Here is a 288,358-nt window from a genome sequence, read left to right on the forward strand (position 1 = left end):
AATTAAATGTAGCTCTAACAAGAAGAGGCAAATCCAAGGATTTTCAGGGCTTTTACAAATGGTTTTGGAAATATCTTACGCCACTGACTTTGCTTTACATCAGCTATTCATTTGTTAACATCTAGGCCTGCACTGTAACCAGTATCGTTATGAAAGGATTCAAATGCTGGTAATTTATCGTCCTAGTTGGTAAGCAGATGAAAGGAAGGAAACTGGCTTCCTTTCTCCTTCTCGGACTTTTGTTGTGTTTATTGCAAATGAGCCCATTTGTGTTATGTTACAACAGCACTAGATTTGGACTTGATTCTGAAAGGGATAGGGAATTTTTTTATGCTAGGAAATGCAACTGAGTTCCAGAGTTGCTATTTGCAAATAATTGTACTTCTTGTTATATTCCAAAAGTTCAGTTAAGGTTAGAGACTTAGAAAAAGAGGCTAGAGCAATTTCTCATCAGGAAATACTACTACAAGGTTTGAAGGGTTGGCATAGAGAGGAACAGTGAGTAAAGGGACATAATGGTAAAGTACAAAATTGTACATGGGATGGAAACCGTTGAGAGGAAGAGGTTTTCTTCCTTCACATACCATTAGGGGTTGGAGTTACCCTATTAAGCTGAAGGGTGGAAGATTAAGAAAGATCAAAGGAAATACGTATTCACAAAATACAAAGTTACGCTAGATATGATCCCCAATGTCCATATATTACCTGAAGTATAGTTAGCTCTCCATATTCACAGATACTGTATCTATGAATTCCACCACTGACAATTTGAAAATGTCTAGCCAATAAGGTATTCCAAAAACAAACCTTGGCTTTTTTTTCCATTTTATATCAGGGAAACCATTTTATTATACAACTGTATATAATTGGACTTGAGCATCCAAGGATTTTAGTATCTAGTGAGGGTCCTGAAAACAAACCCCAGTGAATACCAAGGTCCCATTGTATTATCCCATCCTGAAAATACCCAGTTTTCTCTGATTTTGGAAGCTGAGTAGAGTTGGATGGGAGACCACCAGGGAATAACAAGAATAGGGCAAGGGAACATCTTTCTACTGAAACCTCAGAAAGCCACTTCCAGTCACAGTTTGTAATAATGAACTAGAGATCCCCATTTACAGAAGGCAGTATAGCCCTGAGTACCATGCAGAGATTTGCTATTGTCTTTGGCTGGTCGCTTTGGGACAGAATTTTAAATTAGTGTAAATAGTCATTGCTCTGAACTAGCAAGACTCTTCCTATGACCGTATGTTCTGAGTTATATCTGTAGAATCCAAATTTCCTGTACAAACCTCATGATTGCTTGATATTATTCAGGACTCCTCCCTACCTAATGTGACCTTAAATGATTCTAATGCACTTTATCTATTTACGAATTTGTTACTCATAATGTGCACCTTGCTTATCCACTATTGCAACCTCATTGTTTTTAATTTGATGTTTTAATTCTGTGTTGTGTTTTTTCACCTATTGTGTATATTTTATTATTGGTTTTTGTTTTTGTCTTTGATGTTTTATATTTTATCATTGCTTGTATTTTGATTTTGCTGTAAGCCGCCCCGGGTCCCCTTCGGGGGAGATGGAGGCGGGATATAAATAAACATTATTATTATTATTATTATTATTATTATTATTGGTGGATGATAATGATTATTAATAATAATAATAATAATAATAATAATAATATCCTGCTTTCTTCTCTTGATAGGTCTCAGAATGGCTGTGTGTGCCTTAAGAACCTAATCTCACGGGTTCTGGGTTCCCTTTCCATGCACTTCAGAAATGGAGTCCCATGGAGGCCATCACAAGATGTAAGGCCACTTCCAATGGGACTCAATGGGATTTCATTTCTATAGCACATGGAAACAGAGCCCAGAATACCTGTTGAGGAAAGTGCGGGGAATGGACGTGGGATGGCTGGCCATCCCAGAAGACGAATCTCAGTGGGAGGGAATAGAGTAAGACAGTTCCCTCTGCTTACTTCCCACTCCTGGGATAAGGTCCAAAGTCACTTGTTAACGTATGGCTACTTCATGAATTTCATATGAAAGGAATTCTCAAAGGCTGTTATTCCAGTTCTTCTCTCTAAAATATTGTCTAGAGCACCTGTTCTTCATTGGCAGTCTCCCATCCAAGTACTAACCAGAACTGACCATGCTCAGTTTCCAAGATCAGTGAGACCTGATACCTTTAATGAGCTATAATATCAAAAAATAAAAGACCTAAAAACAATGTATAGCATTATTTAGATCAGGCATGGGCAAATTTTGGCCTTCCAGGTGTTTTGGACTTCAATTTCTAACAGGTTGTTAGGAATTGTGAGAGTTGGAGTCCAAAACACCTGGAGGGCCAAAATTTGCCATTACTGAATTTAAATGCAGCATTATGTAGCAATGACATTTTGAGAAACATAAAAAATCTGAAATGTGTTGACCTTGGATGCATCTACACAATACTACAGAAAAAGGTCTGGAATACAAACAACAAAAACTTTATAGTAAACCAGCTCCAGCCCCAAAATCAGGTAATTTTGAATTCTGAAAGCCACCAAGAAACTCATGAAAATCATAGAAAGGTCCCTAATTGTGCTTGTCTGTGTCTCTCATAGTGCCCCTCCAACTACATTCAGTAAATTGATGCAAAGGATGAGTAAAAGAATGTGCAGAATCCTAAAGCTTTCTGAGATTCAGTGTGGTGTAGTGGTTAGGGTGGCCAGAGTTCAAATCCCTGCTCATCCTTGGGAAAGTTACACTCTCTCAGTCATAGAGAAAGGCAACGGATATACTTCCTGAAAAATTCCACAAACCCTATGATAGTCCACTTTTGGGTCACCGTAAGTTTGAAACTACATGAAGGTACAGAACACTTTGAACCACATCATGGCTATTTCAGGTGATTATTATTTTCCCAGCAAAATTTAAGGCATAAGATATTGGAAATAACTGCATCCAGTCTCTGAATAGATATCCCTTTAGAAATAAATGGCAATCACAACCTTACTGAAAAGGAAAACATTATGTCATATTCATTTGGCAAATGTGAATTTCTATGAACACATGGAAGCCACCTTTTGAAAAGAAAAGAAAAGCATGACCTTGTTAGAAGTCAACCATTTGAATAAGAGATTTTCATAAGCAGTCATGTAATGGCACACAAGTAACTCAGCTGTTAAACTGAAAAACCATGTTTTTGAACTGCCAAGGACAAAGACATGCCATTACAAAAATATATTTAGTTAGCAGAGGATGCTTGTTTCTTTGAAGTTGAAATTGCAGTTGTAATTGTAATTGCTGTGATACACTCCCTTGAAACCTCTTAGTTTAAAATATACGCTCAGAAATAAAAAAAAAACAAAGTCTTCTTTGAAAAATAACATATCTTGTTTACTCAAAAACAACTTGTATTAATTCACCATACAGGCACATTTCTTATTTAAGATTCAGTTATAAATAGGATGTAGTTCTCTCTGTGTGTTGCGTACAGAGGGTATCATTCTTCAATCAATAGTCCATAGTCTTTAGATATAATTGTACTCACTGAAGTCCATAAGTCATATTTCTCTACTGAAGTTCAAACAGCAACATGCATCCACCTCCACAGAAGTTAATAGTAGATACGTCCACCTCCACTGAGGAGTTAGCAGTTGCATCCACCTCCACTGAGAAGTTAAGCACATGGAATACAAAATGGAGTCCTGAGTCTGAACATGCTCAGTACAATTACATGTTTATAAACCCTCCCACACCAAAGAGATACAGTTAAACTGGCAAATCAACATACACATAGAATACAGATTAGCAAATATATGCATTAACAAATAAATAGTGAAAGGCTTGGGAGGTTGCTATTTCCAACATAAGAGAATGCAGACCTTGAAAAGAGCAAAGCAGAAATTAGGCAAACTATTATCTTGCTTTATAGGAAAAGAACCTCAATGTCATAGTCTTTTAATATCTGTTAATGTTGTTCTCAATAGCAAGCCTGCCCGTTTGTTTGTTTTTTTACTGCCTTTCTCCTAGGCAGGAATTCAGACTAGCTTCCCCAAAGTATCTGCTAAAACCTGAGCATTGAAATTTAAACACAATTAAAATTACATTAAAACAATATGCTATGGAATCCTGGGAACTGTAGTCTGTTGGGGCAATGTTTGTTAGAGAACACTAACTACAGCTCCCATGAGGTCATAGCACTGAGCCAAGGCAGTTAAATCTGTGTCAAATGTGATTAATCCTACAGTGAAGGTGCACCCTATGATTCCTGTGTCTATAGGAGGGTAAAAAACAGAGCTAGCTGACTGGTCTCCCTAAGGCACTTTCCCCATTACGAAGATCAAAGCTTGGTTGCACAGTGATATGAGTGCTAAATATTTCTTCCCTCAATAAGTAGGTTTGTCTTTTCAGAGAAAGAAGAAATGGGGTCAGAGCACACAGCAATTGTCGGATTACCTTAAAGGGGGGTGGGGGAGAAAACATTTGCTATCACAATTTTTTTCACTTACAAGAAGCTGTTGCTATTATTCCAATAGTACAACACCATGGAATTATTTAATGCACCATGATTCCACTTTATTTTGAAGTGTATCTTGCAGTACTGCACTCTTGTCCTGAAGCTTGATTAAATTGTGGTCACACTAATATTAACTATGCCCTGTAGTTGACAACTCAAAAGAATTGCAATAGTTGTAGATCCTTGATGGGAGCAGAGAATACTATTTATACAATATTTTGAAGAAATACCTGAATAGGAATACAGGCAATCCCCAAATTATGAACAAGACCAGTTCTGTAGATTTGTTCTTAAGCTGAATTTGTTTGCAAGTCAGAACAGGTACATTTTTAAGTGTTAACTCCAGCCATATATATGGCTGGAGTTAACACTTAAAAATGTACCTGTTCTGACTTGCAAACAAAACAACTGCATATATAAATAATATATATATGGCTGGAGTTAACACTTAAACTGTGCCTCTTCTGACTTGCAGCAAAACAAACCCCACAGGGGTGTTAACTCTTCTCTATACAAGCCAAAACACACACACACACACACACACACACACACACACACACACACACACGTGTGTGTGTGTGTTTGTATGGTGTTTGTTTTGCTGCAAGTCAGAACAGGTACATTAACTCCATTTGCAACATTTGTTTGCAAGTAAGAACATGTGTGTGTGTGTTGGATAGCATACAGAAGGGTTAAACAGTACACACCTGTGGTGTTTGTTTTATTGCCTGTGCCACTGTTCAGAAGATTTCACCTCACTTTCTGTTCCTGTGATGATTGGATTTTGGAAAAAAAAATGGCTTGTTGTGGAAACAAGGATTGGTGAGAAAGCTTCAGTGGAGACACTTTTTCTCCATGATAACTCTCTCACGATTGAATTTCCTTTCCGAGGGGTAGATTTCTCTCACTTCCTGTTGTCTCACCCCCTTTCATAACTATGAGTCATTTGAAAGTTGAATGTTTGTAACTCAGGGACTGCCTGTAGTTTGAAGAAATGTTCATTTAATATTACAATGGGGAGAAAGCTGTCATACTTAGTCATCGCTGAGTCAGTAATTTCCATCTCCACTCTGAATACCTGTGAAGTAGGTGCTTCAGTTCAAATAGAAGCACACATCTGTTAATTTAGTTGAAGAGGAGAATATGCATTTGAAAAAATGTGTGTCTGGTCCTTCATAGAAAAAATAGAAGCCTAATGGAACCCGTATTTAGCCTTGAATGGCCCCTTCAAAACAGGAGAGGACAAAGCTTGGAAATGTTGTTTCGTGAACTGCCAAAAATCAACCACTGGCTTTGTTGGCTGGGGGATTCTGGGAGTTGTAGTCCAAAGGATAGAAGTTAAAAAGAAGGGAAGGGCTGTGCCTGACCTCTCTGTTGCAGTAATGGGCTTAATAATACCTGTGACTTCATCACTAATGCTATTGCATTGTTGAGGAAAAGAAATAATATGGCTAATGGCTCTCATATCAGTGGGAAAGTGAATCTAATCTAGATGTAACCCGAAACTTGCAATCACCATCCAAGGTGCTGACCCTGTGTGAGGGACAGTGTTCAAAGCTTTAAAGTTCAAAATAACTTAGAGCAGGTTCACCACCTGGCTATTATGAAAGTCATCAGCTGCCACTGAAACAGAGTAGCAGGGTAGACAGTTCTGTTCTCGGGAACTTTTCATGTCACAGTCCTTCCAGTTGTTGTCACTTTGCCTCACAGCAAGGTCATCGGCAAGAGTGCTAGCCTTTTACTCCTTCACATCCTTCACTCTACTGAGGACTCTTCGCAATGGCACAACTCAGTAAACACAACAGATGCTATGTGTTAGGTTTTGCACAACATGTGTCATCACAGCTAATCTGCCAAGGCATGAAAGGTAATCCTTGACACTCTGAATAAAAGCAAATTCTCACTGTAGATTTCTTTCTATGTTTTGATAGTCATTCAAAGGCAGGTGGTCAATTTGAATTAGGCTTATGTCCTCAGGCAGCAAGAGCCAAACTGTCAGCAAAGTGTCCCTGTCTTGACTTGACGTATATCTTTGTATACCTTTCTGCCTTGAAAGTACGACTCATATCTGCCAGATATATGAACACAATTTTTTCGGGGGAGCAAGGTGGATGGCAGGAGGGATTAGCCCATGGAGAGTGGATGAAAGTCAATATTTGCATCAAGAGACCAAAGTAATGAGTTTCTGAAACCTAATGCGACACATAGTCCACGGGAGAATTGCAGCCAAGCTATTCATTATGGCATCCAGCCTGGGGTAGACAGGGAAGCATTGACAACTGAGATACTTTTTCTTTTTCTCCCTGTTTCTCTTTGTACATCAGTGAATGACACCTCCATAGATAGCTCTGTTTTCTTCAACTCATTAACATTTTTCCTATGAATATGGATGAAAGGAGTCTATTGTTCAGCTTCTGAAGGGCCAAATCCAGCTGATGAGTCTTTACTTTGGGGGAGAGAAATTTAAGATTTGTCCAAATTTGTTTATTTATCATGTCAGAAGCAAACTGAGGGTAATGTGTTTGAAAACACAGAGTTAAAAAGCACAAACAACAACAACAGCAACAACAACTTGGCATTATACTAAATGTCTGTGGTGCCAGAGCATAGTCTGTTCAGTGTCTTCCAAGTCACCCAGTATTCTGTGTGCCCAGGAGGGAATCTCTCATCCAGCTGACTGAGGTTCTGGGTTTTAGCCTGCCACTTTTGGACTCTCGCTTGTTATGTTCACTGCTGACTTAGAGGCCTGGTTTTACAAAGAAAGTACTTCCATACTGTGCATGTGGTCTTTTCTGCCACTAAGATAATGTCTGGACCTTTTGGTCATTTCTGTTGTTTATCCCTGTGTGCTTCTTGGACACACAGCATGTCACATTTCTTATCTCAGCACAGTTCATAAAGCAGCTGTTCTATGGCAGCTGACATGCCTTCTATGTTGATTGAGATCATTGCCATAGTTGGTCCTGAAAAGGTCTGTTGGTTTCTTTGTTTGTTTGGTTGCATTTTGCAAGTCGCTTCTAGTTGTGAGATAATCAGCTGTCTACAAAGACGTTGCCCAGGGGATGCCCAGATGTGTCACAATCCTGTAGGGAGGCTTCTCTCATGTTCCCCTGGTGAGATGTAATCGGTTCATGTGATAGATGCATCAACCAAAAATTAATCAATTACAATTGATTGATCTGCAAGACCCTATTTTAACAATTTTCAGTTTTAATGTGAGTGGGATGCTCTTTTGTTTTGGGTTTGGGAAGCTAAGAACATAGAGACCCACTGGATATAACCAAAGGTTTTTCTAGAACAGCCTTTTGCTCCTTGAAATGTTAATCAGATGTCTACAGGAAGCTCACCTCCTCCTTCCCATGTTCCTTTTCATATTCATAAATATCTAATGCTGCAGGTGACATCTAACCAATGAGCCAGGATAGTGTTTTGGTTTATGATAAATCCTCACTTAGCCACAGAAACCCACTGTGTGTCCGTGGGCAAGTCACGCTCACTCAGCCTCAGAGGAAGCCAAAGGCAACATCCCTCTCAAGAAATCTTACCAAGAAATTCCCATGATGGGGTCACCCTAAGTTAGAAAAAACTTGAAGGCATCCAACAACATCTAACTGTAATTGGTAACAGCCATTTATGGTTAATTGCTTTTAAAGTGATCCAGTGTTTCAGGAAGAGAGGACCAAGGAAAGAAAGCATTCACAATGTGGATTTTCTTTCTCACAATAACACGAGCTTAAGAAACAGAAGGGGAGATACGATTTTTCTAACTTCAATTTCCTCTCTGTTTTCCTTTCAGCAGGCAACAACAGTTTGCTTAATTATTTAAGGAGCTATCCATAGTGCTGAACATTCTGGCTTTATAGGATTCAGACTCTTGAATAGTTTTTTTAATGTGCAGGCTAAAACTTGGGGCAGATTCAACTTCCCACTGAAATGGAAATGCCCAGCCTGTATTGCTTGTTTCAGAAAGGAAACAATGGCTAACCAATTCCCTGCAATGCTATTCTGTTATACCATTTCTTCTTTTTTTAAAATAATTTTTATTGAAAGAAAAGATTTTTTGAATACATAAAAAGTGGGGGAACATTATGTGTTATAGAAAAGTAGGAAAAAGGGAAGAAGATAAAGTATGTATAAAAAAAGACAGATATATATCTATATATATACCTACGTATCTAAAAATGTGTAGAAAAAAATAAAAGAAAAGAAAAAAGAAAAAGACAAAAATGTATATATAAGAGGAAACTTGTACTTCGATTCTTCATTCTTTGCAGTAGTTCCAAACACTGTCTATCATTTTTTTTCCCATTTTCTACCCTTCTTCACCCCTATTCTGTGTTCTTTTCTATTGGGTCTTCCTTTCTTTTATATGTATATATACACACATAAATAGCTGTATTTAAAATTCTATTTCATTAGATTTTCATGTATTCTTTAAAGAGACTCCAGTCTGTACTTCTAACATTACTTCCTGTGACTTTTTTCAGTAAAAACGTTAATTTATCCATATCCATGATGTCCATTATTTTAATTAATAAGTCCTCTTTTGTTGGCACTTCTTCCTGTTTCCATTTTTAGCATAAACCATTCTTGCTGCTGTAGTGATGTATACCAATAAGATGTCCTTATTTCTGTCCAATTTTTCTTCTTCCCCTATTATAGTCAATAGGAAATATTCAGATCTCAGTTGAATTTTAATTTTTAAAATCTCTTGAACTGTTGCATGAACCATTTTCCAATAATTGTTAGCCTTTTTGCACGTCCACCACCCATTTCTTTATTATATAGTCACACCTAGTAAGATAATAAAGTTAGTAAAGTTGCACTTTGAGATTGCAGTTTTGTGATTTTGTAGTCCAAATAGTATCTTTTCCAAACTCGACATAAAGGGCAAGTTATATTTTGCAGGTATGAGCCAAAATCACTTACATATTCATTTCCACATCTTTGTAAGAATGCATATATGTGGAAGGCATCTCAAGAAGAATCCTGAATTGAAAACTTTTTTTTCAGTTAAAGATTTATTTTACACAAATTCCACATATGGTTTATGTACATTTTGTGTAGTTATTATTACTGTACAGAAAAGACCCCTATGCATACAATTTTTAATAGAATAAATCTACAATTGCAGCCTTTGCTGTTTCAAAAACAACATTTTCTAAGCAGGAGAGAATATTTCTGTGCAGAAATATTATTTTATGCACAGACAATGCTCTTTTCTGTACCAAAAAAAGTGTGTCTTTGAAAGCCGCACTATTTTCTGAAGACTTCATTGCAGCAGGAAGAACACTGCAAAACTACCTGTTTATCTATTGTAAAATGACATTAGCAAAGAATTACATCCCCATATTACAGTAAGGTAATACTCTGACCTAGACTGTGAACTAGTGGTAATCTCTTGTCATGCACAAATGTAGCATCTGGGTTGCGGATCTGCTCCCCCCCTTGAAAATGCAGAGTGTGATATTTTGAGCATGCATAATGAAGGAAAGTACGTGTGACATCATTTCGAAGACATGGCATCGAGCATTTCAGCACTTCCTGTCCAATCAAACTGACAGTATAAAACTAGGGTGCATCTGCCATATAAACAAAAAGGATGCTGTAAAAGTTGCATGGGGAAAAATAGTATTTAATCTGAAACATCCAGTGAGGAGAAAAATGAGATGGTGAATGTGATGGTTCCAGAGCTTGGAAAAATAACTTTGTTTTGGATTTTACATCCTGAAAAGCTTTTTTCCACACTACCTAAGGGAAATTAGAGTGTCTTTTCCAGACTCTTTCCTCCATTCTGATCAATAAGGCCTGTCTTGTGTTTTTTTATGATCTCAGCTGAAAGATTGCAGCTTTTATTTTTCCTATTGAAAAAGAAATGTAAAGCATTTATCTCTCCCAAGTTCATATTCAGATCTTTCAGTCTAGCCAGCAGAAATATAGGTTGTGAATGCATTGCCGATTTTACCTATTATAATCTGTTCTGGTATTATAATAAAGTGTATTTAATTCACTTTAATGTGAGTCCTTGGCTTGGATCCTACATCTAACAGGTGGAGCATAATGTGTCCCTGGGAAAATCTGCTGTGTCTGCTACTTACTGGTGGGGAAGGGAGGGAGTGGCCAGAAAATACAAATGAGGAAGAAGCAGCTAGTCTCCGCTCAAGGAGATAAAGGAAGGTACCCTCACAAACAGCATGTATTCCCCTTTTCCTTCTCCATAGGGCCCAGACAAATAGCATTTTCATCAGCTGAACTGCCTTCCCATTCTCTTCCCTCCTCTTCCTTCCCATTTTCTTGTATGCATTGGCTATGACAGTCTCTTCCAGGATTTGGCATCTGAGCAAAAAGAAAAAAGAAAATTGGCCCCCATCCAAATAAAGGCACATAAACCACATCTATACATAGGTATGTATGGAATGTTGCTTTCAATCTCTTTGATTGGGTGGCTGTATAAGTCTGCTTCAAAAGCAAAAAAAAAAAAAAAAACTGTGTCCTTTCATTCAGAGAGAAGGGAAAGTACACATCTGAATCTGGAATTTTTACTCCAAGCTGTCAATCAGAAATGGAAAGGTAGACCTAAGTAGCAACTGTTCAGGGACATTGGAGTATGGATTCAGAGTTTAAGCTCTTATGAAGGATAATACAGGATTAACCTGACTGGTGGCTAGTGAATCCATTGTAAGGGAGTTGTATGCTCTTTGTGTATACACATGGCTCTGAGGATGCCTGCCACAGATGTGGGCAAAACGTCAGGAGAGAAAGCTTCTAAAATATGGCCATACAACTCAAAAGACTCACAACAACCCAGTGATTCCGGCCATGAAAACTTTCGACAATACATTGTATATCAAATTGTTCCTGGATTAGCATTTTGTTGTGGGTTGTAAATTGGTTGCAATTTTTGATATCCGTTCATTTATGCATTGTTGCCATTCAACAAAATGGTTTTGTAGTACAATTGAAGTATCATTCTGCATGGGGAAATATACATGACACTACAGTTATATAGCATCTTCAGCACTCTCTGTTTTAAAAAGTTAAAATAAAAATCTAGCACCCAGTCCATCACAGGTGCAATAGGTATTCAAACCACTGTGTGAGCTTGAAACAATGAAATAAGTGTAGTCATTCAGTTGAAACCACTATATATATTCTTGTATAAATTGACCTCATGTATAAATTGGAGTCTCCGGTGGCTCAGTGTGTTAAAGCGCTGAGCTGCTGAACTTGCAGACCGAAAGGTCCTAGGTTCAAATCCGGAGAGCGGAGTGAGAGCCTGCTGTTAAGGTCCAGCTTCTGCCAACCCAGCAGTTCAAAAACATGCAAATGTGAGTAGATCAATAGGTACCGCTCTGGCGGGAAGGTAACGATGCTCCATGCAGTCATGCCAGCCACATGACCTTGGAGGTGTCTACGGACAACACTGGCTCTTCGGCTTAGAAATGGAGATGAGCACCAACCCCCAGAGTCAGACACAACTGGACTTAACGTCAGGGGAAACCTTTACCTTTACCTATAAATTGGAGGCCAAAATTATGGAAATTCTGCAGAGAAGGGAAAGGAGATTAGCCATCTCTGGTTGCCACCACCATTTTACCTCCCAAACATTCAAAAAGTCTAGAAGAAGTTCTACAGTGGAGAGAGTAAAGGGGGTGGTGGTGGTGGTGTTTCTTTTAAGCTCTCCCATGGTGAACATTCTTGCCTTTGCCACTCTATTCAGAGAAGGTTCCTTTTTTATAAGAGTTAAGACACAGTACTCAATTTGACCCATGGATAAGTCAACACAGTTTTTCAGGATAGATTTTTGACTTATACATGAGGATATACCACAAGTAATTTGAGAGCCCATCAGTAACACTGGGCATGAAAAAAGGGGCATGCAGTATAATACAATGTAAATACACTGCAGTGAATGGATCCCACTAAAACAGTGGTTCCCAACAAGTGGCCCCCGGACCACAGGTGGTCTGCAAGAAACAGAAAACTGGTCCATGGAGGTCTTTCACAGAAAACCTGAGTCAACATAGGATGCCATTGAGGAAAGAACCCATAGGAGCAATCTGGCCCACCCTCAATACACAAACCCTTCTTCTCCTGCTAGGCCAAAGGGAGAGAGTGCCCTTTGTGTGCCGATAGTGGGGAAAGGGGTTGATTGATCTCAATGGTCCACGATGTATCCAATTTCTGCCTCAGTGGTTCTTGGTCTCTTAAAGGCTGGGAACCACTGTGCTAAGGGATGTGTTTAACTATGTAGCATGCCCCAAACCTCAAAAGATTATAGGGGTAAAACAAACTCTATGCAGTTCCAGGCTTCTTTGCATTTGAAACCAGCCATTGTCACATGTAGCATTTATAGAAATGTGCCTGTGTCCCTTGCCACTACATCCTTTGGCCCATACTTCTGGCCTTTAATAACACAATGTGGGGAGGAAGGAACTTCCCTATTTGTATGTGTAGGATTTATAGAGCAAAGAAAGGGAGAGATTTTACTATACTCCTGTGATATTCAAGCTGACTGAAAGCATCAATTGAGAGAATGTTTTTTGTTGGTAACATATTTGAGAAGAATGCTGGGGGAAGAAGCAGGGTGGAGAAGCCATCCATACAGAAGCAGTGAAATTAGAAAATGCTCACCCATGTTCAGGTCATAATAGTACCTATGAACAAATACACATTTGAAGGCTTTCTTTCCCAGTCAACGTACATTAAGCTTTCAGGGCCCCATGCTGATTTCTTTCAATGGTAACAGCAACAGCAGAGATAAGAGACACCACTTTAAACCAAAGCACAGAGCTCTCCACATGAGAAGGTGTGCCCAAAGAAATGCTGGCCTTTGTAGAAAATGTTCTGTGCACCCTCAGCTGTTGCTTTTAGTATATGTGAAATGGTTTTTGCAAAGAAGAAAGAAAAAGTAGAGGATGAAGAAGGTGAAGAAGCAGATCCTCTTTCAGGAAGAAAATGGGGTGTGGAGGAAGGCAGGGACTTCCAGGCTCCAGCACCAGCAATTTCTAAACATCCTTTTGCTCTCACCTCCAAAAATGTCTCAGGGGTTTTAGAGCTGAGGTGAATATTCACAAATGTGAACAACCATTTGCACATTGGAAAAGCATCACCCCAATCAAAAGGAAAGCAAATAGGGAGACAGGTTTGCATAACATTCACATGTACATGCACACATTTAACAAGAAGGACTATAATTTGCCCAGAAATAAAAGCGTGTCTCACCATAATGTCAGGACCAGCTTGGGTGCCAACTGTGTATAGGAAATTCAAAGGTCCTAGCTCTACCTTTTTATAAATTTTCTGGATTAGACATGAACAGAACATCCCTTTCAATTAGAGGGTGTCTGTCTCCCAGATCTGCATTCATGAGCGGTAAAAGACCCTCTTACAAATATGACTAAAATGTGCATAACAAAATACATTCTGTTGTGTGACAGTAAATGAAGGATATAAGGGATCATCATCATCATCATCATCATCATCATCCTGGGTATATTAATTAGCCATGGGGGGGGGGGGGGCAGACAACATCCTAAGGTTAGAAGGACCTTTCTACAGTTGGCCCTCCATATCCACAGATTCTGTATCCATGGATTCTGTATTCACAGATTCAACCATCCATGGCCTGAAAATATTTTCATTACAATCCCAAAAGCAAATTTAATTTTGTCATTTTGTATAAGGGACATCATTATGCATGGGTTTTATGCAATAAGATTTAAGTATCAAAAGATTTTGGTAGCCTGGAATCAAACCCCAGTAGATTTCAATGGCCTATTGTACAACTTGGCAGTGAGCATCAAAAATGGAAGTAATCCCAGGAGATGGGAATTACTTTATGGGAAGTATTACTCTAGTCTAGCCAGATGGTGCTGTAAGCAGAATCTTACACTCCCATCAGTTCTTGGTTTTTCCCATCGTTGATTTGGTTTCTACAAAAGACCTATTCAGAGCTGAGATCCTACATTGTATTGTAAATTTACACTTATGCAGTCTCATGTTGGTTGGCTACATCACCATTCTGCTGAATACTGACATTGTACGGCAGTGTGTCTGCCGAAGTGCTTATTATCTCATTGTTTAATACAGAATGCATAGTTGCTATTTCTGCACTTCTATGAAGAAGGTTGAACACCAAAGATACCAATGCCAATCTGTCTAAGAATGCACAGACACATGGCTGGAGTTCATTGGTCACAACCACAGTAAACCCATTTAATACAGTAGACCCATTGAATGGTAAGTCCACATGTAGGGACATATACTTGATTCAACTAGCACAACTATTATACTTGACACATAATTCTTAAAGATGAACTACATCCAAGAGTATTGAAGGAACTAGCAGAAGTCATTTCAGAACCACTGGCAATAATTTTTGAGAATTCTTAGAAAGAGAGAGAAGTCCAGGCAGACTGGAGGAGGGCAAATGTCCCTATCTTCAAGAAGGGAAAAAAGGAGATCCAAACAATTACCATCCAGTTAGCCTAACATCTATACCAGGAAAGATTCTGGAGCAGATCATTAAAGAGGCAGTCTGTAATCACTTAGAAAGGAACACTATGATTACTAAAAGTCAACAAGGATTTCTCAAAAATAAGACACGGCAGACTAATTTTATCTCTTTTTTGATAGAGTTACAAGCTTGGTAAATGCAGGAAATCCTGTGGATGCAGCATATCCTGATTTCAGTAAGGGCCTAGACAAAGTCCCCAATGACCTTCTTGCAAGCAAATTGGTCAAATGTGGCCTGGGCAATATGACTATTAAGTGAATATGTAATTGGTTAAGTGACCAAACCCAAAGGGTGCTCACCAATGGTTTCCTATTCATCTTGGAAAGGAAAGAAGTGACTAGTGGAGTGACACAGGGTTCAGTCCTGGGCCCAGTTCTGTTCAACATATTTATTAATGACTTGGATCAAGGTATAGAGGGCTTGCTTATCAAGTTTTCAGATGACACAAAATTAAGAGAGATAGCTAATACTCCAGAGGACAAGATCAGAATTCAAAATGACCTTAGCAGATTAGCGAGCTGGACCAAAACTAACAAAATGAATTTCAACAAGAACAAATGTAAGATACTACACTTGGGTAGAAAAAATGAAATGCAAAGATACAGAATGGGGGATGCCTGGCTCGATGACAATCCATGTTAGAAAGATCTTGGAGTCTTCCTGGACAACTAGTTGAACATGAACCAACAGTGTGATGCAGCAGCTAAAAAGTCAATGGGACTTTGGGCTGCATCAAAAGGAGTATAGTGTCTAGATCAAGGAAAGAAGGGGTACATTTGTATTCTGCTTTGACTAGACCTCACCTGGAATACTTTGTCCAATTCTGGGCACCACAGTTCAAAAGAGATATTGACAAGCTGGAAGGTGTCCAAAGGAGGGCGAGTAAAACAAAGATCTGGAGACCATGCTCCATGAGGAGCATCTTAAAGAACTGGGTATGTTGAGCCTGAAGAAGAGAAGATTGAGAAGAGACATGATAGCCATGTATAAATAGCTGAAAGGGTGTTATAAGGAAGAAGTAGTAGATTTGTTTTTTGCTGCCCTTGAAACTAGGACTCAGAGCAATGGGTTTAAATTACAGGAAAGGAAATTCCACATGAACATTAGGAAGAACTTCCTGATCATACGAGCTGTTCAACAGTGGAATTCTCTTCCTCGGAGAGTAGTAGAAGCTCCTTCCTTGAAACTTTTAAACAGAGACTGGATGGCCATCTGTCAGGGATACTTTGTGCTTTTCCTGCATGGAAGGGGGTTGGACTAGATGCCCCATGTGGTCTCTTCCAGCTCTATTATTCTGTCATTCTATGTGAGGAGGAAGAGGAAGAAGGGGGTGGCAATGGTGGAAAACAACAACTACAACAATAAGAACAACAACATAACCAAGCCTTACCACATTTCAGCTAGTATTCAACATCATGCTGATATAATATAAATCGACACTTACACAGACTCATGTATAGTGGTTTTGCTATCCCATCCTTCTGCCAAATATTAATATGATGTAGCTGACTGTAAATTTGCCAATGTGATTCTCACTCATTTGTAGTGCAATGAGGAATACATGACTGGTGTTTCCACATCCCAAACTGAATTGAATGGTACATTGAATGCCCGGCTGAATTGTTATCCACTATTCAAAATAGTGCAACTGCAAGTGGTTTAACCTGGGGAATTTTACTTTACACAGCATGAAAATGCATCAATTGTGTGGATGCCAAAAAAGTATAACTTCAAATGTAAGAGAACTGACACATGACAGCAACAGTATTCTAGCCAATGTCCATGTGGATGATAAAACAGAAGACCATTGAAGGCCCTTTTTAAAAGGCTAGTCTATGACTGCAGAACTTGATGCCAACGAGGTCCTCCTTCCCCAGTTGCCCCAGGCCTTCATGAAGGAAGCACAGTTTGCTCTGGCACATAATCTTTTAAAGATGGGCGGATTTAGACATACTATTAACACTTCCCTGGTGCATAAAGTCTTGTAGCAAAGACAAAGGTCAAATGTTTTTATTTCTGGGAGCTAATCTTATTATCACTCTCTTGGCACATCTAAGCTGTGTGAAAAGCAGTGAGACCCTCTTTGCCTGTGGCTAAGCACTTTACCACAAGAGAAGCTTTTGTAGACTCGGCAATCACGCTGTCAAAGAAACAAAGGAACAGGAGATTAGCTTTACTGCTTCACTTCTCATCCTCAAGGGGCGGGAGGAACTCCTTGGAATGAAGAAGCTCTGTCCACGCTGTGACTTCGAGACAGTTTTTCCTGCATAGGAATTTTTCTGAACTCTCCAGGTCCACATGTGCAAGAAAAAATGGGCTTACCTCAAATCCACTCATCTGTCCCCATGGCCTTTGCCAACACCTGGTAATATTGCAAATGTTCTTGGTTTACTCTGAATTTGTCCCACTTTTGCCAAATTTGTGAGATACTTCAGAGCTTGCTAGAAATTACAGAGTATGAAGTAATCTGGGCAGCTGGATCATCTCTGATTTGGCCCAATCTGCTTTCCAAATGTTCACCAAACCATCACCCTTTCCCTGTGCTAAAGATCACAGGGGAAGGTAGGGCTCATTGCAAGTCACTGCCACTCTTCCCACCTGGTTATGGAGCACCATCTGAGTATCTGACCATAGTAGGTGCCTCTGCTGATGTCAAAATGGGCTGCTGTGATGACTCATGGGCCTTGTAGTCCTGTTCCTAGTACTATTGTGGCAGACGAAGAGGAAAACATGGGGTTTTCGCCGGTTCAGCAAGAGCCGGAGTCCCTTCACCTGCAGGATGTTGATGTTTGCCCTCAAGAATTCAGCCAAACAGGCCTTGGGCAGAACTCCCCTCCGTTTCCCAGGAAGGAATCTTATTCTAGAGAAAGGGGAGTCAGAGAAGCCCAATGGAGGAGTTTACGCATAGCTGCCAAACATCAAGCTGATTAGGCCTGCTTCCCTTGGGAAATTCTAAGGAGTCACACATCTGGACAGAGTTGGGTTTCGCTTCTCGTTCTCTAGGGAAAGAGTTCTGTTGGTGGGAAAACGAGACCCAATATAGGTGTTTGGCGCGAGGGATTCTTTGCGGAGTCAATTGATCACCTTCAGGAGAGAGATCGTGTGTGGACTTCGTACCCCAGTTCCTTGCTTCCCGGATCAAGCTTCAAGCCTTGCCTTGCCTCGCGGTTTTACCACGGACCCTGCTTCATGCTTCATGTTTTGCCTTGTCTCCAGTCACGGACCTAGTCAAGAATCAAGTTTATTTCCAGCCTTGTTGTCAAGCTTCATTGGACTCTAAGACTCTGTTATTTCCCCACACTATTGCTTGGCAAAGTGTGTGTTTCGGTCAAGTGGATTAAAACTTTGAACTCTAATATCATTTATTGGACAATACATTTTTGGACTATATTTGACCTCATTTGAAAGGTCTGCTTCTGAACTATATTCTTCACTTGTTTTTATTGATTTTATATATTTCTTTAATAAAGATATTAGATAGAGACTGGCCTCTGTGTAAGGTTATTGGTGCCCAGCAGCCAGGGACCTGACAGCTGCCATATGACCAGCAAGAAAGATGGTCATATCCCTTCCTTCTTGCTGGTCACACAGGCCCTCTGTTCTGACATCAACAAAGTTGCCTAGAGTAGCCAGGGGCTTGGACAGCATCATGAAGAGCGTGGTTACAGTTCAGCAGGGCTGATGTCGTCTTGACCTGGCTTTAGCTACCAAGTTATCCAGATTCTTACAAGTTTTATGCATGACAACAGCAAACACATGTTTATTTAATGGATAAGCAGGTGTGGCTTTTATTGTGGATGTTTTGCATCTCTTTTACTTATGTATGTTAATAATTGATTTCAAATCTATTATGATATGATTTTAATTGAGTTTAAATTGTACAGCAAAGGAAGTTATCTTTTATAGAATAGTGACTCGTTCCATATCTTTATTGAGTCCATTTAGATATGCGATTGGCACAGTTTGCATCACTGATGCAATTTTTGGCAAAATATGGAATTTGGGGGGAGCACTGTGCATGGTGATCCTGGGAGGACTGATGGGATGCATGTGTCCCACAGTCTGCTCTCTACTCATCTTTTTTTATCCCATAGCATCCACTTTTACACAACAAATTATTATTGGCGCGGTTCAGAAGTAGAGCAGATTATTTGTACATGGATGATTCCAGCTTCAATCTCTGGCATCTGCAGTTAAGACAAAAAATTAAACTGGATGGATAGATGGTCTAACTTAGTCTAAGGCCATTGCATGTGTCCTATATGTACAATTCAACCACAATTCTGATGTGGTATAGCCCTAGGAGGGCAATACCTTTCCATTTTTCTGACACATTGATCACAAATGTTATTTGTTTGCTTGTTTTTTTATATCTTTCTGTTCTCCCATATGAGAGCCCAAGGCATCTTCCAAAAACAATATGCATAAAATGGAGGAAATGAACACATGCATAAAATGGAGGAAAGGATCCTGACTGTCAGGACATATCTGCTGAGAAAATATAATGTGGTGAAATTATTAATTGTTTGAGGCTGTCTATGGTCAAACTTGGAAAGAATTTGCACAGAAAATAATGTTTTTTTCACAAGAAATTTGGTTTTGTCCAAGTAATAGGATTTTGTGCTCAGAAAATGTGTTTCCTGCAGAAAAAAATCCTCAGAGAAAAAACCTTCTTGCAAAGAAAATCTTGTTTTCTGTACACTAAGATTGTTGTTGTTGGGTGGTTTTTACCCCAAGTTTTCACGAGCTTTTAATGTGGCTTTTCATGTTTTTAATTGTAATTTTAATGTATAAACCATATACATACAAATAATGATAATAAAGGTTATGTATTCCTGCATGGCCGGTGTTTGTGGTCCACTCTTTTATTCTAATAAAAACAACAAACTTGTTGTTTAATTTTTTGCATTTAAATTATTATTTTTGCAGGCAAACAATGATTTTCATGCTTCTTGATGGTGAGAGGCAGACCTTAATGCTGTTCTTATCGGAGGAATTTTGAAATTCCACCAACAAAAACAAGAAGTTTGGATGGCTCTACCATCCAAATTTCTTATTTGCCTTGCTGTGTGAACACATTAAGAGCCAGAATAGGAAAATTTCTGGTTTGCTCCTTCAAGACAGATGCTGCAATCTTTCCTGGATAAATAAATTTTGAGGAAGTGATCAAAGAGATAGTTAAATATTAATTAACTTCTTACAGCCACTCAAGGACAAGCCTGGCAATGCTGCTACAAAACCACAGGGGTGGGGTTTGTCGCTTGATAGTCTGTCTTTAATGTTTATCAAATACCATTCAATCCAATCCCTGTATTCTGTGAAAAATTCTAAATGAAGGGCTCCGCTGAAATGAATGCTAACATGACATCACAAGATAACTTTCATCAGGGTTCTTTTTCACTGAAAGGGGGCAAAAATACCAAAACCAGCTTGGAACAAGGCCAGCTAATGGAATACAGGGATGGAATCAAATTAACAGTAGCAGAAATCAGAGGCAGTGGGATGTTATGATAAATTCTGTGATACATCATTGCTAAATAAGAAAAATCAAAGTGAAAGAAGATGAAGACTAAGAAGAAGATGAAGAAGCAGAAGCAGAAGAAGCTCATTTGCAGGATGGGTGTGAATGTTTACCCATTCACAAAGTGACCTTGTGATCCATCCATCATTAATTTGATAGCAAAGAACATGATTGCCACCATGTGGCTGGTGCTGGAAATTATAGTTACCATGAGATCATTTTTCATAATTAAAATGTAATTAACTCTCTCTCATTTTCTCCTTCCTCCCCCCTCTCTTTGGTGTGTACGCATTCTGTTACTCTGATGAATGCTTGTACGCAATACAATCACCACTCTGTTCCTAACAGAAATACTGAGAATAGAATTCAGCTGGAATCTGATAAGTTTCATTTTAACAGTAACTGGTACTGAACAGATATGCAGGTTTAAAAACCATCTACTTCCCCCACCCCTATTAAGCCACTTAATAACATTTTGTTGCTTAAAATTGGGGGGGGGGGGGTTCCAGAAGTCGTAATGAGTAGATTACTCAACAAATAGATTGATCGGAAAGCTAAAAAGCTAAAGGACGATAAAGCTTGGCAAAGACTGGTTTTCCTACAAACATAAGGAAAGGATGAGCCATTGCAGTTTCAAGGGCCAAATCCTACCACTTGGGTATAACTAGCCTTTTTCACTCCCATTTCAATTGCTGTCTGAGAGGAAAGATAAATGAGTGGAGCAGATGGTGACAATTGCAAGGGAACATTCTAGTTTTCAGTTTTTTGTCATAAAGAGTACCATGATCTGAATTCTATTGTTAATCTCAATTAGGGTAGACCTATGTATTTACTCATTAGTCATGGGTTCAATGGGCCTACCTGGGACTAATCAATAGAATCAAAGCTTTATCTTACCACTTTCCTTCCCAACCTATTTATTATACTAGGTGGTGACCACAGACAAAAGGGCACTACTGTATGAAATTTTCAGTTCACTTTGCATAGTGATTACATCAGTACCTGACCAGGCATCCTTTGTCTATCCACAAGCAAGACATCAAGATGGGAGCTAGTAACTGTAGACAGTTTGTAGCAATCAGAACCATATAGCCTCTGTAAATGGAAGATTTGCGTGTCTAATAGATAAGCAGAAAACTTTCTGGAGCTGCAATGCCAGCATTACCAAAGTCCTTCTTCCAATGTTAGAGTTTGTGTGCAAATTAATTGGATCATAGGTTCTTCTTCCCTTGATAGTAGTATGATAAACTAGTTCCTGGAACTTTATATGGGTCAGCTTACTTGGTCATATTTGAGACAGAATGAAGCATCGCAACCTCTGAGATGGTTCTTTTGTATTGAGGAAATTTGTAAGCTAGCATGGTATCAGCTCCTTGAAATAAGCAACCCTACTGTGAGCTCCGTCATGTCTCAGGAGAGAATCACATCTACTCTTGCTGATATATAGCTACTAATTGAGAAAATTAGATCCAGTGTTGTGTAGTGGTTTGAGTGTTGGACTAAGTCTGTGGAAGATCAGGGTACAAATCCCTTCTCAGCCACAGAAACACACCTTGGACAAGTAATACCTTCAAAACCACTGTAAATAAATCTTGATACAAAAACCCTGTGATAAGTTTTCCTGACAGTCAACATAAGTTATGAATACACTAGAAGAACATATGCACCCTCCAGGAGATTAGTAGAATTGGGGAGTCAAAAGCACCTGTATCATCAGAAACATACTACTACAGACCCTTCAAAATCACTCCCTCAGAATGACATCTCAAAAAAAGAAATGGCAATGAGCTAGAAATCATGAAGTGTATACATCTGATAACACTAGACCATATTCTACGTGCAGGATGGGGGGTGGGGGGTGCGTGCATTTGGGAGCCTGGAGAGAGTCACCCTTTTAGCTTCTTTTTCTCCTCCCCTCCTCTCCTCATAAAATACTTCTAAAGAGGGAACAGTAAGGACAAACTGATATTAGTCCAGTTGAATCAGCTGGACTCCATCCCACTACCACTTCAGACCAAACCCAGAATAAGCAGACAGCATAGGTTAACTCTTAAAAGAGGGGAGAAGAACCATGTACTCAAATAACGCTCAAGGAATGAGTAAGGTAGCAGCTCACATCATAAAGTGTTTTATACTTGATGTCAATGCTATTGACAAAACACTGTCTCCTGCCTACCTACCAGACTAATGCTCTGATTTGTTGCACAGCTAGAGATAGAAATTCTAAAATGGTCAAAAAAACACCCTTCTAGGCATCTCTAGGTCCTCCAATGTGTTCCAGTGTGACTCCACTTTTGGTGGAAGCAGAACATATAATCACGTGGAGAACCTACAACACTCCTAGAGAGGACATATTTTGTCAAACATGGATAAATGAAAGCATGGGTTCTTGTCCCATGGACATAAGGGTTGTACTGTAGGGATTTTAAAAAAAATTAAAATATTTTATTAGTTTGATCTGGCGATGTTTCAAATTGATTGCCATTTACTTGCACATCATTTTGAAATCCCATATTAAAGGACAGGATAAAATATCTTAATTAATGTATTAATTGATAGTCCCTGATGTAAAGTTCTCAAAAACAGTCCAAAATCAGAGGAAGCTGTGTTGCTTAATTCCAAGAAAGCAGTTCAAGGAGCATTCATCTCCACCAAGAGCTAATAATTTAAAAACTATTGGACCTTACTCATCTAAGGCCATACTACCCCAAAATACTTTGGCTTACGTGCTGGAGGGCTCATAACAATGTATCATTGCTCGGGAAATTCATTCCTCCCCTAGTTTCTGGGAAGACTGCAGCTACGCTCAGAGAAAAGCTAGGAGTGGAATAGCAGATGTCTCCGTTCTTGCTAATCAAAAAGCTGTGATGTTTGGCTCACTACAACACTGGAAATGTGAACAAAGACTTCTTGACAGCATTGACAGCAGAAAGACTGAAGAGTATGGACTTCCAGCAGTGTTATCCCTTAGCCACTGCTCCACAACATCATCTTGTGCAACAAGTGTGCTGTTTTTCCCTCTCTTTTACAGAGCCATGAAAACTAATTAACATCCTAGTGCTATAATTACGGCTGTTATCTACAGTTGAGAATAAACTTCTTTCTTTCACTGGAAATGAAAACCATGGATACATATGGCATTCCTGCCGGCCTTTTCATGTTTCTCTTATATGTTTGACCACTCAAAAGAAGAGTGTGCTTGATTGGTACTTGATCATTGGATACTGAGTGAATATTTTTTCAAAGCTTAGACAAGACATTGGATTTCTTGCTTGATTGTTCTGGGATTCATTTCAGGTCAAATCTGACAGCAGAGTTCATTTCAGTCTCAAAAGGCACATACGTAGGCCTGGTCTAAACATATTGCTTCCTGGGGCAAAGAATGAGGCAGTGCACCCATCCCTTCCATAAACAAATAGCCAATTGGACTGTAAGCTGAATCCCACTTTGGCTTGATAGTGGGATAAGTTCCTCCATCCTTTCTAAGGACTATAGGCTAGCTTGGCCATGTAGGACATGCTCTGTGAGACAAGGGAATAACCCAGAGCTCAAGATGAACAGCTGAGCTCCATGCATGTTATATATTTTTTTTCCATGCATGTTATTTGGCATGTGTCACTAGAAGTGGGGACCTCCCTATGCTTAATGGTAGAGCTGGAGGTACATGTTAATTCCTGGCAATGATGTTATCATCAGGTAAGAAGAGTCACAATGCAGAGACCATGTGGTGCCCCAAGAGTGACATAAACACTTTGTTTTGTTTATCAGTAAATATGAAAAATAAAACAATGGCCCACAGATTGGAAACTCAATATACATTTAAGTCCCCAATAAAGAGGACAACAGAGATTGATGTCATCACAAAACCATGGCATTATTATCCCATACAAGCAAATTGATGTTCAAAATTCTACAACAAAGACTATTGCTATATAGAGAGCAATAAATGCCAGGTATCTAAACTGGGATCAGGAAAGAAAGAGCACAAGGATCATATTGCAAACATATTATGTAATGAAGCACACCAAAGAATTTCAGATGAAAATAAGCCTGCATTTATGTGATTGTGTATATCAGTGTAGTCTGACCTTTAGTTACCCAAGGGCCAATCAAACTTTAGTATAGGAATGTGAGGGCCAGATATTCCAGAAAGAAAACATTTCTTCAAAACTTAAAGCAGTAAAAAGGGTAAACAATTTTTCCCTAAATGTTAAGTTAAAATATTTTTCCAGTAAGAAGGGCAAGGGCCAACAAAAATGAATTTGTGGGCCACATGTGGCCCATGGGCCGCAAGTTGGACCACACTGGCGTAGATCATGAAAAACTTTGGATTGCCCTTAAAGAAATGAGTATGCAACAGTTTGATTGTCCTGATGTTTAACTTGTACTCAGAACAAAAGGCTACTGTCAAAACAGCATTTGAAGAAATACAATGGTTTCTAATTGACAAGATTAGCCTGTTTAACTTGCATGCTGAACATATCAAGAAAAAAGCATAATTAAACTTAGAGGAGGGAACATCAAAGAATGTATATATGCAGATGATACCATATTACAGGTTGAATACCCCTTATCTGAAATATTTGGGACCAGAAGTGTCTTAGAAATATTTGGGACCAGAAGGCCTTTATTTTTTTTCCCCCCAAATTTGGAATCCTTGTATTCACATACACATACATAGTGAGATATCTTGGTGATGGGACCCATGTTTAAACACAAAATTAATCTATGATTCACATGCACCTCATACACACATGAAACAAAGTTTGTGTACGTTAAACCATCAACAAGCAACAGTGTCACCATCGCAGCCACCCATGTAGACAGTTTTGGATTTTTGAGTATTTCAGATTTCAGAATGCCAACTAAGGGATGCTTATTCTGGATTACCAGAAAATAGAAAGAGCTTGGAATGATTTTATTGATGAAGGTCAAGGGGAAAAAAATGAAAAGTTGGGTTTACAGTTAAATATTAAGAAAATAAAAATAATGTCCAGAGTTGCTTTACATACTTTAAAGTAGATGATGAAATTAATTAGTTCAAATTTTTCCCCACCTTAGCTCAGCCATTAATCAGAATGGAGACTAGATTCAAGAAAAAGAAAAAGACTAGGACTTTGAAGGGCAGCTATGAAGGAGCTAGACAAGATCTTGAAGTGCCAAGCTATATCATTGAATACTAAAGTTAGGATTGTCCATGCCATCATATTTTAATTTCTATATTTGTTTGTAAAAGCTAAACAGTGAAGAAAACAGAAAGGATAAAAATAAACTCCATTGAAATGTGGTGCTAGAGAAGAGTTCTACATATTCTGCAAATTGCTAAAAAGAAAAATAAATATGTCTTAGAGAAAATCACGACTGAAGTCTTCCTAGAAGATGGTAGTGTACATGCTGGTAACCTCAAACTTAGACTTCTGTAATGTTCTTTACATTGGGCTACCCCTGTACCAAGTTTGGAAATTCCAATTAGTTCAAAACATGACAGCCAGACAAATTACAGATACATCTAGGAGGGAGCATATCACACCAATACTCTTGGTTGCCAAAATGTTTGTTTAAAGCCCTACATGGTTTGGGTCCAGATTATCTATAGGATCACCTTCTCTCATACAATCTGCTCCAGACACTTAGGTCCTCTGGGGGAAGGGAATTTACTCCAGCCAGCTAGAACCTGACTGGCAACCGTCACTCAGAGGACCTTTTCATCAGCCATCCCAAGACTGTGGAATGACCTGTCAGATAATATTCAATAGCTAAAGAAGCTATCAGAATCAAAACCCAGCAGAAGATCTATCTCTTCCACCAGGCCTGTCGAATCAATTTTAACTTGTGAACTTGCATTTTATCAGTGAATTTTAACCTGAATTTAACTGTGTTTATCCTGTTATGTGTATTTTAAATCTCTCTTTTTTTAACCCTGTTGCACCCTGCCTTGAGCCACAAGGAGAGATGAGATACATTTAGTGTTCTTTAAAAAAAAATAAATAAAAAAATAAAAAATAGTGTTCTTGTTGTTATGCAAATTGAATATAAATAGTTTTGGAAAGTTGACTTAGCCAAGAACTTTTGTATCACCAGACAGACAGATAGATAAAAGATGACAGAATAAAGAAAACGTATCTTCACCCCAAACAATCCTGCAAGCCAACTTGAAAAACCTTTATGAAAATGATGACAATAGAAAACGTAGCTGGAATCCTATTTGGTTAGTCCTAGTTACAATAGACTTCTTCTTTCAACTTATCAATGTTTATTCAAAACATAGATAAAGCCAACTGACCCAATTATTCTATCTTAGTTGCGATGAGCAATAGGATTCTGAGAGAAGGGTGCTATCCTAATCTTCTCCTAAGCCATATTGCTCTCCATGTGGAGAACTTTATTTTGGTTTGTTAGAACATTAAAGTGCTATTTCTGTAAGGAGAAGAAAGGTCCTTCTTCTCCACCTACGGCACTAGTATTCTGTTTGTTTACATCATGCTGAAGTGGTGGAGAAAAGAAAGGTGAGCAATAAACCCTTCTTTCTCATCTTCTCTTTATGTTTCTCTGTTGCTGAACCATTGTAGTCCAACCTGAGCTTCAAAGCCTCAATGAGAAGATGCTATTTTAACCTGTATTATATTGGAGAGACTCACTTTGGTAACTTCTGGAAATGATAGAAATCAGAGGATCTGTTTTGTTGAACTTTGCACCTTCTTAGAAAATACCAAGGAGGAGGGCAGGAGCAAATGTCCAGGGGGAAAAAAACTGGTGTCATTGTAAAACTACTAACTAATACAACCTTGAACTTAGATATTTTATGACAGGATAATATGTTTAACCCTGAAACACACTTAACCTGTCGCTCACAGAAACCAGTTCAGAACACCTTAACTTTCTTGCCAAGAAACCTTAACCTAATATTTTGCTGTACCTTCATGATAGGTTTTTTTTCCCTTTCCCCCCATCATGCTGTGAAATTCTGCAAAGGACAAGAATAAATATAACCAGTCACCTCTGAATCAAGATTTGAAGGAAAGACATATAACTACGGCACACAGTGTTGCCATAGCAACAAAGGCTCTGAAATCATTTTAATCTGCTTATGAATTTCCATCTCAGAGATGAACAGAATCAACAGAAGACAGAAAAAAATGGGTAAAGTTCTGAGAAAGAGTGATGGATATTTTTGGTGGCCACTTCATTCTGTGTCCTAGAATCTCCCCAAGAATCATTCACCTCTGAACACTAAGGGCTGTTATAAGAAAGTTTTAAAGGAAATAACTGGTTAAAGGTTGGTTAGGCTAAGGATGTGGTTTGGGAACATGGATGATTCTTTTCTCCCTTACATTATCAAGTGTAGCTAATTTTGTAGATGGAATCCCAGGTTATCTGTTTTGAACTGGATTGTATCAGTGAAGACATCTGCCCGTGTGCTTTGCTACTCTGCTGCTGAATACGCATACCCAGTGTGGAATACATTTTAACTGAACATTGTTTTAAGGCATTTAATATGTGTAAAGCCACCTTGAGTCCCCTTCCGGGTAGAGAAAGGCGGGGTAGAATAAATAAATAAATGAATACATCTCACCATGTTGAAATAGTGGATGTGGCTCTTAATGAGACATGCCACATTATCACACCACTGTGACACACACACCCTACACCGCTGGAGAAATTATATTGTTTAGCCAATATTGCACCACCTGACATCCACCAGGAAGTAGCAGCCAGTAATAAAAGGACCAAGGCAGTGATATCTCTGGCCCATCCCCTGTTCAGATATCAGCCAGCACGCCAACGTCTTAAATCAAGAAATAATTTTCTAAGATCTATAGAGATACTCACAGGAACAACTCAGCATGCGAGCATCCAAAAGTGGCAGGCTAACTTTAAGAAATGAGGCCACAAAATGGAGTCCACGACATGTGAGTGTGGAGAAGAGCTAACCACCTATTAACAATACAGTCTGAGCCCTGCCACATGCACAATGGAGGACCTTCTTATAGCATCACCAGAGGCACTCCAAGTGACCAGCTACTGGTCAAAGGACATTAAGTATAATGCCAAGTTTTTTAACTTTGTGTTTTAAATATATTACAACGGTCCCTTCGGTTCACTTCTGACACAATAAATAAATAACTGGATCATATGAGCCTCCACGACCATATAATCTGGGATAAGCAGATAATCTGGAATCAGATCCTGGGATATAAGGCCATAGAATCATAGAGCTGGACCATTAGGTCCAACTTCTTGCTCAAAGCAAGACTTAGAACTAGAGCATTACCAGCAAGTAGCTATACAGCCTCTTTTTCAAGACTTCCAGAGGAAGATATCCCCCCACCTCTCTAGTTCCATTATTGAAGCATTCTCACAGTTTAAAAGTTCCTGTAATTTAAAACAATTAAAACCTCATTCTACCCTGTGAGGCAACAAAGTACAACCCTGTATCTGCCTCTTTATGGTAGCCATTGAGGCATTTAAAAAGTGTGGTCATGTCATTGCTCCATTTTCCCTTCACCAAGTTGAACATACCAACATCGTTCAACCTACCCTCATTTACTTCATTCTTTTATTATCCCCATTATCCATCTCTGAACTCATTTCAACTTGTCTATATATTTCTTATAATAAATGCCGAGAACTGAAAGCAGTACTCCAGATGTGATCTGACCATAGAATCATAGAATCATAGAATAGTAGAGTTGGAAGAGACCTCAAGGGCCATCTAGTCCAACCCCCCGCTAAGAAGCAGGAAATCGCATTCAAAGCACCCCCGACAGATGGCCATCCAGCCTCTGCTTAAAAGCCTCCAAAGAAGGAGCCTCCACCACGGCCCGGGGGAGAGAGTTCCACTGCCGAACAGCCCTCACAGTGAGGAAGTTCTTCCTGATGTTCAGGTGGAATCTCCTTTCCTGTAGTTTGAAGCCATTGTTCCGTGTCCTAGTCTGCAGGGCAGCAGAAAATAAGCTTGCTCCCTCCTCCCTATGACTTCCCCTCACATATTTGTACATGGCTATCATGTCTCCTCTCAGCCTTCTCTTCTGCAGGCTAAACATGCCCAGCTCTTTAAGCCTCTCCTCATAGGGCTTGTTCTCCAGACCCTTAAGAACAAGCCCTATGAGGAGAGGCTTAAAGAGCTGGGCATGTTTAGCCTGCAGAAGAGAACCAGCAGAGATTACAGTGGGACCATTACTAAGATAATATTTGTCTTATTTACAGTAGTATCAAAGTGTTGGCTTATATTCAATTTAATAATCCCAAGATCATTTTTACACGTAGTACTGACCAGCTATGTACACAACCATGCATTTGTTTTTGTGGCCTAAATGTAGAGTTTTGCATTTGTTTATTGAATTTCCTTTTGTTAGTTTCTGACCAATTTTCTAGTTTACAGAATCCCTTTTGGATTCTGTTTCTATCTTTCAATGACTTATCCTCCCTATCAGTTTTCTATCATCTGCACATTTGATAAGTATTTCCTCTAAGCCATCATCTAAATCATTAATAAAAATATTGAAGAGCATCAAGCTCAGGATAAAACGCTTTACTTGGATCCTCTTTCTAATTTGATGCAAAGATACTGATGACAGGTCATTGGGCACAATTTGTCAAGGAATTATGGATACATCTGATGGTGTTGCCATCAGTTTGCTAATCAAAATGTCGTGGGGAACTTTATCAAATACTTGACTGAAATCCAGATAAATTGCATTCACAGCACTCCCACCACTTACAAAACTATTGACCCAATTGAATGTCCCTTTAAATCATATATAATCACAGAATTGTAGAAATGGAAGAGACCACAAGGGCCATACAATCCAACACTCTACAATGCAAAAAGACACAATCAAAGAACTCATGTCAAATTGCCATCCAGCCTTTGTTTCAAAACTTCCAAAGTAGGTCCAAAGCAGCATATTCCACTGTCTTATTATTATTATTATTATTATTATTATTATTATTATTATTATTATTATTATTATTATTATTTATACTCCACTTTATCTCTCCCAAAGGAGACTCAAAGCAGCTGAAATGCTATATAAAGTTCCAGGCATTGCAATCAGCTCTTATCATCTGAAGGTCCTTCCTAATATTCAGATAGAACCTCTTTTCCTGCAGTTTGAATCCATTGCTCTGTGTCATAATCTCTAGAGCAGCCGAAAACACCTACTCCATCTCTGCAATGCCCGGAACTGGATACAATATTTCATTCTGTTACAGTATCACTGTGACATAAGGAAATTCTATCTATTCATTATCTATATCTGTCTATCTATCATCTATCTTTTATCTGCCTAATCAGCTACTTGATCCAGTTGGCCAAACCAAGTTTAAATGGATATTAAACACATTTAGGTAAGGTAAAAGATTTCCCCTGACATTAAGTCCAGTCGTGTCTGACTCTGGGAGTTGGTGCTCATCTCCATTTCAAAGCCGAAGAGCCGGCATTCTCCGTAGACACCTCCAAGGTCATGTGGCCGTCATGACTGCATGGAACGCCGTTACCTTCCCACCGGAGCGGTACCTATTGATCTACTCACATTTGCATGTTTTTGAACTGCTAGGTTGGCAGAAGCTGGAGCTAACAGCGGGCGCTCACTCTGCTCCCCGGGTTTGAACCTGGGATCTTTCAGTCTGCAAGTTCAGCAGCTCAGCACTTTAACACACTGAGCCACCAGAGGCTCCAGTAAACACATTACATGTTGCTTACTGTTGCATCTGTCCTTGAGTTGTTCAGCTAACTTAATGATTTGCCCCAGTTTGTTCAATGTACAGATATTTCTAAATAAGTACACAAATATTTGCAGATATTCTGAACTTTTGGCTCCTGTGTGACAGTGTAGTTAGCATATATTTTTATCCAGTCCTGGCTGAATCAGCACTTTTGCGACTTATTAGGTTATGAACCTTCAGGCAAAATCCTGTTTATATCCTTCTCACCCCTATGTGTATAATGAGTAACTAGTGCTGTTCAGGTGTTGTTATAAATATTAAATGATGATACCTAATTTTAATTTTCTAGAATTGCAAGAAGATGAGATTTAAATGACAGGATCTCCAGGAGGAATAAGGGATGTTTCCACTGTAAACATTGCACATAAACTCTAGCTAAATACTGAAGCTACAAGCTGTTAGGTTGTGAAATGATTATAAACAATATGGAGGGAAAATCAGTTTTTGACACAAGGAAACTAATCCCATAGAGCAAGACACTGCACTTCCATTTCTCTTAATAAGGAGCTCTGTTGGGGGGGGGGGGCTCTCAGAGACCCTCTTCACCTGGTGGCATCTAATTGAATGAATTGTGTTTGAAAATGGTCCCCCATACTAGAAAGGCTAGGAGGAATAAATACTAAGATATGCTGTAGTGAAACCGTTTATTTAAAGTATAACATCTAAAATAAAGCCAGCCATTCTAGCTTCAGACCTTACATTTCTGTTCTTCATAATACAGGGAAAGGCATTAAAGATTTCCTTCCATCTTGTCCCATCACTGGGTGGAAGCAACCAAGTGTTATTAGTTGGGTATACCACCTCCATCCCAGCAGGATCATCAGTTGGGAGAAATGAGTTGTCCACCAACTACTTGTAAAGGCTACTAATTACTCTCATGTCTGTCTCCTAAGGCAACCAAAATGATCGAAGGTTTTGAAGCCAAGCCCTATTTATTTATTTACGGTACTTTTACCCCGCTTTTCTCAACCCCGGAGGGACTCAAGAAGGCTTTTGATGTGTATTAGATGGAATTTCTTCAAGGATTCCTCATTGTGTGGCAGGCAGAACTCCCTGAAATCCCCCCCCCCATTAAGGATAAATATGCCCTCCCACATTTTCAATTGTAACCCTAGGGGACTAACCCAAGCCCTGGGATTTTAGACCCCAAATCAGGAACCGAGTGACAATCTCATGGGTGAGTCCTGATAAAGTAGCAGAACCTAGTGATGTTATTATGCACAACATATTGAGCATTAGCTACAGTTTGACAGTTTGCCATTCTAATAAAAATAGAATCTAAATAAATGAGAGAGATTATATAGATGCATATACTTTTCAAGAAGGTACTCTTCCCATGAGATCCCTCCCCATCACCCTGATGACAGAAGCAAAGAGGCCAGCTCTGAGACTAAGTACCAGGCCCTGAGATCTGGAAAATCTACTAGGGATCTCTGGTTGAAGATGGAGCTACAAAATAAGACCAGATCCACTGGATTTGAATTATAAAATGATACTGTGATTGAATAGTGTTGTTTAGCAATTTAACAGATACATTCAAAAGGTGATAAACTCTCACCTAACTAAAACACATTTCCTGGCTCAATTTATGGATTTCTCTGGGTGTTGCTATGCAATTCTTAACTTAGAAAGAAAATTATTATTTTATATGCTGATTTAGAGTTATATATATTTAGAAATGTGTGCTTTAATATATTCAAGAACATATTTTTTGAGAAAATAGATTCAGGAATATGTATTTAAAAACAAATTTACATGAAGTTTTTTTTTTTAAAAAAATGAAAAGTGGAAATGGAATGAAATGATCTAATAAATAAGTACCTGAAAGCAATGCAGATCCAGAAGGGACTTAGGTCCCTTCTACGCTGTCCTTATGACCCAGGTTCTAATCCAAGGTTATCGGCTTTGAACTGGATTATATGAGTCCCCACTGCCATATAATCCGGGATAAGCAGATAATCTGGGATCAGATCCTGGAATATAGGGCAGTGTAGAAGGGGTCTTAGTTTAAGTTGCTATGAGATACTTGGGGGAACAATTTGTAACAAATGAATCAGTTACAGAAGTACATCACTGTTTCTCTCTATTTTAGATACTGTATAGTAATGTTTTAAGAGTACCAAAGAAGATTACTCAGACTTTTAAAAATAAAACTCCTTCCTTTCACAATCCCTTATGAACTTCCATATCCCTCTCAGAATGTGGTATGAATTGTTAACTGCCCTTCCTGTCCTTACCATGTAGAACATAGATACAACATTCAGTTAATTCAACCAGACCCTTCAACTGCCTTCAGAAGAAAATTAGAGGAAGGAACATTAACAATTTAAGGTATGCTGATAACACCATACTATTGGCAGAAAATAACAAAGACTGGGAACAATTTGTGAAGAAATGTTGTGGCTCAGCCATCATGGCCCAGGTTTCAATGAGAGTTGGAGTCAGAAACAGATGAGGAGGTGGAATTCGAATACATTCCTGCTCAGAAGTCAGGCCTTGCAGGTGCCGGATATGCTAATTGGCAAACATTCCGAATTCTCTCCAGTGTTAACCACACCAGATGGTACAGACTTGGGGGAGAATGGAAGTTTTAATCGGAGAGATTTTGTTACCCAAGATAGAAGTAGAAAACAAGGACTGAGAAGAAGTCAAAGACTCGCTCTCAAACTAGATAATGATTAGTTTTCCCATGAGAACTTTTCGTGGGCCCTGTACTCCCTAATTCTTACAGACTTGGGATTCTGTTAAAAGTACTTTGCACTGTATTTTCATTGCGGTGTCAACTTTGCCTTTCCTTGGAAGAGGTTCCAGTTTCCAGCTCCTTGCCGTGTCTTCTGAATCCGTGCCGAGTTCCCAGTTCCAGGAGAGCCGTGCTGAGCCGCGACTCCTGAGTAGACCTTGCTTTGTTACCGCGACTTCCTTGTTCCTGAATCGAGATTGACTTCACTTTGTTTATCTTGCTTCTTTGCCTTTGCTATGGGACTTTCCAAGCTGATTTGCAGTGTCTGTTTTCCACTATTGTTCCATGGACAAATTTTGATATCTAAGGGAAGCTATCGAGCTTCACTTGTGGATTACAAATTGGACATTGGTGAACTCTTTCTGAATTACAATAGACTATATATTATGGACTATTTCTTACTTTGACTTTCCACCTTAAATGCGCATAGACCTATATATTTACTCTGCTTCAATAAACAGCTTGTGTGTTATATTGGCTCCTGCCTGGTTTTCGAGTGCTCACACTGCCTTGGGGTGCAAGAAGAAAGTGCAAAGGAAGGTTTACAGTTGAACATCAAGGAAATAATTACTAACTAATTAATAACTTTGAACTACAGAATGAAACTACACAATAGCATGAAATACACAATGAAAACAGTGATATTGGCTCAAGATTTCCCATAATTTGTCTCAGCCATTAATCAGAATGTAAACTAAAGTCATGTTCGACACATGACCATAATCCAATGGCTTGATACTTGAACTTGTGTACAATCCCAAAGGCTTGAAACACGAAACACGATTTGTAATCTAAACAGGAGGCATGGAACTTAAACATGATAACAAGCTACAAATGCAACAACAGAACTCCTAACTGGGAGCTCCCAAGACAGGCAACTTGAAACCTGAAAATCCAAAATCCCACGAAACATTGACTCCCATTTCTTAAGAATACTCCCTCTTGCCCAAGACATCACACTTTCTCACACCTCGGTTCCCTTTGTTTATCTTTCAGCCTCTGGCAACAATGAATTTGTCTCTGTTTCACACTTTCCCTTCTGAACTGTAAACACTGGGTTATCTGTAACCTTCCTGTTTTCTTCACATTCCATTCAGAGTAAATCCTTGGCTGATTCTCATGAGAATCACTGCCTGTTTCCCTGACAACAGATCTACCCAAAACATTTCCATTGTCTTGAAAACCACCTTCGCTTTCCCCCACAGAAACATCAGGCTCAAACAGAAAATCCCCTCCTCATCCTCAGAGGCTTCACAGGCCTCAACAGTCCTCTATGGCATGATTCCATTGGAAGTCTTCACTCAATAGGATTAGCTAAATATTTGAAAGGATCTTCTGATTGAAAGCAAAGTTCAGCAGTGGGATATACTGCCTCAGAGGGTGATGAAGTCTCCTCTGGAAGTTTTTGAATAGAGACTAGATGGCCACCTATTGGGAGTGCTTTAATTATATTCCTGCATAGCAGAGGGTTGGTTGGATGGCCCATGAAATCTTTTATTCCATCAGGCTGCAACAGAGCAAGAAAAAGGCAGCAGGGCTGCTCCATTGCTTCTTCACACTAAAGATTAGCTCCGGTTCTCCAATCTTCTCTTCCAGTTGTTTCCATTCCAGCTGGACAGTATACAATCTACTGTGGGAACTTGGTGTTTGCTAGTTTTCATCTTTTTGTTACCTTTTTTTTTCTCTTGTGCCTTTTTACATTCTAAGCCTTATTCATTGCTATGTAGAATAAAATACACTGGGGAATGGATAAATGTTGCTGGTTTATATTTGTGAATTGTTTCAATGGTCTCTGCTCCAAATTACCCCCAAGAAGCATGTCTCGCTGGTAACATAAAACCATAAGAGCACTAGAGAAAAGAGCAGATATAGCCACAAGACTGCAATAGTGGCAGTTGTGGGGGAATGAGAGGCGAAAACAATTTACCTAAATTACTGAAAATATTAATCATAAAATTAGTTGCTGATGGCTCCTGAATCCATCCTTAATGGTGTCAATGTTTACGAATAAGTCAATACACATATTTGGTAATTCACTGTCATGAAAAATGAAAATGTATTGTTTTATTTCTACTGTGGATTGATTTAGGAATGTGATTTATGGTCATTGGACAGGGAGCCCAGCAAATCATTTTGCTGACATCCTCCGTTGCCTTAACTACATTGTCAGGTCGCAACACTAAGAGGTAATGGATGGTGATTATTTTACTGTAATGGGTTTAATCAGCACTTTGAATGGCTGAGCCATTGTGTCATAGTGGAACAGCCCATCATTCATCAAGCTAGTGTTTTGTTTACCAACACCGTATATAATTCATTTAATTGTTGACAGTCATTGGCAAATACTTTTCAAGCTAAGGTGTATCCGACCTGAAAATCAATGTAGGAGACAGCATGCCAACTACAGTAGCCACCTGCAGGGTAAAGAGACAAGACTTGAAAAAGTCATTTTCAAAAACAAACTCCCTTAATCCTCCAATCAGTATTGTCAAGCCACAGCACCCCTTTCCAAAAAATTATAGATAATAATAATAATAACAACTTTATTTTTATACCCCGCCTCCACCTCCCCAAAGGGACTCGGGGCGGCTTACATGGGGCCAAGCCCAAGTGGTTACAGACATAGTAATAAAAACACATCAATATAAAAACAGATAAATAAACATAATAAAATCACATTAAAATAAAACCTGGTTTGGTAAAAAAAAATGTGATTTTATTATGTTTATTGATATAATAAACAATAAAGAGACTCCAAGCAAGATATATGATTTTTTCATTATTTTTAAAATCATTTTCCATGGCTCCAAAGTTGTGAAATGTCAAAGCCACTAGAGATTGTGAGATGGACCTAGCAACAGCTGTACCCTAAAAGCTTTATCAAATCTAAGCCTTCAATAAATGCATCAACTTGATTATTTATGTGTAACTTGTATCTTTTATGTACTGTGTCACTTCTTAAAGACAGGAAATGCATAAACTGTATCAAATATACAGTGATACCTTGACTGAAAAGTTTAATTTATTCTGTGACCAAGCTCTTAACTCAAAATGCTCTTATCTCAAACCAATTTCCCCATTGTAGTGCTTTTAATCCATTCCAGCCCCCTGAAAACACCCCTCCCATTTTATTACATGTTTTAAAATAAGAAAATGTGCAAATAGGGTATTAAATGCACGTTCACACGGAACAATAAAAAAGAAAGATTAACTTTAAAATGGAGGATCACAAAGTTATGGCAAGGAAGCACATCTGAGGCAACAAAATGTGTGTTGGTCAGCGTAATAGCAAGGCAAAACCTGCACATTCACATGGAACAATAAAAAAAGAAAGATCAACTTTAAAATGGTAGAAGCACAAAGTTGTGGCAAGGAAGCACAAAACACAAAGTGAAGAGTCAGAAGCATCATTTTCTTCATACTGTACCCAATCTAGCCTCTCTCCTTCTCTTGTTCTCTCTCTCTCTCTCTCGTCATGAAACCAAACATACCGGGCATAACATTTAGGATGTGATAGACAATTTTAAATATTTGAAAGAATGTTAACGATGGGGAAAACTTGTTCCCTGCTTTCAAGAAACGAGGACACAGAGCAACAGATTCAAATGACAAGAGAAGGCATTCTGTCTGAATATTAGGGAAAATGTCCTGATGATAAAATCAGTTTGACAGTAAGATCTGCAGCCCCAAAGTGTGGTGGATCTCCTTCTCTGGAGATCTGATGTGTATCTCTGCATGGCAGAAAGTTGTACTAGATGACCCCCGTTGTCTCTTCCAACTCTTATGATTCTATGCTTTTGCTTGATTTCCTCAGTCACAGAAAAACAATGAACATCATCTCCTACATTACTTTATTCCAGAAACGTTGAGAAGAAATCTGTAAAGAAAGACCTCAGAAACAGTTGGATGCAATAGAGTTACATCATGATAATGCACAGCTCCACACTTCTTCGGTCATCTCAGATTCTTGCACAAATGGAGTGGTCAGCGGTGGCACATTTGTCTTATAAAGGTGCCCTCAGACTTTCACTTGTTCAATTGAATAAAGGAAAACCTTCAGGGACAACACTTTGATGATGTCAGGCTAAAGAGTGCCCAAAAGAGTTTTTATAAAGTAGTCATTGAGAGGGTTCAAAGATGATGCAAATGCATCACTGCTGATGGAAACCTTTCAAAATGGTACCATGTGGTAGGCAAACAATTCTTAATTCATCCATGTGTTTGCATATGTTTCATGCTGTAAATAAAGGAGTTATGATGTGACAGGTATTACTCTCAGTACAAGCCTCATATTAGACATAACATGAAGAACAGTTAGTGAGTTAGAAAAATAACAAAGAAATATCAAAGAAGTTAAAAGTACTAGAGGAAATGAATAAGGGTGCATCTACACTGTAGAATTGATACAGTTTGACCTCACTTTAACTTCATGGCTCAATACTATGGAATACTATGTAAGTTTGCCTTTACTTTCCACTGAAACTGAGAGAATGTGGCATGCCCTAGGTCACCCAGTGGGTTTCTAATTTCTATGCCCATGCAGGGATTCAAAGCCTGCGGTCCAGAATCATGGTTCAACCCTTAAACTAATAAACCATGCTAGTTCTTATTTTCTTTCTCTTACTGCCTAGTTGCAACCTGTCCCCACAAATTTTATCTTAAGGTAAAGGAATCCCTGGACAGACAGAAATGTTTTCAATGTCACAATGAGTCAAAATCTAATGTAGTGTGACACCCAATTAAACACACACCATGGTATCATTGGAAATATGTTTTAGTTTGCTATGTTTTTTTTTAATTTTGTCGTTATGTATTATGTTTTCTTTATTCTTGTTTTGGCCTTGTATTTATTTTTTATAAGCCACCCCAAGCCCTATTGGAGAGGGGGCGGGATATAAATAAAGTTGTTTAATGTTGTTGTTGTTGTTCTGCTCTTCTCCTGGTTGAACATACCTAACTTACTAGGATATCCTTTCCCCTGCAAGTAAAATTATAAAGAATCATACTGAGTCATTTTGGAAGAAACCCTTTCCTTGACTTTTTAAAAATAAAGCCTTTCTGCAATCCTGCACCATGAAATTTCTGTGATTATTCATGTGTCAACTGTCTGGGCTATCTATGTTCTAATACCTGTTAACTTGTCAGTATTTCCTTGTATCTAGTTGCCCATCTGTATCTATTTACACAAATCCGATATTTATAGTCTCAGAGCCTGATGTTCCCATACTCTGTTTTGACATGCATGTAACTCACGCAAGGTAGAATACAGTCTTCAGATGAATTTTGCCATTGTCCAAAACCATTTGCGATCAGAATCAAGCTTGCTGCAAAGCATGTGGTTTCTCTCCAGTCATGTTTACACCTCTTAAAATTCATTGCAAATTACTTTGTGGAGAAAATCAGGATGCTTTTGAACAGGATTATTTTCTCCATAATACGTATTTACATTAGCTCTCTGGGAAATTATTTAATGCTGGATCCAAGTTTACAATACCTCAAACTGCCTGATGGAACTAGTACTGCTGACAATTGCAGGCATCAGTAAATCAATTCTGGGTTTTAGGCTGAATTTCTAAAGAGCTATCTAAGGTGCTGTCTCCTATCCCTCATTCAGGCTAAGTATCTCAGATAATTTCTTTGAAGTTTATATTATTTATTTATTTATTTATTTATTTACCCTTTTATACCCCACTTCTCTCCACCCTGAAAGGGACTCAAAGCAGTTTACATATGGCAATTATTCAATTCCTTAAAAACACATAAAACATAAGCTTAAAATATTTGAAAATTAAAAATCAATACATGTCAACATTTAAAAACATTACATTCAGTTAAAATCACACCATCCAAAAATTATAGTCTAAAACCGTTCCATAGTCATTGCACGTATTACACATCTATTACTGCACTGCGCTATTATCCAAAAGCCTGAACCCAGAGTCAGGTTTTTACTTTCTTCCTGAAAGCTAGGAGGGAGGAGGCTGATCTTATATCGCTAGGGAGGGAGCTCCACAGCCGAGGGTGCACCACCGAGAAGGCCCTGTCCCATGTCCCTGCCAGTCATAGAATCATAGAATCATAGAATCGAAGAATTGTAGAATCGTAGAGCTGGAAGAGACCTCATGGGCCATCCAGTTCATCCTCCTGCCAAGAAGCAGGAAATTGCATCCAAAGCACCCCCGACAGATGGCCATCCAGCCTCTGCTTAAAAGCCTCCAAAGAAGGAGCCTCCACCACACTCCGCGGCAGAGAATTCCAATGCTGAGCAGCTCTCACAGTGAGGAAGTTCTTTCTAATGTTCAGGTGGAATCTCCTTTCCTGTAGTTTGAAGCCATTGTTCCGTGTCCTAGTCTCCAGGGCAGCAGAAAACAATCTTGCTCCCTCCTCCCTATGACTTCCCCTCACATATTTATACATGGCTATCATGTCTCCTCTCAGCCTTCTCTTCTGCAGGCTAAACCTGCCCAGCTCTTTAAGCTGTTCCTCATAGGGCTTGTTCTCCAAACCCTTAATCATTTTAGTTGCCCTCCTCTGGACACATTCCAGCTTGTCAACATCTCCCTTCAACTGTGGTGCCCAAAATTGGACACAATATTCCAGGTGTAGTCTGACCAAGGCAAAACAGAGGGGAAGATGACTTCCCTGGATCTAGACGCTATACCCATATTGATGCAGGACAAAATCCTATTGGCTTTTTTCGCCACCGCATCACATTGTAGGCTCATGTTTAACTTGTTGTCCACAAGGACTCCAAGATCTTTTTCACATGTACTGCTGTCAAGCCAGGTGTCCCTGTGAGTTTTCCGGGCTGTATGGCCATGTTCCAGAAGCATTCGCTCCTTAAGTTTCCCCTATATCTATGGCAGGCATCTTCAGAGGTTGTGACGTCTGTTGGAAACTAGGCAAGTGGGGTTTATCTGTGGAATGTCCAGGGTGGGAGAAAGAACTCTTGTCTGCTTGAGGCAAGTGTGAATGTTGCAATTTGCCACCTTAATTAGCATTGAATGGCCTTGCAGCTACAAAGCCTGTCTGCTTCCCACTTGGGGAAATACTTTGTTGTGAGGTGATTAGCTGGCCCTGACTGTTTCATGTCTGGAATTCCCCTGATTTCCAAGTGTTGTTCTTTATTTACTGCTTTGATTTTTGAGTTTTTTCAATACTGGTAGTCAGATTTTGTTCATTTTCATGGTTTTCGCCTTTCTTTTGAAATTGTCCACATGCTTGTGGATTTCAGTGGCTTCTCTGTGTAGCCTGACTTGGTGGTTGTGAGAGTGGTCCAGCATTTCTGTGTTCTCGAATAATATGCTGTCTCCAGGTTGGTTCAAGAGTTCTGCTATGGCTGACGTCTCTGGTTGAGTTAGTCTGCAGTGCCTTTCATGTTCTTTGATTCGTGTCTGGGCAATGCTCTGTTTGGTGGTCCCTATGTAGCCTTGTCCACAGCTGCATGGTATACGATAGACTCCTGCAGAGGTGAGAGGATCCCTCTTGTCCTTTGTTGAATGTAGCCTTTGTTGGATTTTCTTGGTGGGTCTGTAGATAGTTTGTAGGTTGCTTTCTTCATCAGCTCCCCTATGTGGTCAGTGGTTCCCTTGATGTTTGGTAAGAACACTTTTCCTTTGGGCAGATCTTTGGACTTAGAAACACTTAGAAACAAATGCAGTCATTACTAATAGTCAACACAGATTTACCAAAAACAAGTCATGCCAGACTAATCTGATCTGTTTTTTCGATAGAGTTACAAGCTGGGTCGATACAGGGAATGCTGTGGATGTAGCCTACCTGGATTTCAGTAAGGCCTTCAACAAAGTACCTCACAACCTTCTGGCAAACAAACTAGTAAAATGTGGGCTAGACAAAACTACGGTTAGGTGGATCTGTAATTGGCTAAGCGAACGAACCCAAAGGGTGCTCACCAATGCGTCATCTTCATCTTGGAAAGAAGTCATAAGTGGAGTGCCGCAAGGCTCCGTCCTGGGCCCGGTTCTGTTCAACATCTTTATTAACGACTTAGACGAAGGGTTAGAAGGCACGATCATCAAGTTTGCAGACAACACCAAACTGGGAGGGATAGCCAACACCACAGAAGACAGGAGCAGAATTCAAAACAATCTTGACAGACTAGAGAAATGGGCCGAAACTAACAAAATGAAGTTCAACAGGGATAAATGCAAAATACTTCACTTTGGCAGAAAAAAATGGAATGCAAAGAAACAGAATGGGGGACGCCTGGCTAGACAGCAGTACGTGTGAAAAAGATCTTGGAGTCCTTGTGGACAAGAAGTTAAACATGAGCCAGCAATGTGATGCTGCTGCTAAGAAAGCCAACGGGATTTTGGCCTGCATAAATAGGAGTATAGTGTCTAGATCCAGGAAGCTCATGCTACCCCTCTATTCTGCCTTGGTCAGACCACACCTGGAATACTGCGTCCAATTCTGGGCACTGCAATTGAAGGGAGATGTTGACAAGCTGAAATGTCTCCAGAGGAGGGCGACTAAAATGATCAAGGGTCTGGAGAACAAGCCCTATGAGGAGTGACTTAAAGAGCTGGGCATGTTTAGTCTTCAGAAGAGAAGGCTGAGAGGAGACATGATAGTCACGTATAATTATGTGAGGGGAAGTCATAGGGAGGAGGGAGCAAGCTTGTTTTCTGCTGCCCTGCAGACTAGGACATGGAACAATGGCTTCAAACTACAGGAAAGGAGATTCCACCTGAACATCAGGAAGAACTTCCTCACTGTGAGGTCTGTTCGGCAGTGGAACTCTCTCCCCCGGGCCGTGGTGGAGGCTCCTTCTTTGGAGGCTTTTAAGCAGAGGCTGGATGGCCATCTGTCGGGGGTGCTTTGAATTATTATTATTATTATTATTATTATTATTATTATTATTATTAAACTTTATTTGTACCCCGCTAGCATCTCCCGAAGGACTCGATGCGGCTTACAAAGGCCAAGGCCTCAACACACAATATAACAATACAAAACAAAAGGCAAATTAAAACAATTAAAACAGTATAAACAACAAGCAGTAAACAATACGCTAAAACACAATAAAACTGGGCCGGGCCAGAGTAATGAGTACAAGATTAAAAGTGCTGATGTGACAGGTGAAATATAAGGCTCATAGGGCAAGTGCAGGGTGCGATATGCAATCTAAGTTCTAATAAAGTGCTTATAGAACTTGGTATTGGAGATTTCCTATTAATCTGGGAAGGCACATTGGAACAGCCAGGTCTTCAAGTTCTTTCTGAAGACTGCCAATGTAGGGGCCTGTCTGAGATCCTTGGGGAGGGTGTTCCAGAGTCGGGGGGCCACCACAGAGAAGGCCCTGTCTCGTGTCCCCACCAACCGCGCTTGCGACGCAGGCGGGATCACGAGCAGGGCCTCTCCAGATGACCGAAGTGAACGCGTGGGTTCGTAGACGGAGATGCGGTCACGGAGGTAGGATGGTCCCAAACCGTTCAGGGCTTTGTAGGTAAGCACCTGCACCTTGAATTGGGCTCGGAAAATAAATGGCAGCCAGTGGAGCTCCTTGAACAGGAGGGTTGACCTCTGTAAGGGGCCCCAGTTAACATCCTGGCTGCCGCTCGTTGGACTAGTTGGAACTTCCGAGCCGTTTTCAAGGGCAGCCCCACGTAGAGCGCATTACAGTAGTCCAGTCTGGAGGTGACCAAGGCATGGACCACCCCGGCCAGATCAGCCTTCGCGAGGTACGGTCGCAGTTGGTGCACGAGTCTCACCAACTCAATTGTGCAAAGGCCCTCCCAGACACCGCCGACGCCTGAGCCTCAAGTGTAAGCGATGAATCCAAGAGGACTCCCAGACTGCGGACCTGTGGCTTCAGGGGGAGTGTAACCCCGTCCAGCACAGGTTGCCACCCTATACCCCGGTCAGGATTATGATCGACCAGGAGGACCTCTGTCTTGTCGGGATTGATCTTCAGCTTGTTCCTCCTCATCCAGATAGACACAGCGGCCAGGCACTCATCCAGCACCCGAGAGGCCTCCTTGGAATTAGGTGGAAAGGAGTAATAGAGTTGTGCGTCATCTGCATAGAGGTGACACCCAACTCCAAAACTCCGGATGACCTCTCCCAGCGGTTTCATGTAGATGTTAAAGAGCATGGGAGACAGAGTAGAGCCTTGCGGGACCCCACAGCTCAAAGGCCAGGGGTCCGAGCAGGTGTCTCCCAGCTTCACCATCTGGGATCGACCCTCCAGGAAGGATCGGAGCCACGACAAAACCGTGCCCCCGAGACCCATCCCAGAGAGTCGTCCCAGAAGGATACCATGATCGATTGTATCGAAAGCCGCTGAGATGTCCAAGAGAACCAACAGGGTCACACTCCCCCTGTCCAGCTCTCTATGGAGGTCATCCACCAAGGCGACCAAGGCTGTCTCTGCGCCGTGACCAGGCCTGAAACCAGACTGTGACTGATCTAGGTAGTTGATGTCATCTAGAAAGCCCTGGAGCTGGGAGGCAACCACCCGCTCCAGCACCTTACCCAAGAAAGGGAGGTTGGAGATTGGTCTGAAATTGTTCAGCACCGTGGAGTCAAGGGAAACCTTTTTAAGGAGTGGACGAACCACAGCTTGTTTCAGGTAAGATGGAAAAAACCCCTGCTCCAACGATGCATTAATGATCAACACAAACCAATCAACCAGCCCCTCCCTGGCCGATTTAATTAGCCAAGACGGGCAAGGGTCCAGAGCCGACGTGGTTGCCCTCACCGCCCCAAGGACCTCCACCACGGTCTCAGGAAGAACAAGCCTAAAAGAATCCCACAAAATCGGACAAGCAGATGCCTCAATAACCTCCCCTTGCACTGTGGTGGAATTGGAGTCGAGCTCAAGGCGTATCTGAGCGACTTTGTCCGCAAAATGGTGTGCGAAATCGCGACACCGAGTTGCTGGGTCGTCAAAAGTCTCCTCCAGCACAGGTGGCTGAAGGAGTTCCCCAACGACCCGAAACAACTCCGATGATCTATTTGCTGCAGACGCTATACGGGTAGTCATGTAGGACTCCTTGGCTGCCCGTATAGCCACGGTATACACCCTAAGAGAGGCTGTAGCCCGTGCTCGGTCGGACACGTCCCGAGAATTCCTCCAAGTGCGCTCTAGCCCCCTCCTCGTATGCTTCATCACAGCCAGCTCCCCGGTGAACCAGGGAGACGGCTTGTCATGACGCAACGTGATGGGGCGTTCGGGAGCGATCGTATCTATCACCCTGGTCACTTCCCTGTTATAGAGATCGACCAAGACGTCGACAGGATCGCCAGGCTCCATGGCAGGAAGAACCCCAAGATTCCTCAGGAATCCCTCCGGATCCATCAGTCTCCTGGGGCGGACGATCTTAATTTGTTCTCCACCCCTACAGAGGTTTAGGGTCGCCGAAAGTCTAAAACTGACCAGATAATGATCAGACCATGACACAGGAAGGGTGTTTTGTTCTTCCACTCTGATCATTCCACCGTCCGCCACAAAAACTAGGTCGAGTGTGTGTCCAGCCTGATGGGTAGGACCAGCTATAATTTGTGATAGCCCCATGGTCGTCATGGCGACCATGAAATCCTGAGCTGCACCAGTCAAAGGGGTCTCAGCATGAATGTTAAAGTCTCCCAGCACCACCAGGCACTGGGAGACCAAGGCCGAATTGGAGACCACCTCTGCTAGCTCAGTCAGGGAAACTACTGGGTCACGGGGTGGGCGGTACACCAGCAGAAACCCCACGCTATCACAGTTCCCCACCCTCAGGTGGACGCACTCAAACCCAGATGCTTGCGGAACAGGGCATCTGGCCACGGCGATGGATTGCCGATAGACAACTGCGACCCCTCCTCCGCGCCCCCCCAGCCTGGCCTGCTGATGCACTCCGAAGCCTGGTGGGCACAGCTGAGTGAGATTTACTCCCCCAGCTCGTCCATCCAGGTCTCGGTAATGCAAGCCAGATCCGCCCCCCCATCCAGGATCAAGTCCTGAATGGCAGCGGTCTTGCCATTGACGGATCTGGCGTTGATCAGCAAGACTTTAAGGCTAAGGGGACTGCCATGGGGCCTACCACTTCCTACCTTTTCAAGGGTCGCAAGCACTCTGTTGCGCTTCTTCCTAGGGTGTTGGTGACCCGCAAGTCTCCTCCCCCACACGACCTGAATGGTGCCCCCCTCCTCCGGTCCCCCCTCCCCCCTACATGGTTGGAATCTGCGGCTAGTCAACTTTCAGAAGAAGTAAGGCTGGAGTATAGTCTCCCTTGGGCTTCAGGTAGGAATGCTTCCGATGTTAAACTGGAAGGACAGCCATCGAGGGAACTAAGTGGACTAAACAGGGGAAGTGTTCTTGGGCGGGAAAGTGTGGCTGATTGAGTAGGGGCAACTGGGACAGATGGAGTTTCAAATTGGTACAGACCAGGAGGGGGGGCCCTAACCGGGGAGCTATCTGTGGATTTATTACAGGGACCTGATGGAAAAAGGCGAGCAGGTACCACTGTGTCCATAAGGGGGCGAATATGAGGGTCCACAACTACCCTTCTGATGGTGATGCCCCATTTCTTTAGGCAAGATCGCATTGCCAATAGCTCACCAAGCCATAAGTTGTCTTCCGGTGTAATTAAAAGACACGTGGAGCAGTCAAGTGACTGATAATCCCTCCGCAGCCAAGTTATGGTTTTCAATCTTATTTCCCATGGTCTTTTCGATAGGATTTGGGCCAGAGAGTCACAAACCGCCCTCCTAGTGGTCCATCTGCCTCTATTGATCCTTAGGTCAGCAATGTCCACCGCAAAATTGTCTGTCATTAGGAGATGTTGATCCTGAGTAGAAACTGCAGTTGGCTGAGCAATAGGATCTGATGTTAAATTAGCAGTTGTCCTTTGAGTGTCCATAGATGTCGTCCCCCAATCTAAGATGTTTTCATTTCCATACATACCCAACAACCCTCCCCTTCCCTCAGTCATCTCATCATCCATCCCTCCCTCCAACCCGAGATCCAATGAGCCTTTCTCTCCATTTGAGCACAAGTCCTTGGGCAAATCTGCACATAAGGGATTGTTTGCCCTTGGGAGATCGGATTGCACTGAAGTTCTGGTCATATGGACAAGACCACTGAAGATATGATCCATTTTGTTGTTCAGAATCGTAAGTTGAAGCAACAAAAGATTAAACGATTCTCCCAGGAGGTCGTATAAGTGCGATAGGTCATTCTTCACACGTGACTCTGTTTCAGCCATTCCTATGTCTATCACAAATACCACTTAAACTACCAGCACTACTCCACACTTAGCAATCAGTCACTGAATGCGATTTCCTGCTTCTTGGCAGGGGGTTGGACTGGATGGCCCATGAGGTCTCTTCCAACTCTACTATTATATGATTCTATGATTCTATGAGTTGGTCTTTCAGCTCTTCTGATGATTGTGGTGGAGTATCCAACAGACGTCACCACCTCTGAGGATGCCTGCCATAGACCTGGGTGAAATGTCAGGAGAGAATGCTTCTGGAACATGGCCATACAGCCCAGAAAACTCACAGCAACTCAATAAACATTTAATCTTTGGGTTGGAACCTGGAGGAGTTTCAATGAGATGGAAGCTACCAGGCATTTTTGCCTTCATTCTTCCAGCCCCAGTGTCTATCTTGTAATGGCCCTTCATGAAAGAAATTAGATTTTTGTAATTTTAGGTTATTCTGTTTGCCTATAGCAATATATAGAAAATAACCACAGCTCTTTGAAAGGAAGTAATGAATTAAATGAATAGGAAAAATATTATTTTGTTCTCAAGTAAATCATTTCCAGTCTAGGATAGGCAAGAATAGCTTTCCTACTGCTTATGTAGCAGATTTGTAAAAAGCTATCTAAAACGTTACTAAATCTTGCCAGTAATTATTTTTTCTGTAAAGCAAACAGCTTTGCCTCTGAAAAGATGTGGAGAAGCCAGACAGGGTGTGAGAAACTTCACAGAACCCAAACTATACCTCTGGGCTGAAAGAAGAAAACAAGTCAAGAATTATTTGTTCACAGACTGAGGTTATTAGGAGAAAGATAACCCTGTAAAAGTAAATTAAATTGAGGATATGGTTTCCAACAAAGCCAAAAGGAGAGGAGGAAGAGCCTTTATTGATGAAATGTAAATTTGTATTTGCAAAAAGTAACAGATAAAATGCTTTTAATAAATGTTTCCCCTCAAGGAGAAGGAAGAGGGGTCAGAGGAATCCAAGTAGAACATGCTGAGTTGACAAAATGAAAGGGAATGTGGAATTCTGGTTGGTAAACTACTGGTATAGGTTAGGACACTGAGCACATTTCTCGCAAAAGAAACGGGCTGGAATTATGTACTGAAGTTACACTTTTGTAACCTAGAGTTGTGGATCAAAACACAGCGCAACAAAAATAACCAGAATTCTTGGTGTCTTACTTTTTAGACCTGATCCTGGGGTTATTTAGAGCACTGATTCAAAAAACTGCATTAGATTATATTGGATAGTTTCTTAAATATGGTTATCATGGTTTTCTATGGGCAACCAGGTGGTAATTGGTAGATGGCCTATGTTCTGTATCTCAAAAACAAGAGCTGATGCCATTTTTTGGGAATCTGCAGGTCAAATATACCCAGGCACAAGGCTAACATCTGAGTCACCAAAATGTGTGCTGTTCAGTATAAAGTAAAGGTTTCCCCTGATGTTAAGTCCAGTCATGTCTGACTCTGGGCTCATCTCAATTTCTAAGCCAAAGAGCTGGCGTTGTCTGTAGACACCTCCATGGTCATGTGGCCGGCATGACTGCATGGAGCATCGTTACCTTCCCGCCGGAGCAGTACCTATTGATCTACTTACATTGGCATGCTTTCAAACTGCTAGGTTGGCAGGAGCTAGAGCTAACAGCGGCCGCTCACGCCGCTCCCGGGGCTTGAACCTGGGACCTTTCGGTCTGCAGCTCAGTGCTTTAATGCACTTTGCCACCGGGGCTCCAACAGTATAATTGTTCCATATTCAATAAGGACTTTATCACACCAACCCACTATTCTGCTACTGTCGTGCCAAGTATAGATAATGGATACAAACTGCATTGAGCACCTTTAATATCTCACTTTTCTTCCATAGCACAATTGTGCCAGTACATAAATCTAGTCTCACAATCAAACACCATACACCTTCTAAAGCCACATTCCTGCACTACTGTATTATTACACCACCTGACATCTGCCAGGAAATAGCAGCAAGCAATGAAAGGAGCAAGGCATTGACATCTCTGGCCCATCCCCTGTTCGAATATCAGCCAGCTTGCCAAGGCCTTAAATCAATAAATAGTTTTCTAAGATTTACAGAGATACTTTCAGGAATACCTCAGCAAATGAGAGTCCAAAAGTGGCAGGCTAAAGCCTGGAACTTCAATCAGTGGCTGACGCCGAATGAGAGACTCCGTCCTGGGCACACAGAAGACTGGGTGACTTGGAAGGCGCTGAACAGACTGTGCTCTAGTACTACGAGATGCAGAGCCAACCTTAAGAAATGAGGCCACAAATTGGAGTCCACAACATGCAAGTGTGGAGAAGAGCAAACCACAGATCACCTACTGCAATGCTTTGCCACATATACAATGGAGGACCTTTTTATAACAACACCAGAGGCACGCCAAGTGACCAGCTACTGGTCAAAGGACATTTAGTATAATGTCAAGTTTTTTTAAAAAATGTTGTGTTTTCAAATACATTACAATTTGTACCCTCAGTTTGCTTCTGACACAATAAATAAATAACTTATTGTTGTTGTTGCTGCTGCTGCTGTTATTAGTAGTTTGTAGTACAATTGTGAATTTTGTTATTAAAAACAAACATGGTGAAGTGAGTAGGCAAAGAGGTAGGGGAAGAGGATTCCAGCTCCTGATATCATATTATTGCTGGCATGCCGGCACAGAGGTGGAAAGTAACCATTGCATGTCAGCATATAGTGGGAACACAGCAGGATGGGGAGCTATTGCTGAGTTTAACCATTAATAGGTAGGGATGGGTGAATCATGGGGGGAAGGGGACAAACCAAGAGCGGGATGCACACAGCATCATGTAATAGGGAGTATCACCATAGGTGGTGATCCAGCTGTAAAGCTGGCTTGCCTACATTGTGTAATGAAGTCCGAAGACTATACAGTCATGATAGTAAATACCCTCCAAGTCCATCTTAACAACATGGATCAAATTAAGTGAAGATGTTCTATTGAGCTACTGATCCAAGTATGAGGAAAATTACATTTCCAGCCCTTTTGCACCAGTCGGTGATGGTGTAACAATCAGAAGAAAGACCTTGTTGCAATCCCTTATTGCAGTTTTGCTCACTGGAAGGAGGGAGTTGGAATTATATAATTATCCTTATGTGTCAATAAGCAGCTGGATAGACTTCCGTCTTTTGATATAAAGGTTGCTTGTTAAAGGGTGAATGAGGACATGTTACTTATTTACACATATGTAACTAAATAGCAGATGTGGAATATTAAGTAGCAGATGTAGATTGGAAGGAAAGGTGACTCACCAAGGAGGAGTACAGATGTGTAGCCCAATCTTACCGGAAAGCTAAAACTCAGAATAAACTGGCTTGGCAAAAAAAGAGCAACAAAAAGAGATTTATCAGATAAACTGAAGGCAAGAGAATGACCGAGGAAATTGTGGCGCTGCTGTTAATAAGGGCAATAAATGCTAAGAGATCTCAACAGAAAAATAGCACTACTCAATACCTATTTCCTTTCCATTTTCCCCCCAAAAGAGAATTGTGTACTTTCGTTGAGCAACAGAGACCTTGGCAAGGGATCTGAACTGCAAATCGAAAATGATAGGAAGTTAATCAGGAATCTCCTAACTAACCTAAACATGTTCCAGTCTACAAGGTCAGATAAATTACATCCCAGAGTCCTGAAGGAATTTGCTGATGTGTTCTCTGAACCACTTATTATCATTTTTGAGAAATCTTGGAGAACAGGCAGAATGCCAAAAGACGGGAGACAAGAAAACATTGTCCCTCTCTTCAAAAAGGATAAAAGAAGAAGATCCAGAGGACTGCACACCAGTCACCCTGACCTCAATACCAAAAAATATTTGAGTGAGGAATACAGGAGTCTGTCTGCAAGTATCTTGATGGCAATACAGTGATCCATAGGGTTTAGCATGTCAATCTGATACTATATCTTTTTTTTTAAATCACTAGTTTAGTAGATGATGGGAATGCTGTAAATGTCATTTATTTGGATTTCAGTAAAGCATTTGATAAGATCCTCTTTGATATTTTGATTATTGGACTGACTAAATATGGAATAGATAGAAATATTATCAAATGGATTAATGATTCTGGGAGTCTATGATTCTATTAGGCATTGTTTTTATATTTACTCAGGTATTCAGAATCTGGAAATATTCCTTTCTAGGTTTACATTTCCCAGAAGCCCTAAGCCAGTGGTTCTCAACCTGGGGTCCCCAAGTGTTTTGGCCTGCACCTCCCAGAAATCCCAGCCAGTTTACCAGCTGTTAGGATTTCTGGGAGTTGAAGGCCAAAACATCTGGGTATCCCAGGTTGAGAACCACTGCCCTAAGCCATCCTAGCTAGGGTGGCTCCAAGCAGAATAGTTCAAAGAAGAAACTCTTCTAAGTTCTGCAGGTGTGCATGCATGCATATGCAGACATGCACATACACACACTTCTCCTGTGCCTTTAGTAGCAGACACCTTTCATAAAATATGGTGCCATTTTTCAAGTAGGTCAGGTCAGAAGCAGCCCTATGTTTGCTCTGTCCTTCCCAGCTACACATGAATAGCCAGCTGACTAAAGAGAATTTGCTTTAATGAGGTTAGTGACAAGGCATTCATTGTATATGAGCTGTGTTTTGCTAAGTCTGCTTTGCATTCTTGTGATGAAGTAAACATCAGGGGCTAAAGGGGAAAATGTTATCTAGACCATCAATAAGATCAAATGGAAGTGGAGTCACAGCTTTCCCGATTTCCCTGCACAGGTTTCTCTGCAGGTCTTGGCTTCAGATCAGAGAATCAGATGATTTCTTATTAGATGGAAAGTTATTTGAAGGTCAACTAGTCTCACCTTTGGGTCAAGGCAGGACTCTACAACTAAAACATCCCTAACAGATAGATCCTATCTTCTCCTTAAATGTATTCAGTCAGGGAAAGAGCCCTTTCTCAGGCTTATATAATTTATCAGTTAAACAGCTCTTACTAGAAGAAAGAAACAAAAAAAGAAAGGGATATATTTCAGCAAAAGCTTTCATGAATTCCAGCCCACTTTTTCATATCCCTCCATATATAACTTCTTCAGATATTTCATGTATCTGGAGGTGTGGACTCCAGTTCATAAAAGCTTGGACTGAAATATATCAGTTAGTCTCAAAGATGCTCCCTGATCCCTCCTCCCTCGATTTCCTTTCTATGCTTAAGTAGACTTACACAGACTACCTCTCTGCATGTTGTAAGAAAGTTTCTCAAAATGGCTGTCCCCAAAAATGGCTTCCTTTCCATGCCCATCATTCTGTTCCATCTCTACCCTCTGGAGCAAGGGAGCATCAGAGAACAAATTCAGGTCGTCTTCCAGAGAAGAAATCCATATAATTCACTCATCCAGAGCAACACCAAATACATAAGTTTGCCTTTGGGTCCTTCTCAAAAAGGCAATGAGAAATCGCCATTTTGAGAGAGACTGCACATAAAAACAGATATGTGGGTTGCCAAGTGCTTTGGGGATAGAGTGCAGATATTGTCACATGTTCTCATACATTGGGAGGTTTTCTGGGATTTTTTGAAGGACTTAGATCAGATGAAGTGGGTGGTCTGCACCACACCCATGCCTATTCCTCCTGATATTCCTTCAAATATTTGAAGACTGCTGTCTCCTCTTGATCTTCTCATCTGTTCAGTTAGACATATGTAGACTCATATTGTTTCACAGTATTGGTTTTCCAGATCCAACACATGTTTGCCCTCCCATGCCTGGTACCGAAGCAGACAAGAAGTTGCCTACTATATGCCTTTTTTCTGTACCCCCAAGACTCTCCCCTATTAACTGTTCCAGTGTGTCACTGATTGCAGAATTTGCAAGTGTTGACTTGACAAGAAAAAATATACTTAGCTTTAAGATTGCCTGGTTGGTACTATACTAGGGTTTAAGAGTCCCCAAAACCTGTATGTGGGTTGAGATCGTAAACATTACTAATGAGAAAGCATGGACAAGCTATAAGAGGCTATAACACTTTGCTTCTGCATAAACCAGTGGTTCTCCCCAGATGTTTTGGCCTACAACTCCCAGAAATCCCAGCCAGTCTACCAGCTGTTAGAATTTCTAGGAGTTGAAGGCCAAAACATCTGGGGACCCACAGGTTGAGAATTGTTGGCATAAACCAACTGAACAGGGCAAGATTACTTCCCCTCCCCTCCTCTCTCCTCTGCTGAATTAATTGAGTGCCAACTACTATTTCACTTTGAACTGAGTTTGTAGTACGTAAAGTAAGATGAGGACAAAGCTGGGGTGTGCAGGGAGAAAAACAGAGACACTTGGCTGGGTTTTAGCACAGCTGGTAAATTACCAGGAGTAATAAGATCTACCAACTGAAAGGTGGCCAGTTCGAAGACCGGCCAGGGTGAACACTCAACCATCAAGTCCAACTCATTGTTCACCTAAGCAGTACGAAAACATCTTAGAGGTGTAAGTAGAGGAATTAGGTACTGCTAATTAGCGGGGGAAGTATTTTACAACATCATAAAGAACAATGTGATGACCAAAATGAAGGTGGAAGAAGGAAGTCCTGATGGATCTTCATCATAGAGAATGGAGCAACAGCACCCCTCTGTGACTGAATCCGAACTCAACCTCCAAGGCATCGAAACTGGACTTTGAGACAACATACCTCCTTTCTGTCTGATCTGTTCTGTCCTGTCTGTCCAAATGCCATTGAATGTTTGCTGTGTATGTGTATTGTGATCTGCCCTGAGTCCCCTTGGGGAGATAGGGCAAAATATAATTATAGGGTATTATTATTATTATTATTATTATTATTATTATTATTATTATTATTATTATTACTCCTACTACTACTACTATAAAAGCAGTTAGAAAAAGTGGAATGGCATTGAATTAAGTGGGACAAATAGTCAGATGCAGGATGTTGAATGATTTCGGTGCCCCCATGAACCATTTTTGCCTTCCCCTAGATCTCAGTTGGCCACCCCTCCCATTTTTGATAATCCAACACCATTGAGGAGATGGTGGCGGGGTATAAATAAAGTTTTATTATTATTATTATTATTATTATTATTATTATTATTATTATTATTATTATTATCATGACATTTTCTTACCATATTTCACTGAATCTAACATGTTGAATATAAAGTGCATCCTGTTTTTGAAGCTTGAATTTTAGGAAAAACAATTTCATCTGCATGCACAATATTTTTTTTTGTTTCAATGCAGCTTTGCAATCTTCTATGTGGGGTGAGGAAGAGTAGTGAAAAAAACCCAGGAATAATCTTGCCTGCATGAGGTTTTTTTTACTAGTTCTCTGAGCCCATTGGGGAGGCAGCGGAGGCAGGAAGTGGCACTTAGCTCAGCCAAACAGCAGTCTGGCTGTGGTTGAGGACAAAATGGTACGGCTGGCAAAACCATAGAGTTTGGGGCCTTGCTCTTGCTCCTCCTCTTCTCTCTCGGAAGGAAGATAGTTTTAAAAAAACAAAACAAAATCTGGCAAATCTAAGACACTATCAAATCTAAGGTCCACTATATTTCTGAAGCCTCTTAAATAGAAAATGAGCACCTTAGATATCATAAAATATGGTGTCTATTGTTTTATTTAGACAACCCTGATCTTCAGCCAAAAAGCCTTGCAAAAGAATAATTTGACAGTTCCTTGCCCCTGGTTTCCAAGTGAAATAAGACAGAAGGAAAAAGGTTTATCAGTGGAGAAAGAGAGTATGCCAAGCAATGCTGGCTTCTCTTCTCTCTCTCAGAGGCCACAGAATTGACAGCTGGTATGAGATGAGGGGGTTCTTTCATCTGTTGCTGGAATCCAGTCAAGATTGTGTGCTGTTCCTGACTATTGTTTTCTTCCTCAGAAGTCAACACAATAGCACTTAGTTGGAAGGAAGACAAAAATCCATGGTGCCTGCATGTTCCATCATTCTTCCCAGATGTCCTCACACCTCTCATATTTCCAGATTTGTTAATGCAGAGGTTCTGAGGTAAGGCATTATATCATTGTACACGAGGACTATCGTCACTTTTAGAATGAGATTCACACAAGTTTAATCACTGAGTTTCTATGGCTGTCAGGGATTCATAATCCAATACTCCAATGGCTACATCAAGTTGGCTCCCTGCTTTTTTAAAATGGCATTTACAAAATAAAAATAACCATGGTGAGTGTAGGAAGTGACCCTAGAAAGTAACCACTGATTATGCGGTTGGCAGGTTACATGAGTCCACTGACTTCACTTTGCCGGACTCTTGATTTATATCACCTAAGGCTCTGTTAACAGAAAGAATCTCAGATTAACTCACTGAATATCTCTGAACCCTACTGATGAGGAAGAAGCATGTTCTGGAGCAGGGCCCTTAAAGCAGGCCAAGAAAAGATGAACATTGAATCTACATCACATATAAAGTTGCACACTGGAATGTGACCACTGCAATAACAATGTTTGCCTTCTGAAATAGCTCCCTTCTAACCTGAATAGTCTTCTTCTTGATCAGGACATTGAACTCCAGGCGCATCCAAACAGTCCCTTTAATGTGGGACTTCCTGCAAAAAAAGGGGGGCTGTCTAGAGGACATCCGTGAAAAACATGAATTAATTCACCACAAACCAGGAAAACCCTGGTTTGTGGCGAATTAATTTGATAGTGGGTTTATTCCGCACTTTTTTGGAAGGCGCAGGATAAACCCACTACTTGCGCTGTCTAGACTGCAGTCAAGAAAGCAGTCCCATGATTTTCTGGGAAAAGCACGAGAATAACAACCCCCTCCCCAAAAGCCCCCAAACCCCTTTTAAAATTAAAATAACTTGGTGGGCCTCTATTAGAGTGGTCCTGGAGCTCTCCTGGTGCATAGGAATAACATGCCAAGAGAGTGGTGGGGGGGAGAGGAGAAAAATTGCTCCTCCTCCCCCCCCCTCCACTCTCCTGGCACATCATTCCTATGTGCTGAGAGCTGCAGGACCACTCTAGTGGAGGCTTGGTAAGTTATTTTACTTTTTAAAGGGGTTTGGGGGGCTTTTGGGAGGGGGTTACAGTGTCCGGGTATTCTCCCAGAAAGTTCCGGGAGAACATCTGGACTCCCACCCCAGAAAGCATGGGCTTTCTGAGGTGTGTGCATGGGCACCCGGGAACATTTGCATTTTTTAAACGTGAATGTTCCCAGGATAAATGCCTGTCTGGAAGCGCCCTCCATTGCACCAATGGTATATCAATATCTTTTTTTATTCAGTATGATTTCTGCTGATCTTGAAAAGAGGAAGACAATATGCATCCTCCATTTCTTCAATGGCTAGTAACCAGCTGCAATAAATCACTATTGACCGAGAGGTCATGAGTTCGAAGCCCCTGACCATTAAATAGTCCGGTTTGCTGTGTTACCTACGCAGCCCGAAAGACAGTTGCATCTGTCAAGTAGGAAATTTAGGTATGCTTTATGCGGGAGGCTAATTTAACTAATTTACAATACCATAAAACTGCCAGCAACATGCTGGAAAAGGAATGAGGAAGTACAGTCACTAGTAGGCAGTGAAGCAACAGCTCCCCCTGTGGCCAGAATCGTGAAGCTAGAATGTTAAATGCCTCTGTGTATGTCTATACTGTATGTTGTTTGTCTGATGGCATTGAATGTTTGCCATATATATGTTCACTGTAATCTGCCCTGAGTCCCCTTCGGGGTGAGAAAGGCGGAATATAAATACTGCAAACAAATAAATAAATAAATGCAGATAAACACACATATCTTAATGCAATATTTTGAGTCACACTGCAAATAAATGTATCCTAGTACTACTACAAGCACAAGGCTTTCTTGTGTCTGATTTGGTACTGAGGCTCCAGACATTATTCAGATCAGGAGCTTTGCTTTTCTCCAGGGAAAGAGTCATCTTAACACAGTTAGATACCTCTAACTGTTGTGCTTTACAACAGTTGTGCTCACCATTCAGTAAATCAATCCTATATAACAAGGAACAGGAACAATTGTCAGTTGTGTATTGCTTAGCAGTTGTGCTAATCTCAAAAGACTGGAAGGTTTCACAAATAGACTTTTCAACATTATCAGGTCATGTGGAAGGAGAAAGAGAGAAAGGTTGGGGTGAATGGAGAGACTTGCAGGCCAAAATAGAAAATTAAACTCGGAATCCAGTGGTGATGTTATACTGGTGTAACCCCAATTTGCACCTGCTTTTGTTCTCTTCACATGCTTCCTTAGGACAACTGTAATAAGAGATCTAACAATGAGTTCAATAATGTTAAGTGTAGAAACTGGAAAAGTCATTTGTTACCATACACACTAACGATAGCAATCATTTAATTGGTTATGTTATCACTAATTAGCTTGTTGCAAAACACAAGTTCTGGGACTCACCATGGGATTTACAAAAAATTATCCAGAGGTTGTCATGTCTGATTTGGGGGAACATATTATCATTGGCGCTTTCCAAACAGTCCTTTGAAAACTGTCTTTGTCAACTCAGATTGTTCCCAGCATGGACTACAAAGCCCATAATAATATCATTGCTTTGGAACACTGAGAGTTCAATACATCTGATAACTGTCAGGTTGAAGAAACATACTGTCTCACTTTATAATCCTTTCAAATCAGTTTGTCATTCATCTGCATTTCTCTTTTCTAATATAGACTCCACTCAATTTTCAATTCCTTTTTGGCTAAAGGTTAATAAGGAGGAATGCCTTTCTGTTAGATAACAGTGATCCCCATAAATGTAGCAATAATAGATCTGTGCAAAGATCAATGAATCAGGGCTGATGACTACTTAATTGGAAAGGTTTTGACAGACTCTGAGCACATGCATAAGAGTTTTCAGCACAAATGAATTACTGCATCTTTATATCATTTCCATTCCTAGTTAATCACACTTTATTGCACAAAGCCACTATTTCATGACAGTTCACTATCATGGCAGATGCATACTGAGATAAGGACCTTCAAGACCAAATTTTCAATTCACAATCCATACTTTTGCATACTTTTGTAACCTTCCCTACTTGAACATCCACTGCTCTGTCATTTTTTAGAAAAACATAAACCAATTTTTTTTTCAGCAACAAATAACAAAAAAGGGTGATTCTAATTCTCTGGCAACTCACAACATTTCTCTTTTCACCCTGGCAGCAATGAACATTTGGGCAAAATGTATTGCTGCTACAGCTGTTGATTACTCTAGGGATGCCCCTGTGTGTAATGTTGTTTTATCTAATCTAAATTTTAGTATTATTGCTTATATATAATATGTTGTATTGTATTGCAATTGTATTGAATTTTAATATGCAAGATCTATAAGGCCATTATTTTAAGTAGTACTTTTATATTGTTTTGTATTGACACATTTTTATACCATCTTTATTTTGTATGTGAAAGCCTTATGCTCTCAGCGAGGACTTAAACCTTTTCCACTCATGATTCCTTTCCACGCAAGAATTTTTTACATGATTCCAGGTATATAGGTATGTAAAATAAGTATGACAATCAAGCATTATTTGCTAAACAAGCTGACTTTCCTTTTAGTGGAGTACAGCTGAAGCATTTCCTGCAGAATCCACTGTAAAAACTGCATGTTGTTGCTATTGTTACAAAATTGTTGTTACAAATTTGTGTAAATGGGTGGCATTCAGAAATATTTTTGTGGCTCCAACATTGAGTTTAGGGGAGCCTATTTGGAGCTGAAACCTACAGTTAAAGAAGCAGTGGTCTCATCATCATAGGCTATCACTGCAATTGGTTAAACCCTCGTGCCAGCAGGACTGCTGACTTGAAGGTTGAGTTGCTGACCTGAAGATTACCGGTTCAAATCCAAACCAGGGAGACGCCAATGAGCTCCCCTTATCAGCTCCAGCTCCATGTGGGACATGAGAGAAGCCTCCCACAAATCAAAAACATGTGGGTGTCCTCTGAGCAACATCCTTGCAGATGGCCAATTCTCTCACACCAGAAGCAACTTGCAATCTCTCAAGTCACTCCTGACACACACAAAAACTCATAGCCAAGTATGATTCTTCCAAGAGTAGAATCTTGAAAGTAAATTCATAAATGATTGCAGAGACCTATTCTTTGCTTTTTCCAGAACCATAATGTTTGTCCGTCTGTCTTCCCAAGAGATTTGCAGGATTTTTTGAAGGCAATACTGATGGAATCTTTCCAGAAGTTGAGAGTGACATTTGAAGATGGTTCATGTTTAGCAGGCATACAATAGAATTGGAAAGACATTAGCTTTATAAACAAGCATTTTGGTATCTAATGTCTTAATCCTTAAACACTCTGCTTTATTCAAAAAATGCTTCGTTCGCAGAGCTCAGACAGTGTTGTATTTCAGTGTCAATATCGATTTTTGTGGAGAGGTGGCTACCTAGGTAGCGGAAATAGTCAACATTTTCTAGCATTACACCATTAAGTTTTATTGCTGACATTACCAAGGGATTGGTTGGTGCCTGCTGATAGAGCACTTTGGTTTTCTTGATGTTCAGTGAGAAGCCAAGCTTTTCATATACTTCTGTGAAGGTGTTTAAGGGTATTTGTGGGTCTTCCTCTGAATCAGCACAGACTACATTATCATGAGCTAAGTCGGGGTCCCCAAACTAAGGCTCATGGGTCAGATGTGACCCTCCAAGATCATTTACTCAGCCCCCGCCCTATCTCAAACAACTTGAAGGCACACAACATCAACAATTCTAATTAACTTGACTATTTCATCAGGCCCACACTTCCCATTGAAATACTGGTAAGTTTTTATGTTGGTTGAAATTGTTCTTAATTTTAAATAATGTATTGTTGTTCCATGGTTTGTTTTTGATTTTTTGTGTATGTGCAGTGTGCAGGAATTCATTCTTCTTCTTTTCTTTCAAACTATAGTCTGGCCCACCAACAGTCTAAGGGACCATAAACCAGCCCTCTGTTTAAAACCTTTGAGGATCCCTGATCTAAGCAATAAAAAACGACTCTACTCTAAAAGAAAAAAAAATACAAATATAACTGTCTAATCTTAAATAAACACAAAATATACAGCTCAGGAATAGTAAGGAAGAGGTGGAAGAAAGGAAGATGAGAACCACCCCGCCCCACTTTACTGCCAGATTACGGTACAGAAGTGAAATTGATCTTTCATACATGGCAGGTGATAGGAAGATTGCAGGATTGCTAGTTATTAATGGGTTTTGCCTATCAATAATGGAAGACAAGTTAATAATGGGGTGGAATGCACATAGCATCTTGCGATAGGCACCAGCTTCCATCTCCAGAAGCGTAATCTGCAATGATCAGTAGTGGAGAGCACATTTCGCATGCAGGAATCAGAGATGCAAAATTCTGCCTGTGAAATAATCAGTCTAAATGACCTATGAGAAGGCCACTGTTCTTTTTAATCATACTATAATTAATTATACGGTAAGCATAATTTTAAAATGATAAGTAAAAGGAATGAATGGGAAAAACAGAAATATGAATAATAATAAATTCTATTATTTTCAACCATATGAATGGCAGAGGGTGTAGCTTGTATAAATGAATAAATGTGAATAAATGAAACTGTGGATAAGGGAAGCCACCTATATTGGTTCCACAGGTACATGGGTCATACTGTAGTCCAAAATGGTTGTAACTAAGACATATGTCACCACAGCCAGATTTCTCATCTTCACTGTACCTTTAAGTAAGCATTGTCTGACTTTAAGGTAAAGGTAAAGGTTTTCCCTGACGTTAAGTCCAGTCATGTCTGACTCTGGGGGTTGGTGCTCATCTCCATTTCTAGACTGAAGAGCCGGCGTTGTCCGTAGACTCCTCCAAGGTCATGTGGCTGGCATGACTGCATGGAGCACCGTTACCTTCCCACCGGAGGGGTACCTATTGATCTACTCACATTGGCATGTTTTCAGACTGCTAGGTTGATCATTAAAAAATAGTGCTTTCAGAAAATAAAATTACAGAAAATGTTTTGTCCTTATTTGACAGTGATAACAATGCTTTTGCATATTGTTTATTACTATTATCATGAAAACCTTGTATATTACAGTCTCTTTTTTTTTTACATCAGTTAATTGCTTACGTGCACCTGAATACACAAGATTGCTCTGTATAAATGGCTTCTCTTGTAACCTATGTTCTGACTACCTATTATATTTAATATATTTTATTGGCTAAAATGTCTCATAACATAATGAATTATTGTTATGATTAGGGAGGACTGAAGCTACTTCAGTTTTACGGTGAGCCAATGTTACAATCTTTCATCTAAAGCTGAGCAAATAAACTTTGTACTTTGTTGTTGTTGTTTAATTGGCACAACCTAGTCATAGGTACATTTCTAAAATATTTATTCCATTACTAAACAGTTGAAGATAAGGATGGCTTGATTCATCCTGAGTGAAATGTAAAAGTGAAAATGGAAAGTGAGATTTCCATTCAACCTGCCCCACCTCCACCCACCCTCCCCTAGATCTCCAGAAAAGTGGAGCCTGGCTGCAAGGTAATAAAGGGCTTAATTCAGTTCAGAAATGATCTGGGCAAATATTATTTAAAGGATTTTAAAGCTCCTTTTTTCGGTCTTTGCAATCACAGAGTGACTTGTCTGAAAGAAGTGAGAGACAAAGAACAATTGAAAAGTAATTACAACCCTGTAATCTTCACTGGCCAGGGAAGGAGTGGAGATGAGGGAGACGTACAGCTCATAGATGAAAGGCCGTCCCCACAGTTCCAACTGGCACTGCTCTGGCATTGTAGGGAAAAAGGAGGAGGAGGCACAGCTCCATCATGCCTATAGACAGAAGCAGATGAAGGGCTCTCCCTCTAGCCCAGGTATGGGCCAACCCAGGTCCGGGGGCCGAATGTGAACCCTTGGGCTCTTTTCTCAGGCCCTCCTCTCTCTTACCATCCTATCCTTCCTTCCTTCTCTCTTTCCTTCCTTCTTTCCTCCCTCCCTTCCTTACTTACCTCCCTCTTAGTTCCTCCCTCCTTCCTTCCCTTTCACCCTTTCATTTTTCCTTTCTTCCCCCTTTCCTCCCACCTTCCCTCTCTTTCTCCTTCCTTCCTTTCCTTTTGTCTTTCCTTCCTTTTCTCACTCCCTTCTTTCCCTTCCTCTCTCCCTCCATTCCTTTTCATTCTTCCTTTCTTCCATCCTTCCCTCCCTCCCTCCCTTCCTTCCTTCCCTTTTTCCTTCCTCCTTTCCTCCTCAGGGCACAAGGGATGAATGTGTTCAAATGGCAGGGAAAGAGATTCGACTGAAAAGATTAGGAAGAACTTCCTGAGAGTAAGAGCTGTTGGAAAGTGGCATAGGCCGCCTGGGGTGTGTGATGGAATTTGGAAGCTTTTCTGCAGAGACTGTCTATCGGGAGTGCTTTGATTGTACCTTTCTGCATGGCAGAAAGTTGGACTGAATGGCCCTTTGAGGTCTCTTCCAGCTCTAGAATTCAAGGATTATATATCAGGAGTTCGCAATACATGGTCTAATGCAGGGGTCCCCAAACTTTTGAAACAGGAGGCCAGTTCACGATCCTTCAGACCGTTGGAGGGCCGGACTATAGTTGGCCACCAAAGCAATAAATAATAATAATAATAATAATAATAATAATAATAATAATAATAATAATAATAATAATAAAAAGAGGGTGGGAAGAACCCTTTGGGCCATTGAGTCCAATCCCCTTCTGCCTTTGTGACCAAAAGCACAAGCAAAATACCCCTGACAGATGGCCACCCAGCCTCAATGTTAATAATAATAATAATAATAATAATAATAATAATAATAATAATAATAATAATAATAAAGAGGGTTGGAAGAGACCCCTTGGGCCATTGAGTCCAATCCCCTTCTGTCTTTGTTCACCAAAAGCACAAGCAAAGCATCCCTCACAGATGGCCACCCAGCCTCAATGTTAATAATAATAATAATAATAATAATAATAATAATAATAATAATAATAATAATAATAAGGGTTTTAAGAGAAGATTTTAAGAGACTCCTTGGGGCATTTAGCCCAACCCCCTTCTGCCCTTGTGCAGTGGGAGCCGGATAAATGGCTTCGATGGGCCGCATCCGGCCCCCGGGCCTTAGTTTGGGGACCCCTGGTCTAATGGATACACCTTTTCTCTCCCATCCACCATCACATCCTGATGAAGGCTAATTCTTTTGGGATACAAACTATTCCCATCTTTCCTTCACATTCTGCCTCCAAAAGAGAAGAGGAAGGAGGAAAGGACAAGGAGGGGACTCAGAGAGAACCCCATCCCTCCTGGCCCACCCACCCTGCTCCGGCCTGCCATGCAGCCCCCAAGTTATAAAGTTTCCCCATGTCTGCTCTAGCCCAACTGCCACTGTCCTGGCATCAGAGGGAAAGAAGAAAAGGCACAGCTCCATCATGCCTATAGACAGTAAAGGTAAAGGTTTCCCCTGATGTTAGGTCCAGTCATGTCTGACTCTGGGGGTTGGTGCTCATCTCCATTTCTAAGCCGAAGAGCCAGCGTTGTCCGTAGACACCTCCAAGGTCATGTGGCCGGCATGACTGCATGGAGTGCCATTACCTTTCCGCCAGAGCGGTACCTATTGATCTACTCACATTGGCATGTTTCCGAACTGCTAAGTTGGCAGAAGCTGGAGCTAACAGCGGGCGCTCACTCCGCTCCTGGGATTTGAACCTGGGACCTTTCGGTCTGCATGTTCAGCAGCTCAGTGCTTTAACACACTTCGCCACCGGGGCTCCTGCTATAGACAGTAGCAGATGAAAAATTCTCCCTCCAGCCCAGAGAGAACCATGATAAATGCCAGGAAATATTAAAAACTAAAATTCCATTACTACCAGAATATTTCCTATTAGGTATGACCAATACCCAATGGGGGGAAAACAAAGACAAAATATTTATGTACTTAACAGCTGCAATAATTGTGTTTGCCAGGCGATGGAAACAGAAATCAATACCAGGAAAGGAGGAATGGATAATCAAAATACTGGATATAATGAACATGGAACAACTAACCCTTCTACTATCAAAAATACAAAACAAATAAAAGATGATGACAAACTGGACGCCGGTAAAAGATTGGATGAAAAAGGGAAAAAATTAGAATACTGATATAACGTCCATGAACAGATCATGACAAATCTACAGGAGATGACAAAACAAGTAAAGAAGGAAAACAATGGAAGTAAATTCTAACGGATAACACATTATAGAGAAGAATGGAAGTCAAGAAACATCCCCGTCTTTCCCCTACTTTTTTACCTCATTCCTCCCACCGATCCCTCACTGCCCCCCTTCCCGCCCCCCTTCCAGCTTTTCCTTTTTCCCCATGTCCCTTAGTCCCCCAAAGGTGGCTTTTTCCCTCATTGTAAAAGTCAATAAAATTATATATTTAAAAAAAATCCCTCCAACCTAATTGCCACTGCCCAGGCCATGGAGGGAGTGAGGAAGAGGCAGGCAAATGGCATATCAATACAGCTGCTTCAAACTACAGAGACAGAATCTATTCTAGTTCTAAATGAAATCAGTCAACCACGATGGACAATAAAACAATGTCCCACAGACTGGAAATGCTCAATAAACATTCCAATCCCAAAGAAACACTCAATATGTGTTCCAATATGGAAGAAAGGGAACACTGGGTATTGCAGTGAAAACAGAACCATTGCATTAATCTCTCGTGCAAGCAAAGTGATGCTCAACAGTCTACAACAACGTTTGCTTCTGGAGATTTTTTTCCCCGAATACTTTTGAGCTGTGATTGGTTGAATCCAGAGATGCAGAACCATGGATACAGAGGAGCAACTGTTTGTGAATATTTTATTACATAACACAAAATGCAATGAATTACTCTGTAAACATAATATCGTGAACCCTGCAATTGTTGTAGTAGGGAGGCTCACACTTGTTCTGTTTTAATTTCTTTATTCTAATCATAGTTTTCAGTTAATCATGGGGGGGGGGGGGGGAGAGTGGAGGCAACAGCTTTAAATATGCAGTTTTATTTAACAAAAAATGAAAAAAGATATATGGAATTTATGGTGAATAATTCATGCCCTTTAAGATCAGAAGTTTTTGACATAAAAAGAAGATTCCACGGGGGTTTGCTGCACTGAAAACAAAAAGCCTTGGATAAATGCAGCTAAAGTAGGATAAATCTTGTAGCCAAACAGGCAGAGAGAAAGAATAGTCTGAAGATATTTTGCAAAGCATGGCATTTCTTTCCTCAAGAATGAAATTATTCAGTTGGGGCCTCATGTAGTCTGGCTTACATTTTTGTGAAAAACTTTATCACGTGACCTACAAAATATGAAGAGCAATACTGCAAAAATAGATGGTAATTTAAAAAGGAGAATTTACCTCCAGCGCTTTCAAACCTCTCCCAGAAAGACAAGGGATTGAATTCAGCATGGGGCTTACAGAGTCATAAGTGGAGTTATATGGGTAGAAGGTTGAATGGAGTACAGTAAGCCCTCCATATTCTCAGATTTGACATACATGGATTTGATTATTCAGAGGTTTGCTGTTCTCTCAGAGCTGGCTGGTTTTCTTCCTGGGGGGGGGGGGGGGGGGGGTTAATAATAATCATCATCATCATCATCATCATCATCATCATCATCATCACTTTATTCTTATATGTCGGCCCATCTCCCCGAGGGGACTTGGGGTGGCTTATATGAGGATAAAGCAATAAAATATATCAAGATAAAATACATTTCAATTACAATGAATTAACACATAAAAACATATAAGATGCCATAAAAACATAACTCAACAACAACCAATAACCGGGCGCAATGGGCGTGTTTAGAACTGGAGGCAGGGCAATAATGGTTGGAGAGAAGCAGACTTCTCCCTGTACTATAGAAACTGGAAAAAAGAGCCCATGCCTTGAGATCTGGCAACCCTGGAAAAAAATCCTGCACAAAGGTTTAAAAAGTCTTGGGCTCCATGCCTCACCCTGGGTTACAAAAGGGCAAGAAGACAACACTTATGTAAATCCCTTAGATTTCAGTATCTAAGACTAATGTTAGATTCAGCTCATTGATTATTGCTATTATTGCTGCTGATGTTGCTACAGGTTTTGTAGGCTTTTGGGTACCATCAGGGTTGCCAATTTGTTCTCTTTCAAGTATAAATATTGTACCCACTCACAAAGACCCTAACCCCATTGGGATGTTTGTGGGATAGATTAACTCCATCCAGTTCATTGATTCAGGATCTGATAATACATCCCACATTGGCTCTTTCACAATGATTAAATCAGGGATATAAACTTTTTTTATTATGGAGTGAACTGGCATTCAAAAAACACTCCATCCTTAATGGGTTGCATTTAGTTTGGCAGATCACTAATTGGACAAATTGCAGCTCACTGCAACTCCCAGAATCCCTAGCCAACAAGGCCATTGGTTAGAATGCTGGATATTGCAGTTCAACAACACTAAGGGTAATTCCCAGCAATTTGATGGTTTAATTGCCATAACTTCTTCTTTTGTAGTTTGGGAAGATACTTAACATTATCTGCTAGTTTGCTGTACTCCACATTCCCAGTGCTACCATTGTCTAGCAAAGAAGTCTCATTTGTAATTATATTTGCCTTTTTTGTTCTTCATCATTACGCTAAAAAAATACAAAGATTACAGAGCAGCAGAAGTGCAGGAAGGTGTATGCCAAAGTACAAACAAAAACTATTGGACAAAAATACACACAATAATGGAAAATATATTAAACACCAACATTATTTTAGAGCCCAAAACCTTTCTATTAGGTCTCAATCATAAATTTCAAAAAAATATGAAATAATTTTTCAGTACATGGTATCAGCAGCCAGGATATTCTTTGCAAAATATTGTAGACAATAGACAATGCGAACAGTAGAGGAATGGAAAACGAAGCTCATGGAACTCTCCAAAATGGACAACCTAACCAGACGGCTACAGAATTAGGATGCAAATACTTTTTAAAAGATTGGGAACTGTTAACCGTCTACTTGAAAAATCTAAAAATAACAACTGGCTTTTAAAATTGGATAAAGTACATTGAACTGACAAAGGATTCAAGTTGAACAACAATTGATGGAAATAATCGTCCAACATTATTGAGGAGAGCACAATGTGGAGTTGCCTCTGCCCACGAATGTCAAGTTACTTATCTTCTTTTCCATTCCTATCTTTTTGATAGAACAATATACTGAAAATAAATAAAAATAATATTAAAAATCAATCAATCAAAAAGATTTATCAGAACTGTACTGTTAAAATGGTTATCAATAATAAAACTATTCAAAAATGAAGATATTTACAAAATCTGGACACGGAACTCTCAACCCATTTACTGGACAAGTGAAAACATGTAAGCAAAGGGTGGCTGAAAGATGTTTCATTTTCCTAATCTTTGAAAGGGTACTGCTGTGCAAGGCTCTCTGGCACAAATTGCTATCTACTCATAATAATAAAGAAATTGTCTTTTTATTTTCTTGAAAAACAAACAAAAACAAAGTACAATTGCAGGACCATAGATTGCAGAATCAGATCAATGGCATAAATGAAGAGAGATACAATATCAAACATGTGTATCCCAGCATGTATTCACTGTCAATAATAGCTCAAAAACTATGAATAATTTCTAAGAACCTTACCAAACTACAAAACCGAGGATACTTTCCCATGAGTGGAATCACAGCAATTAAAGTGGTGTCAAAATGGTTTCACTGTGCAGTGTACATACAGCTTAAAATAATGTGATGGTGATAAGTAAAGGTAAAGGTAAAGGTTTTTGCCTGACATTAAGTCTAGTAGTGTCTATCTCTGAGGGATGGTGCTCATTTCCATTTCTAAACTGAAGAGCAGGCGTTGTCCATAGACACCTCCAAGGTCACGTGGCCGGCATGACTGCATAGAGTGCCATTACCTTCCCGCCAGAGCAGTACCTATTGATTTGCATGTTTTTGAACTACTAGGTTGACAGAAGATGGAGCTAACAGCAGGAGCTCACCCCGCTCCCCGATTCGAACCATCTACCTTTCGATCAGCAAGTTCAACAGCTCAGCGGTTTAACCTGCTGTGCCACCGCAGGCTCCCTGTGATGGTGGTACTTCATGTAAATAAATACCTTTATATGGTAGTTCTTTTTGGTTATGAACACAGTACAGATGCTGAGGGATTCAGTGGAGGCAAAGATATATTTCAGTGACTTCACAGCACAAAGACAGCATGATGCTGTTCTACTTCTACCTAGAAGTAAGTCTTATTGAGTTCATCAAGTTGAGAGGGAAGAGGTCTGCAATCGGCTATTGGGAATAAGCTTTAACAATTGATATTCAGAGGTAGATTGCTATTGAATGTGGAGATTCAATTTGACCTGCCACAGCCAACAATCAAAAATAGGACCAACTTCTGTGCATAGATGGAATAACCATCCTAACCTCTTTAGTCAAGCTTTTTTGAGAACTAAATTAAAGATCTCTCTCTCCTCTGAGATACTGGGAATGGTATCTTCAGATCCCCAAGAGCAACTATTTTTCTTCAACTGTTTTTGCTTATAAATCTTTGCAGAAACCTTTAAAAACACACGCATATAAAAATACCGAGAATGTGCCTTCAGAATCTTTATTGTAAAATGCCTAGAAGGGATAAAAATTGAGAACACTGTACATTTGTTTCTCCATTGAAATGTCCTTCCTCCCCCACACTTATTATTCAAGAACAATAACTTTCAGGAACAAAAAAGTTGTTTGATAGGAAAAAGCTGTTCATAGAGTCTCAGCCATGTGTTCCCTGCAATTCCTTCACCATCTTTACCTGTGGGAATAGAAGGTCAAACAGTGCATTAGCGAATAGCCTTGACTGCTCCATAGACAATGAACCGAGTGCATTAGCAAAATGTGAAATGCAGAATTATACAAGTGTTGAAATGACAGGCAAAAAGGCAAAACAGTCCTTTTCTAAACAGAAAAGCAAAAAAGGTAGAAGCCATTGAGTGGAGGGGTTAAATATACTGCCCTTGTTTGTGGGGAGGGGGGGACAGCAAGGACATGAATATGATCGTCTCAATCAATTTATTGTTCTTTTCACTTCCCTCATAGAAAGTACAGTTCAGTACATTCCATTTCTTGTATATTTAATATTGTTACCCCTTCATTAATTAAGGGTGTGTCTACACTGTAAGGGTGTGTCTATACAGAGGCTGCGGTAGCTCAGCAGGTTAAACCACTAGCTGCAGGAAATCTGTTGACCAGAGGGTTAGCAGTTCAAAGCCGCAAGTATGGGTGAGCTCCCAGAGTTAGCCCTAGCTTCTGCCATCCTAGTAGTTTGAAAGCATGCAATGTAAGTAGATCAATAGATACCACCTCAGCAGGAAGGTAAAGGGGCACCCCATGCAAACATGCAGACATGCCGGCAATACAGTCGAAGATGTCTATGGACAACAGGCTCCTTGGCATGGAAAAATGGAACAAGAGCACCTCCCCATGGCCAGAGTTGAGCATCGCCTCCCAGTGCCAGAGATAAAAGGGGAAGCGTTCATCTGTGTATTGTATGTTACTGTTGTTCACTGTGTAAAAAGCATTGAATGTTTGCCTATATGTGTATACTGTAATCTGCTCTGAGTCCCTCTAGGGAGATAAAGTGGAATATAAATAAAGTGTATTATTATTATTATTATTATTATTATTATTATTATTATTATTAATTTATTTATTTACAGCATTTATATTCCGCCCTTCTCACCCCGAAGGGGACTCAGGGAGGATCACATTGCACACATAAAGGCAAACATTCAATGCCATGACAGAGAACAGAGACAGAGACAAGACACTGGCCTCGAACTCATGACCTCTTGGTCAGAGTGATTTGTTGATTTGTTGCAGCTGGCTTGCTTTCCAACCTGCGCCACAGCCCGGTCCTTATTATTTTATGACACAACAAACAAGACAGATATGCTGGATTTCGTATCACAAAATCACAAGTCGAACACTTCCCAAGTGTCTAGGACTGTGTGATGTATTTTCGGATGATGCGTGCAGATCCCAGTAGGGTGGCCTTCTGCAGTTGGCAGATCGTAATTTTGTCAATGTCTATTGTTTCCAAATGCCGGCTGAGATCTTTTGGCATGGCACCCAGTGTGCCCATCACCTGCACTGGTTTCTGCCAGAGTCTTTGAAGTTCAATCTTGAGGTCCTGATAGCGGCTGAGTTTTTCCCTGTTGTTTTTCGTCAATGCAACTGTCACCTGGGATGGCAACATCAATGATCCAAACCTTTTTTCCCCCAAAAAACTGTGATATCTGGTGTGTTGTGTTCCAGAACTTTGTCAGTCTGGATTCAGAAGTCCCACAGTATCTTTGCGTGTTCATTTTCCAATAGTTTTGCAGGTTTGTGATCCCAACAGTTCTTTACTGCTGGGACGTGGGTTAGGGTTAGGGTTATTATTATTATTATTATTATTATTATTATTATTATTATTATTAGAATTAATGCAGTGTGTCACCACTTTAACTTCCATGGCTTTAACTTCAAACCTGGTCCACATAACTTCTGGCTGTTAAAGTATCCTGGGGTGCTGTGCGATGGATCCACTCCACTCCTTAAGTGACTAATTTTGGCTACAGGTATATCCGCTGTGCAATGCCCCCAAAAGTAAGGAACAAAAAGTACGGATGTGTAAGGAACACCAATAGAATTTCAGCCAATTATTTGTATATCTAATAGATATGAGATGGTGAGCTTTTCAGGCTATTTGAGTAGAATAGGCATGGGAAAAAATTGGCCCTTCAGGTGTTTTGGACTTCAACTCCCACAATTCCTAACAGCCAGTAAAAAATATCATCCCATATGCAAGAAAGTTCTATATAAGATAAAACTTAACAAACTGTCTCATCATTACTGTCTGCTGTATATATCTGGTCAATTATGTAAGCATGGTTGCACTTGGAATAGGAAAGGAGTTTGTACCATTTATTCAACAATGAAATAGTTATTTTTAAAAAGTACTAGACTGGACCATATTCTCCCTGCATCCACTTACTTGGTTATCTCACAATGCTTTATTTATAACCGTGACCTGATTTGTCTGAGTGTCTTTGTTACTCTTTAGAACATCACCAGAATTTGCACGGCATTTGGAGATTTTGGAAGATGTAACATTTCTTTCCCAGCCACCCCCACCCTTCTATGCACTCTGCTTTAATGAACTATCCAGCTAGGCCACATTTCCCAGAAGGTTTCTCTAAATATTTCATGTCTCTGTTCATTTGGAGCCTTTCTTTTTCACATGCAGATCTGGTTTGTCTTAAGCAGTACGAGGTCAAATGAGATGTATTTTATTTTTAGATTTTTACGGGCAAGTAAATGTAGAGAGCAGAAAACATACAGCATGCATTCTTAGTAAATAATAAACTTTCAAGAGCAAAATGTGTTACTCTTCAGATTGCTGAAAACACTTTCTCCCGCCCCCCCAACACAACCCTAATTTCCTCCTTCTACCAGAAGTCTGTATTGTTCTCTGTTTTTTAATATGTGTATAAATATGTTTTAATATATGAATTTTACTAAATGTTTTATGATGATGTTTTAATTAGAATCATAGAATCGTAGAGTTGGAAGAGACCTCATGGGCCATCCAGTCTAACCCCCTGCAAGAAGCAGGAAAATCTCATTCAAAGCACCCCTGACAGATGGTCATCCAGCCTCTGTTTAAAAGCCTCCAAAGAAGGAGCCTCCACCACAGTCCGGGGAAGAGAGTTCCACTGCCAAACAGCCCTTACTGTGAGGAGGTTCTTCCTAATGTTCAGGTGGAATCTTCTTTCCTGTAGTTTGAAGTCACTATTCTGCATCCTAGTCTGCAGGGCAGCAGAAAACAAGCTTGCTCCCTCCTCCTTATGACTTCCCCTCACATATTTATACATGGTTATCATGTCTCCTCTCGGCCTTCTCTTCTGCAGGCTAAACATACCCAGTTCTTTAAGCCGCTCCTCATAGGGCTTGTTCTCCAGACCCTTGATCATTTTAGTCGCCCTCCTGTGTCCCAACCTTAAGCCATGAGACAAGACAGGTAAGAAATACATCATTATTATTATTATTATTATTATTATTATTATTATTATTATTATTATTATTATAAACACAAAAAGATGAGTCCACAGCAGACACTCTGCTGGCTGTTGAATTGGATCACACGTCGGACACTTCCCAAGTGTCTAGGACTGTGTGATGTATTGGCAAATAATGCGAGCAGATCCCAGTAAGGTGGCCTTCTGCAGCTGGCAGGTGGTAATTTTGTCAGCGCCGATTGTGGGCCCCTGGTGGTGGCTTCAAATCCCAGGAGCGGAATGAGCGCCCGCTGTTAGCCCCAGCTCTTGCCAACCTAGCAGTTCGAAAACATGCAAATGTGAGTAGATCAATAGGTACCGCTCTGGCGGGAAGGTAACGGCGCTCCATGCAGTCATGCCGGCCACATGACCTTGGAGGTGTCTACAGACAACGTCAGCTCTTCGGCTTAGAAATAGAGATGAGCACCAACCCCCAGAGTCGGTCACAACTGGACTTAACGTCAGGGGAAACCTAACCAACCAGCGCCGATTGTGTTTAAGTGCAGGTCAAGGTCTTTAGGTACTGCACCCAGTGTGCCGATCACCACTGGGACCACCTTGACTGGCTTGTGCCAGAGTCTTTGTAGTTCGATCTTTAAATCCTCATATCGTGTCAACTTTTCCAGTTGTTTCTCCTCAATCCCGCTGTCCCCTGGGATTGCAACATCGACAATCCATACTTTGTTTTTTAACACGATTGTGAGGTCAGGAGTATTGTGCTCCAAAACCCTGTCTGTCTGAATTCGGAAGTCCCAGAGTAGCTTGACATGCTCATTCTCTGTAACTTTTTCCGGCTTGTGATCCCACCAGTTCTTTGTCGCAGGCAGGTGGTATTTGTGACACAAGTTCCAATAAATCATTTGAGCAATGGTGTTATGCCTCTGCTTGTAGTCTGTCTATGCGATCTTCTTGCAGCAGCTGAGGATGTGATCTATTGTTTCATCTGCTTCCTTGCAGAGTCTACATTTGGGATCTGTTGTCGACTTTTCAATTTTGGCTTTGATGGCATTGGTTCTAACAGCTTGTTCTTGGGCTGCCAGAATCAGGCCCTCTGTCTCCTTTTTATTATTATTATTATTATTATTATATATATATATATATATATATATATATATATATATATATATATTGGTTTATTGAAAAAATTTTAATACAACGAAAGAGTGAGAACAATTTTAGAATAGAAAGTGCAGAAAATGAAGTTATGATAGTAGAGAAGTTTAAAAAACTTAAAAAACAAAAAAACAAAAAAAAACCGAACTTCCACCTTTGCCATTGCGTTTCCCAATCTCTGTTTCTAAGGAGGGGGGTGATCTATATATACAAGTCCATTATAGATCAGCCGCCATCTCCTTCGTAATAGAGGCCATCCTTCTAAAAGAAAAAGAAAAAAAAGAAAAAGAAAAAAAATACTGCTGATAATAATCGATGATAGCCTTTCTATTGGCTGTGTCACAGAATTTTTTGCCTCCGGTGTACAATATTTTGAAAAAAAGAAAACCAAAAGAGGTTATTCCTTTGCTCATTCAAATTTAATCTTCATTTACTTTTCCTTTCGTACTCTTCTACTTTACTCCAATCTGTATATTTTATCGGGGACCCTGTATTTCTCCTTAAAAGAAAAGTTAATTTGTCCATATCTTTTATTTCTCTCACTTTCTGTAGCCATTCCTCCGTGTTCGGGAGTTCTTTTTGCTTCCATCTTTTTGCAAAGCATATTCTGGCGGTGGTCGTTAAATAAGTAAAGATTTTATCCTTGTTCGGCCCTAAGTGTATATTCTGGTCTGTTAACCCCAAAAGATAATACTCCGCTTTTCTGGGGAAGACAGTTTTAAGGATTTCCTGACAGATTTTATGGACTTTCTCCCAAAATGTTTTCGTAGCTTTACATGTCCACCACATATGGAAAAAGCTTCCCTCTTGGTCCTCACACTTCCAACAGTTATTTGAAGTATTCTTATACATTTGGTTTAATTTCTTTGGTGTGATATACCAGCGGTGGAACATTTTAAGCCAGTTTTCTTTCAAGTCCATTGCATAGGTATATTTTAATTTTTTAGTCCAGATAGAATCCCATTCTGCCAACATTATAGGTCTTCTTAAATTTTCTGCCCACCTAATCATACACTTTTTTATTGTTTCCTCTTCAGTTGACCACTCCAATAGTTTGTTATAAATTTTTGTAATTATCTTGTTTTCTGAATCTAGAATTTTATCCCAGAATTGATCAATTGTCTCCTTTTTATTATTATTATTTCGTATCAAAAGCATTCCATAATAAATAAGTTTAAAACTGATAGAATAAAGGGATCACAAGCAGCTAAATAGTTTTAGACCAAAAGCAGTCAATGACTGCATTGTCATCAGGGGGCACAGAAAGAGGCACCTTAAAAACTGAGAAAATCCAGTCGGGCATCCCCTGGGCAATGTTTCTTCTAAACGAATAATCTTTCCAACCCAAAAGCATTGCTTTTAAACATTATTAATGATGATAATAATAATATTTCCCTATTTTTCCTCTGAACTCAATTCAAATTCAGTGGGCTTTGATTGGGGGAAGAATGTCTGGGGTTTGTGCCCTAGGATTATTCAATGGACATTGGAAATATTTGACTTGAGGCTTACTTCCTTATTCATTATTAATCAACAGCTGTAATTGGATCTTCCTAGGCTTGAGAGATCTTCCCACTTCTCCATTCTGAAGTGTTTTGCTAAGACAGGGAAAACCGAAGACAGCTGTCAAAAGGCGAATTGTACAAATTGGGGTAAAGATCATCATTCAGGAGTCAAGCACATACTTTGCATGCTAGAGGTCCACTATCCAAGCCCTGCCATCTTCAGATTGAAGAGGTTCACATAAAAGGCAGGAGGTGGCAAATACTTCTGTTTGAAAAAGCCATTGGCAATAATGGAACAAGGATGCCAAGATTGGCATCTATTTCTTTTGGGCAGTATATCTATATCAGGTTTCAGCTTATAATTTCAATGAGATATGCATGGCATTGACCCCTATCCCAGGTTGTGGGTTAGGTACCTTCAAACAGGCACTGATTAATGGTTAACCCATTGTAGGGTTTTCTTGGTAAGATTTCTTCAGAGAGATTTGCTATTGCCTTGCTTTAGGTTTGGGAGAGTGCAAGTTCTCATATTCTCACAAAATATGTAAAGAATTTCTACAGACAATGGAAAAATGTGAACAAAATGCATAAAATATGCTAAAAGATTCCTACAGTCAGTAAAGTATGTGCCAAAATGTTCACATATTTCTATGCAAAACAAATATGCATATGGTATTTTGATAAACTATTAGTGAAATAATAAAACTATTAGTGAACTCCTGGGAGCAGAGTGAGCACCCGCTATTAGCTCCAGCTTCTGCCAACCTAGCAGTTCGAAAACATGCCAATGTGAGTAGATCAATAGGTACCACTCCGGCAGGAAGGTAACACTGCTCCATGCAGTCATGCTGGCCACATGACCTTGGAGGTGTCTACGGACAACGCCGGCTCTTCAGCTTAGAAATGGAGATGAGCACCAACCCCCAGAGTCAGACATGACTGGGCTTAATGTCAGGGGAAACCTTTACCTATTAGTGAAATATACAAGCGTAAATTCAAATTCAAATTGTTCAGAGTCTGGTATTCTCTTCTTTCCTTTCCAGTGATCAAATCCCCCTTCCCTGGACACATTTCTTCACTACAATAGTTGTGCACACACACACATTCCCCATGGTCACTTAGTGGCTGGTGGAGAGCATGGATGATCATAAAAGTGTCTGGTTATCCCCCCCCCCCCCCCCATTGCTGGACACATTATCACTGAGATGTCTGGAGGGCTCTGGCAGATGTCAAATGATGTGATGTACATTCAGCCCTCCTCTCTAGGAATCTCTACGTTCTCCAGCATGACTTTATAATCACCATTGCATTCTCCAAAGAGCTCCATGTGTTTCTACATCTATTGCTGAGATTCTCTATCTATCTGTTGTTCATAGAATCATACTGGAGGATCTGAAGGTCTTCTCTCCTCCCACGTGACTTTATGGTCACCCTCCACTCAAAATAAACAATAAAGTTTACAGTGGAGGACTTAAAAATTCATCGAGAGAATGTCTTAATCAAATCCACAAATACATAAATCTGCAAAACAGATTTGTAATCTGTAATTGGTTTGCATCTAGCTATAGGGTCATAGCCAGACACTTCTCTGATGGGGCTCAACAGATTGAGCATAGTTTTGCTTGCAGAAAAAATACAAACCTTCAAAAAAAAACGAATAAAAACCTTCAAAAACTGTTTGATTTTCAAAGACTCACATGGAGGAAAAAGGCTATGATTGCTTGTTGCTTCATTTGAAAAAGTAAAGAATTACACTGCTAGTTATCAGCAGGATCCAAAACACCCCATTTCTGTGTTTATATGAACCTAGGTACTACTAAAACCCTTGCAATGCAGCACACATAGGACTTTCCCCCTCCTCCCTTGCATAATGGATTGCTTGAAGCCCCCAGGTTGTCTAAACCAAGACATAAGAATTTCCTGAAGCAAGTATTGATACCAGCATTCTCTACACCTTGCCCAAAGAAGAACAATCTACTGTCTGTTGAAGATCTATGGTACGTTGGGCAATATGTAACCTACAGGACATAGGAGTCCCCTCTCCAATTACTTGTATAAGTCTCCGCCCCTCAAGAGCCACAAAAAGTCCTTGGAGATGCCTAGCATTAGACATCCTCTCAAATAATAACTCATCAAAGGAAAATTGCTCTGAATTTATTCTGAAATACATACTGAAATCAGAGGAAGTAAATCAAGAAGACCTATGGACTTTTTAAAATAAATATTCAGATATAAAATGTATTTAGCACTAATAGCAGAATAGGCTGAAGGGGTCTATACTTGTGCTGCAGAAAATACATTCCAGGTTTTAACTCCAACTCTAAGGAACTATCCAAGGTGCTGAAACCTATCCCCAGAAATTCTCTGAAGTTCAGAATGAACTTCACCACGATGACATGGAAGTCACTACTCCTTCTTGGTTCCTAAAAAAGCAATTCAAATCATCATAATCTCCCAACCTTTTCTTTTCTAATGCCATTATATGCAAGAGTGGTCAAATTATTTTGGTATCCAGTTCAAAAACCACAATAAACATAAATAAACCCTTCTCCGGCAGTAAAAATGTAATCATCGCTAACAGGTGACAGGCTATTCATGCCCAAGGCAACTACCTCACTCTGCCTAATACAAAACCAACCTGGTATAACAGTGGAAGGAAAGACATCATGGAGATATACAGCAAATAGACCCTCTATGACTAGGCATTTTGGACTCCTAGGGGCCCTTTACTTAACCATTGCATGGAAGCTACTTTCCACCATTCAGTAGCAAAGCAATAATAGTGAAGCCTGTGTTTGTGTGCGTGTTCAACTGCCCTTGTGTTTGGATATGTCATTGTGCATTTGCTTGCAATATAGAAGATAAGCATCTATCTTAACATGGCTTAACAAAACAAAACAAAATAAGACGTCAGCCAGCCCCTTCTTGAGCAGAAACACCAGGAAGAAAATGTTCTTCTAAATCAGATAACCTTCTCAGGACCATGGCCATTTCAGTCTTGGCAAAATATTACATATTGATTTAATGTCTGTCTGTTTCCATCACATCACAGCTCTTTGGAGGTTCCCATTCTCTCCACTCAACCACAGGCTTCTTTCCAACATTGTTACAGATCATGCCTCAACTACACAGCCATTCTTAGCACCTAAGCAACCCCAAAAGCGCATTCACTGGGAGTTTTCTTTCTTTGTCTTGTTGCAATTAGATGGCTTTCAGGTCAGAGGAAAATAGCCAGGCAGTCCAATGTTTAGTTGTTTGTTTATATACACTACTGAAAGGCTTGGCAAGTTCTGAAATGAATAAAAGGCAGCATTCCTTCAAAGGATATTTATGGAGGCCTTTCTAGAAGTATTCAATGGGTCACCCTCAATTGCAGATTGTGAAATGGGCTCCTTTCTGCATTGTGTCAACTTTCACTCTCCAAAAGTATGAAGGCACTTCTCTTTCAACTGACCTTTTAACTGTTTTGATAATTATTGATTTTGATGGTTTATATTTAAATTTGTTGCAAAGGATGGAATTGGTGCTTTTATTATTTACTTTGAGTTTAGGAATGTTGTTGGCTGCAGTGAGTTCTTTGGATTGTCTGTCTGTCTGATTATTTGTAAGTGGAAGAAAGATTCAGTGAAGTAACTAAGGATCTCATCATATGGATGAGGTCCAGCATTGTGATTCACCAACCTCCGTAGTGAATCATGATAGCATTGGGGCAATCCCGGTGCCCAAGCCGCCAGCTAACACCTCCCCATCCCACATAGGGAAGCATTGCTGCTCCACCAAAGCCCCGTTGTTCCTTATGGAACATGGGGTGGCTTTCAGATTTCCCAAAGAGCTCCACCAGAAATCCCCCTGTGTTGTTTGAATGGCAGCAGGGACTCCATGGGCAAATCAGGGCAAAAGCATCCTAGGACACTTCAATTGTCTTGCATGATAAGGCTGCAAATAGAGACAAGATGTAATGACAATATGTAATTGAATATGCCTCCGAATAACACATAGAAATTACTTGCAGAATTAAATCAATATGACAACAAGAAGAGTTCAAGCCAGGCTCTCTCATATATATTAATGCAAACAGGTAAATAACTTTTTACTCAGGTAGTCCTTTGAAAATTGATGTTTCAGGCTGGATGTACAGTGCCATATAATCCAGTTCTGAATCCAGATTATCTGATTTGAACTGGATTATATGGCAGTGTAGACTCATATAATCCAGTTCAAAGATGATAATCTGGATTCAGAAACTGGATTATAGTGTAGATGGGGCCTCAGGGAAATCAGGCCTTGTACAAGATTCTTTATTGATGTTTTTGTTTTAATTTGTTTTTACTAGTTTCACATTTTATGATATTATACTTGCCTTTTAACTCTTGTATGCTGTGGATGTTTAACTGTGTTTGATTTAACTTTACAAACTAAAACACAGCAGATAGTGAGCATGGACAGAGAAAGCATGGCATGTGACGTTTCAAAGGATTTCATGCAATGGGTGAAGAGCACCCACTGAAATTTTAATAAATATCTGGTACTGAGTGCTAATGATGGTGTGGATAGTGAAAGTTCTAATCGAACACATTTGGAGGATGCAGGTTGGGAAATACTGATCTAAAATAACCAACAGATTGAGTTAGTATAAGACAGTTTCATACATTCACATAAAAAGGAGTCAACACTCCCCAAAACACTTTCCAAAGGACTCCTGAGGTGGTTGGTGGGCTCCATATCAGTAGGGATTGGAACTTACGTGTATGTCAGTGTGAACTTTGAAGGAGCTGTCCAAAGTGCTGGATTTATTTTGAGGATGGGACCAACTTCACTGACAAGCAAGGGACCAGTTTCATGGCAAACTCCACCTTGCCTTTCTTTCCTTAGTCTCTTAAAAACACCACCTTTATCATCACCTAAAGCCTTTTTCTGACTTCATCCTATGTCACATATAAATGTTTATTAGTAAATACATCATCACTTCATCACAGGAGTGTAGCTATTGGGAATGGGAAGTGAATTTAGGGTATTATCCCTTTCAAAAAGAATTTTATCTCCTAACTCAGTGAAATTTTCATTCATTCTCCAAATTACTATCATTACAATAATTTAACATTTAAGCCATAAACATTACAGTTTAAGTATCCAAAGAAAAGGGCAGGCTATGTTACCAATGCAAACATTGCAGATGTAAGAATTCTAGGTGAGAATGATTTTCAGTGTCTCGGTGCAATACTAGGAATTTTGGCACTGAAGAGAAATTTTACCAAATTTTTTTGTGTGTGTGTGGAGGGGCAATGCCCTCATTTTGCCCCCTGCTCTTTGTTTCCATATTGTCTGAGTGACCCTGGCAAAGGATAGCTCATAAGGAGCAATGTTTCTTAAAGTAATGGTCTCTGGACTGGTGCAAGTTGTCCACTGGTCCCGGGTAAGTTTGAAAAAAAGAAGGAAACATTTGTACCCAGTGGGCATAAATATAGTGTTGCTCCTTGGCACAGTGGCGTGGAAAATATTGACCCTCCCCCATACACACACACACATTTGAGAAGCACTGAAACAGAGGATCCCTTCCTTGGGCTTCATGTAACTCTCCACAGGCCTCCGAGGCGTGGCTTCAGAGAAGTGAGAGAATGTGAGAGTGAAACAAGGAGGAGTTAGCCATTCAGTGGACTGACTAGAGGGCAATGTGAAGGTAAGGATGGCTCTGGTTTACCTCTGCCTCCTGCTGTTGCTGCTTCCCTCGGGGACTTGCTCAGGTTGCCAACATCCGCTCTGCCAGTGCTCAGACAGGATGGCCTTCTTCTGCCAGGAGAACAAGGTGACCTCCGTGCCAAAGGATATCCCCAGGAATTCCACCGAACTGTGAGTAAAGGGAGGGAAAAGCAAGCAAAGAAATGTTGCCAAGTTACATAGCAGGCTCTGGTTTGCAGTAGGGAAGAGCTCCTAAAACATCTGGACAGTGATGACATCCTTCTAAAGGGGATGCTCAACTCCTCAGAAACAATCTTTGACCTGTTCGTCCCTTCCCCAAAAGCATTTTGAAATTAGCAAAGACTAGCCCTGCCAAAGTTTTTTTTTCTCCTGGATGTTTCTCCAGTAATTTATATGAAAGTGCTCACCGTTCTTTCTGAAACACTGTTACTTCAATGCAACTGAAACTAAGGAGAGTTTGTGTGCCAAAGTATAGTTGGCTTAATTGAAGGTTTTCTATATTCCATCTGATAAAGAACGTTGGCTGTGTGGGGTTTGTTTTGTTTTGTTTTTTAGAACCTGGCATTTTCACTGGGATAGCAGCCGCTGTTACCAAATTCCATATAGAGAACTGTTTTCTTTCTATTTCATTTCTTTCAGTGAGAAGTTAGCTGTTTGCCTTCTGATCAAAAAAAGTACTTTGTGAACTTTGTGATGTGTTCAAAAAGGAGCTAGGGAAAGGAATCTTAGATAAAGTCCAAACAAAAGAGCAAATAGTCTGTTCGGAGTGAAACGGTCCTGGAACAACTAATGAGAATAAATGGAGACAGTTCCTTGTGCTGGATTTCTCAACAGCATGACAGTTACTTAAAGTTCCTATTTATTTTAGCACAGTCTGAAACAGCCAATGTTCTTTATCAGATGTTATTCCAGTTTGCTAACGCAAAGATATACAGTAGAGTCTCACTTATCCAACGTTCTGGATTATCCAATGTATTTTTGTAGTCAATGTTTTCAATACATTGTGACATTTTGGTGCTAAATTCGTAAATACAGTAATTACTACGTAACATTACTGCATATTGAACTACTTTTTCTGTCAAATTTGTTGCATGACATGATGTTTTGGTGCTTAATTTGTAAAATCATAACCTAATTTGATGTTTAATAGGCTTTTCCTTAATCCCTCCTTATTATCCAACATATTCACTTATCCAACATTCTGCCGGCCCATTTATGTTGGATAAGTGAGACTCTACTGTACCACCAGCACTTAGCTGTGTGGTCATCACAGAAAAAAAACATGAAGTTTCATCACCTTTATCCAAAATTACAACAGGTTTTTAGTTTAACCTACAAAGACATTGAGTAAAGATATTGACCAGTTATGACACTGAATGGTACACTCCCCTCCTGAATGAAAGAAGCAGTGAAATGGAAAAAAGGGGGGGAGGGGAATGATAGCCATTGTGATGAACCATGGGCCTTGTAGTCCTGCTCAGGACATTGTAATTCCTGATGAAGATGAAAACTTGGGGTTTTTACCTTCCCAGTCTGAACTGGATTCCTCTCAGCCAGATCTTTCCCAGGCAGATCTGGGAACCTTGCACCTGCAAGAAAGTTGTGCCCCAGAAGTATGTCAAACAACCCCAGAGCCTACTTCTCCCGTGTTCTTGCGCCGGGAGTTTTGTAAACAACAGAGAAGTTTGGATTCAGCTTCGCGCAGGAGTGCGAGGATAGCAGCTAAGAATGTTGCCAATTAACATTGGTTCTCGTGAGAATCTTTAAGGAGTTTAACATCTGGTCTCAGAGTTTAGCTTTCGTTTCTGATTCCCAGAGAACCGCTTTGGTGAGAAAGTTGGACTCTATATAGGTGTTTTGCCCGCGTAGCAACTTCGCGGAGTCAATTCGTCAGCCTACGGAGCGAGTTGTGTCTGGACCGCGCGCTCCGATTCAAGCCTCGCTCTTGCTCAAGCCTTGCCTTGCTATCCAGCCTTCGCCTTGCTTCCCAGCCTTGTTTACCTGCGGACCTTGCCTTGTTTCCCAGGACCAATCCTTGCCTTGTTTCACGGATTTTACCAAGTTATTCCACGGACCTTGTTCTTGTTCTTAGTTACCTTGTTCCACGTTCAAGCCTTGTTTCAAGTATCAAGTTATTTCCTAGCCACGTTCAAGTTTTATGGACTAAAGGACCTTGTCATCTCCCCTCACTTTGCTTGGCAAAGTGAGTGTTTCGGTTATTGGATTACAACTTTGGACCTTAATATTTCATATTGGACATTAACTCCTTGGACTAATTTTGACCTTTCCTGAAAGGTCTGCTTCTGGACTATCTTTTACATTTGCTTTTACTAACTTTATATATTTCCTTAATAAAGATATTAGATAGATTCTGGCTTCTGCGTATGGTTATTGGTGCTCTGTAGCCTGGGTCGTGACAGTTTGACTCCGCCACCCTAAGCACCAATTAACCTCGGCCAGAATGTCTACCGGAACCGTACCCGGTGGGCAGCCACTGAGCTACACCATCAGCAAGGACGAAGTGGATCGCATCCGCGACAGACTCAACGCCCAGGATGGAGAAATAAAGGGCTTGCGGGAGCGCGGAATCCGCCTCCCGGCCATGGCGTTGCCTACCAAGTTTACTGGAGAAGCTTCCAAGGTTCATGTTTTCCGTCGCCAATGTCAAGCTTATCTAGAGGCCCGTGATGCCGAGTTTCCCCAAGAAGACATCAAAGTGGCATGGGTTTACAGTCTTCTAGACGGGCCAGCGGCCAACTGGGCGACGGCACTGTTCGACCAAGCCTCTCCACACCTAAGATCAGCGCAACATTTCTTGGACCACCTCAAGGAGACTTGGGGAATCGAGGACAATTTGGAGGCAGCCGGCCACAAACTCCGTCGCCTTTTCCAAGGAGACAGACCTATGTCTCAGTATATAGCCGAGTTCCGAGTGCTGGCCCACAACACCGGCTGGAACGATGTAGCCCTCAGAGGACAATTCCGGGAGGGTCTCAACATTGAAATGCTGGAAGAAATCTCCAAGGTGGATCCTCCCCAGACCCTCGAGGCACTCATTGATCAATGTTTACGGGCTGAAGTCATGATTGCCAACAGGAAACAGTGGGTTCGAGGCCAGGGCAGTAGAGCCGGGGCAAAACCCCCCGCTCCCGCCAGCGTTCAGCCACGTCCAGTGTGGAGACCCCCACCGCCAACCCCATACCCCAGAGGAGGCGAGGAGGTGCCGATGCAGTTGGGCAATGTGCGTCCCAGACTAGATGCCGCCGAGAAGGCCCGTCGTCAACGCTTAAACCTCTGTTGGTACTGCGGGAACGGGGGCCACTTCGCCAGAGAGTGCCCAGCCAAAGGGAAGCCTGCCGCCCGTCTTGCGGCGGCGTCCTCCACGGAGACGAAGGCGTCTGAGCCGACTGGCACACAGCCGGCGGGGGAAGCCAACGACCGGGTGTAGAGAGGCTCGCCAACCCGGTCAAAAAATCCATTCAAGAGCCGCCAACTGGGGTCCTGTTCCTTCTCGTGGTCACATTATGGTCAGCAAAAAGGGGACCCGTCATGATCCACGCCATGATAGACTCTGGAGCTACCAACAATTTCATTGATAGAGAGTATGCCGACTCTCTGGGATTACAATATCATGACTTCAAGAATGCCCGTGTGGTGCAAGCCATAGACGGCCGCCCCCTCAAGACGGGCCCCGTAAGTCAATGGTCGGAACCCACCAGGATGTGGATAAGAGAACATATGGAAGAGATTTCCTTCTTTGTTACCGAGGTTCCCCATTTCCCTGTGATTTTGGGAATTCCATGGCTGACTCTCCACGACCCTAACATCTCCTGGTCCAACAGAGAACTGCAGTTTGCTTCACCGTACTGCCAAAACCATTGCCTCGTAGCCAAGGTATGCCATGCCACAGACACCGAGCCCATCATCACCTTGCCAAAGAAGTACTCCGAGTATTGGGATGTATTCAATGAGAAAGAAGCCGAGAAATTACCCCCACATAGACCTTATGACTGTGCCATTGACTTGGTGGAGGGGGCCCCGATCCCGCGAGGGCATCTCTACTCCCTGACTGAACCAGAGCAAGAAGCTCTCAGGGAATTCCTAGAGACAAACCTTCGCAAGGGATTCATCAGACCCTCTCAATCCCCAGCCGCCTCTCCAGTGATGTTTGTGAAGAAGAAGTCAGGGGAACTACGCTTGGTGGTGGACTACAGAGCATTGAACAATATCACCAAGCGGAACAGCTATCCCCTGCCCTTAATCTCGGATCTACTGGATCGGCTTCGAGGAGCCAAGGTTTACACCAAGCTGGATCTTCGGGGGGCTTACAACTTAGTTCGCATCAGGGAAGGGGACGAGTGGAAGACCGCCTTCCAGACCAAATTCGGATTATTCGAGTCCCGAGTTATGAATTTCGGTTTATGCGGAGCCCCCGCAACGTTCCAGCATTTTGTCAATGACATTTTTCAGGACTATCTGGACAGGTTCTTGATAATCTACCTGGACGATTTTTTGGTGTTTTCTAGATCACAATCAGAACATGAGAACCACGTCAAAATGGTGTTACAACGATTGCGGGATCATGGACTTTATGCCAAACTGGAAAAATGCGCCTTTGATCTACAAGAGGTAGATTTCCTTGGTTACCGCATCTCGCCTTTAGGGCTCTCCATGGATCCAGCCAAGGTTTCAGCAGTATTGGAATGGCGGGCGCCAACTAACAAGAAAGAGGTGCAGCGTTTCTTGGGGTTCGCGAACTATTACCGCAAGTTCATTCCAGATTTTGCCCACTGGTCTGACCCAATCACTAGCTGCATCCGTGGAAAACAGCCCTTCCGCTGGACTGATCAAGCAGAGAAAGGGTTCCAGCAACTAAAGAAATTATTCACGTCCCAGCCAATTCTACAGCACCCAGATCCTGGAACCCCTTTTGTTGTGCAAGCGGACGCCTCGGATGTGGCAATTGGGGCTGTACTCTTACAACCGGTGGGAGACCACCTTCATCCCTGTGCCTTTTACTCCCGTCAACTAACCACACCAGAGAAAAATTATACCATTTGGGAAAAAGAACTACTGGCCATAAAGGCAGCTTTTGAAACTTGGAGACATTGGCTAGAAGGGGCCAAATTTCCCATTGAAGTCCACACTGATCATCGTAATCTAGAACACCTAAGAACTGCCCGCAAACTAAATCAAAGGCAGCAACGTTGGGCTTTATTCTTTGAACGTTTCAACTTCCAGATCCATTATGTGACCCCAGCCCAAACCAAGCAAGCAGACGCCCTGTCACGTAAACCGGAATACGCTGCAGGACGCAAGGAGACCTTTGAATCCCAACTGCTACAACCCGAGAACTTTGCCACGCTCACGGTGGGGAACACCAAATCCATTCCCATTGGTTCAACTTCCCCTACTCCAGGACCCATCTGTGCTCAAGAAATCAGGGCTAGTCAGCAAGCAGATGCCTGGGCGCAGGACCAACTTCGCCAAGGTCTGCATTTTCCCTTTTCGCTTAAAGATGGGCTGCTCTGCTATAGAAATCATGTTTATATTCCACCCGGACCGGGCAGGGAAAAAGCGCTTCGTCTGTGTCATGACTGCAAACCAGCAGGACACTTCGGACTATTTAAAACTATGCATTTGATCCTAAGGGATTTTTGGTGGCCCAAGATCCGCAAGGATGTAGAAAAATATGTCAACACCTGCCCAGTATGCCAGCGCTCCAAGATACGAAGGGAAAAGCCCTCAGGGCTTTTACACCCCCTTCCTACCCCATCTCGCCCATGGGAAATAATTTCCGCGGATTTCATCACTGACCTACCACCTTCCTGTGGATTCACCACGATCTTAGTGGTGGTGGACCTTTTCACCAAGTTAGCCCATTTCATTCCCTGCGAAGGCCTCCCCACGGCCAAAGAAACTGCGGATCTATTTCTTCAGCATGTTTTCAGACTACATGGATTGCCCAAGAGTTTAGTCACAGACCGTGGATCTCAATTCACCTCTCGTTTTTGGAAGGCACTACAAAAATTACTGGGCATAGACTCTCGCTTATCTTCAGCTCATCATCCCCAAACAGATGGGCAAACGGAGCGCACCAATGCCACTTTGGAGCAGTATCTTCGCTGTTATGTAAACTACCAACAGGACAATTGGGCTTCTCTGTTACCACTGTCTGAGTTTGCCTACAATAATGGAGTTCAAGCTTCTACAAAAGAAACGCCGTTCTTTGCAAACTACGGCTTTCATCCACGTTTCTTCCCCCCTGTCATTGAAACTTCAGAAGTTCCCGCAGCAGAGGATTGGCTGCAGGAACTCACAGCGGTGCAACAACTTTTGCTCCAGCAACTGGACCAAGCCAAGGAGGACTATAAACGCCACGCTGACAAACACCGCCAGCCGGGCCCCGAAATCAAGGTAGGAGATCGGGTTTTTCTGTCCACTCGCTTTCTGCCCTCCCACCGCCCATGCCGGAAGTTAGATGCCCGCTTCATTGGCCCCTATCCAGTGGTGGCGCAATTAAACCCCGTGACTTTCAAACTCCAACTTCCGCGTTCAATGCGCATTCACCCAGTGTTTCACCGTTCCCTGCTCCTTCCGGCGGATGGTGTGCGTCCTGATACAGACCAACCGGCCCCCCCTCCTGTTTCGATGAATGGGGAGGAGGAGTTCGAGGTTGAGGACATTTTGGATTCTCGCTTTCATCGCCGCCGCCTACAATATCTCATTGACTGGGTGGGTTTTGGCCCTGAGGAACGCTCTTGGGAAGACGCCTCCACAGTCCATGCTCCTGATCTAACCCGTCGCTTCCATCTGACCTATCCCACCAAACCGCGACCTCGCGCCTCGGGGAGAGGACCCCAGTTTGGGAGGGGCCCTGAGGAGGGGGATAGTGTGATGAACCATGGGCCTTGTAGTCCTGCTCAGGACATTGTAATTCCTGATGAAGATGAAAACTTGGGGTTTTTACCTTCCCAGTCTGAACTGGATTCCTCTCAGCCAGATCTTTCCCAGGCAGATCTGGGAACCTTGCACCTGCAAGAAAGTTGTGCCCCAGAAGTATGTCAAACAACCCCAGAGCCTACTTCTCCCGTGTTCTTGCGCCGGGAGTTTTGTAAACAACAGAGAAGTTTGGATTCAGCTTCGCGCAGGAGTGCGAGGATAGCAGCTAAGAATGTTGCCAATTAACATTGGTTCTCGTGAGAATCTTTAAGGAGTTTAACATCTGGTCTCAGAGTTTAGCTTTCGTTTCTGATTCCCAGAGAACCGCTTTGGTGAGAAAGTTGGACTCTATATAGGTGTTTTGCCCGCGTAGCAACTTCGCGGAGTCAATTCGTCAGCCTACGGAGCGAGTTGTGTCTGGACCGCGCGCTCCGATTCAAGCCTCGCTCTTGCTCAAGCCTTGCCTTGCTATCCAGCCTTCGCCTTGCTTCCCAGCCTTGTTTACCTGCGGACCTTGCCTTGTTTCCCAGGACCAATCCTTGCCTTGTTTCACGGATTTTACCAAGTTATTCCACGGACCTTGTTCTTGTTCTTAGTTACCTTGTTCCACGTTCAAGCCTTGTTTCAAGTATCAAGTTATTTCCTAGCCACGTTCAAGTTTTATGGACTAAAGGACCTTGTCATCTCCCCTCACTTTGCTTGGCAAAGTGAGTGTTTCGGTTATTGGATTACAACTTTGGACCTTAATATTTCATATTGGACATTAACTCCTTGGACTAATTTTGACCTTTCCTGAAAGGTCTGCTTCTGGACTATCTTTTACATTTGCTTTTACTAACTTTATATATTTCCTTAATAAAGATATTAGATAGATTCTGGCTTCTGCGTATGGTTATTGGTGCTCTGTAGCCTGGGTCGTGACAGCCATTTTCAGTGCTTGGCTGTAGGCCCTGGCTAGCTGGGCCTACAGCCAAGCACTTGGCGCTCAAAACACAAAAGAAATAGATGAAACAGGATTCAGGCCCTACTCTAGTTAACACCCCTATGGAGTATATTTTGCTTGGTGCTCAACTGTAGGCCCTTAGGCGCCCGTTTCCGTAAGCGGCAGATGGAAACAGGGCCATACGAATGGTACAAATAGAAATGGCTAGTGATTCCATACAAATGCACACCACTACTGAGCAGGCTCAGTGACCAAAGAGTGCCTGACTGACTTTTGGAAGATAAAAAAGAAAAGAAGGAAGTAAAGGAAGAAGGAGGTTTGGAATGGAGTATTCCTGGAGAGGGCAATGGATGACCAGCTGATTGGAGCCTTACAGGAACAATGAGCATTGTGATGTTTAATTGCTTGTCCTGTTTGTATTCATGTATCTTTTTATTCAGTGGGTTTTCAGTATCTACTCATGTTTGGTTCCAGGACCCCTGTGGATATCAAAATCCATGGGTGTCCAAGTCTCATTATATACAATGGCATAGAAAAATGGTGTCTCTCATATAAAATTGTTCCCTTTGGGAATTTACTTTATTTTATTTTCACGTCCTGGATGGTTAAATCTGTGGACACAGAATTCACGTTGACTGGAACTGATCATACCAAATGCTGTTGTTCCCGATTGTAAACTTGCATAGATTTGTGGATTATTTCCCCCCCCCCCCCCATTCTCTATAGGAATGTGTGGAACTTGCCTGGCACATTTCCCTTGTGTTCATGAAACATCTTTCCCCCTTTCATAATATGCCTAAGAAGAAGTTGATGTTGCCATTTGTACCAGACAAAATCTGGTTAAGTTCTGAAATAAATAGAACCATCCCAACCCCCTTAGGCAGGTGTTAGTAAGTCTTACACAAACTCTGTCCCCTTTCTCTGAACCTCCTTAGACTATTAACCTAAAGAAGAATCCCCAAATTTGTTTTAGATTTAATCTGGGGATATATTTTAGTGGCAGCTCTTTTCTCTTTCTCTTAGGTCTTCTTATCCATTTCCCACATCTGTCTCCCTGTTTAACTAATCACTCAACAATCCAAACTTGGAAGAAAGACAGATGAGAGCAAAGAGAGATAAAAAGTGGCCATTATTCAACCCACTAATAGGAGGAGAGCCTGTGCATCAAAATATTTAGTAAAGAGTGCTTGCGGAGTATGTGTTATTGCCACCACAATGCTTTCTTTTGATGGGGAGTGTATTAAAAATATATGGAAAGGAAATGGTTGAAAATGTGTTTCTGGGAGCTTGGAGAACTGCATCTAATCTCCCCACTTCATTGATCAGTTGTTCCTTCCAGAAATCTCCAAGGAAAAGCAATTGGTCAGTTTGTTGCATTTTTAGATCTTTGAAGGACATACTTTCCCCATCCTTGTCTTACAACCATCTTTTGTGGGGGCCATGCTATATTTTGTGTAAGAAAGTTCCATAATTTAACTATAGTAAAGGTAAAGGTTTTCCCTTGACATTAAGTCTAGTCATGCCCGACTCTGGGGTTGGTGCTCATCTCCATTTCTAAGCTGAAGAACTAGTATCTTCCCCCACACTGTTACCTTTCCATCAGAGCAGTACCTATTGATCTACCCATATTTGCATGTTTTTGAACTGCTAGGTTGGCAGAAGCTGGGGCTAAAAGCAGGAGCTCACCCCGCTCCTGGGATTTGAACCGCCAATCAGCAAATTCAACAGCTCAATGGTTTAAACCACTGAGCCACCAGGGGCTCCCACATAGTTTAACTATATACCATGTTTTGAAGAATCCTCTTATTGTCTATGCTGAATCTCCTCTCACTCAGCATCCATGGATGATTCATAAATGTAGTCTCTTTATAGGAAATTTGACTTGCAAGTGTACAGCTCCCATTTGGTGGGCTTTTTTTCCTCCATGGGCCCCATTTCCCTCCAAACCCAAAAATATCTAGAAACCAATTTCAGGTTTCCTAGAAACATTGGGCAAGGATGAAGGATCAACATTAGATCTAGGTTAGAATTTGTTTTAAAGGAGTATCAAGATAAGTGAATTTCTCCTCTTTAAGAAAAATGAAGAAATAGCAGGAAGATTTCAGGGGGTGTAGGACTGAATGCTGTCCACAGGTTGCATGTTAGCTAATGGTTTTAATCTATTTCTGTAAACCGCTCCGAGCCAAACTGGGAGTAGCGGTATACAAGTCTAATAAATAAATAAATAAAATAATTCTCGTGTGAAGTAACCATTAATCTCCATTAAGTAATCACAATGATATCAGCTTTTTTTAAGCCAGGAAGTAAGATGATCCTAGGTAAAGGTTAGGTAAAGATTTTCTCCTTAAGTCTAGTTGTGTCCGACTCTGGGGTTAAGTGCTCCTCTCCATTTCTAAGCTGAAGAGCCGGCATTGTCCATAGACATCTCCATGATAATGTGGCTGATATGACTACATGGAGCACGATTACCTTCCCACTGGAGCGGTACCTATTGAACTACTCACATTTGCATGTTTTTGAACTGCTAGGCTGGCAGAAGCTGAGGCTAACAGCAGAAGCTAACCCCGTTCCCTGGATTAGAACCGCCAACCTTTTGGTCAGCAAGTTCAGCAGCTCAGCGGTCTAACCCACTGCACCAACAGGGGCTTCAAGATGATCTTATTGATCTCAAAATATGAGACTAAGGAATGGGCTTTGATGATGTCACAGGTATGGAGCCCAATGCTGTCATCACATATTATATATTAAGCAAGAACCACTCTGACACACAGCTTGTTGTGCAAACATAAAATATACATGCAGAGTTGGAACCTATTTTCCTGGTTGGAAACTAAATGTCTTTGCAAATTGAAACACTGGCTTTAAAACAATTAACCTTTGCAAAGCACAGCAAGCTGCCCAGCCAGTCAGAAGGCTCCCTACCTGAGCAAAGAGTTGCATGCAACCTTATCTCTTGACTGGAACTGACTCCATGACAACTGGAAAGTTTAAATCTTCACCTGACACCTGGGAACAATCCGCTGAAACTCCAGGCAGTACCCGAGGATCTAGCCACCCCATCATACACTCATTTGTTATGGCTTCTGCCTATAACCCTGTTCCTTTCTTGGGTTTTTAATTGGCAGCAGCAGCAGCAGGACAAGAACACATTTTGACCCTCTATTATGTATTCAGGTTTTTACATTAGGAGAATGGACTTGGGGCTGAGTTTTCATGGAGTTCTGGATGGTATTTGCACTGTAGATTTAATACAGCTTGACAACACCTGTAACTGCCGTAACTCATTGTAACAGAATCTTAAGTGTTGTGGTTTTGCAAGGTCTTTAGCCTTCTCTGCCTAAGAGTGTTGGTGCCTTACCAGACTACAACTCCCATGATTTAAAAGCACTGAGCTATGGCAGTTAAAGTAGTGTCAATCTGCACTAATTCTACAGTGTAGATGCACCCCTGGAGTGTGAAAAAGGTATTGACAATACTTATAGTGCTGGAATATGAAAAGGATATTGATAGTGCTTATAGGAATTTCTTGCCCTTGCTAAACTGAAATATCCTTATGAACGTCACAAATAGGTTGCAGGGGATTGTCAGCGCCTCCAGTTTAGTAAGTATTGAGTCTAGACAGGGATGATGAGAAGCCTAAACAAAAAGTTTGAATAGATGACCTCCAGCACTGATTGTCTGGTCCCATTTTACCTTCAAGAAACAACTCTTAAAAATTCACTGTCTCCTTGACGGCACATCCTTTATAGTGAGTTATGCCCTGAAAGAATTAAATTTATCATCCAGACATTTTTACAAGGAGTTTTGTTCAGTCATCTATGCCTCCTCTTCTTTTAAACGTTAAAGCTAGGGAGGGCTAGGTTTTGTTTAATCAAATCCTACACGGCTCTGATTCACAAACACATACTTCCTTACTGTGTAAAGCCTTGCTACAATATTACATTCACTGAAAAAAATGACATATTTAAGAAATACATGTCTTGGGGATTTCTATGGACACCACCACCACCACCACACACTCACAGAGTACAAGAACTGCTGTTCCTGGAGGATTCTATGAGCTGAAAGTATAACATAATAACACTTTATTTATATTCCACCCTATCTCCCCAAGGGGACTCAGGGCGGATCAGAGTACACATAGACAGCAAACATTCAATGCCATTTGGAGACAGGACAGAACAGAATAAGACAGATAGAAGGAGGTATGTAGTCTTGAAGTCCAGGTTTTTTGGTGCCTTGGAGGTTGTGGTTGTGCTTAGATTCAGTCACAGGGGGTGCTGTTGCTTCATTCTCTATGATGAAGAGCCATCGGAACTTCCTCCTTCCTCTCGGTCACCGCATTCTGGTCTTGTTATTTATGGTATCGTAAAATACCCCCCCCCCCAGCAACTAGCGGTACCTAATTTCACTGCTTAGGTAAACAGTGAGCCAGGCTTAAGGTCAAGTGCTCACCCCGACCGGGCTTTGAACTGGCCACCTTTTGGTTGGTAAATCTTATTACTGCTGGTGATTTACCAGCTGTGCTACAGCCCAGCCCTTAAGTACCCTTAATGGAGTTTTTCTCATCCAAAGACAAGGTCCTTATGGCAGTCCATAGACACAAAATCAGTCTTGGGGCCATAAATACACTACCAGACTGAAATCAGTTCAGTTGAACCACATATAAAACAGTAAAACCCCATAACTGGAGAACCCATATCTGCTGTTTTAGTTATCCATGCCTAAAGGAAAATAGTGTCTCTAGCAATTTTCTAGACCCTCTGAATAATTCCAGAGGTTATGACAGAGCTGTGTTGGAGGACCTAGAAATTTCATAGAATCATAGAATAGTAGAGTTGGAAGAGACCTCATGGGCCATCCAGTCCAACCCCCTGCCAAGAAGCAGAAAATCGCATTCAAAGCACCCCTGACAGATGGTCATCCAGCCTCTGCTTAAAAGCCTCCAAAGAAGGAGCCTCCACCACTGTCCGGGGGAGAGAGTTCCACTGCCAAACAGCTCTCACAGTGAGGAAGTTGTTCCTGATGTTCAGGTGGAATCTCCTTTCCTGTAGTTTGAAGCCATTGTTTTGTGTCCTAGTCTGCAGGGCAGCAGAAAACAAGCTTGCTCCCTCCTCCCTATGACTTCCCCTCACATATTTGTACATGGCTATCATGTCTCCTCTCAGCCTTCTCTTCTGCAGGCTAAACATGCCCAGTTCTTTAAGCCGCTCCTCATAGGGCTTGTTCTCCAGACCCTTAATCATTTTAGTTGCCCTCCTCTGGACGCTTTCCAGCTTGTCAACATCTCCCTTCAACTGCGGTGCCCAGAATTCAACACAGTATTCCAGGTGTGGTCTGACCAAGGCAGAATAGAGGGGGAGCATGACTTCCCTAGATCTAGATGCTATACCCCTATTTATGCAGGCCAGAATCCCATTGGCTTTTTTTCCTAGAGAAGATAATTTTCCAGGACTGTAATGTATCCTTGGATAAGGCTTGAAGTGTCTGGTCATATCTGCAGATTTAGGTAATTATGATCTGGTTAAGAACATATGCCTTCTGGATATGGGAATCTTACCATCTTTTTCCACTGAGAATTTCTGGGAGTTTTTAAAATCTCATTCTCTTCCATCACATCCCAGAAAAAATTAGAGACTTTGCAGATTTTTTCCCAGGCAATTTTGGAGGGTTCAAAATGTTCACCTGCCTGCACTCTGCTCTTGCTAAAAGCAAATCCTGGATGGAGTTGAGGGAAGATTTTGTGGTAACGCTGCCACTAATGGTAAACTATATAGACTAGGACCATTCTTCTCCCATCAAAGCATATTTCCCTATTTGTCTGCCCGGAGAACAGAACATTTTGACCATCCTTTTGCTTCCAGCTCTAAGGAAACCATCTGTATCAGCAGACATTGTCACATCTTGTGGCAGTCAACTCTAGATGTTAATTGTATGTTGTGGGAAGAGGCATGTGCTTTATTTGTCCAGAACATGTGAGTCTATTGGCAGCCAGATCTAAATATAAGGCACCCACCCCTGTAAGTGTGAATGCATTAAGTGCATTATGGCCTGGAAGTAACACCTTTCAACACTAGAAGAATTAAAGGTGCAACAGATTTCTCAAACACAGACCTTCTTGAGTTCGTAACTCCACCAGATTAGGAAATAAGGACTTGGTGTACTTCTGGAAGCTTCTGGAAACATATGCTCAGGAGTCAAGACAAATGGAGGAAAGGAACAGGCAGTTATTAAACACAGGCAACAACTGTCTCTGCTAAAGAAATCTGTTGCTTTTATTCTCACAAAGAGAGGGCAATATTTAACTATGTACTTTTTCCCTTTAAAAAGAATGTGGCCTCAAATTAACTGCTGACGTATGGTAGCCTCACACATTTCATAGGGTTTTCTTAGGCAAAGAGTTCTTGGAAGTATTTTGTCATTGTTTTCCCCGAAATGCAGCCAACAACACCTGGTATTCCTTGGCAGTCTTCCTTCCAAGTAGAGAGCCAGTGCAGCATATGGTTCGAGTCTGAAGACCGGTGTTCGAATCCCCGTCAGTCATGGAAACCAACTGGGTGACCTTGGGCAAATCACACACTGTCACTTTCAGGGAGAGACAAAGCACCCCCTCTGAACAAATCTTTCCAAGAAAAGCCTGTGATAGGTTCACTTTAGAGTTGTCATAACTTGGAAGCAACTTGAAGGCATGCAGCAACAACTCCCTTCCAAGGATGAACCAGATCTGACCCTGCCTAGTTTTCAAAATAAGATAAGATAAAATCTGGTACATATACATACTTAAAATACTAAAATGTGGACTGAAAAATGTTTTGACAATGAATGAACTATTTCTGAGGAGTTCACACTTTCACCATGGCAGTTTGCACTTCTTGTAGCGTATATGGCATTTTGAATTCTATTGGAAGACACAGGAAACCCAACAATCAAATATCCCAATAGGAAATGAAGCTCTTAAGCATTCTTAGCAGCATCCTGTGCATTTTAGGATGGCCACCTGTTGCACGCTACATTATTATCATCAAGTGGAGCATATCTGCCAATGAGTTTGAATGTTAGCAATTCATTTGTAGAAAAGAAAGCAAATCATGGGAAGTTTCTTTTTAAAGTTGTTGCTCACTGCAGTATTTAAGACATAATTTGTTACATTGATTGATTGCCTGATTGATTGATGAGTTGGCTGGTTGATATCCTGCCTTTATACTAATATGGGACCCAAAGCTGCTTTTACTCATTAATTTTTTTAAGTAACTTGTTGCATTACACACTGGCTTCCCTGTTGAATTTACATTGATTTCTGCTACCAGGGGAGTAGGGGAATCAATGGACAGGTTTTTCATCACTTCGTTTAGGCAGGAGAAATAGGTAGCGTATATAAAGAATGGGTGGCATGTGGCTTAGGACCTCATCACATGAGCATCTATCTACATTTAATATGGTTGTTGTCTTCTGCAGAATTCTGAGGTTTGTAGTTTCGGGGGGGGGGGGGGGGCTTTAAACAGCTCAGACAGAGAGGTCCTGGACCTCATTAAACTACAAATCCCAGAATTCTGCAGGATGCACCAACTGGGATTAAAGTGAATGAAATGTGATGAAGTACTGTGGGCCCTTCCAGACAGGCCTCAAACGCTGGACCTTTCTCGCTATTACCTGAGGCGTCCAAATGACACCTCAGGATCTAGTCCAACCCCCTGCCATATAGGAAAAGCACAATGAAAGTACCCCTGACAGATGGCCATCCAGCCTCTGTTTAAAGGCTTCCAAGGAAGGTGCTTTCACCATACTCCGAGGCAGAGAGTTCCACTGCTGAACAGTGGAACTCTCTGGAAAGATCCGGACCTTAAGCTAAACCATTTCTAAACAGTTTTATAGATTATTTTTGGAGGTAGTAGGCTTGCCTTTATTAGTGGTTTTACACAGAAGTTGAATGGCTATCTCACAGGGATGCTTTAGTTATATATTCAGCACTACTGGTGCATTTACAATGTAGAATGAATGCAATTTGACACCACTTTAACTGCCGTAGTTCAATGCTATGGATTCATGGGAGTTATGGTTTTACACAGTCTTTAGTCTTCCCTTCCAGAGTGTTCGTGTGACACCAAATTACTACACACATGATTTCACAGCATTGAGCTATAGCATTCAAAGTAGCATCAACCTGCATTAAATATACAGAGTAGATACACTCTAAGGGAATGAGTTAGATTATATTGTCTTTGTGGTCCTTTCCAGCTTTATGTTATTATAACTCTCTTCTTTAACCAGTACAATTTTATCTCCATTTCTACCCTTTCTACCTGTGAACCTAAAGCATCTGACACCACTCATTCTCTATTCTCCGTCTCCATAGTTTTTTCTTCCATTGGTCTGGTGAAAAGAGCAGTTCACAATCACGTTACAGGCAGTAAATTTAATGACAGCTAAAGCTGGACTCTTTTTTTCTTTCTCCCCTTCTTTTACATTTCTGAATTTCAATTACAGATAAATGTTGGATCACTTATAATCCCTGCAGGCTACACGAGCATACTAATTTGAAATTTGTAGCAGGAGCTGCTTCTGTGCTGATTTTCCAACTCATTTTCTACATCTCTTGCAGGGAAGCTGTGTATAAATTTGTTTCTAGAGCAAGAGTACACAACCTGTACAATGAGGTACTTGCTTACTTAGGCAATCCCTTGTGTTCAGAGTATGATGGCCTTCCAAGTATAGTATTTTGGCAGTGGCTACATAGGTGACTGTGGAGCCCTATTCTTGAACCAAATGTTCTTCTTCAATGAGGGCAATGGTTTCCAAATAGAAGGCAGTCCCGGTCAGGGTTGGTTTGATGCACCTTCCTCTTGGCACATTTCTCCCTTTTGCTCTTCATTTGTGCCTCTTCAAATTCCACAGCACTGCTGGTCACAGCTGACTTCCAATTAGAATACTCAAGGGCCAGGATTTCCCAGTGCTCAGTGTCTATACCACAGTTTTTAAGGTTAGCTTTAAGCCCATCTTTACATTTCTTTTCTTATCCACCAACATTGTGTTTTCCATTCTTGAGTTCGGAGTATAGCAACTGCTTTGGGAGATGGCGATCAGGCATTTGGACAATGTGGCCAGTCCAATGGAGTTGATAGCATAGGAGCATTGCTTCAATGCTGGTTGTCTTTGCTACTTCCATCACGCTGACATTTATCCATCTGTCTTCCCAAGAGATTTGCAGGATTTTTCAGAGGCAACGATGATGGAATCATTCCAGGAGTTGGGTGTGATGTTTGTAGACAGTCCATGTTTCGCAGGCAGGAAGGACAATGGCTTAATAAACAAGCACCTTAGTATCCCTACAGATGTACAGCACCCAGTTATATCTTATCACCTCCATACACATATGCATTACATCAAGCTGCTTCAGCTCACTTTTCTCCTTTCTCCCCAACTTACATCAATTGCTGCAAACTAAATTCAAAGATAAAAAGTAGTTTGCAGAGAGGAAAAGAGAGGGAGATGTAGAATGTTGTTCTCCCTGGTAGATTCAAGTAAAAGCAAAATGCTGCGGGTTCTTCTAGTTTGTCTGTTCATCCTCTTTAATAACTTTTAACATCTTGATCACTCTCTCATCTTGCTTGGCTAACGTGTCTTATTTTTCACCTGTGAAATATTGAAGATCCTTCCTTCAAGCAACAAAGAAAGAGTGATCTATATCAGAATCCTTTATCAGTTATATTTTTTTAGAAGGCATTTGACTCCTCTCCAAGCAAGGAAACAGAATTACTAGTTAAAAGACATATATGTATTTTCAGGTTGCCAGATCAGGAATATTCCAGGGAAGGAGTCTGGGATCAATGGACTGTGACGTGATGTGATAGGGGCAAACCCTGGTTGGGCCATAAAGCATGACATAAACATCAACCAACATTGCAAAGGGTATGCCATTATCTTCTTTTTTAAAAAAAAATGTCATCAAAACTAACAAAAATGCAATAGGAGTGGGCCCTCCATATTCTTTGGCTCCAGGACCCCCCATAGAAACCAAAAATCTATGGATGCCAAGATCTCATTGTGATATAGTAAAATGGTGTCTCTTCTATAAAATGGCAAATTCAAGGTTTGCTTTGTGGATTTTTTTTATGCGGGGTTGTGTGTACTTTTAAGCTGTGGATGGTTGAATCCATGCATAGTACTATTGCAGATAGCCACCTTCCAGTGACACATGTGCAATTACAGATTTCCAGAAATGTATCAGGATGATCACCCCAAGTATCACATGTGACACTCCTTATGGTTCTGTTTGGGAGGGAACTCTACCCTCCTACAGTTCCAATCCTCTACAAGCTTTACTTTTTTAAAAAGCAACCTCATGATTTCAGCAATTTATTTTCTTTTAATTAATCAGAGGGGGAAAGAGGAGGGCATCCCCGCCCTCTAATGTCATCATCATCAACATCATCATATATTTTACTTGTTACACGTTCTCACAATGGCTTGAGGCGGGATACAACAAAGTCAAAACATATGAACATTAAAAACATTGCATAAAATATATAGATCAAAACACACCATTATAAAAACACATAATACAACAGCTGGGGATCATTGTACTACTCAAGTTATGACATCATGGTGGAAGCAAAGGCTATTGATAGGTTTTACCTCATCAGTAACAAGACAGGTTTGTCACTGGGATGTGGCAGACTGGCAATGGGTTGCTCATGGTATTGTGCAATAGGAACCATCACATAGTTGACCGTCCTCCTTTTATGCCAGCCTGCTGTCATCATGAGATAAAACCCAGAGAATCAATGGATATGGAGAACTGACCATATATACTTTTCAATACAGTGCTCTCACCCTGAGATTCCTCCCTGTTGCTCTGTATAATAGAGATGAGAGTCATGGCCCTGACATCTGGAAGTCCATTTCTGCATGCATCGGCACACATGCCTAATATTAAATTTTAAATGAGATTAATATGCCTTGGCCTTATGCATTGTATGAATGAGTTCAGGCTGGACGTCTCCCTATTGTCATTTTGTCAGCAAGGAAAGACTATTTCATCCAAGCATGTTTGAGACAAAGTCATTTTAATAAGTGGTTGCCTTACTGTTTTAAGATTTTAAATGGCTTTGAATCAATAGTGTTTTAATAATAAAGGTAAAGGTTTCTCCTGACGTTAAGTCCAATCGTGTCCGGCTCTGGGGGTGGTTGTCCTTAGACACCTCCAAGGTCATGTATCCGACATGACTGCATGGAGCGCCGTTACCTTCCCTCCGGAGCGGTACCTATTGATCTACTCACATTTGCATGTTTTCGAACTGCTAGGTTGACAGAAGCTGGAGCTAACATTGGGTGCTCACACCGCTCCTTGGATTTGAACTTGCGACCTTTCGGTCTGCAAGTTCAGCAGCTCAGCGCTTTAACACACTGTGCCACTGGGGGCTCCTTTTTAGTAATACAATTTATTTAACTGAAATTGCAACGTTACTTTCAGTATAACTTCTTAATAGAAAGCAGACCATGATCGCCTGACTCCTAGTTACAGTAGACCCCTTGAATCAATGGGGATTACCTATGTACTGACACCCATTCAGTATGTTATTCAGCAGCTCGGCTCGAGCCAAATCTAACACCAGAATTGAGCCCCATTACTTTTTGCATTTTAATCTTTATCTGTTCTTAAATCTTCCGAGCAATCTTGAGTCCCTGGTTTGGAAGAAAGGTGGGATATAAATCAAATCAAATAAATTATGTACAGCCTCTGAAAAATAAAGTATGAAAAATGCAACAGATTGCTGAATTTTATGTAATGCTATAGGTCCTGTTAAATGTTATACAGCTTAGAATCCTAACCAGCATTTGGGAAAGTGATTTTTTTAAAACAATTCACTGACAGCATGGCAATGGTCACCCTGGGATTTGTGGTACCAAAAGTAACTTTTCCAAATTCTGGTTAGGGTCTCATGGGATCAATATGCCAGTCTTGAATGCAGTCCTCTGGACTGTAAAAATTGTGAAGAATGTTTCCAGGGCATAGGAGGGAGAGAGGTTGTAATAATAATAATTATTGGTTTTGTTGTTGTTGTCATTATCATTACCATCCCAGTTTTCTCTGAAATTTTTAAAAAGAACAAAACTGTATCTAGAACTTGCCATGGAATCGTTAACAGCCAATCTTATTGAAATGCACGATTTCCACTGGAGGATTGAGAAAATTTCTAGAGATGCATCCTCTTTAGGAATGTGTTAGACTTCCCCAGTTTTTATCTGTGGCATGTTGGAAGGTATGCCACTGAAGGACATAGGACTGTGCTGGTCACTCTCATTACCACCTGACTCCTTAAGTAGGTAATATTAGAACAGCTAGGTCTGAATCAGCAGAAGGTGGTTTCATGTGTCCAAATGAATGACACAGATACTAACGGTGCATTCACATTATAGAATCAATGTTGTTTGCTACAGAATCATGGGGTTTGCAAAGAGTCAAAGAGTCAAAGAGTGCAGGTGCCTCACGAAATGATAACTCTTGGGATTCCATACTCTTGAGCCCTGGTAAAGTGGTGTCAAACTGCATTAATTGCAGAGTGTAAATGCGCCCTAAGAAAGCTTTCTCCCATAGACGAAGGGAAGCTGACATCTCCAATGGAAAAACAAAAGGGCTTTCAAAAAAACCCCTTGCAGGTGCTGTTAGCCACACATTGGCCTCGTTCCTTCTTTTCACTGATAAGCTGTTCCTGCGTTCCTTCAGCCAGGAAGGACATCAAGCAGCCAAATCTCTTTGCAAAACCCAAGGCTGTGATTTGGCAGCATATCACTGGAGGATGGGAGATGGAAAGATGTGGAGCAAAGACAACTCTCAAAACCTTGAATGAGGAGAAGAGGCTGGGGTTAGACAGGAACCCAACTCAAACTATCCGGGAATTGTCCCGGCTGTTCAAGGGGGAGCGATTTCATAAAGCCATGCTCTTCCACCACTGTTTTATTCAACTTTTAAGGCTTCAGGCTTAAACATGCTCAGGATCAGTGCCAGTGTGACAGGTAGGCTCTGAAACAGCTGCCTCTTGTGGCATATGCCAAAGGGTGGGTAATGGCTAGAAAATGTTGAAAGACAGATCTATGCAGGTCAACCAGATACAGTAAAATATTACATAATATTTGCTTTTCTATGGGAAATCTTAAAATCTCACATTTCTGAAGGTGTGGTAACTTTCATAGTGAGATGCTTTAGGATCATCTAACAGGTTCATCTCTCCTCCAGGATCAGTCCCAAAAGTATACAACTAGTCTATCTATAGAAGGAGAACTAAATCTTCACATACAGTCAGTCTTCAATTTGCTGAGGTTAAGAGTACCAGATATGAAAAAGCACATTAAAAAAACACTTTTCCAAAACCTGGGAGAGCCCAGCTCTAGGGCTCCGTTCACACTGCACTGGGTTAAACCCTTGTGCTGCTGAACTGCTGACCTGAAGGTTGGCTGAACTGCTGACCTGAAATTTGGCAGTTCGAATCTGCAAGACAGGGTGAGCTCAGAACCGGCCCTAGGTATTTTTCAAGTGTAGGCGAATAGAATTTTGGCACCCCCCCCAAACCAATCACCGAAAAATAAAAGCGTTGGATAAGCGAAAATGTTGGATAATAAGGAGGGATTAAGGAAAAGCCTATTAAACATCAAATTACATTAAGATCTTACAAATTAAGCACCAAAACATCATGTTTTACAACAAATCAACAGAAAAAGCAGTCTTGACTGCGCCCCTGTATGTTTTGCCCCCTAAGCGACTGCTTAATTCGCCTCATTGTTGGACCGGCTCTGGGTGAGCTCCCGTCTGTCAGCTGTAGTTCCTGCAAACCTAGCAGTTTGAAAATGTGCAAATGTGAGTAGATAAATAGGTAAAATTGAGGAAAAGCACCTCCCAAAGCCAGAGATGAGCACTGCCTCCAGAAGCCGAAAATGAAAGGAGAAGCCCTGCCTTCATTTGTGTTTGCGTCTCATGTGATTGCAAAGGCATTACATGTTTGCTTACGTATGTAAATGCTGTAATCCACTCTGAGTCCCCTAGGGGAGAAGGGTGGAATATAAATAAAGTGTATTATTATAATCCAGTTTCTGAATGCAGATTAACTGCATTGAAATGAATTATAATGCAGGGTAGACTCATATAATCCAGTTCAAAGCAGCTAATCTGCATTCTGAAACTGGATTTTATAAGGTGTAGATCCAACCTAGGAATCCCTATTTCCTCCAGTAATACTTTACAGTCAACCCGCAACAGAAGTTGACTGCAGAATGGCACTGGAGGACCTGACAGTGATATTTTTCATTACAAACTCCAAGATTATGGGGAAAAAATCTTCTAAATGTTGACCATATTTGCAAAAGAGTGCCCTAGTATATTGAGATGCTCTTTTTCAAGGACAAAAAACATTGAGCATTTTCTTTGCATCCCAAGAAAGGTATTACTACGGGAGAAACCAGGAGAGCATGATAATGCTGGCAATCTTGCTTTATGATTTACAGAATGTCACTCAAGTCCTTTTAAATGGAAAAATATCTAAAGGTTAGGGTCTTGCTGAGCAGAGAATTATCCATTGCCTGTTTACAATGCAAGAGCAGATTTACAAATTCTATTGGGTTATTATCAAGTTTAGAAATGTATATTATGTTGTTTCATGTTAAGTTAATGTTTGTTCATTTGCTTGCTTGCTTGTCACTGATGTGTATCCCATTGTTCTCCCACAAAAACATCTCAGGGCATATAAAAGCACTCCAATATCAGAATTCAAATTCACTTTGGTTTAAAATTAGTGCATGGCATTATCTGACAATTATTTGCAATTGCAGGGTTCCGTCCCGGGCCTGGTTTTGTTCAACATCTTTATTAATGACTTAGATGAAGGACTAGAAGGCACGATCATCAGATTTTCAGACGACACCAAACTGGGAGGGATAGCTAACACTCCAGAAGACTGGAGCAGAATTCAAAATGATCTTAACAGATTAGAGAGATGGGCTGAAACTAAAAAAATAAACTTCAACAGGGACAAATGCAAGATACTTCACTTCTGCAGAAAAAATGAAATGCAAAGATACAGAATGGGGGACGATGCCTAGCTCGACAGCAGTATGTTTGAAAAAGATCTTGGAGTCCTCGTGGACAACAAGTCAAGCATGAGCCAACAATGTGATGTGGTGGCAAAAAAGCCAGTGGGATTTTGGCCTGCATAAATAGGAGTATAGTGTATAGAACTCTCTGCCCCGGACTGTGGTGGAGGCTCCTTCTTTGGAGGCTTTTAAGCAGAGGCTGGATGGCTATCTGTTGGGGGTGCTTTGAATGTGATTTTCCTGCTTCTTGGAAAAATGGAGTTGGATTGGATGGCCCATGAGGTTTCTTACAATTCTATGATTCTATAATTCATGGTCTTATCTTTTCCTATTTATAGTGTGGCTTTCTGGACCACCATTTCTGATTGTTCAGAAATTTGTATCAGAAAGGTCATCTAGGAATGAACCAATAGTGAAGAATTAATGCAGTTTGACATCACTTTCACTGCCATGGCTTAATGCTATAGAATTGTTGCACTTGTAGTATGGTGAGGAGTTAGTATTTTTTGGCAAAGGGTTTTTTTTAAAACTACAACTTCCACGATTCCATAGCATTGAGCCATGCATTTAAAGTGGTGTCTAACTGCATTAATTCTACAGCGTAGAAGCCTCCCTTGCTTTCATTACATTTTCTTCTGATGGTAAACAGTTTACAATTACTATTATTATCATTATCATCATTATTTGATACACAACAAGACTAGTACACAGCAAACAAGATCACTATGCTGGCTGTTGTATTATTATCATTATCATTATCGTTATTATTTGTTACACAACAAGTCTAGTACACAGCAAACAAGATCACTATGCTGGCTGTTGTATTATTATCATTATCGTTATTATTTGATACACAACAAGACTAGTACACAGCAAACAAGATCACTATGCTGGCTGTTGTATTATTATCATTATTATTATTATTTGATACACAACAAGACTAGTACACAGCAAACAAGATCACTATGCTGGCTGTTGTATTATTATCATTATCATTATTATTATTATTATTTGATACACAACAAGACTAGTACACAGCAAACAAGATCACTATGTTTTGCAGCTGACAGATGGTAATTTTGCCAGCGCCAATTGTTTTTAAGTGCAGGCCAAGGTCTTTAGGCACAGTATCTAGTGTGCCAATCACCACTGGGACCACCTTTACTGACTTGTGCCAGAGTCTTTACAGTTCGATCTTTAAATCCTCGAATCATATCAGCTTTTCAAGTTGCTTCTCATAGAGTCTGCTGTCGCTTGGGATTGTAACATCGATAATCCATACTTTGTTTTTTTCCATGATTTTGAGGTCAAGAGTATTGTCCTCCAAAACTCTGCCAATCTGAATTCGGAAGTCCCAGAGTAATTTGACATGCTCATTTTCTTTAACTTTTTCAGGCTTGTGATCCCACCATTTCTTTGTCACAGGCAGATGGTATCTGTGGCACAAGTTCCAGTTATTACTATCACTACTACATATTACTATAGAACCTTTTTGGATAGTGTTTCCTGGGTTGCAACTTCTCCCTTATTCAGAATAAGAAACAGGTTTTTGCAGCACTTAACTTAAAGCTGATCTCTGTAATGTTTTGCTAACTGACATCCTCAAGGTGAGCAGTCCTGATAAGCTACTGGTCTGCAATCTATCTCATTATTTATTATTTATCATTTGCCTCATTTTGCAAAGTTTTTCATGTCCGATAATCATTACAGAGAAACTCTCATTGCCAGGAAATTATTTTCTTTTCCTATCTGAAAAGAAAATAATTTCCATGCTTTGTTGGAAACACAAGGGTCTCAGAGTGGATTAAGCATATAAACAGACACAGGCAAACATTCAATGTCCTTGTTATGATGATATACAATGAGACACAAATACACAGGCAAAGGCAAAGCCTTCTCCTTTCATTTCCGGCTTTGGAGGAGGTGCTCATTTCTGTCTCTGGGGGAGGTGCTCTTCTCCATTTCCAAGCTGAGGAGCCCACGTTGTCCGTAGAAACCTCCTGGTCATGCTTGAAGTGTCTTTTTGCCTTTTTCCAACAAAGCAGTACCTATTTATCTACTCACATTTGCATGTTTTCAAACGGCTAGGCTGGCAAGAGCTACAGCAAACAGTGGGAGCTCACCCTGTCCCATGGATTCGAACTGCCAACCTTCCGGTCCGCAGTTCAGCAACACAAGGGTTTAACCCATTATGCCACCGCAGCCCAATTTGCCTCGTTTTGCAAAGTTCTTCATGTTCAATAATAATTACAGAGCAACTCTCATTGCCAGGAAAATCAACTCTTCCTGATTGAAAATAAATAATTTCCATTCTTTGTTGGAAACATGTGGTAGAATAGGCTGAAGCAGTTTGCTTTGGCTTGAGCCTTCTGGAAAAAGTAGTAGTTCCCTCTCTATTTTTTCTCTCTTCATATTGAATTGATTGGCTGCAAATTATGCTTGTGCTTGAACTCAGTTTGGAGACAAATGGAAAAAGTGGGGGGAGGGGAGAGAAAGAAACTGGGAATTTTTAAAAGAAGCTGAAAATTGGAAGGAATCAGAACCGTTTCACTGCAGAATTGCAATACTGACACTACATTAACTGCCCTGGATCAATACTATGGAATTCTGGGATTTGTAGTTTTTGTGTGATATTTATCCTTCTCTGACAGAGAGCTCTGGTTCTGCAACACTTTACAAATCACAGGATTCTATAGGATGGAACTGTGGCAGTTAAAGTGGTATCAAACTGCTATAATTCTGCAGCATGGATGGCCTCTCTGCACAAATGGGATTATTGGAGGTGGGATTATTCTGGGAGATATGGTCCAGATATGTTCAACATAATATTATGAAAGTTATTGCCAAGCAGATGGATTAAGCAGAAACTAATTCTGAGTCAAGAATTTTAAATTTTTAGTCAAGGGTTCAATGTTATGTACTTGAAACTAAGAGTGGGATGAGGGTGATGGAGAAAGCCCTTCGGGAAGCAGAAAGATAAAGATTTCTTGAGGGAAAATGAAGGCCATTATATTTATTACCTTGTCTCCTTATCTGTATGTCAGTCACAACATTGATAAGCACATTCATATACTTGTATGCAGTTTTGGCCAGTAATTTCTAAATCATGCTGGGGGGAAAATAATTCCTCATTACCCTGAGAAATTCATTGATGAAATACGGCACAAAATGTGTTGTCAAAGGCTTTCATGGCCAAAATCACTGGGTTGCTGTGGGTTTTCTGGGCTGTATGGCCATGTTCTAGAAGCATTCTCTCCTGGCGTTTCACCCACATCTTTGGCAGGCATCCTCAGAGGTTGTGAGGTCTGTTGGAAATTAGGCAAGTGAGGTTTATGTATCTGTGGAACGTCCAGGGTGGGAGAAAAAACTCTTGTCTGTTGGAGGCAGGTGCAAATGTTGCAATTGGCCACCTTGATTAGCATTTGATGGCTTTGCAAATCCAATGCCTGGCTCATTGCTGCTTGGGGGGGATCATTTGTTGGGAGATGTTAGCTGGCCCTGATTGATTATTGTCTAGAATTCTGCTGCTTTTTGGGTGTTGCTCTTTATTTACTGTCCTAAATTTAGAGTTTTTAAATACTGGTAACCAGATTTTGTTCATTTTCATGATTTCCTTCATTCTGTTGAGATTGTCCACATGTTTTTGGCTTCTCTGTGTAGCCTGACATGGTGGTTGTTAGAGGGGTCCAGTATTTCTGTGTTCTCAAATAATATGCTGTGTCTAGGTTGATTCATCAAGTTCTCTGCTATAGCTGACTTCTCTAGCTGAATCACTCTGCAGTGCCTTTCATGTTCCTTGATTCATGTCTGGGCAATGTTGCGTTTGGTGATCCCTATGTAGACTTATCCACAGCTGCATAGTATACGGTAGACTCCTGCAGAGGTGAGAGGATCCTTTGCTGAATGTAGCATTGGTTGGATTTTCTTTGTGGGTCTGTAAATAGTTTGTAGGTTGTGTTTCTTCATCAGCTTTCCCGTGTGTTCAGTGGTTCCCTTGATGGATCTTCCTCTGGGTGGATCTTTGTCTTTACTCTCATGGCTTGTTCTTGGCCTTGCAGCTCTTCTGATGTCCGTGGTGGAGTATCCATTGGCCTGTAGGGCCCAGTTTAGGTGGTTCAGTTCACCTTAGGGGAGGTGGGCTTCGCAGATTCTTTTTGCACGGTCTGCCATGGCACAAAATTATTCCTGTGAATCCAAAACATTGCCTGAGGACACTGCACAATGATAACATAATCAATGTCAGAGTTTCCTCCTATGGATGAGACCCTGGTTCCCAAAATTGTTCATAACTTTGATGTATATACCCATGGGATATTCATATAGATGAATGCATATGAAGGCGAATTGGCAGGTTTGTGCTTGTGGTGCTGAATTACAGTCGCTGACTCTGTTCTCCCCAATACTTTTTCTTAGATACAAAGCAAGCAAGTAGAATATTTCCTTTCAATCCTGGGAATCATTGTACCTATTAAATCCATGAGTACATAAGGCTGAGAGTGTTGCTTGGTTGTTTTTTTTAACAAGTTCTCCAAGAGACACAGATTGTAGACGGGAAGGCAAAGAACATGGAGGCTCTTTGATGCCTCTCCACTTGAGTGGGGAGATTAAGGTTCCATCTGCACTGCTATAGAAGGCTGTTTTACAATGCAGTTTAACTGCATTGAACTGCATTATATGGCAGTGTAGGTAAAGCCTAAGGAGGGTTGGAAAGACCTGAAAGAATCCCCAAGTTGTTGTTGAAGGCTTTCATGACCAGAATCACTGGGTTGTTATGATTTTTCCGGGCTTGTTCCAGAAGCATTTTCTCCTGACATTTTGCACACATTTAAGGCAGGCATCCTCAGAGGTTGTGAAGTCTGTTGGAAACTAGGCAAGTGGGGTTTTTATACCTGTGGAATAATGTCCAGGGTCGGAAAAAACTCTTGTCTGTTTGAGGCAAATTACAATTGACCACCTTGATTAGCATTGAATGGCCTTGCAGTTTTAAAGCCTGTTTACTTCCTGCCTGGGTAAATCCTTTGTTGGGAGGTGTTAGCTAGCCCTGATTGTTTCCTGTCTGAAATTCCCCTATTTTCAAAGTGTTGTTCTTTATTTACCATCCTGATTTTAGAGTTTTTTTTAATACTGGTAACCAGATTTTGTTCCTTTTCATGGTTTGCTCCATGAAAAGCCAGCTGACACCTCCCAACAAAGTTTTCCCCCAGGCAGGAATGAATCTTGCAAGGCCATTAATGCTAATCAAGGTGGCCAATTGTAACATTCACACTTGCCTCAAACAGACAAAAGTTCTTTCTCCACCCTGGACATTCTACAGATATATAAACCTTACTTGCCTAGTTTCCAACAGACCTCACAACCTCTAAAGATGCCTACCATAGATGAGGGTGGAATGTCAGAAGAGAATGCTTCTGGAACATACAGCTCAGAAAACTCACAGCAACCCAATTCCTAAGTTCCGCAACTATCCTCATTGCAACAGTGGACCAAAACAGGGAGATGTAAAGGAGCTGGGAAAATGCCCCAGTTTCCTCCATTCTCTCCATCACTGCTGGAGTGATCATGAAAAGTTGTGGTCCCAAACCATTGAAGGTTCAAATATTATAACCAACACACAGTATTCGGACCTGAATCATGTTGGCAACCAATGCAATTCCTTCTATAGTTTTCCAGCAAACTACCTGGGGTTCCTTCTCTACTTATTTACCCAAAGAAGGCTCAGAAAGTGTATATATAGAATTAATGCAATTTGACACCACTTTTAACTGCCATGGTTCAGTGCAATGAAATCACGGGAGTTTTAGTTTTACAAAATCTAACTTTCTCTGCCAAAGAGTGCTGGTGCTTCACCAAACTGGAAATCCCGGGATTCCATAGCACTGAGCCACATCATTTAAAGCAGAGTTACATTGTTTTAATTCTTTAGTTTAGATGCACTCAGAGTCTGTTTTGAATGAGCTGGAAACAAGCAATAAGATGACACACTTTGAAATGTGTTGGGAACAAAAGATTGGTAGAGCTGCCCTTCCCCTGCTCTGTTTTTTTCCTGCTTGATTTCTCCTTCCTTTCTTTTACCCATTTTGATTTAAGAAAAATCAACTCAAATATTAGATAAAAAGTCTCCTGAAGTCTCCAGTGTTGCCTTGTCCAAGTGAAGCTGAACAGCTGGAACTATTCCATCCACAAAACACTCTCTGTTTCGTTCTACTTTTCTGCAGTATCCAGAATAGCTAATTGGCTCTTCTGAGTCTTTAATAGAGAGGAAAAAATACACAAATCTTTCCATCATGTTCTCAGGGCAACGGAAAAGGATCAAGGAGCATCAACATGAGGAAGGATCAAGAGATTTTACACTATCATCTATTTCTACCACAAATTTGAGAAAAAAATGAAAGGTTCTGAAGAAAGTCTCAAGAATAATGGAAAATAATATTTTCCCCAGACCCATTAGGGTTGATGGGAGTGGTGTGGCTGCTTGCAAAAGAACTTCAAAACACCCTCTTGAAATACAACGAGGAAATAGGAAATAGTTTTAGAAACTCCTTATCTCCGCATGGAAGTTTTTTATCCCAGTTTTTACAAAGAGCTGTATGGTATCCATGGGATTTGGATCCACGGGACCCATATCTGCTGTTACATCTATCCCCATCTGACAGAATATGCCTTCTTTAAGCATTTTCTAAGTCTTCAAGCACAACTGTATGGTATTTTGGGGGCAGGTATCATTCATTTTTCTAAGGTTTGCCATTATCTGGAATTTTATGTATCTACACCAAATCCGGGCACATCCCCTCAGCAGATATGGGTGTTGTATCATAATGCTAGCACAGTGTTTCTCAACCTGGGGTCCCCAGATGTTTTTTGGCCTTCAACTCCCAGAAATCCTAACCGCTGGTAAACTGGCTGGGATTTTTGGGAGTTGTAGGCCAAAAACATCTGGGGATCCCAGGTTGAGAAACACTGTGCTAGCAGATATATCTGATAGAGGTTAATGGTCAAGGAAAATGTTCTAGCTTTGGATGCTCTGAATGTCTGAAAGATGAAGCAAGGTTCACTGTTGTGTGTTTTATTGGAAATTGGTGTTTATACCATTCATCTAAAATACAGTTCTGCATCTGTAGCAAACACGATGCATCTTTTAAAGCAGGGATGACAAGTGATGATGTCCACGGAGGCTATCCACACAACACAATTATGGCACTATTACTTTCACTGTCATTTCCCCATCCAATGTAAACTTGGGGTTTATAGTTCAGTAAAGGGCTCTCTGATTGATAATCCTAAATGCTTCTCCCTGAACTCTCAGTCCCAGGATGTTCCATGGCTGTTAAAGTGGAATGTAACACTAAAACTGTGTAGGGTTCACAGGTTCAAAAAGTTTTTTAAAAAAAACATCTAAATTAGCTGGCAAATTTCACCAGCTGCCATTTTCACGGGTTCGTTCTTCTGTAGTAGTTTAGGAGCAATAATCATAATTGCTAGGAAAGAAAAAGCATCCCTGTGTTACTGTGGAAACAGTCCCTCTCTATAGGACCTAAAATTATTTATTTATCGTGTCAGAAGCAAACTGAGGGTACAAGTTGTAATGTATTTGAAAACACAAAGTTTGAAAAAACAACTTGGCATTATACTAAATGTTCTTTGACTCCAAGCTGGCCACTTGGAGTGCCTCTGGTGTTGCTGTAAGAAGGTTCTCCATTGTGCATGTGGCAGGGCTCAGGCTGCATTGTTATAAGTGGACTGTGGTTTGCTCGTCTCCACACTCGCATGCCACTTTGTAGCCCCATTTCTTAAGGTTGGCTCTGCATCTCGTGGTGCCAGAGCGCAGTCTGCTCAGCGCCTTCCAAGTTGCCCATTCTTCTGTGTGCCCAGGAGGGAGCCTCTCATCTGGCGTCAACCACTAATTGAGATTTCAGGTTTTAGCCTGCCACTTTTGGACTCTCGCTTGCTGAGGTGTTCCTGCAAGAGTCTCTGTAGATCTTAGAAAACTATTCCTTGATTTCAGGTATTGGCATGCTGGCTGATACCCAAGCAGGGGATGGGCCGGAGAGATGTCAATGCCTTGGTCCTTTCATTGCTGGCTGCTACTTCCCGGAGGATGTCAGATGGTGCAATGCCGGCTAAACGGTATAATTTCTCCAGTGGTGTAAGACGTAGACATCCTGTGATGATGCGCCATGTCTCATTAAGAGCCACATCCACTGTTTTAATGTGGTGAGATGTATACGTATTCAGCAGAAGAGGAGCAAAGTGCAAGGGCAGATGTCTTCACTGTGTCTAGTTGTGATCCCCAGGTTGTGCCAGTCAGCTTTCCTACAATGTTATTTCTAGCACCCACTTTTGGCTTGATAGTCAAGCGGTGTTACTTTTAAGTCAGGGCACGATCCAGGGTAACTCCCAAGTATTTAGTTATGCTGCGGTGCTCCAGTGGTATTCCTTCCCAGGTAATCCTCAGAGCTCGAGATGCTTGTCTGTTCTTAAGGTGAAAAGCACACGTCTGAGTTTTAGATGGATTAGGGATCAGCTGGTTTTCCCTGTAATAGGCAGTAAGAGCATTAAAGCTTCAGAGAGCTTCTGCTCAACCATTTCGAAGCTCCCTGCTTGGACGGTAATGGCACAATCATCAGCATAGATGAAACTCTCTGTGCCTTATGGCAATGGCTGGTCATTTGTGTAGATGTTAAACATTGATGGAGCAAGCAGGCTCTGCTGAGGCAGGCCATTCTCTGTTTTCACCATCTGCTTCTCTGGCCCTGGAATTCAACAAAAAAGCTCCTGTTTTGTAGCAGATTTCCTATGAAGTGGGTGAGGTGGTAATCCTTTGTGATATTATAATTTTTCTCAGGAGAAGGTGAGGATTTATAGTGTAATAAGCTGATGACCTAAATACCTTAAAGGCACCAGATTCTGTCTGATCTTGAAAGTTGATCAACATCATCCCAGATTAGTACTTTGGTGGTTATTTCCTTCTTCTGGAACATGGCCTTTATTTGCTTTTAGTAACTGTATTTCAATATCAATATCAAATCAATACAGTTTTTTTTGTGTCAGGAGCTACCTGAGAAACTGCAGATCGCTTCTGGTGTGAGATAATTGGCCATCTGCAAGGAGGTTGCCCAGGGGATGCCTGGATGTTTTTGAAGCATGTCCCCACATGGGGAGCTGGAGCTGATAGAGGGAGCTCATCCATGCTCTTCCTGGATTCGAATTGGCAACCTTCTGGTCAGCAGCCCTGCCGGCACAAGGGTTAAATCCACTGCGCCACCAGGGGCCCCAATCAATACAGTGTTTATGGTATAGTATAGTATGGGATATAGTATAAGCTAGGCCTATTTTTAACAGTAACTCTCAAGCAAACAGGAATTACATTTATGCAGCATCTACCAATCCTCATGGGTGCCAGTTAACTGAGAGTTGGCTGTATTTGCATATATATACATCCTTAAATCTCTTGCAGATAATTTTATACAATATTGTTAATAATGTGGTGCCTGCAACATAGTTTGTGTGCAGAAAGCAAGAGTCTCATTACCCTAGCCACCCATGTGGGCAATTTCAGATTTCTTGAGCATTTCAGATTTTGGAAAGGATGCTTAACCTGTAGTAGCACTGACAATGCTTTTAAGCCTCTATGTGCAAAACCCTCACATTCTTCCACTAACCTTTCTTTTCCTTGGGGGAAATTACGTTTTTGAAAACCCTCTGCAATGCATGGGTTAAACCTAGATTGGTGGTGCTTGAAAAACAATCTGCCGCTTTTATTTTAATTGCCAGCGTTCGCGGCCTTGAACACAGGATAACTCAAGTGGAATGGTTTTGTGCAGCAAGTGATAAAAAAGACAGTGGATTCTTTGTCTCTGCAACTTCTTCTCCTTTTTTTCTTTTAAAAGTATCAGTGTTGAGACTGAGACCAACTTGTTTTGATGGCCAATTCACAATGCTGAAGGGCATGAAATGTTTTGTGCCTAACTACAGTCTTATACTCCTATTTCCCTCTCTTTTTTCTTTTTCAGTTACTAAATGTGGCCAGCTTGCCTATCAAGGTGATGAGTGAAAAGTGTATGAAAGAGGATTTGGTATATTTCAAGCAAATGCAGAAAATGTGCAGGGTTGTGTTCAGATGTTGCACACATAGAAGTGGAATGCATCAGCCCCTAGTGGCTTCCTGATCAATACCACTGTTGTAAATGTGTTTTCTATGGCCTCCAACATTTCACAGATCAAAGACCAGGATGTATGTGGTCAAGTAACATCAGTGTGATGTTAAGTTGGCCAAAAATTATTGATATGGAATGATATACAAGCTTGCAGTTGGCTTTTTCCTGAGCCTACTGGAAAATGCAAACTGAGGACAAAGGGAAAAATAGAAGGAGATTGAAAATAGCACTCACAGGGCCCATAAATAAACCAGATGATTAACCAGGACATTGGGAGGGTTGTAGGGTATAGCTGTCTACAAAATGCCTACATTTTCCTTCCTTCTCATCCCCCCCAAAAACAGAATAGATTTGGAGGAAAACAAAGCAAAAAATTCATGAGACTCTACTGCTAAGGAGCTTCTTGTCCCATGCCCTGTATCCAAGATTTGAACAGTTTGGGGTTTTTAAATGGAATTTCTAGCTCTTCTCTGTGAAATAATACAGTTGGAATCATCTAGTGTAGGGGTTCTTAAACTTTTTCAGTCACAGAGCCCTCTTTGAAGCAAAAGTTTCTTGTAGAGCCCCAAGAAATGTTCATATATTATATATCAGGCATGGGCAAATTTATGACCAACATAATAGTATTTCAGTGGAAGACCTCAGAGATCATCCATTCCAACCCTCTCATGCCATGCAGGAAAAACACAATCAAAGCACCCCCTGAGCAGTGGGAGAGAAATGGGATTTTGTAAACAAGGAAGGTGAGGGGGGAAGGATCTGGGCAGCAAGGAACGTAAGGAAAATAGGCTTTTGGTGGCAAGGGAGTCGAGAGGCAATGATTTTGGCAGCAAGGGAGGCAAGTTAAAAAGGCTTTTGGTGGTGAGGGAGGTGGAGAAGAATGGGAAAGAGGAGGAAAAGCTTAGAGTGAGCAGGGAGGGGGAGGAGGAAATGACTGTGGAGCCCCTCAGTTTGCTTTGTGAAGCCCCAAGGGCTCCACGGAGCACACTTTGAGAACTACTGATCTAGTGCAAACCTCTACTCCACAGATTTAGCATCCCTGGGAGATATTGATCTAGACTTTTCTTAAATAACTTGTAGCTACATTAAAAACATCACCAATCCATTGGGAGAGATCATCCAAAGTTTTGGAATTCGATGTCACCTGTACGAATATGACGTTCAACTCCATCACTCCTTTCCACCTGCTACTAAGGAGGCTGTTGAGGTCCTGAACTGGTGCTTGGCAGCTGTGACAGTCTGGATGAGGGCAAACAAATTGAAACTGAATCCAGACAAGACAGGGGTATTCCTGGTCAGTCAGAAGGCTAAACAGGGTATAGGGCTACAGCCAGTGTTGGATGGGGTTACACTCCCTCTGAAGATGCAAGTTCGCAGCTTGGGAGTGATCCTAGATTCATTTTTGAGCCTGGAACCCCAGGTCTTGGCAGTGTCCAAGAGAGCTTTTGCACAATTAAATCTTGTGCACCAGTTACACTCATACCTTGAGTAACTAGATTTGGCCACAGTGGTCCATGCTCTTATTACATCTCTATGTGGGGTTGCCTTAAAAAAAAAAGCTGTTCAGAAGCTTCAAGTGGTCCAATGGGTGGCAGCCAGATTCCTCATTGGGGCAGCGGACAGGGAACACCCAATCCCGTTACATCAGCTCCACTGGCTGCCAGTCTGTTACTAAATGATTCTATAAAGCCCTGAATGATTCTGGCCCAGCTTACCTATCTGAACGTATTTCCCCCTATGAACCAGCTCAGGCATTAAGATCTGCCGAGGAGGCCCTGTTCTCAGTCCCACCTCCTTCGCAGATGGAGCTGGTGGGGACGAGAGACAGGACCTTCTCAGTGGTGGCCCCTAATCTATGTAACTTCCTCCCTAGTGAAATTAGAGCAGCCCCCTTGGAGTTGAGCTTGAGGGGAGGACATAGAGATTTCTAGGGGAAAAAATATCGCATCTTCAAATAATAAAATCTTCAAAATTCAAACCTACAAGTGTAGAGCGGGCCAACTATAGTTCATACCAGAGTTTCCAGAAGACATCTAAATCCTAGACTGGGATTCAGCCAATGCTTGCAAGCCTCAGTTAACAGTGGAACAAGAAATCTCTTCTTCTCTGATCCAGACTGGAGAACCATTGAGGTTTTCTTAAAAGTTCTTATTTCTGATTAGATACAGCAGAGTTTTCCCTTACTCCATGGGTTAGAGCAATGGGGAAACTCCGGCTAGCTGGATGCTGACCAATGTCAGCCCAGGCTTTACCAGTGTGCCAGAAGTCTTTTCCCCCAGTACAAAACTCACTAGATTTGCCGTTCCTTCCCATCACCCACAGCCAGCACAGAAAAGCCTGCCTATCTTGGAGAACTGCAAGCTGGGGAAGTCAGCATTAGAAAATTAAACTCCTCTGCTTCTGACAAAATACACATTGCTTCTGAGGTTTAGAAAGTGATAACATCACACTATTACTTCCAAGATGAAAGCAAAATGTTCTTCAAAATCCTTTCATAGCTATTGCTTCAGAACTGAGACTAGTGACTTAGGATTATGGTTGCAGTATCTCGCTGGGGCTTTAATTTTTTTTTTCAGAAAATGTTTTATTGTGGTATTTTACATAAGTTATAATGCTTAGAAGATGTGATACAATCAGACTAAATATCATGACTTTGCATTTCTGGGATGAGCAAAAGCGAATAACTTGACAGCATTTGCTTTCTGATTAACGATATGTAACTTTCAAATGGCCGAGATGAATGTTTCCAAAAAAGTGTTTTGCAAAAGCATAAACAGAATTTGGCATTATGAATCATGGACCAAACTTGCCTTTCTAGTACCACTAATGGCCCTACCCTCGGGTGTACAAATCATGCAATATGTAGACATTTAATTTTTAAAAGGAATTAATTACAACTACAATCTCAAGATATTACTCATTATACATTTCAATGGAAATGTGTCATTATTTTAAAAATCCTAAATTATTTGTAGTACTAAATAACTAATTCATGTTTAGTATTTTTGTATTGGTCAGCAGTGCAAAGCACAACTGAACCATGAGGCTACATATGCTTTGTAAAAATGAAATTAACTTTGTATATGGCAAAATTAATACAGTTTGACACCACTTTAATCTCTATGGCTTAATGCTATAGAATCACAGAAGTTGTTGTTTTATAAGAACTTTTAGACTTCCCTGCCTCCTTGTCCCCTTCCTGCATGGTGTGAGTCTCTCTTTATCCCAAACAAGGCAAGGAAGATACAGAAGGGACCAGAAAGATGTAATGGAACCAGCATCAGCGGATCTGATTCATCCTCCTTTTTTGTGTATTATGTATTCCTGTTCCACACCAATACGCCTTTTGCTTGGGTGGGACAGAAATCCATAAAACACAGGAAGAGGAGTCAGATCTGTAGGTAATTGAAGTAGCATGGATCCAGCTTCTTCTCTTACCTGCATGCCACAAGTCTCTGCTTTTCCCAGGAAAGGAAGGGGTGCTAGGTAGAACAGAGACTCACAGTATGCATGCTTCCCAAACAGCTTCATCACTCATCTCCTTGTGACTTGAAGGTTGGGTTGCTGACCTGAAAGCTGCCAGATTCGAATCCCACCCATCGAATGTGGATGAGCTCCCTCTATCAGCTCCAGCTCCATGCGGGGACATGAGAGAAGCCTCCCACAAGGATGGTAAAAACATCAAAACATCCGGGTGTCCCCTGGGCAACGTCCTTGCAGATGGCCAATTCTCTCACTCCAGAAGCAACTCAAGTTGCTCATGACAAGGAAAAAAAAAACCTCATCTCCTGAGGATGGTGCTACCAGAGCCGGCCCAAGGTATTTTTCAAGTGTAGGCGAACAGAATTTTGGCGCCCCGCCCCCCCAAAAAAAAACAATCACTGAAAAATAAAAGCGTTGGATAAGTGAAAATGTTGGATAATAAGGAGGGTTTAAGGAAAAGCCTATTAAACATCAAAATACATTAAGATTTTACAAATTAAGCACCAAAACATCATGTTTTACAACAAATCAACAGAAAAAGCAGTCTCGACTGCGCCCCCGTATGTTTTGCGCCCGAAGCGACCACTTAATTCGCCTCATTGTTGGACCGGCTCTGGGTGCTACCATGTGAGTGTTCACATGACAGCCTCAACTTTGGGAAACATCTCAAACCTGAGAAAAATAGAAACAATGGGCAGTGCCAGACAAGACTTTAAAAAACCTGATTGGGCCCGCATTGGAGTCTGCACACACTGCAGAAAGCTTGTGATTTCCTGGGGGGGGGGGGGGGGAGTGTCCAGATGCCCTCCTGGAAGCTACACCCTTTCCTCAAACCCTTTAAAAAACTCAAGAAAGAGAAAATAACTTACCAGGCCACCATTACACTGCTGCTGAAAATCTCCTGCCACATAGAAATGATGTGCCAGGAGAAGGGGATGAGGGGGGAAATTGCTCCTCACCCCGCTTCTCCTGGTGCATCATTTCTAAGTGCCAGGAGACCTTCAGCAGCAGTGTAATGGTGGCCTGGTAAGTTAATTTCTCTTTTTGGGGCTTTTCAAGCAGTTTCTGTGGAAGGGGTTGGTGTGCTTGGGGTTTTCTGGGCTGATTCAGCCCAGAAAACCCGTGAGGGCTCTGAGGACTGCGCCCTCGGAAGTCTCAGCACTTCTGAGGGGGTTGTCCAGGCAGGGTCCATACTGCTTTAGACCTGGGTATTTCAGGAAAACCCAGGTTAAAATCAGTCCCAAATTAATTCATTTTTACCAGATATATCATTTGGATGTCCCACATAAAAACGCACGAGCTCACAGATTTTTTTGCCCTGTGAAAGTCACAAAAAGACACAGGGAAAAGAAGATAGTGGTTGTGTCATGTGTGGACAGCTGCCTGATCCAATTCATACCTAATCCAGTTGCCTAAACTGCTCCAAACCTTGGGGAAACAAAACCTTGAGAATCCTCTACTTTTGCCTGCAGTGTGGCAATGTCATTTTGACCAGATATCACTCATGATATTCACCAGAAGTACAGGAATGTTATGAAGATAACCATGAGGGTGACTTACCCTCAGTTTTCATACCTATGTAGATTTGCCCCAATTTAGGTTACCAGCTTTTTTCTTCTGGGAGATTCTTGATTTTAACACCTGTATGGTAGGCAGCTGCCTGTAAGGAATAGCATTCAGCCTGTTGCATTCAGCCCTTCTAAATGTAGAGAATTATATTTTAGAATATCAGAATGTGCACATGTCTTCAATAGATGGAAAGAACACAAGATTTAAATTGTTTGAATGTGAAGAAAAGTGAATGTGTTGTATTTTCCGCACTTTAATATGCATGGGAAGAATCATGAGTGATACCAACCTGGCACACACAACCATTCATTTATTTTTTTACCAAAAGGAAATGACCAAACAGACTGTCTTTGGTATTTTATAAACCTGGAAAACAAATCCTATGTTCTACCCAGATGCTAAGTTTTGAACACATTGCTTCAAATTCGTTTTGGATTTAAATAGGGAGGAAGGGGTTAAGATGCAGCCTCCCAGTTCACTTCAGTCTTCCAAATGCTTCTTCATGTGCCCAGGATCCTTGAAGACCCTCCAGCTAAAAATACAACCCACAAGATAATTTTTCAATCATTGAAGCCTTGAGAAGTAGTAATTTTGTTATAACTCCTTTCTCCAATCCCTGCAAGCTGCAAAACTGGAAGTGGATGGCTAATTGCTTCTTGTTTCAGATGTTAAACATTCTTTCCATTTTTGGAGTTGGTGCAACCTGTGGTGAGCCCTGGTTTCATTTGAAAAGTAATTGAGGTATCATGGTGATATTAGCAACAATACCAGGAACCTGGAGTCATAGGGAAATGTAGAAGCATAAAGATAGGAGGATGCAGGGGACCGAATATTCAGGTATTTAGATGCAACAGTTAAAATGCTGTAAACACTTTCAAAACAAGGAGTTTGGTCTTGCTCAGTTGTTTTAATGCATTAAATCAATGCAAAATACTTTACTCCAGCTGTTCTCTCATTCCACCTCAGTCCACATCGACTTCCCTTGGGCACCTAATTTAAGCGTTAGTTGGTGCCAAAAATCAGTACAGAACACAGTTAAAGCTTTTTCTAATTGGCTCAGCTTTTTAACAAGAAGTCTACTGGGTATTTTAAGAGTCTTTCATGATGTAAACTATGAGAACTCCACAGTTTGCTTGAAGTAATTCCCCATGTTTTGTGGGGAAAACCTCTACAAATTATCTAGTACAAGTTTAAGACCTCAGTGAACTCTACTCTTTGGAACATTGTTAAATAGCATAGCTATCCATGATAAACCTGGCATGTCTGCACTGCTGACCCTTCAAGATAGGACAAAACTGCACCCATTCTCTGTTCCTCAGAGGCAGCACCACTCATATTTCATTTAGGATTCTTATGACCCATACGTGCAAAGTCCCAAATATCTATGCTTAAATGGAGGGTGATGACACCCATGTTAGTGGAATGCTGAATTGACCTTAATTTTGAACTTTAGCCATCAACTTTAAAGAGCTATCCAAATTACAGAACCCACTCTCTAAAATTGATTTGATATTTTTAATTGCTCCTTTCAAGTCACCACTGTGAAAAAAAGCTCCTTTTTAGGGATTTATTTGACTGCCTCAGCAACTAGCAATTTGTCTAAATGGAATTTTAAAAAATCAAACATAATAGATGCCGCAATCCTGATATACAACGTTCTTGAGAATTTTGGGCCCTTCCAGACAGGTCCAAAAATGTGGGGCCTGTTGTGCTTTTACTAGAGACATCCGAACGACTGCTCCGGTAAGAGGAAATTAATTCAGGACAAACCCTGCTTTGTCCATTTTTTTTTTTCCGTGTCAGGAGCAACCAGAGTTGCTTCTGGAGTGAGAGAATTGGCCATCTGCAAGAACGTTGCCCAGGGGACACCCAGATTTTTTTTGATGTTTTTACCATCCTTGTGGGAGGCTTCTCTCATGTCCCCGCATGGAGCTGGAGCTGAAAGAGGGAGCTCATCCGCACTCTCCCCGGGTGGGATTCGAACCTGGCAGCTTTCAGGTCAGCAACCCAACCTTCAAGTCACGAGGCTTTTATCCCCTAGGCCACCGGAGGCTCCTGTCCAAAATTAATTAGATACCTCATTTGATCCAGACCTTTGTGAAAAACCTGGGTCTAATGGGGTATTGGACCTGTGGGGACTCACCCCTGGATAGTTCTGGGACAAATTGGGGATGAGTCCCATTGTCATATCACATCTTTTGGGCTTCTAGAGCCCAAAGGTATGAGATAGCACCCACCCTCCCCCAAAATCCCCAAAAGAAATCTTGAAATGTAAAATAACTTACCTGTCCACCATTAAGTTACTGTTGGAGTCCTCCTGGCACATAGAAATGATGTGCCATGAGATGGGTGGTGAGGACTGATTTTCCTCCCCCTCCCCCCAGGTCTCCTGGCACATCATTTCTATGTGCCAGGAGGATTCCAGCAGTACCTTAATGGTGGCCATGTAAGTTATTTTACAGTTTAAGGGCTTCTTGGGGGGGGCATGGGGACACTCCCACCCCCAGGAAAGCCTATGTTTTGGGTGGAGAGAGACAAATCCACACCAAAGCAGGTTTTAAAAATCTGCTTTGGTGAGGATTGAGTGCTGTCTGGAAGTGCCCTAACTTGCAATGTGGTTCTTCTGGCTTTCATTAAGATCAAAAAAACTTGCCCTTTTTGCCATATTTTTATAGAAAATTCCAGGGGGGGGGGGGCGTTGTTGTCCTTCTAGGTGGAATTACTTTACTATGTTACTATGTTAGATTGAATTTTAATACTTTTTAATGATGATGCATGTATGCAAATACTTATATATCACTATATCTGAATTAGCACATCCCAGCATAACAGAAAATATGCATATTTGTGTGAAGAATAAGGACACAATAAGTGGGAAGTGCTTTTTCGGTCTTCTCCAGGGGAAAATCAGGGGCACAGAGAGGGTGGAAACCAGCCCATGCCCAGCCCTGCCGAACCAGCTTTGGAATGATTGAGCTGTCAAGCTGTTGTTCTGCTGCTGAGGTAGCTCAGGACACCCTAGTGTGACCTTAATACAGCCCACAACTAGCATTTTTATGCTGGTTCCAAACCACATTATGTCCTTATGTATGCTCTGGATGTTAGCACAATACACTGAAGCAAGCATAAGCAGAAGAAGATCACTAGGCTTTCCTGGTAGAGCAAGTCCTGACTCAATTACAGTGTTATGCAAAGCTCTATACTCATTTGTCCCCTCTTTTTCTCTGTAATACATTTTTTCTTTCTTTCCCCTCCCTTATTTGGCAATGGACATTCTTCCTTACGGTCCATAAGGAAGGCTGAGCAAAGGAAGATAGATGCTTTGGAACTGTGGTGTTGGAGGAAAATTCTGAGAGTGCCTTGGACCGCAAGAAGATCCAACCAGTCCATCCTCCAGGAAATAATGCCCGATGGCTGCTCACTGGAGGGAAGGATATTAGAGACAAAGATGAAATACTTTAGTCACATAATGAGAAGACAGGAAAACTTGGAGAAGAGAATGATATTGGTGAAAACTGAAGGAAAAAGGAAGAGGGGGCGACCAAGGGCAAGACGGATGGATGGTATCCTTGAAGTGACTGCCTTGACCTTGAAGGAGCTGGGGGTGGCGACAGCCAACAGGGAGCTCTGGCGTGGGCTGGTCCATGAGGTCACAAAGAGTCGGAAGCGACTGAAAGAATAAACGACAACCTATGAACATCCACTACAGTGAAGTGGCTTGAGTATTGGACTACGAGTCAGGAAACAAGGGCTTAGCATCTCAGTTAGCCATGAAAGCCAAATGTGATGAACTGGGATAAGTTTCTATTCCTTAGGATGGCTCAGTATTGCAGAGTCAGAACTTATTTATTGAACTAAAAGAAATATGTTCTTGATAGAAAAGGTCTTGGAGCTATCTATCTTACTAAGTCTCATCTTCTAAAGGAGGTAAAAGGTGAAAATATCCATGCAGCTACATTTTATCTAGAGAGAGGCAAAATGTGTCCTTACTGGAAGGAGAAAAAAAAAGGCAGAAGATCCTAAAATGGAAGAGACCACATGGTCAGCCCAGGGCAGTTTAAACAGAAGAGGAGGTTCCCTCACAGAAATTCCATTACTAAGTCATCAAATGGGAAGAGGAGACAGTGGCTAGCAGTAAAGAACAAAAGCAAAGCCCTTTAGGAAAACATGCATAGGAATCCGGGGGAAGGAATCCCTCAGCTTAGCCCTGATTCTAACCTAGCTACTCATTGAGGACTGGAAACTTAATAACACAGGAAAGTTGTGCAGCCCAGGGATGAAACCCAACACTTTCACTCTCAAGGCACTCTCATCTTTCTTTCTTTCTTTCTTTCTTTCTTTCTTTCTTTCTTTCTTTCTTTCTTTCTTTCTTTCTTTCTTTCTTTCTTGCTACCTCAGCAAGCCTCATGACCTTGCAAGGACACTTCTCCCTTGTTTCTTGCGCGCCACAGCTTTTACTAGTACAGCCATTCCCGCTCTTGACTTCCTTGCTCCCTCCCTCCCTTACTGAACCGCATGCCCTCACAAGGCATCTTTCCCTTGTTTCTCGTACTCCCGCCACTTGTACTAGTTTAATTTTTCATTTTCTCATCTCTCTTTTCTCTCCTTTGCCAAACCTCATAGCTCAGACTGTAGTTCAGTTTCTTGTACTCCACCACATAGAACCATAAAGTTGGAAGAAACCTCATGGGCTATCCAGTCCACCCCCCCCTGTCAACCCACCACATATACCAGACATACCAATGTCTAGATGGTTTCTCTAGAACGCAGATAAAATCCGGCCAGTCCAGTCATAGGGCAATCCTATACTTTACTGACATGGGATTAACAAGCTACCTCTGAGCCTACATCTGACCTTTGGATTTTACCTCTTGCAATCCTTTTCTTCACATCATTATCAAAGCTACTGCTTTTTCTTGGTTGACGGGGTAGACAAGAATTTGCCATGTTGCAGGAGGGAAACATTAGATGAGAGCAGCGGAAAAAGAAAAAAAAATACAGCATCCTCCTACTATTCCTTAAAAATATCCCAGGTCCTCCGGTCTGTGCTCTCTTTCATGTGAGTGTTAAATAATATTGAATCAACATAGAATTATTAACTAAAGAGTGAAACTGAATACCATGGAATTCAGATCGGATGGTAATGTTTCAACATGACAACATGTTCACTATGTGATAATTCAATTTCTGAGAAGACAGACTCCTGGCAATGTTGATGCTATGGGACATTGAACATGAAGAGAACATATTTCACTTGGAATTATATTTTGTCAATGTACTGTGACCCTCCCTCGTGGGACTTATGATTTGCTGGTATACAAATTGCCAATGGCAGCCCCAAGATTTCCAGCTCCCTGAGAGAGAAGAAACACACATGCCTCCACCACCACCATCGCACACATTATTTCCACTTTCACCCCATTGTTGACGGCCTGGCACTCCCTTTATTTTCACCTCTATTGCTGCCCAACCTCTGATAATGAAATAGAGTCTGAATGCCTATTAGCTTGATGGACAACAACACCAACCTAGAACAAGGTTAGTCAAGTCTTCCATAGAGCTGGATATAGAATCATAGAGTTGGAAGAGACCTCACGGGGTATCCAATCCAAACCCCTGCCAAGAAGCTGGAAAATCGCACTCAAAGCACCACTGACAGATGGCCATCCAGCCCCTGCTTAAAAGTCTCCAAAGAAGGAGCCTCCACCACAGTCCTGGGGAGAGAGTTCCACTGCCGAACAGTTCTCACAGTGAGGAAGTTCTTCCTAATATTCAGGTGGAATCTCCTTTCCTGTAGTTTGAAGCCATTGTTCCACATCCTAGTCTGCAGGGCAGCAGAAAACAAGCTTGCTCCCTCCTCCTTATGACTTCCCCTCAAATATTTATACTTCGCTATCATGTCTCTTCTCAGCCTTCTTTTCTGCAGGCTAAACATGCCCAGCTCTTTAAGCCGCTCCTCATAGGGATTGTTCTTCAAACCCTTGATCATTTTAGTCGCCACCCTCCTCTGGATACATTCCAGCTTGTCAACATCTTCTTTAAATTGTGGTGCCCAGAATTAGACACAGTATTCCAGATGTGGTCTGGCCAAGGCAGAATAGAGGGGTAGCATGACTTCCCTGGATCTAGACACTATACTATGTGTGTAGGCCAGCATTCCATTGGCTTTTTTAGCTGATGCATGACACTGTTGGCTCATGTTTAACTTGTTGCCCATGAGGACTCCAACATTCCCCTTAACTGCTGGATCATTTAATTATTTTGTGTTTGGTTTTTCAAAAAATACACACTTTTAACAGGAATAAAGATTCCATTGCAAGTTGATAATCCCTGATCCAATGAATTTCATAACATTGAGCCATGACAATTAATATGGTATCAAACTCTTACCAGTGTGACTACAGCCTAGGATTAGACTGTGGACCTGATCCATAGTGTTATGCATTAGATAGATCCAAACCCTCGAACAGTCACCCTACATAACTTTAAGTGAGAAATGAATGGGGTAGAAAGAGGATGGGGGAAATGATTTTAAAACAATATTGAGGGAGAAGCTGATTCAGAATTGCTATTAGAAAAGAAATCTGTGATACCGAAGAAGATCCATCTATCAGGCCAGACTGCTGAGGCAAGAACTGCAGTAATTCAAGAAACAATTAGCTGTCACTCCTGAGGGGAAGCAGGCTGTGAAAAGTAGTTAGATGGTGATATAATCTTTGTATTATGAGTACTTTGAGAAGAAAATTCTCAGTTCTGGGAGCAAAAGAACCGGGAGTCCGTCCTCCCTAAGGGCCCAATCAAATGGCTCTTTCCAGTTGTCAAAATGAATCTTGTGTTGTTTTTAATTCAAACCGTGTGATGGATTGCTATTCAATGCCCTTCTGAACCTCCTTAAGGTCATGGTAGCTGCATTCAAACAAAAACCATACTTTAGTTAGATTTATAGCAGATGGCAAGCCATAAAGGGACACACCACCACCATTCTAATAAAATTTGCAATGATTTCCGATCACTTCCAGATATATTTTTTTACTATCATACAACCCCCATGTTCCTGGGGGACACATTTCTGAACTTCTCATGGTACATGAAACCACTGATATAGGTGGAGTATCTCGTACACAAAATCCTTCAGACCAAACATTGGATATCAGTTTAAAAAAAAAAAACAGTTGAAATACATATACATACATCATGGGATATCTTGGAAATGGGACCCAGGTCTAAACATGAAATTCATTTAGGTCTCCTTTGTCCATATAGCCTGAAGATAATTCTGTGCAATATTTGTAATAATGTGCATGAAACTACATTTGTGTACACTGGACTAACAGAAAGCAAAGATGTCACTATTTCAGTCACCCATGTGGATAATTTTTGATTTTGAAAATTTATTTGGATTTCAGGACTTTCCATCTGTAACCTTATTATTTTCAATGGGGCAAATGACAGAGGTATAGAGAAACAGGTATGGCCTGTACAGGAGGCCCTTAATGAATAAGTGGAACTTTGGATTAATTAAACTGCATATATTGGATCTTCAGAAAACAGGAACATAGTGTATTTTGGGCTTTGGGGATATATGGTTGAGTCTATAGTTCCCTGAAGTGGTAAACCTTCTTTTTTAATTTCTGGTATTTCAGAATTCATTGTTCAAACATGTTAGTGGACTTGGGGACCTCCGGGCTGCACAAAAGTCTTCTAGATCACCCGTAGCTCCTTATTCTGTCAAAAAAAAGGCAAACATATTTCAGATTGTGAATCTAATTTAAATCTCTGGAACCAACATTCCAAAGGTTAAAAGGATGAGGTCAAAAATAAACCGGACTATGGATTCAATCAACCATGGTTATAAAATGATTGTGGAGGGGGATCAAAACTAAATTTTGATTGAACACTACACTGATATGTAGATATACCCAATTGTAGCCTCCCACTAATTCACATATCCTCAAGGCTTTCTCTGATACTGATGTGAATTGTTCACCATTTTATATCAGGGATGCAATGTTACTACACCATTGTATATCATGGAACTTGAACAAAAATCCTTGGATTTTGCGAGCCACGAGTGATCCTAGAATCAAACCCCATATTATAGCCAGTGAGTAAGCTTTGGATAAAGGAACTCAACCTTTCAGAATGAGATGAAACCACCTGCTTCAGCAAGTCTGGGGCATCAAATGATGGTGTCAGAATAGGTTGTATGGTCTCCTGAAAAACTAGGTAGGACTGGATATAAACACTGTGAGATTTAGTACTAAGACTTCGTGTTTTCCATTCCTCAATAGTAAAGCGTCATTGGGACCATGTGATCCCCATCTCATTTCTCTGGTATTCCAAATGTCTCATTCCAAAATATGTTTTTTATATCCTGATTCTCCAAAATTCCAGCTATCAGATTCAGAATACAACCTCCAACTGAAACACATTTATTCCAAACTCACAGAATGTCATCCAAATACAATGAATTTATTTTGAGCAGAGCGTTTCTTCCCCCACTCCTCTTGGCACGTAATTACATTGCCTTTCAGTCCAAAGTGAACCAAACTAATTATTTATTATACTATATGCTTTAATACATAAAATATGCATTGTCTTGTGCTTTCAGGATATTTTTCCTCACCAAAATAAGAAACATCCCCAGAGGAGCCTTCTCAGGATTTGACGAAGTCGAAAAAATGTATGTAACTGTCTCTATTCACTCAATACATCTTATTTTATACAATGTTTTATAAGGCATTTGTCTTGGTCCACAGTTATTCTCTCATCCTGCTTTTAATGATGTTATTTCCCTATCAGTCCCTTAGGAGTATGTTTGTCATCTAACCACAGACTTTACAAAAGGAAAGCTAAAATGATACAGGATGAGTCTTCCTTATCCAAAATGCCTGGGACCATTTTTTTCAAATTTTGACATGTTTGTATTGGCATATACGCAGTGAAAAGGGGATGGGGAAAGGGGGCTAGTCACACATCCAGCATCCACTGAGTTTTTCCTCAAAGAGCCATGATGATGGGAAGTGAAAAGCAGAACATGAGGAAAGACCCCACTTATATAAGGGCGTTGGTGTTGCTCTACACTCATCCTCTCACCCTGTTTCTAGAGTGCCTGTGAAAGCAATTTTGCACTCAATGATTGTACAGGCAGTCCCCAAGTTATAAACAACATGGGCTCTGTAGATTTGTTCTTAAGTGTAAATTTATTTATAAGTCAGAATAGGTAATTTTTAAGTGTAACTCCAGCCATATATTAACTTTGGATAGCATAGGGAAGAGTTAACACCCCTGCGGTTTGTTTTGCTGTCTCACCTCATTTTCACGATTTCAAGATTTCACCTCATTTTCTGTCCCTGTGATAATTGGATATTGAAAAATTTGGCTTGTGGGAACAAGGACTGGTGAAAAAGCTTCAGTGGAGACACCTTTTCCCCCATGATAACTCTTCCAGGAGTGAATTTCCCTTCCAAGGAGTAGATGGCAAAAGGGGGTTGGACTTCATGACCCTTAGGGGCTTTTCCAACTCTCTGATTCCAGTCCTCCTCTGAGTAGAGTAGCAAAGACGAGAGGTTAGTTCAACTCAGGACAAACCAAAAGAAACACCAATCCCTTCTACTTTCTACCACTTCTGGCCTTTCTCAATGCCCAGGCAGGAAAATGGTAGAGGCAGCCGTAGAAATCAGTTGGGCCCATGAGGTGATGTAGGCACTTTCTCTTCACTGTAGAATGACCATCAGTCTATCAGTCCCCAAACTTTTTAAACAGGGGGGCAGTTCACGATCCTTTGGACCATTGGAGGGCCAGACTATAGTTGGCCACCGAGCAATAAATAATAACAATAATAATAACAACAACAACAACAACAACAACAACAATAAATAAGAGGGTTGGAAGAGACCCTTTGGGCCATGGAGTCCAATCCCCCTTTGCCTTTGTGCACCGAAAGCACAAGTAAAGCACCCTGACAGATGGCCACCCAGAATCAATGTTAATAATAATAATAATAATAATAATAATAATAATAATAATAATAATAATAATAAAGAGGGTTGGAAGAGACCTCTTGGGCCATTTAGTCCAACCCCCTTCTGCCTCTGTGCACCATAAGCACAAGCAAAGCATCCCTGACAGATGGCCACCCAGCCTCAATGTTAATAATAATAATAATAATAATAATCATCATCATCATCATCATCATCATCAGGGTTGTAAGAGAAGAAGAGACCCCTTGGGTCATTTAGCCCAACCCCCTTCTGCCCTTGTGCCATGGGGGCCGGATAAATGGCTTCGATGGGCCGCATCCGGCCCCCGGGTCTTAGTTTGGGGACCCCTGGTCTATCCGATCAAAATCCAAAACCCAAATACCTGAGGTCAGTTTATACATGGGTATATAACTCAACAAAGAGAATTATCCATATTGCCAGGAAACAAAGTTTTTAGCAGACCAACAGATGCCAATTATTAGAGTTTCTCCCATTTCCTTCATTTCTTTCGTTTCTTCGGGAGCATGGAACAGGAAGGACCCTTCCTGTATGAAAATCTGCTTGACATGAAAGCAGGCAAGAGGAGCTCCCAGCCCCTGGCCTGCTTTTTGGCATCACAGAGTAAGAGGCACTTGGCTGCAGGCACTAGCAAGTGCAGGCACTTTTTGGGCCTGCATGCCACACACGCACTCTCTCCTTGGAAAGGAGAATGCATGTGTGGCATGCAGGAGTGCCCTCGCTTGCCAGTGCCTGCAGCTGATTGTTTCTCCTGCACGCCACACAAACACTCCTTGGAAAGAGAGCGTATATGTGGTATGCAGGGCCAAGACAGTGCCTGCAGCCGAGCACCTCTTACTCTAGAGGCTCTTGCATGCCACACACACTCTCTCTTTGGAAAGAGAGTACATGTGTAGTGTGCAGGGTCCAGGGTGCCCACACCGCCCATGCAGCCTCCTTAAAGTGTCCACTGAGAAGGGGAGCCTGGGTGGGAACCCCTCCCCCCCCCAAATAATGGACCAATAGGAAATGGATCTTTTGGCAGCAAAGAGCAAAAACAGATATCTGCCCTCCAAATTTCAGGAGGCCCCAAAAATGGATCAGAGCCTCCCATCAAAAGCCAGGACACAAAACAGGTCAAGGTTTACCCCGAATGCACACCACTTACATTCTTTGTGTATGTGTATGTGTGTATTTTTTGCACATGGACTGCACTGAGTGGATGTCCATGTTCTACGAATTTCCCATATGCCTGACAACTCCACTAACAGAATATTTACTATGGGTCTCCTTCCCAGACTAGCGCCATCTCTTTTGAATTTTCCAGAGAGCAGAGAAATCCAGTTATTTCACTACACTATAGAATGAATGCAGTTTGACACCATTTAAACTGCCATGACTCAATGCTATGGAACCCTGGGATTTGTAGTTTGGTGAAGCAGACAATGGGCTTTTTAAAACTACAATTCCCATGTTTCCACAGCATTGAACCATGGCAGTTAAAGTGGTGTCAAAACTGCATTCATTCTACAGTGTAGATGTAACCTTGGCCCTTGGTTCTTAAAAATCAGGGTGTTCTGGTTGTCCTTAGAGAATTTAATTTGTTTTCAGTGGCTTTAGAATTATTTTTAAAGAGGGGCGTTTTTTTTTTCCTGTTGGTTTTAGGAATATATAATAAAGTTTTACATGTGATTACTGGCTATTCACATCAGGGGCCCTGGTGTATTGAGAGACAGTAAACAAATGGCAGAAATAAATAAATAATACACCTCTTTGCCTGCGGCAGCAAAATTCCCCAGCTCTGCTCAGGAGACCTGACCTTACGATGTGCATGTTTCTCCATTCCCTCATAATTGTATGCTCGATCCTGCAGAAGAACTGTCTTTAATGTTTTTCCAATGCAAAAAACATTTCTCTCAGTGGCGAAAAAACCCCTCATTCTCCCTTGCAGAATTCAGCACAATGGTGTTTTCTCTCAGGCTCTTCTTTTGTGGATAGACACCGCAGCTGGGTTCTTGAGAGCCTATTTGAAGCTATCCTTGCATCTCATAGACATGAATTTTTTAATTCACTCAACCTCTGCTGCAAATGCATCCATTGTGGGACTTTTTTTTTTTTTAAGAGAAAAAAAAACATTTCAGCTATGGTCTAATGCAAGTGTTCTGTTATGTGTATTGAAGTATCTAATTTGTATACTCTAGGCAAAATGTCTTTTACCACATGGAGGCATCATATTATTAATAGCCATTCCCTTTAAATAGCCTACCGTCGAGTTTAATCTCATTTTGTGCCCGTGTCTTTGTGTTCATGATCTTACGGGGCAGAAGCACGAAGCTCACCCAAGGGGTCCCCTGTTTTATATGCAAATACATCACTTGATTAGATAGTTTGTGTCCCTACATTACCATGAATACTTCCCGATGAATGTTTTATGGGTGATATTTTTGATTTGTGAGCTATTTCACATTTCATTGCTGCTTCTCCTCTGCAGATGCCATTGATGCTGATTGGTCTCATTTGCATATTCATCACTCGCCCTTCCATTTTCATTGCCGCTGTGTTGGAAATCTTCTCCCTACAGAGTTGCCACTGCGCAGGGCTTAGTTCTTAGATGAAAGTTACTTCCCCTGTTTTGGGTTTCGCTTGGTTTGTTGTCTTTTGTTTATTGGTCTTTGCCACTTTCATCACATAGTCTTGCTCCCCTGACAACTGCCTCATTTTCCCACACTTCAGGCGGGGGGGGGGGGGAACATATGGCTTCTGGAGGCCCTTTCGTACTATCTGCCATGCTGTAGTCCATTTATGTACCAACATCCTAAGAAATCCTAGGATTTGTACATTAGTGGGACATGAGAGCTCCTAGGCTGAGAGGTCTAAGGTTGTATCTACACTACAGAATTAAGCAATTTGATCCCACATAAACTGCCATGGCTCAATAAGATGGCATTCTGAGACAAAGACGACCCAGACTGATGTATGGATAAAGCACGAGGATATTGGATGAACAGATTTTAACCATATGTTTTATGTTCTATACTGTATTTAACTATTTGTAATAGATTTCATATGCTGTTTGTTTTAATGATATGTCGGCATTGAATTGTTGCCAATTGTACGCCGCCCTGAGTCCCTTCGGGTGAGAAGGGCGGGATATGTGCCTTCCCAGATTAATAGGAAATCTCCAATACCAAGTCCCATAAGCACTTTATTAGAACTAAGATCGTATATCGCACTCTGCACTTGCCCTATAAGCCTTATATATCACCTGTCACATCAGCACTTTTAGTCTTGTACCCATTACTCTGGCCCGGCCCGGTTTTATTGTGTTTTAGCGTATTGTTTATTGCTTGTTGTTTATACTGTTTTAATTATTTTTAATTTGCCTTTTGTTTTGTATTGTTATATTGTGTGTTGAGGCCTTGGCCTTTGTAAGCCGCATCGAGTCCTTCGGGAGATGCTAGCGGGGTACAAATAAAGTTTAATAATAATAATAATAATAGAAATATTGGAAATAAATAAATAAATAAAATCTGTAGTTTTTGAGATATTTTTCCTTCTCTATTAGAGAGCTCTGGTGCAACAACAAACTCCCAGGATTTCATAGGATAGAGATATGGCCATTAAAGTGGTGTTAAACTACTATAATTCTACACTGTGTATGGGAGGTAAATGTCCCTTCCTAAACCGCTCCTCTTCGAATACCACAGCATAGACCCACAGCAATTAAAATTGAACAACAGTGCTAGAATTGCGTACTCTGAAAGGGGGCCAGATGAGAAAAGTCTATATAAACAGTTTATAGGTGTAAAGAAGGGAAAGGAGCAGGAGGAAAATGCAGCAGCACATTTAACATGTTTTTGTTGAAATAGAGACTACAGAACCTGCTATCCATTGGTGGCCTCCCACCCAAAAGCTGGAATCATAGAATCATAGAGTTGGAGGAGACCCCAAGAACCATCCAACTGAGCACCATTCTGCCATGCAAAAAGCACCCCTGACAGATGGCTATCCAGCCTCTGTTTAAAAACCTCCAGAGAAGGAGTCTTCACTGCACTCCAAGGCGGCAGCTTATTCCACTGTCGAACACTCTTACCATCAGGAAGTTCTTCCTAATGTTTAGGTTGAATCCTTTTTCCTACATTTTGAATCCATTGCTCTGTGTTCTAATCTCCAGAGTTGCAGAAAACAAGCTCAAACCCCCTCCTCAATGTGACACCCTTCCAAATATTTAAGCATAGCTATCAGGTCCCCTCTCAGGGCAATTCCACACAGGGGTAAAACCTGTGCTGAAGTGAGTTTTAAAAATCCTCTTTGGCATGGGTCTTAGTTCCCACAAGCCACCCACAACCTGTGCTTTTCTGGGGAGGGTGGCTACATAACAATCAGGATGGCATGTAGCCACCCCAAAGCCCCCCAAAACAATCCAGAAAAGTTAAAAAAAAAAACCTTACATGGCCACCAGTAAGGTCCTCCTTTCATCCTCCTGGCTTGAGGAAATGATGTGCCAGGAGACAAGGGGGAAGAGGAAAAGCTCCCCTGGCTCTGGCACATCATTTCCTCATGCCAGGAGGATGAAAGGAGGGCCTTAGCGCCATCCAGGTAAGTTTTTCTTACTTTCAAGGGTTATTTTGAGGGCTTGGGGGGAGGGGTTGGCCACCATATCAGACCATTGGGCTTCAAAAGCCCAAAAGGTTCAGGATGACAAATGGGGACTCACTCCCAGGTAGTTCTGGACTACCCAGAAGTGAATTCCCACAGGCCGAATACCTCATGAGAACCATGCCAGGAAGGCCCATATCTAATGGGCTATTTAATTAAGTTAGAGTAACCAAGGTTATTCCGAATTCATTTGTTTTTCCCATGCGTGTCACTTGAACACCCCGGATAAAAATCCAGACAGGTCCCGCTTTTTGCGCCTGTTTTGATGGGGCCTCTGTCTCTTTTTCTCCAAGTTAAACATACCCAACTCCCTCAATCATTCCTCATAGATTTTCAAACCTTTAATCAATTTGGTTACCCTTCTCCGGATTCACTTTCCAGATTCTCAATATCCTTTGAATTGTGCTGCCCAGAATTGGACACAGTATTCCAGGTGACATCTGACCAAAGCAAAATAGAGAGGGACTATGACTTCCCTTGATCTAGACACTCATACTAAGAAGGACTGACCATACTTAGCTTCCAAGATCAGATGGGATCTGATGTCTTTATAGCACTTAGACCACACTCACTAACATTCTTTAAAGTAAAAAAATTAATATTTCTAAAATGCATTTGGCATTCATATCCATAATTTGTAACTGGCTACTGGCACTTTTGTTTTCCTTAAGTACAGAAAAGTAAGCAAACTTTGAAATTTGGTTGCTTCAGCAAATGATACCCATCCCTGCTCCAAGACACCATCTACATGGCCATATAATGCAGTTTCATAATGCAATTTAACTGCATTGAACTGCATTAAATTGCACTATAGACTCATATAATGCAGTTCAATCCAGTTAAACTGCAGTATGAAACCGCATTGTATGACAGTGTAGATGACAGGGAATATCTAGAACATTGTTTTTGAAAAATCTCCTGTTGATTTCTTTGTGGTTCAGCCCTCCCATCAGTTCTTTTCTGTCCTTGGTTTTTATCAGTTTATTGAAACATGCTGCTGGCAAGGGGGAGGGGGGCATTTTGAGTGGCAATTAGCATGCATTTTGGTGCACCTTTTTAAATGTACAAGTCTCATTATATACAATGCCATAGTAAAATTGCAACTGGAGGAGAGAGGTAAAATGTGGAAATTGTACCTTCAATAAAAAATCCATTCCCCAATGAAATATTCTTTCAGTTTCTAACACTGTCATAACTTTGGATGTCTAAACATCCAGAGAAAAGGATCAGGCAAAATTACCAAAAAGAATGACAACATAGCAAATGTAAGAGCTCTAGATATGAACAAATTTCAATGTGTCACTCTCTGCAGTGCTAGAAATTTGGGAATTGATGGAAAATCTCATGGGAGAAAAATTCTTACTTAGAAGAACAAAGGCCATTCTACCTGGAGCTATATCTTAGAGCTGAGCATATTTCCAGGAGTTGCTTGAGATCTTCAAGAAACTCCTGCCTAAGAATAGTGTTTCTACTGAAGAGTTTTTGAGACTGCAAAAGAGGGCTTTCCTTTCGTCGCAGTCCAAACTGCAGAATGCTCGTAGGGATTTACATCTTCCTAAATTTCATCCTTACAGGAAAGAATTAATACTTTTACCATTTCCTCCTCATTGTAAGAAAGTCATCAAAAGTAATATAGTTTTTGAAGATTGTTTGTTGTTCAAGAGCTATTCTGTGTGTGTGTGTGTGTGTGTGTGCGTGTGCATGTGCATGTTTTGGTTTTTGTTTAGCTTCTGGTTGAGGTCCTATACAAATAAAAGGCATGTGGGGGGGGGGGGGGGGTGTTGTATGAAATGGCATTTTCTGCACAGAGAAGACGCTTTGCATTTCCTGCACAGAAATGTAACATTCTGCAGAGAAAATACAGTTTTTATGTAGGAAATTGTGGCGTGTGCTGAAATGTGTTCTGCAGAGAAAATCCAATTTATTTGCAAAAACCATGTGCATATTTTTCTGCAGAATAAGACTTAAGCAATCAAAATGGTCATCTGTCGGGACTCTTTTGACCCAACTTTCCCAATATATTTTGACCATTTAAAAGAATATTTTCAGCTATTCTGTCCATCCCTAGGAATGCATTCACTTCAGATTAATCTTCTTTCTAGATGTTTTTAGGGATGGTGTGAAGACATACCCTTTCTATCTGGTGATTACTGAGGATTCTGATGTTTTCAGTGGTTTTAATGTTGAATTTTTTTGTAATAATGTCTGTTATCTTCCATAAATCTGTGGCTTTTTTTTTTAAGGAGAAGCAGGATTAAAAAGTAACAGTAAATAATCACAACTAGTGAATGGGAGAGAGGATATAGACACCTAAATGCACTCTCTATGCCTTGCAGCTGGATTATATGTTTCTTTTAACTAGACTGGAATTAATACACTTCCTCTTCTTGAATACCATTGACATGACCCCAATATTGAAATGCAGAGCGAAGCTCCTGCAGGTACAATAGTCTTGAATTCTCAAGGGTATGCTCTCAAGGAGCAACAATTTGTGTGGAACACTCTTAATTTACATTACTAGAGATTATGCAGAATTCCTTCTCTTATTCTGAGGCCAGTGAGCATACTGTTGAATTTTCATGACCCAATATAAGCATTTTCTCTCAAGCAGTAGAAAATGACCTTTTCATGTTTTCCCCCTCCATCTAAAAAATATCTTGAAACCAAGAAAAAGCAATAAGTGTTGGTACAAAGGCCAGAAATTATGTCACCAGTATCTAGATGGTCACCAAAGGTCCACAATTTGAATAGAATTATAAAAATATAGATATAAAAATAATTGGTTCTCTCACCTGTTCACTGCATAACAAACCCAATAGCAGAAATTCCTCAACCTATCTGTCAACCATACCTGGAAACTATAAGCAAACAGTAAGGGATGGGATTGTCTTATGCTCACGCTATGGCACCACAAGATGCAGAGTCAATCTTAAGAAATGAGGCTACAAAGTGGAGCCCACAACATGCCTGTGTAGAGAATAGCAAACCACATGCACAATGGAGGACCTTCTCACAGCGACACCAGAGGCACCCCAAGTGGCCAGCTTCTAGTCAAAGGAAATATAGTATAAGGCCAAGTTTTTAACTTTGTGATTTTTTTTTAACATTATAACTGTATTCTCAATTAGCGTCTGGCTAAATAAATACCCTCGGCCTGATCCTCAACCTTTTAAACTCACAACTCATTTTCACAGCTTGGAAATATCCTTTCTGGCAATGGGTATGCTAGGTGGGAGATTTGGATTTTTCATTAGTGAAATGTTGGAGAGTGTGAAAGACCAGAGACATGTAGTTAAGCAATATCATAGTCTGGTTTAAATGGCAATATTTCTTAATGAGGAAGAAAGCAAAAGCTAGGGGAGTCTAAAGCAGTTTGCTTTTGCCAGAACCTATAGGGAAGGATAAGATTCTGCCCTTCCTCTCTCCTCTGAGGCATTAATGAATGCAAATCATTGTGCACATAGAACTCAGTTTGCAGCAATGGAAGTAAATTGAGGGCAAAGGGGGAAGTGGGAGAGAGAAACCAGGCCAGCAATTCAAGGTGCTGGCTTTAGCCTATAAAGCCCTAAACAGTTCAGGCCCAGCCTACTTGAGGAACTGCATCTCCTCTTACCCACACGAGCCCTGAGATCATCAGGAGAGGCCCTTCTCTCAGTCCCACCAACGTCACAAGTACAGATAATAATAATAATAATAATAATAATAATAATAATAATAATAATAATAATAATAATAATAAAAAAACTTTATTTATATACTGCCCTATCTCCCCAAGAGGACTCAGGGCAGTTTCCAAGAAGGCAAAACATTCAATTGCCAAAAGGGAAGACCATACAACAAAGTTAAACATTATACAACAAAAACATACAATCCTGCTAAAACAAGCACAAAAATTAAAATCCAGTTTGAGTCTGCTCTATCAGATGGGTTCAAAATACTAATGGCCAGAGTTTCAGAATGGACATGGGCAACTATGAAGGGCAAGGCAAAGGCTAATGTGACAGAATATCATAGGGCCAGAGGAGTGGATAAACTTCAGAGCAGGGTCCTAGTTGACAACCCGGGGGGAGGGGGAGGGACTAATATGCTCGAAAACTTGCAGGAACCACTAGGTTTTCAGGTCCTTATGGAAGGAGGACAATGTAGGGGCTTGCCTGATCTCTCTGGGGAGAGCATTCCAGAGTCGGGGGGCCACCACCAAGAAGGCCCTCTCCTTCGTCCCCACCAACCACGCTTCTGATAGTGGCAGAAGTGAGAGGAGGGCCTCCCCGGTAGATCTTAGAGTCCGGACCAGTTAATAAGGGGAAATGTGATCACAAAGATAGGCAGGGCCTGAACCATTTAGGGCTTTATAGATCATCACCTACACCTTGAATTGGGACCTGTAGCTTATCGGGTGGTGAGAACATGAGAGAGGGCCTTCTTGGAACTCCCCAAAGAGGTGTGATCAGCCCCCTCTCTATTGGCCTTTCATGCACGTGCCAAAACCTTTCTGTGGAAGCAGGCTTTTCCTGATAACCCATAATAGGAAATGACCAGGCAGCTACGGGTAAGGCATATTGATGAAGGCTATTTCAGACATGACAACGTTTACACGGCTTAAAGAAGCGGAGCGTCTAGGATTTTTGGTATACATATTATGGCCCAGGGAATTTTAGTGGTACAATAGAGTCTCACTTATCCAGGCCTCACTTATCCACGTTTCTGGATTATCCAAGCCATTTTTGTAGTCAATGTTTTCAATATATCATGATATTTTGATGCTAAATTCGTAAATACAGTAATTACAACATAACGTTACTGCGTATTGAACTACTTTTTCTGTCAAATTTGTTGTATAATATGATGTTTTGGCGCTTAATTTGCAAAATCAGAACCTAATTTGATGTTTAATAGGCTTTTCCTTAATCCCTCCTTATTATCCAAGATATTCGCTTATCCAAGCTTCTGCCAGCCCGTTTAGCTTGGATAAGTGAGACTCTACTGTACATGTTGTATTTATTAAGCTTGTTGTATATGGTTTATGTAATGTGTTATTTGTTTGTTTTATTTTTGCTTTTGTGTCATGTAATTTCTGTTGTTTTAACCATTGTTCACCACTTTGAATCCCGCCCATGGGAGAAAAGCAGGATAAAAATAAACAAAATATAATAATAATTTTAAAACCCGGAAAAGTGAGAAGATAGAGAATGAAACTGGGGCTGACCATCCCCAAATAGCTGGAAGGTATGGAATATCTTACAAAACTAACTTGCTTGAGATCTGGGGATTTGATAGCAAGGATGGTGTATAAGACCAATTTACTGCTCTATTATAGGCAGCAAAATGTCATTGGTGGTCCTGAGAATGATCATTATTTGACTGCAGATAGACATCTATATATCCTTTTAGGCCTTTCCAGAAAAAGCACTCCATCCTTTCCAACATGTACCAATCAAACCAAAGTTCTTCAGGTGCATTTTCATCAGTGGTAGGCTTTTAGTATCATCAAGAATGCAGCAGAACTTTGGCACAGTCAGTGATGCATCTTTTTTCACAAATTGGTGGAACATTGCAAAAATGATTTATGATGTTTGCTTATTTATTTATTTATTTATTTATTTATTTATTTATTTATTTATTTATTTATTTATTTATTTATAGTACTTGTTTCTCAGTCCCCTAAAGACTTCGAAGCAATATAGACCCACCTAATATCTGGAGAGTTTGAGTGTGAATTGGTGCTAAGAATTCTCCTTCTCGCCCCAGGTACTTTCCATTGTGCCCCATCTTGCCCTCAGAAATGGCATTGGAAAAACAGAGCAAAGTTTTGCCCTGATAAAAATAGAGTGCATGGCTCTGGCGCTGTGTGCAAGCACAAGAGATCAGCCATGGCTCAATAATACTTCTGAGTTCGCTTGTTTTGCGCCTTCCAGTTAGAAACACCTGGCAATTCGCTGTTTTATCTCCAAGACTTATCAGTGGGAGAGACCTTGACAGCGATATTCCTTTTACAGTTTCTGTAAGATCCAAGAAAAAAAGGGGGTGGTCATTTTTGTTATCTCTACCAGTAACTCACAGCTGTTTTATTTGTTTCTAAACCTTTGGAGCAAATAGAACAAGAGTACAGCTATGCAAAACTGGAAGCTGCAAACTGAGCCAGAGTGGGCAATGTTTCAAGGCCAGAGATCTAAATACAACAGCTATGGGGACCCATGGAATCAGTGACTGAATGCTAAGGCCTTTCTGCATGGACCAGAAACGTGGGTCTGATCTGGCTTTCTGGATGCCGGGTTGGGTCTGCAGGATAGCCCAATAAGGACTCAGCCATTTCAGAGATATCTTCATGGCCCAGCCACCAAATACAGTTTGCCACTGCTGGGCAACCTAGGCAGTGTAGGTGAGCCCCATGTTTCAGATCCCATCGTTTCATTACAACTGAGTCTACACTGCAGAATTACTGCAGTTTGTCACCTCTTTAACTGTGATGGCTCAATGTTATGGACTCATGGGAGTTGTAGTTCTACAAGGCCTTTAACTTTCTCTGGTCCCTTCCACAGAGCCGTATAAAGTCCACATTGAACTGGATTATATGGCAGTGTGAACTCAATTAACCTAATTCAAAGCAGATATTGTGGGCTAACTACCTTGATATTCTGGGTTATATGGATGTGTGGAAGGACCCTACATGGTATAGTGCTAGCGCCTATTCAAACTACAACTAAGAGTTCTCATTTTTAAAGGTCTCAACAGTGCAGGTGTCTCAACAAACTCCCATGATCCAATCGCATTGAGCCATGGCAGTTAAAATGGGGTCAAATTGCATTAATTCTACAGTGCAGATGTACTCTTGGGGCCCTTACACACAGCCATTTAACTCAGAATGTCAAAGCAGATAATCTGCTTTGAACTGGATTATCTCAGTCCACAGTATCATATAGTCCAGTTCAATGTGGAATTTATACAGCTGTGTGGAAGGGGCCTTAGAAAAGATAGTAAAAATGCAGGCTATAGGCTACATGTTATTCTCTAGAACTGTTTACGCTGGCTCAGTTTTTTGGTGGAAAATAAGGGGGTAGGTTGCCTGTAGATGCATTCAAGTTTCCTTAGTGGAGGAACAGGAAAAAAAATGTCATGTTCCAGAAATTACTGTACTCTTTCATATTTAGACAAGGAGTTGAACCAGAAGTGATCCAGAAGTCACTTCGGGGAAAGGCCTCTCCCGAAAAAGCCCCAAACATGGTGAAATCGTGGGGATGATGCAGTGGGATTTCCAATTTCATAGGTCCCCAAGGTTTCCAGCACAGATACATAAGCTGCAATGGTTGCCCATATTCATCATTAATTCAAGGGAAAGAAACAAGACTGCTTTATATCTAAATAGATCCCAAACTAGTTTATTGACTGCTCAGATAGAGCTCGATTTTTAGCTATACAGGGTTGCTGTATGTTTTTCGGGCTGTATGGCCATATTCTAGAAGTAGTCTCTCCTGACGTTTCGCCCACATCTATGGCAGGCATGCTCAGAGGTTGTGAGGATACAATTTTATCTATACAATTGCCACAATCAAATCACTGAAAGGTGGGGACTCACTTGACTATAGTTCCCAACTTTCAGCAATTTGGGTGTGGCAATTGTACAGCTAAAAATCAAGCTCTATCTGAGCAATCAATGGGCTGCAGTTTGGGATGTCATTGACTTCTGAAACACTTTTTTGCTCTTGGAGTATAGCTACACTGTAGAATTAATGCAGTTTGAGACCACCTGATTGCCATGACTCAATGCTATGGAATCCTGGAATTTGGAGTTTGGTGAGGCATTAACACTCTTTGGCAGAAAAGGCTAAAGATTTTGTGAAACTACAACTCCCATGATTCCATAGCACTGAGACATGGCAATTCAAGTGGTTTCAAACTGTATTCGTTCTACAGTGTAGGTGCACAATTGGATGTAGTGATGGAATTACAATTACTCTCATTTAAATGTTTGGGTATCTTTTCGCACACACATATTCATCTGCATGCTACTATTTTGTTGTTACAATCTTATTTTTTGCATCTTTTAAAAAAAGCTTTTTCCTTCCTAGAATGGAAATGATCCAATTGCCCACTTATTTTTCTTACTCGTCTTGATTTGCTGGCGCCCTTTAACACAATCCATAGTATTCGTTTTGAGCCTGACCTTGTCTAATTATATAGATTGTGAGCAAAGGAAGGCTAATTGGGAGACAAGTTGCTATGGTAATTCTTGGGTCATGCACGAAAAGAAACAATACGAGGTATTTTTAAAACTGTTTATGGAGAAGCGCTGGTGTTATGTGGAGGCTTTCAATATTAAGAGATAATTCATTCAAATTAATTCTGGCTTACCATAGGAAGGAGGTATGCAATGGCAACATATTTCTCCCTTTTTATTATTTTTCAATTTTTCCAAACTGTATAAAACTTTAAAACCAAAAAAGTATTTTAAAATCCAAAAGAGATTTTTATTAGAAAGAGAAATATCATATTTTTCTTCTCTTCAAAATCCTGAACTAGAGAAAGTGCCAAGCCTTTTGTAGGTTGCATTGCTATAAATCACTATATCCACAGAATTTTCCTCCAACACCACAGTTCAAAAGCATCTACCTTCCTTCGCTCAGCCTTCCTTATGGTCCAGCTCTCACATCCATAGGTTACTAGAGGGAATACCATTGCTTTAACTATGCAGACCTTTGTTGCCTGTGTGATGTCTCTAGTCTTCACTATTTTATCGAGGTTGGTCATTGCTCTCCTCCCATGTCTTCTGTTTTCTTGGCTGCAGTCTGTGTCTGCAGTAATCTTTGTGCCTAGAAGTAGTCTGTCACTGCCTTCACGTTTTCTCCCTCTATTTGCCAGTTATCAATCAGTCTGGTTGCCATAAATTTGGTTTTTTGATGTTTAACTGCAACCCAGCTTTTGCACTTTCGTCTTTCACCTTGGTGATAAGGCTCCTCAGCTCCTCCTCACTTTCAGCCATCATAGTGGTATCAACTGCATATCTAAGGTTGTTAATGTTTGTTCCAGCAATTTTAACTTCGGCCTTGGATTCATTAAGCCCCGCACATCGCATGATGTGTTCTGTGTACAAGTTGAATAGGTAGGGTAGGCATTTAAAGCAGTAATGTTTACTGCTTTAAATGTCTATGTTCTACCTTGATTTCTTACAATGTTTTATATTCATACATTCGATTGTTGTTTAATTTTGTATTGTGTTTTAGCATGCTGGAACCCGCTTTGGGTCCCCATTGTGGGAGAAATGTGGCATATAAATAAAGATTTTTTTATATTTATTATTATTATTATTATTTGAAAAACAACAAGATGAGTCCACAGCAGACACTCTGCTGGCTGTTGTACTGGATCACATGCCGGACACTTCCCAAGTGTCTAGGGCTGTGTGATATATCGACAAATAATGCATGCAGATCCCAGTAAGGTAGCCTTCTGCAGCTGGCAGATGGTAATTTTGTCAGCACTGATTGTGTTCAAGTGCAGGCCAAAGTCTTTAGGCACTGCACCCAGTGTGCCGATCAATGTCTATTGTTTCCAAATGCTGGCTGAGATCTTTTGGCACGGCACCCAATGAGCCCATCACCACCGGGACCACCTGTACTGGTTTCTGCCAGAGTCTTTGAAGTTCAATCTTTAGGTCCTGATAGCGGCTGAGTTTTTCCTGTTGTTTTTCATCAATGCGACTGTCACCTGGGATGGCAACATCAATGATCCAAACCTTTTTCTTTTCCAAAACTGTGATGTCTGGTGTGTTGTGTTCCAGAACTTTGTCAGTCTGGATTCAGAAGTCCCACAGTATCTTTGCGTGCTCATTCTCCAATACTTTTGCAGGTTTGTGATCCCACCAGTTCTTTGCTGCTGGGAGGTGGTACTTGAGGCATAAGTTCCAATGAATCATTTGGGCCACATAGTTGTGCCTCTGTTTGTAGTCTGTCTGCGCGATTTTCTTACAGCAGCTGAAGATATGATCAATGGTTTCGTCAGTTTCCTTGCACAGTCTGCATTTTGGATTATTATTATTATTATTACTATTATTATTATTTCCTTCTCTCCTTTTTCTTTTTCTCCCCTTCTTTCTCCCTTATTTTCTGATCCCTTCTTTCTCTTTCTTTCTTTTCCTCCTCTGATACCGTTATTCTTTTCCTATCTCTCCCTCCCTCCTTTCCTTCCTCTCTTCTCCTCACACACATTTCACCTAGCAGCAGCATATCCACTTAACACTCTGTATTATTCAGACACTTAGCAGAGAGCCACTTCACCTAGCTACAGCCAATCTGCTTTGTTCCTTTTCTTCCCTCTACTCTGGGCCTAAATTTAAATTGGATGTTGAAGGGTAAGTGTGCCAGTTTTGGTCCGGATCCAACAAGCCACATAGGATCCTTTGTGGTACCAACCAACCAACCAACGTGCATATATACTTTCACCCCCACACACACATTATACACCCATCAATTTACTATAATAAATTTTGCAGGTTTTGGAAGCCTACAAGGGTTTTCTCCACTCTCCTTTAAACTTTAACAAAAAGTTACCAGTATTTCATAAAGTCATCGGTTGTTTTGTCTCATGAGAATGCTAAATACCTAGCATACATGGGTTGAAGCCATGACAGTTAAAATGATATAGATATCAGTGTGTATACCTTCTGTGTCATAATCCTATGCAACACTCTTAGGCTATCTATACTGGATAACCTATAGCATGTTGAAACCATTTTAATTGTTGTGAAAATTGGAATTGTGGGATCCATATTTAGGTGAGATACATTGAATTCTCCTGCTGTGGTTCAAGGGAGCAGACTGGAGCTGATTAGCAGAAAAATCTAAGTATCTATCTAACCAAACTACAATTCTTAGGATTCCATGAGATAGGACCATAGTAGTAAGATCAGTATCAATCTGCCATAATTGTGTAGGTAGTACAATCAGACTTCCACATTCAATGGGGTTAGTGGAATCATGGGAGTTGTAGTTTGGTGAGGCACCAGCGTTCTTTGGTAGAAAAGACTAAAGTCTTTGTAAAACTATAGCTCCCATGAGTCCATAGCATTAAGCCATGGTTGTTAAAGTGGTATCTAACTTCATTAATTCTACATGAGAGGTGTACCCTTAGATGAAGACAAATTGTATTCGGGTTCACAGCTACTGTGGTTTGTTTTGGTAGGAAAAGTCACTTTCTATCTTGCTCCATTCTGCTAAGACCTTTTCTCCTGAGACAGGACAAGCAAAGAAACAGACACAGTATTAAATGGAGGTATTGCTTATCCAATCATTGTAGATGCCATTGAGAAGGTTAGAGGAAAGAAAGAAACGAGATATCAGAAACCAGGGTTGTTGAGGAGTGGAAAGCAGGCTCAGGAAAAAGATAGGCAAAGATCCAAGGAATTTAGCTCTGTTCTTCCAAAACAAGGATGGGAGTTCTGTGGACCTCTAGAGCAATGATTGTCAACCTATGGGTCCCCAGGTGTTTTGGCTTACAACTCCCAGAAATCCCAGCCAGTTTACCAGCTGTTAGGGTTTCTGGGAGTTGAAGGTCAAAACATCTGGGGACCCACAGGTTGAGAACTATTGCTCTAGAGCAGAGGTCCCCAAACTTTTTAAACAGGGGGCCAGTTCACGATCCTTCGGACTGTTGGCGGGCCGGACTATAGTTGGCCACTGAGCAATAATAATAATAATAATAATAATAATAATAATAATAATAATAATAATAAAAGAGGGTTGGAAGAGACCCTTTGGGCCATTGAGTCCAATCCCCTTCTGCCTTTGTGCACTGAAAGCACAAGCAAAGCATCCCTGACAGATGGCCACCCAGCCTCAATGTTAATAATAATAATAACAATAACAATAATAATAATAATAAATGTGCCATGCCAAAAGATCTCAGCTGGCATTTGGAAACAATAGACATTGACAAAATTATGATCTGCTAACTGCAGAAGGCCACCCTACTGGGATCTGCATGCATCATCCGAAAATACATCACACAGTCCTAGACACTTGGGAAGTGTTTGACTTGTGATTTTGTGAAACGAAATCCAGCAGATCTATCTTGTTTCCTGTGTCATACTTATAATAAAAAAGCAGGTTGGAAGAGACCCTTAGTCCAACCCCCTTCTGCTTCTGCGCACCAAAAGCACAAGCAAAGCATCTCTGACAGGTGGCCACTCAGCCTCAATGTTAATAATAATAATAATAATAATAATAATAATAATAATAATAATAATAGGGTTATAAGAGAAGAAGAGACCCCTTGGATCATTTAGTCCAACCCCCTTCTGCCCTTGTGCTGTGGTGGCCGGATAAATGGCTTCGATGGGCCGCATCCGGCCCCCGGGCCTTATTTTGAGGACCCCTGCTCTAGAGGCTGTTGAATTGTAACAGCCAGAATGATTTACCATTGGCTGGATTTCTTGGGGTTGAAGTTCAGTAACATTGAGAGGGCTACACCATTCCAAACCCATTCTAAAATAAGCAGGGCATAGTGTAGTTGTTTGAGCATTGGACTACAGCTCTGCAGACCAGTGAGTCACATATTCTCAACCCTAGAAAACTCCACGATAGACCTCAAGACAGATATAGCTCTCTTCTGTTGTTGTATTCCTCCTTTTAAGAGAAGATAATAATCATCATTATCATATCTCCCATGAACTTTGTGAAGTGAAGTAACATCTGGCTGTTACTTTGGCCAATTTGGAGCTGCGGTGGCACAGTGGGTTAAACCCTTGTGCTTGCTGGACTACTGACCTGAAGGCTGGGTTGCTTACCTGGAGGTTGCCAGTTCAAATCTGCGAGATGGGGTGAGCTCCTGTCTGTCAGCTCTAGCTCGCGGGAACATGAGAGAAGCCCCCCACAGGAAGGTAACAAAAGCAGGCATCCCCTGGGCAATGTCTCTGTAGAAGGCCAATTCTCTCGCCCTAAAAGTGACTTGGTAAGTCACTTTTGACATAATAAAAAAATAGGGCAATTCTTTTCTCTTTTTTTCTGGTGGTAGATTTCAGATACTTTAGGCTGGTTTTCGATGGGGGAAATGTCTGAAGATGGGTGCAAAACATACTTTAGAAATTTTTAGGTTCTGCGGGTTTTGAGGAGCTTCTGAGACTGCATTTTAAAGCCCCTTGCCCTAAATGTTCAAAGAGCCACATTTTCCCCTCCTGAGATTTTAAAGGTCTCCTGTCCCATGATTTCTCTGTCCACAAATTATGGAGAACTTCTTCTGATTGCTTCCCGTTTCTCTGTTGAAATGCAAGGCTCGTCAAAACAGGATCCTATACCACCCCCCAGCTCCACTCCCCTTTTTTTGTTAGATAAATTACACAATAAAGATAGTAATTACTTGAAACCTGCTGCATTTTAAATGGAAATAGTCCTTTTAAAAGTGGTGGGTTGAATTTGGGGAGGTAGGAGTAACATCTACTTGTTCAGCTTGGGTGAACTGCAGTAGAGGCAGCTCATAATGTTGAAAGAAGACACATATTTTCCCATAAGAGAATGGGTTGTGTTTTTGTTTTTATTCTTTAAAAAACCACACTTTTGTTTAATTTACTGTTTGGAGGGGAGGATTATTTATAAAAGCCTTGAAATATACTGTGTTGCTATAAAGCACCTGCTGTTCCCAGCATCATCATAATGTGTAATGTAGTGGAATTAACAATAGAGTTTCCACTTAATGGTATATCTTGGTGTGAGTGGGTAATTTATATATGAGGTGGTTGTGTTACTTTTTCTTTCTCTTCTCTTTCCTTTTTGCATTTTCCCTCACCCTCTGAGTTGTTTATAAGCTTAATTAAAGTGTGTCCCTTCTCCTGTGTATCCTTCATCAAGAAAAATCTTTACCAGCATATTTTGAAAGACCATTTGTATACTCACATATGAGAGACCTACATTCTTTAAATATACATAGAAAGAAGCAGAATCACTTCCCCAAGCCCATGTTCTGGGCAAACTCTGAAATCAAGCCAAAGAGCCTATAGATAATGTACATAAAACCTGACTGAACTCCTCTTTTGAATGTATCTGATTGTCAAGAAATCATGTTTGTTTTTTCGGTGATGGCTTCATATTTCTGGAATTCTGTCCTATGCAATGCAGAGCTAAGCCCATCGAGACAGGATGTTAAGCAACCTTTAAAAATTCATCATCATGGACAGGGAATTTACAAATGAAAACTAAAAAGTAGGCTTGTGCATTTCGTGTGAATCGCTATGTGTTTCTGCTTGCCTAATAGAGGAAGCTCCCCCATATCCGTCTTCCAGCAGCTCCCAAAAACGGGCACGCTGCCAAATTGGTGTTTCCATTCCACATCTGAAAAAAGCAGTTCTTTTTGACCCATTGGTGACAATGGGGAACTACGAGGCTCCCTTTTCCCCTAAAAGCCTTTCCTTTCTTCCCTTCAAGGGAGCCTGGGGTGTCATCAACAGGGTTAAGAAAGCAGCCTATACAGCCCATTATGGGGGGGATTTCTCACAGAATCCCCTTCCATATCCTTCATTAAGACCTGGATTTTAAAAAGCATCAGAGTTAAAATACCACTCTTTGTGGATCCTTTACCTTTTGTTTGTAGAGAAGTCCGGGCTTAATGCTGTTTAAAGTTGTTTCTACTCTAGAGGAGAGGCTGGTGTGTGTTCTTTCTCTCAACAGCACCAGCACGCCACACAGTTTTCCAGGAGGCATTTTAAGGAGGCCCAGGGAAGGAAGAGAAATGACTTGGGGCCAGGCTGTGGCGCAGCTGGCTAGTAACCAGCTGCTTTAAATCACTACTGACCGAGAGGTCATAAGTTCGAAGCCCGGGTCGGGTTAAGCCTCCGAATATATATATATATATATATATATATATATATATATATATATATATATAGCCCCGGCTTGCTGTTGACCTAGCAGCCCCGAAAGACAGTTGCATCTGTCAAGTAGGGAAAATTTAGGGACGCTTTATACGGGAGGCTAATTTAACTAATCTACAACACCATAAAACTGCTCACGAGGAAAAGAAGAGGAAGAACAGCCACCAATGGACAGTGAAGCAACAGCTCCCCCTGTGGCCAGAATCGTGAAGCTGGAAAGATGCTTTAAAAATGCCTCTGTGTCTGTCTAAAAAACTGAATGTTGTTTGTCTGTTGGCATTGAATGTTTGCCATATATGTGTTCATTGTAATCCGCCCTGAGTCCGCTTCGGGGTGAGAAGGGCGGAATATAAATACTGTAAATAAATAAATAAATAAATAAATTGTAGCTCAGCACAGCTATCCTCCATGGACTACCTTTAAAATCTCCTCTGTTTTTAGTGCCTGCAATCTCCTTTCTGCTTGCCTGTTTTACTTCCTTAAAGCTGTTTCTACTTTCTACTCTAGAGGAGAGGTAGGTTTCTCTTTTGCTAGGATTACTATTATTAATAATTATTATTATCTTTTAGAAGTATTTTCAGAAGAAGAGGAAGGGAAGGAGAAAAAGAAGGTAAAAGGGTGACTCTCCATCTCCAGGCCCCCAAATGCACACCCACTCACCGTCCCTCAGGTTCCCAACTCCCAGTCAGTCCCACTAAATAAAAAGGCTCCCGCTGTACCGAAGATACTGAAGGAAATCTAGAAAACTGAAGAAATGAAATCCATGCACAAGTCTACTAGAAAGAGAAACAGCTGGGATTAATTTGATTCCCAAATTTCAATCCATTATGAAGAAAGGCAATAATGTTGTGACACACTACATCTATATTAATACAAGAATGTTCACTACTGCACTTATTACAGTTTTGAACCCAGGGAAACTTTTAGTAAGTGGATATCAAATACCATCCCTCTCAGCCATTTCGGGAGAGCGACAAGTTTGCATATTTCTGGATTTCATTAAATTCAATCTCACCCCCATTCCCTGCCCCAAATGTTTTCAATTTGCTCTATAACTTGAGGCTTTAAATATCAGTCTCTATTGCATCTGAAGGTTTATATCCACAGAAGCTCATTCTGAAATTAAAACAAATTAGTCTTAAATGTGCCACCATGTTCTTTTTTTTCCTCCACATCCCTTCCTTCTTTTTAGTCTGCAAGAACTCAGAGGGCAAAATATTTCACATAATCTCTTTTGGATTGCTTGTAACACTGGGCAAAATTTTCTTCTTAATTATCTATTTGAATAAATAACTGGTCTTCACAGTACTGGTGGGTTTAAATTATTTTAACTGCTATGCTGGGTTGAATCAGAGGAACCTTATTCTGCTATTATATAACCAGAAATTTGGAGGTGAGAGGAGGTTCTATGATTGTGCTCATAAAATGCCGCAGCATTTTGCCTGATACTTGATGGTAGGGGAATAAGAGAAGCCCTGAGTTTGTCAAGTGTCCTCCACCAGTTTAACAGGCATTTCCAATTTCTTGCTCCCCGCAGACCTTGCTAGAAACAAACCTTATCAGCTGTTTTTTTTCCTGTTTGGATGTCTTTTGGGAAATGGTTTCGTGTATTCAATCAAAGGCAAAGTCTAGCACATGCTTTGCCCTAGTAGTAGGACAATCAAACAAATAAAATTCTTCTGCTGTTTCTGGGCTATGGAGCTCAAGAGGTTTTGTCCTTCTCTCAAGGGAAACAACTAATGAACATTTTCTGGAACCCTTCCAAGACAGAAGAGATAGGATAAGAATGACTGAGTTCCTACATTATCCTTGGTGGGTATAAATCTACATTCAAATAATTCCATGTTGGTTGGACTACACCATCCTTCTACTTAATACTGGTATTGTGCAGTTTATTCCACACTTTTCATTATACCTGCTTATGAGCCTATTGTTCAATGCAGAATACATTGTGTCTGTTTCTGCAGTCCTAGCCCCCATCTACACAGACTTGAACATCTGGAAGGAAGTGAGATAAAAAGGGATTGTACAGAAAGTATACACCCCCAATGTATGCTGGAGTGTGCATTTAGCCCAATACAATGTATTAGCTCACTAAAAAAACCTAGTCTGCGGCGTTACAGGCAGCCAGAAAAGCTTTCTCGACTGCCCGCATTGCGTCTGCAACAAACAGACCTGCTGAGTTGTTTCGGGTGGTCGGGGAGCTTCTCCATCCTCATGAGGTGGAGGGGGTCCCCGACCAGCCAGCAACCCGATATTGCAATTTCGCACATCATTTTGCAGACAAAGTCGCTCAGATACACGCCGACTTAGATGCTAGTTTGGCTGCAGTACCAAATGAGGTAACCGAGGCATCTGCTTGTCTGGTTTTGATGGATTCGGTTCAGCTGGTTCAGCCCGAGGATGTCAGGGGGATCTTTGGGGCTGTGAGGGCGACCACTTGTGATCTGGACCCTTGCCCTTCCTGGCTTATTAAACTTGCCAATGTGGGATTGGTAGATTGGTTTGTTAGAATAATCAATGCTTCATTTGATCAGAGACATATGCCATCGTGCCTTAAAAAGGTAATAGTAAGGCCTTGCCTGAAGAAGATGTCTCTTGATCCTATGGTTTTAAACAACTACCGCCCAATCTCCAATCTCCCTTTTTTGGTCGCCTTGGTGGATGACCTCCGCAGAGAACTTGACAAGGGGAGTGGGTCCTTGTTGGTTCTCTTGGACATCTCAGCGGCTTTCAATACCATCGACCATGGTATCCTTCTGGGTCGACTTTCCAGAATGGGTATTGGGGGCACTGCTCTGCAGTGGCTCCGCTCTTTCCTGGAGGGTCATACCCAGTTGGTGAAGCTGGGAGACACCTGTTCAGATGCCTGGCCTTTGACCTGTGGGGTCCCGCAAGGTTCTATTCTATCTCCTATGCTATTCAGCATCTACATGAAACCGCTGGGCAAGGTCATCTGGAGTTTTGGAATGTGGTGCCATCTCTATGCAGATGACACCCAACTCTACTACTCTTTTCCACCAAACTCCAAGGAAGCACACACCCCCCCCCTGGGTCCTGGACCAGTGCCTGGCCACTGTGATGGTCTGGATGAGGGATAACAGGCTGAAACTTCATCCTGACAAGACAGAGGTCTTCTTTGTCAGTCGGGGTATAGGATGGCAACCTGTGCTTGACGGGGTCACATACCCCCTGAAGGCACAGGTCCGCAGTCTGGGGTTCCTCCTAGATTCAGCGCTGACGCTTGATGCTCAGGTGTTGGCAGTGGCTGGGAGGGCCTTCGCACAATTAAAGCTTGTGCACCAGCTGCGACTGTATCTCAAGAAGTCTGACTTGACCAGGGTGGTCCATGCCTTAGTTACCTCTAGAATGGATTACTGTAACGCACTCTACGTGGGGCTGCCTTTGAAGACGGCTCGGAAACTACAACTAGTTCAAAGACCAGCAGCCAGATTATTAACTGGAGCTAGATACAGGGAGAGGTCAACCCCTTTGTTTAAACAGCTCCACTGGTCCCAATTCAAGGTGCAGGTGCTTACCTATAAAGCCCTAAATGGTTCGGGACCGGCCTGTCTTCCTGACCGCATCTTTCCTTATGAACGTGTGCGATCTCTAAGATCTTCTGGGGAGGCCCTTCTCTCGCTTCCTCCCCCTTTGCAAATGCGGTTGGTAGGGATGCAGGAGAGGGCCTTCTCTCTTGTGGCTCCCCGGCTCTGGAATTCCCTCCCCAGGGAGATTAGGTTTGAAGACCTTTGCTGTCTTTCGGAAGCAGTTAAAAACATGGATGTTCTGTCGTGCATTCGTTATATCCTGGCCCTTACCCACATCGAAATTTGCCCTGTCATGTTATAGTTTGATTTCCATCCCATATTTATCTTTCCTACCTGCTTTGTCTATTTAATGTATGTTCTATTTTGATATAGACACTCTTTTTATCAGTTTGATTGTTTGCCCATTTATGTCCATATTGGACCTTTTAATGCTGTGGGTGATTGTTTATATTTCCTGCTCTCAATTATGTTTTTTAAAACTATGACCTGTTTAATTTGTTTTTAAATGTGATGCTTGTTGTTTTAACTGTTTGATTATACGATTTTATGTAATTTGTATTGGGCTTGTCCCCATGTGAGCCGCTCCAAGTCCCCGTTGGGGAGATGGAGGCGGCATATAAAAAAATAAAGTTAAAAAAAAAAACCTGTAAAGCAGGAATTTGGAACAACATGCACAGCGCTCATGGAAACAGCACCTCTGCTAAAATATCCAGATTCAGAAACTGGATATGGTGCTTTCAGGAAAGTAAACAAACACCTTTCCTGAGAGAGAATTGCTTTCCCTTTTTTGCCCTCTCTGCCATGATTTGCATCACTGATTCTCACACTGTTTCAGCGCATTTCTCCCAATGGGGTAAGAAAAATAATTATTTATGATTGATTTGGCATGAGGGGAGCTTTGTAGACACTGCGGAAGCTTCTTTGCAGTTCCTGGGGTACCTGTGGAGCTTATCAGGAGTGGAACTGTATCTCTTTCATGCACATTCTTATCTGGATTAAATGGCTTTATAAAAGCAGCCCCGGTGAATACCCTAGTACATTGAAGGCATTGATATCATCCAAGAATGCACAGAGGCATAGTTCGGATCCTATGGGTTCTTTCCAAGTAGGATAGATCTTGATTGATGAGTCAACGTATTGGCAAATTCAGATGATTCACTGTCTCTGCTCTAGTTTGGACTAACAATAGGGATTATGGCTATGTGAAATCATTGACCCTATACTGACCCTATACTACAGGTTGAGCATCCTTTATCCAGAAATACTTCAGAATCTGACATTGTCTACAAGGGTAGCTGTGATAGTGATGCCTTAGCTTTTCTGTACACAAATCTTATTCCACATGCAAAATTATTACAAAAACCATATAAAATTACCTTCAGGCTATGTGTAATGAGTATATGAAACATAAATGCATTTTTGTATTTAGACTTGGCTCCCATTGTGAAGATATCTCATTATGTTTGTGTATAGAAATACATGCATTCCAAAATCTAAAATACTTCTTGTTCCAAGCATTTTGGATAAGGGATGCTGAATTTGTAGCATTTTCTAGCCCAGTGGTTTTCAACCTGGTGTACCCAGATGTTTTTGGCCTTCAACTCTCAGAAATCCTAACAGCTGGTAAACTGCCTGGGATTTCTGGGAGTTGTAAGCCAAAACATCTGGGGACCCCAGGTCGAGAACCACTGTTCTAGCCGCGTTGAGTCCTCTTCGGGGGAGATAAAGTGGGTTATAATAATAATAATAATAATATCAGGACGTCAAGATTGAACTTCAAAGACTCTGGCAGAAACCAGTGCAGGTGGTCCCAGTGGTGATGGGCACATTGGGTGTCGTGCCAAAAGATCTCAGCCGGCATTTGGAAACAATAGACATTGACAAAATCACGATCTGCCAACTGCAAAAGGCCACCCTACTGGGATCTGCGTGCATCATCCAAAAATACATCACACAGTCCTAGACATTTGGGAAGTGTTCGACTTGTGATTTTGTGATACGAAATCCAGCATGTCTATCTTGTTTGCTGTGTCATATTAAAATAATAATAATAATAATATACTGCAAAAGGCCACCCTACTGGGATCTGCGCGCATCATCTGAAAATACATCACACAGTCCTAGACACTTGGGAAGTGTTCGACTTGTGATTTTGTGAAACAAAAAAATCCAGCATATCTATCTTGTTTGCTGTGTCATACAATAATAATAATAACAATAATTCTCACCAAGGAATCGTCAGACAGGGGTTCCAGTTTCTTTCTTCAAGGTTGAGAGTGACTCACTCAAAGAATTTCAGTGGGTTTTCATAAATGAACAGGGATTTGAACCCTGATCTCCTAGGAACCTAATCCAATGCTCAACACCACTATGGCACTATGAAAGTCTGCTTATGCAGCCATGAATTAAAATAAAATATAATAATAAATAAAATATAGACCCTGCTCATTGCTGACCTAAGGAACTCGAAAGATAGTTGCATCTATCAAGTAGGAAATTTAGGTACCATTTATACGTGGGGAGGCTAATTTACGACACCATAAAAATCATCCAGCCACTGTTGGAATGAGGAAGTTGCCGTCACAGTGGATGATGAAGCAGCTGCTCCTCCTGTGGCCAGAATCAAGCATACCCTCAGGAAGCTGGAAGCTGGAGAAGGTTTAAATTGCCTCTGTGTCTGTCTCTGTCTCTGTTCTATGTTATATGGCATTGAATGTTTGCCTTATATGTGTACAATGTGATCCGCCCTGAGTCCCCTTCGGGGTGAGAAGGGCGGAATATAAATACTGCAAATAAATAATGAATTAATATGATCCTTCTACAAGAGCCAAAAAATACAATATTTACACTTCTATATGATATGCACGTACTTCTGGGTAAAATACGTGGCTGGTTCCTTAAAAGATGGAAGAGAATGCAGAATGGAGGAATTATGCCAGTGAAAGTAGGCAGACTGGAGAGAATGAAGGTTTAGGGGAATAGGTGTTCCATCATTCATTCTACTTTAAACATACGTATTTATAGGCTGCTGTAGTTATTACACAGCAAGCATGGAAACCCATTTTTATCCTGAAGGCCAAATTGGCTCTGGGAGAACATGTCCAAACCTGCATATCAGCAGCTAGATGGGATAACTCTCCACTAGTAATGACAAATGTGTTTACCATATATCATTCAAATAATCGTGCACCTCATTCACACAAAGACACATGTGCACGCAAAGGTAAAGATTACTTCACAACTTCTGAGGATGCCTGCCACAGATGTGGGTGAAATGTCAGGAGAGAAAGCTTCTGGAACATGGCCTTACAGCCCGAAAGGCCATGTTCCACAGCAACCCAGTGATTCTGGCCATGAAAGCCTTCAACAATACACAGTAAACACTATAGTCTAGCCTTCCTCAAGTTGTTTGTCATGCCTCGCTCATCATGTTCTTCCATCCTTTTCTTTCCCACTGAACTTGTTTTCAAGTATTCTTGACTAGGGAGTCACAGACAATGGCCAAGACACTCCAGATGTGGAGTTCTGCAGTAATTGTATGTGTTTTGCACTTTATATACAACTTTGTTTCCATGGCCTTTAATTGAATGCAAATGTTCTGCATTGAATAAAAATGTCCTGTACATTCCGTAGAGAAAATTTTTTCTTATCCCTTTTTCACAAGCAGTTGAAATTGGGTACATCATGAGATAGCATGCTTCATTGAAAAAGACGATAATGCTGCAATGCAGTAGGGAAAGAAGAAACCTATATTACAGGTGGATTGATTCATTCAAGGAAGCTAAAACGGAGTTTGCAAGATCTGAGCAGAGATGTAAATAACAAAGTATCTTGGAGGTTTCTCATCCATAGTGCCACCACGAGGCAAAGCTATCTTGGCAGTTATGAACAACCACAAGATCCTGACAATTGCAGTCACAAAATTAACTATTTGTTGAATATTTATTTATTGAATTAATATCCCACTTTGCTCCCAAAATTAGATTCCATGTGACATATAAATTCCCGCCAATCTAAAGTGGCTATATAAATGGTCAATATATTGGCCCTGATACTGCATCATGCTTTTATAATGTGAATTTGTACTCATATAGTAACACAGGGCTTGCACTACTCCAACATTTTGCTGCATATGTTGCGGAATTTCGTTTGGACGCGGGTGAAGAAAGCAGACTGACAGCAGAAGTAGTCTTCAAGATAGTTTACTTTTGGCCAAGAGCAGGTGACAATGTTAACTAATGCCCAGAAAATGCAATGCCACACCTTGCCTGTAGTGGCTTTCCAATTTATACAATTTTACAGAAGCATGCGCAGAAAGCTGACAATGGAATTTGCTGACTATTATAATCCTTTTGGACATGCATAGTTGCCTTGTCACTTATATAACTCATTACTCATTACATCAGGTGAAGTCTCCATAGTTTGCTCCACGTATGCACTTTCCTCAGGTGACATGTTCATAGTTCATCCCACATATGCATCATCCAGCAAGCCAAATCATTACTGCAGTTTGCATGACCTTATATTGTGAGCAAAGAGCAAATGTCAGGCAGAACATGTCCTGTCAACATTTAAATGGAAAAACAAGATTTTTGAGTAAGTGTCATCTAGATAAGGGATTTTTAGGGTCTTTAAATAAAATATTCAAGAGCTGCTCCATTACATATTGGTGTTATATATCTGCTCCCTTTATTGTCCCCTTGTACAATGTGGAGCATCCAGTGGTAATTTCCACAGTCCTAGTGAATCATATAAAACATTGAAGACACTGGTGAATATTCTTGCACCATCCAAGAATGCACAAATGCAGGTGGAAGACTTACGCTTGCAGAACATTGCTAGGGCAGGCACAAGCTGAATACCTGTGCTGCATAGCAATTGAGAAGGTACAAGCATGATACTAAGACAAGTCTGGCCATTGTGTTAAAGGAAATTTCAGCACTTAAGGGCCATGTACTTAACAGAAGTGTGTTATTAAGGCATTCTGCACATGGCATATGTTACCATTAGTCTCACAGCTTGGAATTGTTAGCACGAATGCAATTGTATTAATGTTAAATCATATTTAACAATCATTTGCTAATGTTAAAATATTGGGAGAAATTATACAATTAATTTGTTACACTAACTGTTAATAAAGCTGTTCATTTTTAACACATTTAAAGTTTTAAAAGATATTAAAATCACCCAAAAATATGATGAATTAAAATAACATGAAGCACTCATCGTTATATTGAAAAAAATTAACATCACTGGCATTTAATAATTAAATCCACTAATGTTAAATTTGGCATTGAAAAATATTAATGAACAGGGTAACAAATTAATTTTAACACATTACATCTACGTTCTTGTGGTCCCCATGCAAGTATAGCAACTCATACCCCAGAGGGCTCTGTTGCTGTGTGCTTTCAAATCATTTCTGACTTATGGTGACCCCAAGGTTGCCTTCTTCTATAGCTAAGAGCGTGTAAGTTGCCCAAATTCATCCAGTGGGTCTTCATGGCCAAGTGGGAATTAAAACCCTGGTCTACAGAGTCATAGTCAAACAACAAACCACTATGCCACAAAGGGGAGCACTGAAAATGTGTTTCTCTTATTCCATCCCCTTCATGGTCGAACTGGTAGAGTGCATTTTATATTCACCCGCTCTTGTATGTCTACCTCCAGCATTAGAACAAGGGTAGGCTGCTTGTAGCCTTGCTAGTGTTAAACTGGGACTCCCATCCCAATTTAGCTAATGCTGAAGAATTGTCAAGAAATTGTAGGGTCTGAAGCCCAAAACCACCTGAAAGGACACAAGGTAACCATCCCTTCCTTACAGCCAAAGCTGATGGAATCTCTCCCATCTCTCATCTATTCAACTGGCTTTCGCAAATATAATTTTATTTTAAAACAGTTCAAACAATGAATCCCATTGTTAGAGTAGATCTTTCAAACAACAGGATTGTGTATATCTGCACCTGAGCGGGTGAATCTACATGGCTGGGACTATCAATAGGATGATGTATTTGTTTATTTATATTTAGCCTGAACCAGGTCTAAAAACATCTCAGGGTGGCATACAGTAAAATCAAAACTAAGAAGACAATTTAAAATCGGTTAAAGTAGACTGAAACTAGTAAACCATGCACTTGTGCAGCTGTAAACTGAAATCAATCTGATCCAAAAACTTAAGTAAAAAGCTCTGCTTTAATTGGAGCTGGAATTATACCAGTGTTGGCTCCAACAGTGCAGGAGCCTCTGGTGGTGCAGTGGGTTAAACTGCTGAGCTGCTGAACTTGCTGACCGAAAGGTTGGCGGTTCGTATCCTGGGAGCAGAGCGAGCTCCTGCTGTTAGCCCCATCTTCTGCCAACCTAGCAGTTGGAAAACATTCAAATGTGAGTAGATAAATAGGTGCTGCTCCATCAGAAAGGTAATGGCGCTCACTGCAATCATGCTGGCCACATGACCTTGAAGGTGTTCATGGACAACACCAGCTCTTCAGCTTAGAAATGGAGATGAGCAACAACCTCCAGAGTCGGACATTACTAGACGTAATGTCAAGGGGAAACCTTTACCTTTATCTGGCTTCAAATGAGTCTCTAAAGAGAGGGGCTGCCACAGCAAGAAGGCCCTCTCCCATAATCTCCTACCAGTATGTTTTCCCCAATGGTGTGAGTAGTAGCCTTCCAGTAGATCTTTGCAGTTCATTCAATTCTACTGGTTTCCTTTTCCTTTCATTGATATTTGTACTGGTGCTTTTGTTGATTCATCAGCTATGTTGACCCATGTTTCCATTTCTTAACAGAGAAATCTCTCAGAATGATGCCTTGGAAACTATAGAATCAGACTCATTTTCTGACCTTCCCAGACTCTATGAAATGTGAGTAAATAAATGGAATTGGAAAGTGGGGGTATAAAAAAACCAAGACAAACCAAACTTCAACATTGCATGGAGATTTACTGGTATGAGCCTTTCAAAATGGATCTTGTAATACTGTTTGTTTCCTTCTGTCTTGACCTTTCATCATTGTTTAGTTTTGTTAAATATCCTTCTTCAAAGAAGACAGTCCTATATTTGAAGAGCAGTTGTAGCCCATAGCATGACTCCATAGTTTGTCCCATTAGGGCATGGAAGGTCTGTTTTTTAGATCAGTACCTGCCATATAACATGTACAATATATGTTGGGGTGTAGTGGTCAATATATGATGAGAGGGATCAAGTTCTTCCTTGCATATTTGGACTGTTAGCTCCTCTTAAGTCAGTGGTTCTCAACCTGAGGGCCCCCAGGTGTTATGGGCTACAACTCCCAGAAATCCCAGCCAATTTACCAACTGTTAGGATTTCTGGGAGTTGAAGGCCAAAACATCTGGGGACCCACAGGTTGAGAACCACTGTCTTAAGTGGAAGGGGTACTCCAGCGGTGTGTCCCTCTGTCGACATGTAAAGGAGTACCACATTTATAAAGATCATGGGAAAAACTTATAGCCAAAAAGGAACATGTATTTTCACAGACAGTATTTATTGCCTCATCCACATAATCTGATAGCATACTAATAGACAGATAAGCTCCTATTCCTTATGATTCCAATTCTGAATTGATATTTCTTCTTCTTTTTCCCCACAGAAGAATTGAGAAAGCCAACAATCTTGTGTATATTGATAGATATGCCTTCCAGAATCTTCCTGGTCTTAGATACCTGTAAGTAATTTGGGGAAGTATAACTATTTCAATTGAAAGGCTAATTTCATGCTGTGTGTGTATACACAACTGTGTAATTCATTTCCTACACAAAATGGATTTTTTCAACATAGCTCCAATTTACTGAGATAATTCTTATTTCTAGGGATCATGAAGTAATCTTCTGCTGAAAATGATTTTCAAAAAAAACTGTAGCTAATTCATCAGTATCTGCTTGTTCTGTCAAATTTGGTTGCATTAAGGTCACAGGTGTCTTGCTTTTGTTTTGCCTAAGGCTTCATTTGTAGAGTATGACATGATTTCGACCCATTCCCTATACATGCCATATGTCATGATATTAATAGTATCCTGTCGCTATTTTAGCTAACACTAGCTCTGTTATTTTTTTTATTTATTAACTGTAAAAGTATGGCTTTATCCTTCTGTCTGCTACAGTGATGACCTACTATTTAAGGAACATTCTGTTTTGTTTTAGAGGTTATTGGGGTTCTTGTTTAGCCTTTGAAATGTCCTCTGTTGAAATCCTTGAAGACCATGTACTGCCCAGAGGAGGCTGGAGCCTTCCATGTTAAGGAAATGGGAAATTTACTAGGGGTGGAAGTGGGTTTGAAGTGGAAACAAGCTATCCAAAGTGCTGAACCTATTGGGAGCATAGGTTTCAGTACCTTGGAAAGCTCCATTAAAGTCTGCTCATCCTAGATACTATCCTTCTGCCATGCAAAAATGCATTGATTTTTTAATGAGAAGGGTTGTGTTATTTCTCTGGATTGTTTATTTTAATAATTATTTCCCAACATTTACAACTTTCTTCATGAACAGAAGTGAAATAAACAATTTCACACATTTCTGAGTAGGTCATTTGGCTGAGTGCTTTCAACACTTTGAAAGTATTTATAATACCCCTTTTGTTTTTTTCCACACTTTTTGTGCTGCAACTTTAAATTTGAGTGGACAGAATTGGCATTGTTACTACTTGATGTATGCAAGATATTCAACACTGTGAGTGTAAAAAATAGTTTTATTGAGACAGTCAAGTACACTAGAGAAACATCTCATGATTCTCAAAAGATTGTTGTTTTATTTATCAAAAAGCCTAAGGTGTTTTAGTCTGTGTGTACTCTTAAGGCCTTCTTCGGGAGGTATATAAAATTACAAAAGGGCAACAACAATATCACATTGCATAAAATGTTAATTACATTTGTATATTGTCTGTGTCCTGTAAATATCTACTTAGAATCAAAGTTCAGAAATTATGGACTAGAAGCTCTCAAGCCAGTTACTGGACAAGAGAAACAGGAGAGCAAGGCTGAAGATTTTTATCATGAAAGCAGATGGTATTAAAAATAGATAACATTCAAGGGCACTGAGATACATCAGGATTAAAGTGAAAGGAAGCATCAGAACATGCTGAAAGATTTTTACAAGAGATTGAGATCCTCCTTCAGGTCCCTGGGGGCCAAAGATTGTAGTTGCAAAATCCACTGAGCCTCATTTTTCAACAGGTGTCTTCTTTCTCTGCTGCTCAAAATCTAAGGCCTGTTGCAGAATTATGTTATTGCAAAAAAGCACTCAGTAACAGAACACCTATTTTAAGTAAGCAAGAACTACGATGTAATACTTATATAAATGTCCTGTGAAAGGATGAACCTTAATAAGACCCAGTGCAATCCATGGACTCCAGAAGTCACATAAGTAGTTCAGTAGAGTTCACTTAGGTGCAGCTCTGGTGCTACATGATATCAGATTGAATCCCCTTGTTGATATATAGTATTTGGTTTGGATTTGGTTTGGATTTTGTATTATTATTATTATTATTATTACTACTATTTCATTTCTATCCCATTTTTCTCCCATGGGTGGGATTCAAAGCAGCATACAACATATAAAATGCATACAAATACACCAGATAGCCCCCTTCAATGGATTGTCACCTTGACGTGGTGAGGGGGCTTGTGTGTTCCATGAACCTGAGAGCACAGCCACGGGAGTCATGCACTCCCAGGAGTGGCCACAGAGGAAGATCCAGACCAAGAACAATCCGAAGACCCAAAGACCTCAACGGCGGAGCAGGCGGAGGATAACATGGTACATGTTACAACAGCTGTGAAGGCGGAAGAAGGCTGCAACAGACTGAGAAGCCACTCTCATTGTGTAATCACACCACTGCTGGAACCTCACTCTGTGAAGACTGTGTGTTGTCCGGCCGTGCACCGACCTCCACACATTTAAAAAAAATTACGCACAGGCGTCTTCCAAGAAAGATGGAAGACAATCATCCTCGAACTACGAGGGATCGCCTAAGAAGAAGACCAGACAGCAATACATGATCAATTAAAACATCATATCCTGATATAAAAACCCAATTAACATATCAAATAAAACAATTTTAAAATGTACAACAAGCACCATTTAAAGATATCCATAACCTCCAGCCACTGAAGTTGTTTGTCAAGTATTATCAAAAATTTATCCGACTGGCAGTACCTATTTTCATTCGTCTGGGAAGACCTGGTTCCACAGAAAGGTTTTAATTTGCAAACGAAAGGCCAGTAAGTAGGGGGCTGATCGTACCTCATTACTATCTTTGATCCTGGATTTGGGAAAAAGGAAAAAGGATAATTGCAGAGAATCTGTTCACTAATAAGCTAGATATGTGTTCATGTGGACTGGGAGGAATGCAGATATATCTTCAAAGAATAAATGCATAAATGTGCCAAGAAACTACTATCCCATAGTATGGTTCAGTGGTTCTCAACCTGTGGGGCCCCAGGTGTTTTGGCATACAACTCCCAGAAATTCCAGCCAGTTTACCAGGTGTTACGATTTCTGGGAATTGAAGGCTAAACACCTGGGGACCCACAGGTTGAGAACCACTGGTTTAGTCTTTTCTCACTTACATAACTCTGCATCCAGAGCCAGCATGGTGTAGATTCAGAGAATTGGACTATGACTATAGACAGGAAGGTTCAAAACATACCTACTTGATGATGTGAAGCCATTGACTGTGGTTTCAATTTATATACAGTTTCAGGTGGGATGAGATACCTTTTCATAAGAGTACTCAATTCCACATCCATTTGAAAAGGATTCTTCACAAGGGCTGCAGGTCTCATGACATGCTTGCCACATCTGCTCCCATGGGGCTTTCATCATAATTCATGGATAATTAAACCCATCATTTGAATAAAGTATTATCCAAAAATAGTCAAGCAGCTGTTAGCATCTGACCTAAATCTGACTGATAATATCGCTTCAATTGTGATTAAAGAAAGAAAATTTATACAATCCAGCGGACTCTTTTAAATCAGAAGTGGAGCCTTTGAAAGCCTTTCCAGAATTTGTGAATGTTACTTTAAAAAGTAATTAGTTGCCTAGTAAAGAACAAAAGCTTAGTCACTATTATTGTCCCATTTCTTTTTTTAAAAAAAAAGAATACTTACAGCCAGCTGCAATTGGAATTTTTATAGCATACCTCATTGGAAAAGATAGCTGTGCTAGGAAAAGTGGAAGGCAGTAAGTAAACAAGAAGACCACACTGCAGATGAACTGATTCAATTAAGGACACTTCCAGACAGCATCAAAACATGGGACAAATAAGTCCAAATAAAGACCTGTCAATGTCGGTAAATGGTCCCTCGCTGTCTTGACACCTTTGTTTGTAGCGGATTTTAGAAATCCACAAGTTGGATGGGGGACATCCAGCAAAAATTTACTTTTTTTGAATTGATTCTCTGAGATGCATTAGACTTCATATGTGCTCATGTGGATTTCTAAATGTACACACAAGCACGTTTCTCATAATCTCTCCTCACCCTACTGTAAATTCAAGCTCTGTTTAATTTCATGAAGATCAGAATAAAGGAATGGTTGCAGAGAGTTGTCATTGTAATTGCTTTCCACCTGTTCTTCCATTTAGCTGCTTGTGTGTCCATGGCTCAATTTGTATATAGCCCAGATCAGCTGTTTCAGGATTTTAAAATGCGCACACGCACTGGAGCAGTCTACACCAGGGTATACAAATGAAATCATGTGTTTTCCTTGACTGCAGGGATATACAGTCATACAAATATGCACATTCTTTAGCTGAAATAGGAAATACGTGTCCTAATCTCTAGAACGGCAGGAAGCCGTTTTTCCTCTATCTTCCTTTTCTATCTCCTTGGCTCACACACAAATCACTGCAGAACCAACTTAGGACATGCAGAAGATGGATAAAGAGAGAAAAAAGGAGAAGCCTGGCAGACTAGAAATAATTGTTTTAGAAAACCTACCTTGATAGTAGGAACATAAAGACTCGGGGAAGGTTTTGGAAAGGAAGCCTGAAACATTCTGGAATTATCAATGTGTTGTCTGGATCTTGAAAACAAAAATGATAATTACCATGACCAACTATATGTTTGGCAGACAGGATGAGCTCTAAGAAAATATTTTGCATTTTTATTGTGGCTTCTTTTCCTATGGACCTCTATTAATCCCAGTTTTAGTAGAAGGATTCAAAATAAATCAGATAAATGAACAAGCATTCCAGAATTTTAACAATACATCAATTAATGATTGGTATCCCCAAAGTTCAATTTCTCAAGTAGATTTTCATCTGATAAGAAACAAAGAAGGCTTTTCCATAACTTTCTTAGTGAACCGTGGCTGGAGGATTCTAGGTGCTACAGTCCAACACAGGATGTTTTCCAGGCTCTGCAAAGGAACATCCTTCACCTGTGTTATAATTTTTTCTGCAAACACAAGCATTGGAATGGCCTTGAAGGCTCAGTCTGAATTTTTGGGAGCTGTGATAAATTCAAAGGCCAAGCAACCATTCATCATTTAAAGTCCCATACGCTAGAATCTACACCTGGTGCCAACTCTGCTGTGTGATTTCATATTATTTTTCATTTTGGCATGGTAATGTATTTACAAATGTTGAGCTAGGCCAGCTCTGGCCCCCATTTTATTTCACGCTGATCAGCTGATGGGATTAAATTACTAGAGAGAGAACCCTGTGCATTTCATCACAGAATGGCACACTCCACTGAGAAAACTTGAGTGGCTTTTTAAAATTCATGAATAAAGACAAGGTACTTAAGCATGCAAAAACAAGTGTAAATTTGGCAATCTAGTTTTTTTATTGTTCTGTTTCCAGACAGCCACACTGTTATCATGCACTTTACTATTACTGCTGACCTCTTCACACTTCTTGTACAGGTACAGGGGGAAGCATATATCCACCACATTATTCAAAAATAGGCTGATATAGCCCCCTTCCCTATTAGATGAGTTCCAGTAATTGTAAATCAAGTGGATTCTCCCTATTTCTTCTATAAACTACACTTGCAGCCACTCTTTTCCATTCCTAATGGCAATTCTTACTTCCTGCCAGTTGCAATACAACAAATGGGATTTTTCAGCTTTTAACTTCTATTTAAAAGCTGTTTGAAAGTGAAAATGCTACCTTGAAATATAGTTGGAGGTTTTTAAGCAGAGGCTGGACAGGTGTCTGTCAAGAGTGCTTTGATCGTGTGTTCCTTCTATGGCAGGGATCTAACTAGATGGCCCTCGGAGTCTCTTTCAGCTCTATCTTTCTTTGATTCAGCTAAAGTTAGCATGCCTTATGGTATGACCTCCCTGATCTATCAAAATGACAAGTGACCTGAAGGTCTTGGGCCTGTTCCCCGAACATCTGTTCCTAATACAGGTTGAGTGTTCACTATCTAAAATGCTTCAAACCAGAAGGGGAAGGGATATTTGTTATATCTGCATATAAAATAGGTTAGGGCAGTAGTGGAGGTGTTGGTAAGCTCTGGCCAACTGCTAAGGTCATAACAGGGTGCCTGTGCTATCAGCATTGAAGGGGTAAAGCAACCTCCTCCTTCTTGTTGACCTATTTTGGCCTCAGCAGACAGGACCCCAATGGCCAGGGGCTCTCAGGAAGCTCCATGGCTGATGAGTAACAGCGACAGCAACACAGAGACAACCTATCCTCATCTCTGTATTCATTGTCCACATGTATACTGGTGGTATGCATGTGTCCAAAATAGGCCTGATCGCAAAACCTGAGGATATTCCAGAGTTTCCTGCAAACTCTGCACTATCTCCAAACTTTACTTAGTGCGGAGCAAAGTCATGTTAAGGACCAAAAAAATCTAGATACTTACCGGAGGTCACAGTGAATCGTGAAGATTGCCAGCACTGGATTCAGAGTATGGGTTTTCTTATTAGTGTAGACAAGACTTGTTTTTCTGAAAGGATTGGGCATGCTGGTTTGAGATTCCTGGGAGCTGTAGTCCAACAATGTATGTATTTATTTATTTTCTATACCGAGAAGGCCCTATCTCTCGTCCCCGCCAATCGCATCTGTGAAGAGGGCGGGACCGAGAGCATGGCCTCCCCAGATGATCTTAGACTCCGAGATGGTTTATAGCAGGAGATACGTTCGGACAGGTAAACTGGGCCAGAAGGATTTAGGGCTAAAGCCAGCACTTTGAATTGTGCTCAGTAGCAAACTGGCAGCCAGTGGAGCTGACGTAACAGGAGGGTGGTGTACCCCCTATAGACATCTCTGGTGAGCAATCTGGCTGCAGCCCGTTGGACCAGTTGCAGCTTCCGACTAGTCTTCAAAGGCAACCCCATGTAGAGCACGTTGCAGTAATCTATTCGGGATGTAACCAGAGCGTGGACTACCGTGGCCAAGTCAGACTTCCCAAGGTACGGGCGCAACTGGAGCACAAGTGTTAATTGTACAAAAGTTCCTCAGGCCACCTCCGAGACCTGGGGTTCCAGGCTCAACGATGAATCCAGGAGAACCCCCAAGCTTTGAACCTGTGTCTTCAGGGGGAGTGTGACCTTGTCCAACACAGGCTGTAACCCTATGCCCTGTTCGGCCTTGTGACTGACCAGGAGTACCTCTGTCTTGTCTGGATTCAATTCCAATTTGTTTGCCCTCATCCAGACCATCACAGCGTCCAAGCACTGGTTCAGGACCTGAACAGCCTCCTTAGTAGCAGGTGGGAAGGAGTGACAGAGTTGGACATTATCTGCATACAGGTGACATCGTACCCCAAAACTCCGGACGATCTCTCCCAGTGATTTCATGTAGATGTTAAACAACATGGGGGACAATATTGAACCCTGCGGGACCCCACAGAACAAAGGCTGTGGGGGCGAGCAGTTGTCCCCCAACAACACCTTTTCAGAATGACTTTTGAGGACGGACCAGAACCACTGCAAAACAGTATCTCCAAGGCCCATTCCTGCAAGGCATCCCAGAAGGATACCATGGTTTACGGTATCGAAGGCTGCTGAAGAGTCCAGAAGAACCATCAGGGACACACTCCCCCTGTCCAGTTCTCGGCGTAGATCATCCACTAAGGCAACAAGGCTGTTTCAGTACCATGTCCCGGCTTAAAGCCAGACTGCGCCGGATATAGAAAATCACTGTCTACCAAGAATGCCTGGAGTTGTGAGGCCACCACACGTTACACGACCTTCTGAACTGTTTCTGCCACTGGAGTCAGGAAGCTCTTCTTTCCAGGTTTATGATGAGGCGAAATGAAAATTCTGTCTATAGTGTTTAATCAGCACAAGTGTGAGATACAATCAGTGCTGCCATTATTATATGATGTCTGCATATCCATGAATCAGTCTGAAGATTCAGAAAGAACAATTCAGATTACAAAAGTGCCAATCTACTCTACAGCAGCACTGTTTCGGGTTTAATTGAAACCAAGTTTATCAGAGCTCATTCTGGAACATATATTGAATGCCAGTTAACTACCAGAATGTGAAATTAGAACAAAGTGCCTCTAAACCTGTGCAGAAGGCTTTTATTACATTTGTTAAGTCCAACCAGCTGCCAAATGCAGGCATGCATCCACAAAATTGGAGAACCTAGGTTTCCTGCTTAATGGTATAACTAACAGGCATCTGATTGTGCTAGCCCAGGTCTCAACAGCTTGTGACCTTCCAGGTATTTTGGGCTTCAGCTCCCACAATTCCTGGCCATTGGACAAGCTGGCTAAGGCTTCTAGGAGCTGAAGCCCAAAGCACCTGGAGGACTGCAGGTTGTGCAGGCCTGCTCTAGTCTTTCTCACTATAGATGGAGGGTGCATCTGTGTGGGCATTATACTCTAAAGTGACAAAGAAACCTATCTTGACCCAACATGAGGAACTGCCACTTAATATGGTTCTACCCCACATTAGGAATAGTTGGGGAATGCTGTGGAGCTTCACCAAAGCTACAGAGCAGCCCCACACTTCAGGGTAGTTCTGATTCAGAACAAGCCCTGCTATTCACCCAGGCCACTGTGACTATCCTGTTTTTCTTGCTCTCAACACATCATTGGATGATATGAACTTCATCCTACCACTGCAGTGTGGCAGAGACAGGAAGTGTGTTCCACTCTGGACCAACCTGCAATAGGTGGCCCATGTAGATGCGCCGATTGTATGTGTTTGTGTATGTTCATGCAACTTCCAGTCACTTATTGACTTGTGCCAATCCCATAGCTATCATAAAGAACTAAGAGGAAGTTTTGTCAATTCCTTCCCCTGAAATATAGCCTTAAGAACCTATTATTTACTGGTGGTACCCATTCAAGCACTAGACATGGAGTCTAACCTTGCTTAGCTTCCAGAATCAGATGCCATCTAGTGCCTTTAGGGTATTTTGGCACTGTAGATAATATTACATCGGAAATCAAAACTGTTTACATGGAATTCAGTGGGATTTATTCCTCCTGTAGATATTACATAGAGAATCAATCCCATTGAATGTCATGGGTTAGCTTTAGAGAAAACAGGATCAGGCTTTGTACCTGGTTGTTCTTCTGTTAACATCTGTTCAAACTCAGGAGCAGAGAAAGAACTGCTACACATGTTAAACCGTCCACTTAACTTTAAAAGCCTAATTAATATAGCTTCTGTGTTGATTAATTAAGCATTCAAAGCTGGCCAGTGACTACTTTGTGCATCCTTTGCTGACGTATAAAAATAAATAAACATGATTAGAGTCTGATTAAGTTTGCTAGGGCTTCTTTTTAAAAAAAAAATGAAAGCACACCCTCGGCTTGTGTCCAAAGATTTTTCAAACTGAATACAAAATTGTTAATTGCAGCTCTTCAGTGCCAGCCAAATGGACAATCTGGTAACTTGTTTGCCCTTTTCATCAGATACAAGCCTCATTAGAGAGAGAAATTAAACAGCGGCATTTTCTAGTTGGCTATATATCTTTGCCTCTTTTTGGTAGCATACCACTGGACTCTTTTGGGCTAGGGAATTCCCAGAATTTTAGTGCTTTTTCCAGGTTTTGCTCTGGAATTTTGGTATACATGTTATCACAGTCTTTCCCAAGACCACAAACATAATCTAAAAACCAGAGAGAGTATAATGTGGCATCAAATGCATCTAAAATGGCCCCCATTATATTTCTCTAACCCATTTTAAGGGTTAGAAAAATATAACGATTTTTATGTGAACATGAAACCACTGGAAGAGATATCTAGAGGCATGGGCCAGGGTACTATTAGTATGCTGATGACACCCATATATATTTCCCCATGCCTTCAAAAACAGCTTTAGCTAAGGATAACGTGTCTCCGCTGAATTAATGCCTAGAGGAGGTAATCGGCTGGAACAGGAAAAATAAATAGAAACTGAATCTAGACAAAACAAAATGGCTTGCCATCAAAGGTCCTAACCAAGGGATGGAGATGTGTCAGTTCTGGATAGGATTATACTCCCCCTAAAATGCTGTGTTCGCAGCTTGGGAGAGTTCCTGGATCCGTCTCTCCAAACGTTAGTCCAGATAGATGCCACGGTGAGGAGTTCTTACTATCAGCTTCAACTAATATACCAACTGCACCCCTTCCTAGAATCCAAGGACCTGAAGATGGTAGTGCATGCACTGGTCACCTCAAGGTTGGACTTTTGCAATACACTTTACATTGGGCTACCTCTGTACCAAGTTCAGAAACTTCAATTAGCAGAAAATATGGCAGCCAGATTGGTTACAGAAACATCCCAGAGTGAGCATATTACACTCATATTAAGGTCGCTCCACTAGTTGCCAGTTAGTTTCTGGGCAAATACAAGATGACCTTTAAAGTCCTACATGGTTTGGGTCCAGGTTACCTACAGAATTGCCTTCTCCTGCACAATCCACTCTTTAGGACACCGAGGTCCTCTGGGGGCTGGCTACTCCAACCAGCCAGAACCTGACTGGCAACGGTCACCCAGAGGACCTTTTCATCAGCTGCCCCAAGACTGTGGAACGACCTGCTGGAAGAGATTCAACAGCTAAATCGCCTGTCAGAATTTTAAATGCAGCTGAAGACCCATCTGTCCCAGTAGGCCTACCCAGTCAGTTTTGAGTTGTAAATTTTAATCTGCATTCATCAGTGGATTGTAACTTGTATTTTAACTCTGTGTAACTTGTTGTACATGTTTTAACTGTGTTTCTTCTCTTGTTTTAATAATCTTGTAGTCTGCCTTGAGCCACAGGGAGAGGCGGGTAATAAATTGTTGTTGTTGCTGTTATTAACTCTAAGTTAGGTTGTTTGGGTTTTACTTTGCTTTTTCACTGGAATGCTGAGGCTCCTTATTACAAGGCCAACAAAACTGGTGGCTCAACGTACACAATTAACTATTTACATTATCAGATAGAATTTTTTTCTTGTCATGAGAGACTTGAGAAACTGCAAGTTGCTTCTTGCAGAATTGGCCATCTGCTAGGACGCTGCCCAAAAGATGCCCGGATGTGTTTTTGATGTTTTTACCATCCTTGTGAGAAGCTTCTTTCATGTTCCCACATGGAGCTGGAGCTAATAGAGGGAGCTCATCCGCGCTTTCCTTGGGTTGGATTGAAACCGGCAATCTTCAGGTCAGCAACCCAACCTTCAAGTCATCAGTCCTGCCGGCACAAGGCTTTAACCCACTGCGCAACCTGGGGCTCCAATCAGATAGAATAACACAATCAGAGTTGGAAGAGACCACAAAGACCATCTTGTCAAGTCCCCTACGATGCAGGAAAACACAACTTAAAAAAAAATCAGAATGTAATTTTGTAGAATCATAAAGTTGGAAGAACCCACAAAGGCCATCCAATCCAAACCATGTTATAAGCACAATTACTTTTACATGTTTTACAAAGATTACTCATTTTATTTCTGTGTTGGATCCTGTGGCCATAGGACAGTTCTTTTTCAGCTTCCACCTTACTAATTTGATTGCTCTGCTTGAGTGATCCAACACTATCTCTCATATTTCACAACAGTCCTTTGAATATATCTTTGGCATTGAAAGATAGAGTATCATGTGATCATATCCTAACAAAATATTTTCTAGAAAGCACAAGAAGCGTTCCCACCTGAAACTGGTATCTCATCCTGCCTCAAGAGATGGCTGCTCCCCAACAATCTGTACAATAAACCAGATTCCACCATCCCAAATGGGAGCCCCCGATGGCGTAGTGGATTAAAGCCTTGTGACTTGAAGGTTGGGTTGCTGACCTGAAAGCTGCCAAGTTCGAATCCTACCTGGGGAGAGCGCAGATGAGCTCCCTCTATCAGCTCCAACTCCATGCGGGGACATGAGAGAAGCCTCCCACAAGGATGGTAAAAACATCAAAACATCCGGGCATCCCCTGGGCAGTGTCCTTGCAGATGGCCAATTTTCTCACACCAGAAGCAACTCAGGTTGCTCCTGACACAAAAAAAACACCATCCCAAATGAAATGCGAGTGTTATCACTCTTTCTTTTGTGACATAATAATTGCAGAAACTCATCAACCTTCATATCTTGCTGCCATGACAATTTTAAAGCCCTCCTTCACAGGCTCTTTTTGCTGTAAAGCAAATGCTCAGGGGCTACGAAAATGAGACAGATAATGAACCCTTATTAGAATCTGAACGGCAAAACTGAAACTGCGCCGAACATTGTGATACTTATATTTTAGAGGCCTTATTTGAGAGCTCTGTTTGGAATAGAAATGGCTGTTCCATTTATCCGTATGTCAGTTACAATGTCCACATGAATGGCTGATGGATTGCTTCGATGTAATAATTTAAACATGAATACCTGGTGCTTCTTCCATGTCCTGTCAAAAGACGTCCTTTGGAATTACATCCATAGTACAAGGGTTATCCAGAAAGTACATTACATTTTGGAATTAAAAATGAACAAAGTATAGGAGAAAACATTTACCATATGCAGTTGAAAGCCACACCCAAATACCACATCTCACGTAGTCGCCATTAAAATCTAGGCCCTTATCATAGCGATAAATGAGCTTGGAAACTCCTTCCCCACTAAATTCTGCCACCTCCATCGCCAACCCTTCCCGCATCTGTGCAGCATCACCAAAACACTGCGTTGTCAGCCACGCCCCCATTGTTGGAAACAAGTTTTTCATTAGCCCAATTTTTCTCAGCCCTTCCAAAAAAAATGGACTGTTGGCCATAGTTCATGTTGATTAAATAGTTATCCGAAGATTTTTCTGCCAAGTTCTCATTTTTTATGCCTATCCAGACACAAACATATCTGCACACAATCATTATCAAACCAAGTCAAAAGTCAAAGTAAGCGTGATAGCCAATTTCCTCCTCAAGTTCTAAACTGGTTTAACCATTTGAATTGCAGTTTTATTAGAATCAAACTACTAGGCATGTTTTTGAAGATGATAAACGACATTTCCTTCTAATGCCTTGATTTTTCTCTTCTATACATCTTGCATTTATCATGCTTTGTTTTGTGATTGGTCATTGGAAAGTAAACATACATTTATTTTGCAAACCTGATTGCTGAGCCACATATTTTAGAGGAGGGGAAAATGACTGGTTATAGGAAATATCCATTCCCCTTATCATGTATGGTAGATTGTTCCTTCCATATTCCTGTAAGCAGACCTTCTGCCTCAATTTGAGGAGATACTGAAATACACACCATGTTTAACCAAGATAGAGGATACACAGTCTAAAAACTATTGGGTCTGAGTTGTTGTGAGTTTTCTGATCTGTATGGCCATGTTCCAGAAGCATTCTCACCTGATATTTCCCCCGCATCTACGCCAGGCATCCTTAGAGGTTGTGAGTTATACTGGAAACTAATCAAGGGAGATTTATATATCTGTGGAAGGTCCAGGATGGGAGAAAGAACTCTTGTCTGTTAGAGGCAAGTGTGAATCTTGTAATTAATCACCTTGATTAGCATTTAACGGCCTTGCAGCTCAAGGCCTGGCTCATTCCTGCCTGGGGGAATCCTTTGTTGGGAGGTGTTAGCTGGCCCTGATTGTTTCATGTCTGGAATTCCTCTGTTTTCAGAGTGTTGTTATTTATTTATTGTCCTGATTTTAGAGTTTTTTTTAATACTGGTAGCCAGATTTTGTTCAGTTTCATGGTTTCCTCCTTTCTGTTGAAATTGTCCACATGCTTGTGGATTTCAATGGCTTCTCTGTGTAGTCTGACATTGTAGTTGTCAGGGTCTGACATGGTAGTTATTGGGTCTGACTTTCTAAAGAAGGATTGTGCACCCAATTTTTGCACTGAGGTTTACATTAGTGTTAGATGGTAGGTCAGGAACACACAAGTGTGTGTACATACACATAGCCTTACATACACACACGATCTTCTTCCCACCTCTATCTCATATACGGGGATAGTAAAAGGTAAAGGTTTCCCCTGATGTTAAGTCCAGTCATGTCTGACTCTGGGGGTTGGTGCTCATCTCCAGTTCTAAGCTGAAGAGCCAGTGTTGTCTGTAGACACCTCCAAGGTCATGTGGCCGGCATGACTGCATGAAGCGCCGTTACCTTCCCGCCGGAGCAGTACCTATTGATCTACTCACATTGGCATGTTTTCGAACTGCTAGGTTGGCAGGAGCTGGAGCTAACAGCGGCCGCTCACGCAGCTCCCGGGGTTTGAACCTGGGACCTTTCGGTCTGGTTCATATACAGGGATACAGAGGTTTACTTATACTAAGCAGATAAAATAAATTAGAATTCCCGAAGGCCATGCTGAAATTTGTGCTCAATGTTTTTTGTTTTCAAATTGATTTCAAAATTCATTTTTATGTCAGATGCAATGAACTTGTCTCTTTCTAGTGTGAAAGAGGCTGGTTTTTCTGGCTGTCATGGAGAAGTTGATCGTGTATGGGCATGAAAAAACAAGGACTGGCCACATAATTTATTTTTTGTAATGTGGGCCCTGTTTCTCAATTTTTCTAACTATAATAGCAGCCAGTATTGCCCTCCTGTTTTCTGATTTATGGAAATATTTCTATACTAATTATTAAATACTGTCATTAATCAGGGTATCAATGAAGTATTGTATGCTTCTTGTTATATCATTGTGTCAGAAGCAAATTGAGAATTTATTTATTTATTTATTTACAGTATTTATATTCTGCCCTTCTCACCCCGAAGGGGACTCAGGGCGGATCACATTATATACATATAGAGCAAACATTCAATGCCCATATACACATAGAACCGAGATAGAGACAGACGCAGAGGCAATTTAACCTTCTCCTGAGGGGATGTTCGATTCTGGCCACAGGGGGGAGCAGCTGCTTCATCATCCACTTCCTCATTCCAACGTCATAAATTAGTTAAATTTGCATCCCCACTTTATAAGTGGTACCTTATTTCCTACTTGATAGATGCAACTATCTTTCGGGTTGCTAGGTCAGCAACGAGCAAGAGCTATTTTTTATTTTTTTAATTGATGTGTGCTCACCCCGCCATGGGCTGGCCTCGAACTCATGACCTCATGGTCAGAGTGATTTATTGCAGCAGGCTGCTCACCAGCCTGTGCCACACCCCGACCCAGCTATAACGTATTTAAAAAACGCAAACCAAGTTAAAAACTTGCCATTATGCTAAATTTTCTTTGACCAGAAGCTGGCCAATTGGAGTGCCTCTGGTGTCGCTGTAAGGAGGTCCTCCGTTGTGCATAAGGCAGGGATCAGACCACATCCTACTAGGTGGTTTGTGGTTTGTTCTTCTCCACACTCGCATGTTGTGGACTCTACTTTGAAGCCCCATTTCTTAAGATTAACTCTGCACCTCATGATGCCAAAGCGCAGTCTGTTCAGCGTCTTCCAGTTCACCCAGCCTTCTGTGTGCCCAGGAGGGAGTTTCTCTTCCGATATCAGCCACTGATTGAGGTTCTGGATTTTCCCCTGCCACTTTTGGACTCTTGCTTGCTGAGCTATTCCTGCTAGTATCTCTGAAGATCTTACAATGCTGTTTCTTGATTTAAGTTGTTGGCATGCTGCTGATATCCAAACAGAAGATGGGCCGAATATGTCAATGCCTTGGTTCTTTCAATACAGGCTGCTACTTCCCGGCAGATAACAGGTGGTGTAATGCCGGCTAAACAGTATCATTTCTCTAGCGGTGTTGGGCGTAGACATCCTTTGATAATGCAGCATGTCTCATTAAGAGCCTCTTTTAGTTCTCATTATGATGATGATCATGATGCTGACAACAATGATAATACACTGCATTCCTACAAAATTTTCAGAGTCCTTCTGTTTTGGTATTTTATATTCCTTAGTGTTTCTCTAAACCATAGATGATCATTATATTTATTTCATTTCTCATTTTCAAGGCTGATATCCAACACTGCCATCAGGTTTTTGCCTGCGGTTAACCAGGTACACTCTTTACAGAAGGTTGTGCTGTAAGTTTATTATTGGATCATTCTGATATTGTGGGGAGTGAACACATTTTCTTTAAGGAGGGGATGTTTGTGAGGAAGAAAAAGCAGAAGACACAGAGGAAAAATATTAAAAACCAAACTCATCCATGCTGGAATTGAAATAAATGTAGGAGTTTTGTGATGGGGACAGAATAGCGCCCTAAACTCTGTGATCTAAAATGTACATTTAAACATTGGCATGATAAATGTATAGTCTATGGGAATCTCACTTGAGTTTTAGAATTGGCAGTGTGGGGATAATCATGAAATGTGAAGAATAATCATGACTTCAAAAGCAGAAGGCAAACTGAGTTTAAGAACTGGGCTTTTAAAATTCCTTCTGAAGTTGTAAAGTACTCTTGAGTTAAAGTCAGCAAAATGATCTTTCAAGAAAGCACATCTTTGGAATCTGGGGCTTGGATAATTCCTTAGAAACAAATAAAGTTGATGGTCAGGAAAAGGATTGTTTGAGCAAATTCTCAAATAAATATTTCAACACTGCTCAGATCTATCAGCTCAGAAGGCAATAGAGCAAAAACCAAACTTTGTGGACTTTCAACGTATATCAATCACTGTTAACAAAGGCTTCTCTGTGGTGTCTCCTGGTTATGGAAGCAGACATCTGAATTTTGTTACATTTATGAAGTTGATGAAATACAGTTTCCTCTTGGCCTCCAGTAGCTAACATGTTTTATTCAATTTCTAAATATCATGTATGGCTAGTCCTTTGATTGATTACATTGATGTTGTGTTATAGTTTTATATTGTTTTAATGTCTTGCATGCCAAAATGCACTTTAAAAATTTATATATATATATATATATTTAAATCTCAGAGATATCCAAGACAACATAAATATACGGAAAATTGAAAGAAATTCTTTCCTGGGCCTAACTTCTGATCGCGTTGACATGTAAGTAACATCTGGTAATGTTTGGTTTTTCTGTGTGTACATGAATATACAGGATAGTGTAGGTGTAACTTTAAATGGAGGCCAAATTCTAGTTTTTAATCCCAACCAAAGTAAACCAATGAAACAAGTTCCGTTTGAGGATGCCTGCCATAGATGTGGGCAAAATGTGAGGCGAGAATGCTTCTGGAACATGGCCAGACAGCCCAAAAAACCCACAACAACCCAGTGATTCCAACCATGAAAGCCTTCAGCAACACAAGTTCCCTTTGATTCAATGATTCTCCTGCAGGCTGAGCTAACAACTAAATCTAGACTAGAGCTGGTCTAAAATTCAAATAAATTCATATCACTGATATTATTATATACAAGGAGTGGTGGGGTAAGAAATAAAATTAGTGGCAGTAGTAGTATCTGTGAAGTGTCTAAGAGGAGCATTTACCAAAACCAGGTATAGATTGAGTTAGGGCCATGGCCAGAAAAAAGATTTTGGGGGGGGGGGGGGGAGTTGAAACTTTTTTTTTTTTTTAGCAAATCATGAAGAGTAGTTACATAATGCAAAATAATTTATAAATCAGGTTCCATTGATAAACTTCAGTGGACACTCATGGAGATTTGGTTAACCAGTTAAAATTCATGAGTGAACCAGATTTTTTTTAAAACCTGAATGATTTCAGGGGGGGGGGGGGGGTTGAACCCCTAACTCCCCCCCCCCCCCCCTTGGCTATAGCCCTGGTTGAGTATCCATTATCTGAAATGACTGGGTCCAGAAACATTTTGAATTATGTACATAAGGAAATATCTTATGGGACTCAAGTCTCAATGCGAAATTCAGTTGTGTTTCACATACACTTTCTGCACATATCCTGAAGCTAATTTTAAATAATTGTATGTATGGAAAGCTAAGGTATCACTATCTCATCCACTCATGGAAAATTTTGGATTTTGGAATTTTTCACATTTCAGAATTGTGGATAAGAGATGGTCAACTTAGAAACTACAAAATGATTGCTGCTCCTGGTAAATAGGGGAAAACGTGTCTGCCAAAAAAAGTTCCTTTTAAAACAAAATAGCCATTTGTGCTCTATTTTAGTCCCCCCCCCCCAAAAAAAAAGAACTGACACACCATTAAGGAAACAAAAGTGCATGCTTTGGGCAGCATGTATTGGGGTGTTTATTCTTCTGCTTCTGACTGTTCCCTTCTGTTGGAAGATAAAATGTGTGTGATGGTTTCCATGTCAGTGGAGCAGTAAGCCAGGTTTTACTTTAAAGAGTTACTCAAGGTGCAAACCCTGCCCCAATTGGTTATGCATCTTCAATAGCTCCTTTAAAGTTTAAAATAGAATACATGAATCTCAATACTGATGTGGAAGCCACTAGCCACCATTTTCTCATGGGTTGTCCTGTAGCTCCTATTCCAGCTTGCTTCCTGAAGAAGATTAGTCATTCATTCATGTTCAAGTAAGATTCAGTTACCAGCACTGAAGTGAGAAAAATTGAGACCATTTTGTTTTTCACCTTTTGCACCAAAATGTCTTAAGTTGGTCTTATTTTTTCTCATAGAGTGGTCATTATTTGTTTTCAACATTTCTAATGCTGGTTCAAATTTAGAAACCGCCTTCTCCACATGCTACATTGTTTGTCCTGCATTTATGTTGCCGTAGACGCCTGATCCATAACAACTTTCAGGCTGATTAGGTTTCACGGACATGAAAACACGCCTTGGTTCCAAATACACCGAATGGTTTCTGTCTGATTACTTTCAGTAACTTTTCCTGCTCTCCCTCCCGTTCTCTCACTCCAGCATCACAACATGCAGAAAATTTAAAAATTAATGATGCCCAGGATAGTCTTTCCTTACATTTGCCAAAACATTCTCACATCATTCAAGAGCTGCTCTAAGAGACAGCAGGGCTGCTTCATCTTTCCAGTTGGCTGCCAACGTTCCATTACTCAGAGAAAACAACAGGGAGAGAGGTTGATAATCCGATACATTTGTGCATAATACTAATATATTGTTACAGGCTACTTTGCAAGGCAGTGTCATACAGTGTGTTTAGAAGCCTTCTCATTGTGTGTGACCACATTTATTAGTGAACCTGCTTGCCCTTTGATTCTTCTCCTTCTTTTGTATGTGTGTATATAAGAGAGAGAGAACAGCCATATCTAAAAACATGTGCCATACAAATGCTTGGTCCCTATTGTTATTATCATGTTGAAGGTCGATCTTTTTTTAGTTCATGGTAGACGTTCCCATTGTCATTGTTGTCGTCATCGCCATCATCTGTCTTTATACCTTGCTGTTCCCCGAAATTGGAGCTTGAGGAAGGCAACACATTAAAATGAGTGCAAGGTATATTTTTAAAACATACAAAAGAACCACATTAAAACAAAATTAAACTACTAACAATATTCAGATAATGTAAAGCATATAAAGGCTGAGCATCTTTAATCCAGAAATCCAAAATGCTCAAAAATCCAAAACGTGTTGCTTTCAACCATCTGCTTCAGCCCACAAGGTGGCAATTGCAGCACTCTTGCTCGTTCATTCATCTGCTACCCAGATATCTCCTGTACAGGTCCCTTATAACCTCAGTTTTTCAGATTCTCAGTCTCTTTCCAACCTTGTGAGACAATGCAGGTGTGAACAAACAAGATGCAAAGCTGGAGGGAGAGGCTGGAGATGGACTAAGAATCTGAAATGGCAGGAGGAATTTATTCACATTTCACAGATATTCCAAAATTGTGGGAGATCCAAATCATTTCTGGTTCCAAACATTTTTATAAAGGTTACTCAACCTGCAATTATAATTGATAAAAAGTAGGGTTTTGTCTTTTTTAAAAAATAAAAGAAAATACAATGAAATCAGTAGACCAATGAGTTCCATTCCCAGGGAGCAGGTCCATGAATGCAGCTTTTCACCATTTCAATCTGCCCCAACTGCCTTGTCCTGCCAAAGGATCATGTAGTCTTATCACTATGTTATATCTGACCTTTGTGGTAAAGCTAACACTCATCATAGATGAGTCCCAAGACTATTAAATGAGAAGAGATGGGTACAAGTGCAATATCAATTAGTGGACTGCAATGGGGTGGAAAATTCAGCACAATTTTTAAGTCAAATTTTAAAGGAGCCATTCAAGGTATTGAACTTGATAGAGTTTCTAACTCCTTTTTAGTGAACTGCCAAGAAGAAGACCCCAATTCTCCTAAGAATAGTTCTTACAGTGAAAAATTATCCCCAAAGTTTAGATGTAATCCCTTTTCCTGTAATTTCAATCCACTGATTCATGTTCTAGTCTCTGAAACACCAGAAAACAAGCGTGTTCCACCTTCTACATGACATCGCCTCAGATATTTGAAGATTGCTATCATGTCACCTCTCAGTCTTCTCTTCTCCAAGTAAAATGTTCTCTCAATCTTAATCAAGAATTCAGGATGCCAGATTCAGATGCCATGGAAACAGGAGATCTTTTGTATCAAACTGCTCAAAGTCAAGAAGCAATAAATCAGACACAAAGTTCTAGAACATTGTGGTAACCAAGTACATAACTAATCCAAGGGTCATAAATTCATTAAGCACATTGCAAAAGCCAAGTTGTCAAAAGGAGAACAGAAGTTGCATGCAACAACTTGGCTGGAAAAAGTAACCTTTTAATATAGGCAGACTATTCAGGCAGCCCTCTAAACCCAGTCACTATGTAGGGAAGGCATCCCATAGCTGTGCTCATCCTCATGCCTTGATTGGAGCCTTTTGCTCCATCATGGGAAATTGTTTGAGCAAAACACTGAAACCTCTGCTCTTTTCACCAACTTGGAGGCTCTCCTCCAACTTTTCTTCCTACTACAAAGAGAGCCCAACCTGTTGAACCAAAGAAGGACTTCTTTGGCTATTGGGCTGCAGTTCCTCCGAAGCTATTTCTCTCTTGTTTCCCCAACTTGAGATTTCATTCCCTTCTCTCAAACTCTTGGAGGAGAAGGGACAAAAGCATGGTCTACTAAGACCCCTAGATACTTTTTACATGGACTGCATTCAAATCAGGTGTCTTAATCAGATGTCTAAGGTTTGTTAGTTTGGACTTAGTTCTCCATCTTGTCCATTTTGGTTCCTGATTCTGTCTTCTTTCTTATCACAACCTTTATAGTGGGTTATCTAAGATTCCTTGATATAAGACAGGATGTAACTATTTCAATTAATTAAACACTAATGTCATTTGAATCCCCTTATTCCTTAATCAAAGGTACTGTTCCCAGAACAGGCTTATCTCTTCTTCTCCTTCTTCTTCTTCTTCTTCTTCATGTTGATGGGAAACTGGGGATGACATTACTCTGGTCTCGTCTCAAGAATTTGTTCTTACATTACTTCTCCCATTTGAATGTTTCCACAAAGACTGGAGGCTAGGCTTTGGGGGATTTCCCATCTTGATTGATTCTGTCTTTGGCACACTCCGGTGGGCTTCCAACAAGGGCTCAGGTCTAAAAACCTGACTGTGCAGCCTTTTCTCTCCGGTATGTCACCTCCAAAGGCATTATGAAAGGTTTCTTAGTAAGCCATGATCAGCTCTGACAACCATTGAAGATGTGACACCACGGGCACGTGCCTTTCACAGTCAAAAGGGTAATCTCTCCAACTATGACCATAATTGATTTCCGTGTCAGCTTCAGCTCACCCTCTTGGACCTTAGATAAGCCCATCGCTTGAATGGGCAGCTTTCACTCTGGATTAGAGACTGGTGGAGGCATTCTGACAGTTTAATTAAATGATTCATTGTCAACCCATCATTCAGGGCTGCCACTTTGGGTTAAAAGTGAATGAGCCTTGCCAGGACACAATAACAGCAGAGAAAGTGACTAGTTCTACGATGGTCTTATGATGAATATAACAAATGATGATAAAGGATGAATGAAGAGGGGAAGGAAAGATCTCCACAACCTTTGAGATTACAGGTGCAGACTCCCTGATATTATTGGCATGTAATTATTCTATTTAGTGGGTTACTTAGTAGATGTCTATGGGTGAGCAAGAATTTGAACCCTGGTCTTCCAGAGTCCTAGTTCAAGACTCCAATTATTACACCATTCTCGTTCTGTTGGCATTGAGACCCTCATTCAAATTCCCAGTTGGCTGTGAAGCTTGCTTAAAAAGCTCACAGGCCAGTCACTGTCTCTGAATAGGTCACACTGAGTTCCTCAGAAGGTAGGGCATAAACAAAATGAATTGCTTCATCTCAGATACTTCTCCTTCTATTGCTAAATGGAGCATGGAAAACTCTTTCTACAGACAGTATCCCTAACATGATGTACTATAGAAACATGCATTGTCTTAAATTGGTATCATAATGTCAGGGTGCATTTGTATTAAATAATGTTTGAATGTTTTTATGCCACCATTATTGTCTATTTATTGCAGAAGGCTGAATAAAAATGGAATTCGAGATATTGAAAATCATGCCTTCAATGGAACCATCTTGTCTGAACTGTACGTACCTATTCTCTCTCCCTCCCTCCTTCCCTGGCTTCCTCCCTTCTTTCCTTAAAAACATGGAGGATATTTCATGGGAAATATTTACTGCAGCAAAGACATTCACTTTTGTATTTAATATTTGTGTGTTCTTATAATGCCAGTCAGATTCCATGTTCATGTTGGGAGAAATGTGTCTATTTTTCACGCAATATATGGTCCTGATCCATTAATTTGCCATAGAACCTTGGAACAATCAATTTTTGTAGGTGTCTCTTAATAAAACAGCCAACATATAATTGTGGATGATAATAGATTTCTATTTGATGTCCTCATTAGAAAGAATGATGGATTTCCTTCTTCACAATCTCTTTGCTACCTTTCATTTATTGCTTTTATTCATTGATGCTGAAACTCTACCTTTTATACTGGAAGCTTGATAGCATTACTTCTTTTTTTTTACCCAAGCTTGCAACACACAGTGGTAACTACTGAGTAATACACACATCAAACTGGAACTAGTTTTGGTCAATTCTGATCCAAGCATAATGTTCCCTGGGGAAAACTCAAAGCAGTACACAAAAATTTTGTTGGGGCTCAAATATCTTGTAGTATGCAAACCTTGTCCCTTCAAGAGACAAGGTTAATTGGCAATAACAACTTCTCCTTTGTAATCGAGTGAGGATTCCTCAACTAGCAAGTTTGAAGGAAGCTGATTTGGACGATGTGCTTGCTGTTATGTGCCTATTGACTACAGTATACCCTTCATTTTCACAGGGGTTGGGGCACAGGACTCCTATTAATGTGACAAACCTGTGAATTGTTATTTTTACATGAGAAAACACCTTTTAAGGAATCTCTGGGTCTTCCAACACAACGCCATGGTCAACTTTTGTAAAGCATTGCTTTACAATAAACACAATGGATGTGGTCCAGTCCTTGATTCCCTAGAAAAAGAAAACCATTGTGTTTAAATCAGAATTAAAGTTGTCATGCTGTATTCCCCCTGAAAGAAATTAAGGGCAAATATCATCTGAAACAAAAAATCTAAATATGGGCATGTTCACATCCCCTGCTGTCACCCGACCTTCTACTCCAGGTAAAAAGAAGTGTATCTTAGCCTCCAATATAATGGACCATTACACATTTCTGTCAAATGTTTGCCATGGTTTGAGAATTAGAGGAAGCATGATTTACCTTATATGCTTTCCTGTGTAGTATTCCAGGTGTATTGTAAGGGATGTCCCATATTTAAGTACAAGAAACCTCTCCTATGTGCACAAATCCCATATTTTCAGGTACACTATAAGTTAAACACATAGCCCTCACCAAATTTCCCTCTCAGACTGTATAATGGACATGATCTATGGCAGGAATGGCTAGTACCTGCTCTTCCCACTGTAGGCTAAGGAATATTATTTGCCTGGTAGCAGTAAAATGCAACCACAATTAAATTTAGAAACACATTCTACACACACAAGGTCTCCAAAAATTATTAGAAATATTGCAAAATAAAGACATTTTAAAAGTTAACCAGGGCAGAGGAGTGCCTTGTAAACTTCTCCAGGATTTCCATAGCTGAATAGTCATTATCATTGTTCAGTGCATTTAGTTTATGTTCCAAATATCATTTCTGACATTTTTTTTATTTATTTTAGAAAAACCTTAAGCAACAGTTTGGTTTAAAATCGCAAGTTAAAATCATCTAAAACATAATTAAAACATAACACAATCCCATTAAAATAACCGAACTGGCACATGAGCGATAAGCCAAAGGCCTCTCTGAACAAAAAGATCTTTACTTGCCAATGGAAAGAAAAGAGAGAGGGGGGCAACTGTACCTTCCTTGGGAGGAAATTTTGCAGCCAAGATCCACAATCAATATCTAACATTCATTTCAAATCTCAGATCAATTAAATGATAGGTGTTTAAACAACTCAGCTGGTTATCCTCCCCACCCCAAAAATGATTACAAGTTATATTTATATCCCTTACAGAAATCTGAGTGGTAATTACCACCTCGATAAGCTACCGAATGAAGTTTTCCAAGGAGCCAATGGACCTAGTTTTTTGTAAGTAATATTTCTCATTTATTTATAGCTGTCTTAACATCCTGGATCAAACAAGGATACAGATATAAATTACCTTTATTTTCTGGAGCTCCCAATCTTGACCATAGATGGGGAAAAGATATATACATTGACTAGTCCCTACTAAGAATGGAAACAATGTACAGTAGAGTCTCGGTTATCCGAGCTCCACTTATCCGACATTCCGTATTATCTGACAGCTGGCGCAGCGGGTCTCTCCATGCGCCGGGGGTGGCACAGCAGGCCTGTCCACATGCCGGGTGCTCGTTGGGAGGGAAAAGTCTGTGCTGGCCGCATCTTGCCCTTCCCAGCAGGCACCCAGCGTGTGCCCGGCACTTTCTCAGCGCATGTGCAGAGGCTCTGGCCACACTGGGGATAAAATATGGAGAAGTCTGGCTCCAAGGAAAGCAGAGACACGTCTCCGGGTGCCGCCGTGGGATAAGAGGGAGGAGCGTGAGTGCGGGAGAGAGGCAGACAACCTTCCCTCTCCTTCCCCTTCTATTCCTCCTCCTCCTCCTCTTTCACCTCATGGGTTGGATCTTCCCCCGGTGAGTCCTCCCCCTTGGCTTGTAAATGTGCCCTCTCGCCCCGAGGATGCCCTTTGCTGCTGATTCCTACAGGTAACAGAACCCTTGAGGCCCCTCCCTTTTCCTCTTCTTCCTCTACTTTCATTGGAGCCAGGCTTCTCCATATTTTATCCCCAGCATAAGCAAATTAAACAACAGAGTGTCTCTTGGCATATACAAAGTGCTTGGCTGTGGTAATCAGGAATGCGTCTGAATTCCAGGATTAATGCCCCCTGGCCTCCAGGTCCATAGCCCAATACTCAGATCACTGTGGTGCATCTAGTATGCTGCGCTGCCTAGAGAAACAGCTGTTTAATAATCCCTCCTTATTATCCAATGTTTTCGCTTATCCAACATTCTGCCGGCCCGTTTATGTTGGCTAAGCGAGACTCTACTGTATATTTAAAATAGTCAAAATAAGTTCTCAGCTACAGCGATTTCTAAACAGACAATAATATTTTTGCACAGACATATAGCCTCAGGGTTCAACTCACTTTTGGGTTCTCCCCCATGTTCTTATAGCACTTTTAACTTCCTCCGTGTTTACAAGTCTCACTTCGTGCACTTTGATCAGCCCATCCTTATGTTTTATTGCTGCATTTTTAACTTTGTCTTATTAATGGTTTGATTTTAATCGTATGTTTTAATTTTTCATTTGTGCGTTTTCGGTATTTGATGTTTTTGTATGTATACTCTTTTGCATTTGTAAGCTGCCCTGAGTCCCTGCGGGGAGGTACAAGAATAAAATTATTGTTGTTGTTGTTGTTGTTGTTGTTGTTGTTGTTGTTGTTGTTGTACTGAAAATCGTGTTTTTTAGGAGGGGCTTACACAACAATGTACAAAATTTGGGCAGCATATGTCTGAAACTCTGAATAGTTTTCTTTTAAAATATGCATTTTTCAAAGACTTTCTAACAGCAGAAATAAAATTGCTAAATGGCTTATTGCTTACTTCAAGAATGAAATTAACAGAGTCTTTAGTCCCTGCTTTGTGTTTCTGTCAGGTCACTTTTTCAAGCTACATTGTGTGCTTGTGTTGTGCATCCTATGCAGATAACCCTGTCACTTGGTGCAGTGCTGCACAATCTGTGCAAATGTTGACTCTGTATCCCTATTTATGAATATTTGCATTGCTAAGTATCACCTGAACACTATCTCAAGACAGTCTTTTGTGTTATTTAATAACACAAAACTCACTCTGCTTGGGCAGAAAAAGAAGAAAAGAGAAAGCTGGAAGCAAAAAAAGAATTATTTTAAGCATTTCTGCTTTTAACAAGCAAAGATGGTATATTGTGGGTCAATCATTCCTGTAAGCAAGGGGGCATTTGAGTGTACACTCCAGTTACAGATGACTTGAAGAACTCTCTTTCATGATCTTGGCTAGGATAAAAGAAAGGCAATTTACCATCCACAGAACGCTGTAATAGGACAAAATAATTCTCATAAAAATAACTCAGTGTTTGAATTTGAACGATCGGATGAATCTGAACTGCAGGGAAATCAATTTGATAACCCATCAGAATGTAATTGTGTTTGGCTCCTGCTTACAGAGGTGTCGCGTTAACTTTTCACTACAGGAAATAATGGTTGGTTAGTTCAGCCACTCACCCACCTCCCTTTCCAAAAAAAAATGATTATTGCTTGCCGACTACAAAGAAGTTTCAGTAACAGCCTCATCCAAATGTGAAAATCTTGGATAAAGCAAGCTTGATATTCTAGACAAGGCTGAATAAGCATTGTCAAAAGCAGAGCCAAGCTAGAAGATTTGTGGAAAGTTAGAAATGCCAAGACAGTCAGAGAATCCCCCTTTGCTATGTAGAAATAGAATGTGACAAACACTGCTAAATATGAATACATGATAAATAGAAACTCAGTCAACAGAATTAGCTAATAGGGCCCCTATCTTGACAAACAATACCACATCTGACAGCAAATTGTAAGGTAAAACATCTGAATAATTTGACGGTAAAACAAAATAAAAGCTTCCATCACATAAACAAAGATAGTAAACCTATGGTACACCTGATGTTGTTGTTGGACTATGTCTCCCAACATTGTGTTGGTTCTGGCTGAGGTTTATGAACCCTGCTCCATGAGCACTTCCAAAGAAAATAACAAGAAGTACTGGGAAATTGTTGTTACTATTATCAGTATCAGTATCGTTATTATTACTATTATTTGTATGCCACTTTCTCTCTCTTAAAAGAGATTCAAAGTGGCCGAACACTTTAAAAACGAAGATGCCTCTGAAGATGCCTCTCATGTACCCTACTTGAAAGTTTGTTTTTCCTGGAAAACAAAGCAGACATACTTTTGGTTATGTGCTGACTTGAAAGGGAAATCATATTTTTTAAGTTAAGAAAATGGCAAAGAAAATGTTTTCTGGGAAACCACACCAAGAAGAATCCTGAACTGATGAGATTCTTCTGTATAGAAAATAGTATATCAGCACAGAAAAATCCAATCCTGCAGGGAATATGCAGTTTTCTTTGCAGGGAATGTTGTAATGGGGGTTTTATTCTGTGTAAAATTTGTTCATGATTGATTTGCAGAGAAAACAGTATTATCTGTGTGATAATTAATGTTTTTTTTCATTGAAATGCTATTTTTCATTCAGTAAATTATTTTATTTACAAAATAAATGCTGTTTTCTGCACAAAATACCCAAGTGTGAATTTTGCACAGAATAATCCCATAATGTGAATATCCTTGAAAAACTGTATTGTTTTTGAAGTCTTCTCACAGCAGAGAAGAAAATAGCTGAAATTGCCCATTACTATCTTCAAGAAGAAAAGGAGCCCCGGTGGCGAAGTGCGTTAAAGCACTGAACTGGAGACCGAAAGGTCCCAGGTTCAATCCCCGGGAGCGGCGTGAGCAACCGCTGTTAGCTCCAGCTTCTGCCAACCTAGCAGTTCGAAAACATGCCAATGTGAGTAGATAAATAGGTACCGCTCCAGCGGGAAGGTAACGGTGCTCTATGCAGTCATGCCAGCCACATGACCTTGGAGGTGTCTACGGACAACACCGGCTCTTCGGCTTAGAAATGGAGATGAGCACCAACCCCCAAAGTCAGACATGACTGGACTTAATGTCAGGGGAAAACCTTTACCTTTACCTTATCTTCAAGAAGAAACTTACTGAAGAATTACATCCCTACTGCCAACTAGGGAGTCTCATTTTCTGGCACTAACTTTTGTTTCAGTTTGAATTGTCTCTTCCAAAATGATTATTTTATTCATCAGTCAGGAGTTGTGGAGTCAGGATTGTGTATTCCTTCATAACAAGGGTTTGGATTGGACAGTCCCTGTTGTCTCTTCTAAGACTATCATTCTATAATCATGTAGTTTTCAAGATAAAACATTTTAGGAATGGTTTTCCACCTCCTTTTGTGAAGGTGAAGCAAATCAATATTCTTGTCTCTGAGAGATCCTCTGCCAAACCACTGCTGTTGCCCACTGACCAGACATTGTTTGATACATTTAATCTGACTTCTCAGCAAAAGCCTGTCTGATATGAGAGACCCTACCAGTAGCATTGCTATCATGAGCATAGTGTCTTGCATCACAAGACATTGCAATCCCACTAGCACTGGAGCATCCTACAAATCAAGCTGGAACACGTCCAGAGAAGGGCAACCAAAATGATCAAAGGCCTCAAAGCCAAGCGGTATGAAGAACAGCTTAGGGAGATACATGTTTTTAGTTTGGAGAGGAAAAAGTTGAGAAGTGACATAATAGCCATGTTTAAGAATTGAGAGAATGCCATATTGAGGAAGGAGCAAGCTTGTTTTCTGCTGCTCTAGAGACTAGGACATGGACCAACAGTATCTAACTGCAGGAAAACAGTACTTCCTACTAAACAGTAGGAAGAACTTCCTGGTGTTAAGAGTTGTTTGACAGTAAAATATGCTGTTGCCTTGGAGAGTAGTAGAGTCCCCTTCTCTGGGCGTTTTTAAACAGAGGTTGGATGACCAGCTGTTGGGAGTGCTTTGATTGTAATTTCTTGCATGGCAGGATGTTGGGCTGAATGGCCCTTGTGGTCTCTTCCATCTCTATGATTCTAGGAAGGTAATGCCATGGTGTGATTCAGTATATATTGACCAAACCTCTCAAATCAGCTATACTCAGAAGAGGAATTGTTGTCTTTACATCATTGAAGTGGTCTACAGTTGTATTTTTATTTTCTCTTTCAGAGTCATTCTCTTCTAAATTTCATTTTTTTACCATCTCTGGAGTTCTGCAGGGACCTGAAAACCTAGTGGTTTTAACAGGCCTTTGAGAATGGTTAGCTTCAGAGCCTATCCTGGCCATTGGCTAGGTCCCTGCTTGGACTTCACCCACTTCCCCGGCCCTTTGATACATTGTTGTTTAACCCTCTTATAGCTGCTCAACAGGCCTTGAGATTGGGAAACCCAGGCTCTATCTTGGCCACCAGTTTTGCACTTTATCCACCCCCATCCTTATGCTACTTCATTGCACCTACCCTGGCCCAGCCTTTCAGAGTTTCCCAGTTGCTCCCAGGAATCTTGTCCATTGGTAGTTGAATCTCACCCAATGGATCAGTATTTGAATCGGGTTTTAATTCTACATGAGTATGTTGTGTTAATAGTAATTATGTTGATGTTTTTATTATGGTTGTGTTGCATTTTTGTGTTGGTAATTGAATGCTTTACCTATGTTGGAAACTGCCCTGAGTCCCTTATTTATTATCTTTGCAGCTTTTTTTGTCCGCAGCCTTTGGCTTGCTCAACCTTCTACATTTGATCAGTTTTATGTCAACATTCACTCTCTCTGGTTTCTTCTCTCCTTGAAATTGCTGAGGTAAACTGAAAGCAATGCCTGACCAAATGCCAGTCCACTAGAATTCTCTCCATGACATTTTCCTCCTTTGCACACTGATTTGTATCCATTCATTTCTGCCTTTCAACCATAGTGATTCATTCACGGAGATAAAGAAAAACTCAGTGTCATTCTTGGTTGCTAACACTGCAAGAAATTCCTTTCTTTTCTTTACACAAAATCCAGATAAATTGCTTACACCTCCATCTCATCTTTGTCAGTTCTCATTGCTGTTTTCTCACAGAAAAGAGCCCTATCTATTTGGCATGGGTTTTCTTTTTGGAAAGCTGGTCTCTTTAGCTGTCCTGAAGTCAATATCATTATACAAGCCACACTTGGGAGCTAACAGTTCTTTATAGCTTGCAAGCTACCGAACCATCGGTAGATCTATGGTGGCATCAAATGTTGACAAACATTATAACTCTTCTCAAAACAAATGTGTCAGCAGAGTAGGTCTTTGGTCAGCAGTCTGATTTACTAAAGAGTAAACCAGGCAGGGACAGAAATTTCAGGCATGATTGTAAACCAAAAGATGCTGGGTTCTGTCAATGGGAAAGACTCCAATAGGAAACTGTCCTTTCTAGATGGATATTTTGGGGGGCAGGAAGGGGAAAAAACCAATGGTGAATGTGCTCAGATTGAAATTATGGCAAGCACAAGATTATGCAGTATCTATTCCATTTACAAAGAAAGGAAGTTGCACTGGCTGGTGCTTTTTACTGTTGAAGGTAAGGAGCCCTGTTCAACTTTGCACCTGCCTTGAAATAGCTACCAGGTCTTGGCCCAGTCTTAACTGCTATTGCTCAATGTTATATGATTCTTGGATCTGTAGTTTGGTGAGCACTCTTTGACAAAGAAAGCTAAAGCCCTTGTAAAAGTACAGCTCCCAGGATTCCATAGCATTGAGTCATGGCAGTTAAATTGGTGTCAAACTGCATAAATTCTACTGTGCAGATGCACTCTAAGATATGTTGTCGAAGGCTTTCATGACCTAAATCATTGAGTTACTGTGAGTTTTCCAGGCTGTATAGCCATGTTCCTGTAGCATCCCCTCCTGAAGTTTCACCCACATCTATGGCAGGCATCTTCAAAGGTTGTGAGGTCTGTTGGAAACTAGGCAAGTGGAAGGTCCAGGACAGGAGAAAGAACTCTTGACTGTTGGAGGCAAGTGTGAATGTTGTAATTTCTCACATTGATTATTATTAAATAGATTTGAAACTTCTAAACCTGGCTGCTTCCTGCCTGGGGGAATCCAACCTGGACACAGCATATTATTTGAGAACATAGAAATGCTGGACCACTCGGATAACCATCATGTCAGACTATACAGAGAAGCCACTGAAATCCACAAGCATGTGGACTATTTCATCAGAAAGGAGAAAACAATGAAAATGAACAAAATCTGACTACCAGTATTAAAAAAAACTCTAAAATCAGAATAGTAAATAAAGATCACCACTCAGAAAACAGGGGAATTCCAGCCAGGGAACAATCAGGGCCAGCTAACAACTCCCAACAAAGGATTCCTCCCATAGATGTGGGCAAAATGTCAGGAGAAAATGCCTCTGGAACATGGTCATATAGCCTGGAAAACTCACAGTAACCCACTCTAAGATAGTTTGTGAATATTATCATATTATTTAATATATGATTTATTAGTGTGGATAGTAAGTTGCATCCAAGAAAGTGTGTTTAGCATTTCCCGCTATACATGTGTACTTCTACAAAGCCCAAATATGCGAGTGCTCCCTCTTTTTAACCTCCCCATCCACTTCCTGCCCTATTCCATTGTTTGTGATTAACAAAACAAGATTTCTTTCTTTGCTTGTTTTTTCAAATACGCAGCTCTTTTGTCACATATCTCAAACTGTGCCCATTGCTTGAACACAGTCTTCCCATTTGCTGATATATCGCTGAATGGCACTCTAGCATTGGCTTTTTTTCTATCATTGTTTGGGAAGGAAAATGTCTAGAGTTGTCTACAATCACAAGGATTCTGGAGTAGTGATACTGGCATAATTTGCAGCAGAATCCACTGGTATAGTTTTCCTCCTTTGCTGAAGAAGTGGCATTGTCATAGTCCGGGACTGCCATGTCTTAAAGGAATCTCTGCCCAGGTGGAAGGATCTGCTCAGAATGTATGGAGACACTGGCATATGTAGTATGAGCCATGTTTCCATGGGGATGTTCCTGAATATATGGTGGAAACAGTAAATCATTGAAATGACTGGCTTCTGCCAGAAGTTATCATAAAATCACCCTAGAGGACCTAAAGAATTCCTACAGATGTATCCTCTTTAGGAATTGACTAGGTCCTCCAGCTTGACTCTATGATAAATTCTGTCTGAAATATATTATAGAATTGCCTAAAGGACATAAAAAGGAATGCAGGTAAAGGAAAGTGTAGGCCGGTACAGGTCCCATGGGTGCATATTATATCGCCATGAAAAATAAGAGCCACGATCCTGCACATGGGAATGTCAATAAGATGTAGCTTGATGGTTTCCCATTTACCACCACTCCAAAAAGAAACTCACAGCACACAAGCATTCAGCTTTTTTTCCTGTAGCTGAACACACAGCGACAGCTGTCTGCATATGATGTTGTTGATATAGGAAAATAGCTAGACCTTTGTCTGCTGCTTCTCTAGCTCTTCACCAGCCAGGAAATTGTAGAGTTTGGGGGTACTGCAGATTTTTAAAGGTGAGCATGGAATTTTGATCATTGTGCAATAGATAGTGAATTTCATCAGCTGTAATAAACAAAATAATAAGTGACTTTTGGCCATAGTATGAGGATATTGGATGAATGGACTTTAACTATATGTTTTATATTTTTATATTGTTTTAAGTGTTGTAATTGGATTTTATTCATTGCTATGTTTTAAATGTGTGTAGGCATCGAATTGTTGCCAATTGTATACGCCGCCCTGAGTCCCTTCGGGTAAGAAGGGCGGGATATAAGTGTTGTAAATAAAATAAATAAAATAATAAGTTGTGGTGGTATATGTCTGACTTTATCAAAGCCAGACAGTTAGGAATACATGCATTTGTAAGATTCCCCTAGAGAGCCAGCATGTTGGCAGATATAGTGTAGTGGTTTGAGCATTGGATTATCACTCTTGAGATCAGGGTTCGAATCCTTGTTCAGACATGGGTGACCTTAGACAAGTCATGTTCTCTCAAGGTTGCTGTGAGTTTTCCGGGCTTTATAGCCAATGCTAGCTATCAATATTCCAATCTTGTGTATATACATGGCTGTGTGGCCATGTTCCCTCAGCCTCAGTGGGAGGTAAAGACAGTCTCCTTCTGAACAAAGCTTGCCAAGAAAATCCTAGGATAGGTTTGCCTTAGGGTCTCCATAAGTTGAAAGGCACACAACAACAACAACAAAGTGCCCCTTATGACTGTCTTTGACCCCTTCCACACATTATCTGCTTTGAACTGGAATATATGGACTCAGATAACCCAGTTCAAAGCAGATGTAGTGGGATTTTCTGCCTTGATATTCTGGGTTATATAGGGGACCCCTGGTGGCACAGTGTGTTCAAGTGCTGAGCTGCTGACCTTGAGAACCAAAAGGTCCCAGGTTCAAATCCTGGGAGCAGAATGAGCGCCCTCTGTTAGCCCCAGCTTCTGCCAACCTAGCAGTTCGAAAACATGCAAATGTGAGTAGATCAATAGGTACCGCTCTGGTGGGAAGGTAACGGTGCTCCATGCAGTCATGCCGGCCACATGACCTTGGAGATGTCTATGGACAATACCGGCTCTTCAGCTTAGAAATGGAGATAAGCACCAACCTCCAGAGTTGATCACAACTGAACTTAACGTCAGGGAAACCTTTACCTTTACCTATTCTGGGTTATATGGCTGTGTGGAAAGGCCCTTTGTCCTTCTGGGGAGACTGCATGGGTTGATATTCCCTTCCTCCCTTTGCAGCACCCAAAGTTCCTTCCACAACTTACTGAAAAACTTTCCTTGCTTCGTAGCCCATTACAGAATGATTACAATAACTCTGAGGTTCATCAAGGGTCTCAGCACTGCTATGATCATTTGGCATCTGGCAATGGGAACATTGCCAAACACTTCTGCAGCCCTGCTTGCTACCCATGAAGCAGGGAATTCCATGAGATGGGGATTTCAGAGACTGTTCAGTAAATCAGGGGTGGTTGGTATATGGCTTAATTTAGCATATGCCCACAGGCAGACTTAATAAACTATGCTGAGCCATACAAGTTTGTATTCTTCGTATCACTTTGAAATACCTCTCTCTTTAACAGAGAAAATGTTATATACTGTATAGAAAACAACGCATGGGGAAAAAACTACAAAAACTGGAAGATAATAATACAGGAGAAAAAGTCATAAAATACCCAAAGCAATATTAGCACAAGAGATAAACATATGACTTCCAGCCATAGCATTACTTTTGAAAGTGGTGGATGATCATGAAAGAAATGCAAATTAAACAAGAAGGGAGAAGAAAAAGCACATTTTGCATAAATAATGCATGCAAGTGGCTTTCTATTTGTGCAACTTGTAGGAGAAATGTGTAATTTTTTCTACCTCAAATTTACTAGTATAAAAAAAAATCAAGAAAGCACTCTGTGGCCGATGACAGTAGTTGACCTGCAAAACCATACAAAGTGGATTATTGTTGATTCATACATCACGATTCCAGAGCACAAATGGTTCCTGCTCTATGAACTATCCAGGAAATACTGATCAAGATAACATTGTGTAAATTTGGACAGAAATTGTATTTTCCATGCCTCCTGGTTTGTTTCATTGTCCATTAATATAATATTTTAGAGTTTTGATCTGTATGTTTTCCAGTTAATCTTCCTGCAACTTGCCTTTGGTCCCAGTATTAGGTAAACATGAATTATAAATTAAATTAAATTAACAATTAATTCCTGGTATGCAATTAATTTGATTGTTTAGAAAGAATATGAAACAACTGCTTTTCTCTTAAAGGGATATTTCGGAGACAAGGATCAGTCAGCTCCCTGCCATTGGACTAGAGAGCATTAGCAAACTTAGAGCAAGATCTGCTTACAGTTTGAAAAAGCTTCCTCCCTTGGACAAGTTTCGTGCTTTGATTGAGGCCAACCTCACCTATCCAAGCCATTGCTGTGCCTTTGCAAACTGGACCAAACAAAAGTGAGTTTCTGCTCTTTGAATTTCCATTTATTTGTGAATGTCAAAGTCTCTCTAGGGGTCTGTCTACATGAGCAATAAAAAATAGTACTTACCTTGTAGCTGCCTTGATCCTGAAACACAACATACAATTCCTTTAGCAGTGAAAGTCCTTTTTAAAGGCTTTGTTGCAATATAGCAAACTCACTTCATGCTCCACAGTTTCCAGGAAAATCTGGTCTGTATTTGTGTTTTGCTACATTGTCCACTCTAGATCAAGGTGGCTTCAGGGAGAAGAACGGGACAGGTTGCTGGATGGCGAGTGTCACTGTTTTTGTTTACATGTCCACTGCTACTTGCTGAGGTGTATGATGTTTGTTTACCATGAAAAATCCCTTTATTTCTGTGCAGGGAAGGAGCAGAGATGAGGGAAGGAGGCAATGGCAATCTACTTCCTTGAAGTTGAACCAGCAGACCCAAGCGGACCTAGCCATTGCCTTCCTTTCTCCATTATTTTTTTGTGTTGGAATCCAGGGCAGAGAAAGGGGGAGTCCCTGATTTCCTTTCTGCTCAGATTCATGACCTCCAGCTTCTCAGCAGAACCCTACTGTGGAAATTGCTTACTCGGATTGTGATACTCAGGGTTGATCAGGCTACCTCCTCATCGTTGTTGTCATGACTGGGTTCTGACATCCAAGCAAGTGACGTTCCCAGTGGGACTCTGCTGGGAAGCTCTTTGGCCCAGAAGGCAGCAGCAAGTAAATCACTTCCAAAGAGAAGAAATAAAAACGGTGCCAATTCTAATTTGATGTATGAACAGCAATATAATTTCAACACAGATAGGCTGGCACTATGTCATATTCACTAACAGGGTGAATCTGACATATCTCTGGGGCTAAATAATCTGAATTACACCTGGTTTATTTTGGTGGTGTAGACAGTTGCTTGACTGAGATAGCTGATATGGTTCATGTCCAATTTCTCTGCTCAGCAGTGAAAAGAGAATGAGATAATCAAACACTGCATTAAAGCACCTTTAGGTTCCTCATACCATTATGAAAAAAAACAGGTCTGCCAGCATGTTTTGGGCAGACAAATATAACCTCTAGATTAGTGGTTCTCAACCTGGGGTCCCCAGATGTTGTTGGCCTTCAACTCCCAGAAATCCTGGGATTTTTGGGAGTTGTAGGCCAAAAACATCTGGGGGCCCCAGATTGAGAACCACTGCTTTAGATCTTAGGGGATATATCTGGCCCTCTGAGATGACCCCATCCTCATGGCACCATTAGTAAACGGTTTCCAGGCATCTGCTCCATAGTTTCCAACTGTCCCAATTTGTCAGAAACAGCCTCAGTTAATCCTCTGTCAGTTTCACCTTTTCAACTACTTCCAAAATGTCCCAGTTTCTCTCTCTTCCTCCCACTTTCCCTCTTTGTCTTTAGTATAAATTACTTGTTGAAAAGGGAGTTCAAAGGACAAAAGTAGTTTGCATTTAGTAAACTCAGCATAGCAAGAGAAAGCTTGACCTTCCCAATAGGATCTTGCAAAACCAAGCCATTGTAGACTCTCATACATTTGCCATTGCGACCACATCTGATGTCTTCTGGGCACAGAAAATGTTGGCAAGTATGGGATAGTGATTTGAATGCTGAATTATGACTATAGAGACTAAGCTTCATTCTTCACTTAACAATGGAAACCCACTGGCTGACCTGAGGCAAGTCACACACTCTCAACCACAGAAATCCCCATGATAAGATTACCATAAGTCAGAATTGATCTGAAGGCATGGAGTGGTGGCAGCAAAATCAGCATTAACATAGTTTTTGATATTATATACTCTTTCTAACATTAATTTGAGGTAAATTTATTTCTATTTTTATGGTGATGCCTGGTATGAGACCCTCCCTTCTTGTCCTGGCTTTGATCATTCACCTAATCTTCCTTTGTGCAATAAATGGATAGATATCACCCGCATCTATAAGTCTTTAATCCTCTACTCCCCAAAGAACAGAATGGGAAGTTCCATGAAACTTCCTAATACTTCACTAACGTGGGGAAAATGAAAGAAGCTAATGCATTTTGGCTGCTCTGGGACAGGAGAGAAGTGGGCCCAAAGAAATGGAAACATCCACTGTGCATACTTCTGTCCCTGATTTTCAAAAAGATTCATTATCGCGACCCCCGTAGAGAGTTTCCACAGCGTTAATCATGGGGTCTTCTCAGCCTCTTAAATCAGGCTTCCTTGCAACTTGATTTGCCATCAATGGGATAATGCAAGGGCTTCCAGCGTCAAGGGTCCTCCTCATTTAGCTTCGTTTTTGTTTCAAGTAGTCTTTCAGGTTTGCTCATTGATTGATTTAATTAACCCTTTGGCTCTGGCGGCTGGTGTTGCTGATAATGCTTTAAGCGGCCTTAGCGCTGAATATTTCACAGCAAAGGTGGACTGCCTTCACTCTGGCAGGATCATGCTGCTTGCTTATTTTCTGAGAAACCCCATGGCTCACCACCGCGTTTCAGATTTGTCAGCAACGAGGGCATCCTCAGGCTGCCTTAACTGTTAATCTGTTTTGAGTAACCTGAGCACATGTTCTTGCTTTAAAAGTGTTGTTTCAAAGGAATTTAGTGCCCGGCAAGGAATAAACTACAAGAGGTTGACCAGTGTAGTTCCTGGTAAGGTGTGTGTGTAAAATAAAGCATGGCAGGGGTGGGTTTCTTTTCAACCAAAAGGGACTATCCATCACTTATGGTTTCACAATCCTAAGGGCCGCGTCAGAAAGGCCAGGCAAAGGTTTCAGTAAGCATAATGAGGTCCCTTATTATCTCAAAGCAATATAGAGTGATATGTTATACTTTCATCTCTTTCCATCGGAGCCCCCGATGGCATAGTGGACTAAAGCCTCGTGACTTGAAGGTTGGGTTGCTGACCTGAAAGCTGCCAGGTTCGAATCCCACCTGGGGAGAGTGTGGATGAGCTCCCTCTATCAGCTCCAGCTCCATGCGGGGACATGAGAGAATCCTCCCACAAGCATGGTAAAAACATCAAAACATCCGGGCATCCCCTGGGTAACGTCCATGCAGACGGCCTATTCTCTCACTCCAGAAGTGACTCAAGTTGCTCCTGACACGAAAAAAAAATCTCTTTCCTCTCCACTTTCTTACACTAGGTAAAGATAAAGGTTTCCTCTGACGTTAAGTCCAGTCATGTTCGACTCTGGGGTTGGTGCTCATCTCCATTTATTTGCATCTTCACTCCTCTTTATCCAGAGATTCTGCATTTATGGTGGATTCAACTATCCATGGCATATATATAGACATACACACACACACACACACACACACACATATATACATATACATATACACATATATACATCCCAAAGGTAAAAGGCAAAGGTTTTCCCCTGACATTAGGTCCAGTCATGTCTGACTCTGGGGGTTGGTGCTCATCTTAAGTTCTAAGCTGAAGAGCTAGCGTTGTCCATAGATACCGCCAAAGTCATGTGACCGGCATGACTTCATGGAGCGCCGTTACCTTCCTGCCGGAGCAGTACCTATTAATCTGCTCACATTTGCATGCTTTCAAACTGCAAGATTGGCAGAAGCTGGGGCTAACAGTGGGCGCTCATTCCGCTCCCTAGATTTGAACCTGTGACCTTTTGGTCTGCAAGTTCAGCAGATCAGCACTTTAACACACTGCGCCACCGGGGGTCCCTTTTTTACACTAATGCACACACAAATTGGACTTCCCCTCCCTTCACATATCAGGGTACAGAAATTTTCATCCTGTCCTTCAAATGTGTCTGCATATGCCATTGTATATATACACACACACTCGGAGTTACAAACAGGCAAGGTTCACCATCCAGCTACATTACATAGAAAGGAAACCTATATTGCTCCACCAATGAAAAAGGCAGCAATGAGAAAGAATATAAGTTCAAACAAGCTATTGTGGCCTCTTGGTATCCACTGGCAATTAGTTCCTGGATACATACACACACATCCTGTAGATAATAAAATCAGTGGATATTCAAGTCCCATTATATATAATGCCATAGAAGAGATTGTGTCTTAAAAAGGCAAAATTAAGGATGGCTTTGGGATTTTCTTTTAGGAGCCCTGATGGTGCAGCGGATTAGAACCGCTGAGCTGCTGAAATCCAGGGAGAGAGGGAGCTCCTGCTATTAGACCCAGCTTCTGCCAACCTAGCAGTTCAAAAATATGCAAATGTGAGTAGATCAATAGGTATCGCTTCGGGAGGAAGGTAGCGACGCTCCATGTAGTCATGCCGGTCATATAACTTTGGAGGTGTCTACGGGCAACATTGGCTCTTCAGCTTAGAAATTAAGATGGGCACCAACCCCCAGAGTCAGACACGACTAGACTTAATGTCAGGGGAAAACCTTTGCCTTTTACCTTTGGGATAAGATTATATATATAAGCCATGGATAGTTGAATCCACCATAAATGCAGAATCTCTGGATAAAGAGGAGTGAAGTTGCAAATACTTGGACTAAAATCCATCTTTTAATCCTAAGGAGTTTGTTGTCTGCCATCAATCCTTCAGTCACTCACGGTCACCTGGTGACTCCATGTGGTGTTCTATGCTACGATATAAGATTTAATTAATCAAGCTATCAATCAATTTTAAATTCAAATAACCCTGAGATCCACAACCTTAGGTCCCCTTAATATACATACCATTTCAGGAATCATGTTTTCACTGTCGTGGAGCTACATTGGAGGCATACACATACTCACTCAATTACTTCTTACCGAAAAGCTAGGCCAACCAGTGCAGTCGTTCTGTCTTTATTTAGAGACCACTTTAACCTTGAATATTTCATGATGAACCAAATTCTCTTTCAAAGGCAACAAAGATAAAATAAAGGAGAGGGTGCAGCAAAGAGACAATCAGGCAAAAACAGTTATATGGAAGCTCTTTAAACTGCTGTTTCCTATGCATAAGATATGAAATAAATATTTCCACCTTAGCATAAGAAAACAGAAATATTTTTTCAATACCTCCTTCTTGACTGCCTTTCCCACACAGAGGACTTGTGGTTTTGGTGTTTGTGTGTGTGTGTGTGTTCCTCTTAGCAACAAAATTCATGTTTAGCCCAGAGTCTACAGCATTCAACTAGAGAGATGCAGTTGTTATTATCAGTATTATTCATGCTGTATTCATTTATAACTTGCCTTTTCCCCAATACTGGGACTCAATGCAACTTACAGAATACTAAAACCACAACAGCCTACACACATACAAAAGGTTCAATAAAGTGTGTTACTTTAAAAGCAATTAAACATCAATAGAATTTAAAAAACATTAAAATTCAATAAAAGGGTATAAAAATGTCAAAAACACATGCCATTAAAAGCTCACCACAATCAATTCCTTAAAACCTGCTGGAATAGGAATGTTTCACTTACCAGCATTAAGTTAACAAAAAGGGAGCCCACTTAGTTTTCCTATGATGGGAATTTCAAAATCTGGAAACAGACACGGAAAAGGCTCTCTCCTTTATACCCACCAAACATATTTGGGAAGGCATTGAGAACACTTCTGTGAATATCATAAAGCTATGGCCCTTCTGATATCCTATAATCAAGCCATAGGACTCTATGGGCAATAACCAGCACTTTGAATTGTATTCAAACCATTGGTATTCAAACCAATGGAGCTGTTGCAACGATGGAATTAAATACCCCCTATAACCAGCTCTGGGGGCCCCTGGTGGCACAGTGTGTTGAAGCTCTGAGCTGCTGAACTTGCAGACCAAAAGGTCCCAGGTTCAAATCCCGGGAGCGGAATGAGAACCCACTGTTAGCCCCAGCTCCTGCCAACCTAGCAGTTCGAAAACATACAAATGTGAGTAGATCAATAGGTACCGCTCTGGCGGGAAGGTAACGGCGCTCCATGCAGTCATGCCGGCCACATGACCTTGGAGGTGTCTATGAACAAAGCCGGCTCTTTGGCTTAGACATGGAGATGAGCACCAACCCCCAGAGTTGGACACGACTGGACTTAACGTCAGGGGAAACCTTTACTTTTACCTATAACCAGCCCTAGTTTACAATATGGCTTCAGTTCTTCAGGACAACTGAAGGTTCTGAGCACTCTCCAAAAGCAGCCCCAGGTAAAGCACATTGAAGTAATCCAAATGGGTTATAACCATGGCATGTGTCATCGTGGCTGGGTCAGATACCTCTAGGAACAGGCCCAGATGATGCAACGGCATCGATTGTACCGATTGTACCAAATGTTTAGAGCTATCCTTTTCTCATTTCTTCAGAAATGTAGAGATGAATTCATGTGGGTTGTTGTTTTGCTTTGCCTTAATAACAATAGTGCATTCATTTTTATCCTGTGAGCCAGTCTGAAGAGGCTTGTAGCTTTAAAAAAAAAGTTTTAAAAAGCAGAATATGTCATGAAGAGAGTGACCTTAAGGATCTGTTTCTCCTTTCCTCTAATAGAGGAAACTGGGTGTTTCTTTACCACTAGCCTGGATTTGCACTGCCCTATATCCCAGGATCTGATCCCAGATTATCTGCTTTGAACTGGATTATATGAGTCTACACTGCCAGGTAATCTAGGATCAGATCCTGGGATATAGGGCAGTGTAGATCTAGCTTAACCAAAACTCCCCCAGAATTTCTAGACCAGTAGTTCTCAACATTTTGGTCCCCAGGTGTTTTGGCTTACAACTCCCAGAAATTTCAGCTAGTTTACCAGTGGGGGCTATTTCTGAGCATAAAATCATAGAATCATAGAATAGTAGAGTTGGAAGAGACCTCATGGGCCATCCAGTCCAACCCCCTGCTAAGAAGCAGGAAATTGCATTCAAAGCACCCCCGACAGATGGCCATCCAGCCTCTGCTTAAAAGCTTCCAAAGAAGGAGCCTCCACCACAGTCCGGGGCAGAGAGTTCCACTGTCGAACAGCCCTCACAGTGAGGAAGTTCTTCCTGATGTTCATGGGGAATCTCCTTTCCTGTAGTTTGAAGCCATTGTTCCGTGTCCTAGTCTGCAGGGCAGCAGAAAACAAGCTTGCTCCCTCCTCCCTATGACTTCCCCTCACATACTTATATATGGCTATCATGTCTCCTCTCAGCCTTCTCTTCTGCAGGCTAAACATGCCCAGCTCTTTAAGCCACTCCTCATAGGGTTTGTTCTCCAGACCCTTAATCATTTTAGTCGCCCTCCTCTGGACACTTTCCAGCTTGTCAACATCTCCCTTCAACTGCGGTGCCCAAAATTGGATACAATTTTGTCCAGATGCATATAAAATCAGCTGTAAATGCCTATTACTTTTTCTGAATTTTCAGTTTTGTTGCTGTCATATACCTTTAAACCAATTCTTATGTACAGTGGCCCTGGCACAGGGATTTCTTGTCAAGCTTCATTCAGAAGAGGTTTATTATTGTCTTCCTCTAAATCAGTGGTATCCAGCATGTGGGCCCCCAAATGTTTTGGCCTTCAACTCCCAGAAATCCTAACAGTTGGTAAAACGGCTGGGATTTCTGGTAGTTTCAGGCCAAAACACCTGGAGACCCACAGGTTGAGAACCACTACTCTAAGGCCAAGAGAGAATAGCTAGCCTAAGATCACCTAGTGGGGTTCTTTGACTGAAGAGGGTTGAAACCCTGGTCTTCTTGAATCCCACTCAAACCACTGTATCACACAAGCAAGTATGTTATGTGCCTTCAAGCCATTCCCAATTTAAAGTGAATTTTTAAGTGGGTTTTTTTTTTTTTGGCAAAATTGGTTCAGAGGTGATTTTTTTTTACTATCACTTTCATCTGATGCTGAAAGAGTGTGACTTGCAGAAGGTAACTCAGTGGATTTCCATCACAGGGTTTCAAAACCAGAGTTGTAGTCCAGCATTCAACCACTCCCACATAATGGCACGAATCCACTACAGTACAAGACTTAAAATGCAAAGTCTAAGACATTTCAGAGGTTGGAAAATATATTATTATTATATAATAATATATATTTCCAAAAGTATTGTTAGCTGATGTCTTTCTGAATAGTTTCTGCTTCATCTGTCATAGAGTCAGCAATCGCTTATCTTTTGTCCTTCTTAACTGTCTGTGCATTGCAATCGGGATTGTTAACTTTCTGAAACTGACAGAGCCCATTAGGATATCCGGACAGCCTTTTTTTGTCCTGTCTGATGTAAAGATAAATTCGTATCTTAGAGAATCGTGTTGCTCTGACTCCCCGCCAACGTCTATCATTTCGTTTTCTCTTTTCCCCCTTTGAAGAGTTGTCACTTATTGAAATACATTCGGCAAATATTGAAGCAGCAGCAGTGGGCATTCATCTCAGGAGATTTCAAGCTTGGCATTTTTAGAGACTCCGTCAATTGCTTTTTCTATGTTTATTTAATTCTAGATATATCCCATTTTGTAGTCTGGCCACAGGGTTTCTGTACCATGATGTGAAAAATACAATGTGTAAAAATGAGTAAATGTAAAGAAATTCCCCATAAGAATATCATAGCCAAAACAACTGACTTAAGTGAAATGTGTTAACCAGTGTACTGAAAAATACAGGAGTAAAAGTCTGTTTTCTCTTTTAAGGAAACAGTACCAAAACAAATGGAGCCACCCAGTGGTGCAGCGGGTTAAACCGCTGAGCTGCTAAACTGGCTGACTGAAAGGTCAGCGGTTCGAATCCAGGGAGCAGGGTGAGCTCCCACTGTTAGCCCCAGCTTCTGCCAACCTAGCAGTTCAAAAATATGCAAATGTGAGTAGATCAATAGGTGGGAAGGTAATGGTGATCCATGCAGTCATGCCAGCAACATGAGCTTGGAGGTGTCTACGGATAATGCCGGCTCTTCGGCTTAGAAATGGAGATGAGCACCAACCCCCAGAGTTGGACATGACTAGATTTAACCAAAGCTGCCACCATATTTTCTGCAATTACTTGCCTAACCTAACTGTGAAATATATTGGAGCATGCGTTTTTTCAAAAGATCATAGACCTAAATACTTTACAATAGAGACGGGGAACATATGGCCTTCTAGATGATGTTGTACTCCCATTCCCATCAGTTTCAGCCATCATGGCTGAAATGATCATGGACAGTGGTGGTGTAATTCAACAACATCTTCGAAAGCCATCCTTGACAATGCTCAAAATTAGAGCCATTAATTACACTCAGAAACCTAATTTGAAGACTTTGCGTTTCCTTCAATACAGGTATTGTATGTTCTCTCTTGTTTTCCAGAAGTCAGTTAGCTTTGCATCCCAGCAACCAGATGTATAAACTGATATGTTTACACACCCTTCTTTTAACCTAGAGGAAAGGGAGTAATGGGTGTTTCAAGCAGCACATTTGAAGCTAACAGATTTATTTTAGCATGATCTTATACATAAATATTCATCCACTTTTTCAGGTGCACTTCGGTAAAGGTAAAGATTTCCCCTGATGTTAAGTCCAGTTGTGACCGACTCTGGGGGTTGGTGCTCATCTCCATTTCTAAGCCGAAGAGTCGGCGTTGTCCATAGACAACTCCAAAGTCATGTGGCCGGCATGACTGCATGGAGCACCGTTACCTATTGATCTACTCACATTTGCATGTTTTCGAACTGCTAGGTTGGCAGGAGCTGGGGCTAATAGCGGGTGCTCATTCCGCTCCCGGGATTTGAACCTGGGATCTTTTGATTCGCAAGTTCAGCAGCTCAGCGCTTTAACACACTGTGCCACCAGGGGCCCCTGGTGCACTTATATCCCTCTAAAACCCTCAAACACAAATCAGGGTTTTGGTGCATCCGTTCACCAATGCAACTCCATGTTTATTCTATAGCACTATGTTAATGTGTTTTATTAAAAAATCAGAAAGGATATCTTCCCTTTAAGCACTAGGACCATCTCAGAAACTTATTCTGCAGTTTTTTTTTAAAAAGAACCCCAGTGTGGCAAGGAACACTACAAAAGCTCTTTAAAAAGAAAGAACACGTGGGGGTAAAGATAGCAAAAGCAAGCAAAACTCAAGGATCTGTATCCTGATAAGTCATGCCATTACAGATTTATGTGCAAGAGCCGTTGCTTTGGAGAGGACATTCCAGGACTTCACTGCTAAGAAAGCCCTCTACTTTTTGGTGCTCTTTTACTTTCAACAAGGGATAAAGTGATCAACAGCTTGTTTTAGAGAAAAGCAAGGTTGATATATGCATATGCACTTTTTGAAGAATTTGAAGCATAAGTCCTTTAGAGCTCTAAAGTTAGGTATCAACAACCTGATTTGGGCCCACCTGCTTAGAGTCAGGGCCTTGGCTTAAAACAGTGGTTCCCAACTTCTGGTCCATGGGCCACCAGTGGTCCATAAGAACGAAAATATGGTCAGCAGCCTCAGCATTACTACACTTTTGAAATGCCCCATGGACCACACCTCCTTCCTCGTGGCCATGCGCCCATGACAAGGAGAGAAAAAGTCATTAGGGACAGTTTCTTGGGTCTCACGCTCTGCTTTTTGTATTTTTTTCAACCTTTTCCCCCTCCCTCTTTTTTTTACACGAGAGTTAACAAAATCCGTGGATAATAACATAGCCCAACCAAAAAAAAAATTTTTTTCTTGGTGCCTTCATTTTTAAGCCTGTTCCTGGGGTTATTTGGGGTGCTGATTCAGAAAATTGCTTTGGATAGACCACATCAGCTCTAGATTATTAAATATGGTTTTCTGTGGGTGAGCAGATGGTGACTCCTGGATGACATATGTTCTGTATCTGAAACTAGAGCTCATGTGGTCTATCTAATGCAATTTTCTCAATAAGCACCCCAAATAACCAAACCAAATCTAAAGTTGACCAAAAACTGATTTGTAACCCTAATGTTGGAGAGTGGTCCCTGATCAAAGTGGTCCCTGGTCATAAAAAGGTTGGAAACCACTGCCTTAAAAGGAGTTGATAATACAAACACATTCTTCCCCCTCCCTTCCTTTTTGTTGCAGATCCAACTTTCTTTTTTCTTATTATTATTTTTCATAACCATATTATTTCTTGTCCCTTCTAGTTCAATGTTGCACCCCCTATGCAACAAATCCTCCACCAAACAAGATCCTGAGGGGCTCTATTTTGAGTTGGATGAAGATGATTACTACCAATCTCTGTGTAAAGAAGAGGTTCAAGTGACTTGCTTCCCTGAGCCTGATGCATTCAACCCATGCGAAGACATCATGGGCTACAATGTTCTCCGAATCCTCATATGGTTCATCAACATCCTGGCGATCATGGGGAACCTCGTTGTTTTCATCATCTTAGTCAGCAGCCAGTATAAGCTCACAGTCCCTCGATTCCTAATGTGCAATCTTGCCTTTGCCGACCTCTGCACGGGCATCTATTTATTGCTCATCGCGATCAAAGATGTGCAGACCCGAAGTCAGTATTACAACTATGCCATAGACTGGCAAACAGGGGCTGGTTGCAATACAGCTGGCTTCTTTACCGTCTTTGCCAGTGAACTATCTATATACACTCTGACTGTCATCACATTGGAGCGTTGGCACACCATCACCTATGCCATGGAACTGGACCGTAAAGTCCGCTTCCGGCATGCAGTGGTCATTATGCTTGTGGGATGGGTCTTTGCCTTCACCATAGCCCTGCTTCCCATATTTGAAGTCAGCAGCTACATGAAAGTGAGTATATGCCTGCCCATGGATATTGAAACTCCCCTTGCTCAGGCATATATCATGTTTCTGTTGGTATTAAACATCTTGGCTTTCATCGTCATCTGCACCTGCTACATCAGCATCTACTTCACGGTGAGGAACCCTAATGTCTTCTCATCCAACAATGACACCAAGATTGCCAAACGTATGGCTATCCTGATCTTCACAGACTTCCTCTGCATGGCGCCCATCTCTTTTTTTGCCATATCGGCATCCCTAAAGGTCCCTCTCATCACAGTCTCCAACTCAAAGATCCTCCTTGTTTTGTTCTACCCCATCAACTCCTGTGCCAACCCATTCCTCTATGCTATCTTCACCAAGACATTCCGCAGGGATTTTTTCATTTTGCTGAGCAAGTTTGGCTGCTGTGAAATGCATGCTCAGATCTACAGAACAGAAACTTCCTCCTCTGTTCCAACTACACATATGAGAAATGGACATTATACACCTGCTCCTAAAACCAGTGATGGGACCATTTATTCATTAGTGCCTCTGAACCATGCGAACTGAAGCAGAATCTCCATAGATTTATAACAAGGAGTTGCTTCCCTTAAGAGCCACAGGTAATGATGATAGAAATCCCTTCACAATTTCATCTCATTGCTACCCTTCTAAACATACTACACTCAGAGCTCAACATTTTTCAACCAATTGGGTTGATTATGTCTCTCTTTGTGTTGCATATTCTAGAGAATCTGAATTGTACTTCAGTTTTTTCTTGCTTTGTCTCCATCTACATGACTGCAGGCTTCTCTGGTGATGCAGGTGAAGCTACTTTCTCCAGTTCTTCCACAACTCTCAATTGTCAGTAGCTCTCCAAAATCTCAGACAACCTTTACCAATAGTCTGGTTATGTGAGATCCTTTTTTAAAAACTCACCAACAGTGGAGGTAACAAGGGTTGAATCCAGAACCTTCCTTAGGCAAAATGTGTGCTCTGCCACTGCACTGAGGTTTCTCTTCATAGTTGGCTTGGTGGGAAATGTGAGGAAGAATGGACTTCAATCAAGGCACCAATTTCATACTCATTGGGGACAAGGTCATCAGTAGCTACTACTGATGATGATGATATTGTCTTGAATATCAGAAGTAGCATGCCTTTGTTTACCAGCTGTTGTGGAATATGAGGTGGAGAAGTTTCTAAGTTCTGGACTTCTAATAAGCTTAAGCGGCTGAGGGGGAAAGGGAAGCGGCCTGATGCTGTTAGGAATTGTGGGAGTTGAAGTCCAAAACACCTGGAGGGCCAAAGTTTGCCCATGCCTGGATTAAAAGGAGCAATGAAGCACTTAATCCACATCACTCTTTTCAGCGATGTTGGCAGGGTATTCCATGGAGCAGTGAATCTGTTATAGGTTTCAGCCTATATTTTAAAGGAGCCATCCAAGGTAGAAGTAAACCCAATGTCCCAAACACATTCAGCACTGTGGATAGCTTCTTTATAATTCAGATTAAACCCCAGAGTTGATGCATCTATACTGTAGAATGAATGTGGTTCGACACAAGTTTTACTGCCATGGACTCAATGCTATAGAATCCTAGGAGTTGTAGTTTGGTGAGGTGCTAGCACTATTTATCAAGGAAGGCTATAGACTTTGTAAAATTACAGCTCCCGTGATTTCACAGTATTGAACCAGGCAGTTAAAGTGGTGGCAGACGGCATTCATTCTACAGGATAGATGCCAGATTTAGGACAAATGAGGCCCTGTGCTAGTTAAGTTATGAGGCTCCTTACTTGTGCCCTAAAGGAGGTAAGCCTGGTAGGCCTAAACTCCCTGCTTTGTAGTATACACCCTTAGATTATCAACTCTATCATTATGTTTGGAATCAGTCCAAAATAGACCAACTTCAAATTTAGAATTGCACCACATAAACAAAATCCATCGTAAAAAAAACTTTGGCAGGAAGATGGGCCCTCCTGGTCAATGGGGCCCTGTGCTTCAGCATGCCACAATGGTAAATCCAGCACTTCAATCATCACCATTCAGCATTGGATCCTGGAAAGCAGTAGTGAACTAGTCCAGCTCTTTGCTGCTGTGACAGTGGTTTAGCAGAAAGCCTTTCAGAACCTGTCAGTCCCAGATGCCTGGCTTTTCAGCTGGGCTGTACCAGCAGATATGAGGTGAAGAGAAAAACAACTCATACAAGAACTCCTGGGCTCTGACTACCCTGCAGTCCTAAAGATGTGAAGAATTATTGCAGAATTGCTCATTCTTCAGACAACCTGTCAAAAAGTCAGTGACCCCTGCCAGATTTCTCGGTCCAACCCAAGAACGAAGCAAGCAACACTTTCCTTTTGTTGAGCTTTTCCCAACGTGTGCAAAATGAAACACATATAGCAAGCCCAGAAGGCACAGGCTGATGGATAAAAAAAACATGGCCTGCCCGTCTGATGATTATAGTTTTTAAAAGTTCAGACGAGGCATCTGCTCGTATTTGCAGTCCTGCGCAAATGCTCTCAACACATACAAAAACTTTCTTCAATAATTAGCAAAGAAAAAACATTTTTGTTGGTTTCTCATGCCTGAGAAAGGTGGGGATGTAGTCCCTTACTGAGTTGAATAACACTATTCTGTAGTTCACACTTTTACCCACTAGATATATCAGTTCTATGCCTGCTCAATACTCCATATCAGTTTGTGGCTGTTATAGTTCAGAAGCCTCCAAAGGAAGTAGGATATATTGGGGTGGGAGTACAAAATTGAATTCCCTCACCAAAAAAAATGGTTCCCTCCTTCAGTTCCCTATTTTCTATCATACAATAAATTAAAACTTCATTTGACCATTAAGAAGTAGAATGTAGGCATCCAAAAAAATGGATAGGAAACCTATTCAAGATAATGCAAACACAGGAAATATAAGGACCTTAATACATGAAGCGAGTGGATTGCTATTATAGCAGGATACTAGCGGGACTTATCACATGGTACACATCCTTCCTCTTCTGTTGTTTTTCTTGGTGGGTGGTGTTTCTTTTACAAAAGGACGTCATCAGCAAAAGAGGAGCAACATCATGTGATGAATCCCAGGCAAAGATGCTTCTATCATGCTGTAATTGAATTCTGACTGCCTCATATGATAAGCTCTTAACATTCTAGGTATGAACAGTTGTCAGTGTGTCACTTTTCTGCATGCTAGAGATTTGGACCATGCTTTTATTCCCTCTATTTCCTGCAACATCATTGTTACTTGAAAAAAATCTAGATGCTAAGGGCCACTGGCCTGTCATTCCAAACAAGAGCATGGAGGTAATAAATCAGTGGTTCCCAACTACCGTGGTCTGTGAACTACCAGTGATCTGAAAGAACTAAAATACGGTCCACGACCTCACTGTTACTACATCGTAGCAACAAGGGTGACTCGTCTCACGAAACCCTCTTACAGTGCCAAGGCAATGGGAATGTCGGGAGGGGAGAGGTTGACTACCCACCAAAGGTGCAACAAGCCTCCTGACTGCTGCTTCTCCTCCTCCTCCCTCTCCCTGAGCAGAACCATTCTATGTGGTGCCTGGAAGTGAGGAGCGGCTTGGTGTCTTTGTTTTTAGGCCTGTTCCTGGAGTTATTTGTGGTTCTGATTCAGAACGTTGCATCAGATAGACCACATCAGCTCTAGATTATTAAATATGTTTTTTTGTGGATGAACAGATGGCGACTATTAGATGGCATATGTTCTGTATCAGAACTAATGTGGTCAATACAATGCAATTTTCTGAACCAGCACCCCAAATAACCAAACCGAATCTAAATTTGACCAAAAACTGATTCGTAAACCTTTTGGTACTAATGCTGGAGAGTGGTCCCGGGTCAAGCGATCCCTGGTAAAAAAAAAAAAAAACGGTTGGAAAGCACTGCTATATATAATGAGTTACTTTTTAAGCAACAAGAATGTGAAAACATACATTTCATTCAAAGTTATGAGTGGGAATTAAGTTACTTTATTTGTGCAGCAACTAAAATTTCCAGTTAGGTTTTAAAGGCATTTAAAGTGTTTTGACAGGAATTTTTCAAATGTCACTCTCTTATCAATGTTCTGGGTTTTTCTCTATAGAAAGAAAGTCGGTATAGTGGACTTTTGGTATCCACAGGGGGTTAATTCCTTTCCATTAAAACAAATAGAGCTATGCTGTAAGTGGTACTCTTCATTCTTTGCTGGGTCAACAAAGCAATTTGTTTTCCTTTAAATCATCTGAACTTTGGGGGAGAGCTCAGAAATGGGTGGAATGCTGGCTCCAAAATTGGAAAAGTGAAAGCAAAGCCTTTGCCCACAGATAAGTAAAAACACAGCCATGTGCCTGCTATAAAGCCACAGACGATTTTGGGGAATGGATTCAGCTACCCCATTGCTGTCTCTGTAATAGCTTGGCACATTAACGTAGACTGCCTTTCAATTAGGTTTCACTCATACTTCCCGGATCTCTTTTTGCCCAGACTAATATCGGAGAAATAATAAACAGCCTCCAAGGACAGGTCTATGGCTGAGGAGGGAGTTTTCTTGATGAAGCCTGCAATAAGCGGTTATCACTTATCTGTAATTCCATGTACCTAGTACATCCTCTGGAGCGGAGGTCAAAGTGACCTCTGGGAAGAACTGGCCTCATCTATGAAACAAAGATACCCACAGAACACAGCAAAAGTTTGCGGTGGAGAAAACTATTTAGAGAATACATTCACAGCATTGGACTTGCCCACCTGCGTCATAGAGTTGAGACTGCACTTGATGTGGAAAGTCTTATGTTTCATTTGAAAGCAGGACATTTTCAGGGTCAGCTTTTTCAAATACCCATGGTTAGAGGTTACATTGCACTACAGCTTCTTTGGTCTTCCTGTTTACTTTCTCTCCAGCTCCTTCTGTTTCTTTCCACCTCTGTTTTTCTTCTCCCTTTAAATCAGAGTTGGGTAACACTATCAGTCATAAGAGCAAACTTTCACCCATGTTTTACGTCAAGGTAGACCCACACCTTGAAGCATTCCTTTTGAAAGATAACACTTTGTAACACGAATTTTGTTCCTGGGTTATAAATGTCATTTCCTAATTGGTTTTATCATTAAAACATGAGGAATGTTAATTAGACTACAATTTTGTAGTTAATTAGACTACAAAAACTTTGTTTTTGTGGGACATCCTGCAGCACATTTTGCCTTTCAATTAATATCTCCTTGAGTCTCAACCAATTCAACATACAGTAGTGTCTAACTTATCCAACATTTGCTTATCCAACATTCTGGGTTATCCAACGCAGTCTGCCTCCCACCCAGATCCACAGCTCTTTCTCTAGGCAGCAAGGACTGAATATTTTGCAAATTTAATTTTCGACAGTGTTGTTACTCTAAGTCCATTTCATGCAATTCTATCTTTACTTGTAGTCAATTTGTTCATAGTCAATGTTTTTGTAGTCAATGTTTTCAATATATTGCAATGTTTTGGTGTTAAATTCATAAATACAGTAATTACTACATAACATTACTGTATATTGAACTGCTTTTTCTGTTGATTTGTTGTAAAATATGATGTTTTGGTGCTTAATATGTAAAATAATAACGTAATTTGACATTTAATAGGCTTTTCCATAATCCCTACTTATTATCCAACACTTTTGCTTATCCAATGTTCTGCTGGCCCGTTTATGTTGGATAAGTGAGACTCTACTGTAGTTTGTGGCAGCCACAAAAATGAAGTTTCTGGAGTATTACAACAACTTTCAAAGTAAGTACTGCACAATTAAACAGAAAATAACACTTTCAAACCAGGAACAGAATTTTTTTCAAGTTTTATTACATAGTGCAATTCAATAACATTAAACTTTAAGAACCGGGGAACTGATTCCTTGTCACTAGCAGGAATAATTAAAATAATGTGATCTTGACCAGCTATTGATTGATTGATTGATTGATTGAAATGAGAGTTCAAAATGGGCTAATATTGGCCCTCCATATTCACGAATTCTACATCCACAGATTCAAGCATCCACAGCTTGAAAAAATCAATCTACAAAAGCAAACCTTAATTTTGCCATTTTTATAAGAGACATTACATTATTCTGTCATTATATATGATGGGACTTAAGCATCCACAGATTTTAGCATCAAAAGGGGTCCTAGAATTAAATCCCAGTGGATACCAAGGGCCCATTGTACAGGATTTACAGAGAATGCCATGGCAGTTGTCACTGTTGACTCTAAGAGGTATTTTGTTATCGGCACCTTCAGATGTGCTCATTTTATTGTCTTGGGTTTTTTCTTTACATTGACTACACTGCCTATAATGTAATTTTTGCATGGTGTGATGACCCATGGGCCTTGTAGTCCTGCTCAGGACATTGTAATCCCTGATGAAGATGAAAACTTGGGTTTTTTACCTTCCCAGTCTGAACTGGATTCCTCTCAGCCAGATCTTTCCCAGGCAGATCTGGGAACCTTGCACCTGCAAGAAAGTTGTCTCCCAGAAGTATGTCAAACAAGCCCAGAGCCTACTTCTCCCGTGTTCTTGCGCCGGGAGTTTTGTAAACAACAGAGAAGTTTGGAATCAGCTTCGCGCAGGAGTGCGAGGATTGCAGCTAAGAATGTGGCCAATTAAGACTGCTTCTCGTGAGAATCTTTGGGGAGTCTCACATCTGGTCTCAGAGTTTAGCTTTCGGTTCTGATTCCCAGAGAACTGCTTCGGCGGGAAAGTTAGACTCTATTTAGGTGTTTTACCCGCGTAGTAACTTCGCGGAGTCAATTCGTCAGCCTACGGAGCGAGTTGTGTCTGGACAGCGCGCTCCGATTCAAGCCTCGCTCCTGCTCAAGCCTTGCCTTGCTATCCAGCCTTCGCCTTGCTTCCCAGCCTTTGTTTATCTACGGACTTTGCCTTGTTTCCCAGGATCAATCCTTGCCTTGTACCACGGATTTTATCAAGTTATTCCACGGACCTTGTTCTTGTTCTTAGTTACCTTGTTCCACGTTCAAGCCTTGTTTCAAGTATCAAGTTATTTCCTAGCCTCGCTCAAGTTTCATGGACTAAAGGACCTTGTCATCTCCCCTCACTTTGCTTGGCAAAGTGAGTGTTTCGGTTATTGGATTACAACTTTGGACCTTAATATTTCCTATTGGACATTGCTTTTTTGGACTAATTCTGACCTTTCCTGAAAGGTCTAATTCTGGACTATTTTCTACACTTGTTTTTATTAACTTTATATATTCCTTCAATAAAGATATTAGATAGATTCTGGCCTCTGTGTATGGTTATTGGTGCTCTGCAGCCTGGGTCGTGACAGTTTGACTCCGCCACCCTAAGCACCAATTAACCTCGGCCAGAATGTCTACCGGAACCGTGCCCGGTGGGCAGCCACTGAGCTACACCATCAGCAAGGACGAAGTGGATCGCATCCGCGACAGACTCAACGCCCAGGATGGAGAAATAAAGGGCTTGCGGGAGCGCGGAATCCGCCTCCCGGCCATGGCGTTGCCTACCAAGTTTACTGGAGAAGCTTCTAAGGTTCATGTTTTCCGTCGCCAATGTCAAGCTTATCTAGAGGCCCGTGATGCCGAGTTTCCCCAAGAAGACATCAAAGTGGCGTGGGTTTACAGTCTTCTAGACGGGCCAGCGGCCAGCTGGGCGACGGCACTGTTCGACCAAGCCTCTCCACACCTAAGATCAGCGCAACACTTCTTGGACCACCTCAAGGAGACTTGGGGAATCGAGGACAATTTGGAGGCAGCCGGTCACAAACTCCGTCGCCTTTTCCAAGGAGACAGACCTATGTCTCAGTATATAGCCGAGTTCCGAGTGCTGGCCCACAACACCGGCTGGAACGATGTAGCCCTCAGAGGACAATTCCGGGAGGGTCTCAACATTGAAATGCTGGAAGAAATCTCCAAGGTGGATCCTCCCCAGACCCTCGAGGCACTCATTGATCAATGTTTACGGGCTGAAGTCATGATTGCCAACAGGAAACAGTGGGTTCGAGGCCAGGGCAGTAGAGCCGGGGCAAAACCCCCCGCTCCCGCCAGCGTTCAGCCACGTCCAGTGTGGAGACCCCCACCGCCAACCCCATACCCCAGAGGAGGCGAGGAGGTGCCGATGCAGTTGGGCAATGTGCGTCCCAGACTAGATGCCGCCGAGAAGGCCCGTCGTCAACGCTTAAACCTCTGTTGGTACTGCGGGAACGGGGGCCACTTCGCCAGAGAGTGCCCAGCCAAAGGGAAGCCTACCGCCCGTCTTGCGGCGGCGTCCTCCACGGAGACGAAGGCGTCTGAGCCGACTGGCACACAGCCGGCGGGGGAAGCCAACGACCGGGTGTAGAGAGGCTCGCCAACCCGGTCAAAAAATCCATTCAAGAGCCGCCAACCGGGGTCCTGTTCCTTCTCGTGGTCACATTATGGTCAGCAAAAAGGGGACCCGTCATGATCCACGCCATGATAGACTCTGGAGCTACCAACAATTTCATCGATAGAGAGTATGCCGACTCTCTGGGATTACAATATCATGATTTCAAGAATGCCCGTGTGGTGCAAGCCATAGACGGCCGCCCCCTCAAGACGGGCCCCGTAAGTCAGTGGTCGGAACCCACCAGGATGTGGATAAGGGAACATATGGAAGAGATTTCCTTCTTTGTTACCGAGGTCCCCCATTTCCCTGTGATTTTGGGAATTCCATGGCTGACTCTCCACGACCCTAACATCTCCTGGTCCAACAGAGAACTGCAGTTTGCTTCACCGTACTGCCAAAACCATTGCCTCGTAGCCAAGGTATGCCATGCCACAGACACCGAGCCCATCATCACCTTGCCAAAGAAGTACTCCGAGTATTGGGATGTATTCAATGAGAAAGAAGCCGAAAAATTACCCCCACATAGACCTTATGACTGTGCCATTGACTTGGTGGAGGGGGCCCCGATCCCGCGAGGGCATCTCTACTCCCTGACTGAACCAGAGCAAGAAGCTCTCAGGGAATTCCTAGAGACAAACCTTCGCAAGGGATTCATCAGACCCTCTCAATCCCCAGCCGCCTCCCCAGTGATGTTTGTGAAGAAGAAGTCAGGGGAACTACGCTTGGTGGTGGACTACAGAGCATTGAACAATATCACCAAGCGGAACAGCTATCCCCTGCCCTTAATCTCGGATCTACTGGATCGGCTTCGAGGAGCCAAGGTTTACACCAAGCTGGATCTTCGGGGGGCTTACAACTTAGTTCGCATCAGGGAAGGGGACGAGTGGAAGACCGCCTTCCAGACCAAATTCGGATTATTTGAGTCCCGAGTTATGAATTTCGGTTTATGCGGAGCCCCCGCAACGTTCCAGCATTTTGTCAATGACATTTTTCAGGACTATCTAGACAGGTTCTTGATAATCTACCTGGACGATTTTTTGGTGTTTTCTAGATCACAATCAGAACATGAGAACCACGTCAAAATGGTGTTACAACGATTGCGGGATCATGGACTTTATGCCAAGCTGGAAAAATGCGCCTTTGATCTACAAGAGGTAGATTTCCTTGGTTACCGCATCTCGCCTCTAGGGCTTTCCATGGATCCAGCCAAGGTTTCAGCAGTATTGGAATGGCGGGCGCCAACTAACAAGAAAGAGGTGCAGCGTTTCTTGGGGTTCGCGAACTATTACCGCAAGTTCATTCCAGATTTTGCCCGCTGGTCCGACCCCATCACTAGCTGCATCCGTGGAAAGCAGCCTTTCCGCTGGACTGATCAAGCAGAGAAAGGGTTCCAGCAACTAAAGAAACTATTCACCTCCCAGCCAATTCTACAGCACCCAAATCCTGGAACCCCTTTTGTGGTGCAAGCGGACGCCTCTGATGTGGCAATTGGGGCTGTACTCTTACAACCGGTGGGAGATCACCTCCATCCCTGTGCCTTTTACTCTCGTCAACTAACCACACCAGAGAGGAATTACACCATTTGGGAAAAAGAACTACTGGCCATAAAGGCAGCCTTTGAAACTTGGAGACATTGGCTAGAAGGGGCCAAATTTCCCATTGAAGTCCACACTGATCATCGTAATCTAGAACATCTAAGAACTGCCCGCAAACTAAATCAGAGGCAGCAACGTTGGGCTTTATTCTTTGAACGTTTCAACTTCCAGATCCATTATGTGACCCCAGCCCAAACCAAGCAAGCAGACGCCCTGTCACGTAAACCGGAATACGCTGCAGGACGCAAGGAGACCTTTGAATCCCAACTGCTACAACCCGAGAACTTTGCCACGCTCACAGTGGGGAACACCAAATCCACTCCCATTGGTTCAACTTCCTCTACTCCAGGACCCATCTGTGCTCAAGAAATCAGGGCTAGTCAGCAAGCAGATGCCTGGGCGCAGGACCAACTTCGTCAAGGTCTGCATTTTCCCTTTTCGCTTAAAGATGGACTGCTTTGCTATAGAAATCATGTTTATATCCCACCCGGACCGGGCAGGGAAAAAGCGCTTCGTCTGTGTCATGACTGCAAACCAGCAGGGCATTTCGGACTATTTAAAACCATGCATCTGATCCTAAGGGATTTTTGGTGGCCCAAGATCCGCAAAGATGTGGAAAAATATGTCAACACCTGCCCAGTATGCCAGCGCTCCAAGATAAGAAGGGAGAAACCCTCAGGGCTTCTACATCCCCTTCCTACCCCATCTCGCCCATGGGAAATAATTTCTGCGGATTTCATCACTGACCTACCACCTTCCTGTGGATTCACCACGATCCTAGTGGTGGTGGACCTTTTCACCAAGTTAGCCCATTTCATACCCTGTGAAGGTCTCCCCACGGCCAAAGAGACTGCAGATCTATTCCTTCAACATGTTTTCAGACTACATGGACTGCCCAAGAGTTTAGTCACAGACCGTGGTTCTCAATTCACCTCTCGTTTTTGGAAGGCACTACAAAAACTATTGGGCATAGACTCTCGTTTATCTTCAGCTCATCATCCTCAAACAGATGGGCAAACGGAGCGCACCAATGCCACCTTGGAGCAGTATCTTCGCTGTTATGTAAACTACCAACAGGACAATTGGGCTTCTCTGTTACCACTGTCTGAGTTTGCCTACAACAATGGAGTTCAAGCTTCTACAAAAGAAACGCCGTTCTTTGCAAACTACGGCTTCCACCCACGTTTCTTTCCCCCTGTCATTGAAACTTCAGAAGTTCCCGCAGCAGAGGATTGGCTGCAGGAACTCACAGCGGTGCAACAACTTTTGCTCCAGCAACTGGACCAAGCCAAGGAGGACTATAAACGCCACGCTGACAAACATCGCCAGCCGGGCCTCGAAATCAAGGTAGGAGATCGGGTTTTCCTGTCCACTCGCTTTCTGCCCTCCCACCGCCCTTGCCGGAAGTTAGATGCCCGTTTCATTGGCCCCTATCCAGTGGTGGCGCAATTAAACCCCGTGACTTTCAAACTCCAACTTCCGCGTTCAATGCGCATTCACCCAGTGTTTCACCGTTCCCTGCTCCTTCCGGCGGATGGTGTGCGACCTGATACAGACCAACCGGCCCCCCCTCCTGTTTTGATGAATGGGGAGGAGGAGTTCGAGGTTGAGGACATTTTGGATTCTCGCTTTCACCGCCGCCGCCTACAATATCTCATTGACTGGGTGGGTTTTGGCCCTGAGGAACGCTCTTGGGAAGACGCCTCCACAGTCCATGCTCCTGATCTAACCCGTCGCTTTCATCAGACCTATCCCACCAAACCGCGACCTCGCGCCTCGGGGAGAGGGCCCCAGTTTGGGAGGGGCCTTGAGGAGGGGGATAGTGTGATGACCCATGGGCCTTGTAGTCCTGCTCAGGACATTGTAATCCCTGATGAAGATGAAAACTTGGGTTTTTTACCTTCCCAGTCTGAACTGGATTCCTCTCAGCCAGATCTTTCCCAGGCAGATCTGGGAACCTTGCACCTGCAAGAAAGTTGTCTCCCAGAAGTATGTCAAACAAGCCCAGAGCCTACTTCTCCCGTGTTCTTGCGCCGGGAGTTTTGTAAACAACAGAGAAGTTTGGAATCAGCTTCGCGCAGGAGTGCGAGGATTGCAGCTAAGAATGTGGCCAATTAAGACTGCTTCTCGTGAGAATCTTTGGGGAGTCTCACATCTGGTCTCAGAGTTTAGCTTTCGGTTCTGATTCCCAGAGAACTGCTTCGGCGGGAAAGTTAGACTCTATTTAGGTGTTTTACCCGCGTAGTAACTTCGCGGAGTCAATTCGTCAGCCTACGGAGCGAGTTGTGTCTGGACAGCGCGCTCCGATTCAAGCCTCGCTCCTGCTCAAGCCTTGCCTTGCTATCCAGCCTTCGCCTTGCTTCCCAGCCTTTGTTTATCTACGGACTTTGCCTTGTTTCCCAGGATCAATCCTTGCCTTGTACCACGGATTTTATCAAGTTATTCCACGGACCTTGTTCTTGTTCTTAGTTACCTTGTTCCACGTTCAAGCCTTGTTTCAAGTATCAAGTTATTTCCTAGCCTCGCTCAAGTTTCATGGACTAAAGGACCTTGTCATCTCCCCTCACTTTGCTTGGCAAAGTGAGTGTTTCGGTTATTGGATTACAACTTTGGACCTTAATATTTCCTATTGGACATTGCTTTTTTGGACTAATTCTGACCTTTCCTGAAAGGTCTAATTCTGGACTATTTTCTACACTTGTTTTTATTAACTTTATATATTCCTTCAATAAAGATATTAGATAGATTCTGGCCTCTGTGTATGGTTATTGGTGCTCTGCAGCCTGGGTCGTGACACATGGAGACATTGGAAGTTCAACTCATTTTGTAGCTTAGGTTGAAAAGGGCTACTTTAAAGTATGTGAGTTGGCTCCAGTCCAACCCCTTTGTGATGCAGAAATACACAGTCTTAGAACACACAACCCTCCTTCCTAGACGAAATTTTCTGAGCAGTATGTTTCCCTGCCTGAACTGGCACATAGTCGTTCAAGGAAGGAATACCAGGCTGCTTTCTCTCCCACACACAGCTGCAGAATCAGACATATCATGTCCAGCTACAAAAAGAGCACAAAGTGTCCAGGCCTCTTTTGCCGAGCGCATCAAAAGTAAGTCAGCTAAAATAGCATTATTTGGGGGGAACTTCTTTCAATGAGAAAAATACAGATGTTCATTGATTCCATAGCACATCTACTATCCAAAGTACCCTACATTACCTTCAAAATAAGCCATGTGGCTGGTATTAGATTATTCAAAATACAGTAAATATACAGTAGCTTGGATACAGCATCTGCCTTCTACAGCATCTGCCTTCTTCCACCCTTAGCTCACTCATTCAGCAGATCCCCTGATCTGACCCTCTACATGTTCATGGATCTAGAGGAGTTGTGATGGCGAAGGCTGAGAAAACTTCTGCCAATCTAGTCTAATAGTTGGGGGGGGGGAGACTATTTGGAGCACAACTCCCAGAATCCACTAGCCAACATAGTCAGTTTAGGCTGGTGTCTGGGAAATTCGGGAAGATCTAATAAAAAATAATAATAACAGTATGCAATATCTGGGAAAACCTTGTAATTTAATCTCTTTGGAGAAACCCACTCCATGGTGAATTGATCAGGAGTTTGGGTGGGCCAAGTAAGTATGTGGAACAAATCAGTCTGCTTTCTGCAAATAGCCTAACAAAATAGCTGTGAGGGGAGAAATCTAGACAGTGTCTGGCATTGAAGGTGTAGAAAACATTCTAGCCAACAAACAAAGAGCTGGAAGATATCACAGTGTTCTTGGAACTAATAACATTAAGGTTATCTCCTCTTCTGGCCCATTTTATGGGAAATCTCAGGAAGGGAGTAGGGGAGGGGAAAACCTGCTGCTCAGCACTAACCAGAAAGGGGTAAGGCTCGCTTTGATTGTGAATAACTGGACATTCAGCAAGAGAAAAAGGCACTGCCGGTCATAAAATATGCAGTTGGCTCAGGGTAATCATGAGCACCTCGATAAAATACCAGTGGATTTTTGACAGCCGGAAAAGGCAGCCTTTGATATAGTGCTGCTCTTTCCCCACAAAACCTACATAAGCAACAGTTTCCAGGTAATATTTTGCATTATTTAGAATGGCCCGCTGTCCTGTCTATAGTGAAAACCCAACATTTGATGCTTATATACTCCCTACCTCCATGAAGAAGAAGAAAGCTTGGAGGGGAGCAATAACTCCAAAAGAGGTACGGTGGAAGAAGGACTGAGCCCTGATTGAGGTCCCTCTCCCCAGTGCCATCCCAAAACATTTTGCTGCCTGGAGTGGGCAAGGAATTTCACCCCTCTCCACATTTGTGAAGTCAAAGGGCTTTATACCCAAAACTAGTTGGGTGTTTGGAACAAGACAAAAATCCCTCAAACATAGGATTGGCGGTTCAAGATTATCCCAAGACCTGGGGTTTCAGGACCAAAACAAAGGATAATCCCAGATGATGGCAAATAGGCACCATGTATTAAGTGTCACAAATAGTTGTTCATAGCTTCTCATTCAAAGGCATACTACACAGAGAGAGAGAAAATAAAATACAGTCAGCTCTCCACATTTGCAAATTTGACTTTTGTGGATTTGATTACTCACAAATTTGATTAATGTGGTCTTTCTGGGAATCTCTAGGTCCTCCAATGAAACTCTGTCAGAACCTTAGGTCCTCAATGTGACTCACTGATCAATGTTTGAAATTTTAACCAGACTCTGATGTTCCTTGGCCACACAAATCCCAGGTTTCATCTGTGAAACATGAAATGCTTTTGCCTCTTTCTTTTTCATCAATGAAGTGTTTAGTGGCAGTAGCAGAAGAAAAGGCCATTTTTTCAACCAATTGTTAAGAGGCATCTAAAGTCTGGTTCTGACATTATACAAGTGTTATCGCTCCATAGAAAATTGAACATTGTGTAGCAGATCCACACCCTGAACTCAGCTTGCAGCAATTGACATAAGCTGAGGACAAAGGGAAAGCCCAGCATATTTTAAAAGCATCAGAAAAGTGGAATGATAGAGGATTAGTCAGAACTGTTCCCGCCAAATTAGAACATTTTGGAGGACAGCAGTGCCATATTGACTGAGGGATTATGTGAGTGCAACTCCCCAAAAGTTACTTTTCCAAGCTCTGGGAGTGTGCAGGCTCAGATATTTATAATCCTATGGTCTAGATACTATTGGTTAGCCTGAACTAAAGTGGAGCCAATGGAGTTCTGCATGGATGCACATTTCCATTGCACATGCGTGTGCATTGTACAAGGATGCGAATGAATATGTAATGCCTTATCATGACAGTTACAATAAGGAAGAACCGCATGCTAACAAGTTACATTTATGATTTCACAAATCCATGACCACTAGCTGAACATAAGACAACAGTTTAAAAAGCCAATGCAATTCTAGACTGCATCAATGGGACTATACTGTCTAGATTAGGCATGGGCAAACATTGGTCCTCCAGGTGTTTTGGATTCAACTCCCAGAAATCCCAGCCAGCTTACTGGCTGTTAGGAATTGTGGGAGTTGAAGTCCAAAACACCTGGAGGACCAAAGTTTCCCCATACCTGGTGTAGATCAAGGAAAATAATAGTACCACTCTATTCTGTTTTTGATATATCTCACCTGGAATAGTATGTCCAGTTTTGGGCACCACAGTTCAGGAAAGACATTGAGAAGCTGGAAGGTGTCCAGATGAGGATGACCAACATGGTTAAAAATTCTGGAAAACATGCCTTATGAGAAATGGCTTCAGGAGTGGATAATATGTTTAGCTTGGAGAAGAAAAGGTTAAGAGGTGACATAATAGCCATGTTTAAATGTATATGGAAAGATCTCATATTCAGCTCATTTTTGCTGCTCTAGGGAATGAAATACAGATCAATTGAAGCAAATAGTGAGAAAAGAGAATCCACTAAAACATTAGGAATAACTTCGTGACAATAAAGAGCTCTTTGGCAGCAGGATATGCTGCCTCCTCGGAGTGTGGTGGACTCTTCTTCTCTGGAGGTTTTTAAACACAGGCTGGATGCCATCCATCAGGAATGCTTTGATTTTGTGTTTCAAGATTGCAGGGGGTTGAACTGGATGATTTTCTGGTCTCTTCCAACTTTATGATCCAACAGTCACATGGTTAAATTCCTCAAAGTTATATCCCAGATGCCTTGTGCTGCAATGGGAAGTCAGACTAGGGAAGAACACAGAAATAGGTACAGGGAGGGGGACAAAATTACCCCCTCCTCCAAGAATTTTCCCTCAATCCTCAAATTCATTTGAGCAATCAAAATACACTTTCATCATCCAAAGAATAGGAGCAGGCAAATCTCCCAAGAACACAACAAATACAAGGTTCCTGGTTGTGAATGATTTTCAGTGTGTGAAATGCTAGAAATGTTGAGACCGACAGAAAAATACATTGGGGGCAGAATTCTTTATTTGGAGAGGCAATGCCCTCATTTTGCCCCCTCCGCATAGCTGTACTCCTGGTGGAAACTTCTGCCTATTCCACCTTTGCCTAACAAATATTATCACATCCATCATGTGCTCTCCAGATCTAGCCCGCACAGCCTCCTCTTTACTGCTCTTGGAGAGAAAAGTCCTGCCGGAGGACTAGCAGAGGAAAAAGGCATTAATGATGTATTAGCACACCAAAGAATGTTGTTTTTCTTAGGACATGAAGTTCTGCATTGGCTTTGATGTCGAGCAGTCACAGGGGGCTTGTGCTGAATTCTGAAGGTTATATAAGAATTAGGGAAGGTTCTTCCCCCCCCCCCTTTTTTTTTCCTTTCTTTCACACTCGGTCTTCAAATATATATTACAAGTGTTAAATATAATTGCATCTCCTCTGCCTTGTAATTGTTTCCAAGAGACAAAAGAGGCAATAGAATGAGAAACATGAGATTTTCTATGATATAGCCCTCAGATTGCCAGTTTCCTGAAATTTGTGAGATGGGCTAACCTTTAAAGCAATGATGAGGGACACACACAAACATCACACTCTCACAATGATCATACACATCTTACTGAGTCATTTGTATGCAGCCTGCAATCCAATGTTAAAATAGCACACATCTCTAGCTTCCATTTCGGAATAGTATTGTTTCTTCTTATTCCAGCTAAGAAGGAAATATGCTTCTGAAATAAGCCACTGCTCCAAACCCTAAAGGCACCAGGTCCTGTCTGATCTTGGAAGTTAAGTAGAGTCAGCCCTGGTCAGCATTTGGATGGGAGCCTGTCAATGGATACCAACTGGTGTGGGCTATATTTTAGAGGAAGAAACCAGCAAAATCTTGAGTATTCCTTGCCTGAGAAAACTATGAAGTTCATGGGGTGGCTATAGGTTGACAGGCAACTTGAAGTCATACACCAAACTAAACAGACTAGAAGGAAATAATGCAAAGAAAGTTAGGAGCGCTGCCACTATGTTCCCCTATTTCGACACTATGAAAGCTTCTTGTCATTCTTATAGTTTGCACTCTTTTAAGTTACTCAGTTGACTTTATTGCTTGCCACCTTAAGACCTTTTTTAAATGAGTATCATTTTCTGTTCTCTGCCTTTATTTCCTTTTAAAATAGCCTGCCTCAATATTGTGCTTGGCAAAGCTGTTAGACTCCAGCTCCCATTATCCTAAGCCAACATGGCCCTATGCTGACTAAATTGTCTGCAATATTTCAAATGCCTGTTTGTCTGTATAATAGCTAGTTTGGCCAGAAATTTCAAGATGAAGGGAAACCAAGAAAAGCCATACTATGAATTGAATAAATGAGCTGTACGTCAGGTGTATCATTTCCGTATGTCTCATTTTCAGTTTGTTCATCATTCTCCCATCTGCTATTTATTTATCCCCAAAAGCACAAACATACATTCTGGACAAGAGTAGTGCAAAGAAACATTCATTTGTGAGTAATAGGCAGGTTTATGAGACACGCTGATAAAAAAAAAGAGCCTCTGATGAAAATTTAACAGCTACATATCTGCCAAAAGTGGATAATTTTAAAGTATCCGAGAGCACTTTGACAACATGCATTATTCAAGGAGCGCACTCTTTATTATTATCGCATTCGCAAGGGGGAAACACACAGCTAGGCAACACTGTATAAACAGCATGCAGAGGAATTCCCAGTACGGGTTGCGATACAAACATTGCACAATAAAGGCCCAACCTTAATGGGACAGATATATCTTCCTTAATGCTTTTCTGCTTTCAACCTGTCGTAAGGGACAAGCAATCGCCTCGGACAAGGGGGAATGTTGTTCTAATGGAAATTGTATTTCTCATGTCCTTATTTCGATTCATCGATGAAAGGGAATGTTGCTCTTTTTGCTTCCTCCACAACAAAATTTCTAACAAAGATTAGAAACATGCACACAAAAATAGAGACATGTTGATGGATTGGGTTTAAAGCAGATGGAGTACAGATGCAGCTAATTGGACTAGCATGGATGGGGGCCACTAAGCCAAAAATAATCACTTGCAGCCTTATACCCTGCTCCCAACTGGCTCGCCACCATGCTGTTCTCTTCTTTTTGGAATCGGGACTTTGTGAGTGGGGAAAAGGTGGTGAAGGGAGCAAGTGGGGAGTGTCTGAAGAAATGTGATGACAAGCACCACAAAATATAGCAGTATATAGCACTCTGGGAAATAGGAAAGCGAAACACAATACTACCAGAGCGGAGGTAGAAAAGGAGAGAACGAAGAGAGGGTCTATTTCCACTACTTGGCCAACAGACTCAACTATGCCTTAGTGGAATCAGGGGGGTCTAACATGAACAGGAACACAATATATTTATTTGAATTAATCAGAATGTGAAAAAGAAAAAAATAATTAAAAAGTAATGCAGACTGCAATACCCAAAGCCATGGGACTGATACCTGCACTTCCGTTTACCTGTGTCTGACAAAAATTTGTCCTCTTTAGGCATTTTCTAGGTTCCTCAGGTGATTCTATGGCAGGAGTCCTCAAACTTTTTAATCAGAAGGCCAGTTCACAGTTCCTCAGACTATTGGGGGGGCAGACATTTGTTTGAAAGGAATATAAACAAATTCTTATGCACACTGCCCTTGAATATTGGATTGCAGTCAGTGTTTTCAGACTGGGCTCAGGTCTGATTTACCATCTAGCCCAGGATGATTATACTAGCAAGTGGTTCAAGATTAACTCTAAAAAAGACTCTTCTGATGCCCTCTCTTTCTTTCTGTCTCTTATCTCATTTTGGTTATGGCATGGCACTTAAATCTATGGGACATTGCCTTCCTTAAACTGCATTCCAGGTCAAATGTTTCTTGTTCCCCAAGTGCCCTGAGCATACATTATGCTGAGCCTTTTCATGAAACAAATAATCTTAAGAACTTGACTGTGGCCAAATATCACTGTGAAGTCTCCAAGGCAAGGTGCAATGTGTTCCCATCTGAAGTGCCTCGAGGCAGATTTGCGGGAGTCCCATACAATGCAAGACTTTGCCCTTGTAAAAACCAGGATGTTGAATGTATGTCTCACATCTTATTGGACTGCAGTTTTTACAAATAAACTCGGCTACATATTATTAACCCACTACTTAGAAACCTTCCTGATAGATAAGCCCAATTCATCATCATCATCATCATCATCATCATCATCATTTAATTACTTATTAATCGCCCTCCATCCAAGATGCTCTAGGCGATTTACAAGATAAAATTGTAAAGGATAAAAATGCATACATACAAATATTGATAAAATTAACATAGATTAAAAGCTCTAGTAAAGAGCCAGGTCTTGAGTGCTAGGGTAAAAGGCCCTAACTCACGCATGGCTCTCATATAGGGCTCCTAGTAAAGTTTTTACTAGGTGACAATTTCCCCCAGGTGAGGTATTTCATTAATTCAGAATAAACCAAGGAAACCTTAGTTTATTTTGAATTAATTTGTTTTTACCAGTTTGACACTTCCGGTAAAAAGCACAAGTTCTGCATTTTAGGCTTGTCTGAATGGGCTCTGGACGATATAGTCCAAATACAGTCTACTTTCCAAGCTCTACAATCCATTTCAATATGTGGTTTGTTTTGGCTTTTCTTAAATAGGGCAGCAATGAATCTGCCAAGCACACATTCCCAGGTTGAATTTGGTTAAAAGGAACAATGCTTTTCAAGACAATGTCTTTCTTTACAAAACTCAGTGCAAGGCATGGATTCACTGGGAAATGTTCTCTTTGTGAGTGGCACATAAAGGTTGATTGCAAGCAAGCAGCTTGGAAATGTTCACTTTATGCTATGTGATCCAGGAGGAGGCTTAATTATTGTTTTCTATTTTTCAGAAAGAGTATTTGAAAGACAAAATCAAAAGATGTGCATATGGGAACCAAACCACTTCTTAAAGTGGGGAAGGAACAAAACAAAAATTTAAAACCCAGGATTCCATAAGATTTTACCATAAAGTGAAATCATAGTGCCGTAACTGTGTTGTGTGAACGGGTCCTTGGTCTCTCCTTCACATCATGTTTTATGGAAAGTTCTCAGGGTTCCCTTCCCTTTAGGTAAAAGAGCCACAAAACACCCAAGACCCAGCTGTAATACATCTCCATGCAGAATCTCCTCTTTTAAAAGGGGATGCCCTGCTGTTTTCAGAAGACCTCCTGGTGTGCAGAAGACTCTGCCCTTGCAATGAGTCTCCAGCAGACATAAAATAACACCAGTTGTTTTGCTGACACAAGGCCTATGGCTTGCGGCAAAGCATGAGCTTATCTGGCGCAGATTCTTTCCAGTCCCCCTCTCTGGAGATACGTTATTGTTATACTTTGCTAATATTCTCATGGGGGATAGAATACGAGAATTAACAACTCAGATGTTGAGTAGAGTTGTCACTATGACAGCGAACCCTCTCCATTGGAAATTGGAGCCAGGAAGAAGGAGAGGGACCCCCACTGAGTCATATGGCATGCTGTGCTGTATCTCCTGCTGTGCCCTCAACACTTACGAACCCATTTATAAAAAGACATAACCACAGACAAAGCACAGGCAGAGCATGCCATGTTTGGAAAACAGACACTGATAAACGGCAGAGATCCTTGCAGTATATTATTCTCACAGTCAAGATACCAGCTTGCACTGCCCTGAATATTCTTCTGCTTTGATTTCTGAGCTGCCTTCAAGGAGGAAGGAAAAATGGTGGAGACAGATTAATTGTGAAATATATTTTTATTCATTTTCAAATTAAGTTTTCTGTTTCCGTTTTTCACATTGCTGCTGCTGCAATGGCAACTCTACTTTTATTTTTCTTCTAGATACAGGTTGAACAACCTTATCCAGACTTCCAAAATCTGAAATACTCCAGACATGTCCACATGGGTGGTTGAGGTAATAGCACCTTTGCTTTCTGATGGCTCAATGGACACAAACTTCATTTTGTGCATAGAATCATTACGTATATTGTGTATAAAATTATCCTCAGGTATATGACATATCTGGTGCTGGAGGAAAATCCTGAGAGTGCCTTGGACCGCAAGAAGATCCAACCAGTCCATCCTCCAGGAAATAATGCCCGGCTGCTCACTGGAGGGAAGGATATTAGAGGCAAAGATGAAGTATTTTGGCCACATCATGAGAAGACAGGAAAGCTTGGAAAAGATCACGATGCTGGGGAAAATGGAAGAAAAAAGGAAGAGAGGCCGACCAAGGGCAAGATGGATGGACAGTATCCTTGAAGTGACTGGCTTGACCTTGAAGGAACTGGGGGCAGTGACAGCCGACAGGGAGCTCTGGCGTGGACTGGTCCATGAGGTCACGAAGAGTCAGAAATGGCTATGCGACTGAGCAGCATCAGCAGCATATGACATTTGGGGGGGGGGGGGGGCTGGTGGCACAGTGTGTTAAAGCGCTGAGCTGCTGAACTTGTGGACCAAATGGTTGCAGGTTCAAATCCAGGGAGCAGAGTGAGTGCCCGCTGTTATCTCCAGCTTCTGCCAACCTAGCAGTTCGAAAACATGCAAATGTGAGTATAACAATAGGTACCACTCCGGTGGGAAAGTAACGGCGCTCCATGCTGTCATGCTGACCACATGACCTTGGAGGTGTTTATGGACAACGCCGGCTCTTCGGCTTAGAAATGGAGATGAGCACAAACCCCCAGAGTCAGACACAACTGGACTTAACATCAGGGGAAACCTTTACCTTACCTTATATGACATATCAATGAATTTTATGTTTAGATGGAGGTCCTATCTCCAAGTTATCTCAGGATCAGAGGTGGTTCAACCACCAGGCCAACTAGGCAGTTGCCTGTGGCGCCATCTTTGTTGGGGGCGCCATCAAGGCAACTCCTGTCTCATGCGGCCTGCCTCCGCAAGGTATTGAACTGCTTTTTCTGTTGATTTGTTGTAAAACATGATGTTTTGGTGTTTAATTTGTAAAATCTTAATGTAATTTGATGTTTAATAGGCTTTTCCTTAATCCCTCCTTATTATCAAACATTTTCGCTTATCCAACATTTTTATTTTTCAGTGATTGGTTTGGGGGGAGGGCCGCCAAAATTCTGTTCGCCTACACTTGAAAAATACCTAGGGCCGGCTCTGCTCAGGATTCATTTGTGGGCATTCCAAAATCAGGGGGATTCCAAATATTACATTTATCCAAACATTTTGGATAAGGAATGCTCAATCTGTATTGTAGGGTTCTTTCTTTTTACAGGACTACTTGCATTGGTGATCTCAAACAGTCAAGAATTACATAAGGACCCGAATTGTGTCACACTACACTATGTGACCACCAATCTGATTTGTCTATGAGAGAATGAAAGTGGGAGCAAGCAATGTTAACTGAACATAAGGCCAGTTGTTCCAGAGTTGATCACATGGGTAATCTGGGCCAACTGAGCAAGCAATATTATGACATGATTTAGTTAATCAAATCTGCAAACACATGAAATGCGTGAGGGCACACAAAGCCAATGGAGAGTGAAGAGAGGAATACAAATGAATGGAGCTCTTGCAGTAAAATCACTAAACTATTCACAAAATGCAGTCAATAGTGTCCTTTTATCTCAAATTCTGACTTCTGTATATTGGATTAGGCTATTACTGAAGTTTGGATAAGTTAGGGTTCTCTAGGAAACAGTTCTAAGTGCCTCTTGAAACTACAATTCCTAGAATTCCATGGAAAGGGGACATGATAGTTAAAGTGATATCAAGCTATAATTCTGCAGTGCTGATATGCCATAGTTTGTTGTTGCTAACTACTACTGAGTTTGCTTCAAGTTCTAGTGACCATAGATAGGCACAAAAGGAAGCATTCTGAACCCCAAATGTGTCTAGTTGTCTGAAACTTAGAGCTCAGTATTTTGTCTCCCTTCTTCCCTAGATATATATTTGAGATAGATTATTGAGTGGTTTATATCAACAGGTGTACAAATAAGAGAACCGGAAATATCTTTGTCTCAAGGAAGACCTTCTCTCTTCTCAGCAAAGAAAGAGGGCCATTATGTTAATTTCCTTGCCCAAGCCAGAACTAGTTTGTCAAGTCAAGCTTCCTTGTGACCAGGCTCTCCATTGTCCTCAAGAATGTGGATCCCATAGTTCCATCATCTCCTATTGGTTAGATGCCAACTTCCCCTCTGTGGACTCCTCCCCACCCCTCAGAGCTTGTCCTCAGCTGGCTGGGAGGAGATTTCCAGCCGCATCATCGAAGGCTCAACTAAACCCGGGCCAGTGGAGAGGGTTCAAATTGTAACAATGAAACAGCCTCTACTTTTATACAGGAGTACATGTTTTCAGATTTGTCCTTTAGGGCCCACAAGCCTCAATCTCTGATCAGGATGAACAATAAAATGCCTCTATCCATGTCTTTTGCTGCTTTGTTCAGTTAATTTTACTCTGGAAACTATGGATATTAATTGTTATCATTGTTGAATGCTTTCATGGCCAGAATCACAGGGTTGTTTTGTGTTTTCCAGGCTGTATGGCCATGTCCCAGAAGCATTCTCTCCTGACTTTTTGTCCACATCTATGGCAGGCATCCTCTGGAACAATTTCTCCCCGTAAAGATGTTCAATGTGTTGTCGAAGGATTTCATGGCTGAAATCACAGGGTTGTTGTGTGTTTTCTGAGCTGTACGGCCATGTTCCAGAAGTATTCTTTCCTGACGTTTCACTCACATCTATGGCAGGCATCCTCACAACCTCTGAGGATGCCTGCCATAGATGTGGGAGAAACGTCAGGAAAGAATACTTCTGGAACATGGCCATACAGCCCAGAAAATACACAACAACCCAATTGATATAATTCCTTGCTAGGCAGAATTCTCAAAAGTATGACGCTCTAGGTTCCATATCACTGCCATGAGTGTCTCGGCCACTTCCAGAAACCAGCAAGAAGGGGTGCAATCTCCCCTTCTTCTTACTGTTCAGGTGGGTACACCATTCTGGCTTCAGAAGGAGCAATAATAATAATAATCATCATCATCATCATCATCATCATCATCATCATCATCATCATCATCCAGACTGACAAAGTTCTGGAATACAACACACCAGACATCACAGTTGTGGAAAAGAAAAAGGTTTGGATCATTGATGTCACCATACCAGGTGACAGTCGCATTGATGGAAAAAAAACAGGAAAAACTCAGCCGCTATCAGGACCTCAAGATTGAACTTCAAAGACTCTGGCAGAAACCAGTACAGGTGGTCCCGGTGGTGATCAGCACATTGGGTGCCGTGCCAAAAAATCTTAGCCGGCATTTGGAAACAATAGACATTGACAAAATTACAATCTGCCACTGCAAAAGGCCACCCTATTGGGATCTGCGCGCATCATCCAAAAATATATCACATAGTCCTAAACGCTTGGGAAGTGTTCGACTTGTAATTTTGTGATACAAAATCCAGCATATCTATCTTGTTTGCTGTGTCATACTATGTCGTTGTGTCAATAATTAGATAAAACCTTATTTGTATACTGCCCAATCTCCTCAAGGGACTCAATTGCCATACAGCAATTACAACATAATATCACAGGAACATAAAAACATAAGGCATATAGTCAGATAACATGGAATTAAAACCTAATAACATCAAATCCATCATTAAATCCAGATACAGTAACCAGGATTCAGCGTTAAAGTGACCAGCTACAGTAGAGTCTCACTTATCCAAGCCTCGCTTATCCAAGCTTCTGGATTATCCAAGCCATTTTTGTCGTCAGTGTTTTCAATATATCATGATATTTTGGTGCTAAGTTCGTAAATACAGTAATTACAACATAACATTACTGCGTATTGAACTACTTTTTCTGTCAAATTTGTTGTATAGCATGATGTTTTGGCGCTTAATTTGTAAAATCATAACCTAATTTGATGTTTAATAGGCTTTTCCTTAATCCCTCCTTATTATCCAAGATATTCGCTTATCCAAGCTTCTGCCAGCCTGTTTAGCTTGGATAAGTGAGACTCTACTGTATAAGGTGCTAAGCATATCAGATGCTACGGTACGTGAGTGGGGAAGGAGGTGGGAAAAGTGCTAGCAAGAGCATAGCCGGGAGGGCAAAAGGAGCTCTACTCAAAGATCTGTTCAAACCACCAGGTTTTCAGCTCCTTACAAAAGGATAGAGTGGTGGCTATCCAGAGCCGGGGAGCCACCACTGAGAAGGCTCTCTCCCTCGTCCCCACCAACCACACTTGTGACGGCTGCGGGAGCGAGAGGAGGGCCTCCTTGGAAGATCTTAGAGCACACATACTGGCCAGCAGCTCAGACAGAACTGAATGGACAACTAGGGCTGGTAACAGCAATGACAACATGATCCATACCCATTCCCTGTGCTTATAAGCAAGCTTCAGCAAATTCTGGAATATTCCCTGGCTTTGTCAAAAATGAGGGAAAGTTGGATTAAAGCACACAAAAAAGCAATACTCATTAAAAGCTATTGTGCATCATTAAAAAGGGCCAATGATCCATTTGTGGTGAATCCAAGCCTTGAGGGCAGTATAGACAACCTTGTAGAGTTGGTGCTAGTCTTCTTGCAGCTACTTCAAGTGGTGCTTAACACTTTGTCAGATGTCAAGACAGGGTCAGGAGAGCTCTCCTGCATCTCTGAGCATTTACAGAAGGACCAGCCAAAAGTAGATTCACTGACTCTGCAACATTTGGTCTACATGTTGACCCTGTTTGGAAAGGAAAGCTTTGCCTTTCCTGAGGCCTCCAAAATGCCACTCCAGTGACGATAGACTTGTAAATAATTCCACTTGGAACACCTTTATGCCTGAGGAGTTGCCATTTTAAAGTGTAATTTTTTTTCAAATGGGGAGGCAGCTGGATGGACATTTATTATTCAAGGGGGGAAACTTTCTTTAAATTCACATATAAATATGAAATCTATAAAAAGACAGAGATGGAATGATGGAAATATGGTCATCATAAGATTGATTTTATCCATGTGCTTCATGAAATGTGTGGAACTATGTCTGACCTTCTCTCCTATAATCCTGTTACTGCTCATGTTTTGTTTGGCCGTTGAAGTGATATTCGAAGCAATGGCAATTTTGAAATAATCTGGAACTTCCTAGAAGGTAAATATCAGTGGCTAACAGATGTCATAGATCTAACATAACTTTGCAACTGGTTCAACTATTGCTGGGAAAAGATAGAGCTGAAATAGCAAAACTCACTGACCGTGTAGGAATAAGAAACGGCAAGCAAAATGCAGAATAACAACAACAACAACTTTATTTTTATACCCCGCCTCCGTCTCCCCAAAGGGACTCGGGGCGGCTTACATGGGGCCAAGCCCGGGTAATTACAATAGTCAGCAGATAAAAACACAAGAAATAAAACACAGTTATACAAATTAACATGGTAGAAATAAAAATAATGTCAAAGTATAATTCAACACAATTTAAAAACCAGAGCAAAATTCATAAAAACAAACTGGGCCAAGGTGCACGGAGTATATCTTGTAAACTTAGAGAATGAATTAGATGACTAAAGTGCTGCAATTAATAGGAGACTTGGATGGGGTAGACACTAGAAATATTTCCAACTGATGGAATAGAATAAAGTGCATCAAATATTGTAGTAGTCACTGGAACAGAACCTGTCATGGGGGTGAATATTCATTCTCCAAAAGCCTGCTGGACAAGTCAAGTTTTTAAGCTTTTCCTAAAGAATAATAGGGTGGGTGTGTGATGTCTCAGGTACCTCAATATTGAAAATATTCCTAGAATATTCTGGAAGGTCATGGTCCTCATTTCTCATTTACTGCATCCCAAAAGTGAATTAAGTCAGTGTATGTACAGTGGTTGTGGCATATTTGTTTCATTTATTAGACTTACACTGATTAATAAAATTAGTCAAATTAAATTGCAAACTGTAGTCCAAAACTGGGCACAGTGATTTAGGTGTTTATTCTATGCTATACTACTGACCACACAGTCAAAATATTTATTTAATTATTTATTTACAGTATTTATATTCCGCCCTTCTCACCCCGAAGGGGACTCAGGGCGGATCACATTACACATATAAGGCAAACATTCAATGCCTTAACATAGAACGAAAACAAGACAAACGCGGGGCTCCGAGCTGGCCTCGAACTCATGACCTCTTGGTCAGAGTGATTTGTTGCAGCTGGCTGCAGCTGGTTGCTCAACAGCCTGTGCCACAGCCCGGGCTTTCTATCACCCATAGTTTCAATTAGCCAGAGAAGATCATGGAACATATCCCCCATAGATATGGGAGCCACGTTGTATTGAATAATGATACCATATGTGGTTCAATGGTTAATATGCACAGCTGATGACTCATTGTGCAACTGCAATCCATAATACACAAAGGCAATACATGGTGGCAATGACATTCCCACACTATTCTGTGTACTTCAATGCACTACTACATATCAAATTATCTCTGTGCACAACTCTCAGCAGTATATGACCATTAAGCATTGCCCCAAAAAATCTCTATGCGTAAGTAGCATAACTTATGCCAGCCAAACTATGCAGAAAGTTGTGTACATAAATGCACAGTTTACCCAAAAATGTCTTTTAAGAATTGTAAAAATGTCAGTATAGGAAGGAAATAGAAAGCCTTGCAACCAGATATGAGACAAGGATGGGAGAAAAGTACAGGTGAGCTTCAGACAAGTTTAGCAAAATCAAGCCAGAGAGGTCTTCACATCCTTCCATAGCTCCCAAATAGCGCCACTGCTGCTGTTCACCACACTCTAGGATTCTATATCACATTCATACTTCCTGAATGACATGTCTATTATATGACTCTTAAGAACTGCAATTTCCCAGCTTGAGTTGTGAGCTGGAGCGAATATGCAAAGCCCTTAAAGCAACGTGTCAAACCTGAACGGTTTTATTAACCCAACAGTGGCATTTAGATGTTAAACCAAAAGCTATTTGTTAACTGAATAAAGGTACTATTAATGAATGGTTTGGTAAATTGGGAGCCCAGCGAATTACTCTGTCACTTTCCAACTGACAACTGTCGTCATATCCATATTTTTTTCGGAACTTGGGGGAGTATTTTCTGAAAAACGTGTACAGTGAAGACTCTTAGGATGACATCTCCTTCCCTTCTTAAGTACCAACTTGAAATTTTTTAAAATACTGATTATATTTAATCCTGTTTTAATGTTTGCATATTTGTATATTTTAAATTGCATGCTGATGTTTTTATGTTAAGCTGCTTTGAGTCTCCTGCAAGAGAGATAATGTTGAGGATAAAATAATTATTATTATTATTATTTTATTATGACACAGCAAACAAGATAGATATGCTGGATTTCGTATCACAAAATCACAAGTCGAACACTTCCCAAGTGTCTAGGACTGTGTGATGTATTTTCGGATGATGCATGCAGATCCCAGTAGGGTGGCCTTTTGCAGTTGGCAGATCGTGATTTTGTCAATGTCTATTGTTTCCAAATGCCAGCTGAGATCTTTTGGCATGGCACCCAATGTGCCGATCACCACCAGGACCACCTGCACTGGTTTCTGCCATAGTCTTTGAAGTTCAATCTTGAGGTCCTGATAGCGGCTGAGTTTTTCCTGTTGTTTTTCGTCAATGCGATTGTCACCTGGGATGGCAACATCAATGATCCAAACCTTTTTCCTTTCCACAACTGTGATGTCTGGTGTGTTGTGTTCCAGAACTTTGTCACTCTGGATTCGGAAGTCCCACAGTATCTTTGCGTGCTCATTTTCCAATACTTTTGCAGGTTTGTGATCCCACCAGTTCTTTGCTGCTGGGAGGTGGTACTTGAGGCATAAGTTCCAATGAATCATTTGGGCCACATAGTTGTGCCTCTGTTTATAGTCTGTCTGTGCAATTTTCTTACAGCAGCTGAGGATATGATCAATGGTTTCATCGGTTTCCTTGCACAGTCTGCATTTTGGGTCATCAGCTGATTTTTCGATCTTGGCCTTAATTGCCTTTGTTCTGATGGCTTGCTCCTGGGCTGCAAGGATCAGGCCTTCTGTCTCCTTCTTCAGGGTCCCATTCGTGAGCCATAGCCAGGTCTTCTTCTTATCAGCTTTTCCTTCAATTTTGTAAGGGAACTTTCCATGCAATGTTTTGTTGTGCCAGCTGTCAGCTCTAGTTTGTAGTGCAGTTTTCTTGTACTGATTTTTTGTCTGCTGTGGTTTGAGGAGTTTCTGATTTTTGACTTCAATCAAAGCAGGTTCTTCACTTTGCTTTACATATTCTGCCAGGGCATGCTCTTCTTCTTTGACTGCTTGTTTGACTTGTAAGAGTCCTCTGCCCCCTGATCTTCTAGGCAGATATAGCCGGTCAACATCACTGCGAGGGTGCAGTGAATGATGAATGGTCATGAGTTTTCTTGTTTTTCTGTCCAAATTGTCCAGTTCCGCCTGTGTCCAATCTATAATGCCAGCAGTCAGAGCCGGCCCTAGGTATTTTTCAAGTGTAGGCGAACAGAATTTTGGCGCCCCCCCCCCCAACCCAAGCACTGAAAAATAAATGCGTTGGATAAGCGAAAATGTTGGATAATAAGGAAGGATTAAGGAAAAGCCTATTAAACATAAAATTACATTATGATTTTACAAATTAAGCACCAAAACATCATGTTTTACAACAAATCAATAGAAAAAGCAGTTCAATACATGGTAATGTTATGTAGGAATTACTATATTTGCAAATTTAGCACTAAACATTGAACACGGATATAGGGCAGTGTGGACTTAGATAACCCAGAGAGCCCTCAGTATTAAAAAAAACTCTAAATCAGGACAATAATAACAATAAAGAACAACACTCTGAAAACAGAAGAAATCCAGACAGTAAACAATCAGGGACAGCTAACACCTCCCAAAAAAAAAGATTCTTCCAGGCAAGAAGAAGCCAGGCCTTGAAGCCACAGGGCCATTAAATGCTAATAAAGGTGATTAATTACAACATTCACACCTGCTTCAGAGAAGAGTTCTTTCTCCCACCCTGGACCTTCTTCAGATATATAAACCCCACATACCTAGCTTCCAAGTTCCCACAGACCTCACAATCTCTGAAGGCCCCAAAAGTGGGCTCGCATGGTGCGAAGGTGGGATCGTGTGATGAGTCATGGGCCATGTAGTCCCGTCTCTGGTACTGTAGTACCAGATGAAGAGGAGAACTTGGGTTTTTCACCGTCTCAGTCAGAATTGGAACCTTCCCAGCCAGATTTGGGAACCTTGCACCTGCAAGAGATTTGTCTTCCAGAAGTCTGTCAAACAAGCCCTGAGCCTAAATCTCCTGTGTTTTCTCGCCACGAGTTTTGTAAACAACAGAGGGGAGTTCAAGCAGCGTCTCGCAGGAGTGCTAGGATAGCTGCTAAGAATTCAGCTGATTAAGCCTGCTTTCCATGGGAAACTTTAAGGAGTCATGCATCTGGACTCAGAGTTTAGCTTTCGTTTCTGGTTCCCCAGAGAACTGCTCTTTGGTGGGAAAACTAGACCCTATTTAGGTGTTTTGCCCACAAAGGGACCTTGCGGAGTCAATTCGTCAGCTACTGGAGTAAGTTGTGTGTGGACAGCGCGCTCCGTTTCCAAGCCTCGTTCCTGTTTCAAGCCTTGTTCCTGATTCCAAGCCTTCGCTCCCGTTTCCAAGCCTTCGTTCCCGTTTCCAAGCCTTCGTTCCCGTTTCCAGCCTTGTTTACCTCCACGGACCTTGCCTTGTTTTCCAGGACTCAGCCTTGCCTTGTTTTCCGGATTTTGCCAAGTAATTCCACGGATCTTGTTCTTGCTCCTCATTCCTTGTTGCCTTGTATCAAGCCTTGTTTCAAGTTACTCCCTAGCCTCGCTCAAGTTTCATGGACTAAAGGACATTGTCATCTCCCCTCACTTTGCCTGGCTAAGTGAGTGTTTCGGTTATTGGATTACAACTTTGGACCTTAATATTTCATATTGGACATTGTTTCTTTGGACTAATTTTGACCTTTCCTGAAAGGTCTACTTCTGGACTATTTCATACACTTGCTTTTATTAACTTTATATATTTCCTTAATAAAGATATTAGATAGATTCTGGCCTCTGTGTATGGTTATTGGTGCTCTGCAGCCTGGGTCGTGACAGTTTGACTCCGCCACCCTAAGCACCAATTAACCTAGGCCAGAATGTCTACCGGAACCGTGCCGGGTGGCCAGCCACTTAGCTACACCATCGACAAGGACGAAGTGGACCGCATCCGCGATAAGCTCAATGCGCAGGAGGGAGAAATAAAGGGATTGAAGGAACGCGGAATCCGTCTCCCGGCCCTGGCATTGCCAACCAAGTTTTCTGGAGAAGCTTCTAAGGTTCATGTTTTCCGTCGCCAATGCCAGGCTTATCTAGAGGCCCGTGCTGCCGAGTTTCCCCAAGAAGACATCAAGGTGGCGTGGATTTACAGTCTCTTGGACGGGCCAGCGGCCAACTGGGCGACGGCACTGTTCGACCAAGTCTCCCCACATCTAAGGTCGGCGCAACATTTCTTGGACCACCTTAAGGCGACCTAGGGAATCGAGGACAATTTGGAGGCAGCCGGCCACAAACTCCGGCGCCTCTCCCAAGGGGACAGACCCATGTCCCAGTACATAGCCGAGTTCCGAGTGCTGGCCCACAACACCGGCTGGAATGATATAGCCCTCAGAGGACAATTTCGGGAGGGTCTCAACATTGAGATGCTGGAAGAAATCTCCAAGGTGGATCCTCCCCATTCTCTTGAAGCACTCATTGATCAATGTTTACGAGCTGAAGTCATGCTTGCCAACAGAAAACAATGGGTCCGAGGCCAGAGCGGTAGAGCTGGGGTGAAACCTCCCGCTCCCGCCGGCGTCCAGCCGCGTCCAGTATGGAGACCCCCGCCACCAGCCCCATACCCCAGAGGGAGCGAGGAGGTGCCGATGCAGTTGGGCAATGTGCGTCCCAGACTAGATGCCGCCGAGAAGGCCCGCCACCAACGCCTAAATCTCTGTTGGTACTGCGGAAACGGGGGCCACTTCGCCAGAGAGTGCCCAGCCAAAGGGAAGCCCGCCGCCCGTCTGGCGGCGGCGTCCTCCACGGAGACGAAGGCGTCTGAGGCGGCTGGCGCACAGCCGGCGGGGGAAGCCAGCGACCGGGCGTAGAGAGGCTCGCCAACCCGGTCAAAAAACCCACTCAAGAGCCGCCAACCGGGGTCCTATTTCTTCTAGTGGTCACCTTGTGGTCAGCAAAAAAAGGGCCCGTCATGGTCCATGCCATGATAGACTCAGGAGCCACAAACAATTTCATTGATAGAGAGTATGCCGACTCTCTGGGATTACAATACCATGACTTCAAGAATGCCCGTGTGGTGCAAGCCATCGATGGCCGCCCCCTCAAGACGGGTCCCGTAAGCCAGTGGTCGGAACCCACCAGAATGTGGATAAGGGAACATATGGAAGAGATTTCCTTCTTTGTTACCGAGGTTCCCCATTTCCCTGTGATTTTGGGAATTCCATGGCTGACACTTCACGACCCAAGCATCTCCTGGTCCAACAGAGAACTGCAGTTTGCTTCAAAATATTGCCAAAACCATTACCTTGTAGCCAAGGTCTGCCATGCCACAGACACTGAACCCAGTATCACCTTGCCCAAGAAGTACTCAGAATATTGGGATGTATTCAATGAAAAAGAAGCCGAGAGATTACCCCCACATAGACCTTATGACTGTGCCATTGACTTGGTGGAGGGGGCCCCGATCCCGCGAGGACATCTCTACTCCCTGACTGAACCGGAGCAAGAAGCTCTCAGGGAGTTCATAGAGTCAAACCTTCGCAAGGGATTCATCAGACCCTCTCAATCCCCAGCCGCTTCCCCAGTGATGTTTGTAAAAAAGAAGTCAGGGGACTTACGCTTGGTGGTGGACTATAGAGCATTGAACAATATCACTAAGCGGAACAGCTATCCCCTGCCCTTGATCTCGGACCTACTAGACCGACTTCGAGGAGCCAAGGTCTACACCAAGCTGGATCTTCGGGGGGCTTATAATCTAGTTCGCATCAGAGAAGGGGACGAGTGGAAGACTGCCTTCCAGACTAAATTCGGATTATTCGAGTCCCGAGTTATGAATTATGGATTATGTGGAGCTCCCGCAACGTTCCAGCATTTTATCAATGACATCTTTCAGGATTATCTAGATCGGTTCTTGATCATCTACCTGGACGATTTTTTGGTGTTTTCTAGATCACAATCAGAACATGAGAACCACGTCAGAATGGTGTTACAACGATTGCGGGATCATGGACTTTATGCCAAGCTGGAAAAATGCGCTTTTGATCTACAAGAGGTAGATTTTCTGGGGTACCGCGTCTCACCACTAGGGCTCTCCATGGACCCGGCAAAGGTTTCAGCAGTATTGGAATGGCGGGCGCCAACCAACAAGAAAGAGGTGCAACGATTCTTGGGGTTCGCGAACTACTACCGCAAGTTCATTCCAGACTTTGCCCGCTGGTCTGACCCAATCACCAGCTGCATCCGTGGGAAACAGCCTTTCCGCTGGACAGATCAAGCAGAGAAAGGGTTCCAACAACTAAAGAAATTATTCACGTCCCAGCCAATCCTTCAGCATCCAGACCCTGAAACCCCTTTTATCGTGCAGGCGGACGCCTCCGATGTGGCAATTGGGGCTGTACTCCTACAACCAGTGGGAGATCATCTTCATCCTTGTGCCTTTTATTCCCGTCAATTGACCGCACCAGAGAGAAATTACACCATTTGGGAAAAGGAACTATTGGCCATAAAGGCAGCCTTTGAAACTTGGAGACATTGGTTAGAAGGGGCCAAATTTCCCATTGAAGTCCATACTGATCATCGGAATCTAGAGCATCTAAGAACTGCCCGCAAGCTAAATCAGAGGCAACAACGCTGGGCTTTATTCTTTGAACGTTTTAACTTCCAAATTCATTATGTAACCCCAGCCCAGACCAAGCAAGCAGATGCTCTGTCACGGAAACCGGAATACGCTGCAGGGCGCAAGGAGACCTTTGAGTCCTAGCTGCTACAACCCGAGAACTTTGCCACGCTCACAGTGGGAAACACCAAATCCACTCCCATTGAATCAACTTCCCCTACTCCAGGACCCCTTTCTGCTCAGGAAATCAGGGCTAGTCAGCAAGCAGATGCCTGGGCACAGGACCAACTTCGCCAAGGATTACATTTTCCCTTTTCGCTTAAGGATGGGCTACTTTGCTATAGAAATCATGTTTACATCCCCCCAGGACCGGGCAGGGAAAAAGCACTTCGTCTGTGTCATGACTGCAAGCCAGCAGGGCATTTCGGGCTATTTAAAACCATGCATTTGATCCTAAGAGATTTCTGGTGGCCCAAGATCCGCAAGGATGTGGAAAAATATGTCAACACCTGCCCAGTATGCCAGCGCTCCAAGACAAGAAGAGAAAAGCCCTCAGGGCTTCTGCATCCCCTCCCTACACCATCCCACCCATGGGAAATAATCTCTGCGGATTTTATCACTGATCTACCACCTTCCTGTGGATTCACCACGATTCTAGTGGTGGTGGACCTTTTCACCAAGTTAGCCCATTTCATTCCCTGTGATGGCCTTCCCACGGCCAAAGAGACTGCAGATCTATTCCTCCAACATGTTTTCAGATTGCATGGATTGCCCAAGAGTTTGGTCACAGACCGTGGGTCCCAATTCACCTCTCGTTTCTGGAAAGCACTACAAAAACTATTGGGCATAGACTCTCGTTTATCTTCGGCTCATCATCCCCAAACGGATGGGCAAACTGAGCGCACCAATGCCACTTTAGAACAATACCTTCGCTGTTATGTAAACTACCAACAGGACAATTGGGCTTCCCTGTTATCGCTGTCAGAGTTTGCCTACAACAATGGGGTCCAGGCTTCTACTAAAGAAACCCCGTTCTTTGCAAACTACGGCTTCCATCCACGTTTCTTTCCCCCTGTCATTGAAACCTCAGAAGTTCCCGCAGCAGAGGACTGGCTGCAGGAACTCACAGCGGTGCAACAACTCTTGCTCCAGCAACTAGACCAAGCCAAGGAGGACTATAAACGTCACGCGGACAAACATCGCCAGCCGGGCCCCGAAATCAAGGTAGGAGACCGGGTTCTTCTGTCCACTCGCTTTTTGCCCTCCCATCGCCCTTGCCGGAAGTTAGATGCCCGTTTCATTGGCCCCTATCCAGTGGTGGCGCAACTTAACCCCGTGACTTTCAAACTCCAACTTCCGCGCTCAATGCGCATTCATCCAGTGTTCCACCGCTCCCTGCTCCTTCCGGCGGATGGTGTGCGCCCTGATACAGACCGGCCGGCCCCCCCTCCTGTTTTGATGAATGGGGAGGAGGAGTTTGAGGTTCAGGACATTTTGGATTCTCGCTTTCACCGCCGCCGCCTACAATATCTCATTGACTGGGTGGGTTTTGGCCCCGAGGAACGCTCTTGGGAAGACGCTTCCACAGTCCATGCTCCTGATCTAACCCGCCGCTTCCATCAGACCTATCCCGCCAAGCCGCGGCCTCGCGCCTCGGGGAGAGAGTCCCAGTTTGAGAGGGGGCTTGAGGAGGGGGATCGTGTGATGAGTCATGGGCCATGTAGTCCCGTCTCTGGTACTGTAGTACCAGATGAAGAGGAGAACTTGGGTTTTTCACCGTCTCAGTCAGAATTGGAACCTTCCCAGCCAGATTTGGGAACCTTGCACCTGCAAGAGATTTGTCTTCCAGAAGTCTGTCAAACAAGCCCTGAGCCTAAATCTCCTGTGTTTTCTCGCCACGAGTTTTGTAAACAACAGAGGGGAGTTCAAGCAGCGTCTCGCAGGAGTGCTAGGATAGCTGCTAAGAATTCAGCTGATTAAGCCTGCTTTCCATGGGAAACTTTAAGGAGTCATGCATCTGGACTCAGAGTTTAGCTTTCGTTTCTGGTTCCCCAGAGAACTGCTCTTTGGTGGGAAAACTAGACCCTATTTAGGTGTTTTGCCCACAAAGGGACCTTGCGGAGTCAATTCGTCAGCTACTGGAGTAAGTTGTGTGTGGACAGCGCGCTCCGTTTCCAAGCCTCGTTCCTGTTTCAAGCCTTGTTCCTGATTCCAAGCCTTCGCTCCCGTTTCCAAGCCTTCGTTCCCGTTTCCAAGCCTTCGTTCCCGTTTCCAGCCTTGTTTACCTCCACGGACCTTGCCTTGTTTTCCAGGACTCAGCCTTGCCTTGTTTTCCGGATTTTGCCAAGTAATTCCACGGATCTTGTTCTTGCTCCTCGTTCCTTGTTGCCTTGTATCAAGCCTTGTTTCAAGTTACTCCCTAGCCTCGCTCAAGTTTCATGGACTAAAGGACATTGTCATCTCCCCTCACTTTGCCTGGCTAAGTGAGTGTTTCGGTTATTGGATTACAACTTTGGACCTTAATATTTCATATTGGACATTGTTTCTTTGGACTAATTTTGACCTTTCCTGAAAGGTCTACTTCTGGACTATTTCATACACTTGCTTTTATTAACTTTATATATTTCCTTAATAAAGATATTAGATAGATTCTGGCCTCTGTGTATGGTTATTGGTGCTCTGCAGCCTGGGTCGTGACAGATCGTGCCTGCTGGAAGGCCCAACGCAGGCACCGGGAGGCCCAGCATGGTCGCCGGAAGGCCCAAAGGAGAAGGAGGCGGAGAGTGGTGCCCTTCTCCCAGGATGGTGGCGCCCCCGGGACGATGGCGCCACAGGCAAGTGCCTAGTTCGCCTTATGGTTGGACCGCCTCTGCCAGCAGTATATCTTATGACAGGTATGGCCCAGGTGTTTATGGCCTTGGTGTTGCCTCCATTGAGCTTGCTTTTGAGAATTTTTCTGACCCTTTGTGTGTATTCTTTGCTGACCACAGTTTTCACATGTTCATGCTTGATGTTGTCCAGCTGTAGTATGCCCATATATTATTATTATTATTATTATTATTATTATTATTATTATTATTATTATTAATATCCCACTTTTCTCCCTTACGGGACCCAAAGCGGCTTACAACATATTAAAATCACATAAACAACAATCAGAGTGCATCAATAATATAAGCATAATAGGATAAACAGATTAAGAAAAACAACTACAGTATACATTCAAATTCATAATAACAACAACAACTCTAGAAAAGAAAGTCTCCGTTCTGAAGTCCAGACCCATGTAGTTCAAAAAGTAACTTTACCAAGCTCTGTTAGAGCTCTAATTGGAGAGCTATTGACTTTTTAGAATTCCATGGCAAAAAAATGAAAAAAAAATGTTTGGCAAACCCAATGCTGGTTTTCAGAAAGCAGCTACAGACAAGCGCATGACACTTAACTGCTTCCAGCTACATTCCTCTCAGTATGAAACCCCTTATTTTAAACTGGCTCCTTCGTTCTCTAGATAGAGTTTTTGGCAGACTTCCAGTGAGAGTTTTCTTTTTTTTTAATGGCAGAAGTTTAAAAACTTGTGTGAGGAAATGGCTCCTCAAAATGTTTCCCATGCAGCTCCTGTCCTGCTTCAGTGATAATGTCTTTTTACATACCTGCTGTGTTGGAGGGGAAATTCTGTGTGAGCACATATATACATACACACAGAGAGGGAGAGAAGCATGCATATACTCCAAGCATTATCTTTGTGATTAGGTGTAAAGTGCTCAGTGGAACAAGAAATGATATCTTCTTTTCAGCTGACATCTTTTCCTACTGGGACCTGTTTAGCTGGTTTGAGGTGCATAACTTATTTCCAGCTGAAATGGTGGGGGGAAAGATATTGCATTCAAAATGCTCATCAATCTGGAGAGGATAAGGTTTTTAAAAACAGTACCGCTTTCATGAGCTACAGCTCAGGAGAGAGATGAGTATTTCTTTTCTTACTCTAGAAGAAATAATTATGATTTGGAAGGGGGAGGACCAATGTAATTACAGCAAGGCTTGGCATATGCTTGCTGAGGCCCTACATGAAGGGTGGGCCAAGTATCTATCTATCTATCTATCTATCTATCTATCTATCTATCTATCTAATCCAGTGGTTCTCAACTTGTGGGTCCCCAGGTGTTTTGGACTACAACTCCCAGAAATCCCAGCCAGTTTACCAGCTGTTAGGATTTCTGAGAGTTGAAGGCCAAAACATCTGGGGATCCACAGGTTGAGAATCACTGATCTAATCTATCATCTTCAGTCAGCTCTCTACATTTGTAGATTTGACTTCTGTGGAATTGAGGATTTCCACATTTTATCAAAATGTCATCTGTGGTCATATCTAGGTCCTCCAGTGCAACACATATTGTGTTGTATCCCAGCCACAGGCTGGCCAGATTCAGGATGAAGATGAAGGGGATTCTGGTTTTGGGATTCAAGAGCAGCAGTCCGAGGCTGAAGCCAGCTCAGAGATGCAGTTTCGGTTTGAGCAGGATGAACTGCTGATTCCAGGAGAAACAGATAACGGTCAGGCTGACATTCTTCCCTTGAGAAATGATGAGGGAGAAACTTCAGCATTGGAAAATAATGAGGGAGACGGTTTAGCTCCAGGCCAGGTGCAAGATAACGGTAATACAAGCAATGAGTTATCCAGAGAGGACCGTTTGTCTTGGATGGGTTCCCAGTTTCGTAGAAGTGAGCGTTTAGTGTGCAAACGAGAGTCTAGCTGTGGGAAAAGGAACGCCTTCCTGAGTTGTTATTAAAGTGTGTTTTTGCAGATTACTCTTTGTCAGAGCAATTCATCGCTTCATCTATGTGGATGTGTTTCCTTGCCAGTGTTCTTGGATTCTTGGGCCTTGTTCTTTGGACTCTATGGACTAATACCTTGCCTTGTGGATTATCTTGGATTCTTGGACCTTGTTCTTTGGACTCTATGGACTAATATCTTGCCTTATAGATTATTTCTCTTGCCATGCTCTTTGAACTTATGGACTTTGCATTTTGGATTATTGGACATTTACTTACCTTGTGATCTTATTGGACTTATTGACTCTCTCACTACAACTTTGAATTACCTTTTGATTGATTGCTTGATTTATATTCTGCTTTGCTTAATAAAAAACCTTAAAAGACTACCTGTGTGTTTGACTGGGTATCTATAGCAAGGTGAACTTAGCCCGAGGTGCGACATATTGATCACAGAATTAAACTTGAGGACCTAGAGATTCCTACAGAGAACACCTCTGTTTGGAGCAACTGGAAACTTGGGCCTAGTCCCGTCACCTCTCTAGGAAACTCTTGGTCCTCCCGTGCAGTTCTATTTTTACCTTCAAAGGTCACCTTGAACCTCCTAAAGTTGCCAATTCTGCCCCCAAATCATTAAGTTTAAGATACGCTGGAGTATTTGTCAAAAAAGTTATAATTCTATCAGTTATTTTTCAATCCATTTCTGCTGTTGATGCATTTCTGGGCAGAATTCATAGTACTGGCTCTGACCTTCATAACCCAGCAGGACTTGGTTCCTGACTATGTGAAAACTGGTGAGGACACAAAAGACAGCCTTTTCAGTGGCTGATCCCAAATTGTGGAACTCCCTTTCCTTAGAAGTCCCATTTCCTCCTCCTTCTGGTCTTTCCCATCAGCAGGTAAATACCTTTTTCTGCTTGAGGAGGCATTTAGGCCCGGACTGTGGCGCAGGCTGGAGAGCAAGTCAGCTGCAACCAGCTGCAATGAATCACTCTGACCAGGAGGTCATGAGTTCGAGGCCCGCTTGGAGCCTATGTTTGTCTTGTCTTTGTTCTATGTTAAAAGGCATTGAATGTTTGCCTATATGTGTAATGTGATCCGCCCTGAGTCCCCTTCAGGTGAGAAGGGCAGAATATAAATGCTGTAAATAAATAAAATAAATAAATTTGGGTTTTAGTATATTGAGGCAGAAAGAGTTTTAAATATGGTTGGTGGTATAGCATTTGCATTTTATTGGATTGGAAATGTTGTTTTAACTTGTTTTTTAATCAAAATGTAGTTTAGTTGTGTTTTAACTTTTGTACAAAGAGTTTAAGGTTTTTTTAATGCTGTATGCTGCTTTGGATTTCATGCTGGGAGAAAAACAGGATCAAAAGACCTATTAAGCACCCAGACAGATTGCCTCAAAATATTGAGTTTCCAATGCTTTTTGTTTTGATTGTGCTGATATATCCACAGGTTTGCATCCAGTCCTCCTGTGAAGTATGCTCTCTCCCCGTGTCTTTTCTTCCCTCCTCCCACCGATCATCTAGCTCATCCAGTCTCATGCAATATTTCAGAAATTGATGTACACAAATTTCCACTGAATCCATTTTAATTTTTATTCAGGAGTTATAGCCAGAGTGCTAACGTTTTTTAGCAGCATGATACTAGTCAAGTATTAGGGTCATTTTGTCATAGTGTTATGCCGATAATGGACAAGTCTGCTAGAGTTACTAAGTACCATGAACAATCAACACCATGAATATGCTCATGGAAAGTCTTTGCTACCCTAGAATCTTTTCCATGCAAAGCCCCTCATGCTAACCCACTGAACTCATGATCTCTAGGACTCTTTGCTTCATCTATTTTAGGATATCATTGGTGACAGCAGTTACAACAATACTTTCCCAAAGCTGTGTTGTGCTCTCTCAAATGGGATGTCCAAAGAGCTTGAATTCTCCCAGCTCGACCTGGGAAATTGCAAACTGTGGGAGATCTCAAAAGAAGACTAAAGTGGGTCCAATATTTCTAGTGGTTTCTGGGTGAATAAGAGAGGTGTGACAGGAAAGAAAACATAATCCTCACCTGTGGTATAGACAAAAATTAGAAAGATGAACTGGCAGCAGATAGCTTCCCAGATGTTTTAAATGGTGATATAAGCCAGCCAAATAGGGGACTTTATTTTAGTATTCATTCATGTTATATGCCACAAAAAAGAGCACTCAGGGTTTAAAGTTGTACAAATAAACCATGGCATGGCATTGCAAAGAGCAATCAAGTATCCAAGGCAGAGTGAGGAGCATCCTAGCGGGTGGACAGAGCTTTCAAGAAAATAAGCATCTATCAAAGCCACTTCCCGGGCACGTCAAATGTCACATGAGATCTCTGTGACAGACTGGCGTGAAATCCAAAGTGATGGTCAGCTATTGCCTTCCACTCTACTGACAATTGACCGGGAGTCATGCATGTCCATGCTGTAGGCCACATTGATACTTTAATGTGACTTGACAGATAAGCCTACCACAGCATGCTCCATCAAGTCCTGGAAGCCAGCATCTCAAGTCAGGAAATACCATTATTAATTGTTATCAGGGCTTTTTTTTAAACCCTTGTTATTCAGTATTCATAATTTGATTCCTCCTGAAGACTTGAGCAATAGGCGGTGTGGTGTAGTGGTTTGTGTATTGGGCTAGGACTAAGGGATCCAGGAGACTAGGAGTCCAATCCCCACTCAGCCATGGAAACCCACTGGGTGACTTTGGACAAGTCATATTCTGTCTGCCTAAAGGGAAGTCAGTGGCAAGCCTCTTTTGAATAAATTGTCCCAGAAAACCCTGTGAGTCAGAGTTGACTTAAAAGTAGAAAAGGAGGAAGTAGCAACAGAGTGGCAAAGTATACAAACTGGTAAGCAGCAAAGCCATGGCCATCCCCATATCAGAGGTTGGCCATTCTGGGTTTTAGTTGAACTTCCAGTGAGATTTTCCCACGGGCACGTTTAAGTCTGGACCACTGTGAATTAATTGCCTCACTGATATGGAAACCACCAGCTGCTACTGTAGCAAAGTTAAGAGCAATAGGCAGAGCATTGAGGATACTGAGGCAATTTTCTGAAGCAAATTCTTTTCATTCCAGTTAGGTTTTTTTTTAAAAAAAAAACTTAAATTACTGTAAGCATTTTCTTCTTATGGATTGAGGAATAGGACATCAGTAAGTAAGTAAGTAACTTTATTTTTCTATCCCGCCACCATCTCCCGTCTGGGACTCAGGGTGGCTAACACGGGACAAAAGCCCAAAAATACAAACAGGTAAAACAGTTAAAACATGTTACGATAAAATACAGTAAAATCAACAATTACACAAACAGTTACCTTAAGCAAACAATGCACCAGACCATCAAAACTCAATTAACAATTAAAATCAAATCAAAATAAAATAGAATAATGGATCAACCAGGTTGGTGGAGGGGATCCAATGATCCATTTGTTAGATGAAACAAAATTTTACTCTGTCTGTATGCACTCAAATATGTTTATGATCTCTGGTAGGAAGAGTTCATTACAGCCCAGACCAGAAATGGATGAAAGGAAGGGAAGGAGGGAGAGAGGAAAGAAGGAAGGAAGGAAGGTGACTCCTTATGATGCCAAAATTTAGAGGATTTCTATGTCCTGTAGAAAGCGAGGGATGCCTGGCAAGCTTCGCTAACCGCGGATGAGAGCAAATCAGGAATCAGAAATGTAGAGACTCACTAAGATGAAGGCAAATGACTGAGGCTTTATTTGATTTGTGCAAAAAGGACACTTGTACAGCACGGATGCTCCAAAATACAAATTATAAAGCATGCTTGAAAGCAGACATGTTTATAAACATAAGTTTCCATTCACTACTATGGTCTAGTTTTGAAATTCCCTCCCTCTTCTCTGATTGGTCGGCTCTGCTAGCCAGTCACTGCCCCCTTGGTCTCTGATTGGTTGGGAGGTGGGAATACTGGTGATGTGGCCAGGGATCTCCTCCCTGCTGGGCAAGGAAGCCCCAAGGCTCCCATCTTGGAGAGGCGTTCTGGGGGAGAGATGGCATTCTGGGGCTGTGTCTGCCCCTGGGTGTGTGAGAAAAAGGAACATCCAGGAGCCCATTTGGCAGGATTATGTAGATGCCTCTGTCTGCAATGGGAGTTATTGTCCCCGGCATCACCCTATGCCAGGAGACAAAGGAAGGGTCCCCAAGATATAGTTTCAGCAATGGGATCATAATCATAATTCTGTCTTGAACCTTTGTCTTGCAGAGTGGCAAGGAGTGCCAAAGGGGAACTGACAGGTAGCTTGTGTCAGGACCACTACTGAGGTCCAGGAATGTCTTTTGTCACAGAGATTATGTCATCTCAGGTTCTGTGGCTGGGCGTGGAAAGTGGAATCTGGGGCAACTCAGAAGATGTTATTAGATATCATGGATATGTGTACATTTGCCTTCATTTTATTGAGTCTGGATAAAAATAAAAATAATGAAAAATAATAAAAGTGGTAAGACAGGATGCAATGCTTGTCAAAGAAGACAGAGAGAGGGGAGGTAAGGGCCTCATCAGGGTTGAACAGCAGCTAGGGAGTTTATTTGTTATATTTTATTATTTCTGTGCTGATAAGATTATGCACATGTTCACAGATGGGAAAAAACATCTAGTATACACTGTTTTCCCAATTTGCACTCACATACAAAAAATCATTCTTACAAATGCAAAAATGCTTATAAATCCTAATAGAAATTGTCATAATTGTTTTGCAAGTAAAAGTAGATTGCAGTTTCTTGTTCTCAAGCTCAGTGAGAAGACAAGCAAGGATTTTCATCCCTAAAATGAGAGTTGAGAGATGGGGCAGAGAAACACTTCTTCATTTCATTTCATCTTAATGGTTTCCTTGCAGATTCCACAGAGAGAAAGAGAACACTTTCAGGTTTTTGTTAGCATTACTTGGAAGAAAACTAAACAGTTTTTGAGGGCAAATTGCTGGGTTTCCTCCCATTCTTGTGCATCAGAAGCAATGTTGGACATCCGCTTCATCATAAACATTTCTATCCTGTTCCAAATTTTAGAAAATGAGGCCACGTTTGTCATTTAGTGTGAGTAATGCCCTTTCAGTCCACTGAAGATGATAGTTTTCTTTGATACTCTTGTCCTCATAGATCTAGGGCACTCTCTTTTATCATTGGAGGTGTTTTTGTTCTTCCCTGTGAACGCTTAGTTTTGCTATATGAGCACTATACACAACAGCCATTCTTTTTCTCTTCTGGACACTTCCTAGATTACAAGTGCGGTGGAAGAATGACATAATGTTCCAAGCAGACAGCAGCCTGTAGTTTTTCATTGCATGCACAAGAGCTCCACCACACATGCATCCCTATATGAATGATGGCTCTAGATCATCTCTCAAGTTTGTCCTGCCCTTGTGTTCCAACACATCATGAAGACACACATACACATTCAGCTGTGCCTTACAGCCTGGGAACCACATACATTTCCAATAGATTACCCCAAGACTTTAGAGGAGATGTAAAGGGGGAGGAGGAAGGGGAAATGGTTGCTGATAAAGTTACTCTCTATTGATGGCTTCCATCTCAGTTGGATTAGGAACTTCATTTCTGAGTCCACACTTGAGGACCTTACATTGCTCCAAACTCTATTCATAAAATATATCCAACAGCTTGGAATGGATTTTCACCACCCTCTTGATATCGGAGCAAACGACTATGGGTTAGGATTGCCAAGTTGGATATGCGACAGGAGTCACATAATTGTCATCCTTAGCAGGTCTTGGAGCAGTAAAGTTTTGGCAAGTGTACCAATCTTCTCTCACCGTCAAAACCCCAACTTTTGCAACATAACTGTTACTTCACTGGTGAAGGTAGGGTGGGAATGTATGGAGCTCTTTTCTTGTCACTCCCTTTGTCTTGCTGCCGGTTCCTTTGTCTCACCTCCCCACCTGCCTATGAGGCTGTGGCCATGTTGGGAAAAGAAGGCTATCAATGAAAATTGGTGTAGGCAAGACAGTACCTTCACCTATCTTGAGGGAGTTTTGTGGCATCTCATCCTGGTCCATGATCTATCAAGGATTGAATGTAAAGAACATACTCTTGAAGTTTCTTACAAGTTGCATAAGCCATTAGCTCAATGATTGCTAAACTTTGGCTCTTCAGATGTTTTGGATTTCAGCTCTTAGAATTCCTGATTGTTGACCAAGCTGGCTGGGGCTTCTGGATGTGAAGTCCAAAGTACCTGGAGGACCAAAGTTTGGGGGAAACTGTACTAGTTGCTCAAATTCAAGGCCACCCACCACTGTCACTAAGAGTCAGAGGTCCTTCTAAGTCTATCTCATGTCTACCTAAAACAGACATGGGCAAACTTCAGCCCTGCAGGTGTTTTGGACTTCAACTTACAGAAATCCCAGCCAGCTTATCAGCTATTATGAATTGTGGGAGTTGAAGTCCAAAACACCTGGAGGGCTGAAGTTTGGCCATGTCTTCCCTAAAACATCCATACACAAGCATGTTGATCCCAATAAAACCCAATCCTCTTCATGGCAATTCATTTACCTACCTTGTTCCCAAGGTATATTTCCATCAGTAGCTTCTGGTGATCTGCATACAAGTGGCATGGTGAAATCACTTCGGGTTTTAATCAAAACTTTAAAGCAGCCATTGAAGTTGCTGAACTTATTTTGCAGATAGAATTCCACATCTTGCCTAGTTCCTTTCAAGTTTGGTCTAAAGTCCCAGAGCAAATTTACCACCAGCACTGGTAGAACAGCCACCACGGGGTTTCACACCATCCCTCAGGGTCCACTGAAAATGTCCAAGTCCTACTCATGGCAAACAGGTTTTTTATTTAAAAAATATAACCATATTTCCACAAGATATATGGAGGTATTATGGGCAGGAATTTTAAAGAAGGCACTACAGTACATCAAGAAGAGGGCTCATGTTGGTTGGCCCTGAGTGTAAACTGACCGTCACAATAGTCTCACTAATCCTGGCATTTTCATCTTGACAGGTAGAAAAATGATTCTCCTAAGGGGTCATGAGGATTTTCAGAGTCTGAAAGAAATCTTAAGGTTTTAAAAGTGCAAATTGCATCACCATGACATTCATTCACCCGCTGTCTAGTGAGAAAGGACCTTCTCCTTTGTTCTCTCTCATAGTGTTAATCTTTGATGCTATACACGTACACTAGAGTAAGCAGAAAACAAGTCTCATATATTAACAGAAGGCTGGAAGAGCTGGTTTCAGATGCTCCCAGTTGCTATTTAGCATTTAAGGAAATTGGTGGAAAATGTGGATAACAAAGCCCAGTTTGAGGGAGTAAAACAAAATTCCCCAGTTTAGGTATTTCCTATACATAGTGTTACATTTTAGCTAACACAATTAAAGATCTAGTTTCATAGTTCTAAAAAAATGTATTGCGTTCTTTTCCCTCGCCTCACACTGCACCTGTTTTGGGTTCCTTGTGTCATTTCTCCATCTAGACCCAATGAAGGTAGCAAGCCATGTTTCCCAAAGAACAGGGCTAGAAGAAAGCATTTGGCCAAACTCAAAATATGAGAATACATACTGTTCATTGTATTATCTCCCTTGGCTCTGAGGACTCTGAGGATGAAAGAAGTTAGTTACTTAGAAATTGTATTACAGCTCAGGCCCTGCAGAAAGACTGGAGTCATGTTAAAACTAGACAAATTTAACCTCTTTCAAGTACTGTTCATTTGAACAGGACTGATTCCTAAAATAATTTTGAGTAGCAGATTTTTCAGGCAATATTTCATCTGAAAATCAGACAAAAGTCTCTCAAAGCATTCAGAAATATGACAGGTTCCTTCTCCCAACTTCCTGGATTTCCCAGCTTTCCATAACTCAACTCTGCAAAAAAAAATCAGGTGAAAATTAGCCAACATAGCATCCAGAAATGATGCGATGTCACCTTTGGTTTGCCAAAACAGACAGGTGTGGTTCATGAGATATGTGCAAGAAGGAATGGTGCCCATCTCTGGTTGCCCAATGCTGGTTTAAGGGATTTAACACTTGTTTACTTGAAGGCATGCCTGAAATGGACTTACTCCCAAAAAAATTGGAGCCCTATTTCCTAATGATATTACTTAGCATACAATTTTGATTAGATTCCATGTTCAGAATTGGAACATCCACAGTCCCCAGAGTCTGAGAAAGTTGCTGTTTGATTATAACTTCCAGAATCCTGTAGCCATCATAGCCATACTGCTTTGGGGATTCTGGGAGCTGTAGTCAAACATCTAGGAGATATCTAACTCAGAAAAAGACAGTCCTCTACCATATCCTTAACAGTTGCATATCTCTAAAGGAAAAATGCATATTATTTTCATATAGTACTTCTAGAGTGTTTCTTGATCAAAGTAAAAACATTTTAATGTCACACATATATGTAGCCTACACCTCCTGCCTGCTTTCATTAAAATGTTCTATGGTGCATGGAGTCAATTTGCATGGAGGTGTAGTCCATAATATTCATATAGGCTGACTTAACAAAAGGTTTTATTCAGATATCAGAGTCTTTGTCTGCCCATCCACAATTGTATCCCTAATTCGTGTTTTGGATTTCTGATTATTATTATTATTATTATTATTATTATTGACACAACGACGTTGTATGACACAGCAAACAAGATAGATATGCTGGATTTCGTTTCATATTATTATTATTATTATTATTATTATTATTATTATTGGATTTTTGAATATTTCCAAATACACAATAAGATATCTTAGATATAAAATGCAAATTCTAAACCCAACATTCATTCATATTTCATACACACTTTATATACAAAACCTGAAATACAATATTTTATTTTGTATACAATATTTGTAATCATTTTGTGCACTAAACATTTGTGTTTGTTGAACTATCAGAAAGCAAAGATATCACTGTATGAGCCACCCACATGGACAGTTTTGGAGTATTAATACATTCTAGATAAAGGATGCTCAAGCTATACTGAGATAGTGCTGCCAAGTACCTCAAAGAGCAATTTAGCTTTTGCTTCCTATATTTTAAGCATGTGGCAAAGAATAGCTTATGCAATAGAATAAGTGATACCAAGAAAACAAGAAAAGAGAAAACCTTCAATCTACTCCTTTTCAATTTCAGATTTTTGGCAAGGTGGTGTCTACAGGCTGAATTCATTTCTCTACCAGTTCTGGCCTAAATAAGAGTTGCGAGGTGGTGTATTTTATTTTTTTATTGTAGCTGGAGATTCTCTATGAACAGCGGCAAATCTGTTGTGTGCATGCCAAGGAAAATGTTTCCTTCCACTTCAATTGTTCCAAACTAAAGTATGACTCTTGCAAAAGAATTTCCAGGACTTGCTGTGCCTTCTGGCTCTTCACAACTATGATTTGTACAGTGCCAGCAAAAGATCCCATGCCCTTTAGCAGCCTTCCTGCTTACAGCCCATATGTAGTCTGCTCACACTTCTAGTCAGCCGCAATAACTTCTTCCACACTCTGCACCACTGTCATCTCTTCTACCAATGAAGCTGGCTTTGGATATCAGAAATTCATGGCTCCCCAAGTGTTTCTGTTTCCTTCCCAGTAGCCTCATATATGCTCATTGCATCCAACAGAGAAGCTCCATCATAAATGAAATATGTCCCTTGCCTTGGAGAAGGATAAAAAATGAGAATGTTGCTGGCACACATTGTTTTCTATTCCCTTAACAATCACCCCAAACACACATAGGCCAAGATCCTACATCACTTCAGAATCCTGTAAAATCTATAAGTGCAGTTATATTACACACATCCGCTATACTGAATGCCCATGTGGATCAATGACCAGTATACAACTCACAGAAGCTAGTGGCATAATTCAAGATGGAGTCACTGCCATTATGAAGAGAAAAGAAACACTTGTGGAGCCACGAATTTCTGGTGTCCAAAGTAAACTTCATTTGTAAAAAGATGCCAATGGGTCAAAGTGCAGAAAAAGGTTACTGTGGTTGTCTAGAAGTGTTGGCAGGATTGGGAAATGAGCCATAGGGCATCCCTGGTCCTATGAATCATTCTGGGTCCTGACCAACTTTCTGTTCACCAGCAGTATATTTTTATATGACAGAAGGTCACAAGAGCAAAAGTGTTAGAAATCTCAAGCTGAGCGCAAGAGTTAATTGACACCTTGTTCAAATGAGGGAACACTGGGACATTGCTATTGTGACAGAGCCATTGAATCCCCATAAGCCATTGAGCGCAACCTCCCCACCTCCTCCCTATCCCCATGCAGAAACATTAACTGGACCATTCGCAACAGGTAGCTGTCCAGCCTCTGTTTATGATTCTGTCTATGATTCTACCCCACCTTTTTCCAGGTGATTGGTTCCATTGCCAAACACATCTTACTGTCAAGGAGTTCTTTCTAATATTCTATCTTATCTACCCTCCTATAACATAAAGCCATTGCACCTGATCCTATTTGCTGGGGCAGCAGTGAACACCTTTCTCTCGCTAACAGTCCTTGCGATATTTAATTCCTCAGTCTTCTCTTCACCAGACGGTTTTCCTTTCATCTCTTTTTCCCATTACCTTGTGCTATTAGTAGCCAACAGACAGCTACTTGCTCTATGGTGTAAATATGTTCTAGTACACATTCACTTGCAACCTAAGTCTATGTCCCTTGTCTGATATTTCATAACATAGAAAAAGGAAGGGAGCTGAAGCCACCTGATACAACTGTAAGACCCATAAAAAGCTGTCACTAGAGATCCCACGAAATTATTCTTGTTGGATGGAAACCCATATCTATACCAACCAGGGCAGTCAATGATAAGGAATGATGAAAGAAGTCATCAGTCAACAGCTGGAGGTTCATGAGCCCTATCCCTGATTTACAACATAAGTCTTTTCACAGTACACAATTCTACCCCTTTGCTACCCCTCTAATGGCCATGGCTCCATCCTGTGGAATCATAGAGTCTACCATTTAGTGAGATATTTTGAATTATCTGCCAGGAAGTTATAGTGCTTCATAAAAGAAGTAATCACAGGATTCCATAGGATGAAGCCATAAAGGCACATCAAAGTGATACAATTATGTAGTGTAAAAGAGATCATAGGTTGCCCACACCAATTTGAACAACATTTGTATTCCCTTGAGGACAGGCAAAGAGCCAGCAGGGTGAAATGGTTTGAATGTTTGACTATGACTCTGGAGACTAGAGTTTCATTCCCCATTCAGCCATGTCACTGTGTGACTTTGGGTGAGTCACACACTCTTTTCCCTAGAAAATCCAATAATAGGATTGCCATAAGTTGGAAACAACTTGAAGGCACACAACAGCAACAACAACTATGTCAGGGACAGGGACTCACAAGAAAACAAGAATTTCCATCTTCCATGGGTTGGTAAGAAAAGTGCAGAAATACGGTGACTGAATTTAAAGTTGTTGCTGGTTGAAAGAGAAAATGATTTCCCTTATTTCTTTGCCTCAGTTGGATAAAGCAAATAGGTTAATAAAATTGGGGGATAAATTTTTCTTGGTTTAGCTATACTACTTCCCAGTCCACAATACATCCTGTCCAGATCAAAGAAACTGTTTATTTTGAAGTTGCAAATATTAACAGATTAGGATGAAGAAAACAACCCGCATGAAATGAAGGGAAAGCAATATAATACTGTCATTAGATTAGAAAGTAATATTTCTAGGCAGCATGGGATTCTAGAAGCTAACCATCATTCTTGAGCCCAAGAGGTCATGATGTAAGAGATGGCCTCAGGAATTCAGACGAGCTGACAAGGTTTCATACAGCATAATCTTCTTCTTTTTTTTTTTAAAGCCAATGAAATTATAAGAAAGGGAAAAAAGATGAGGAGATCCTACCAATCTGTTATGAAGTGGTGGGCATACTTTTGACATCTGTGGTTGATCATACTGTCAGTAAGCAAGAGGTAGGAGGACATCTGAGAAATGTTGCCACTTCTCTAGGATTAGAGCTCTTCCTGTCAGACAGAGCACAGCACTGTGGATTTCCTGTCTCTGAAAATATCCAATGTTCTGCACATGAGGGATAGGCCCTTGTTTTGTATATCAAGAGCCAAGCACATTGGATTTCTAAAGAAAGGTACAATGTTTGAACACTCCTCAAAGTACATCACCACCAAAGTAATCTGCCACAGCTTGTTTTCATAATACTGGCCAATTATGGGGCCACAAAAAGGTGAAGGCATGCCTACCAGCAGTCTTCACCATAACAGATAATCAGTGACAGCATTAGTTGTTGTTCATCTTCAGTACTCACCTCCAGCACACTTTCACATTTGGGTTAATTGGGGGGTTGCACTCATATCCCACTTTTTATTTTTATTTTTATTAATTTGTATTGCATCCAGGTGGCATCCTGTTAGTGGCATACTCCCATGTAAGTTTCTCCTGTGTCTCCATATGTCCTTTTGGGGAGCATTATACTCCTTTTCTTCATCCACAACACCCAAAGACCCTCGTATACACTTACCATACTGCCTCTGATGCCCCCTGCATGTGTTCAAGTTTGGATTTCCTTCTTGATCCATAACTTTTACTATCAGATTCAGGTTTTACTCCCCTTCCTAGAGCTAGAAGACCTAGTGCATACACCAGTAACCTTCAAGGCTAGACTTCTGCAATGTGCTGTACATTAGGCTACCTCAATCTGTACCAAATTCAGAAACTCCAGTGAGTTCAAGACATGGTAACCAGATATGACCTCTGGAAACCCTAATGGTATGACTGTAACGATTTCACGTTGACTACCGGAACATAACCAGACACTTTTGCGATCATGAACACAGTCTGGATTTAGATCGGGCATGGAACTAAAACAGCCTTGGTCACCTTAGTAGGACAGGGGGAGTGTGTCCCTGTTGGTTCTCCTGGACCTCTCAGCGATCTTTGATACTGTAGACCACAGTATCCTTCTGGGACGCCTTGCGGGAATGGGTCTTGGAGGTATTGTCTTACAGTGGCTCCAGTTCCCCCTGGAGGGTGGATCCCAGAAGGTTATGGGGGGCACCTGCTCGGCCCCACAGCCTTGTAGGGTCTTGTAGGGTCCCACAGGGATCAATGCTGTCCTCCATGTTTTTTAAAACATCTACATGAAGCCATTGGGAGAGATCATCAGGAGTTTCAAAGTATGGTGTAATTTGTATGCAGATGATATTCAACTCTATCACTCCTTTCCATCTGTTACTAAGGAGGTTGCTCAGGTTCTGAACCAGTGCTTAGCAGCTGTGACCATCTGGATGAAAGCAAACAAATTGAAATTGAATCCAGACAAGACAGAGGTACTCCTGGTCAGTCAGAAGGCTGAACAGGGTATACGGTTACAGCCTGTGCTGGATGGGGTTACAGTTCCTTTGAAGGAGAAGGTTTGCAACTTGGAAGTGATCTTGGACTTATCGCTGAGCCTGAGTTTTTGCACAATTAAAGCTTGTGCACCAGTTGTGCCCGTACCTTGAGGTCGGACTTGGCCACGGAAGTCCATGCGCCTGTTACATCTTGAATAGAGTACTGCAACGCACTCTACTTGGAGTTGTCTTTGAAGAGTATTCAGAAGCTTCAAATGGTCCAATGGACAGCAGCCAGATTCTGTACTGGAGCGATGTACAGAGAGCACACAACCTTCCTGTTACGCCAGCTCCACTGGCTGCCAGTCTGCTACTAAACACAATTCAAAGTGCTGGCTTTTGCCTATAAAGCTCTAAACAGTTCCAGCCCAGCTTACCTATTTGAACATATCTCCCTCTATAAACTATCACTTAGGTTAAGATCTTCTAGGGAGGCCCTGCTCTTGGTCCCACCTGTGTCACAGGTGCAGTTAGTGGAGATGAGAAACAGGGCCTTCTCAGTGGTGGCTCCTCAGCTCTGGAACTTTCTCCCCAGTGAGATTAGATCAGCGCCCTCCCTCCTGGCCTTTAGAAAGAAAACAAAGACATGGTTATGGGACCAAGCTTTTGGCCAATAAAGTAATGCAGTATAAGAAATAAATATGGAATATGTTCAATCAACAATTTAGAATTGACAATTTGGTTTACGATTTTGGATCATGTGATTTTAATGCTTATATTAGGTGGTTTTAATTCTATGTCCTTATGTCTAAATATTGTTTTATCTTATGTCTAATCGTCTTATTGTTTTAATGCATAGCTATATGTTTCTTGTTTAGTTTTTATGATTTGGTTTTATGTGTGTGTTAGGCACTGAATTTTGCCATTTTTATGTTGTAAACCACTTTGAGTCCCTCTGGGGTGAGAATAGCAGTATATAAATACAGTAAATAAATAAATAATAATCATATCCACTCCCCATGATGCATGAAATGTCCATGCTAGGGAACTTAAGAGGTTGTATGGTAAGTCCCAGGAAGTGGGTAGCGTACCGGACAGCCTAGCATAAATCCAAATGCCGAAATCCTGATCTAACATCCAGAGCTAAACAGGATCAAAGCCAACAAGAAATAACCCAGTTTCAAAATAACATGGGATTTCAAAAGGGTCCCCACAAATAAGTTATTCCCCAGTTGTGCATATATTCAGGCACTTTATTATGTGTCCGAAACTTCTGGCGGCTATTTGGAGTGGGAAAACAAAGTATGAGGGAAGATTAAGCATTCATTCTTCCTCTTCCCACTTTCCTGCTTTCCATTATCCCATCCAGGTCTGCTTTACTCAAATAGATGGCTTTACATCAGTAGACTTTTGTAAGAAGAACCACCAGTCACCAAATGTTGGGGGAAACATTATTATTGTAAGATAACCCAAGATGCATCCATGTGATGTCAAGGAACTTAAAATGCATATTGGATACAACTGCAATATCTGATGTACTGTGACAATATATTACAGAAAAATACACAATCATGATTCCATACTGGTTAGTCACTCTGAATAGAAATCTGGGTTTTAGATCAACCTAAGAAGCATTGATTTTGGGAGCATATTTGTGTAGACCATGTCAAAACATCTGTGCAATGCTTAGTAGTGGATATAGCAACTTTGACTTTGTTCAGTTTCTAATGATGTATGCTTTTGTTTCTTCATGAGTTTGTCATTTTGCTTAAAAAACATGTTTCATGAAAATGCATCAGCATTTTAGAGTTTAGTGTTTCCTCCAAGATATGCCTTTTTCTAAGCCATTTCCCCTAATATAATGTATGTTTTATGCTGTTTTCACTAGTATACACATTTTATATGGGCATTTTCTGATAATACAGACATTTTTATTAGTAAACTGTAACACAAAATGTGAGAAACTGTCAATTTTGATCTGTGTCTCTATTTTAGTTCACCTCCTAGTTTGAGAACTGAGAAGTGAATGGATTTCTCTCCAGTCCTACCTGATGAGAAGGAGATCTTTCTCTCATGCACTTTTATTTTTTTAATAGAGTGAACACTGGACTGAATAATAACTCAGCGGTTATTATTGTGGAAGCTTGAAACTGAGGTCAAGATCTTGCATCAGGAAATATAAGTGTATCACATAGCTACCTCTCTGTAGCCACATCTCTTAATTCTTCTTGCTCCTCCAAAAACCACATTGTATGGAGCATAGCCTACCCAATAATGTCATGTCCATGTTGCTGGAAAGCAGGAATATGGTGGGGACTTGCCAGCTATTTCCCTTTAGGTGGAGGTGCTGTGATAAGTACTCATAGGAAAAATCTCTGGAGTCCCCAGGTCATCTCTACAGGTGACATCCTTATAATTGTCCAGCTAAATCAGTACTTCTCAACCTGTGGATCCCCAGGTGTTTTGGCCTACAACTCCCAAAAATCCCAGCCAGTTTACCAGCTGTTAGGATTTCTGGGAGTTGAAGGCCAAAACATCTGGGGACCCACAGCTTGAGAACCACTGAGCTAAATAAAAATCCATGGACACATGACCTCCTCTCTCTGTCAACACAGAAACAGCCTTACTACTGGACAATCTGCAACATGGACTTTGGGGGAGATTTTGTCTGTTGCATGGTCAGAACAGAATTTCAACATCCACAGTGACCAAAAAAAGTGATTTGTGTTGGAACAGATATTTATGCCATTGCAATTCACTTAACAGGATGCCAATCGGAGACTTCTATGTTGATGTTGTGGCTGTTGTAGAGACGTTCTGTGGCCCTTTAAATGTTCTATTCTAATGCCCATAACTCCTTGTTTCTACCCTCCTCCTACTAGCAAGCAAGGCTGCAACAATTAGAAGTAGGACATCTGACACAATTCATTGTCAAGGCCTCTCTCTCTGATGAAGAGATTCCCGACCTTTGTTCCTTCAGGTCTTTTGGACTTAGTTCCCACAATTCCTGGCTGGGATTTCTAGAAGTTGAAGTCCAAAACACCTGGAGGCCCAGAGGAAAACCACTTGCCTGATGGAAGTGTGGCTGGAATGTCATCCTCTAGCATCCTGATCGCCAGCTGTACAGACATTTGTTTCTGATTGCAGCATCTACTTAGTAAAGTAGATTAGTAAGGTAAAGGTTTCCCCTGACGTTAAGTCCAGTCATGTCTGACTCTGGGGGTTGGTGCTCATCTCCATTTCTAAGCCGAAGAGCCGGCATTGTCCATAGACACCTCCAAGGTCATGTGGCCGGCATGACTGCATGGAGCGCAGTTACCTTCCCGCCAGAGCGGTACCTATTGATTTACTCACATTGGCATGTTTTCGAACTACTAGGTTGGCAGAAGCTGGAGCTAACATTGGGCACTCACTCCACTCCCGGGATTTGAACCTGCGACCTTTTGGTCTGCAAGTTCAGCAGCTCAATGCTTTAACACACTTCACCACCGGGGCTCCGGTGTAGGCTAGTAGGGGGGAAAGTAGGCCAGGAGATATTACTTAGTGATCCATATATAAGCAAGGGCTTGTTTGAACTGGCCCAAAACCCTTGGTTCACCACAAATGGACCACTGGTTGTTCCCACGCTGCACAGCAGCTTTTGGTGAGTACATTAGGTATATTAGGTTGTTCCAATGTTGTTGGAAACCTCAGAGTATGCCAGAGTTTCAGTGCAGTCTGGACAGCAGAATTGGGGAGAATTCAATAACTGGGATACCAGAGCAGAGAAATCCCTCTTTCCTATCTTCACACAGTGTATTGCTCCTGTTAATGTTTTAAGTTTACAAATTCCCATTAATACCTAATATGCGGGAGGGGGGGGGGTCAGGAGCAACTTGAGAAACTGCAAGTTGCTTCTGGTGTGAGAGAATTGGCCATCTGCAAGGACTTTGCCCAGGAGATGCCTGGATTTTTGATGTTTTATCATTCTTGTAGAAGGCTTTTCTCATGGGGAGCTCCCCGGATTTAAACTTGCAACCCCTTGGTCAGCAGTCCTGCCAGCACAAGGATTTAACTCAATGTGCCACTGGGGAGCTCCTAATATGTAGGAGATAAGTATCAACAGGTGTCCATGCCACCATGAATAAGAGTGCTTCATAAAAAGTATTGCCAGTAATAATAACATGAGAGCCGGTTAATTTGGGGTGATATTTTAGTGATAATTATTACAATAATCATTACAAATTATTATGGAATGGGAAACACTGCAAACTCCAGATCAAAAACTATGCATAGAACTGTAGCCTTATTCCCAATGCCTCCTACTTTTATGCCAAGAAAAGTTAGAGAAGCAAGTTCATTATTCATATCTTATATGTTTGCCTAGGAAGCCATCCATAACACGTTTCCCCCAGAAGGCAGAATATTGCTCACTGTACAAGCACAGTAATTGAGACCTCTGTTCCTGCTGACTATTTGCATCTACCAAAACCTTTAACAAAATCAAAAAAATCGAAGACACCCTTGACTAGCTTCTGTCTGGAAAGAGATGTTTTCATAACATCCCTACAGCAAGCAGATGACCAATTTCCTAAAAATCCATAATACTTTACAACTACTTCCTGAAGAGAAGACTTCTAGACTTTTGAAATGCCAGTGGTGTTGGCCAGGAGGGACCACTGTTAACATCTCCCAAATAAGCAGCATATTTTTGGCCAGATTTCTCTAAATCTGTTTCTTTTTAAAAAGAGAGAAGCGGGTGGAAGAAAGGAATTTTCACTTTACCAAATGTTTCAAGGGCTTTGGGAAAGTTCCCATGTTATACAGAGCACCACAATTGACATGCTGAAATGTGTCCAGAGGAGGGCAACTAAAATGATCAAGGGTCTAGATAACAAGCCCTATGAGGAGCGGCTTAAAGAACTGGGCATGTTTAGCCTGCAGAAGAGAAGGTTGAGAGGAGACATCATGGTCATGTATAAATATGTGAAGGGAAGTCATAGGGAGGAGGGAGCAAGCTCCTTCTTTGGAGGCTTTTAAGCAGAGGTTGGATGGCCATCTGTCGGAGGTGTTTTGAATGCGATTTTCCAGCTTCTTGGCAGGGGGTTGGACTGGATGGCCCATGAGGTCTCTTACAACTGTATGATTCTATAATTCTATGAAAAGGGGCTTGATCTGTCCCCCTTTTCCCTGTTTTGAGAAAAGGGAATTGTCATACTGACCCAGGTGGACAGCAAACAGTTCTTTTTGGAACCAGTCTACTATCCACAGAGCTTTTCTGGGGATTCACCCAAACTCTGGAGAATTCCACAGTTTTATTTAATGGAGAGTCCTTGAATTAAATTCTGGTCAAGTTCAGGATTTACACCACTACTCATGCGTAAGTTAGTTGTGGAACAATTGGAGATTCCTGTCCCGTGCATAATGTCTGTGTTCAGATTGAGGCTGTGAAGACACTGCATTAGCAGTTTGGATATAAAGGTGCCTTACACATGGCTATATCTTGTTCATTATGGTATTATTCAGTCCAGTCTATCACCTCCCTGTAGTCTACCAGAGAATGTGAAGAGCCCTGTCAAGAGCCCCTGATCACACCACAGTCCCGGGACTTAATTTGTGCCGTGAGTCTTGACACTTCCATGGCAGCATCAGCCATTCTCCCCTTGCTGTCATTCTCTTTTCCTGGTACTTCCTAATTGTAAAAAAAGAAAAGAAAAAATAAGAGGAGGAAGCAGCCCAGTGGGAAGGCAAAGCTACACCAGCTATGCAGAAGTGCAGCTTTTCACAGCCATAATATCACAATTGTGCAATACCAGTATCTGTGCAAAGCCACCCATAATCGTGATGCTAAGTTGCCACTATCCGGCATCATAGTGACACATCAGGATAACAGGAAGCATGTGTTAATGTTCCTAGTCCAAAACAGCCTGCATGCTCCACAAATGCCCAAACTAAATTCTGCAGAAGTTAGTGTTTGCATCTTCCCCCACCCCAGCCCTTTACTTCCATAGATTTTCTTTCTCCACCTCCTACCAAGCCCTTTAAGACTTTCAAAGCTTTCTATAAGGTCACCTTGGAGTCTCTGTTCAGCTTTTCAACTGTGGAAATTGGCCTCTGGCTATCCCACATAGTGCTATGATTCTGTTAGATTTCACAAACTAAGTAGGATCAGAGCGGGTCACTACTTGGATGAACGGCATTAAAAATGCTTAGATGCTGCCCAGAGATTTCAAGATGAGAGCCACAGATCTGAAGTTCTGCCCCCCTCCCAAAACAGGGCTTAAATTGATAATCACCGGGTAAATTATGACCTGCTTCAGCTTATCTGTAACTTTTCTGTCCAAAGAATACCTCTGAGCATCTGCAGAGTACATCTGCCTCTGCAATCTGCAATGAACCACCTCCATCATTTCTCACGCATCTAAAAATAAAGGTTCTCGCTCCCACCAGGCAGATTTAAGCCTGAGCCCCGAGGTCTCTCATTTTACAGATTAAGTGCTGATTCTCTGAAGCTGCCAGCAACACGGGGGCCCAGAGAATAGTTCTAAAGGCACATGATGTTGCTGTTAAGTTGTTAAAGCCAAGCAGATTTTCACCTTCATCAGTTCTTGGAGATTCATATAAGCTGCTCAAACATTCCTCAAGGAAGAGCGAAATGTTTTGGTGTAATAAATAGCATGATAGCAAAGTTCTCCCAAGCTCGATTTGGATAGGAATGAACTTCAGGGGGCTTATAAAACTCACCGCAAACAAAAAAGTTCAAGTTCTTCATATACAAACACTTTTTTTTCCTAAAGTTTTTCTCCAGCTCAGATCAAAATCTAAGATAGCGAAGAACTCCTGGCTTCCTGTCACATTTCAATACTACCAAGCCTCAGTGCCATGTAATCCATGAGATTGCTAGTCTTGGATTTTGGAGATTTGGGTTCTATTCCCTGTTGAGCCATGAACCGATCAGTGTTTCCATCTGTTTGATCCACCTCACTAGGTTGTTGTGAAAATGAATGGAGAAAAGGTGAGCAATTTATGCCACCCTCAGCTCACTAGAGGGAAGATGGGTATCAATATTACTTACTAATAAACCAAAATAATTGAAAACCGGTATGGGGAAAATGTGGCCTCCCAGATGTTCTGGATTTCTACCACCATAATCTCTTACCATTGCTCATCATGATGTTAGCACTGGTGTTATGTGGCATTTCATGGGTGTTCTTGTGAGTAGCCTGGCTGCTCACAAGAACACCCATGAAATGCCACATAACACCAGTGCTGCAGCATCTGCATTGGCTCCCAACTGATTACCGTGGTCTATATAAGATGCTAGTTTTGACCTTCAAAACTCTTTATGGCCAGGGCCCATCGTACCTTAGGGACCGTCTCTCCTTCTCCCATCATCGGAGGTCACAACGACCATCCCAACGAGACTTACTTTATGTACCGGGTCCTAGAGAAGTGCACTTGGAAAGGACCAGGCGCAGAGCTTTTTCTATTTCTGCCCCTGCCTTATGGAATGCCTTGCCGCCCTATATGTGAGCCATGTGTGAGTTAGGGCCTTTTACCCTCGCACTCAAGACCTGGCTCTTTACTAGAGCTTTTAATCTATGTTAATTTTATTAATATTTTTATGTATGTATTTTTATCCTTTACAATTTTATCTTGTAAATCGCCTAGAGCATCGTGGATGGAGGGCGATTAATAAGTAATTAAATGATGATGATGATGATGATGATGATGATGATGATGATGATGATAATGATGATGAGTATGATGTAACCTAAAACTCAAGACATCCGGAAAGTCAAAGGTTTTCTGTCAGAAGACCAGTCCTACTTTTCCAAACTAAGTAGTGTCCCCCAGTCTGTGATGGAGACACTATGACTAGCAGAAAATAGAAAAGACTTGGAACAATTACAGTTGAACATTAATCAAATAAAAATAAGGACCACAGGTGAGTTATGTAACTTTAAGGCAAATGATGAAGATGTAGTCATTAATCAGAGTGAAGATTTCAGACAAGAAATTCGAAGAAGACTAGAACTGGGAAGGACAACTAGGAAGGAATTCAGTCTGGAAGTACAAAATATATTGTTGAATACTGAAGTCACAATTGTCCATGCCATCGTATTACCCATTTCTAAGTTGGGTTGGAAAAAGTGGACAGCAAAGAAAGCTTATAGAAAGAATATCAATTCATTCAGAATATGGTGCTGAACAAAACTTCATAGATACTGTGGATTGCTTTTTTAAAAAGACAAACAAATGAGTAGTAGAGCAAATCAAACCTGAACAAAAGACAATAAACAGTCAACACTACATCATAAATTCACAGTACTAATAGATAATAGAATAATATAATAGCTTTATTTGTCATTGTGCTATTGCAGAAGGAAATTACATGCCTTCCCCCCCCACACACCACAAAACAACACATCTATCCCTCCACACCCCCACCACCACCACACAGCCCCCCAAGGCCACATCAGTGAGAAACCACAGAGTTCACAGCTCTAGGATGAAAACTATCCTTCATTCTGTTTGTCTTTGTCTTTTTCACTCTGTACCGTCTGCCAAATGGCAATAATTCAAAAAAAAAAAAGAATATGATGAGAAGATATGACCCAACAGAAAAGACACAGTAATGCTTGGTAAAGCAGAGTAGGAAAAGAGGAAAACAATATTCCAGGTGGATAGACTCAGTCAAGGAAACCATGACCCAAATCTGCAAGATCTGAGCAGAACTATTGATAGCAGTGCAGCTTGAAGATCTCTCATTCATGGGGTTACCATAAGTCAAAATTCTACTTGAAAGCAGTTAAGAATAATCTAGATTTTAAGCCAAATTTTAAAGGAGCTCTTCAAATTGTGAACCCTACACCCCAAATAAATCCAGTACCTTGAGTAGTTCCTTTAAAATCCAGACTAAATCCTGGAATGCCTTTACCGCCTCACAGACATGGAATTGCCAATCATCAGGGAGTTGCAGGCATGACAAAACACTCTCCCTTCAGATTTTTGCTATTCACTCTGTTTGTTGATATTGCTACTGATCCCACTGCTGCCACTTGACAAACGTGTGGGTGCAAAATTGCAAGGATGGGTTTGGAGTGATAAGGACTGAGTGATAAGGATTGGGTAAGGATAAGGATTTCAGAACTTTTTAAAGTTCTGAAAGTCCCTAGGACAACCTTATAACAATTTATCCAATATCAAAAAGTTGATTAGACTGCCAATTGAACAATGGAAATTCCATAGTATTCTGGCCTAGCCATCAAGGCAACTACCAGTTTCCAAAAACAGGCTTCATGACACACAGAGACTGGCGTTATGTTGGTTACTCCCCACTAGAGTAGACTAATTCAATCAATTGTTGAATGGTGATGCAACATATAAGGAAATCCCATTGAATAAATGGGTCTACTATAGTCAGGACCAAGAATGGGACTTAAGCCATTGGTCCTTACCAGTCAAACATATCTTCATCTTCATCTATTTTGGCTCAATATGTGGCAAACCAGCAAAAGAGATGCAAGAGTATGTTGTTTTTCACTGTGTGAGAGTTAGCTACTCCTCACCACTGATACAGTCCCTGCGATGAATTTTATCTTCTGATCCCCAAGCTGACAGTGAAATACAGAGCCTGGTAAATTTATAGCTAGCTTCTTCTTTTTATAATGGTAGTTATATGAATTTCTAAAGAATATTGCCAGAATAATATGGATAACGAAAACGTAGTGTCTCTCCAAAGATGTCCTATTTGACTTTCAAATTGTGTCCAGCACCTATCTCTTTCTGTCAGCCCTGTGCAAACAAACGTCAACAATATTTTATGATCGCAGCTACTTCACCACAACCCCCCTGCTCTCTTTTCCTGACAAAGTGATGATATAGTTCTATTTTATGCATTCCAGCTACAGACTCATCCACTCAGAAGTAGTTATGCTCAGTTATTGGAAAGCAGACAGGATAGATATTAACAAAATAAAGTTTTACAACTCAGCTGGGCTAGATTCGGGAGAGATCCCACGCAAATTGGCAAGAGGACCAGACTGAAAGGCAAGTAAGTAGTAAGTTATATTTCCCCAAGGCCATAAGTTCAGTGTTAATCAATGTTTTTGTGAATGAAGTGGAGAATTGCTTGCCATTTTTGCATTTTAAAAAACGAACTCAAAACTAAAGACGACTGAGATCAAGTTGTGAACACTATCTTTGTGAGAACTTACCATTCCGTGGCCTTCCAGGATTGATAAATCTGTGGTAAATCTGGATAAATCATGACCCTTGGGGTCTCTTCCCATTCTGTGATTCTGTGAAGCAGGGGAAAAGGCACAACTGGGACGATGGCATAAGTACATTGACACAGACTTATATTTCAGCACTTACTTTGAAAAATGACAATGAATCCCTTTTAACCAAAAGTAATGCTAATGTTTCACTTTAAAAGTAATATTTTGAGGTCTGTCTTGTTATTTTCAAAGGAATCCCAGGAGAGATCTGTCTTCTTCTCCATAAACGTATAAGCCTGGGTTCTCATGCATCAAAGACATTAGAGCTATTAAATATGTGGGCTGTACTGGTGCTGCCTCTGAAGAACAGAATGAACTACTTTGGAACTTGTCCTGGCTCACAGGAACACCAGTTTGTCATGGGCAGGAGGGGCTTTCCCAGCTTTCCCTGATATCACTAGCAAAAGAGATAAAAGGTTCAAATGTTCCTATATATTACTTGGAACATCGACACACTAAGTGTCTTTAGCAGGCCCAAGTCTTCCTAGAAGAAAATGAAGAGTTGCATTATGCTAAGGTAAAGGTAAAGGTTTCCCCTGACGTTAAGTCCAGTCATGTCTGACTCTGGGGGTTGGTGCTCATCTCCATTTCTAAGCCAAAGAGCCGGCATTGTCCGTAGACACCTCCAAGGTCATGTGGCCAGCATGACTGCATGGAGCGCCGTTACCTTCCCGCCGGAGCGGTACCTATTGATCTACTCACATTGGCATGTTTGTGAACTGCTAGGTTGGCAGAAGCTGGAGCTAACATCGGGCGCTCATTCCACTCCCGGGATTTGAACCTGCGACCTTTCGGTCTGCAAGTTCAGCAGCTCAGTGCTTTAACACAATTCGCCACCGGGGCTCCACTGAATTACTCTATCTTGTGATAAAAAGGGGATCCATTTACACCTTTGAGACTAAGGTCATGAATATATGGCCCAATTAAAGTGAACTCAGTTTGCAACTGGTTTGGGGAGTCCAGATGACTTACAGCTGAATTTGCAGGAGAAGCACTGCTTCCAGCATTAATCCAGCACAAGAGGAACTGGAATTTACTCTGAAGCTTTCTGCATCCTGGTGTTTTTGAGGTGTGATCAACTGGATCATTTTGATCCAGCCCTATCCAGTGCCCACACATCTAAAAGATCCACTGTTGAGTCCAGCCAGAAGAAGTTACCTCACAAAAGTATTCTGGCATCACTTCTAATGATGTCACGACAGGGAGCCCAGCCATGGAAGCAACAAGACACCTACTTCTGGGCGGTCATGCAATGACAGTGATGGTGGTCCCAGTGCATCTTTGGCCCAGTTGTCCATATGGAGGACTGGATGCTCCAGTGCTGCATTGTGGCAACTCCCAAGCAGTTTACTCTGGATGATTGGGTAAATGTTTATTATGCCATTGTTACTATGTTTTGTTTTACTTTGTTATTGTATAAGCATTTTATTGGATGTTGTTGTGTGTCTTGTATGTATTTTATTTTATTTTGTTTTATTGTAATTGTTTGGGCTTGGGCCCGTATTAGCCGCCCTGAGTCCCTTCGGGGAGATGGAGGCAGGATACAAAAATGTTGTTGTTGTTGTTGTTGTTGTTGTTGTTGTTGTTGTTAAATGTAGATGCATCCTAACTGAGAAGATAATAATAATAATAATAATAATAATAATAATAATAATAACTGGTGGGATCACAAACCTGCAAAAGTATTGGAAAATGAGCACGCAAAGTTACTGTGGGACTTCCAAATCCAGACTGACAAAGTTCTGGAACACAGCACACCAGACATCACAGTTGTGGAAAAGAAAAAGGTTTGGATCATTGATGTTGCCATCCCAGGTGACAGTCGCATTGACGAAAAACAACAGGAAAAACTCAGCCGCTATCAGGACCTCAAGACTGAACTTCAAAGACTCTGGCAGAAACTAGTACAGGTGGTCCCAGTGGTGATTGGCACACAGGGTGCCGTGCCAAAAGATCTCAGCCGGCATTTGGAAACAATAGACATTGGCAAAATTGTGATCTGTCAACTGCAGAAGGCCACCCTACTGGGATCTGCATGCATCATCCGAAAATACATCACACAGTCCTAGACACTTGGGAAGTGTTCGACCTGTGATTTTGTGAAACAAAATCCAGCATATCTATCTTGTTTGCTGTGTCATACAATAATAATAATAATAATAATAATTAATAATAATAATAATAATAATAATAATAAACTTTATACCCATTTCCCCGAAATGACTTGGAGCGGCTCACAAGAGCACTCCAGAGCGCCTCACATAAAATAAACAAACATAAGCATAAAACAATATCAACGTAAAATTATAACTGCAAGGACAACAAGATCTGCTGGAAGCATCTTTAGTGATTTCTTTTTTAAAGACTAAGAGTTTCACATAAATTTTCACAAGTTGTACCATAGCATTAGCCAGTGATATTTCTACTCTGAAGGGGTGCTCTTGATTTATTGACGAACTTGTGTTTGTCTTCACATTTGCTGAATGGGTAGGACTGGGTATCCCTTTGGACACATGATTCTTACTTTAAAATGTCTTGAGTCTATTTCATCTGATATGAAGTGAAGTCTATGAAAGCTTATGTAAAGATTTCCTTTCCTCTGTTTCAAAGATGCTGTAGGATTTCTTCATATCTTTGTATGCTGAAACCAACTAACATAGCAACGTATTCAATTTTATGTATACTTGCTGCCTAGTTCAGAGCAGGAATACTTCAGATTAGCCCTAGAACTAACCACACACTCCATGACCAAACCATACTGATGGCAAAACAGAATCTGCACTGTCCAACCTGAACCTAATCTTCCTTGTCACCTATATGAGACCACCCATTCAACGAAAAGAGGATGGTGGCACTGGTGCCAGTCTATTATCCACAAATTATCCAAAGTGCAGGGCTACTCCAGATTTTAGCTGGTACTTCAGAGCATTCCCTGACTTTCCTGAGCTCAGGGGTAAACCAACTAGGTTCACCCGCCCCCTCCGGTTAAGGACCAGAAGTCCCTGGGCATCATGTAGGCATCCAAGAGTAACATCTAGGCTACTTCAGGGGTTTTGGCCAGTGTGAATAACTACATTCTGTAGTGTAACCAACACCTCATTAGACACATCACTATCTTACATATGTATCTCAAATAGTGACACTTCTGTAGTTATGTCTCCCAAAGTTATTGCCACAAAAAACAACCCCAAAATCCACGGAGCCCAGTGTCCATTTCTGGGTTGTTGGAGATAGGGGTTCAGTGGCAACATATCCAGCTGTTTTCCTGGATGTATTCCTATTCAGATGGATGTGTTATTATAGGTAACTGTGGGGCCACCAGAACTCCTTGGGGTGTCCATGCTGATTGCCTTCTTGCAGCACATCCATCAAAAGGAAAATAGCAGGATACCACGTTGTGTGTTGAGGCAGGGGGATGCCTAGTTTCCAAGGTGGGTTGGGAGGGGGCTTTTGACAGTTGCATAGTTAGAAGAGAATTCTGTTCTATACAACAGCCAAAAAACATATGTTACAATGGTATAAGTCAGGCTTACATCATGGTAAAGCACTAATAGGACTCCAGGCACTGATTTTAGCATACTGAATTCCCTAGTGCTGCAGAGAAAGGGGAAAAGCCAAGGTGATATAAAGGAAAAATACCAACTCATTTTGATTTTCTTCCCTCTTTCTGTTTTCGAGCTCAGGCTGAAGCACTAAAATAAAAGTCAAGAGACCCTTCATAAATGTACCTAAAAGCATCTGCTGCTCTTGAAATGGTCTTCCTTCGTTGTTTGGGTTCCCTAGGAGATGGCCTTAAGTATGTTGCAAAGAGATTTCTCTCTCCATCTTTTTTCAGCACAAAATCTTTAGTTTTTTAGATAACAAGATTACAGGGAATTTTTTGACAATGACTGTAACAATAACTGCACTAAACAAAAGGAAGGTTATTAGGTTTAGAGAACAGTAAATCCATCCAGGAAAAGAAAACACTATGACTTGGGCTGGGTTAATAAAATGGTTTTAGAGAAAGTGTCGTGTTGTATTATTTTTGCTGCCGCTGTTAAGACACAACATCATCACTTCAGAGTTATGGACATACTTTGCCAAGTTCCTAGAATGAGCCCCTGTTATTAAACTTCAAAGCATAGACTTATGTTTGTATGTGCTGATGATTTTCAGGTGGGGTAAGACATGATGCCTTAATATCTAAGTATCTTATGACAATATAAGGCTCCAAGTTGGACCATTGGAATAACAAGGCCACTTCTAATGTTTTTCAACTCCACCTGCCAACCCCACAGGTGCCACCTTGACGTGGTGGGGGGGCTTAGCCATTCCGAGGATGCTGAGGGCTGTGCTGGCGGTAGTGTAACTACCGGCAGGTCCAACCAAGCCAGAGAGGCCTCAGCGGAGGAATGCAACCAAGTGCACCTAACGCATTAGCATATGGAGAATCAACCCAAAACGAAGTCTATACTGGCTCGGTCGTCGCCCAGGATAAAAAGGACCGCGGTGGATGCTGCTGATTCTGGACATCCATCGACAAGTGGGCTACGGAATCATCAAAACCCAAATGAACAGTCACAGAAGCGGCAAAAATATACAATGCCAGAAAACCGCACAGTACCTCAAGATTGAACTTCAAAGACTCTGGCAGAAACCAGTGCAGGTGGTCCCGGTGGTGATGGGCACACTGGGTGCCGTGCCAAAAGATCTCAGCTGGCATTTGGAAACAATAGACATTGACAAAATTACGATCTGCCAACTGCAAAAGGCCACCCTGCTGGGATCTGCATGCATCATCCGAAAATACATCACACAGTCCTAGACACTTGGGAAGTGTTCGACTTGTGGTTTTGTGAAACGAAATCCAGCATGTCTATCTTGTTTGCTGTGTCATACAACGACGTTGTGTCAATAATAATAATAATACTAATAACAATAATAATAATACAGTAGAGTCTCACTTATCCAACATAAAGGGGCCGGCAGAATGTTGGATAAGCAAATATGTTGGATAATAAGGATGGAATAAGGAAAAGCCTATTACACTTCAAATTAGGTTATGATTTTACAAATTAAGCACCCAAACATCATGTTATACAACAAATTTGACAGAAAAAGTAGTTCAATACGCAGTAATGCTATGTAGTAATTACTATATTTACAAATTTAGCATCAAAATATCACGATGTAATGAAAACATTGACTACAAAAATGTGTTGGATAATCCAGAACATTGGATAAGCTAATGTTGGATGAGTGGGACTCTACTGTAATAATAATAATAATAATAATAATAATAATAATAATAATAATAATAACAACAACAACAATAATAATAATAATAATAATAATAATAATAATAACAACAACTTTATTTATACCCCGCCACCATCTCCCTGTGGTGTCTCGGGGTGGCTTACAACGAGAATATGACAACAACATAGCATACAATACACACAATCCACTAAAACAATGAAATTTAAAAACAATGCAATACAAGATAAAAACAACATAATAGTTACTTTAAAAACTGGAACATCACATTGTTCTGCACAGCAGAGAGTGACTAATACATCGGTTGCCCGAATATGGGAAACGAAATGAGGGGGTTCAGCTACTGGCAAAATGGAGAGAATCTGCAATATGTGTTAGTTGTCCTGTTGTAGCCAGATATCAACATGGGGGAAAGGCATCCAGAAATAAGGCTCAATGCTAAGCTCTTCCTTTCTTGAATCATAAATGTTAACCATCTTGGCTCCTGTTAATATACTGGCGGAACGCAAATCCTCAACAGATCCCCTGTCTGGAAATGTGGTGTGGAAAACCTCTCCGGTTTTAACATTTACAGTAATTCCATATATAAACAGAAAGTTGTTGCCTTTTTCCTGCCTGTCATTTAAATCTGTCACGCAGAAAGTCACTAAATGGATGCTGTTCTGCAAGTTGTCAAATGCTCTAAGAAGCTGGTTGGTAAGTTGCTGGGATAAATGCCTATCGTCATTGAAACCTCCAGTCAGGTGTACCTCCAACCTTCCACACTCTGTGTTAGAAGAAAGCACTTTGATTGCATTCATCATCGACAGTTCTTCCATTTCTGTATCTGACCCATCGCAATGCATCGGTTATGTAGCTCCATTACCTGTGTGCCTGATTGTTACTAAGTGGCAGGTAGTTGCATCATCGGATCCAAAAATGGAAACAGAACCATCCCAAGGAGTGGTGGCTGCAAACTCTCTCTGCTGGACATAGAGGAGCCCTTTGGGGCCCACCAGGAGAGCAGGTATGTGGACACTTGTGGACTTTGCAATTCTGGATAAAGGGTGCTTGACTGCATTTGTTTGGACTTTTCTAAGTCACCTTGAGTTCCAAACTGAGGAAAAGAGGAGCTATACATACATGAATCTAAATAATGTAATGCAATAAATACAATATACTATACTAATAGGGGACCCCGGTGGCGAAGTGTGTTAATGTGCTGAGCTGCTGAACTTGCAGACCAAAAGGTCCCAGAATGAGTGCCCGCTGTTAGCTCCAGCTTCTGCCAACCTAGCAGTTCGAAAACATGCAAAATGTGAGTAGATCAATAGGTACCACTTCGGTGGGAAGGTAACGGCTCTCCATGCAGTCATGCCGGCCACATGACCTTGGAGGGGTCTACGGACAACGCCGGTTCTTCGGCTTAGAAATGGAGATGAGCACCAACCCCCAGAGTCAGACATGACTGGACTTAATGTCGGGGGAAACCTTTACCTTATTATACTAATAGCAATCATGATGTTATGATTTTATGATCGTCATCATCCTCCACTTGCTTTTTTTTAAAAGAAACCTGTATGCAAACCAAAATAGAATATTTGCTTCATGATCCTTCAAGCAAACCCACTGGTGTAATGTCCTCCTTTTAAAGAGAAAACCACAACCCTAAGGCAGCTCACTGCTTTACTTTCCCATCTTCACGTTCTTTATATATGCAGCCTGGGCAAAATGCATCATAAACGGTGACATTTTACACTAGCCATTTGTAAATTTTAGAGGAGCTTACTGCCTGTAAATCTTCCCCAGCTGGTTCCTTCACTGATTTTATTACTGCAAACCCAACCATGGATAAATTCTGTGCCAATTCCCTGCAAATTTATCCTTTTTCTAACACAGACTGAACAAAGTCCCTCAAGTGTGTGGCTATCACCAGGGCCTCCTAATGGTTGCACTGTTTGGACTACCTTATCTTTTCTTTGATATTTCAAGAGATTCTTGTGCAAGTATCCCAAAACTTTTCATTTTAGTCCCCAGCTTCTAATCTGTCTCCCTGCAATTTGATTCCTGAAGTGGGAAAGGGGATTGCTTTTTCATAAAAGTGGTCCTTCTTATCAATACATGCAATACAATGGAAATGTTTTCTCTCTTGGCAATACAAGAGACTTTATGATCAGCCAATCGAGGCAAGTTTTTTAAAAATTAAGATAGCTTGAGTTATAATCTAGGAAGGGAAAGAAATATGCAATTCTGCAAACTCATCTGGGGAAAATAATATGCTACAGGTTGAGTTTCCCTTCTGAGAAATTCCAAAATCTAAAATGCAATTGGCCCTCTACATTTGGAAGTCTTGCTTTTGTGGATTTGATTAACATATTTTCTCTAGGAATCTCTACATCCTTCAGCACAATATACATTCACCAGATTTAGACTTTAGAGTTGCGCTAGAAGACATAGATATTCTGAAAGTAAACATTCTAGTTCTTTTATTTTTTCCATATATTTTTTGCAACGATATAAGGAATGGAGAAGAGTACAAGAGTGGATATAGAATAGGGACATTTTAAAATTCTGGTTTCTCACTCAACCAAGGGTTTGCATTTTCCTTGGTTCAGCTTCATTCATTCTCACTTGCTGCTCTATTATTATTATTATTATTATTATTATTATTATTATTATTATTATTATTATTATTTTCCAGAGCTTGGGGGATTTTAGCTTGATATTGTTTTGTAGTTTTGCACATTTTGATTACACATATTATTTATTTATTTATTTACAACATTTCTGCCCGCCCTTCTCACCCAAGGGGACTCAGGGCGACTTACAACAACCAGCAAAATTCTATGCCAAAAGTACATTCTGTACTGGTGAGTTTGGTTTATTGTGGGGTATTTTTTATATTTTTTGCATTTTATCTTGATGATTTGTTTTGCATTTGTATTTGATAGTTTTGTGTTTTGCTATTTCTCCTGTCCTCTATGTGTGTATATTTTAAATTGTACACCTTTGACAGAACCCACTGTTCTGGGTTCTTTTACTGTCAAGTTCCATGTACATGTGATGGAGATATATTAAATAACAAGAACAGCAACAAGCAACATACCACCACAGATTGCCTGAACTGCATGTCTACTTCTCTGTGGATCCTGTAACAAATATGTAAGTGTGTGTGCATTCAGATCTCTTGATTTAGGGAAGTAGTTCTCAACCTTTGGGCCTCCAGGTGTTTTGAACTTCAACTCCCAGAAATCCCAGCCAGGTTACCAGCTGTTAGGTACTGTGGAAGCTGAAGTCCAAAACACCTGGAGACCCAAAGGTTGGGAACCACTGATTTAGGGTGATCCTATGAATTTCATAGGGTTTTTTCAAGCAAGGAATACTCAGAAGTGGTTTTGTCAGCTCCTTAGACGAAGGGTTAGAAGGCACGATCATCAAGTTTGCAGACGACACAAAACTGGGAGGGATAGCTAACACTCCAGAAGACAGGAGCAGAATTCAAAACGATCTTGACAGACTAGAGAGATGGGCCAAAACTAACAAAATGAAGTTCAACAGGGACAAATGCAAGATACTTCACTTCGGCAGAAAAAATGGAAATCAAAGATACAGAATGGGGGACGCCTGGCTTGACAGCAGTGTGTGCGAAAAAGACCTTGGAGTCCTCGTGGACAAGTTAAACATGAGCCAACAATGTGATGCGGCTGCTAAAAAAGCCAATGGGATTCTGGCCTGCATCAATAGGGGAATAGCGTCTAGATCCAGGGAAGTTATGCTCCCCCTCTATTCTGCCTTGGTCAGACCACACCTGGAATACTGTGTCCAATTTTGGGCACCACAGTTGAAGGGAGATGTTGACAAGCTGGAAAGCGTCCAGAGGAGGGCGACTAAAATGATTAAGGGTCTGGAGAACAAGCCCTATGAGGAGCGGCTTAAAGAGCTGGGTATGTTTAGCCTGCAGAAGAGAAGGCTGAGAGGAGACATGATAGCCATGTACAAATATGTGAAGGGAAGTCATAGGGAGGAGGGAGCAAGCTTGTTTTCTGCTGCCCTGCAGACTAGGACACGGAACAATGGCTTCAAAATACAGGAAAGGAGATTCCACCTGAACATCAGGAAGAACTTCCTCACTGTGAGAGCTGTTCAACAGTGGAACTCTCTCCCCGGGGCTGTGGTGGAGGCTCCTTCCTTGGAGGCTTTTAAGCAGAGGCTGGATGGCCATCTGTCGGGGGTGCTTTGAATGCGATTTCCTGCTTCTTAGCAGGGGGTTGGACTAGATGGCCCATGTGGTCTCTTCCAACTCTACTATTCTATGATTCTATGATTCTATGATTCTTCATAAATATTGCTTACAGTACTTGACATTTGCTGGCAGTTTCCCATCCATGTACTAACCAGGGCTGATCTTTTTTGGTTTCCAAGATCAGAGGGGTATTTAGGCTTATACAATCTCCCCTTCCCAAAAAGCTGCTGCTGAAGTCAATGAGGATTTGTTCCTCTGTTACACCGGAAGCAGCTGGCTACTGTTCCCACCTACTCCTTTGTGCAAGCAATCTCCAGTGCAAGGGAGAATGGTGACAGGGATCCTTTTTGGAGGTGTTGCACTTGAGATCCTTCACAGGAGAGTTGGAAATGGAAGTCTGTTGCTTCCCAAGAAATAGGGAACACACTTGAACGCAATGGCACATTCCTGTTATGTAGGGAATGGGGTAGATCTAGCTGGAATTTATTGCATAGGACAGTAACTATGGCACTTATGCCTAAATAAAGACTATACAGAACTATGTTTAATAATAATAACAACAACAACAACCTAGAGATTTCCAAGGATGTACCTACACTGTAGAATTAAGTTCAACACCACTTTAACTGCTATGACTCAATGTTATGGAATCCTGAAATATGTAGTTTGGCAAGGCACCAGCACTCTTTGGCAAAATAGACAAAAGGAATATACTAATAGATAAACACAGATGTCTATTCTAAACAATGTAAAGAGATATACAAAACACAATGATGGTTCAAAACATATGTTATAAACACAGTATGTATATTAGAGCAACATATACATTTAACATTCACAGAAATAATACCCTGGTCAATGTTATAATACGCAGATGTATCTTACTAAATATTATCAATCAAACATAATTATATAAGAAATTGCAAACCTAGAGGCTTAAATACAGACTAGAGTCAAACCGACTCAAAGCCTCTGTGGTATTTGAAAGGATTCCAAAAGCATATGTTGTCAACACAGTATGTATATTAGAGCATCATATATATTTAACATTCCCAAAACAATATATGATGATATAAGTCTCTGCGGTCCTAGAGGAATTTACTGTAAATTTATTAGCTTAATCTTGGAATAGAGTCAAATGACTCGGAGTCTCTGCAGTACTAGAAAAATTCTTCAGGACTCCCCAGGTTTTGAATAGTTTAGATAATCAAATGATCAGATGAAAAACTTATAAGTATTTTAGATCCTGTGTCAGAAGCAAATTGAGAATAGTTTTAATGTATAGAAAAAAACACAAACAAAGTTAAAAAAACTTGGCATTATCCCGGATTTCTTTTGACCAGAAGATGGCCACTTGGAGTGCCTCTGGTGTTGCTATAAGAAGGTCCTCAATGTGCATATAGCAGTACTCAGACTGCATTGTAGTAAGTGGTCTGTGGTTTGCTCATCTTCACACTTGCATGTTGTGGACTCCACTTTGCAGCCCCATTTCCTAAGATTAGCTCTGCATCTCGTGGTCCCAGAGGGCAGTCTGTTCAGCACCTTCCAAGTCACCCAGTCTTCTGTGTGCCCAAGAGGGAGCTTCTCATCTGGTCTCAGCCAATGATTGAGATTCCGGGTTTAAACCTGCCACTTTTGGACTCTTGATTGCTGAGGTGTTCCTTAGAATAGCTCTTAAGAAGCTATTTATTGATTTAAGGCATTGGCTTGCTGGCTGATATCAGAACAGAGGATGGGCCAGAGATGTCAATGCTGCGTCTCATGATTCCATACCATTGAGCCATGGCAGTTAAAGTGGTCCCAAATTGCATTCATTCTACAGTGTAGATCAGTGGTTCTCAACCTTTGGTCCCCCAGATGTTTTGGCCTTCAACTCCCAGAAATCCTAACAGCTGGTAAACTAGCTGGGATTTCTAGAAATTGTAGGCCAAAACACCCAGAGATCCACAGGTTGAGAACCACTGCACCCCAAAAAACCCAATTATTCTTTGTGGGGGACATTATTATTATTATTATTATTATTATTATTATTATTATTATTATTATTATTATTATACAACAGGAAAAACTCAGCCGCTATCAGGACCTCAAGACTGAACTTCAAAGACTCTGGCAGAAACAAGTGCAGGTGGTCCCGGTGGTGATGGGCACATTGGGTGCCGTACCAAAAGATCTCAGCCAGCATTTGGAAACAATAGACATTGACAAAATTACAATCTGCCAGCTGCAAAAGGCCACCCTACTGGGATCTGCACGTATCATCCGAAAATACATCACACAGTCCTAGACACTTGGGAAGTGTTCGACTTGTGTTTTTGTGATATGAAATCCAGCATATCTATCTTTTTGCTGTGTCATACAATAAAATAATAATAATAATAATAATAATTTTATTTTTATACCCCGCCACCATCTTCCCAGAGGGACTCAGGGCGGCTTACAGATACAGAAAGCAAGTAGTTTATATTCTTGGGGAGCACATTCAGTCCTAAGACTACACAGCTCTATGTAAGTTAGCTTATTTGAGTGTAAAATTAAGAAAGACAAAGAATTGTCACTGAGATCTTTTTTGCAAATGAAGAACAGACTCTGCTCACGATGCGGCCTTCTCATCCTGGCTGCTCCAGGATTTTTCAAACACAAGTCTTTCAGCTTAATTTTCACTAATAGGAAGATGGGTCTTTTGATAATTTGCGAGGGGAAAATCACATCAGGTGAGATAACGAACTTTTAGAAATCATTACCTAGTCTGTATGCTGTGGACATTTTTTTAGTTTAATTAGGCTTTTATGGCACCATTGTCATTTAGTAATGGCTAATTACAAGTGGTAATTACCTAATTATGCATTTATGGTGTAAATGTGTGATTAGGTAGATTTGCACCAAATTTGCATTATATTTCATTATGCCTCAATCGAAACGGATCTGCCTCCCCTCCCTCTAAAAGAACACATCAGAGGAGACAGGTTTATAATAAATCAGATCAGAGCATCAAAAAGCTATTTCAGGAAGCCTAAATCCAATTGATAGTTCATCTAGAGGAGATCCAATCAAGAAAAAGTGTTTGGTAAGCCAACTTTATTGTGTTCAGTGCATTCATTCAGTGAGCCTATTCTAGGTTTAGACATTGGGCCCTTCCACGCAGCCATATAACCCGGAATATCAAGGCAGAAAATCCCACAATATCTGCTTTGAACTGGGTTATCTGAGTCCACAATACCATATATTCCAGTTCAAAGCAGATAATGTGGAATTGTATTCACCTGTGTAGATAAAATTGATTGAGGCTATGGACTACAACTTCCAGAATCCCCTAGCCCAGTGGTTCTCAACCTTGGCCCTCCAGATGTTTTTTGGCCTTCAACTCCCAGAAATCCTAACAGCTGGTAAACTGGCTGGGATTTCTGGGAGATTTAGGTCAAAAACATCTGGGGGCCGCAGGTTGCCAACCACTGCCCTAGCCACTTTCAGTCATATCTAGCTGAAGATTTTGGAAACTGTAGCATAAAATGTTCCAGTTTGGAAGGGCAACCAACAACAAAAGGGCAGTTCCTCAACCACATGTCCAAAAAACACACAAGACTATCACAGTAACAAAAGAAATACATGTATAATGAATACCAACAACCCATAAACATGAATTGTATAGCAAAAATGTAATTTGATAATATATAAAGAGTTACATGTTAGGGGCCCCTGGTGGCTCAGTGTGTTAAAGCGCTGAGCTGCTGAACTTGTGGAACGAAAGGTCCCAGGTTCAAATCCCGGGAGCGGAATGATCACCCGCTGTTAGCCCCAGCTCCTGCCAACCTAGCAGTTTGAAAACATGCAAATGTGAGTAGATCAATAGGTACCGCTCCAGCGGGAAGGTAACAGCGATCCATGCAGATATGCCAGCCACATGACCTGGAGGTGTCTATGGACAACGCCGACTCTTCGGCTTAGAAATGGAGATGAGCACCAACCCCCAGAGTCAGACATGACTGGACTTAACGTCAGGGGAAAACCTTTACCTTTTTTAAAGAGTTACATAAAACACCATTCTGAACATCTCAACATATTCTGGCTTGCATCTTTTTTCCCCCATCAATAGCTCTTGCCATCTTGACCATAATCTGATATTGTTTGGTCGCATGTGTCCCAGTTTTCCTCTAAGTATACAGTAAATGGTTTGTTTTTAAAGTCATTTTTCCAAGCTTTGAGCAAATTAATTTAAGGAGCCCTCACACACACTGCCTTGATTTGAAAAACATGAATCCTCATTAAGGTAATCTTGATTCTGACTGTACAAAAAATACAGAGCAGAGCCTTGATCATTGAGAAGTGATTCACAAAGGGATGTTCCTTGTTTTTACTGGATATTGTCATATCAAAGGGGACAGGACTAGAGACAAAGGCTGATGAACGCTTTTGGGGTGCATCTTCATTGTAGAGTGAATGCAGTTGGGCACCACTTTAACTGCCATGGCTCAATGCTATGCAATCATGGGAATTGTAACTTGCAAAGCAGCAGAACTCGTCAGCAGAGAAGGAAAAATACTACATAAAATTACAACCCCCTAGGATTCCATAGCATTGAGCCATGGCAGTTGAAGTGGTATTAAACTGTGTTCATTCTACAGTGTAGATCAGGCATGGGCAAACATTGGCCCTCCAGGTGTTTGGGACTTCAACTCCCACAACTCCTGACAGCCTCAGGCCCTTTCCTTTCTCCCCTCAGCTGCTTAAACTGTTAAATTGTGGGAGTTGAAGTCCAAAACACCTGGAGGGCCAAGGTTTGCCCAGGCCTGGCATAGATGCACCGTTGACTGGCACTTGGTTAGAGCATTGTGTTCTTCAGCACAAATAGGCAGCAAAAGAATACTAAAATCTATCTATTTCACTTTGGTTGGACTTTTCTGAAAATTGCCTAGACCTCCTTCCCATCCAGTGATGGCAAAGTCTCCTATATGAGTGCAGTGATGGGTCCACTCTGCGCTTTAGTCTGAACTTCAGGAGGAACTCTGAACTCTAAGGTCCTGAGCCCAAGCTCAGTAATGGATTCAGCACCTTAGACAGCTCCATTTTCCTTAATGGCTTCATTTCTATATGTATTGTAACCTAATGTGTTTATGTACTTTTCAGTTTCAATCTATCACGTATAATAAAAGAGTACCCCAGATGCCACAGAGATTAACAGATTCTCAAGGTGAAGTGTGTGTTTCTTCTCAGAATGACTCTTCAGATTGTTTTGCTGCCAGTCTTGAATCCAACAAAGATATGTTCTTTTCCCAACAATACCTTCCAGATGCTTTTGGATTGCAGGCGCCATCAGTCTGACCCATTGCTCATATTCTCTGGATTAAATGAGGTTATAGCCCAAAATACTTGGAGATCTTCAAGCTGCTTTCCCTGAGACTAGGACTCCATAGCATCAGTCCTTTTGACAGGCAAAGCTCTATATATATTCAGCCCTCTGGATTCTGTATCCACAGATTCAACCACACAAGGTTTGAAATACAGTGTTCCCTCACTTATCCCAGGGGTTATGTTCCAGGACAACCCACGATAAGTGAAAATCTGTGAAGTAGGGGCACTATTTTTATTTTAATATATAAACATTATTTTAATAGTTAAGTGGCCTTTCTCCCCTTTGCAAGCCCCGGCGAGAGTTAAGCCTTTCTTACCAGCAAGTCCTCGAAACAGCGGGTCCGTGATAAGCAAACCGCGAAGTAGCGGGGGGACACTGTACTGCAAAATAAAATCCAAAAATCATGGATTTGCCATTTCATATAAGGGACAAAGTTATACTATGCCTTGTATATAATGGGATTTCATCATCCATGGGTTTTGATATTCACAGGGGGTCCTGGACCCAAACCTCATCTGACCCATTATAAATTGGAAAAATCTGCATTATTGGCCAGAGCAAAATTCATGGCTACTTTTTCTGCTCAAGAATTAGCCTTTTGCTTCCTTTGCACAGGAGTTCCTGTTCATCCTGCATTCCATCTTTGAAGAACATTTGCCTTCCCCTGTTCTATATTCCTTTTCCCTTTGCCCTCCTGCCTCATTTTTATTCCTTACACATTCGTGCCAATGTCTTTTTTCCCTACTTAGCTTTCATCTCTCTCTCTCTCCATGCCGTCTCCTAGTTAGCAAAGCCCTCCTGAACTATTTTCTCTCCTTTTTTTTCTCTCTCTCATCAGTTCTGGGTAAAACCTCCCCTCAGGTGTATTTTCTGCAGCAAACTTAAAAACATGGAGCTTGTTTCACCACCTCAGGTTCCCTTTAAGAAAGCCTGGAATTCGGGTTGTTGGGAACACTGGGGAATTCTCTCATGATGCAACCAGATTTAGCATGGACCCAACATTTTCTATCTTTTTGCACTGTTCCTTAAAAGGGACCAATTCCCCGTAGAGAAAGCATGAAGCAGAAAAGATGCTGAATATTTTCCCCTTGGCATCCACTTCCCAGTGAATGTTTCTCTTGCTGCCTTTCTTCTACTAGTGTTTATAACTTGGGAGGGAAGAAATGGAGGAAGGGATGTTGTAGGATAGGGAAGGATGAACCCTTCCCATTGCTTATGCCAAGAATGGATAAATGTGTAGAAGCTACTCCATGTGTCGAAGTCAAATCTCACACACCTACACAACCACAACCCCACAGCAAGCCCAAATGCCTGGATTTTTCTGTAGCCCATCCCAAAATGGCAACAGAAAGTAACACTTTTTCGCTTCCTGACACTATTTTGAGATGGTATAAAGTAGAACACAAAGATATTTTGGGGTAGTAAAGGGGCACTTGTGGATGTGGAGTATACATATTTTGACATGTTTTCAAGCATTTGTGGGTTTTTGTGCAGTTTGAGGGAGATATCCCATTTTTAAAAAATGGGGGATTAGAAAGCTTTGGGGCATTACTGACACCTTTGTCCCTCCATGGCCATCGTACCTCCTTGGAGCCAAAGCAGAGTAGCACAAGTAAACCATGGGAGTCGGCTCTTAATTTGCACATGTGTAAACTGCCCTCTCCCTGCTCTGAATGGCTCAGAAAGGCAGGCATGGCACTTTCATTACTGTGACAGAAACAATCGGACATATTAACTTTTTTATGCCATAGGGCTTTTAGAAACTGCCTGGGATGTGCTTTTAATGCTGTCCAGTGTTGTTGGCAAGATTTTTATTTAGTCCCTTGATGAATCTTAATATTTTAAACTTTCTAAACTGATTAATGATTTTTAAACCTTGTATTAACAGGAGCCCCGGTGGCGAAGTGTGTTAAAGCACTGAGCTGGTGAACTTGCAGACCGAAAGGTCGCAGGTTCAAATCCCAGGAGCGGAGTGAGCGCCCACTGTTAGCTCCAGCTTCTGCCAGCCTAATAGTTCGAAAACACGACAATGTGAGTAGAATAGGTACTGCTCTGGCGGGAAGGTAAGGGCGCTCCATGCAGTCATGCCAGCCACATGACCTTGGAGGTGTCTACAGACAACTCTGGCTCTTCGACTTAGAAATGGAGATGAGCACCAACCCCCAGAGTCAGACACGACTGGGTTTAATGTCAGGGGAAACCTTTACCTTTACTTTAAACCTGGTATAGTTATGCTTTTATTGAAGTTTTCATGTTGTTTTAAGCTGCGTTGCTTTTAAATATAATGATTCTTGTTATTAGGAGAAAGATGGGCTGTAAATATAATTATAATAATAGCAGCAGCAACAACACAACCTAGGAAATGTTGCAGCAACTCCCTTTTATCTGAGCCTATTGGAAAGAGCAAGATTTCATCCCCTTCTCTCCTCTCCACAACTTTTGCACTTTCAACTACATTTAAGCAATTGAAGTCCGACAAATTGAGAAAGCGGGAGGAAGAGAGAAAAACTAGGACATTTTAAAAGCAGCTGAAAAGTGGAAAGGCAGAAAATTAATTGAGATGGTTTTTGCCAAACTGGGACCATTGAAGTGTATAGTTAGTCTGTTACAATAAAGACATGCAAGATCCAAAATTATTTACATTCTTGACAATGTCTTCCAAATCTACAAATTGCCCATCATTTTAGTTAGGTAACTATCCTCAAAATGGAGAAGCACTGTATGAAAAGGAGCTTAAATGTGACAGTTACTTCCAGTGCCATCTTAGCAGGTGCTGTTGGGTATCTTTTGCCCGGCTGCAGCTGCAATGGCTGGATTACATTTATCTCCCAGTCTTAGGCTCTGGTGGCAACTTGTTTCCTTGGTGAACAATACTTTTTCTGACTATTAAAGATGGATAATGTCATGCATAAATGTAATTCAACTTCTTTCCTAATTAGTGACCTATTTTTCTGTCAGATACTTATCATGTCCCCAGGGAAGACTTCAATCACCAAAGTACCCAGTGCTTTTTGCGCACTTTCGGTAATTAAATCTCTTCTTACATATTTATATACATTTTCTTCCTGTGGCGGCAGGACACGGTGGATGGTGGGAGAAGCCGCCAAAGCGGGAGAATCTGGAGATAACTGATGGAGCATTAGAGACACACGCGGCAGAAGGCAGATCCCTATCATTTTTATCACCACAATTAAACATATTACATTCTGAACGGGTTTTGCCCCTCCCGGATGAAAAAGAACAGCCATTAATAAAACAATGCTGCATGCTCAAAGGCAATGTCATCCTGAGTTAAATGAACGGAGACTTTGAGTGTGCTTTACTGCCTCTGGGTGCACAGTTTCAAGTTCCATTAACGCTAATAACGCAACAGTAGAATACGCACGAGACGACTCCTCTATGCAATTCACAAATGATATGACCTCATGCTGGGTCCATTTGCCAGGGTTGCTGAGATCCTTCAGACGGCAGAGCGAATCTGAAGTCAAAGAATGCATTCCGATATCCCAAAAGTGAAAACATGTAACCCTTCAGTCACAAGTGAACATTTTGGAGCTGGGTTGTTCTGCATTTTCCAAGCTGTATGGCCATGCTCCAGAAGCATTCTCTCCTGATGTTTCGCCACTTCTATGGCAGGCATTTTGGAGCTGGGTTGTTGTGCATTTTCCAAGCTGTATGGCCATGCTCCTGAAGCATTCTCTCCTGATGTTTTGCCCACATCTGTGGCAGGTATCCTCAGAGGTTGTGAGGTATATTAGAAACTAAGCAAGGAAAGTTTATATATCTATGGAAGGTTCAGGGTGAGAGAAAAAACTTTTGTCTGTTGGAGGCAAGTGTGCATGTTGTAATTAATCACCTTGATTAGCATTAATTGCCTTGCAAGCTTCATTTCTGCCTGGGGGAAAACTGTATTTGGAAGTGTTAGCTGCCCCTGATTGATTCATGTCTGCAGTTCCTCTGTTTTCAGAGTGTTGTTTTTTATTTACTGTTCTGATTTTAGAGTTTTTTAATACTGGTAGCCAGATTTTGTTCATTTTCATGATTTCCTCCTTTCTGTTGAAATTGTCCACATGTTCATGGATTTCAATGGCTTCTCTGTGTAGTCTGACATGGTGGTTGTGAGAGTGGTCCAGCATTTCTGTGTTCTCAAATAATGCAGGGTGTTTGAAAAAGAACTCCCTATTCACCATTTAATTTAAATGGTGAATAGGGAGTTCTTTTTCAAACACCCTGAATACTGTATATATAAACCTCCCTTGCTTAGTTTTCCAATATACTTCACAACCTCTGAGGATGCCTGCCACAGATGTGGGCAAAATGTCAGGAGAGAATGCTTCTGGAACATAGCCGTACAGCCCAGAAAATGCACAACAACCCAGTGATTCCAGCCATAAAAGCTTTTGACAACACATTTTGAAGCTCTTTTATGCCTTCTCCACTCCCAGTGGAGTGAGATACATTTTTACCTTTCTTCCTTCCCCCCGCCCTTCCAGGTTTTTCTTGGCTGGATGATGTCTCCTTCAACTAAAAAGTAATTAGGAAGTCAATTTCTCGTTCAGTTTAGTTTCTGGTTGGAAACAATAGATTTCTCATTAGCCTAAAATCTCAGACAGAATAAGGTACAAGGTGTTCCTAAACAATCCTCCAAATCAAACAGCCTGGAATACCTTGGCAACAGAACTCCTGGGCTGCAAATGCCGCTGGCGAATGCCAAGTTGGTTAATGCCAAGATAGCTGCCATTCAGGACTTGATCTTGGATGAGTGTGCCGACCTGGTTTTTATTACAGAAACATGTTTGGATGAGTTCAGAGAGTTCATCCCTTTCATCTTTGTCCACAAGAATATCTGTTCAGCAGCAGGGGAAGCCTGGGGAGTGAGGGAGGAGTTCCAGTCGTCTACAGTAGTCTAGTCATTGAATGCAATTTTCCTGCTTCTTGGCAGGGGGTTAGACTGGATGGCCCATGTGGTCTCTTCCAACTCTATGATTCTATGATTCTATTAAAATTACCATGTGCGCTATTCCAAAATGTTCTGGATTTGAGTGTGTTTAACTGGATTACCAGGAAAGATGCCTATGGTCAAATCACCCTGATGCCAGGAAAGAT

General features: G+C 41.4%; 1 protein-coding gene and 1 pseudogene across 1 annotated transcript; one reads left to right on the forward strand and one right to left on the reverse strand.

Moving 5' to 3' along the window:
* Positions 1-80,449: 80,449 nt before the first annotated feature.
* fshr (follicle stimulating hormone receptor) lies at positions 80,450-211,740 on the forward strand. The gene is made up of 10 exons (XM_003216148.4): positions 80,450-80,749; positions 127,383-127,454; positions 158,607-158,681; positions 159,427-159,501; positions 175,098-175,169; positions 176,023-176,100; positions 181,509-181,577; positions 183,557-183,631; positions 194,029-194,214; positions 205,217-211,740. The coding sequence occupies exons 1-10, from the start codon at positions 80,586-80,588 to the stop codon at positions 206,382-206,384; spliced, it is 2,034 nt and encodes a 677-aa protein (XP_003216196.1). The 5' UTR covers positions 80,450-80,585; the 3' UTR covers positions 206,385-211,740.
* A 62,012-nt stretch (positions 211,741-273,752) lies between these two features.
* Positions 273,753-274,661, reverse strand: LOC100552446 (protein N-terminal asparagine amidohydrolase-like; annotated as a pseudogene).
* Between the last annotated feature and the right edge of the window lie 13,697 nt (positions 274,662-288,358).

Source organism: Anolis carolinensis, chromosome 1, assembly GCF_035594765.1.
Source record: "Anolis carolinensis isolate JA03-04 chromosome 1, rAnoCar3.1.pri, whole genome shotgun sequence".
Lineage (NCBI taxonomy): Eukaryota > Metazoa > Chordata > Lepidosauria > Squamata > Dactyloidae > Anolis > Anolis carolinensis.

Bases quoted from the DNA above. Each gene is read 5' to 3' on its own strand.
- fshr (XM_003216148.4), top strand. From the start codon at position 80,586: ATGGCTCTGGTTTACCTCTGCCTCCTGCTGTTGCTGCTTCCCTCGGGG. The intron at 158,682-159,426 runs GTGAGTAAATAA...TTTTCCCCACAG, and splicing joins CTTCCCAGACTCTATGAAAT to AAGAATTGAGAAAGCCAACA. The intron at 176,101-181,508 runs GTAAGTAACATC...TATTTATTGCAG, and splicing joins ACTTCTGATCGCGTTGACAT to AAGGCTGAATAAAAATGGAA.